The sequence below is a fragment of the Mesocricetus auratus genome, unplaced genomic scaffold (assembly GCF_017639785.1).
Source record: "Mesocricetus auratus isolate SY011 unplaced genomic scaffold, BCM_Maur_2.0 Super-Scaffold_100008, whole genome shotgun sequence".
NCBI lineage: Eukaryota > Metazoa > Chordata > Mammalia > Rodentia > Cricetidae > Mesocricetus > Mesocricetus auratus.
The window spans coordinates 82,065,825-82,354,182 of record NW_024429192.1 but is presented as its reverse complement, the minus strand read 5'-3'; the positions used below and the strand labels follow the sequence as shown (position 1 = coordinate 82,354,182).

The window sequence follows — 288,358 nt, the reverse complement described above, 5'->3', positions numbered from 1 at the left end:
CATGTATAAACCTTCATCAAATGCCCAATCAACTGGAACCCAGTCTCCAGAGCTGCAAGAAATAAATTTTTGCTTCTTAAAGCTTATGGTATTTTGCTACAGCAATCTGAATGGAATTAAGACAACCTCTTAGAAAGTTTTGCACCCAGCACAGCTGAACTCATGCAACCTCACAGTTGCAAAGGATGATGAGGAAACTTTTACTAACACTACAGTATCTACAGAGAATATGTAATGTCACATGACACAATTCCTAATTAGCTTTAAAGCGTGAACTGTATAATCAAGAAGGAGTTAAAGAAAGTCAGGAGCACTTTACCTTTCCAAACCAGCCACTTCCAATTTCCTGTATATAGTTTAGACTGTGTCGGGCAACTTGAGACTTCACACCTTCTGGGGGGAAAAGAGAAAGAGAATATTAAAAATATAAGCATCTAGGCAATGTCTTAAGTAAACAAAAATATAAACATCTAGGGAGGCCAGGAAAAGTCATGGTGGTACAGGTGTCTGACTCCAGACCTTGGGAAGACTAAGGGAGGAGGATTAAGAGTTTGAGGCCCACCTGGGCTATAGGAGGAAACCTTGTCTCAAAGCAACAACAATACACACATACACGTACACACACACAAAAAAAAAAATAATGAAAATAAATCTTTAAAATAAATGCCAAATATATAACCTCTAAAGCAAAATACTTGTGTAAATTTAATATTTGTGCTGATAAAGGTGAAAACAAATACATTAGCATCTCTTTCAAACTAATGACAGAGTCTCAAGTTTAAATGCTGATAATATATTTTTGACATCTTAGTTTTTTATACTATCTTATATTACTGGATTTGCTTTTCTTGATCAATAACTCTGTAATAGGGACATGATCAAGTGGACCAATATACACATAAGGGGAATTCCAGAAGAAAGAAAAAAGAGAGCAGCAGAAAATGGCCTGCTACTGCTATAGGATATGCATCTCCATATCCAAACTGTTCAGCAAACTCCAATTATATCAGACTCAAGAGACCACACCAAGACCCTAACAACCAAACTGCAGAGAGTCAGAGAATCCTGAGAGGGCAGAAATGACTCACTGTATACACAAGATCCTAAATAAAACTTACAGCCAATTAGTCATCAGAAATGGAGGCCAGAAGGCAGTGGGCTCCCAAGATAAAGTGCTGGGAGAAAAAGACCTTCGAACTAAGAATGCTATATCTGGCAAAACCACATTCCAAATTGAAGACCTTTCAGATAAGCAGTGCTGGAGTTTGCTACCAATATGCCTGCCCTGCAATAAATAAATGCTATTCAGTATGTGATGGAAGGACAATGAAAAGAAACTCAGAACTGTGAAAGGTGGTGTAGCACACTTTAATCTCAGCTCTCGGGAGGCAGAGGCAGGTAGATCTCTGAGTTAGAGGCCAGCAAGCCTGGTCTACAGAGAAATCCTGTCTGGGGGTGGGGTGGAGAGACCTTCCCCAGTCCAATTTGTGAAACTGCCATCAATTAAAGCTCTATTGTTATAAATATACGATGTTAATCATAATCTTTATTTCAACCATCAGTATTAAAAAATAAACACAAAAACAAGAGAGGTGCTGAAGAGATGACTCTATGGTTAAGATCGTTTGCTGCTCTTCCAGAGGACCTGGGTTCTATTGCACCCACATGATGGCTTACTCCTGTAACTCTAGCTCTAGGGAATCTGATTCCTCTGCCCTCCACTGGCACCTGATGTAAACATGCACATATACAAAATTAAAAATAATAAAAATAAATCTTTTCCAAAAGGAAAAATATTAACGTTAAGATTTAAAAAGCAATCCAAACAAATGTGATGAAGTGGTTTTCTTTAAAACAGGTGTCAAGGTTGACAAGATGGCTCACTGGGTAAAGGTACCTACTTGCCAAATCTACTAATGACCTAAGTTTGACCCCTGGAACTAACATGGTGGAGGCAATGAACAAATTCCCACCAGCTGTCCTCAGAACACCATGCCACCCACATAATACACTAAAGAAATAAATACGTAAATGTAATTTTGGTTCCATGATTGGGCTAGAGAGATGCTTACCAGTTAAGAGCACTTGCTACTCTTCCAGAGGACTCAGGTTTAGCTTATATTTATTTACTTATTATTTGTGTGCAGACCTGCTTGTCTGTATGTATACTGTGGGGGTACCATCAGATCCTCTGATTCCAATGTGGGTACTGAGAACCAAACCTGAGTAAGAGACTCAGCAGTTAAGAGCACTCAAAGGTTTTACAAAAGACTCAAGTTTGGTTCCCAGCATGGTGGCTCACAACAGTCCTTAACTCCAGTTCCAGGGAATCCAGTACCTTCCTCTGGATTCCATGGGCACCAGGCATGTAGACAAAACACCCATACAGACACACATAATTAAAAATACCAAAAGTATTTTTTGAAAAAATGTGAAGGTGCCACATTACAATTCAATGGGGGAAAAACCAGAGTCTTTAGACACTGCTCTTGGGACAGCTGGATAACCACATTATTAATTAAACTCTAAAATTAAACTCTAAGATCGTATCCTTGGACTTGGGAGATAGTTCAGTCAGAGTACTTGCTAGCCTATTGAAAGCCTCAGGTTCCAACCTCATAAAATCAGGTATGGTGGCACACACCTGTAATCCTAGCACTTGGGGGGGAATGTGGAGGCAAGAGGACCAAGAATTCAAGACCATCCTCTCAACTACAAGAATTGAAGGGCTACAGGAGACCACAGATAGCTAAAAAACAAGCAATAAAAAAATGTCCTTTTCTGATGGGGGAAGTCCTTCTGCATATATGTTTGATTGGTATAAATAAAACATTGTTGGCCAATAGGGAAGCAAAATAGTGGGACTAGGAGTCAAAGAGGATTCTGGGAAATGTAGTAAAGAGAGTCGTCACCATGTGATCTCCTGGGAGAAAAGGACACAAGAGGCTGCATTCTCAAAAAGGTAAGTCCTTATAAAATATATATTAGCAATTATAGGTCAATAATAAAGTCAGAGCTAGCCGATAAGAAACCAAGCAAACAGCCAACAGCTTCAGCTTCATAATTAATATAGTGTCTTGTGTGTTATTTGGGGGCTGAAAGCAGCAACAGGACCCAGGCAGTGAGCAGGAAGACTAAACGTTACACAATGTAAAAAAAATAACTGAAAACAGATCAGAGGGTCCAGCATAATGACTCAGCGGTGAGAGTGCCTGCTAGGAAGACTAACTACCAGAGTTCAATGAGTTTAATGCCCAGAACCTTAGCTAACTCCCACAAGTTGAGCTCTGATCTCTGATCTCTCTCTCTCTCTCTCTCACACACACACACACACACACAAATAAAAACAGGAAGGATGGTGACGAATGGGGGATGGTCAATAGATCACAGGGCTAGAAAGATAGCTAGCTCAGTGTTTGTTGTTCTTGCAGAGGATCCAGATTCAGTTCCCAGCACCCACATGGAGACTCACAACCACTATCTGTAACTCCATTTCCTAGGGGCTGGCATCCTCTTCTGACTGCAGAGGTCAACAGGCATGCCTGTGGTGCATACACATACACTTAAACACATAAAAATATACAAACAAATCTTTAAAAACAGAGATGAGATCAGAGAGCTACATTTAAAAGCTGAAAGTATGAAACTCATAAAAGATACAAGGATATAATCTTTGGGATCTTGGATATGATAATGGTTTTTAGATTATGAAATGAATACACATGCAACAGAAAGGGGGGAAATAAACTGGACTGCACAGAAATGAAAAATTTTTATGGGTCAAAGGAAACAGAGAGTGAAAAAGAAAGCCTGAAGAATGTAATAATACGTAAAAATCACATGCTACAATTAAGCTATTATAATGAAGACAGTGGCAATATTAGCTAACAGAAGAGAATAGAAAGCCTATAAAAGACCCATAAATGTTGGAGCATAGGGCTCAGGAGGACCAAGGAGTGAATGAAGCCTAAAAGATGCAGAGATCTACCAAGACCAGACTTCGATTCCCATACCTATAAATCAACTCAAGATAGGCTATGGATTTAACTTTGAAGCAAAAACCTTAAAATGTAAAAAGTAAGGCTGTGAGTGTAGTTCAATGAGTGCTTGCCTACTATGCATGAACCTCTGGATTCCATCCTCAGCACCACAAAAAGAAGTTCTTATCATAATAAATAGTTTTTACTTGCAAAAGATGTACAGGTATGAGTTTTGCCTGCATGCCTGTATGCACACCAAGTGCATGCCTGGTGCCCATGAAGGCCAGAGAGGAAATGGATCCCTGGAACTGGAGTTACAGATGGTTGTGAGTTCTTAACTGCTGAGCCACCTCTCCAGACCAGCAAGATTTTTAAAAGTGCAATTTTGAGCCAGGAGGTAGTGGTACACACCTTTAATCCCAGTACTTAGGAGGCAGAAACAGGCAGATCTCTGTGAGTTCCAGGCCAGCCTGTTCTAATGAGTGAGTTCCAGGACAGTCAGGGCTGTTACACAGAGAAACCCTGTCTTGAAAAACAAAATGAAAGAGAGAGAGTGCGAGCACACAAGCTAAACATAGCATCTAGGAAGATGGTTAAAGTGCTTGCTGCTCAAGCATGTAGAACTAAGTTCAGATCCCCAATATCCACTAGTCAGGTGCAGCAATCGTGTGTCTGTAATCCCAGGATGGGAGGCAAGGGGGTGGGTAGTAACTAGCCAGATTCAGAAAAAGACCCTATCTCTAAATTCAAATATAGATAGATAGATAGATAGATAGACAGACAGACAGACAGACAGACAGACAGACAGACAGACAGACAGGTAGACAGGTAGACAGACAGGTAGATAGATAGGTAGGTAGATAGATACCCACCCACCCACAGGCATGCATGAACTAAGTCTCCCCCCCCCAAAAAAAACCACACACAAAAAAACCAAAAACAACAACAACAACAAAAAAAACTAAATGCAAAGTAAATAAAATAAAACCAGGAACCATGCTCATCAAAGTCTTTTTCTTGTATTTGTGGGGTTTTTCAGTGACATCCCTTATTGGATTTTATTTTAGCAGCTACCATGGAGATTATAGTTAATATCTTAAATGTATAGCACTAATATGAATTCATACCACCTTAGCTTCATAAGCAATAGCATAAAAATCCCCACTTGACATGCAGGAATATCAATATACAACTCTTGAAGAAGAGTAAGCTGACAACATCCATCAAAAGTATAAGAAGAAATTCCACAAATGAGTTAACTTTCATTCATTTGTTTGTTTAGTGTGGGGGGTCAGTAGTAGGTTTGTACATACCATGGCAAGCATATTGAGGTCAGAGGACAATGAGTGGAAGTTGGTCTTTTCCTTCCACCACATGGATTCCAGGGGTTGAACTCGGGTTGTCCATCAAGCTTCGTAGCAAGTACCTTTACACAGTGAGCCAACTTGCCTGCCCACCTACTTTTTTAGTTATATGTGTATGGGGATTTCCCCTAGGAATCCAGAGATATCAGATGTCTCCGGTCCAGAATTACAGGCAGTAGTAAGCCACCCAATATAGGTGCTAGGAACCAAATTCAGGCCCTCTCTGGCCAACCACAAGCTTTATTTTTTAATAGGTTAAGATAAAAAAGAACAGGGGCTGGAGAGATGGCTCAGAGGTTAAGAGCACTGACTGTTCTTCCAGAGGTCCTGAGTTCAATTCCCAGCAACCACATGGTGGCTCACAACCACCTTGAATGAGATCTGATGCCTTCTGCTGGCACACATGCAGAAGAATGTATACATAATAAATAAAATATTTAAAAAAAGATTAAAAAGAACAAAAATATCTACCAATTAAACTGGTTAGATAAACTATGCTAAGAGTATATAAAAATGCAAGTACTACAAACTATAAGCAAGAATAAACAAGGTATTTTTATTGATAAGGAAATTTATCTTCAGGATATATTGCTGTGATGGTTGATCTTTACTGTCAAGTTGACTAGCTTTGGAATCACCTGGGAGACATGACCAACTGCCTATACACTATAGACAGACAGACAGACAGACAGACAGACAGACAGACAGACAGCGAGCACAATACAAAGAGAATATTTACCATTATAGCTGAATAAAGAGGGGGGTGGTTATACATGTGGGCAAGAAGAGCTATACCAGAGACTACTGTAACTCCTCAATTTGCTATTATCCTAAAACTGCTTTACAAAAAACAGTATAAACTGGGAAGTAGTGGCACACGCCTTTAATCCCAGCACTCGGGAGGCAGAGGCAGGTAGATCACTGACTTCTAGGCCAGCCTGGTCTACAGAGTAAGTTCCAGGACAACCAGGGCTAGACAGAGAAACCATCACAAAAAAAAAAAAAAAAAAAAAAAAAAGGAAACAAAATACTTAAATTGGTGAGTATATACATTTAAAAAAGTCCTCAAGAGGCAGAGACAGACAGATCTCAGTGAGTTTGAAGCCAAACAAAACAAAATCCTAGAGAAGCTGAGTACGGTTGCACATGCCTATGATCCCAGTACTTGGGAGGCACAGGAGACCAGCCTGGGCTACAAAGACCATCCTGCTCTCCATGGCTTCAACCCATGATGTCAACTCTACACTTTACTGTTCTTCAAACCTACTGACTCAGCACCCATGCTACTCCTTCAAATGACTTTCCAAGGACCACTGGGAATGACTCCCACACCTGACTCAGAACCAGAACCAGACTCCTCCCCAGCAATCCTTGTCTAGTGCTAAGCCCTGCTTTGCCTGTGGCCCTGTCAGAGGAGCAGCAGGTGGCAACTGGAGTTCAAGGTGTCAGCCACCAGGAGGAAACTCCCTGATGAGTGAATTTCGGACAGGCAAGGCCCCGAGACCACAGACCCCAAAATGTCTTTTGCTTCTGCTGTGTTTTTACATGTTTGATGCTGCCATCTTTCTCTGGTATCTGGCATGATGTGTGTGTGTGGTGGAGGAGAGATAGAGTGTCCGAGAGTCCTCATTCACAGAATTTACTGCACTATATTGTCTCAAGGGTTCTGTTTTGAGGCGTTTCTCTCTTGCTGTGCCTAATTTATAATTGAATTCTACCACCAATCTATATGCACAAGGTGAGCTCAGTGCATGTGAATAAAAATTCCTGAGCACAAGCTATAAAAAACAAAGAAGAAATCTCATTACAAATACTTTTCTATGCCTTAATTTCAGGACCAAGAGAATATATTTTGTGTTTACATGGCCAGGTGTGGTGGTACACATCTTTAATTCCAGTATTTAGAAGGTAGAGCATGTTGATCTCTTCAAGTTGGAAGTCAGCCTGGCCTACATAGTGACTTCCAGACCAGCCAGAGCTAAATCATTAGACACCCATCCCCACCAAAAAACAAAAACAAAACAAAACAAAACAAACAAACAAAAAAAACCTCACACTACTGAGGAAAAAAAATAGGCTTCTAAACTTGCTGGTGAACAGGTAACACACCTTTCACAAGTTATCTCTCACAATCAGACACAGTTCACCAACAAACTACACAACAAACCATTGTCAGTATTTCCTGTAACTCTATCGAGCTACCAACTGATACTTCCATCTGCACTGCCCAACAGTGCTGCAATTTGCTACTTTGCACATCTTGCACTGAACAGTTACCCAATTGGTTCTTAAAGATAAGCTACTTGAAGTAGATCTGCTGGATGAAGATAAAGGTCGTCCACACTCAGATGCTCTACCAGTAAGCTCCCTTCTCTGGCTGCACTGACAGTGAGGGGCTGGGAGGGCCTGGGTCCTTTCCCACACTCACCAAACCACCCAGGACGCCCTCTTGCTCCTCCTGAAGTTATCATCTTTCCAAAAGCCGATATTTCATCAATTAATGATGCTTTTTCTGTGTGCACATACGGACACTTCAATTTCACTCATCACCATCTCCTTTCACATCCTAGCTTACTTGGTTCTAGTGACACAGCACTTCTTTATGCTTAGTTTGTGTGCACGTGTGGGTAAGCACATACATATGGAAGCAGAAGTCATTCTCTAGCTATCTTGTGTTTTGAGAGTCTCACTAATCTGAGGCTTGCCATGTAGAACAGGCTGACTGGCCAGTGAGCACCAAGGATCTGCCTGTCTGAGCCTCCCCAGTGCTGGGATTATAAGTGTGCACAACAACACCCAGCTTTTTTTACTTGAGTTCTAGGGTTCAAACTCAAGTCCTCAAACACTACCAATTGAGCCATCTCCCCTACCCCACATCACTCTTTAATTTCTTTTTTCTCTTTGTAGCCCTGATTGTCCTGGAACCTGCTCTGCTGACCAGACTGTCCTCAAACTCAGAGATCTGCCTGCCTCAGCCTCCCTGAGATGAAAGGTATGCACCACCACCACCGAGCTTCTCTTTAATTTCTTAAAACATCTGTATGAACTCATTAATGTGCTTTACAATTGCTACCATGCCAAACTGATGTATAGTGTATTTTTTAATACAGAACATTTCATTTTATGAATCAGATTTGAAAGTTTTTTGTTTTTGTTTTGTTTTTTTTAGTTTTTCAAGACAGGGTTTCTCTGTGGCTTTGGAGAATGTCCTGGAACTAGCTCTTTGTAGACTAGGCTGGTCTCAAACTCACAGAGATCCACCTGCCTCTGCCTCCCGAGTGCTGGGATTAAAGGCGTGCGTCACCATCACCCAGCTGAGAGTGTTTTCATTCATGGCATCTAGATTTAGTGCCAAGCACAGCAATTTCTTTTATATCCCAGGATGATAAAAATACTTGTGAGTATTCTAAGTAAAGAAATATGTAATGATTTCTTCCTATTGAGAATTTATTTACTGACACATTTGAGGGGGAGCTGTCTATAGTGCACATCTGTATTTGTGTGTGCACGCGCATCCATGTGCGCATGCTGCATGCAGATTGAAGGCCGATGCCAAGTGTTGTCTTCTGTTCCCCTACCTCAGCTTTTGAGACAGAATCACCCAGTGAACCCAGGCCTAACAGTGCTGTCATGCTGCCAGGCCTTTTACATGGGAGTGGGAAATGCAACCTCAGGCCCCTTATGTGTACAGAGTGAGCCATCTCCCCAGCTCCAAGAAGGAATTCAAGGAGGCTTCAAGAAAGAAAAAGCATGGCTGCCTGGCTCACTGTAATTTCTTTCATGCCCATGTCTGTTTGTGCTCCTAATCATCCCAACAGACCTTGAAGGAAAGTTGATGGTCTCTTATCTGTCCCCGTTTTCCTAAGTGATGCTTCTGCATGTGGGCGAAGTAAAGCCACCCAGAATGCCTCTCAACACTGGTTCTTCCTAGTCCCTGAAGAGCAAAGCTACAAAGATATGCATATGGAATTCTCAGCAGTCACTTTCTCTTATAAGGAGAGAATTACCTGAGAGATGAAGTTAACAGGCAAACACTACAAAATATACTACATGTCATTTAAAGGTTGTTTTGAATTATTTATTTTATGTGTCTTAGGGTTTTGCCTGAATGTATGTATATGTATCACAAGGATGCCTACTACCTTCAGATGTCCAAAGAGGCCGCTGGAGCCTCTGCAACTCTCCACTTTTGTGTTTTGAAAGAGGGTCTCTCGCTGAACCTGAAGCCTACACTGATTTGGCGTAGCCAGCAAGCTCCAAGGATGTCACTACCCAATCCCAACCCTGGGGTTATACATATAAACTGCCATGCTCGGCTTTTATGTGGTGCTGGTGAATCTGGCCTTAGGTCTTTGCATGGTAAGCATTTTACTCACCGAGCCATCTCCGCTGAGTACCATGTTTTAGCTTACTTAATTTCTTCCATCCTTCCTTTCTTCCTTTTGCTGTCCTGGAATTCACCATGTAGACCAATCTGGCCTTGAACTCACAGAGATCCTCTTGCCTCTACCTCCAGAGGGCTGGTATTAAAGGTGTGTGCCACCAGCTCTGCCTAGCTTTCTTCTTTTAGTCATATGCTGTGGTGGCTTGAATAAGAATGGCCCCCATAGGCTCATATGTTTGATTACTTGATCCCTAATTGGTGGACCAGTTTTGGGAAAAATTAAGAGGTGTGGCCTTATTGAAGGAGGTGTGTTATTGGAGGTGGCCTTTGAGGCTTCAAAAGCCCATGTGAGGCCCAGTCTCTCTCCTCTCTGCCTCCAACTTTCTTTCAGATCAGTATATAACCTCTTAACTACCGCTCCTGTTTGCTGCCATGCTCCCTGCCATGATGATCATGGACTCACCCTCTGAAACTGCAAGCCAACCCCAATTAAATGCTTTCTTCTATAAACTGCTTTGGTCATGGTGTCTCTTCATGGTGATAGAACAGTAACCAGGACACATGCCTGCAGGAGGACAAACCTGGGTTTATACTGCCCTAAACATATCCCACAGTGCAGTGGCTACCACGAAAGGCCAGGTGAGCACCTGCAAACACTTAAACAGTCTTCCTTTTACAGTCTTCACCCACAGTTACATTATAACAGGAAATAAAGTCTCATCAAATCTTCTATCTAAAGCCCTTATGAAAGGCCAGTCCAATTAATCTATCTCAAGATGGTCCTACTCATCAAGGTTAAGTAGATGACCAGCTTCCAGAGACAGCACATGAGCCTTTTTGCTTCTTTTGGGGGGGGCAGAGGGGGGATTTACAGACTGGGTTTCTCTGTGACTTTGGAGGCTGTCCTGGAATAGCTCTTGTAGACCAGGCTGGTCTCGAACTCACAGAGATCCGCCTGCCTCTGCCTCCCAAGTGTTGGGATTAAAGGCGTGCTCCACCACCACCCAGCCTCCTTTTTACATTTTTAAAGAAAGGGTTAATGTAACCTAGGATGACCCTGAATTCCTAATCTTCCTGCCTCTTCCTCCCAAGTGCCAGGATTACAGGCACTTGCTATGCACCCAGTTATACAGAACCCATGGTTTTGCGAATGCTAAGCAAGCACTCTAACAGCTGAGCTGTACACCCAGCTTCCATTTCCGTGTTTAAAAGACACCTTTTGCAGAATGAGCCTGACTATCACAATGCAGTGTCACCAGGAGTAGAAGAAAAACAGACAAGCAGAGAAGAGATGGGTGGCTGTACTGGAGCACGGCTTCTATACACTCAATGCTGGAAAGAGTTCACGGACATCTGACACAAGGGCAGAAGGTCTTACCCACAGAAGACTGGAACTGGGATGGAGCTGGGAGTGAAATATTTGGCACTGAGAGTGTGAAGACTTCTGCTGGGGATTGGATGGAGGGGGTGTCTTCTGCTGGTGGTGTGAAATCTATCTCATCATCAAAATTATCTTCAAATTCCTGCAATCAAAAAAAGTGCATATGAAAAGCAGGCTGTGAATGTTGAAACAAGGAGTGTTTGAACACTGATTTGGAACACCCCGCCACAGCTTTATCTAATTCATATTCACTTCTGGTAAAAAGCACAAGTAGCCAGGCGCTAGTGGTGCACGCCTTTAGTCCCAGCACTTGGGAGGCAAAGGCAGGAGGATCTCTGTGAGTTCAAGGCCACCCTGGTCTACAGAGCAAGTTCCAGGACAACCTCCAAAGCAATACAGAAAAACCCTGTCTCAAAAAACCAAAAAAGAAAAAAAAAAAAAAAGCACAAGTAATCACGCTCACTAATTCCAAATAGCAGAATAAATAAGATGTTTTCTTTCTTATTTTGCTTTGTTTTTCACTCCAGTCTCCCGTATCCTAGGCTAGCCTGCAGCTCCTGACCCTCCTGCTCTTACTCCCCAAGTTCTAGGACAGCAGGCATGTATCACCATATCTGGAATGAGAATAAGTAAGATTTTAAAGTAAGCAATGAATATTTTATGTTTTTTTTAACTGACAACTTAAAAACAAAAATTTCTAAAATGCCCACAGAACTTAACATGGAAATACTTGCCCAGGCTTAAAAGTTTCAAGGACTAAAGAGGCCAAGAATTGTTAAAAGATTAAACAATTCTTTCAAAAAAATCATTATTTCCTTTCACAAATCTCTTTGCAAACTGGGTCAAAGTTAATTTGATTCTGAAACTTTCTAATTGCACTTCTAACTGCAATGTGATTTCTACTGAAATAAGAAGTTTAAAAATTCAGATATTTAAGCAGCTGGAGAGATGGTTCAGTTGTTAAGAGCACTTCTTGCTCTTGCAAAGAATCTGGGTTCAGTTCTCAGTCCCTACAGCAGTAACAGTTGGCTTTTCATACGTGCTTATGCACATACCTATATACACACAGCTTAAAAATAATAAAAGTACCCTGCTTTAAAAAAGAAAGTATACCAGGAGCTGGGTGTGGTAGCACATGCCGTGTAACCCAGTTACTCAGGAAACCTAGGCACTATAAAAAGTTCAAGTCCAATCTCTACTATAGAGTAAGTTCAAGGCCAGCCTCATCAACTTAGTGAGAGCATGTCTCAAAATAAATAAATGGGTTACAGTAAAAAGAGAGCATCAGAGCCGGGCGTTGGTGGCGCACGCCTTTAATCCCAGCACTCGGGAGGCAGAGGCAGGCGGATCTCTGTGAGTTCGATGCCAGCCTGGTCTACAAGAGCTAGTTCCAGGACAGCCTCCAAAAGCCTCGGAGAAACCCTGTCTCAAAAATCAAAAAAAAAAAAAAAAAAAAAAAAGAGCATCAGTCAATGACACTGCACTAGCCTAGGTTCCATCCCAGCACGTCAAACAAAACCAACTGAGACTGCAACTATCAAGCTTCGGGAATCTTCAATGACTTGGCTGGACAAACGCTGTCTTGACCCTTCCTATCCTCATCCCTGTGAGCTGGGTGTCCTTTGGGCCCCAGGTGAATTTAAGGGAGCTACAGAAGATTAACAAGTCATTTCTTACTTTGGATAACCATCAAGTGTCACCCCTCAGAGCACCAGAATATAAACAGAGAACAGATCCATGAACAAACTCTTCCATTTTTCTGCCATCACCCTTTTTACTTTTCTTTTCTGTCACATTCCCTTAGTAGCCCACTCACTACAAGAAAAAAACCTACAAATAGTAATGGGAGACTCCTGACATTTAGGTTTCTGCATACATGTGAGCAGACAGTCTAAACAACATTATTGCTATTTGCATACAGGAAAAATGAGGTTCTGAAAGTTCAATATTAGGTGTGATGGTGTAGCACTGGGTGAGCCAGCAGCATCTTCAGGTCAAGGCCAGCCTCAGTTGCAGATTGGGACACTGGTTCAAAGGGGAAAAGAAGCTGGGTGTGATGGCTTACAGCACTTGGCAAGTGGAGGAAGGAGGGTCAGGAGCTCAAGGCCACTAGGGGCTATATGAGAGTTTGTTCAAGAAAATAAATAAGGAAAAGAGGGAGAAAAATAACTGTTCCATTTTTGTGTCTGTGGGTGAGAGGACAAGTTTGGGTACTGGCCTTTGCCTTCCACTGTTGAGATAGGGTCTCTATTGTTCTCTATTACATATGCCAGGCTAGGTGGCCCTCTGGTTTATGGGAAGCCTCCCATCACCCCACTGGGGCACCGGGATTACAGACACCTGTTACTGTATCTGGCTTTACACAGTTCTGAGGATTTGAACTCAGATCCTCATGCTTACATAGCAACTGCTCTACCTACCGCACCATCTCCCCAGTGATGGGGAAGTCCTGTGTATATGTCAATAAACCACGCTGGCCAATAGAGAAGCAAGATAGGTGGGACTAGGAGTTGAGGAGGATTCTGGGAAAGAGAGACACAGCAGAGACAATGTAGCCCGCCAGAGAAGTAAGATGCCCGGAACCCTTTTCTCCAGTAAGAGAAATACTTAGATTAACAATTATGGGTTAGCCAGTAAGAAACAAGCAAACGGACAACAATAAGCCTCCTGTGTGTTATTTGGGGACTGCAACTGTGGCAGAGCCCAAGCGGCTGGCAGAGGAAAACTACACGTTACACCCCAGCTCCCAGTTGTACATTCATAAACTCACTCTTGTTAAAAGGACTTCATCCATCATACCTTAAAAGTGTCACTTAAGGGCTGGAGAAATGGCTCAGAGGTTAAGAGCACAGGCTGCTCTTCCAAAGGTCCTGAGTTCAATTTTCCCAGCAACCACATGGTGGCTCAAAACCATCTATAAAGAGACACGGTGCCATCTTCTGGAATGTAGGCATAACACTGCATACATAATAATTTTTTTAAATTTTGTATAAAAAAAGTCACTTAAAATTTGGCAGCAACTATGGCACACCAATAGATATGCCAATAGATGACTCTAAAGATTCAAGGAGAGGATACTGAATAATAATAATAATAAATACTGACATAAGGGCAAATGGTTTCCTGATCCGTAAATGTCTTCCGCAGGTCCACTGAGTCCCTGCAACTGCAGAGCTCTAAGTCTAAAGAAACCCAACCAACAAGTCATCAACATCAATACTCATTCAGTCACAAACTCTGAAGTTGGAGAGCTCAACACACTGCAGCCTTACATCAGTCATGGGGCAGCTGCAAAGTGATGTACATTCCCAGACTCTGAGCTGCATCACAATTGGCTCCCTTGTGAATACTCACATTCAAAAACCCAGATCAGTCTAAGGCAAGGATGAGGTATCTGGAAACACGAGAAGAGGCCAGACTTTGATATGAGCAACCCCATCAGACTTTTATCTCTGTCCCCAAGTAGCCAGGTTTCTGTGCAAAGTCCCTTGGCAGAACTGATGGTCAGGGGATACAGATTCTCTAGCTCTTGGCATGCTCCCAACAGGGAAGTCAGGAAGTTCCCACAGAAGTGTGTGCATCAATGTGAGCATTTGGGGGCAGGGTGTTTATGCATAAAGCCCACAGATGTCCACAGGTCACCACTATCACAGACTGATCTAGACTGAGGGTTCCCCTGCATTTAGCTTTCTGTGCAGGGCAAAACGTTGAGCCAGGAGGACACTGCACTTCCCCATCTCCTCAGAGGCATCACAGACTCAAGTGAAGAGAGCACAAAATAAAAATGATATGAGGGGGTCTGGAGAGATAGCTCATCCACAGAATGCTTACTGTGGAAGTGCTTTGAGACAGGCTGTCCTAGAACTAGCAATCCTTCTCCCTCAGCTTCCCATGTGCTAGGATTACATTCGTGCAGCCATCACACCCAGCTTATATACTCCTTTTAAACAAATGTTGTGAGGCCCTAATGTGTCAACACATGGGCAATGATTTCTAGAAAGAGTTCCCAGTTGGTTTGCTGGTAGATCCCATCCATCTGTTATTACTAGGCCAGACCCTCTGTTATAAGGACTGTAGATAGAAGCGTCCTAGTAGGAAGTGTTATTCTCTTTGGGGAACTAAGGTTTAGAGACAAACTTGAGGTTTCCAGTACCCTTCTTCATATACAAAACACTGAAGAAATCCCTTTGCTTTGGTGAGCTAATAATCACAAACTTGCCAGCTTATACAAAAGCCTGAAAGAAACAAAACCTGCCTGATCTTCTGTACAGACAGACTCTAAATAAGTGAATTCGATCACCACATAGTTACTTATTTAAACAAAAACTTAAGACATACCACCAAAGCCGGGCGTTGGTAGCACATGCCTTTAATCCCAGCACTCGGGAGACAGACACAGGCAGATTTCTGTGAGTTCAAGGCCAGCCTGGTTTACAGAGCGAGTTCCAGGACAGCCTCCAAAACAATACAGAGAAACCCTGTCTCAAAAAAAAAAAAAAAAAAAAAAAAAAAGACATACCACCAGTAAGTGGTACTTGCTGTCAAAAGGTTCCAAGAAGACTGGGGAGACAGCTTGGTAGGTAAACTGAATTCAATCTCCAGCACTCATGTAAAAAGGCAAACATAAGCCAGGCAGTGGTGGCATGCCTTTAATCCCATCCCTTAGGAGACTGAGGCAAGTGCATCTCTAAGTTTGAGGCCAACTTGGTCTGTACAGTGAGTTCCAGGACAGTCAGAGCAACACAGACAAATCTTGTCTTCAAAAACCAAAGCAAACAAAAAATCCAGACATGGTGATGCACACTTGTAATCCCATTGCTAAGGAGATAGAGACAGGCAGAACCCTGGGAGTCACTGACCAGTCAGTCTAGCCTTATCCAAGAACTATACCCCAGTGAGAGACCTATCTTGGTATGGCTCCCAAAGAACAATCTATAAGGTTGACCTCTGGTCTCTATATGTACAGAGAAGATATATATATATGGAAGTATACTTGCACATACATGTGTACACACACACACACACACACACACACACACACACACACACACACAGACTCCCTAAAGCAGGGCTGGCAAACTATAATTGATAAGCCAATTCCAAGCCACCTACTTTTGTAAATCAAATTCTATTGGCACAAAGCCAGGCCCATTTGTTAACAGAGCATCTGTCACTGATACAGCACTACAATGGCAGGGTGGAGGGTAAGAAGGCTATGACAGAGAGATTGTGTGGCCCACAATGTTTTGCTACATAGAAGGACAGGAAAAGAAAAGTCCAGTGACCCTTGCTCCCAAGAGAATGTGATCCACAGCAATGCTACTGATAAATGTGTCAGATATTCTAGGGTTGGGGAAATACTCAGTCATAAACTCCTTGCCTTGTACACATGAGGAGGACCTGAGTTCAATCTCCCAAATACAAATAAAAATGCTGGATGTGGTTGCAGGGCCCAGCACTAGGGAAGTAAAAGAGACAAGAGGATCCCCGGAGTTTGATGGTCAACCAGTCCAGCCTACACAGCAAACTCCAGGCCAGCAAGAAACTCTGCCTCAAAAGGTGTATTACTAAGGGTGACACCTGAGGTTGTAGTCTGGCTTCCATGTTTACTCACCTGTGCATGTAAACACACACACACACACACAGACACACACACACACACACAGACACACAGACACACACACACATCATTTTAAAAATCGCAGATGATTTTAAATGTCCATGCCATCTGTGCTCACCTTAAAGTCTATTTCTGGGTCCTTACAGCAGGAAACACAGTTTGCAATTAACACTATCAGTATCATTAAACTGCATACCGATAGGATCACAAACAGGGAGGGAACTTCTGTAATAGGCGCTTCCCCTGCAAAGACAGAAATTATGTTAAAACATAATTCATAAGTCAACTTTAACTGACTGGACCAACACCTTTCCTTCTACACATAAATGGGAGTAAGAGCTCACAAAAAATATTGCTTTACCACTCTAAAAGAGGCCAAGTGCTGGCCAAGTCAACTTTGTATTTTAAAACAGCAGTAGATTTGGAGAGGCACTGCAGAGAAAATAGTTACAGCCCTTTTACTGAGCTTCACTGATGTTCAGATCTTACATCTGTGTGGCACTTTCCCATTGTGAGAACAAGACTGGTAGGTAGGATGAGCCAAGCTTCAGACTGCCCTTGAACTGTCTCCTAGTCTCCTCCAATTTCTGACAATTTCTCACTTTTCCTAACACTTTAGAGACTACTGATCAGTTATGTGTATGTCCCTCAACTTGGGTGGCCTGATCTTCCCAAGGCTATGGAGATTACAGATATTTGGGAGAATCTAAAACAGCACAAGAGGGAACACCTCAACTCGTGCACTTGCAGCACATCTGAGGCACATGACTTGTTCTGGGTGTTGTGAACTCTGACCATGTGATCCAGGGGGTCTTGTCACTATCAAGTCACCATGTGTCCCCTTCTAGACTTTATGCCTTAAGAGCAGATCTGCCAGGGTTCAGCCTCAGCTCCTGTCAGGTCTTGAGGTGGGGAAGGGGTATAGGCACAAGGAAAACTTCTGACCACCAAGTGTACTGCACTCAAGTGGCCCCGAATAACTCAGACTATCTTTATTTATAATTAAACAGAATTTTTTCTTACCAGGATTACATGAACAGCTTTATTATTGGCTTTTATTTTTTACTTTTAAGAAATACATCACAGCTGGGCAGTGATGACTCACACCTTTAATCCTAGCACTCGGGAGGCAGAGGCAGGTGGATCTCTGTGAGTTCGAGACCAGCCTGGTCTACAAGAGCTAGTTCCAGGGCAGCCTCGAAAGCCACAGAGAAATCCTGTCTCGAAAAACCAAAAACAAACAAAAACATAAAAAGAAACCCAAACCAACAACTAACAAGAAATACATCACAATTTAAGGAATACATTGTAATAATTATGAAAGCCCCATTGATCCCCTTTACCTTATTTCCCCAATACACCTTCCCACCCCCTGCATAACCTTATTCTAGACATAGAGTTCAGTATTTTTGCAGATTTAATTAAGTATCAAGCCAGACACACCCTGCTCTTGCAGCACTTATATCAGCTGGCAGCTACTTGTGGTTACAAAGTTACATGGGTATAATGCTTTAAGGACAACAGAATCCAAACCCAGACAATTCTTTCACCTCTGCAAGATATACTTTGTTGTTGTCGTTGTTGTTTAAAGATTTATTTATTATGAATAGAGTGTGCAGGGCCGAAGAGGAACCAGGCACCAGGTCTCATTACAAAGTGTTGTGAGCCACCATGTGGTTGCTGGGAATTGAACTCAGAACCTTTGGAAGAACAGTCAGTCTGTCCAGCCCAAGATATGCTTTTATACAGTCCCCTTTTCTACAAGAATGTCCCATGTCTCAATCTCTCTATAAAGGGCAGACCTTGATAAAGCACTCTTTCCCATCTCACTATGCCATACTTTTTCCACCAATATAAGCTCCTATGTATGATAAAGATGGATCTATCCATCCCACATTTTATACTGTACTTTTTCTTCTTGAAGCACACAGGATCCTACCAATGATTCTATGATTCTATGGAGTCCAGTGAGCTAATTCTCAACAGTTAGCACTATGTGTATTCCTAAGGCTTTTCCCCTAGTCTGTGTGTATGCATGCCCTACTCCCCTTTTCAAAACTGTGAGACATGATTAATGTTCCAAGTGTTATTTTCTCATATGTACCTAATTATCTCCATTGAGTCAGAAAAGTTCCCAGGACTGGGAGTTGTAGTTATTTAATTCCAGATAAGAGATTTAAGAAGTATTAACCCGCCGGGCGTTGGTGGCGCATGCCTTTAATCCCAGCACTCGGGAGGCAGAGGCAGGCGGATCTCTGTGAGTTCGAGGCCAGCCTGGTCTACAAAGTGAGTTCCAGGACAGCCTCCAAAGCTACAGAGAAACCCTGTCTCGAAAAACCTAAAAAAAAAAAAAAAAAAAAAAAGAAGAAGAAGAAGAAGTATTAACCCCCTTCTGACTCTTAGGGGAAAATATTTAGAAAGGAACAGAATTTGCAGAGAAAAGTACAGCTGTTGCAGATATGACTGACAAAACTAAAAACCTTAAGAATAAAAGAGCCTGCAAGTTGCACAATTTTGCAAATTTCTACACTGTCCTGTGTACTACTGGTCCTTGCCAAGTGAGAATCCATTTCCATAGGTGTCTTGCCCTGAGGAAACCCATTGGACAGGTAGTCATATGCTGATACAAGACTAGGCTGCACAGCTCCTGACACAGATCCAAAGCTCAGTGCACATCCATTAACAAAATTGTGAGAGACCTAAAATGAACTGCAGTTCATTTTACAAAGTCTATTTGTAAAAGCAATACTGATGCCCCATCCTTACCAGGAGGTGCTGAGGAGCTAGCTCAAGACTTCCTGGACCTGTATATCAGCCAAGGTTTGTCAAGAATCTACTAGAATAGTAATAAATATTATTTATTATAAGCAATAAATAAATATTATTGTTAATAACTCCACCTCATCCCCTGGATGAACATAATAAAAATCAAATACAACCCTAGATAACTGTATAGCTGAGTACTTTCCTATCCAATATGTCAGATTTTACTGGTTTTAAAAACATGGTTTGTCAGCCAGGTGGTGGTAACACGCCTTTAATCCCAGCACTTGGGAGGCAGAGGTAGGTGGATCTCTGAGCCTGGTCTACAAAGTAAGCTCCAGGACAGCCAGGCCTATTGCATAGAGAAACTCTGTCAAGGGGAGAAAAACAAACACACACATGGTTTGTCTCAATGCTTTGATCTCTTAATCAAACCCGGAACTGATATGGCTAGTCACCCCCACACCAGCATGAGGGCTGTCATGGTGAACACCTGGTGATCACAGATCACATGGATTCAGGAGATCCAAATTCCAGGCCTCTTAAGTGACAAATGCTTGAAAAGCTTGACCATCTTCCCAGCCCTGCTCCCCTTTTGGTCCAGATAAGGTCTTGTTTTTTAACCTCAAGCTTTCCATCCTCCTTCCTCAGAATCCTGAGTGTCAGAATTATAGATGTGCGCCATTATGGCCCAACTTGCCCATTACCTTTTAAGATCTCTAAATCTTGAGTACATCACACCTGAAACCAAGTTGGTTTAACTGTCAGCATTCTTTTCTTTGCAATGGTACTAAAGGAAAGGTGGGGCTTGTAATTGATTGCATCTGAGATTGATAAAAATGCAGCATTATTTCATCTGATTGGCACAACACCTGATATAACTGGACCAGCTCTACATCATAGATAAGGAAATTGATATGCCCAGAGCCTGTGGTGGGAAAGCAGCACTGGAGGCCAAGTGTTAAGAATATGTCCCCACCCTTCTTAGACACCATAGCTCTAAAGTCTCCATTTGGTTCTAAATCCTCCATATGGCTAACCTTTTTCCAGTTTTTGTCCCAGTATATGGCCCTGGCTGGTCTGGAACTCACAGAGCTCCACCTGCCTGTGTGTGGGACTAAGGTGTGTGCCACCAGGCCTGGCACCATGGTTTACCATTTACACTTACAAAACCCTAACGTACTTTAACCCTAGCTCACCACCATAAGGACTTCTAAGCCCCTTCTCTAAACTTCACAGAGATGATATCATTATCTTCTCCTCTCTTTTAAGTTTCAAACACTAACCTATTTCTTATAAAACTGGATCACAGGGCTGCCTGAAGGCTGGTGCAATGATCTGATTCACACACTGGTCTTTTGTGAGCCATTAAGGAGGCATGAAAAGACAAACTTGTGTTAACGAGTTCTGCCAAGCTCACCTATCTTCTTAAATACTTTCTTGTTTTCCTTCCTTCCTTCCTTCCCTCCCTCCCTCCCTCCGTGTGTGTGTGTGTGTGTGTGTGTGTGTGTGTGTGTGTGTGTGTGTGTGTGTGTGTATATATGTGTTCATGGCCAGAGCACAAATGTATGCCAGTGTCCATGTGTTTATGTGTGTGCAGGCTGGAGGACAATCTCGGCTGGTCCTCAGATCTCTCCCTGACCTAGAACTTCACCAGGTAGGATAGGCTAGCTGACCAGGAAGCTCCAGAAATTCAGTCTCCAACTCCCAATTTACCATTGCTGGGATTACTGTGGTTCAATGTTATACTCCAATTTTATGTGGATTCTGGTGCTCAAGCTCAAGCCTTCCCTCCTCACACTGGTGAAGGAAAAACTCCCATAAAATAAGGAAGTGAAGCTATAGACTGGAAGGTGAGCTGGGTTTGCTCAACCACAGAGAGGAAGTAAATTCTAGAAGCAAGAACCACAACTGAAATCCCCAGGCCTTAGTGGTTAAACTAGAAACCCAGCCTCGAAAAGGCTTCTGGCTGCAACTGTCAGGAAACAATTAAGCCAGTTTCTCTTTAACATGATCCTCCTACAGAATTCGGTAATGCACAAATCAAAGCAATCATCTGCTACAGAAAAACATCAGCAGTGACAGGCATATCACCATACCTTCAGACAGCTTCCAGGCTCCCTCCACAGAGGAGGAGGAAGATAATAAGGGGCTTGGGTTTCTTAATGCACTTCTCCTGAGACACTATTAAAAAACACCGGGCATCTTGAAAGCACGTCCCTTTGCATTCTGATTCCACAGTTTCAAAGCACTCTTATAGCTGTCTAGTACTTGACTTACTAAGCAGAAAACTTGAGGAACTCTATGAGGTAGGTGGGTACCTACTATTTGCTTCAGAGACAGGTAATTTAGGAAGGGTGGTAGTTTCCCAGTAATGACTCATGGTGGATCAGGATGCTACCTGCCTATTAATTTAGCTATTATAAATCCAGAAAATTATCTGATCATAGTGCCTAGAACCTCCAATGAAACCTGTGCACAAAAGTAATTAGAGACTTGCCTGGGACTCCCTTTTAAAGGGTCACCGGTAAAAAGAAATTGATGACCAATGTCCAAATCCCCTGGGGCTCACACACCACCAATCTCTCTTTCTGTCACTCCTCTTTTGGTTCCCAACTGATATATTTTTATGAGAAGAATTTCCTCATATTTGCCAGATAGTTACCTGGTAGTTCTAGTTAAAGGAGAGGGGCAGGCTAGATGCTGTGTGAATGTCTGTTTACAACCCAGGAAGGGCATCAACAACAAAGACATTGCTTGAGGAATGAATAAATGTCTTTAAGAAAAAAAAACTGTGTGCACAAATGGTGTGTGTGTGTGTGTGTGTGTGTGTGTGTGTGTGTGTGTGTGTGGTACACCTATGGAGGTCATAGAATAACTTTATGGAGTCAATTCTCTCCACTCTTACACAGCTCCTGGGACTGAACTAAGGTCACCAAGCTTGTGCAGCAAGCAATTTATCTGCTGAGCCATCCTGAAGGTTCCCACTGAGTGTTTTGGATATTATTTTCACAAGTGAAGGTGACTCACATCTGCTTCACCAAAAAGCCCACCCCGGCATGGGATCTCAGGTGACCTAAAGACCTTCCTCCAAGTCCTCCAACAGAATGTTTACAGTGAGTTGTGGCTCATCACAGAGGCTCTGGTTTAAGACAGCAAAGGCAATGGCAATGGCATGGCATGCCACAGACACCTCAGGCTTCCTTTTCCAGTTTATTTTTTAAAATGAGTAGGTTAGATGGCTACCAGGTTAGGAGGGCTATTGTTGCTCTTTGGGGAAAACTTGTTATGAACTAGTTAGCTTAAACTGCCTGGCATGCCCAATCCAGTTTTCTTTTCTCTTCTCTCCTTCCTTCCTTCCTTTCTTTTTTACGACAGGGTCTCTCTCTATAGCCCTGGCCGTCCTGGAACTAGATATGTAGACCAGGCTTGGCTTTGAACTTGCAAAGATTTACATGTATCTGCCTGTCAAGTGCTGGAATTAAAGGAGTGAACCACCATGCCTGGCTTGTAGTTATTCGTAATAATGCCATATTGTCCCACAGGCCAGCAGTGCTCTGCAGCAGTCAGCTCCTCAGCCCTCTGCCAAGATCCCAGCAGCCTTGGATTGCTGTTCTCCGCTATGTTCCAGGCTCACCTTTTAGATATATGCTGTTTCAGGCCTCTGATCAATCAGTACTCCAAGAGCCAATGGCTTATTTGTTTAAAACCATAGCCTAATGGCTGGGTATGTAACACAATGGTTGTGTGCTGGCCCGTGTTGGCCTAACATGTGGAAGCCCCTGGATTCAATCCATGGTGGTGGTGGTGGTGGCTGTGGCAGGGGTGGCCATAGTAACATTAATAATAATGACAGCATTCCCCCACTCCCATTCACTTATTCACTACTGACAACTACTTTAGAAAACAAGTTGCCAGTGTTATACCACTGTTGGTTTCAGAGTGGGGCTTCTACCATGTGGGTCCTGGTAGTTACGCTCAGGTTGTTGGCTGCTGGGCTTGGCAACACATGTCCTTATCTACTACTGAATTATTGTTTTAGTATGCTAGGACTACAGCAACAACTCCCAAGATGGGTGACTCAACCAGAAAGCATTACTTTCCAGATTCCAAGCTCAAGATCAAGGTGTTGGCAGGACAGTCCAAAGGGCATGTCCTGCAACCTCTGACTCCCATCACCTTCATAGCCTAGATTCTGGTTGGGCTGCCCTTGCTCCCTGCTCTCGACTTGAGAGATCAGATCAATCTTCTTTTACTGCCTTACACTCTACCTACCAGGAAACTCTACCACTGACACTCACCTCACCCTGCAATACTTTGCCCAGCAGTGGGAATCATCCCTAAGGTCCCAAGTTAAGGATCCGCCTTTGGATGCCCAATTCCCTGCATTTCCCAATCACACAATAGATCACACAATCTTAAATGGTCCCTAGCTAAATGGGATCAGGGACCAGGGATCTGCCACTCACTCCCCAGGTCCTAGCATAAAGACTGCTTCAAAAAATAAGGTGCATGGCTCATAAGGAACAAGACTGACCTCTGGCCTCCACACACAAACACACGTGCACCTGCAAAGAATATATGAGCACGCGCGCACGTGTACACACACACACACACACACACACAAACACACACACACACACACAGAGAGAGAACAAGGGCTCAGCTGATGCTTCTACGATATGGTCATTACTTTTCTGACTGCAGGGCTTCAACAACAGAAAATGATCTCCTTAAGTGCTGCAGGCTGAAGTTCAAGCTCAAGGTGGCAGCAAGTTGGCTTCTCCTGCAGCCTCTTGCTTTAGCCTTGCAGATGCTGCCTTCTCCTCACATCCTCCGTGGTCTTCTGTGTGCATATCCCTGCTGTCTCCTTGACCTAACTTCCTCTTCTTGAGGACATCAGTCAGGTTGCATTAAGAGCCTGTCATGCCGACCTCATTTGAACTTAGTCACCTCTTCACAGGCCCTAGGTCCAAACATCATCAGTTTTAGGTGACGGTGAGGTGTGCACAATTCAGACCCATATTGTGCCCACCTCGCCAGCACTCTCATCCACACTGCAATTATGGATGTGTTCACATATGTGCATGTTCATGTATATATAGGCATATTTGAGTATGCAACTGCATATGTACATGTGCAGAGGCCAGAAGACAACCTCAGCTGTCACTCCTCAGGTGCTATCCACCTTGTTTTTTGAGACAAGGTCCTCACTGGCCTGGAATTTGCCAACTAGACTGGGCTGGGTGGCCAAGGAGTTCAAGAGATCTATGTGTTTCTGCCTCTCTGGTGCTGGAATTATAAGCATGCCCTATCATGCCCAGCTTCTTTTACATGGGTTGTGGGGATTGAACTCAGATCCTCACACTTGCAAGGCAAGCACTTTACTGACTGAGTTATCACCCCAGACCTAATTGTTATTGTTGCCATTGTTTTGTTTTGTTTTTGAGACAGAGTCTTGCCATGTAGTCACAGTAATCCTGCACCCTAACCTACTGACAACTGAGTCTACAGGTGTATAGACCATCACATGTCCAACATAAAAACTAATTTAAGACCACTGGTGCTGGTGGAGGGGTCATCCTGAAGAGCACCAGGAGTAAGTCCAGGCCATCTTCTGCTCTGTCTCCCCACAGCCCAGGGGCTTACTTCCTTAGTTCAGACTGCCTGACCAGCAAAGTGCAAAACAAGGCAAGCAAAGCTCCTGGGAGGCACTGCTTACTATAGTTCATCTACTGTCTGCTTTCCTAGACTCTCATCTTGGGAGGTTGGCACAAGAGAAACATGTACCTGCTTGAGAACTGAAACTCAGGGAGACTAGGCTGGCTGATTAAGGAGACCTGAAGCCAAGCACCAGCTATCTTCCAAACTGCTGCTGCCATAAAGCCCACCTCTAAAGTATGTAACTGTGGCTTTACTTTCTCTTTTGAGTTTTTAAAAAAATTTTTTGTCTAATTATGTTTATCAGGAAGAAGGGTATATACACATGAGTGCAGAGGGTGTTGGATACCCCTGCTGGAGTTTATAGGCAGATGTGAGCAACCCAAGGTGGGTGCTGGAGATTGAATGTCCTGTGGAAGAGCAGAAAGCACTATTAACTTTGGAGATCTCTCCATCCCTGCTTTTTTTTTAAGCAGGTCAGGGCCAAGAAAACCGTCTCCCTCTCCTAACACCAAACAAGCAGCTCTGAATCTCAGAAACTTAGTAATATGAGTCATCCTCACACTGTTGATGGGAAAATGTGGACAATCACTGTGAGGCCCACATTTTTGCTTATACCTCAAAACCGAAAGCCCATCTATCATAAAGGCTTTCTATACACACAACCTTAAGTCACTAAATGTTTTCTGAGCTCCTAACATAACAATGCATTTATTTATAATAGCGCTAAGCAATCTAGACTCCCCCCAACAGGTTCTAATATTAGAAAGGGGAAATGAAACAGTGCTCAATACACTCAGACACAGACTGAGGGCCAGTGAATAAATCAGAAATTCCACAAGAACCCCTAAATGGAAGGCCTAGAAACACAAAATGGGTAGGTCCCACTTGTTCAAAAGTGATTGTCAAGGTCACTTGCACAGACACAGGATGATGTAATTTGAGGGCTGACAGAATGAATATCTGGGAAAGAGATCTTTTTATAGGAAACTGCTGTTTTATCTCAGCAATCTCATTAAAATCTGTTACCGAAACATCAATTCACCCCCTACTTCTAGAACACTAACAAGGGATGTGGACTACACAGAACTACTATATGGTGACGGGATCTGGTCAAAAGAGTATCAAACCAAGTGACTTCTGTCAGACTACTATGCCCTAACCCCTGCTCCCAACTCAAGAGTGACAGAATGGATATTCTGTAACAAGAATTTCTTTTTGGGACAGGGTGTCACTATGCAGCCTAGGCTAGAACTGAACTGTCAATGCTGGAATTACATGGGTGTGCACCACCATGCTAAGCCTATAGCTTACCACCCTGAGTAGACAGACCAGTAAATTCACAGTGCACAGAGGGTGAAACACCACGTGGAATATTAAAGCAAGGACCAAGACACTGCTACTTTTTAAGGAATGAATGTGTGTGTGTGTGTGTGTGTGTGTGTGTGTGTGTGTGTGTGTGTGAGTGTGAGGGAGGGAGGGAGGGAGGGAGGGAGGGAGGGAGGGAGGGAGGGAGGGAGGGAGGGAGGGAGGGAGAGAGAGAGAGAGAGAGAGAGAGAGAGAGAGAGAGAGAGAGAGAGAGAGAGAGAGAGAGAGAGAGAGAGAGAGACAGACACAGAGAGAGGACAATGTGTATGAATAGATTCTCTTCCATCATGTGGATCCAAGGAATTGAATTGAGATCCTTAGGCTTGTCAGCAGCTTATCCATTGATCCATCTCATTAGCCCCAACCTTGTCTTTTCTTTTTTGACAGGGTCTCTCAGTGGTTTTGGGCTAGCTAATTCCTAAGTCTAGTCTGAGAGATCTGCCTGTCTCTGCCTTGCCAGTGCTGGGGTTACAAGCACACACCACCATGGCCAGCTTTTTAACATAGGTTCTAGAAATCAAACTGAGGTCCTCATGACTGTACAGCAAGCACTGTACTGAGCGATCTCCCCAGACCTAGAGAATATATGTTTGATATTGGAATAATCCACATAGGAAATGGTAACTTGGTCCCAGAGGTTATGAAATACCAATACATAAACAGCACTTTCTACATGCCAGACACTACATTAAACTCATGCAACCCTACAACAACCTCAGAAGCAGGTTGCCATTTTCAAATGAAACATTGAGCAACTGTGAGACCGAGGTGTACAGTCACAGCCACTGCCTCAGTACATTACCTCAGCTCCCTGAAAGGATGGGACAGGGTGGAGTCAGCAATGCTAGACTATTGGTGAATGTGACACAGAAAATAAAGGAAAAGATGGTCAGAGAGGAGAACTCAGTTTAGTGTTTTAATCTCTTGCTCAGGAGTAAAGATCACCTGGCATTTGAGAATGCATCATTTAGGCAAAGATAGCAACCTACACAGAAGATAAAAAACAGAATACAAGGAATGGCTATGGAAAGCAAACAACTCCAATCAATATTTCCAGAATTCTAAAGGAGACACAACATTCATGAGAAGATGCTATTTAAAAAGTAGGGGAGCCAGGCATAGCAGTGCATGCCTGTAATCTCAGCATGACAGAAGCTGAGTCAGTAGAATTCCAAGAACAGCTAGCCTGGGCCATATAAGGAGACCAGGGAGGGAGGGAGAGAGAGGGAGAGGGGAGGGAGAGGAAGAGGGGGGGGAGAGACAGAGAGAGAGGGAGAGAGAGAGGGAGGAGAGGAAGAGGGAGAGAGAGAGGGAAGGAGGGAGGAAGGGAGAGAGAGAGAGGGAGAGAGGGAGGGAGGGAGGGAGGAAGGGAGGGAGGGAGGGAGGGAGAAGAGGGAGAAGAGGGAGGAGAGGAAGAGGGAGAGGGAGACAGAGACAGAGACAGAGAGAGAGGGGGGGGGTATGTATGCCAGTGGTCCCAGCTACTTAGGAGACTGAGGCAAGAGGATTTCCTGAGGTCACGAGTTCAAGAACAACCTAAGCTCCATTCCTGAATAAATGAATAAGGAAGAAGCCCCTGGAAACAAAGTTGTAATAGAAAAATAATAAAAGACTCATACCCAGCAGAACAAAGGGACCAAACGTTCAACAGAGGTGAGGCTGTTGAGATAGCTTAAAGATTAAGAGCATTTGTTGCTGTTGCAAAGGACCCAGGTTCAGGTCCCAGAACCTACATGGTAGCTCACAACCATCCATTACTTCAGTTCCAAGGTATCTAATACCCCCTTCTAACCTCTGGAGGCACCAGACTCCCAGGTGTTGCACATACATACACACAAAGACATATATATATTTGCTCAACAGAAATAAGGCAGAGGCTTGTCCCAAGAGTTTTAAAAGAACAATGACAGTACTCAGAAGGCAGAGGCAAAAGGATCTCCTACTTGAAGGACAACCTAGTCTATACACTCAGTCAAATTAAATTTTAAAAAGAACAGGACAAACAGGTAATTCTTCCAAAAGTGTATGTGAGTAAACAAGAGAATTTTCCAGAACCAAAGCAAGGAAGTGTTAAGATTCAAAGAGGTGGAAGAATGCTCATGCTAATGAAGGGAATAGGTAGGGTGGATGTCCCCTTAGGTGCATATGTTGCTAATGTTGTTTGGGGAAGCTGTGGAATCTGAGATAAAAGGCCTAGCAAGCTGACACAAACCAATGGGGTGGACCCTGAGGCTAACAACTTGGTCCTGTTTAATATTCTAGTCCACTTTTCTAATTTGCCAAGATGTGAGGCTCCTGGTACACATGATGCCACCAAGAAGTCCACCATGACTGCCCCAGCAGGGCAGAGCCAAACAGCAAGCCAGAATACATCCTTCTTCTCTTAAGTTGTTCCTCTCTGGTGTTTTGTCACAGTGATGAAATAAATAACTAAATAACTTAACAGAGCAAGAGAAAAGAGGCTACACCGGAAAGGAACAGATCAGACTGCCTGGAATGGAACCCGAAGGCAGCTAGAATGCCACTACTCCAAGAATAGAACAGAGGATCCTGGGAGATCCAGGACAGCAGGAGGGTAAAGATTGACTAAATGAATACATAAAAACTAAAACATGGCAACAAAGGGAAAATAAAAGATGTTAAAGAAACGTAATAAATGCTATAGTCAGCTATGAATATTTGCAGCCATAGTATAAATGCCAAGGGACCAGGGGAGTGGATTTCAGAGAGTAGGTCCCTTGCCAAGCCTGACCACCTGAGGGCGTCTGTGTGTGCAGGTGCGCTCACTCACTGTAGGTGAGGCCAGAGGTGAAGATGGAGATTGCCCCCCCATCCCTTTTCACCCTATTTTTTGAAAGGTTCTCTCACTGATCCTGGTGTTCACTGACTGGCTGAACAAGCTGGCCAGTAAGGTCTAGGTCTACCTGTCTCCATGCCCCCCTTTTGCTCATTCCCCCACTCTGATCTCTAGCCCCTTCATTCATATTTTTAACATCTACCTTGTACCTGGGAAAGATAAACTAAGGACTTGCAATGAGCATTACCCTTGGAACCCACAGTAGTCAGCAGATTCTTAGAGAAGCCCAACGGGTCTGTGGTGTTTAAAGGATTTTCAGGTTTACAAGATAACATTTACAAGTTTATGATTATGTTTTCTAAAAGGCAGAAACACTCTTGTCCTTTTAATTAACTGGTGTAATTTCATTTCAGAGGTGAAAACTACAGTTGTTCTTTTAGAGAGCTGGGAATACAGTTCAGCTAGTAGTGTCTGCTTGGCAAGTAGCCCTGGGCTCTAACCCCAGCACTGCATAAACCTGGTATTGTGATACACATCTGTAACCCCAGCTCAGGAGGCGGCTAAGAAATATCACAAGTTCAAGGCTTTCCTCAGGTACATACAGAGTTCAAAGTCAGCATGTGCTACTACTCTATAAGATCCTGTCTCAAAAACAGTTATTCTAAACCTAGCAGTGGTGGCTCATGTCTTTAATCCCAGCACTCGGGAGGCAGAGGCGGGCAGATCTCTGAGTTCAAGGTCAGCCTGGCCAGCCTAGTCTATAAAGCTAGTTCCAGGACAACCAGGGCTATATAGAGAAACTCCGTCTCAAAAAAACAAAAACAAAGAAATCTTCTGGAGGGAGGGACTAGACAGATGGCTTAAGTGGTTAAAAGATTGCTTAAGTGGTTAAAAGAGTGAGCTACTTTTGCAGAGGACCAGGCTTGATTCCCAACACCCATGTTTGACAACTCACAGCTGCCTGAAACTCCAGCCCCAGGTGATCCAACACCTCTAGCTTCACAAGTCCACAAGCACAAGCTATACACCCAAGCAAGAACACCTGAGCGCTCCAAGCCCCGCCTCCTCTCTGGAGAGGGAAAGATGATTCAATGGTTAAGAGCATAGGTTGTTCTCCTGGAGGTCTCCTAGAGGAGTTTGGTTCCAATCACCCACATTGGGTCCAGTTTCAGAAGGTCCAACACTCTTCTTCTGGCCTCTGAGGGCACCCATGCACATGTGGCATATAACTTAAATACACTTATAAAGATAAAAACTAAAAAAATGTAATTAACTTATTCTTTTGGTGTTTTGGCTTCCTGATTCTTCAATATTGCTTTTCTTTCATCATCTATGAAATTTTGATAGGCTAGACATGGTGGTATACACATTTAATTCCAGCACTAAGGAGACAGATCTTTGTAAGTTTGAGGACAGCATGGTCTACACAGAGTTCCAGGCCACCCAGAAAAATAAAGTAAAATTTCAAGGAGGAGGGAAGCAAAGAATAAGTACACACTTCAGTGCTTTTGAGTGATAACTCCAAGTCACTGCTGGAGGACAGTGACTGGAGTTAGATTATGTGTCATATCGAGAAAGCACAATGCTCATAGCACAAGGCAGCTCACCCTGGTGAACAGGGTGGTCTGAGTATCAAGTCAATCAGGTAAAATTAGCATTGAGTCAGCAGCTTCAATCCTTGGATCTTTCATCTGTAAACTGAAATTTTATGTCTAAAATTCTATAGACAAGGACTCAAAATTTCAAACCTTTCTCAGTCTACTGAGTACTTATGATTAATATCAGCCATGGGATGTTTGGTTACATTTCCTTGTGTGTGTATTAAGTTCCTGTGTGTGAAGGTTATACATGGAGTTCAGAGGTCAGTATGAAGAGTCTCAAACCATTTCCCATCTTACTTTTAGAGACAGTCTCTCACTACACCTGAACCATTCAGCTAGGCAGGCTGCCCAGCAAACTTGAGGACCCTTCCTAGCTCCGCCTCCCTAGCATTGGGATTATTCATGCCTATCACAGATGCTGACTCTTTCACATGGTGTCTGAGATCAAAGTCAGGTCCCCTTGCAGCAAGCACTCTGAGTCATCTCCCATCTCCTTATGTTTTATTTTCTGCAAAGCAAACTAAGATGAATTACAGATTTCTGGATACTCCTGCTGCAACCAACGGTCCTTGGGTAGCATTTCTAGGGGGTTATTTTGGTAGCTTTGTTATTTTTTTCACTGCCTTACTAGCAATCAGCATTCGGGTGTTGGCTTTAATAACAGTCTGAGATAAAAGTCAAGTGAGGCTCTGCTGGGTAACCGACAGACTGCATCTTTGGAGGGAACAGTTGCTGCCTAAAGAGAGCCAAGCTACAGAGGGGAATTCTGGGCAGAATACAGAGAGGAAGGGAATTTCCTTTCTAAAGCAGCACAGGTTGGATTTATTGAGCTTCTTAAAGAAAAAATCTGCAATTTGTACAATACTTTAAATTTAGCAACTTTTTTTTTGAGACAGGGTCTCAGATTGTTGCTTAAGCTGGTCTGAAACTACTGGGTTTAAGTAAATCTCCTGCTTCAGCCTTCTGAGAATCTAAGCCTAGGGTTACTGAATTACACCACAATGCCTGGCTTTTGTGGCACATCTGAAAGGTTTGTTGCTCATGTAAGAGATGACCAACAGTTCACAACACCTTAGTTTTGCAATAAAAAGCTGAAGGCTGTCCACTATGGTGACACATGCCTTTCTTAGAAGGCAGGAGCAGTATAACTGGTACAAGTTTGAGGCCAGCCTGTTTTAGACAGTGAGCTCCAGGCTAGCCTGGAATACAGTCAGACCATGTCTCAAAAAAAAAAGAAACAAAAAAATCCTGCTCTATCAAAACTTACTATAAATGTTTGCCAGCAAATACTCCTATTCAAGGTATGTATTTTGCTTTAAGAAAAATCATTTGAGCCTATGATGTTCTTTTAATGACATCTAAGTGATTACACAATTGTCTTTCTACTCATGAGAATCTTTTGCCCAAGGCTAGTGAGATGGTTCACTGGCCAAGAGCTCATACTGGTCTTACATAGGTACCTGAGATAGGTTCCTAGTTCCCACATCAACTCCAAGTAATTCAAAGTCTTTTCCCTCCTTGGTACCTGCACTCACATGTGCAGATCCCCACATAGATACACACAGGTAATTAAAGACAGCAAAAACAAATGTTAATAAAAATAACATTCTGGCCGGGCATCGGTGGCACACCCTTGAATCTCAGCAATCAGAAGGCAGAAGCAGGCAGATCTCTGAGCTTGAGGCCAGCCTGGTCTACAGAGTGAATTTCAGGACTGTCACACAGAGAAATCTTGTCTCAAAAAACAAACAAAAAGAATATTTTCAGTTGGGAGTGGTCATGCACTGCTTCAGTTCAGCACTCCAGGAAACAAACAGGTGGATCTCTGAATTAAAGCCCAGCCTAGTCTAACTATATAGAAGGTCCCAAGCCAGTAAGACCCTGTCTGGTGGTAGGGTGGGGAAGGACACAGACAGACACAAAACAAAATATGAAACTGGTCAAAATCTTAGGCTGTTCCAAAATAAGTTATCTTAGAAAATCCATAAAGGCTGGGTGGTGGTGTTGGTTCATCCCTTTAATCTCAGCGCTCTCTCTCTCTCTCTCTCTCTCTCTCTCTCTCTCACACACACACACACACACACACACACTCACACACATATATACTCACACACATACTCACATACACACACACACAAGCACAGAAAATAAACTAGCTTAAAACATTTTTAAATTCAAGTTTTTCTCTTGCTTCCCCAAACCACTGTTAGATAAATCATGTGTTTTTGTATATATACAGAATATTTGTGCTAGGATGGGAGTGAGGAGAGGCAGCAGAAAGTACTTTAAGTACAAGGTTTTAAGAAAACCTACAGATTTATGATTTCATGTTGTTGGTTAGTCTGGGTCCCCAACACCTGCAATTCTACAAATAAGTAGGTGACTCTGGTACAAGCATGATCCTGTTTTATAAAAACATCCTCAGCCCTCAATCAGCTCCAACTGAACCAATCTGGAGGATTTACATAAAAATAAAAGAATTCTAGAAACGAGAAGGGCACAGGTGAAACAAGACTGACCATAAATTTCAATGCATTGCTGTGGGTTCAGCTACTATTAACTCTACTTTGGCATATCTTGATATTTTCCATAATAAAAACTAAAAGCTCTAAAACAGATTGAAGGTTTGGGATGCAGCTGAGTTGGACACATGGGTTCCATCCTAGCACATCTGCAACCCTAGGACTGAAAAGATGCAAACAGGAGGATCAGAAGGGCCCAGCACCTACATTAAGCAGCTCATAGCCACCAGTAACTCTGGGAGATCTGATGCCCTCTTCTGGCCTCTATTCTCATGCATGTGCGAGCACACACACTCACACATCTAAAAATAACAATTAAAAAAAAAAAACTTCTAGAGATACTGTAGGGAAAGGGGACCAGTCAAAGAAACACACCCTGAGCAGAGCCAAAGAAACACACTTTGGCCCTGCAACCAGAACCAAAGAAATGTACCCTGACCCTGAAACCAGTACCAAAGAAACACACTTTGTCCCTGGAATTGTCACAGTCAGTGAAAAAAAATACACCCTGGCCCTAAAATTGGAGTCAAAGGCTAAAAAGAACCAGAGAAAGAAACACACTTTGGCCCTAAAACCAGAGCCAAATCTGATCCTAATCCTGCGCAAAAAACTAACCAATCCTCAAGCTGGAGCTCTAGCCAATGTGAGCTCAGCATTGAAATCTGACTAATCCCCACCCTGAAAACCCTATATAAACCCGTGCCTGTTTAGTTTGTGGCTGTTCCTGCTATCTACCAGTCCTCTGCAGAGGACAGCCACTCTCCTGGATTCTTCCCTCCCAATAAACCCCTTCGATGAGCTTTGGGTGAAGACCTTTTGCGGCGGAGCAGAGAAGACTCTGGGCAGAGCAGAGCGCTTGGCAAGGCTGTAATACTTTTGCTGGGGAATCCTTCCCCAGGCAGAGCCGAGTTGTTACACTCTGCTCTCCACTCTCCCGGAGAGCAGAACTGAACTGTAGCAACTTCACCGGGGAAACCTTCTTTTGCCGGAGCAAAACTGCTACACTAGGCGAACATCCTCAGCTGGAAGACCCTCTCCTGCTGGAACATAACCTATACACTGGGGCAGGGCTTGTAAGCTACTAAGCTTACTGCGGCCTGTGATTGTCCTTGGATGCCTTTCCATCTGAGCTGTGTAACACTCAGTATTTTGTGACTCCCAAGTGCCAGAATGTCCCACCCGATCTGTCCAAAATGCCTACAGATACTGGCCCTCACAAGAAGGTGGAATGTAAACTGCAAACTTGGAGGGAAAGTTACTACACTAGGAAAGGACCAAGAGACAGGCAGGTGATCAGTATGTGGCATCTTTGGAGTATGGAGTATTTGGCATCTTTGACCTGGTAAGAATGCTACTTTAATCTCTGTGATGTTCCTTCTAGCTGATAATCCTATCATAATCAAGAAAGGAAGAAGAAAAACACAAAACAAAAAGCCCCTCAAGCCAAGACTTGCAGTGAGCCTGTAATCCTAGAACATGGGAAGTGAAGGCAGAAGGACCCAAAGTTCAGAGAACCAGAAGCTCAAGGTCATCCTGCACTACAGGGTGAATTTGAGATCCTTTCTCATAAAGACAGAAAAATCGGACAAACCAGTAGCACAGCACTTTACAAAATACTGTCCCGATACATGTCAAAACTGTCAAAGCCATCAAGAACAAGAAATAGACTCGAGAAGTCTAAGGAAACATGACATCTAAATGTAATGTTGGAGGCCACTAGAGACACAAAGCTCAGTAGAACAGAACTTGCCTAGTGTGCAGTGAATGTCCTATGTCCAATCTCCAGCAAGAGGAGGGGGGACAGAGACGTGCTGTCCGAGGGAATACTAAGAAGCTTGAATTAACTAGCTAATGTAAGGTGCTTATAGTAAGAAAAGCAAAGCAGAGAGTAGAAGTGTGCCTCAGCAGCACACACAAGGCCCCGGGGTCACATCCCCAGCCCTTCCCATAATCCACGTTTACAAAGTAATAAAAGTCAGATGAGGTAGCATGCAGTTGTGATCCTAGCAGTAAGGATGGGCAAATAGATGAGGTTTGCTGTCCAGTCAACTTGGCCTACATGCTAGTTCCAGGCCAATGAGGGACCCTATCTCAAGTGAAAAAGGTGGACTAAGAAACATCTGAGGTTGTCTTCTGACCTGCAAATGCAGACACATACATGCATACATATTCACAAAAACAAATGTATCCTCATATACATCAACACATGTACACATAAACACAAAGCAAAAGCAAAACTCCACACTATAAAATAGCCTCACTCCAGTTGAAAGTCAATGGCTGCATGAAAAATCAAGTGTGCAAAACAGTAAGATTCTGACATCCAGCACCAACTATTATGTGTGAACACTGCATCGGGGTTTAGGGAATTTAGGACTATCTTCATCATCCTCATCTACACATTGGACTGAGCACCTTCAACCTGTGACCTGCTATACAAAACACCAGAAATATCTACAACACTGGACACAGTCCTTGCAAATCAACTGAAAGGACTTAACAACACAAAGAAGGGCTGTGCTAAGTGTATGGGGTAGACAGGTACAAGGAATCTATTCTAGTACTTGATCACATAGCCTACTAGTAAATTTTCCTTACTGCCTTCCATTTTGTATAAATTTACAGCATTTCAGTGTATAATGTATAATTTATTTACTTTAAAATGTGTTTGTACAAATGTGATCTTCAAGTGTCACTTAAACTGAAATTTTAAAAGAAGAAAATCAAAACCTGGGACAGCATCCTTGGAATCTCCTCCTTACTGGAAGGGTGTCTGTCTCTTTGTGTGCTGTCGAGTGGGTGGATGGGTGGGTACTTGCATTTGTGGGTGAGTGAGCTTTCAATAAAATTTGGCTAATGCTAAAAAAATAATCAAAACCTAAGTTGCAATGTTTTCAACCAGCAATTCATGGCTTACTGGGGTAGGAATCTCGAAGACCTGGATCATAACAGAGAATTTAGGAGAAGTAGTATTTACAAAGAGCTTTAAAAAGGAAGACGAGAATTTGCAGAGTATTTCGTAAACTATAAGCAGGTCAACCAAGCTCTTAAGAAAGTGCTGGGGAGATGGCTCAGTTGGTAAAGTGTTTCTTGCACAAGTACGAGGGCCTGAGCTTGATCTTCAGCACTCAAGCAAAACAGCCAGGCACTTGCAATACCAGCACCAGGGAGGCCCCTGGGGCTCACTGGCCAGTCAGCCTAGCCTACTTGGCAAGCTCCAGGCCAGTGAAAGATCCTGTCTCAAAAACAAGGTGGACAGCTCCTGAAGAACAACACTGAGGGTTGACCCCTGCCTACATCCACCACCTCCCACACATACGCAACATGGGGGGTACACAACCACTAGCCACAGAAGGTGTAGAGTGCAGACAGGAAGAACTCACAGCACACCAGATGGGTATCTACCAAATCGGGACCAGATTCAAGAAGCCAGGGGTTATTATAGCTACATTGCACAGTCCTGGCATGTATATTTGAATTGACAGTAACTTAAGCTTTTAAAAATATTAAAACAAATACACATTACATAGCAAAATGCAAAAATCTGCCAAACTGTCAAAATTGAAATGTCATGCATTCCCCCACTCCAGCCAAGGCCAGGAGGATACAAGCATAGCCAGAGGAGAATGAATGGTCACATTCAGGTAGGGTGGGAATGAGAGATGCCTACCATCTGGTTAGGTGTCTGACCCCTTTACACAGCTCTCATTTCCCACCTAAGTCACAATAAAATGAGATTTGAGACTGTTGCACTGTGCTAACCTTTGCCAACAAAAAACATTTTTAAAATATTGGGGTTATTTTTCTGATATGCCTGGGTTTGGGGAGGGGGTTGTTTTTTTGCTTGTTTGTTTTTTTGTTTTTTTGTAGCAAATAATTGTAATGCATGGTTCCAAGTGAGTCACTTGTCACAATTTTAAAATACATCATTGCAATATTTTTGCTCTGCCAACATACTGACTTTACCATATTTCCCTGGCATTTTTTGTTTCTCTCTCTCCCTTGCAGTTCTGGGGATTAAACTCAGGTCTTAAACTCTACCAATGAGCTACAGTTCTAGTCCTTAGTTTTGAGATAGGGGTCTTACTATGTAGCATAGGCTGGCTGGACCTCTCAATGTAGCCCAGGCTGGACTCCAATTCATGACCCTCTGCCTCAACCTCATGGGTGGTAAAAATTATAGGTGAGCACCACTAGTCCGGTTCCCTAGTTTTTTTTCTTTTTATTTTTGTTAATTTAAATATTATAGGGGTGTGTGACAGCATGTGGGTATGTGTATATGAGTGCAGACACCAGAAGAGGCCAGAGGTACCAATTCCCCTGGAGCTGGAGTTAACAGATAGTTGTGAGTCACCTATTGTGGATGCTGGGCACTGAACTCAAGTCCTTTGGAAGAACAGCAGGTTCGTCCTCTAGTTTGCTTTTAAAATGGTATCTTTACTTGAAAAATCTACACCCTAAACAGGCAGTATATTCCAGACTAGAACCACCAGTTCAACCTTTCCTCTACGCCTTCCTTCCCAACTACTTAAATAATTTTTATCACATTTATTTATTTTTTAATTTTGCAAGGAGGAGGGGATGCTAATAAGTGAAGGGCAACTTGTGGGAGTTTGTTTTCTCCTTCCATCATGGGGTCCTGAGGATTGACTTGAGTCATTAGGCTTGGTGGCTGGCACCTTTACCCACTGAGCCATCTTGCTGGCCCACAAATAAAACCTTTAAAGCATACAGCATAGTCAGTAAACTGCAAAGACGCATGGGGGGATATTTAAAACAGGAAGCATCAGGCCTGGGCTGGTTATTCCTCAGTCTGGCTGAACCACGCAGTCTTTGGGGGATACTTTAAGAAAATATGCAACTGTGTTTGGGATTAAGAAAATTTACATTGTTCATGGTTCCTTTAAGTAAATTAAAACCAGCAATTGTTCACTTGCAAGAGCTTTAGTCATCATGGAGCTTAGAAACAGGTTTATTACATAAAAGCAGACTAATTTAGATCATCCTAAAAATTTCTAGCATAGTTCCAACAGAATGAACCTGAAGAAGTAACTATGCCAGCTCATATAGCCTGCATAAATCTAACAGATATATATATATATGTATATATTTATATTTATATTTCCCCCTACAGGGTCTCCATCCACCAGATAGCAAGGTATTTTGATCAACAGATTTTTCAAATCCAATAAAAAATAGATATTCCATGTTAAGAACCACCACTTAAGAGCTCCTTCTTTGGAGGCTGGGGATATAGCTCAGTTGGTAGAATACTAGCTTAGCATGCAGGAAGCCCTGTGTTCAGTCCCCAGCACCACATAAAACTGACCATGGTGGCATATACCTCCAATCCCAGGAGGCAGAGGCAGGAACATCAGAAGTTCAAGGTCATCCACCACTACACAGCAAGTTTGAGGCCAGCATGGAATACATGAGATCCTGTCTCAAAAAAAAAAAAAAAAACTAAAAACAAAACCAAAAACACACAGTCTTATTTCTTTGAAGCTATATCACTTGTGACTAGCTAAACCACCCAATTAACAAGGAAATCTGAGGCAATGAAGAACTCTTTGTTACCAAGTACAACATAAAGCAGACATGGGTGCAACATTATAATGCTACCTATTCACCCTTCCAACAACTATTTACATAGATTTTATTACTTTTTTTTAAAGATTTATTTTATTTTATATGTATGTGCACTATGTGTCCACAGAAGCCAGAAGAGGGACCTGGATCCCATGGAACTCAGTTACGGATGATTGTATGCCTCCAAGTGGGTGCTGGGAATAGAATCCAGGTCCTCTGCAAGAGCTAACAAGTACTTTAAACAGCTAAGCCATCTCTCCAGGCCCTGTTTATCTGTTGTTTGTTTTGCTTAATGTATTAAGTTATGATAAGCCAAGAGAGGGCAAATAACTGGTCCAAGATTTTGTCTTTACAGTACTAAAGATTGAACCTAGGGTCTCCTGCATGTTTGAGCAAATGCCACTAAGCTATATCCCCACCCCCACCCAGCCCCTTCCTATTTTGAGACAGGGCTTCACTATGTAGCCCCAACTGGTGTGGAGGGTGGCCTTGAACTCACAGAGATCAGGACTGCCTCTGCCTCTGAATGTTGAGATTAAATGTGTGTGCATCAACATCAGGCTCCCAGTCCTTATTTTACTTTTCTAATTTTGAGACCGATTCTTAAGTTGTTCGGGTTGGTCTTGAACTTGGGATCTTCCTGCCTCAGCCTCCTGGCCTGACCCAGGACTTTAAAGCTAGTGAAACAGAAGAGGAAGGAAGGCCTCACACCCAGGTCTAACTCAAAGCCCAGCTTCTGCTTAAGACATCATGTTCCCTCTACAACGTTTTATGAATTTTACTCTCAACTGGACTGAAAAGTTAATTCTTTCTACCTATGTCTATCCACAAAGACTTTTTTTTTGGGGGGGGGGTCTTAAGATAGAGTTTCTCTCTGTAACCCTGGATGTCCTGGGACTCTATAGACCAGGCTGGCCTCAAACTAAGAGGCCCTCAGTGCTTGGATTAAAGGCATGTGACACCACTGCCACCACCACCACTGCCACTTAGTCACAAAGACCTTTTTGAGGACTCGTTTATTTTAACTGTTTCAGAACCTGGATATTCCCTTTTTACATAACAATGCCCTTTTTAAAATTATTATTATATGTACAGCTGTTATCAAAGTGACACAGCCCACAGGGGACAGAGAGGGCCCAAGGACTCTCCAAATTTCAAGAGAAGTGCATCAACAGTCAGCACACTGATAACAGTAAGCTGTAAGGATTTGGTAACCTTACTGCTGAGCAGCTACAAAACTGGACAGACTTCTGATTATAGTGCAAAAAGCATATTTAGTGGCACAAAACTGTCACCAAGTGAAAGCAATAAGAGCAATCCTAACCTAAATCCATTTGCAAGTCCAAAGAATCTACTTGCAAAGCCTATTGAAAAATATTTACTTCTCAGAAGCTGTGAAAATTAATCACAAAAATTCAAACTTTGGAAAGCAATTCCTTGATGGTAGGAAACTTGTTCGAGATATAAGTCTGTGTGCTTCACCTAAATGGAGAGCACCAGATTCAGAAGCCACGTTTAATCAGCGGTCGGTCAAGTCCCACCAGCTTCCGTGAGGGCCTTTATCTGGACCTGCAAAAAGCTTCCTCTGTGTTCTGTGACCTAATATGCTGTAGAACAATAGAAGTGGGTTTCCCTGTCTAACCACTACCCTAATATAAACAAGGCAACATCGCTCAGAGGAATTGTTCACATACACCACTATAGGATCTTTCTTTTCTTCCCATTCAGATTTATGCTTAACTCCACAGGCTCTTACAAGCACACACAGGTTTCCGAAAAATGATCTGATAACCATACAGAAAAGAACTGAGCTATAATCTTAGTAGGTCCCTTAGCAGCATTTGTGAAAACTGTATTTTCTCCCTTCCCCTAAGCTTCCCAGTGAGGCCTAGCAAGTTCTCAGTTTACATAACAAGGCTCATACAGCAGAATAGGGATCTTCAGGAAAAGGGACCCATAGACAGGAAATAAATAAAAAAGCATCTTTCAAACACAGAGTAGCTCACAATAAAACTCAACAACAAAATGCCTTCTGAGCCACCAGGCACAGTGGTTGGTGCACCCCTGTCATCTGCACTCCAAAGGTTAAGGTAGGAGGATCCAGGTTTGGTGGACAGCCTTTGCAAAGCAAGACTCTGCCTCAAGAAAACAAAAGGAAAAACTTCCATGCACAAGGCAAGTCACATATTTACATAGTTTTACTATGAGTCAATGAGTAAACACCTTGCAACTTCCAACCCTGAGAATGACTCTGAATAACAAAGACATCTTTCATAAGTTAATTTCAATTTTAAAGTTTATATATGAAAGAAGATGTCCTAATGAAATTCATTACTTTTCATACTAACCTAAAAAGTTAAGAAATAAAGGACTGGAGATGAGATGGAGAAATGGCTGCTCAGCATTTAGGAACACAGGACATTCTTTCAGAGGACCAGGTTGGATTCCTAGCACCCACAAGGCTGTTCACAGTCATTTGTAACTCCAGTTCCAGAGGATCTGACACCATCCCTCTTTTGGTCTTCTCCGGCATTAAGCACCCACATGATGCATTCACGCAGGCAAACACCCACACACATAAATGAAAATTTTAAAAAGAAAAGCTGTACTTTAAGTCACAACTCTCTTGTTTCCCACGCAAATAAATAGACAAGCAAAGGATAAAACTTTATGTGTTTATTATTGTTGCTGTTTTGTCTTTTTGAGAAAGTCTCAATATGTAGCCTTGGCTGGCCTTGACCTCACTATGTAGCCTAACTACGTAGGTGGCCCAGATCTTTGTATTGATCCTCCCTGCCTCTGCCTGAGTGCTTGGATTACACCTATGCACCACCATACCTGGCTTCAAGTAGATTCCCCTAGCACATGCACACCCAACCTATTTCTGAGAATTGTGCTTTCTCCAAGGCACCATTAAACAGTCTGACCTTTCCAAAGAATAAGAGCAAGGAGCAATGAATTCATGAGTTCATTTTTTTTCTGGTTGCTTTGTTTTATAAGACCTCAACAAAACTCAGCTCTCTGAAATTCCTGCCTCTATAAAATGAAATGAGAATAGAAATAAAAGGCACAGAAGACAAGCAGACACACTTCATACACACACAGATATATAAAGTCTATTTTTCAAAATGCATTAAAGAAAACTGATAGGCACAATCTTCTGGAAGTTTCTGGAATCCCCCTGACACACACTCTATCCAGTATGCTACTCTAGTGTTACTTTTCTATTTAAGTGTCAATATCTTTACATAGCAACAACACTACCTTGCCATATAATCTTTCCCAGTTTCCCTGTCCTGGCTGCCGATCTACATCTGGTGACATTCAGTTATCTTATCCATTGGCTCCGAACACAGAAGTCATCAAGAAGACTTGATTCTAAGGCAACAACAGAAACACAGTGTTGCATTATATAGTATAATGACATCACTTAATGCTCAGCTGAAGGCCACTCAATGGCATATAACCTGGTATAGTTCTGGAAGCCAGCACATCTCTTTCATTGTAGATTTGTATGAAGCACCTGTATTGACTGAAGGTAGTTCTGCACTCCATATTATTCCAAAATACTCCTGGGCCTCAGATGTATTCCACAGACAGCTACAAAACTAGAAGTGAACTGGAGGTTGGGGAGGGGAGACCACACAACAAGGTGAATCTAAGACCTGGGTTTGTACCCAACTACAACTTGGCTATGTCACCTTGAGTATCTCTTTTGATCACCAGGGTCCCAGCATCCTCAAAGCAAAAGATGAAGAAATTGAACTAAATTCTCTTTACAGTTTGTTCCAAACTCTAAAGTTTTTTGAAATTTTAATGCCTCCCCCTCCACTAAAAAGATAATCTGTAATGATGGGAAGTTAGTCTAGATTCTTTTCCCCCTTAAAATTTCTGAGATGTTTTCTTTAGCTAAGATATGTTTTAATACTTATGCAGAAAATATGGAAGGGCTAAGGGCTGAAAAAGAGAATCGCTCAGTGATGCCACTAAAATAGAAATTTCAATTACCCTTAGGCCCATTTGTCAATAGTTACTCAAAAGCTGCTACTCCAATCACTGGCTTCCGTCCTCATTCCCAGAGATTCATTCCGAATAAGGATAAATAAGTAAACACATAATCCAATAACCATAGCATCTAAAATCAATTCACAACTTCAGAACAAGTTTCGGGGAGCCAAGGAAAACTCCGCACAGCTTCCCGGAATCACTGCTTTCATTTAAGGAATAACGAGAGATAAGAAACGGTTCTTATTAGAAGATGCGAGAAAAGCCACAACAGGCAAGTAACATCTGGAAAAAAGGGCAGGAGTGTCGAGGACAGATGCTTGAGGGACCTTTAGGCAACAAGTTTAGAGTGCGGGACAAGAGTCGCCCAGGGATGCGGGAGAATCCGTCGCTGCCACCTCGCCCCGCCGTCTTCCCCAACCCCCACCGCGTCGCCGCGCCTCCGCCCCCCAACCCCCCGCCCCTGCGGCAAGAAATCTCCCTGGGATCGCTCGTTTCCCGCGGCCTCCTGCCCTCGGCAGGCCGCCGATCCATCGCTTAGGTCAGACCCCGCAGGCCCGCCGTCCCCGCCGCTGCCCCGCAAGACGCAGCGGCCCCGCAGCCCCCTGGCCCCGCTCACCGGCACCTGTTTGCGGAAGTGGCGCGGCCCGGGCACTGCCGACGGTCAGGAGCAGCAGCAGCAGCAGCACCGGCGGCGGCGAGGACGCCGGCGGCCCCGGCATCTCGTCCACCGCGCGGTCCCCCGGGGCCGGCTCTCGGGTCGCCGCCTTCAGTCAATCAGTCAGTCAGTCCTCCGCGCTGCCTCAGCGACACCGGCGCCGGCTACTTCGGGACACACGTCTCTTCGGCCAAACGTCAACCTCGTTCCCGGTCTGCATCCGCCGCTCTGGCCGCAGAAGCATCATCATCCTTCCCGCCCGTCTGCGCCGCTGCCGCCCCTCAACAGCAGCAACAGCAGCCACCCTGCGGAGCGGCGGGCCCAGGCAGCCGCGCTCCCGCCGCCATGATGGGCTGCGTCATGTGACGTAGGGCGGAGGCGGGACGCCGTAACCGACATCTGGGTCAGCCAATCGTCAATCCATACTGGCCCCGGAGGCTCCGCCCCTTCAGCCGAAGGAGGCGAGGTAGAGACCTCTGCGCCCCCTACAGACGGAGAAATGCGGCGTGGTCCGCAGGTAACACCGACAATTACTTTAAAATTTAAATTATAGGACGATTTAAGAAGGCCATAAAAATCCATTTACACTTCAATCTGGGATTTTTTTTCTCTCTTTTTATTCTTTACTTGTTTTTATCAACACGGTTCTCGGTATTTTGTCACCCAAAACATAGACCGATTTTGCCTTCTTCATTTTTACTAATCAGAACTTTCGTATCCTCTTCACCTTAGGTTCACTCTCACATCCTATCAGATTTCGAGGAGCTTTGAACTTTTTAAAATTTCAACTAAACAAGAACAGAATGTCTCTGACTTCATTACCCACTGACGTAGCTAGTAAACTGAAGCTGGCCCCACTGCCAAGACAGCCCCTCTTGTCCCTCTTGTTCACCTGGCAGATGTTCTTCCTTTCATTCGGCAAGACACACCTGGAATATGACCTCATCGATAAGGGCTTCTCATCACCACACACACACACACACACACACACACACACACACACACACACACACCGACCCAAAGCCAGCCTGGACCAAATGCCATGTTTCATTGCTCCTGTGACTATAAACCCCCTGAGGACAGCAGCCTCTCTTAGCCTGAGGTAGGTGTCTCCTAAAGAACTGTGCTAGGTTTTGGTGCTTCCAGATGGGGAAGAAGATGGCTGGAGAGATTGCTTGCCTTGCTAGTGTGAGGACCTGAGTCCCCAAGTCCCCAGAGCCCCACATAAAGAAAAACCCTCTTTGGCAAAGCACGCTTGCTGGGGAGGCAGAAAAAGATGGCCAGTCTAACGAGCCTGCTAGGCAAGTTCCAGGCCAAGAAGACACCCATCCTCAAAAAAATAGGGGGAGAGACCCTAAGGATTAACACCCACGGTTGTCTCCTGCCCTCCATCCACATGGAGAAACAAGTAGGCACACACAAACATGAATTCAGTGCACAAACACAAAAGGAATGCAGAAGATACTTTGAGTAACACAGCTCCGGGGCACTGGGAGTGGAGAGACCACCTTTTCTGACACTGATGGTCAATTTGTGAATGAGAGGAACTGTTTGTGCCTTATCAGAGAGGACTTCATTCTCCAAACTCCCTGTAAGCACCAGCTGTCCAAGGTGCTAACACACAGGGCACAGGATGTCTGCATTGTTTGCTGATGATGACTGAGGCAAGCTGCACTACACACCTGAGGGAGCCAGTAGCTGGTGTTTGCCGCTCCTCGCTCAGCTGCCACTTTCTGCTGGCCTTTCTGTGGGAAAGGGAAGGAAGGCAAAGGTCTAGAGAGGAGGCACAATTGCCCTGTTGTGCTTTGAGTTCCATCAGGAAGCTCGGCCGCTGCGTTCAGCGAAGCTGGGGATTCATGCTACAACCTGACAAGAGACTCTGTGAGGAGCAGAGCTGGCCCGGGGAAAGCCCTGCCTCATAATCCTCCTGGTAATTAATCATAATTAAGATGCACCCCGACAGCATGTCATTATATGATCACAAAGCCGGTTTTGTTATTAGAGTGAGCCCCAAAGATGAAACACACACAAACACACAACTGTTTTTCCCTCACTTGGGTTAAGGTACACATTCCTCAGAGGCTGCCTAATGGAAACTTTACCCCCGCTCCCACCCCACTGTTTCCACCTTTGCCCAGTACTTGCCTTAAAGACTTCTAGTTAGAGATTTTACAAGACAAAGACGTGTTGGATTGGCCAAGTTTCTCCTCAGAGTCAGGAAAAGGGAAAAAAAAAAGCCAGCTTTGAGCATAATTTAGGATTAGATCCCCTAAGATCAGAATCAATAACTGTTCAGTATTTCTGAAACTGTTTGCACTTGTCTGCAGCCCTCTCCAAGTTTTCCTCCATGCCAAGGCATCATTCAGGAGACCCTACTGGCACTGAGTGTTCTGCCAGCTAGAGCTAGTGGAGAGGTGCGTGCTGAAAGGCATGAAGTCTGTGCAGTGCAGGATGAGTGGCAGCTGTTAGTACCTGGAAGGTTGGCAGAGTTCAGTTGGATCATATACGACATCCAGGAGGGGCCTGTTGAAAGTCATTGGTTGAATCTTTAGGAACTTTGTGGGCCAGTAGTTAAACACCGCCGTTCATCCAAAAAAGTAAAAAGAAAGAAAGAAAGAAAGAAGGAAGGAAGGAAGGAAGGAAGGAAGGAAGGAATGAAGGAAGGAAGGAAGGAAAGAAGGAAAGAAAGAAAGAAAGAAAGAAAGAAAGAAAGAAAGAAAGAAAGAAAGAAAGAAAGAAAGAAAGAAAGAAAGAAAATCATTTCGTATGTGTGGGTGTTTCGCCTGCTTGTATGTCTGCGTAATATATGTTTGTGCTGTGCAGGCAGAGACCAGAAGAGGGCATTGGATACTCTGGAGCTGGAGTTACAGGCAGTTGTGAGCTGCCTAAATGGGTTCTGGGAACCAAACCCTAGTCCTCTGCGAGAGCAACTAGTGCTCTTAACTGCTAAGCCATTTCTCCAGCTCTCTTCTTCTTTTTGAGGTAGAGTCTCTTGTAACCTAGGCTGGCTGGCTCTGAACTCAGTATGTAGCAAAGGATGACTCTGAACTTCTGATACCTCCTCCCAAGTGGTTGGATTACAGACATGCACTACCAAGCATGGTATATGTGGTACCGGGGTTCAAGTGCAATAAAATAAAATGATGATGGGGGCTGGAGAGATAGCTCAGCAGTTAAGAGCAATGACTGCTCTTCCAGAGGACCCAGCTTCAATTCCCAGCACCCACATGGCAGCTCACAACTGTCTGTAACTCCTGTTCCAGGGGCTTGACAACCTCATACAGACATACATGCAGACAAAACGCATAATACAAATAATACAAAAAGTCATAATACAAATAAATAAATTATTAAAAAGAAAGAAAGAAAAGTGATGATGTCAGGATGTAGCCTAGTTAGCAGAGCGCTTGCCCAGCATGCACAAAGCCCTAAGTCCATCCTTAGCACCGCATAGAACTGGTGTCAACACACACACACCCCTGCAATCCCAGCAGGCAAGAAGTGAGGCAAGAGGATCAGACGTTCAATGTCATCCCTGGTTACACAGTGAGTTTGAAGCCACCCTGATATACATGAGATCCTGTCTCAAAATAAAACACCTACCAGCTACATGTTTGGAGATACCCCAAAAGTGTATCTCTAGAGAACTGTCATCATTGGATCTACCTGGCATCTTCATAGAAAAGTACAGCTTCCAGGGCTTTGATTGATTGATTGATTGATTTTTCCAGACAGCCCGGCTAGGGCTTTTTTAAATTTTTTTTTGTTTTATTTATTTTGGGTTTTTTTGGGACAGAGTTTCTCTCTATAACAGCCATGACTGTCTTGGTACTCAATTTGTAGACCAGGCTGGCCTCGAATTCACAGAGATCTGCCTGTCTCTGCCTCCCGAGTGCTGGGCTTATAAGTGTGTGTCATCACCACCTGGCCTTTTTTAAATTTGTAATTACATTTACTTACTTGTTTTCTGTGTGGTGGTATAAGTATGTGTATACCATGTTGCTTGTGTGGAGGTCAGAGCACAATTTGTGGGGGGGTCAGTCCTACTATTCCCATGGAACAAACCAGGGTCCCTAGGCATCGTGTCTTTATATTTGTTAAACCATCTTGCAGTCCTGATCTTCATTTCTCATCCCTGGTTCATCTTGAGACTGGGCAGGCAGGGGGTGGAGACTAAGGCAGGAGCGTTGAATTCAAGTCCCAATGCACACACCACACATGTCTGGGAGTTAGGAGATAGACAGCTCAAGTACTCAAGAGACTGAGGCAGGAGGATCACACATTTGAGGCCAGCCTGGACTACACAGCAAGACCCTGTCTACAAAAACAACAGCAAAAGAAATAAACAAAAACATTAGCCAGACACTCACAGGCCAAGCTTACAATTCATTAGCAAGACTGCATGTACTTCCATGTATTATACATGTGCAGTGCCCAACGAGGTCTAAAGAAAGTGTTGGATGCCCTGGAACTGGAGTTACAGGTGGAGTTATAGCTGCTATGGGGGTGTTGGGAATCGAACCCAGTCCTCAGGAAGAGAAGCTAATGCACTTAGCCCTAAGCTGTCTCTCCAGGTCCACTCCATAAGGATTTTATAACTGTCCCTTGCTTCTTTAACTTGAATTCTTCTTGCTGTTGAGTTACTCTAATCCAGTTTCAGAAAATTGGGAGACCAAGTAGGTTAAAGTTCATCACAATCCCTAGTTCTCTGCCGGTAGCTAGCTGGCTTTATCTGCATACTGTGTTGGCTATCCATCCAAGTGTGTCTCTGTGACACCCTTGGCTTCTGCTGCCTTCTACATCCTGTCTGAGGCATGTGACTTGGAGCAGATCATCACATGTCTTTCAGAGCCCTGAGCCACCTCTCACTTGGAAGGAGGGGGAGGAACTCAGTATGACAAGGTTTATGTCTAATAACCCTTTTAATATATGTAATCTATACTGCCATATAACGATGCTCTCCATAAGACAATTGCAAGATTTATAAAAAGTACACAACAGACGGTAAGATTCAAGAATGGAAAATTACTTTAAAATCATATTAGCGAACAGATTCCCACTCCCACCTCCACCCCCACCCCCCCCGAGTTCATCAGCATGTATGCCTCCGTTTGGAGGTTAGCTCTATTTAACGATGACTTTTGGATCATTTTTGATGTGTCAGACTGCTCTAAGCACTTCATACGGAATCACTCTTTAGTTTTATCTAATTTTAGGATATTTTCATCACCCACATAAGAAATTCCGGAGCTGGTAAGGTGGCTCAGCAGGTAAAGGCACTTGCTGCTGAGACAGACAACCTGAATTCAGTTCCCATGATCTGAGTGGTAGAAGAGGAGAATCAGTTCCCACAGTAGTCTTATGACCTCCAACAGAGCATCATGCCACTGGGTGTGCATGCACACCCCCCACAGAAATAATTAAAGTAATAAAAAATGTTGTAATTACTCCCAGCCTTTCCCCATTCCCCAGCCCTAGGCAACCCCTAAATTACTTCCTGTTTGGGGGGTGTTGCCCATTCTGGATATTGCATATAAATAAAATCATATAGTATATGGCTTTCGTTTTTTTTTTTTTTTGTAAATGACTTAATCGCTAGTTCCAGTTTGCAAATGATACAGAAACAGAAGCTAAGTGCTTTGGCCAAAGTAAGCAGCAGATATAAGATCTAGGTTCCCAAGACTTAGCTGTGTTTTACAATGACAAATGAAAAAAGGAGGGTGATGTGACTCAGCAGGCAAAAGCACTTGCCACCAAGCCTAAGGACCTGAGTTCAATACCTGTCTGTGATCCACATGGTGGAAAGAAAGAACTAACCCCCGCCATGTTTTCTGACCTCCTCATATGTCGAATGGCATATCCTTGCCTACAGAAAATAAGTAAATAGATAAACATCTTTAAATGAATAATCAAAAGTAGACAAGCATGGAGCTGAAGAGATGACTCAGAAGTTAAGAACAATTGCTCCTCTTGAAGAGGACCCAGGTTTGCTTCCCAGAACACATATGGCAGCTCACAACCATTCTCTTCTGTCTTCTGAGAGCACCAGGCACACATGCATACATGCAAGCAAACACTCATTAAATAGAAATAAAATCTGTTAAAAGTGTAGACAACTAAGTATAATGACTCATGCCTGTAATTCCAGAACTGTGAGTTTGAGGCCAACTTGGGTGCTTTCTCTTTCTCAAAAACAAAAACAAACAAAAGGTATGTGTTGCATATCTGTTTTTGTTTTTGGGGTTTTTTTTGTTTTTGTTTTTGTTTTTTTGGTTTTTCGAGGCAGGGTTTCTCTGTGGCTTTGGAGGCTGTCCTGGAACTAGCTATACAGGCTGGTCTCGAACTCACAGAGGCCTGCCTCTGCCTCCCAAGTGCTGGGATTAAAGGCATGAGCCGCCAACACCCGGCGTGTTGCAAATCTTTTGTAAAACTAAGGCACAGGCCAAGTTGTTCTGTCTGTACCTCTCTGGAAAGAGATTAGGTAAATGTGTACCATGGTGATGTGCACTTTTAATCTCAGCATACCAGAGGCAGAAGCAGGCAGATCTCTGTGAGTTCAAAACCAGCCTAATCGACACACCACGTTCCAGGTCAGCTCAGGCTACATAGTGAGACCCTATCTAAAAAGAGAACTGGAGAGGTAGAGGAGAGATTAGATTAGAATTGCCTTTAGGTAAAGCCAGAGAGGAGGGGGTTGGGGGGGTGGAGATAGTGGCGTTTCCCCCAGGGAGTAGGAGCTCAACAATCTTTGTCTGATTCCAAAGATAGAATCGCTTTCTGTATTTTACATTTCTTTGACCTGTATAGAAGATGAATTCTTTCCTACTTTGAGAAGTCCCTATGATCTATTTTTCCCCTAATCTGTGTATGTTTGTGTGTGTAAGTGTTCTTGTGTGTAAATGACTTTTATGAATACACACGTGCCATAGCCTGTGTGTGAAGGTCAGAGGACAACTTTGGATGTCTGTCCTTGCTTTCTACTTTGTTCCAGACACATTCCCTATTCCTTTTTCTTCTGGTATCCCAGGCAGACTGGCCTGGGGAGTATCCTGTCTCTGCCTCTGTCTGTCTGTGAGAAGGCTGGGATTGCGGATAACACGCTAAGGCATTGTGTTTTACATGGGTGCTACAGATCCAAACTCAGTCTTTCCCCCTTGCACAGCAGGCCCTTTGCACACTGCGCCATCTCCGCAGGCCCCACAATATAGTAATTGTGGTCTTACAAAGACTAAGGGCTAGACACACCCTTTGCACCCCCAGTCTGGACTCAGGTAGCCCCCATGGTCTAAGGTGTCACACTTAGACACCCAGTTCCAGTTGCCCAGCCCCCTTGGATGCTGCTTATGTCCAGAGCCCCATTTCGGTCACTCCTGTGACTATTCTCAGCAGGCCCCAGAGCCTCATAATCATCTCTCAGCTACTCTGAATTTTTACAAAGATTCTGGGCCTTGCCTTCCCATGGCCGCACCCGGTGCTGGATGAGGTTCTCTAGAGCAGCCCGCAGCAACACCACCTGACATCCTTCTCATTCAGGCATTCCTAAATCAAAGTCAGTTGTATGTGTACCCTCACAAGACTCTGGGCAGCAGCACATCCATGAGGGACAAGACAGACTCAGTCCTTGTTCTCTTGGCAGAGGACCAAAATCCCACAGCTGTTTATGAAAGACCCTGTGAATGAACTGTTGTCATGGACTAGGTGTTGAAGAACATGTGTGCCAGGCAACCTTGCCTGGTGAGCAGGGGCGGCTTCTGTGAGATGACATTTAAGCAGCAATCCCAAAGAGACAAGAGGGAGACAGGATGGGGAGTTGCAGATGTTTTGTTTTGATTTTGAGACAGGGTTTCTCTGTATAGCCTTGGCTGTCCTAGAACTTACTCTGTTGACCAGACAGGCCTCCAACTCAGAGATTCCCCCTGCCTCTGCTGGGATTAAAGGTGTGTGCCACCACTGCCTGGCTATGTGCAGGCCTTAATACTTTTTGTCTGTGTGGTGTGCCAGGCAGACTTGGAGCAGATAAGCATTGGTGGGTAAAAGGAAGATCTGGTATAAGATGCTGGGTGTTGGGTGTGCTGATGGGGGCAGGTAGTGTAGGCACTGAGTTTGGTAGAGATATGAGGCATAAGGGGTGACTTGGGGTGATATAGGGTCAGGTCTGGCTCTTCCCATTTGTCCCCACAGAACATGGAGTCTCTATTTGTACTGTTAGGCCCAGGTCACAAGTACACTCTGAGAGTCACAATGCTCCCACCCCTGTTTTAATTGTTGGTTTCTTTTGGGACCGTGGGCTTTTCTTCAAAGGGCACAGATCCTAGTCATGTTTGCTTTTCCCCAATTCATTCCACAAGCATTCAGCTAACCCCTCATGAGGCAGGAGTGTTAGGCAGACTCCAGACACTGAGGTGAACAAGATAAGGTCCCTACCCTTCAGGACATTACTCCTTAGACAGGCAGACAGACAGGAAACCCCACCCACCTGTCACAGGGCCTTTGCCCCAAGCCTATAAAACCAGGCCAGCACTGTGTGTCACCACCTGCTGTGTTGGTTCCCGCCAAAGCAACTGGGCAACTGGGCCAGACGGGACCAGGCAGTGCAAGCTGGCATGTAGGCAGGTGGGGCAAGGCCACTGGGCTCATGCCTGTCACTCAGTGCCTGACATGTCACCCTCTGGCACTTCCCCAGCCCTGGACCAGTAGGGATTTCAGGAAGGTAACCCTGAACCTATGAGCAAAGCAAGACCTGGATAGACAGGACCTAGAACTGTGTGTGGGCCACTCTTGGGGAATATGGTGACCTCCTAACAAAACATCCAGGCATATCTGAAGAACAGGGGAAAGGCCCAATCTGGACCACATGGTTTAGTGGTGGAAGACTTGCATGGAGATTGGAGGAGGGATCAGCAGGAGAACACTTTCATGGAGTCCTCCAATGGGGAACTGGAGATGAAGCTGAGTAGTAGAACCCTTGCCTAGACTCCTCTAGTGAGGGGCTCGGGGCATGGCTCAGAGGGATAGCACTTGCCTGCATCCCTCCAGTGATGGGGCTGAGGGTCCACTTGGGCCTTTTGTTTTTCCTCTTTTCATTTTTGAGACATTTACAGGGCCTTGCTATGTAGCCAAGGCTGACTACAAACTGACCATTCTCTGGCCTCAGCTTCCCAAGTGCTGGGATTGCAGACATTACCATCACACTCAGCCCACCCCTGATCCTCTTTAGCTTGTCCTACGGTGCCGCCACTTTTCATCCAAGAGTCCCTATGGTGGTCTCAAGGAAGCCTCTGAGCTTTGGGGGTGAGGGCAGGGTGTCTCAGGAAAGGAAACAGTTCTGTCTTCCCCACAACAGAGGCCTACTTAAGAAGTGACAAAATGGCCCAATGATGGTGGCCTACACATTCAATCTCAGTACTCAGAGGCAGAGGTAGGCAAATCTCTGTGAGTTCCAGACCAGCCTGATCTAAAGAACGAGCTCGGGCCGGGCGTTGGTGGCGCACGCCTTTAATCCCAGCACTCGGGAGGCAGAGGCAGGCGGATCTCTGTGAGTTCGAGACCAGCCTGGACTACCAAGCGAGTTCCAGGACAACCTCCAAAGCCACAGAGAAACCCTGTCTCGAAAGAAAAAATAAATAAATAAATAAAGAACGAGCTCCAGGGCTGCATAAAGAAGCACTGTCTTAGGGGAAAAAAAGTGGAGAAATGACACTTTTGTGACCTTTCTGTATAGAACCTGGGGTTAAAACTCAAATGAATTGATAACAGTGTCTCAGCAGCCACTGTCTGAGCCTGCCTGTGGTTCCCTTGTGGGCTCAGAGCCCAGCAGGAAGCTTTGTCTCATCAGCAGCCCCCACCCCTTGTGGCTGGGGCTAAAGGTGACATTAAGGCTAAAGGAGGTCCCAGGTGACTTCCTGTACTTCCCATTGCCCCACCTGTTTGTGTCCAAAGGTATTTATTAAGGTAGTTCCTGCATCTGCTAACAGGCTGGGCCGGAATGTGTGGTTCTTTTGTAATACTCAATGGACTTACTATTTAATAGACTAAAGAGGTGTGGCTAGTTCTTCTTATTAGACATGAATGCCCTGCTTTGCTTTTCTCTTCAGTGCTGGGGCTAAAACCCTGAGCATTACAATCTGCTAGACATTAGCTTTGCCTTTCAGCCACGCCCCCAGCCCCTCACTGGGGGATTCTAGGCAGGTGCTCTACCACTGAGTCACACCCCAGCCCCTCACTGGGAGATTCTAGGTAGGTACTCTACCTCTGAGTCACACCCCAGCCCCTCACTGGGAGATTCTGGTCAAGTGCTCTAGCACTGAGGCCAGCCCATTAATGGGATTTCCCCCTCGCCTTTGTCCATTCTGAGTTGTAACCTTTGTTTGTTTTTGAGACAGGGTCTTACTATGTAGCTTTGGTTGCTCTAGAACTGTTCTCAAACTCACAGAGATCTGCCTGCCTCTGCCTCCCAAATGCTGGAACTAAAGGTGTGGGCCACTACACCTGGCTGGGTTGTAGCCTTTGCTAAGAGAGCATGTGTGCATATTGTCTTGGATTCCCCACATAAGTCTATATTCCTCTCAGGATGCTCCAATTCCTAAGTGTCCCAGGAGCACTGCAAGTGTCTTTTGGGTGTTATGTCACCACTCTGCAGAAGAAAATCTTCTGAGGTTGGAGCTGCTCCCACTCTCCAGATGCAGGAACTAGGGAATCGACCCAGAAAAAGACCTGTTTTAGGTCAGTGTCTAACATACAGCAGGAAGGAAGAGCTCCTGGGGAGGCTGACCTTCTGCCAGTGATGTCACTTGGGCTTTCAGCCATCTGATTGTCTCACCACACTATTTCTGTAAGGGGTGGGGGTGGGGCAGGAATTGACTCCGCCCCACCTCCTCACTCCTCCTGGTGAAGGGTCAGAGTTCAGTGTACCCAGGCAGGCCAGTGGAGACTTTGAGGATAGACTGGGCAAAGGAGACCAAAACACCAGAAGTCAAACTTATCCAGCTTCCCATCTACTTATTCCCATTTACTGTCCAGGAAGGTGTCAAGTGACAATGTGGCATACTTGGCAGCCTGCAGCTCTTGCTCAACACTCCCAAATTCCTTTAAGAATATCCATTTATGGGTTAGGAAGATAACTCAGTGGCTAAAGAGCTCGAAGCATATACGTGCAGATCCGTGTGGCAGTGCACGTCTGTGACCTTAGCACTAGGACGCTGTGATGGCTGTTCTTGGTGTCAGCCTGACTAGAGCTGGATTGAACTACAATCTTGTGGTCCTGGAGCAGGAAGACAAAGATGCTGTTCATCTACCTTTAACCTGGGACACACCTTCTGCTGAAGCTTTATATAGGACAATGGAAGAAGGAAGGGTTCATCCATTCCTTCACTGGCATCGGAGCCTACTTCTTTAGGATTCTTTAGCATATACAGAAGACCAGCTGAGACACAGCTCTTTGTGGGAATGAGCAGCTACTGGATTCTTGAACTTTCTATTCACAGCTAGCCACCGTTGGATTCCAGCATAGATAGATAGATAGATAGATAGATAGATAGATAGATAGATAGATTTCATTCCATAAGTTCTGTGACTCTAGAGAATTCTGACTAATGCAGAGACCCTGGAGCTTTCTGGCCAGCCAGTCTAGACTAGTCAGTAACCTCCAGGTCCTACTGAGAGACCCTTTTTCAAAACCTAAGATTTCAGGAGGGCCGAGAGATGTCTCTGCAGTTAAGAGCACTTGCTACTCTTGTAGAAGACAGATGTTTGATTCCCAGCACCCAGAGTGCAGTTCACACCCATAGTAACTATAGCTCCCAGGGATCTGACACACCCTCCTGGGCTTGAAGGGCATTAGGCATGCATGTGATGCACTTATATAAGTGCTGGCTTTTAAACATTTAAATTTTAAATACACATTTGAATTTTTTAAATAAATTTAAAAATTTATGTACACATAAAAAAAGCTAAGGTGGACTTCAATTAAGGAAGACTCAACATTGGCCTCTTGCTTTCATTCACCCACATACAGGAACACACACACACATATAAAACACAGGCATACATTTGTGATGTTTCTGTAACTGCAATGGCTGAGAAAAGGAAAACATAAGCTGCACTCAGTGGCCCACACCTGTCATTCCAGCACTCTTGAGGTGGGAACAAGAGGATCATAGGTTCAAGGGTAGCCTCAGCTACGTAGCAACTTCTTGACTAGTGTAGGCTCCACAGGACCCTGTCTCAAACAAGCAAACAAAAAACAACCCCCAAAACAGAAAAGAATAATCATGCAAATATGACTATGACTAGACAAGGAATGACTATATCAATAAGAGAAAATGCCTTACCGAGTTAAGAAAAATACAGCATGAGCCCATACGCATATGCATATTCATGTTCATATCATGTATATTCATGAGGGCTGGAAGGAAATCATAGAACCAGGTTTTTTTTCCTAAATAGTAGGACTATAGGTTTCTTTTCTATTTTGTTTTTATTTTTTTCATTCTTCTATTAAAGAACCTAGATTATTTTATAAGCCAAAAAGAGGGTTTCTGAGCTGGCTGTGGTGGCGCATGCCTTTAGTCCCAGCACTCGGGAAGCAGAGGCAGGTGGATCTCTGTGAGTTGAGGCTGACCTGGTCTACAAAGTGAGTTCCAGAACAGCCAGGGCTACACAAAGAAACCCAGTCAAGCCGGGTGGTGGTGGCACACGCCTTTAATCCCAGCACTCGGGAGGCAGAGGCAGGCAGATCTCTGTGAGTTCGAGGCCGGGCTGGACCGATAGCCTCCAAAACAATACAGAGAAACCCTGTCTAGTAAAACCAAAAAAAAAAAAAAAAAGAGAGAGAGAGAGAGAGAGAAACCCAGTTAAACAAAAACAAAACCAAACAAACAAAAAAGAGGGTTTCTTGTGCAGGTGTGTGTATGTGCCTGCAAGTGTTTTATGATCTATTTTATTTTTAATCAAGTGAGTGTGTGTGTGTGTGTGTGTGTGTGTGTGTGTGTGTGTGTGTGCATGCATATGCACATAAGTGCAGTGCCCAGTCTAGAAGGAGTCAGAGCCCCTGGAGCTGGAGTTTTAGGCTGTTGAGAGCTGCCTGACATGGGTGCTGGAATGGAACAGGCACCCTCTGCAAGAGCAGTGCAAATCTCTCCTGGCCTTTCTTTCTTTCTTTCTTTCTTTCTTTCTTTCTTTCTTTCTTTCTTTCTTTCTTTCTTTCTTTCTTTTTAGATAGGGTTTCTCTGTGTAGCTTTGGAGCCTGTCCTGGAACTCTCTCTGTAGACCAGGCTGGCCTCGAACTCACAGAGATCTGCTTGCCTCTGCCTCTGGGATTAAAGGCTTGGAACACCACTGACACTGACCTGCCTTTCTTTTGTTTTTAAACTGGTTGACGCTACAGAAGAGTTTATGTTTTTTTTTTTAATTCCCGGGAAGAACAGAGGCTTGGTCACCAGCATACTCGCATGACTAGAAAACTAGGATTCTTAAAAATATGCTCTTTTTTAAGTCATAAAACCCAATCCAGATGGCACCAATACAATATTATTCACTTTTGCCATCTCTATTCATGGCTAAGCCAGGCCATGCTTTCTCTCACATCTTGGCCCCAGTTGCCTGATTATTCACTGCTGTTCACAAGAACTCACTCGCTAGATCTGATAGGGAGTGTTAAAAAAAAAGTTCCCTTTTAAAGAGATAATTGAATTGGCTGAGGGAAACAGTGTTTTATTTTTGGTGGGAATGGTTAGCTACATTCCACAGAGGGTCTGGGTTTCACTTGAAGGATTGTTAGCGTCTGCCGATCATTCGTAGCCTCTCAGTTTCATTATTTTAGTATTGTTGCTGAGCAAGATCCAGATGCCCAGAGAAGAAATTCCACTTGTCCTATTTTTATTCGAGTCTCTGTGTGTATGTGCGAGTCTGCCTTCACAAGCAATAGCTACCATGGAGATGGTGTCTTTGGAGATAAGGAGTCTAGTTGAGACTGATGGTACACACTTGTAATCCCAGAAATCTGGAGGCTGAGGCAGAAGGATTGCACATTCAAGAGCAAAAACAATGGAACAAAACAAACAAACAATCACCCTACAGCACTCACCTAACATAAATGATGCCTTTGATTTGATCACCTGCACCATGAAAGAAAAAAGGGATAAACTGGGCAGTGGTGACTGTCAGTCAGATGCCTCCCAAAGGAGCAGGCAGACTCGGGAATCTTCCATCGGTGCTGGTAGGGAGCCTGTTTTGACACAGGGTTTCTCTGTGTAACAGTCCTGGCTGTCCTGGAACTCACTTTTGTAGACCAAGCTGGCCTCGAACTCACAGAGATCTGCCTGCATCTACACCCCCCCCCACACACACACATCCAGTGCTAATATCAAAGGAATGCACCACCACCAACCAGTCAGTTTTTTGTTTTGTTTTGATATTTTTTAAAGATTTATTTATTATGCATACAACATTCTGCCTCCATGTATTCTGGGCACCAAATCTCATTATAGATGGTTGTGAGCCACCACATGGTTGCTGGGAATTGAACTCAGGACCTCTGGAAGAGCAGTCAGTGCTCTTAACCTTTGAGCCATCTCTCCAGCCCTTTGTTTTAATTGTTGTTAGTTTGATTTCGTTGTGGGTTCTGAAGATCAAATCAAGCTTTCAAAGCGGAATGTTTTATCTTCTGAATCATCTCCATAGCCCCTGTGGTGATCTGAATGAGATGGCCCCTATAAGCTCATATATTTGCATGCTTAGTTTCCATTTGATGAACTGTTGGGGAGAGATCAGGAGGTGGAGCCTTGTTGGAGCAGGTGTGTGCTGGGAGTGGACTTTGAGGTTTCAAAAGCCCAGACCAGGCACAGTGATTCTGCTACTTCTCCAGCGACATGCCTGCCTGCATGCAGCCATGCTCCCCACCATAATTATAATGGACTCACCCTCTGAAACTAAGCAAAGCCCCAATTAAATGCTTTCTTGCATAATAGTTGCTTTAGTCATGGGGTCTCTTCACAGCAATAGAAAATTAAGTGAGCCCCCCCACCCCAGACACGATCTTGCTATGTAGAATAGACTGGTCTCACACTTGAAGCAATCCTTCTGCCTTAGCCTTCCCAGTGCTGGGATTATAGGCATGAGACTGAGACAGACACCTGGCTCACCTCTGTCCTTTCCAAGGCTGAATAATATTCCATTAGATAGGTATACGTCTTAGTTAGAATTTCTGTTGCTTCAAAGAGACACCATGACCATGGAAACTCTTTGTTGTTGTTTTAAGACAGGGTTTCTCTGTGTAGACCTGGAACTCACTTTGTAGACCAGGCTGGACTTGAGCTCACCGAGATCTGCCTGCCTCTGCCTCCCAAGTGCTGGGATTAAAGGCGTTCGCCAGTCCGCCTGAATCAGCATATCTTCATGGTTTCTTTTCAGCTCCTGTTTGAGTTCTTGCCCTGCCCCCCCACCCCCCATGATGGACAAGGGCCTAGAATTGTAAACTGAAATAAATCCTTTTTATTCCTAAATTGCTTTTGATCATGGTGTTTATCACAGCAACAGAAATCAAACTAGAACAGTGTACCTATGGGCGAATATGTTATGCATGTGAGAGTACATAGTCATGTAAGTATACGTGTTATGCATGTGAATGTCCATGTGTTTATGTGTGTGGTGGTCAGGGGTTAGCCATGGGTGTTCTCCCTCAAAAGCCATTCACCTTGTATTTTTACTTTTTATTTTCTGTTTGTTTGATACAGTTTTACTGTTAGTTCAAACTGGCCTTGAATTTGTATTATAGCCAGACTAGCTTTAACTTATAAGAGGTTTTGTTTTGCTTTGGCTTTTTTGAAATAGGGTTTATCTGTGTTACCCTGGCTGTCCTAGCATTTGCTCTGCAGGCCAGGCTGGCCTCGAACTCGGAGATCGGCCTGCCTCTGCCTCTCAAATACTGGGAATAAAGGTGTGTGCCACCACCACTGCCAGGCTCATAGGGTTTGGGTTTTTTGGGTCTTTTTGTCCCAGCTTCCCAAATGCTGAGATTACAGGCATGTATCACCAGGCCTGGTATTAAAAGTATTTCTCAGACAACATCAATGACTTCATTTCTTTCTTTTTCTCTGTCTCCTTTTCCTCTTTCTCCTCTTCTTTTTCATCTTTTGTGGACAGGGCTCTATCACTGAGTTACAGTCCTGACCCTCACCTTGTTTTTTTGAGATAGGGTCTCTCAGTAGCCTGGAACTCACCAAACTATCGAAACTGGCTGACCAGAGAGTTCCAGGGATCCATTTGTCTGTGCCTCCCAGCACATAACAGGCACATGTCACCATACCAAGCTCTTTTTACGTAGGTTCTAAGAATCAAACACAAGTCCTTATGCTTGTAAGGCAAGCACTTTCTCAACTAAGCTATTTCTCCAGCTCTAAACACACATTCCAACAATGGAAATTAGGACCTTAGGAGGTACCTCTAGAGAATGTAAATAACACAACAGGTGCCTGACAAGATAACTCAGTGGGTAAAGACACTTACAATCAAGTCTCTTGAGGAATATTACTTTTATCATCTAAAAATGTATTACATTTGTTCGTGTTATGGAATATTATGTTAACTATGTAAAGGTAAGCTGCAGTTATTTATGTTGCATTTGTTTAACTGTGTAAAGATGCATTACATTTGTTTCACCTTGTCTGCCTAATAAAAAGTTGAACAGTCAATAGCTAGGCAGTAGAGGGATGGGTGGGGCTGGCTGGCAGAGAGAATAGGTAGGAGGAGGAATCTAGGCTCCTGAGAGAACAAGGGAGAAAGAGGGAGATGCCAGCCAGTCAGACACTGAGGAAACAGGAAAGCAGGACGTACAGAATGAAAGAAAGGTAAAAAGCCCTGAGGTAAAACATAGATGAAGAGAAAGTTAAATTCAGTTAAAAGAGCAGTGGGACAAGCAAAGCTAAGACCAAGCATTTATAATTAATAATAAGTCTTCATGTCATGATTTGTGGGTTGACAGTCTGAGTAAACCTGCTATACAAGCCTGACAATCTGACTTCAGTGCCTAGGACTCATATGGTAGAAAGAAAGAATCAATTTCCGAAAGTTGTCCTCTGACCTACAAACACACATACACACACACACATACACACACACACACACACACACACAAACAAATGTTATTAAAATATTAAGAGCCAGGCAGTGGTGGCTCACACCTGTAATCCCAGCATTCAGGTAGCAGAGACAGCAGATCTCTGCGAATTCGAGGTCAGTCTGGTCTACAGAGTGAGCTCCAGGACAGCCAGAGCTACACAGAGAAACCCTGTGCAAAATAAATAGATAGGTAGATAAGTAAATAGGTAGATAGATAAAATAGGATAAGATAAGAAAACAGCAGCATAAAACCCTGGGCCATCAGTATGAGTCAGACAGTCCTCAGAAACCATTGAGTCCAAAGTTTTCACTGGATGTTTCCCTATTTGTTTGTTTTGTTTGGTGACAGTGTTTTACTATGAAGCCCAGATTGGTCTTGAACTTGCCATCTTCCGGTCTCAACCTCACAAGTGCTAAGATTATAGATAGATATCATTGCATCCTGCCAAAACCCTTACTTTATGGATGAAGAGACTGTTAAATCCACACTCTGCTGTGAGAAAGCCAATTCTTTTGTCCTGGCCATGAGAGTTGGGCCTAGCTGCTTATCTTATCCTCTTGGTGATAAAAGAAAATGAAACAAGTTTGAGGAGAGAATTATAGAGGACATTTTCTGCTGGGCCAGAAACTATTTGCTGCACGTTAGAATGGACTGGAGAATGACAAGAGACACTACACAGATACATTAAATCCAAAGTGATAGGCAATGTAAAGCATACAGAGTATAGCTGATTAAGTCATAATTTCAGCCACAATTTATCAGAGAAATCAGAAGCTCCATCCAACAAACAGCCAACTGGGATTCTGGCTGGAACACAGTTAATTAGGCTGGAGTATATATAGTAGTCACTCTGATCATTATAGCTACCCAATAACATCATAGAAGCCTGTTGATCTCTTCCCTGAACCCTTTCAGCTAAGAATCATCTTCCTTGCCTTCCTTGCAGCTAGGGATCATTTCACTGCCTCCCTTGCAGCTAGGGATGATCTTTCCTTCCTCCCTCACAGCTAGAACCTTGCCATGTGGCAGCCCGAGGCTGTGAAGAAGACAAGTGAGTGCCAGGCATGACCATATTGAAAGAGGTTGGCTATGAGTGCATCTAATCACCAGAGGGAAAGAATTTGCCAGTCTGCTATTTGCTTCAGCAGCAATGGATCTTTTGAACTCTTTTGAACAGGCCAGATTCTCCAGCCCTTTTAGAGATTCAGATTACCCAGTATTCTTTAACATGCTCCATTTCTGCTCAAATAAGTTAAAATTAGTTCTGTGGATACAACTAAGAATTTAGACTGATTCACCAGACTACTTGATGTCAGTTAGTCTTAAGTTCAGCTGTGAAGATTTGGAACACCCTCCACCTACATCCCTGCCGAATAAGACTGTCTTAAATAAGAAAGCTCATCCTTTTCTCACTTAAAAGCCTGGATGAGCAGTTTGGGGTAGGGTGGCAGCACAAAGGCCTCAGGTGTCCTGAATCTTTCTGACTGCTTGCTCTGCCATCCCTCAGTGTGGCACTACCCGCATGGTCCAAGATGGCAATTAGGACTCCAGCCATCATGTTTACATTTCAAGGGTTGTTTTGCTATAAATGTATCACACTTATAATGTCAGCACCTGAGAAGCTGAGGCAGGAAGGTAGAAAGCTTGAGGCCAACCTCTACATAGTGAGAAAGGTAAAGATTTTCAGCCATCTTTTCTTTTCTTTTGTTTTTTTTTGGGGGGGGGGATGGGTGGAGGAAAAGGATTCACACTAGCCCAGACAGACAAAAATTTGTGGCAATCCTCCTGCCTCAGTCTCCTAAATGCTGGAATTACAGACGCTGGGATGAACTTACAAGCCAGTGCCATTATGCCCAGCTGACAGCCATCCTTCTGTATTTGCACATGTCTGTGTCTATGCATGTGGGACCAAAGGCCAAGTCGGGTATCTTCCTCAACTGCTCTCCACCTTATTTTCACTTTAGAGGTTTATTTCACGGGCTGGAGAGATGGCTTAGCAGTCAGCTAAGAGTACTGGCTGATCTTTCAGAGGACCTAGGTTTGATCCCCAGCGCCCACATGGTGGCTCACAGCCATTCATAACTCCAGGCCCAGGGGATCCCTTCCATGCAGAGGGGATCTGGCCTGTAAGAGCACTGGGTATACAGACATATGTGCAGGCAAAACACCCATTCACATAAAATAATAAAATCAAAGTTTAAGTACAAGATTCGTTTTACTATTGTCTTAATTATGTAGAGGTGTGTATGTCTATGTGTGGGTATGTGCACATAAGTGTAAGTGTCTTAGGAGATCAGAAGAGGGCATCAGATCTCCTGGCGCTGGAGTACAGCTAGTTGTGAGTCACCCAATGTGGGTGCTGGGCATTGGACTCAGATCCTCTGCAAGAACAATCTGCACTTTTAACCATGGGGCCATCTCTCACATGCATCACATTCGGCCATTATGGGGGCGCTGAAGATCCAAATTTAGTCCTTCACTCTTGTGGGACGAGTCCTTTACCCACTGAGCCATCTCTCCAGTCCATATCTTTTGTTGGTTTACTTTTTTGTTGTTGTTGTTGTTTTGAGACAGGGTTTCTCTGTATTGCTTTGAAGGCTGTCCTTGAACTCACACTGTAGCCCAGGCTGGTCTCAAACTCACAGAGATCCTCCTGCCTTTGCCTCCCAAGTGCTGGGATTAAAGGCCTGCTCCACCAACGTCCGGCTTGTTGGTTTACTTTCTGAGACAGGATCTTACTACGTAGATGAGGTGGCCTCTAATTCACAGGAATCCACCTGTCTCTGCCCCCTGAATGTGGTAGGATTCAAAAGCGTTTGCCACTATACTAAACATTTGACAGTCATCTTTTAAGAAAAGTTCTAGAATGCTGAAAATTCAGTTCCTAACTTTGTGAATTGTCTTGAAAACCTTTGAGTTGGATAGCTTAAAAGGGCGACTTTGATGGTATGTGCATTATACCTCAGTTTTTAAGTCCACATTGTGTAGGGCATGATGGCTCATGCCTATAATCCTGGTACTTAGAAGGTAGAAGCAGGAAGATCAGAAGTCTCAGACCAGCTTTGGTTACAAAAAGAATTCAAGAGCAACCTGACCAGACTCAGTCTCAAAAAACAAAACAAAACAAAAAAACCAAAAAAAAAAAAACAACCAAAACAAAACAAAAGTGTCACTGCTAAGAATGTATGTACATAAGCACCCAAAGTTTCAAGGGATACTGGGAACTGTAGTCTTTATGTGAAGACTGGCTTGTTGGCTAACTAAGAATTGGGCATTTCATTCACTAGGTAATAAAGTAATGGCAGCAATGGAGGATAGCTAGCATTCTCTGGATGAAGCCAAAACAAGGCTGAATATTCTCAGATACTTGCAGCTTAATATCTTGTTATTCAGCTCTACTGGGCCAGCCAAAGCCCAGCATGGGTGTCTTCATTTTCATAAAGGGAAATCTTCTGGTGTTTGATGATCATGTCTTACTGTGCTGGTGAAGAACTATCAAGTTAACAGGATCTAGAACCACCATTGGAACAAATCCCTGGGTATGTCTGTGAAGGAGTTGATTGAGATAGGAAGACCCACCCTGAATGTGGGCAGCATCATTCCCTAGGCTGGGGTTCAGGACTCAATACAAAGGAGAAAATGAGCTGAGCACCAGTAGTGGTGCTCATATATTTGAATGCTTAGTCACTAGGGAGTGGTACTGTTTGAAAGGATTAGAAGGATTAGGAGGTGTGACCTCTGTGCCTATGGTCTATGATGTAGGTAGCTCTCAGCTACTGCTCCAGCCTGTGTACATGCCACCATGCTTCCCACTGTGATGATAATAGACTAACTTTGAAAGTGTTAGTAAACTCCCAGTTAATTGCTTTCTCTTGTAAGAGCTGCCTTGGTCATGGTGTCTCCACAGCAATGCAATAGTGATTAAGACACCCATGATGAACTGTACTTTCAAACTGTCAGCCAAAATATGTGGTGATAAAGCTTGCCTGGAGATGGAAGTGCAGAGCTAGCCACTAGTTAACCATGGCAGGCAGTGGTAGCACACAGCTTTAATTCCAGCATTTAGGATTTTATGTCTTTGATCCCAGTACTTGGGAGGAGGAAAGAGAAAGTTCCCATAGTGTTATCTATGGCACAATGCCTAATCTTTTGGTTCTGAAAGAAACTGAAGACTCTTTGCTATCAGGACTCCATGATGGTTGTCTCTTCTAAAGAAGCCCCTCCTTGGACCTAAAGGAAGACTTGCTCTTCCACTCCAGAGCTTCGTCAGCATGGCTGCCTATGGCCATGATGCTATACTAGTAACTCTATGATAATAGTTTCAATTGTCAACTTGGCACCATCTAAAATCATGTGAGAAGAGATTCTAAATGAAGGATTGTCTAGAGATTAGGTTGGCCTGAAGCTATGTCTGCAGAGGTGGGGTGGGTGGAGTGTGTTTGCGTGTGTTTATCTTGATTATGTTGACACGGGAAGACCTGCCCACTGTGGGTGTCACCATTCCCTGGGAGGGGGTTGCTGGACTGTTTGATAGTGCTCTAACATGTGTGCGTTTATTCATTGCGTTCTCTGCTCTTGACTGTAAATGTAGCCTGATTAGTTGCTTCGGGTTCTGTTGTGAGATAATTCCCCCAGAGAACACACAGACACTCTTAAAGTCTAATAGAATGTATATATTGCCTGTCAGCAGCTACATGGGGAGCTTGCCCAAACAAACCCTTTCTCCCTCAAGTTGTTTTTGTTGGAGTATTTTATTTTATCACAGCAATGGGAAATAAAACTAAGACAATTCCTTCTTCTACTGTGCCCTAGCCAAGAAAAAAGACCAAGAGAGATAGAGCCTGGGGGTAGGAAGCAAAGTCCCCACATATGGGATATGGAGGGGAGGGGCCCAGCCTAGTGGTAGGGTTGGTGGAGGCTTTGACAGTGCTTCTTTCTGATGTGGACAGTGGAAGAGAGGTCTACACTGAAAGAAAGGTGCATTTTGCATGAAACCCTGTGTTCTTTTAAACATTTTATTACATTTTAGTATGTGTATGTGTTCACAGGTGCGCACACACACATGCATGATACATGTATGACAATTCAGAGGACATTTCAGTTCTCTCTTTCCACCATGGGTTCCGGAGATCAGACTGCTGATTGTCAGCAAGTGGCTGTATCTGATGAGCCATCTCACCAACCTACAACCTGGATTCTTTCTCTTTTAAAGATATTCTTTAAAACTTATCTATCTTCTATTTATGTGTATCTCTGTGTGCGTTTGTAAATTTATGTGCACCACATGTGTGCAGGTACCCACAGAAGCCAACAGAGGTTGTCAGCCTGAGTTCTGGATCTATACGGTGTGAAGAGAGAACCAACTCCCTCTAGATGTTCTCTGATCTCCACAAGTGTGCCACAGCATGGACATGGACACACACACACACACACACACACACACACACACACCAGGTACATACATACATTCATACATACATATATACATGCACAGAAGCATTCATCATACATACATATATAAATGTGAAAACAATCCAGGCACTTGTTGGGAAGAAGACAAGACTCACTGAGTGATGGTTATTCTTGGTTTTCAACTGGACTCCATCTGGAATTAACTAAAACTCAAGCAGCTGGGTAAACCTGTAAAGGATTTTTCTTGATTGAATTATTTGAAGTGGGAAGACCCACTCTAAATCTGGATTTTTTTGAGGTGGGAAGATCCACCTTAAATCAAGGCCACACCTTCTAATGGCAACCTGTATAGAGGACATACAGAAAGGAAGTGTTTGCTCTTTGCCTGCTTGCTTTCACTTACCTGGCACGCATTAGAGCTGACTTCTTCAGGGTTCAGGTATATACCGAAGACCAGCTGAGACATCCCGACTCGTGGACTGAACAACTACTGAATTCTTGGAGCTTCTGTTGGTAGACAGCCATTGTTGGACTAGCTGAACCTCAGTCTGTAAGCCATTCTAATAAGCCATATACATTTCCTTATGTGTCCCATATATATGTGCATGCCTATAATCCCAGCACTCAACAGTTAGAGGCAAGAAAATCTTAAATTCAAGATCATCAGCTATATATGTATCTGTGTGTATGTATTGCTGGCTGGCTATATATATATGTATATATGTAGTTATATCTGTGTGTTATGTGTGTGTGTATATATATACATATATGGGATTTATTATACGTACATATGTACATATTCTATCAGTTCTGTTTCTCTAGAGGACCCTGACTAATACAGAATTCGGTAAGAGAGTAATGTTGTCAGGGTGACAACATATGATCAAACTATATTATATAAACATATATGCACATGGAAAACTGTCAGAGAATAAGCAAAAATACCAAGTATTTAAAAAAGAGAAAGAAAGAAAAGAAATCCAACTAGGATTAGAGAGGCTTGGCACACCAAGTCTCCAGAGAAGTGGCCAGAAACTGGGATCATGCTGTTTGGTGTGGGCTATACAGCCTACTCTCCAGACAGGGAAGGAGGAATGTCTCTCAAAGATCCGAGCTCATGAGTGAGTGCCAGCAACTGGAGGAGGAAGAAGTGAAGACTGACTGCCAATTAGATGCACAAAGTCTTATGATAATGACAGTGTTTTTGAAAGTGGTTGGATGTCATAGTTACACAGTATTTAAACTATGCTAACAGTGGGTGTAGTGGTGTACACCAGTACTCGGGAGGCAGAGACAGACAGATCTCTGTAAGTTTGAAGCTAGCCTGGTGTACAGAGTGAGTTCCAAGATGGGCCAGGGCTACACAGAGAAACCTTGTCTCAAAAAACCAAAGAGGAATAATAATAATATCATCATCATCATCATAGCCAGGCTACAGTGGCGCACACTTTTAATCCCAGCACTCAGGAGGCAGAGGCAGGTGGATCTCTGTGAGTTTGAGGCCAGCCTGATCTACAGAGGGAGTACAAGGACAGCCTCCAAAAGCTATACAGAAAAACCCTGTCTCGGGGGGAAAAATGTTTGCAGCAAGCCAGCCTAAAAAAGGATACCCCACGGAGAGAAAAGGGTTTACTGGAAGAAGAACAGAAACCCAGGCTGAGAGGAAAGAGGGAAAAAGGCAGCTGCCCCAGCTTCTGAGGAGATGGCCAGGTGTGAGCAAGCATTGGCTGCTGAGCCCAAGGCCAAGGACCCCTTCACTCACTTGCCCAAGAGCACCTTCCTGTTGGATGAGTTTAAGCGAAAATTATGCCAATGGGGATAATGGTGCAACCGTATTTTTGGGAGCACTTGGATGAGGATGGCTGGTCCCCATGTGTGCTGAGTACCACTTTCCTGAAGAGTCCACCCAGACTTTCATGAGTTGCAGCCTCATCACTGGAATGTTCCAGCCGCTGGACAAACTGAGGAGGAATGCCTTTGCTAGTGTTATTCTCTTTGGAACCAACAACAGCAGCTCCATTTCCGGCATTTGGGTCTTCTGAAACCAAGAGTTTGCTTTCTGCTGAGTCCAGATTGGCAGGACAATGAGTCATATACATGGCAGAAACTGGATCCTGGCAGCAAGGAGACCCAGACCCTGGTTTGAGAGTGCTTTTCCTGGGGTGGGGTGGGGTTTTCCAGCACATGGTAAAGCCCTCAAGGGGACATGTTTTGCTGTCACCTAGCTGCCTGCACCTACCTTTCAAGGGACATGGGGGCCATTAAAGGAAAAACATTGAAAACAAAAATAAAAATAAGCTGCCTTTCTATATATATAGAAAGATCCATTCTGTAAGTTCCATTACTCTAGAGAACCTGACTGATACACAGACAGAGTGCCTTCCCAGAAACCACCAGAGGGATTGAAGTTCAAAGACAGAACACTTTCCAAGTATGAACAAGGCCCTGCGTTGCCATTACAAGAAAAAAGGAGGAGGTGGGAGAAGAGAGGTGAGTGGGGAGTCCGGGAAAGGGAGAAAGAAAGAGTACCCTTTACACAGGCTATAAAGCAGCAGAGAAACAACATTGTCAGTGCATCCCACGTGTAGGCAGCTAACTAGAAGCTGGGTATCCTATATGGTTGACTAGGGTGTATGACTGGCTTTCTCCATTAGCCCTAAGCTGGAAGCTAGGGCTGGGGTGGGATGACGAGGAAGCTGGAGCTAGTCTAGTGGTGGCTCTTACGGACTAAAGCTGCAGAGTCTGTTTGGCTTCCTGGTGAGTCGATGCAGGTGTCCTGTCGAGCTCTATTGTCCTACAGGGTCTGGTGACTGCACCTTTGTATGCACAGTCTCTGAATAGGAGATGTAGGTAGTAAACACATTTGTCCCTACACAGTGCAGTACCCAGACAGGCCAGATGCACAAAATAGCAGGCTCAATTTTTTGCATTCATGAGGTGGTGGTGTGGCTTGGTTGGTAGCCCGGGGCTTTGACCTCCAGTACCATGTGAAAAACTGAGCCTGGCAAAAATGCTTTGTAATCCTAGCACTTTAGAGTTGAAAATGGAAGGATCAGAAGTTCAACATCATCCTTGGTTACCCAGCCTGGCCTATGTAAGATCTTGTCTCAAAAAATACTGCATACACACAGAAGTCTGCATCTGGGCATGTGAATATTGTGTGCATCGGCTCCACCGCCCCTTGCTTGGAGCCTACATGTCCAGGTAGGACACACTCAGTGAGGCATATCTGTGGAACGAACCAGTTGCACAAACATGGATTGCAGAGTCTCCTTGGGGTTTTTCACCTCCTCCTATCCCTGCCCCTCCCTTCTCTGCTCCTCTTGTCTCTCCAGGACATTTCTGTACCTTTACCCATGAGGAAAGGACCTGCCTGGAGCAAGTTCTTGGGCCCCACCCACCACAAGCCCTAATTATTATCCTTCTAGTGGCCAGGAGCCCAAGCAAGACTTTCTGTGTGACTGGAACATTCCTTCCTGAAGCAGTCACTCCAGGACTTCCCCATTCCAAGAGGTACAGATGCTCTGAGTGTGTACATACAGGGATCCTTCCTGCTCCATGGAGGATGGTGAAAGTGAATGGGTCCTGCATCTCATCAACCAGCAGTGGGTAAAAACCCTCATTAAGAGAGGGGGTTAAGGGTCCTTCATTTGCTTGTGTGTGTGTGTGTGTGTGTGTGTGTGTGTGTGTGTGTGTGCATAAACATTCGTGCACATGCAGATGTATGTAGGGGTTGCCTTGCATGCATGTGTAGAGGTTGGAAATCAAATCCCAGGACTTCCCACTATTGCTCTCCTCTTTATATTCTGAGTCTGGGTCTTGGCTTTTAGATGGTTTCTGGGGATCTCAGATCTTCATGCTATGCAGCAAGGGCTTCACCAATTGAGCCAGCTCCCTAACTCCTTGTTTGATTTCTATACAAGACAAAAGGAAACTGGAAAATACAAACCAGCACGGAGTCAATTGTGGGGAAAGGCATAGTCCACGTGCAAATATTACCATAGATTTTAGGGTCAAAACCTAAGCCTGGGAACCTTAACAATATTCTAAAGAGACTCAGAATAGATCCAGTCACCTGTTCTCCACAAGCCAATTAAAAGGATAGTGTCAGGAACACAGAATGGAGATTTATTTCATGTGGATTCATTGGGAAGGGGAATAATGAGATCCAGCAACACTCACCAGGTCCATGAGAGTTAGATTTAAATAGAGGGCAAGGCCGGGTGTTGGTGGCGCATGCCTTTAATCCCAGCACTCGGGAGGCAGAGGCAGGCGGATCTCTGTGAATTCGAGGCCAGCCTGGTCTACAGAGCCTCCAAAACAATACAGAGAAACCCTGTCTTGAAAAACCAAAAATAATAATAATAATAATAATAGAGGGCAAGGGTTGTTCATAACTAAGCCTTCTTGGTCCAGGTGTGGTCCTGCCCATCACTGTCTCAGCTCCAGTCTCTACTGTCAGATCTGAGGGAGATCTCTTCCTAAGGGACAAGGCCACCCTCTGCCAGGTACGTGGGCTTCATCCAGTCTTTGCCTCTCCTCATTCTGAGACTCCTGTGGGGAAAGTTCCAGTTCCCTGGAGACCACTGTTTCTATAACTGCGTAGCTGCTGGGAGGACACTAGTGTGTCTCTTCGGTATATCTTGGCTCCAGTCCTGCCAGTGACCCAGGACAGCTAGATCTCAGCTATATGCGAACACTCTGTGGGAGGGGTAAGGCTTGGGCACATGTGCATGGAAATGACAACGCCATTCTATATCAAGCTGAGCCCTAAATGCAAACAATGACTGTCATCCTTATAAGAGAAGGGGCTTAGGGAGGCGTGAGGAAAGAAAGGGCTTAAAGGATTCGCAATTGCCATGTGCCTAGGAATCTGGAGTGACCAGGTACTAGAAATGACAGGAAGGGTCATTTCCACAAACCTTTGGAGGGAATGAAGCCGGGCCTACACCTGGATTTTTAACTTCTGGTCTCCAATGACACAGGATAGAGGATGTTATGGGGACATGAATGGAAAGGAACATCACCCAGGTGCCGGCTCGCAGCCTCTCTCCAGCTGAGGGGTAAAAATTCCAGCGCAATTAGCCACATTTCCTTCAGGCCTTTCTCCCTTCTCAGCTGTAACCTGCAATTTTCTAGACATCTCACCAGAAACCCCATTACAGTAAAAGATATGTCCTAAGCCTTGTGCAACCCTCTGCTTCCTGGTCTTTCCTCATCAGATTGTGACTCTGTGCAAGCCACCCTGGCGTCTCACTCACCAGAAAGAAGAGGAGTGGGGATGTGCTCAGCTGGTAGCATGTTTGGCTGCCACCATCACGACGCCCGAGTCCAGGCTTCCCCACCATAAACTGTGTGGTGCACAGCTGTAATCCCAGCACTTGGGAGGTGAAGGCAGGAGGGTTAGGAGTTCAAGGTCATCTTTGGCTACAAAGAAAGCAACATGAGACCTTGTCTCAGAGAAAGGGGGGAAGAGGGGGGAGAGAGAGAGAGAGAGAGAGAGAGAGAGAGAGAGAGAGAGAGAGAGAGAGAGAGAGAGAGAGAGAGAGAGAGAGAGAGAGAATCTTTAGCAAGCCTTTGAGATGTAGCTTGGGAGTCACCAGAATGATAAATATGGCTAATGCCAACACACTTAATTGTGCCCCCCTTAAGCTGTATCAGTTACTCTCTGTTGCTGTGGGACAACACCGTGACCCAGGCAGCACAGAGAAGAGTTTACTGGTCTTACCGTTCCAGAGGGATAAGAGGGCTCCACAGCGGCAGAGAAGTGAGGCAGCAGCAAGCATGGCAGCTGGAGCCGGAAGCTGAGAGCTGGCACCCTTCACCGTAAGCATGAATCAGAGAGAGCAGACTGGAAGTAGCAAGGCTTGTTAGTCCCAAGGCTCCCCCAGTGACGCACTTCCTTCAGGAAGGCCACACTACCTATATCTCCCCAAATTGTGCCACCAACTGGGGAACAAATGCGGAAGACTATGGGGAACATTTCCCAGTCAAGCCACCACAGACGGCCATACCCACCCTTGGGCGTGTCTCGTTCTTTCCCCCAATGTCTCTCACTTGTCCTCTTAAGCTGCATGCTTACATACTATGCTTAAAATGTCTTTCAATAAAAGTCGGGCACGGTGGCACACGCCATTAATCCTACCACTTGTGAAGCAGAGGCAGGAGGATTGCTGTGTGTTTAAGGACAGCCTGATCTATGTAGTGAGCCCCAGTACAGTTAGTATTACAAGAAACCATGTCTCAAACACGCACTCTCGCGTGCACGCACACACACGCGCACACACACACACACACACACACAATCAAACAAACAAACAAAAAGGCAATAAAACATCTTTTAATAAATGTTAACTTTTCTTTGGCAGACTCACTCCACACTCTCTGGTGTACCTTATTATTTTCCATGAGTATCTTTTTTCCTTTCTTTGTTTTCCTCTTTGTTTCTTTCCTTCTTTTCTTTCTTTCTTTCTTTCTTTCTTTCTTTTTTTTTTTGGTTTTGGTTTTTCAAGACAGGTTTGGTTTTCTCTGTGCTATCCTAGAACTTGCTCTGTAGACCAGGCTGGCCTCGAACTCACAGAGATCCACCTGCCTCTGCTTCCTGAGTGCTGGGATGAAAGGTGTGCACCACCACCTCCTGGTACACCTTTCTTTCTTCTTCCTTCGTTGTCTATTTTTAAGGTTTATTTTTATTATTGTTTATGTGTATGAATGTCTGCATGCATGTATGTGTACCACATTGTATGCTTGGTGCCTGCAGGGTCCAGAAGAGGGCATCAGGTCCCTGGAAACTAGAGATACAGACAGTTGTGAGCCACCATATGGGTGCTGGGAACTGAATACAAGTGCTCTTGACTGCTCAGCCGCCTCCCCAGACCTCTTTCTTCTTAAAAAAATAAACTCTGCTGGGCATTGGTGGCACACGCCTTTAATCCCAGCACTCTGGAGGCAGAGGCAGGCAGATCTCTGTCCCGACTCGCAGGACATTCAACATGGGCCTGGTAGACAACTAGGAGAAAGATGGAGGACAGGGAATACAAAGAATGGATACCAAGACAGGATTCTGATCAAGGCGACATCTTTATTCATCACAAAGGGATTTATATAGGAGAAGTGATGAGGGAAAGGGGGAAAGGTGTACTTGGAGCTGCAGGGGCAAGAGGTCAGTGGGAGAGGTGGTCTGCTGTGCTGCCGGGCTACCTAATCTACAGGGCAAGAGGTCATAGAGGTAGGACCTTCTATGTTGCTTGCTAACCTGACAGCAGAGTCCGATCCTATCTATTACAATTTACTACTGCTCAGCCCTATCTCCTGAGGATGTTGTAGTTTTCCAATTAAGCTAATCTTTAACTGACAGATAAACTGCAGGCCTGTTTCTTGGAATTTGCTTTATGTCAAAAAAGGTGGCAGGTGGTCCTAGTGTCACGTCTTCTCTATGAGTACGTGATACTGCCTAGCTGACTGATGGCTGGAGGTCCCTGACAGATCCCTGTGAGTTCCAGGCCAGCCTGGTCTATAGACCGAGTTCCAGGACAACCTCCAAAACAATACAGAGAAACCCTGCCTCGAAAAACCAAAAAAAAAAAAAACCAAAAAAATAAAAAAATAAACTTCAACTCTGCTTCACACTGACTCATCCTAAAATTCTTTTCTGCATCAAAACAAAGATTTTTTTCTCAGCTGAGTTCCCTCAAAATGTTAATGAACTCCTCAGGCTGAAGGTAGCAGACTAGACCCTGTGCCCATATCTCACCTTGCTGACAATGTCTGGGGTGACATTTCCATTTTAAGCTACACACTTCCCCTTAAGGTCTTTTATTAGAGTGGCACAGGAAAAAGTCTATACTCTATATGTGTTTGTGGTAAGCATGTACATTTGTGTGTGTGAATGTGTGTGTGCTTGCACGCACAGAGCCCAGAGGGTGAAGCATGTGTTTCCCTCAGTCACTTTCTACCTGATTGTTTAAGACTACTTCTGTTGAGTGAAGCCTTTTCCTTGCCAGCCGCTTTGGTTTTTCCCCACCAGTTGCCTGGGCTCTGCCGCGTTGTAGTCCCCAAATAACACATAAGATGCTGTATTAATTATGAAGCTGTTGGCCTTGCTTGTTTCTTACCGGCTAGCTCTGACTTAAGTATTTACCCCATAATTGTTTGGTTTTTTTTTTTTTTTTTTTTTTTTGGTTTTTCGAGACTGGGTTTCTCTGTGGCTTTGGAGGCTGTCCTGGAACTCGCTTGGTAGTCCAGGCTGGTCTCGAACTCACAGAGATCTGCCTGCCTCTGCCTCCCAAGTGCTGGGATTAAAGGCATGCACCACCAATGCCCGGCTTCCCATAATTGTTAATCTAAGTATTTCTCTTACTGGAGAAAAGTTCGGGACATCTTACTTCTTTGGCAGGCTACATTGTGACTCCCTGTGTTTCTCCTACCCAGAGTCCTCCTGGACTCCTAGTCCCACCTATCTTGCTTCCCTATTGGCCAACAGTGCTTTATTGGCATATACACAGGACTTCCCCATCATAGTTCTCAATGGATCTGGAACTCACTGATCAGCCTAGGCTGACCAACAAGTCATAGGGAGTCTCCTGTTTCAGCCACGTCAGAGCTGGAGGGATCTCTCAGCTCATGTCTCTTAGCTCCTCCTTCTGGGGTCTCCTGATTAATTATAAAATAGAATCTACTTCCTTCTACAGCCACTGGTGGAGGTCCCTTTCCTCCTATTCATCTCCTCTACTCTTTCACTAGACTCTCCCCCATTATCTGTAATCTTCAAGCTTCCATTTCTGGAACGTTCTTACCTTAGCATCCTTCTGGCTATTGTCCCTTAATACTGGGTGTCATTATTCTGGGTCAGTAGTTGACTTTTGTCTCCCAGGGACATAAGGCAATGTCTGAAGACTTCGGAGTTGAATCACTCTTCAGGGAGAAGATGGTATGGTTCCAGCATATGTAGTGAACAGAGGCCAAGTTATGTAAGTCACTATCCTGTGATGAACAGAAGGGTCACCTCATCATAAAGGACAGTCCTTGTCTAAAGTGTTCAAAGCAATGGCAGAGGCTGGGAGACCAAGTTCTAGATCTGTCTTCCATTGTTGTTTTGGGAGGTATTTTTGTTTGTTTGTTTTCTTTTGTTTTTTGGATTAGAGTCTCATGCAGCCCAAGGTGGCTTCAAACTCAATATGTAGCCTAGGACGATCTTGAGTTTCCATTCCTTCTGCCTCGACCTCCTACCTGCTGGGATACCAGGTGTGCTCCACCACTGGTTTACGCAGTGCTGGGATTCAAACCCAGAGCTTCATGAATGCTAGGAAAGCACCCTACAAACCGAGTCACATCCTCAGCTCTTTGTTCTAGATCTTCCCATAGTTCAATCCTGCCTTCCATGCCCCAGTTCAAATGCCATCTCCTTAGAGAGCCTTTCCCAGCATTCGTTTTTAAGTTATGGATTTATTGTTTATCCTAAGTTTTAGTTATGTGCATGTGTGTTAGGTTATGTGCATGTAGGTGGCCTTGGAACCCTGTAAAGGGTGTCAGAGCCCCTGAAGATGGAGATGCAGACAGTTGTGAGCCATCAGTTATTTTATTTTTTTTAAGCAGACTGGATGTGAGATTTGTTACTGAACTTGATTTGATAGGGTACAGGAGAACCCTGTGGAAGCTCTCAGGAGTGCAGGGCTCACCACTTGTCCAAGGGACTGCGATTAGGGATATATTTGACCCCACAGCCATCAGGAATGAGCCATTTCTCAGCAACCATGTCTTCAAATTCATCTGCATTAAGCTTGGTAAAGCCCCATTTCTTTGAGATATGGATCTTCTGGTGGCCAGGGAACTTGAACTTGACTCTACAAAGAGCCTCAATCACATGTGCTTTACTCTGCAGCTTGGTGCAGATGGACATAAGGACCTGGCCAATGTGAACCCTGCCTACTGTGCCCTGTCAGCTCCAGCACAGGACAACATCTTTCTGATTCAGATGATGGAAAAGGCGGAGCCTCACTCAAAATGAGAGCCTCTTTGCTACATATTTGTTGGCACAAATACAGGCCGCCTCTAGAGCTTCGGAAGAGAGCTGCTCATATTCATCAGACACCATGTGGCCACAAAGTGGTAATTCACCAACTTTTGCCTTCTTCCATCCCAAATCAAAGATGCAAATTTTAGTATCAGGGACATCTCCGCAGAAGTGAGACTTTGAGTACAGCTTGTTCTTACAATATCAGTAACACCAGGCAGGGCGGCGACTCATGATGACAATAGGATCGTCAGTGACGGGCTGGAGGAAAAGATCCAGCAGCCTTTATAAGGTGACCTTTTATTCTCAAGTTACTAATTTCACTTTCTCCAGGCCCCTCCGTCTGTCACCTGAAGCATCTTGCTTATTTATCTTCATTTGTTAGCATCTCTTTCTTCCCCGTTGTTGCTGGGCTATCCCAGTGGATTTTCACAGCCATAGTGGATGGAAATTTTTACTGTCTAGCTATTGCTCTGCCAATCCTCACTCTCACAACCCTCGGGGAGTCATTAATTGAAGGTTTGTTCCTTTCCATTTAGTCAACTGATGTTTATCCCCTCTCCTGTGTCCTCATGTGGCGGTGCGAGCTGCAGGCCGGGACTGGTCTGAACAAGCTTCACTCCCCTGCTTTACTCTCTAATCTTGCCAGTGCTGTGAGGATGGCTATGGACAGGAGGCTGGTGTGGTTTCCAGGGCAGCAAGCCACCCAGGTCGCTGTCCCAGAGCACGTCTCACCAAGTGAGGCTCACCTGGGTCCTAATGCAACCCTCGACCCAGGACAGGTCTCCACACTTACTCCTATCTCAGGGCCTCGGGATAACAGAAGGTTGTAATGGGCTGATCGTGTCCCTTCATGAGCTGAAGTGCTTATCTGCACCTTAGAGCGTGTTTGTGTCTGGAGGCATGCTTTTATTTTTCAAGACCGGGTTTCTCTGTATAGCCCTGGCTGTCCTGGAACTCACTCTGTAAAACAGACTGGCCTGGAACTCACAGAGATCTGCCTGCCTCTGCCTCCTGAGTGCTGGGATTAAATGCGTGTGGTATCAAGGCCCAGCTGGACACATGGTTCTTAAAGAAGAAATTATGTTACATGAGAGCCGAGGGCCTACAAGATGGCTCAGTAAGTAAAGGTGCTTGCTGCCAAGCCTGACTACTTGAGTTCGATCACCAGGGTATATGTGATGAAAAAAGAAATGATTCCCATAGGTTGTCTTCTGATGTATAAACACACACACACACACACACACACACACACTAATAAATGAATGTAATAAAACACTTTTAATGAGAGCAGGAAGTAGTTGTGTACACCTGTAATCACTCTGTAAAGCACTCTGGAGGATGAGGCAAGAGAATGAGAGTTCAAGGCCAGAACCGGCCACAGAGTAAAACCCTGTGTCAAAAACAACCATGCTTAAGACATGTATGTGGGGCTGGAGAGATGGCTCAGCAGGTAGAGGTGTTTGCCACCAAACCTGCTGACCTGTGTTCAGGGGAAAACCACACTCCTGCAGCTGTCCTCTGGCCTCCACATGTCACATGGTGACATCCACCATTACCTGTGTGCACACTTGAATACATTCATGTTTGTACATGTATACACACACAATAAATAAATAAGTATAATTGAAAAATAGCTGTTAGCCGGGTGGTGGTAGTGCACACCTTTAATCCAGCACTCGGGAGGCAGAGGCAGGCAGATCTCTGTGAGTTCAAGGCCAGTCTAGTCTACAAGAGCTAGTTCCAGGACAGCCTCCAAAGCCACAGAGAAACCCTGTCTCAGAAAATGACCACAAACAGCTGTTAAAGACACACATGCATATGCAGATCTGGATGCAGGGACAACATGTCAAGTGAGAAAGCATGAATTACACAACACTTAAATCCCATCATGACACTGGAGACGTGTGTAGCTCAGTTGGTAGAGTGCTTGCCTAACATGAACAAAGCCCTGGGTTTGAGCCCCGGCACTGAGGAAAACCAGGAGTGGTAGCACTGCCTTGCAATCCTAGCACTCCAGAAGCAGAGGAAGGGAGGTCAGGAGTTCAAGGCTTACCTCAGTTATATAACAAGTTAAAGGTCAGCAGAGGTAAGCTGGACATGGTGGTGCACACCTTTAATCTCAGCACTCAGGAGGCAGAGGCAGGTGGATCTCTGTGAGTTCCAGGCCAGCCTGGTCTACAGAGATGTCTACGGAGAAATCCTGTCTTGAAAAACAAACAAAACAACAACAAAAAGCCAGCCTGGGCTATGTGAGACCTTATGTTAGGCAAACATGTCCTGCTCTATTTTGCTGTTGCAGTTTGTAGCACTGGCTGTGGTTCACTGTGCCTTGTATGGCTGAGAACCACCCACAGACTCTGTGAGGCAGACCATCACTATCCCCCGCCACAAAGCAGAAGACCGATAAAGACAAATTCACTCATCTGCCCAAGGCATCTGCTAAGTGAAGGCGCTGGGTCCTGACCATAGCCAACCATCTCCAGACCTGTGACTGAAAGTCACTCAGAGACTGGGAATCCAATACGCAAGCTGAAGAAAGGAGCTACTGGTGGGATAAAGACCTAAATACCACCTCTCTTGCATGTGGGTAGATGAAATTTTACAAGAGAACAGGCATTAGCCAGGTGTGGAGAAACAAGACCTGAGCAGAGGCAACAGTGTTACAAGTTCAAAGCCAGCCTGGAGCAACTAGCAAAATGCCTCGAGTGCTTGAGAGACAAGCTCTTGCTGCTCTTGCAGTGGACCAGAGTTCAGTTTATAGTACTCACAGTATCTAGTACTCCAGTTCCAGGGATCTGACATCCTCTTCTGTACCCTGTGGGCTGTACTTACATATACATATACTCACATATAGACACACACATATACACATGATTTTTAATAAAATAAAAATAAACAGAACATCAAAAGGGGATGTATGTTGAGGTTCACACTGGCAGGGTATGGAATGTTTGTCTGTCTGAGGACCCACCATGCTAAACTCTATGACTTCCTTTAGAAACACATACCCATAATAAATATACCAGAGCATCAAAAGATGCCAGGAAGTGCTCAAAAGATTCTTCTCGGTCAACGGCTGCAACAGAATGTTAGTAAAACCAAATTTGTCAACATCCTAAGCATGAAACAACAGGGACTCAGTGGGACAGGACAGCACTGTTGGTTATCTCCAAGGAAACTAGCATCCAAGTTCACACCTGGGGAATCTCTAGCCAGCTGAGCCTCCAACAGAAGCTTGGTTTGGCTGCTAGTCCAGCCAAGCAAACTGGCCTGGTTTCCATGGATACAACTGGGAGGAGGAGGAGGAACCAAACTGAATCCCTGAAGTGGGGAACTGGTCTCAACTCCCTGCCACCTGCCTGGTTTCATCTTCCCTCTAATTGTCATTAGTTCTGTGTCTCCTCCCTCCATCTTTAAAATGTGTCAACTGAGGAGGAGTGGGTTGAAAACTATAAACAGGCTTTTAGCACTAATTATCATCATCAACATCATCGTTATGAAACTACTCAAACATAAAAAACTATAGAGAATATGATACTCAGGTATCCCCCAAATGACTATAGTTGAATATTTTTGCTTTATATACTTCTGATTTCTTAAGAAATTCCCTCTGCCGAGGCAAGGTGGTGGCTCAGTTGGTAAAGTGCTTGCCATGCAAGCTTCAGGACCTGTGTTCAGATCCCCAGCACCTACAGCCTGGTGTACATCGATTAACTCTGGCTCGGGGTTAGGGGGCCAAGGCAGACATACATGCAAGCAAAATTCGCATATACATACAAAGAAATGACAAAAGAAAGTGAACACAGTGGAGACAACAGTTGGAGACAGACTGAGAGACTAAAATCTAGCCTGGGATACAGAGGCAATTCAAGGCCAATGTGGGTAACTTATGGAGATCCCCCACCTCAAAGTAAAATGTGAACAAAAGGGCTGGGGATGTATCTCAGTGGTAAAGCTCCTGTGTCGAGCTCCCTGGGAGCTAGGGGTGTGGCTCAATATTAGAGTTCTTAGTGGGGATTCCCCAGCAAGGGACTGAGGGCATAGTTCAGGGGTAGAATACTTCCTAGCATGCACAAAACTCTAGGTTCAATTCTCAGTCTCTCTCTCTCTCTCTCTCTCTCTCTCTCTCTCTCTCTCTCTCTCTCTCTCTCTCTCTCTCTCTCTCTCTCTCTCTCACACACACACACACAACCAGAGACTGAGTACATTCAACAATACTTCATTGTCTCTCAGTTCTGAAACCTTAGAAAACCATGGCAAGGGATTGACAGGGCTGTTTTCTCCTGGAACCTCTCTTTGTGGCTTGTGGACAACCTTGTTATCATTCCATCTTCACATGGCCTCTCCTCTGGTTGCACACACATCCCTGGTATCACTGTGTGTCCCAGTCTCTTTACTTTCTTTTTCAATTTATTTATTTGTCTGTTTGTTTGTTTGAGACAGAGTTTCTTTTTTTTTCCCTGGATGTCCTGGAACTAGCTCTGTAGACCAGGCTGGTCTCAAACCCTCTACCTCCTGAGTGCTGGGATTAAAGACATGCCCCACCACTACCTGGCTCTTTTTAAATTAAAAAAAATATTTGATCATTTTATGTTTTTCCTGCATTCATGTGTGTGCATCACACGTGTACATGGAACCCACAGAATCCAGAAGACAGGATCTGATCCCCTGGAACTGGAGTTACAGATGCTTGTAGGCTGCCATATATTTGCTGGGAATCAAACCTGGGTCCTCTGGAGCAGCAGCCAATGTTCTAAACCATTGAGTCATGTCCCCAGCCCCTAATGGAGGTCACCCATCAAACTGGATAGGACCCATGGACACTGTGTGTGTGTACATGTGTGTATATATATATATATGTATATTATATATATTTGTGTTTGCATGTGAGTGGTGTGTGGTGTGTGTGTGCACCTTGGTGCATGTGTGGAGATCTGAGAACAACTTGTAAGAGTCTGTTCACTTTTTCTCTCATATGGTTTTGGGGAGTGAATATCCACTGAGCCACCCTGCTGACTCTACAAATTCATTTTAACTTCACGATTCTTTTAATGGCCCTATTACCAATATAATCACATTCTGAGGTTCTGGACACTAAAACTTGGTGGGGGGAGCATCATGTAGTCCACAGTATTACAGCAGTGCTAACACTATACCACAAATGAGGTGACTTTAAATAACAGACATGTGTGCCAGGTGGTGGTGGCACACACCTTTTTTTCTGGGTTTTTGTTTTGTTTTGTTTTAGCTTTTAGAGACAGGGTTTCTTTGTGGCTTTGGAGGCTGTCCTGGAACTTGCTCATGTAGACCAGGCTGGTCTCAAACTCACAGAGATCCACCTGCCTCTGCCTCCTGAGTGCTGGGATTAAAGTCTGGCCTCCAGAGCAAATTCAACAATAGTCAAGGATATAAAGAGAAACCCTGTCTTGAAAACCAAAACAAACAAAACACTTAACAGGGGTTAAGAGCACTGGTTGCTCTTCCAGAGGACCTGGGTTCAATCCCCAGCATCCACATGGCAGCTCACAACTCCAGTTCCAGGAGACCCAACAACCATAGCAAAACACCAATGCAAATAAAATAAAAAATTAAATAATGCTAAACAAAACAAAAAAGCAGACACGTGGACCAGAGATGCAGCTCAGCTGATAGGGCACTTGCCTAGCATGCACAGGACCTGAGGCTCATCCCTGGCTACACATAAACCAGGTGTGTAGTGCAGAAGACCTATAAGCCCACACACAAGACTGTAAAATAAAATAAAATAGATATTTAAAAAGAAAAAAAAGGTGGAAGGTGTCTGAGGTTATCCTCTGACCCCCCCCACACACACACATAGAGTCACTAGTCTGGAAATCAGGAGGTTGTATTTCACACTAGGAAATGTAAAATCCTTAAGTAGATGAGGCCCTGAGAGCACATTGACAGAGCACGAATGTTTTCAATGACGACCCTTCAATCCAGAGGCATGACGGTCCCTCCTTCTCCCTCCCCACTTTCCCCCTCAAGTTGTAGTCAAGGCACTGCCATAGCAAAGAATAAAACAAAACAAACAAACAAACAAAAACCCAGAAAACCTCCCTGCCAACCTGTGCTTTTGGTGTTCCTTCTAGCCTCTGTTTATCTGAAGGTGTATTTTCACCCAGTTCTAGGCAGAGACCATCGTGGGTTGAGCTTGTTTTACTTGCAGTTATGTCATGGACATATGTGCTGCTGCGGCCTTCATGGTTGTTATTTTTAAGAGCTGGGTACCATTCCATCTGGGCGATCCACCACAATGTGTTTTGCCAGTCTTCCACCTTGTGGCCTCTTTTCTTCATTCTCTTTAAAGACTGTTAAGATTTATTATTACTGTGTGCATGAATGATGGAGTCAGGGGAGCTGCTTGTGCCCAACACACGTGTGGAGGTTAAAGGGCAGTCTTCTTTTGGGACTGGCTCTCTCCTTCCACCTTCTTGTGGGTTCTAGGCGTTGAACTTGGGTCATCAGGCTTGTGTGAAAACACGTGCACCTGCTGTCTGTCCAGCCTTTCTTTCTTCTTTCCACCCTTTCCTTTCCTGCCTTTTCCTTCCTACTCTTTTTTTCATCCTCCTTTCCTAGCTCCTTTCTTCTTTTTTATTTCTTTTTCAGTACTAGGGATGGAACCCAAGGCTTCACACATGCTAAGCAAATGATCTCCTACCCAGTTACATTCACAGCCTTCACTGGGGGATTCTGGGCAGACACTCTACCATTGGGTCACACACCAGCCCCTCACTGGGGAATTCTAGGCAGGTGCTCTACCATGGAGTTGTACCTCAGCCTAAGGAGGGAAAAGAGTGAGGGATAGAAATGTCATTAATACATTTCTCATAAATGAAATTCTCAACAAAAAATTAAAAAGTTGGTTTTGTTTTGTTTTTTTGAGACAGGGTTTCTCTGTATTGCTTTGGAGGTTGTCCTGGAACTGGCTCCGTAGACCAGGCTGGCCTTGAACTTACAGAGATCTGCCTCCTGAGTGCTAGGATTAAAGGAGTGGGCCACCAATGCCCAGCCTAAAAAAATTAAAAAGTTTTAACAAAAAAAAAAAAAGAGAGGCTGGAGAGATGGCTCAGAGGTTAAGAGCACTTACTGCTCTTCCAGAGATCCTGAGTTCAATTCCCAGCAACCACATGGTGGCTCACTGCCATCCATAATGAGATCTGGTGCCCTCTTCTGGTGTGCAGACATACATGAGGCAAGATGTTGTATTTATAATAAATAAATAAAGCTTAAAAAAAGAAAGAAAGAAAAGAAAAGAAAACAGGAGACTGGACAGGTTTCTCAGTGGCTAGGAACACTGGCTGCTCTTACAGTAGAGCTAGGTTCAATTCCCAGCACCCACATAGCAGCTCACGACTGTCTGTAATTCCAGTTCTAGGGGATCCAACTCCCTCACACAGAACTCATGAAGATAAAACACTAATGCACAGGCCAGGCAGTGGTTATGTAGGCCTTTAATCCAAGCACTTAAGAGACAGAGGCAGGCAGATCTCTGTGAGTTTGAAGCCAGCCTGGTCTACAGAGTCAGGTCCAGGACAGACAGGGCTGTTACACAGAGAAACTCTGTCTAGAAAAACCAAACAAACAAACAAATAAAAAGCGAAACGAAATCCACCAATGCACATAAAATAAAAATAAATAAATTTGAAAAAGGAAACAGTTCCCCAAATAAAATTCTGTAAGCTAAGTTGCATTACTTTAAAAAATGTAATACATTATTATTTACATGTTTTATATACATGTGTATGTGTGTAGGATTCCATGTGCAACAGCACACATATGGAGGTCAGAGGACAACCTGGGGGGGGCATTTCTCCCTTCATTCTGGGGAATGAATTTGGGCCAGTAGACTTGGCAGTGGTGCCTTTACCCACAAAGCTATGTCTCTGGCCCTGGAATTTCCTATTTCATAGTTTTGAGCTATGTTTAACCACAGGTACCTGAAACCTACAGAAAGTAAAACTGCAACTAGGTGGAGTGGGGGGGGGGGGGACTGTGTATCTAAGACTATCAAAAATAATTCAGGCACGAAGCCAGGCATTGGTGGCGCACACCTTTAATCCCAGCACTCGGGAGGCAGAGGCAGGCAGATCTCTGTGAGTTTGAGGCCAGCCTGGTCTACAGAGCGAGTTCCAGGACAGTCTCCAAAACAATGCACAAGTAAAAGGGCTGTTTTATACTATTGTGATTAGTACAAACAAATCAACAATATTTGCTTATTTGATACAGGGTCTCGTGTGGCCCCTAGGCTGGTCTCCTACTTGCTCTGTAGGTAAGAATGATCTTGAATTTTATTTATTATTTATTACTTATTTATTTTTTATTATAGGGGGTGTTGAAACAGGGTTTTTCTGTGTAACAATCCTGGCTGTCCTGGAACTCACTCTGTAGACCAGGCCGGTTTCGAACTCAGGGAGTTCTGCCTGCCTCTGCCTCGGGAGTGCTGGGATTAAAGGTGTGCGCCACCATCTGGATTTTTTATTTCTGAAACAAAATCTCTTGCTACATAGCCCAGGCTATCCTAAAATTCATTATAAGTAGCCCAGGTTAGCCTAAGATTTTCTATCCTTGAACCTCAGCCTCTGAGGTGCTGGGATTAGAGGTACAATCACACCTGGCGGTCAGTGTATTCTGATGTTAAAGGCTGACCAAGAAGTTGGCTTCCTTCTGCAGACATAGGTGGAAAAGACCCACAGCAGCCTCCTCTCCCCCACAGTGGCCATCTGTGCCTGCAAACAGCTCTCCCTGCCTGGCTGTCTCCCTCTCTCTGAGTCTGGGAAGGAGAGAGGCAGCTCAGATGTGAAGCCCACAGGAGACCAACACTTACGAAGCAACAGCCAAAAAAAAAAAAAAAAAAAAAAAAAAAAGCAACTCAAAATAGATTCTGTCTGCAGCCAAAAATTGACTTAGTGCCAGAGTGAGGAAGAAGAACCCAAGTGAGCCATGTCTCCAAGATCTCTGGGACACACAAGTCTAGTGGTTAAAAGGGAGTTCAGAGTCCATGGAGGCATTGTCAGGTGGGTGCTAGTGGATTGTTCCCCCGGGCAGACCTGTGCCTCTCTTTCTAAAAACTCACCTCCCAGCAAAAGCCAAAGGCAACCACTCGGCAGAAAAACAAGATGGTGAGCAGATCTAGGGACTGTGGGGAGAAGTCAGAACGTCGCAGTGGCTTCTAAGAACACACTTTTAAAAAAATTATTTGCAAGCCGGGCGTTGGTGGCGCACGCCTTTAATCCCAGCACTTGGGAGGCAGAGGCAGGCGGATCTCTGTGAGTTCGAGGCCAGCCTGATCTACAGAGCGAGTTCCAGGACAGCCTCCAAAGCCACAGAGAAACCCTATCTCGAAAAACCAAAAAAAAAAAAAAAAAAAAAAAAAAAAAAAAATTATTTGCAGGTGGTGCCCTAATGACACGGTTCAGAGGGTAAAAAGCATCTGCTACCCAGAGATGGATTCCTAGGACCCACGAGGTAAGAGGAGAGAACCTATGTGCCCTCACATGCATACACAAGCTCACACACATGACAGATAAGTAAAATATAATAAATTTAAACCATGTGCCGGAGATATGGCTCAGTCAGTAAAGTGCTTGCCACACAAGCGTGAGGACCTGGGTTTGGATCCCCAGCACCTACGTAAAAAGCCTGCCATGGTGGTGCATGCCTGTAGTCCATCTCTAAAGATAAGGTTTGGGGGTTCTAGGTCACTGATCTACATTGAGCCTTGCCCTCAGCCCCTCGCTGAACCTGGAGCTCACATACTGGCTAGCTAAAGAGCTCCAGGGATCTGACTGTACCACCTCAGTGCTGGGGTTGCAGGAATATGATGCCACACTTGCTTCTTATGTGGGTGCTGAGGGCAGAATCCGAACTCAGGTCCTCATGCTTGCCCAGCAAGCATTTTACCAGTGCAGTCATCTCAGCCCCAAGTTTCTTAGGAAATTTGGTTCTAGATTATGGAGGCTGAGAAAGGGCATGACGCTGTCTGGAAGCGGGGTAACCAGGGAAGGTGGTGGTATGGAGCAGTCAAATCCAGAGGACCGACAATCTAGGGTACAGCTGGTTCAAAGGTGGGAGTTCTGACCCAAGGCTGGGAGAAGTTGGGGGTGGGGTGGGGGAATGACATACCAGATGTCAACCTTTGGCCAGACACACACACACACACACACACACACACACACACACACACACACACACACACACACCTCCTTCTCATGTACTCAGGAGCATATCTATATATCTATTGGTTCTTTGCTCTGAAGAACCGTGGCAACCCACCATTCTCGTGCATTTATCCCCTGAGACACAGGAGCTGCATATTCCAGGATCATTTCTTACAAAGCTGGCCAGACAAGCCTCCTCCCCAAGTGCTGTCTGCACACAGCAGGGACACTTTAGCACTTAGAAGCAGCTCTCTGCTTCCCCCAGTGATGTCATTTTGGCTCCTTCTGCATTCTGAGAACCAACCTAACATTCGCCTTTGGCTCTGAGTTCCCAAAGTTGAAGTTCCAGGCTTCTATCATATGTGGTCTCACTCCGGTCTGGCCACTTACCTTGTTCTGTTTACAAAGATCAAATGTGCTTCCTGAAGGCCCAGACATGGAGCTCAGATGGCAGAGTGCTTGGGTAGCAGGCGTGAGGCCCTGGGTTTGAGCCCCAGGACCCCTCACACCGGGCATGGTGGTGCACACCTGCAATCCTAGCACTTGAAAGATAGAGGCAGGAGGGTCAGAAGTTCAAGGCCATCTTCAGTTACATACTCAGTTTAAGGCCTGCCTGGGCTGTGATTCCTCAGATGTCATCCATCTTGTTTATTATTATTATTATTATTAAAATTGTTATTATTGTTGCTTTTGTGTGTGTGTTTATCCATTCATAAGGGATGGTGGCTAAGAGGAGACATCCTGTCCCCACACACTGTGTGAGTGTAGGGGGGCTCTCCTCTCTTCCTTCCCTCATTGGTATACGTTACTCTCTACTATGAGTGCTGAGAGCCCCCAGTGGCAGACCAGGGATCCCAGAACAAAGAAACCCGCTCAAGCCTGTTCCATTCTAACAAGCCATGGCACTTACTGGTATCTTCCTGGAGGACACTGAAGCTGTTCTGGCTGCAGATGTGAGATGATCTGCTGGTTTCTTTTTTCTTTTTTGGTTTTTTTACGAGACAGGGTTTCTCTGTTTTGGAGGCTGTCGGTCCAGCCTGGCCTCGAACTCACAGAGATCCGCCTGCCTCTGCCTCCCTAGTGCTGGGATTAAAGGCGTGTGCCACCAACGCCCGGCCATCTGCTGGTTTCTTAACACGTCCAGGGTACATGAACCAAGGTAGGGTGGATGTATCCTCATGTCACTCAGTCAACCTTCTTCCTTGTGTGTGTGTGTGTGTGTGTGTGTGAACACATGTGAGTTCTAAACCAATGAGAGACTCTGTCTCAAAAACCAAGTGACCATAGTTCTTGAGTAATATCTGAGGTCTTCCTCTGGCCCCCACATGCACACACACATTTACACATGCATCCATGCACACCAACACACCAAATTAATAAATGAGCAAACAAAAACGTCCCCTCTGGGGCTGGAGAGATGGCCTGGTGGCTGAAGCACTTGCTACACAAGCGAGAGGACCCGAGTTCAGATCCTCAGTACCCAGGTGAATGCCAGGCAAGTGTGGGAACCTCCTGACTAACCAGACCAAATTGCCAAGCTCTGGGGTCAAGTCAGAGACCCACCCTTAATATTTAGGTGAGGTGTGATCAAGGAAGATACCTGCTGTCAGTGCCACTGGCCTCCACACGTATATGCACACACATGCACAATCATGGGCACACAACACACATGTAAACACATATGCCATACACATGGATAATAATAATAATAGTAATAGCAAAAATAATAAAAGATCTGTCAAGATGTCTCACCTGGTAAAGGCACTTGGTGCCAAACTTGACAACCTGAGTTTGGTCCCAAGGGCCCACATGGTAGAAAGAGAAAACCAACTCCTGCAAGACGTACTCTGATCTAGACACACACAATGAATAACTAAATAAGATGTAAATGATAATGGCAAGTCCTTCCTTTCTGCTGGATATACATGGGGGAGGGGTGTGCCATGCCTAGCTTCCTTTTGCAGGTACACCTCAGTGGGGCATGTGAAGTCCCATTTCACCACCTTAGGTGGGCCCCTGCCAAGCACATCTATTTTAGCCCCTGCAGCCGTGATCACACTCACCGGGTGGGTGTGAAGAGCTGAGCCTCCAGGACTTTCAAACCCCACCTAGCTCCAGCATTCTGGGCTCTTGTTAACTGAGCTGTGAGGACAGGCCCCTCCCCCGATACAGGAGGACCAGGACACCGGTTGGTCGCAGGACAGTGAGGTCAACCTTTAACCCTGTCTGGATGGGTGAGGTGCAATGAGTTGGCCTCTCCTGATACTCTGAATTAGCAGTGCCAGAATGGAGGTGGGGTAGGGGGGTGGATATGATGCTACTGTGTGTAAGTCTGAGTGGAGGCTTTCATGGAAGGCGCCTCTACTTCTTGGTAAAAGACTACCATGGGCAGGTGAAAGAGCTTGCCACCAGACCTGACAACCCAAGTTGACTCTCACCACGTGAGTTCCAAGAGAGCCTTGTCCTTGGCACTCACATGTGTGCTATGACACACATGCCCCCTACCACACACAAATAAACGTTAAACATTTTTCACAACCTTCCAGGAGGAGCTGCAGAGACAGTTGGGTTATAGAGTACTTGCCATGTAAGATGGGGATCTGAGTTTGGTCCCCAGTGCCCAAGTAAAACAGCTGAGCATGGGGCTGGAGACATGGTTCATCAGTTAAGGGGGCACGCCCTGCTCTTGCAGAGGGCCTGGTTTTGTTCCCAGCACCCACATACAGTTCACAACTGCCTGTAACTCCAGCTTCTGTGGATCCCTGGGCATCCATGCACACATGTCATTCACTCACATAGACACACACACACACACACACACACACAGACAGACACACACACATTTTTAAAAGATATGAGCTCAGCAGCATGCATTTGTAACCTCAGTGCTGGGGAGGTGAAGACAAGGGGATCTGTGGGGATCTACAGGCCAACCAATGTCGCTGAACTGGTGAACCTAGGGCCAGGGAGAGACTCTGTCCACACAACAATGACATGTGGTAGAGGACGACATTGGACATTGACCCCTGAACTCTACATGCACATGCGCACATATGTAGATGCACAAATATGTATGTGCACAAATATGTAGATGCACAAATATGTATGTGCACAAATATGTGCACGCGCGCGCACGCGCACGCGTGCACACACACACACACACACACACACACACACACACACACACAGCCATTCTCATGAGAGATGTCCCGTGGTATTCACTGTTAGCCTTTGAGACTCCACCATAGGCTCAAAGTGGCGCCCACCAGTGGATATCGGTATACAGAGTCTAGATCAGTTGAGAGTGTACAAGAGCTAGAAAAAAATTTGTGACAGGCTACAAATACTGAAATATTTGAGACTTCTATGGGAAAAAAGAACCCCACATTTCCAGATTCTCTAGCAAAATTGGAATAGTTGGTGGCACAGAGCCCAAATTCAGGCTGGGCAAGCATCTATAAACTGAGTTTCATGAGTGGCCACTTCAATATCAGCCATGATGCCTTCAGGCCTTTACACCCAGGAGGCTCATCAGCTCAGGTCCTATACATGCATTACCTCTGCTGGAAAACTGCGATTCATGAAGTGTGCTATGACTAAGAAGGCCATGTGCGTTCCTGTGTGTGTGTGTGGGGGGGTATGGTTGTTTGTGAGTATGGGGGTATGATTGAGGACATGGTGTATGGGGGCGTATGTTGTGTATGGGGTTATGGTTGTGTGGGGGAGTATGGTTGGGGATATGGTATGTGTTGGGGTATGGTTGTGTGTATGTATATATGGGGGTATGATGTGTGTGAGGGTATGTGGGGGGTATGGTTGCGTGTGGGGTATGTGTATGGGGGGTATGGTGTGTACATTTGTTTATAGGTACATGTGTACATGCTGTTGTGGCCCTGTATGGAGGCCAGTGGTTGATATCAGGTGTCTTTCCCTGTCTCTCTCCATCTTATATACTGAGGCATCTGAACCTCGAGTTTGCCAGGTAGCCTTGTCTAGCTAGCCAGCTTGTCTGAGGATCCCCCATCTCCACCTTCAGGGTTCTAGGATTACAGGGAAGCTTTTTGCCCATCCTGTAACGTGATTCCTCCCACCAGCCTGGTCCCTGTGCTGAGTCAACCCCAAATAACACAAGAGACTCCATTAGTTACAATGCTGTTGGCCAATGTCCAGGGTTTCTCATTGGCTAGTTCTGTCTTAAGTATTAACCCATGACTACTACTATAATTTCTATAAGGACTTACCTTTCTGAGGACGGCATCCTGATGTATCCTCTCTTCCCCAGGATCATATGGTGACTCTCTACTCTTGACTACATTTCCCAGAATCCTCCTGACTCTTAGTCCCACCTATCTTGCATCCCTGTTAGCCAACAGTACTTTATTCATCAACCAATAAGAGAGACATATACACAGAAGGACTTCCACCATCACCACCCTACATTTATGTGGGTGCTGATAACATGAGCACAGGTCCTCACATTTTTGTGGCAAGCACGTTACCCACTGAGTCGTCTCCCCACACCAGTACTCTTTAAGGCTTCAGAGTAGTGAGTTTGAGCTCCATCACCACCATCACAGTTTACATAATTTCTAAAAAGATTCTTACTTTTATCTATCTATCTATCTATCTATCTATCTATCTATCTATTTGGTTTTTCAAGACAGGGTTTCTTTGTGTATCCTTGGCTATCCTGGAACTCACTATGTAGACCAGGCTGGCCTGGAATCCACAGAGATCCACCTGACTCTGCTTCCTGAGTATTGGGATTAAAGGTGTGCACCACCACCGCCTGGCTACTTTTATTTTTTTATGTGTATGTGTGCGTGTGAGAGAGTTTGTGTGCCGGGCATTGGTGGAGCACGTCTTTAATCCCAGCACTCCAGAGACAGAGGCAGGCGGATCTCTGAGTTTGAGACCAGCCTAGCCTGATCTACAGAGCGAGTTCCAGGACAGCCTCCAAAACAATACAGAGAAAACCTGTCTCGAAAAAAAAAAGAGTTTGTGCATATTAATATGAGTGTTCAAGGATGTTGGATTCATCGGAGCTGGTGTTGCAAGTGGCTGTGAGCTACGAGATGCGGGTGCTGGGAATCAAACTCTGTCCTCTGCAAAAACAGCCAGTGCTCTTAACCACTGAGCCCTCCAGCCCGCTGGTGTAGGTATTGTCTTAGGGTTTCTATTGCTGGGACAAAACACCATGACCAAAGACCAATTTGGAGAACTGTAGGGAGAGATCTTACATACCTGTAGCACTGACCACAGCCGTTCGGGCGTAGTCACAGGTACATAGAAGGTGCGGGGGATAAAAGAGCTGGGGGGAAGGAGATGCGATATCTTTGGCTTCCTGTCGCATCTGGGAGAGCAGCGTGCGGACATTTGGTTCTTGACTTTCTTGGCTTCTCATGTAAGTGACTTGTCCCTCAATAAAATATCATAGGACTTCCCTACTTTGTGTAGCTTAACATTTCCACGATAGAGAACATAGGGTTTATTAGGCTTATACTTCAGCATTACTGTCCATCACTGAAGGATGTCAGGACAGGAACTCAAACAGGCCAGGATGCTGGAAGCAGGAGTTGATGCAGAGGCCATAAAGGGTACTGTTTACTGCCTTGCTTACCCAGGCTTGCTCAGGCCACCTTCTTATAGAACCCAGGACCAGCAGCTCAGGGATGGCACCACCCACCATGGGCTGGGCCCTCCACCACTGATCACATAAAGAGAAAATGCCTCACAGCTGTGATGGGGAAGGCCTGTGTATATGTTAATAAAGCATTGTTGGTCAATAGGGAGGCAAGACAGGTGGGACTAGGAGTCGAGGAGGACTTTGGAAAAGAGAAACACAGGGAGTCACAATGTAGCTGCCATAGGGGTAAGAAGTCCGGACCCTTTCTCCGGTAAGAGAAATTCTTAGATTAACAATTATGGAATAAATACTTAAGTCAGAGATAGCCAGTAAGAAACCAAGCAAACAGCCAATAGCTTCATAATTAATATAGCCTCCTGTGTGTTCATTTGGGACTGATACGGCTTTGGAACCAGGCTGGCGGGAAGGCTTTACCCTACACAGCTGGATCTCATGGAGGATTTCCTCAGCTGAGGCTCCTTCCTCTCTGATGATCCTATAGCTTGTGTCAAGTTGACACACAAAACCAGCCAGTACAGGTATATAAGGTACTGTCCACATATGAACCCACCTGACCCTCATAAGCACTCTCCAGAGGGAACTAGGACATGGTATTAGAGATAGCAGGAAATAATTTAGGTCACAAAATTATGTCAACCTAATGGGCCAAAACACCAGCAAAAGGAACTTGATTAACTCTTGGAGGGATGGCCACGAAAAAATTCCACAAGATGATCCAGCCAGGATAGAGCTTCTTGTTCTTGGGTGAAGGTGGTGACAGAAGGGGGCTGAGGTCACTGGGTAAAAACTGGCTGAGAGAAGAGGGCTGGAGCCTCCAGAAGAAAAGGGGGAAACCTGTACTGCTGAGCTAAGGAGCAAGGCCTAACAGACAGGACTCAGTGCTGCGACAATTGCGCCCCCTGGTGGACATGGTAAGGGCTGCTCCCTTCCGGTAGGATTTGATGGCAAAACCAACTGTGCAGGGGAAAAACATCCGCATTTGGAAATGGTTTTATTTTTCTGACACTGGGGTCTGCTTTATTGCCAAAGTTGGATTTGAAATTCTGGTCTCAAGAAAGTCTACTGCCTTGTCCTCTTAAAGGCTGAGATTGCAGGTTTGAATAATAATATCTGGCTTCTTTGATTTCTTGACAGAGACAGAGACATTGATTTATTAAGTCATACCAAGTTCTGGACTAGCCAGGTCTACCGAATGAGACATTATCTAAAAAAAATCTTATTTTATTGGTTCTTTTCCCCACCCCTTTCTAGGAACTGGAATTACAGATATTTGTGAGACACCATTGTGGGTGCTGGAATTAAACCTGGGTCCTCTTGCAAGAGCAACAATTAGTCTCAACCAATGAACTCTCTCTACAGCCCTGTTATCCCTCTGTGATTTATCTGCTGTGTGTGTGTGTGTGTGTGTGTGTGTGTGTGTACGTGCACACGCATGTGGGTGTGTATGCCTATGTGCAGAAGAGGACATTGGGTGTTCTCATACCAATCTACACCCATTTGCTTTGAGATAGGGTCTCTCCCTGAATCTGGGATACAACTGTTCTTTCTTAGCTAGGCTGGTCCCAGTAACCCTGCTGTTCTCAGCCATTTTAAGCTGGGCTGCAGGCATGTCCTGGAAACTCATCTTGACACATGGGTGCTGAGATCCAAATTCTGGTCTTCATGATTACACGGCAAGTGCTTCTAATTTTTTAAAATGTTGTTTTGAGACAGGGTTTCTTTGTGTAGCCCTGGTTGTCCTGGAACTCACTCTATAGATCAGGCTGACCTCGAACTCACAGAGATCCCCCTGCCTCTGCCTCCCAAGTGCTGAGATTAAAGGCGTGCATCACCATTGCCCGATTCAGCCTTCTGTTTTCTATTGATGGCAAGTCTAGGTGGAGTGAGATGGAATCTCAATGTATTTTCTATTTGCATTTCTCTGATGGCTGAGGAGATTGAACTTTATTTTTTATACAACACAAATGCCCCTCTAGACTGGTTGGTTTTTGTCAATGAAACACAAACCTAGTCATATCTGGGAAGAAGTAATCTTAGTTGAGAAAATGCTTCCATGAGATTGGCCTGTAAGCAAGTTTGCTTTAATTAATAATTGATGTGGGAGGACCCAGCTCACTGTGGGCAGGGCCACTCCTGGACAGTTGATCCTGGCTTGTGTAAGAAAGCAGGCAGAGCAAGCCAGTAAGCAGCACTCCTCCATGGCCTCTACATCAGCTCCTGCCTCCAGGTTCCTGCCCTGCTTGAGTTCCTGCCCTGAGCTCCCCACATGATGGACTGTGATGTAGAACTGTAAACAGAAGTAAGCCTTTCCTCCTCCAGTTGATTTTGGTCATGGGGTTTTATCATGGCAATAGGAACCCTTTATGGGGGGATTCTGGGAAAGCATTCCACAACTCAGCCACACCTGGAGCCCTGCTCAGTTGTCTTTAATGCACACCCAGTTGAAGCAACCAACCTCTCTCTCTCTCTCTCTCTCTCTCTCTCTCTCTCTCTCTCTCTCTCTCTCTCTCTCTCCCCTCTCTCTCTCTCTCTCTCTCTCTCTCTCTCTCTCTCTCTCTCTCTCTCTCTCTCTCTCTCTCTCTCATTGGCTTTAGACTGAAAACAAACTACCTCTTTGGAACAAGTCTTCTTAGCAAAAGGAAATTCCAACCTATGTATATTAAATCTCCAGTGTTGTTGTAGTCAGGTATATGGCACTGTGAACACACATTCAAATGTCACAGCAATAACCTTTTGATGTCATGATAAGGTTTAATGTCCTTCTTTCCTTCTTCCTTTCTGTCTTTCCTATTTTTTTATTTTGAACTAGGATGGCATTTAACAAAGGCTGTCCTTGAACTTGCTGTGTAGCTGAGGCTGGCTTTGAACTGCTGATACTCCTTCCTCCATCTCCTAAGCACTGGGATTATAGCTGAGTCACTGCGGCCAAGTTCTATTCTTGTGTCAGTATGTATTTTCCTATGTGTTTGTAGTTTTCGCCATTGCTGGAATATCTTTACCACTGTGAGAATCAGATTTGTAGATCAGCGCAGTATTCAATTTCTTCCACAGTAAACTTTGTTAGACTAATGATATCCCTCAATAATGATATATGTTTGAAGTGATAGATATACTAATCAATGATTAACACAGTAGTAAAACATCACAATGTGAGCATTTACTATATATAAATTCAAAATGTTTTAATGATCTGGGGACCTGGCTCAGTGGGAGATCACCTGCCTAGAATCCCCCAGTAAGGGGCTGGGGTATTGTTCAGTGGTAGAGCATCTGTCAAGAATCCCTCAGTGAGGGGCTTAGGTGTGGTTCAGTGGTAGAGCACCTGCCTAGAATTCCCCAGTGAGGGTCTGGGGTGTGGCTTGGTGGTCCTAGCAAGAGGAAGGCCTTGGGTGCCATTCCTGTAACTGCCTAGAAATAAGAAAATATGAAGAAACACACACACACACACACACACACACACACACACACACACACTGTTGTGCCCATCGGAGTGCAAAAAGATCTTTTATGAGACACTTGACGGGAAGGCAGAGGCAGGTGGATCTCTCTGAGTTCGAGGCCAGGCTGGACCGTCAGCCTCCAAAACAATACAGAGAAACCCTGTCTCTTAAAACCAAAAAAAAAAAAAAAAAAAAAAAAAAAAAAAGAGACACTTGAGCTGAAGGCCCAGTTTTGGAAAAGAAGAATTTAATAGCTCCGACCTCAACTAGAATGAATGTTCCAGATTCCAGAACACAACCAAGTCTTTCCACCTTGGCTCTTCATCAGACAATCCTAATGTGGTTGCTTTGATGTCATTTGTTTTGATAAGGGCTTCACTCTCTCTTCACTCCAAACTTTGGTTCTGTGAAGGGAATGTCTTACTTTAAACACACTACTCTCCTCAGATCCCTCTGCTCAGGTGCCCTGCTGGGGTGTGACCTGTTGTCTTTTCTGACTAGCCTTCCTCTGGTGACCTCTACAGGCAGCTGTAAGATTTACCCAGCAAACAATGGCGCAAGGAGATTGGTCAGAATTCCTCAGGAAATCGATATTCTGCACACTTACAATTTAAAAAAAAGTTCACAAACATTTTCTTATAATTTATTTTATGTTATGTGCATTGGTGTCAGATTCATTGGGAGTGGAATTACAGACACTGTGGATGCTGGGAATTGAACCCAGGTCTTCTGGAAGAGCAGCCAGTGCTCTTAATATTGAACCGTATCTCCAGCCCCCCTTTTTAAACAGGGTCTTGTGTAGCTCAGGCTGACCTCAAATGTCCTATGTAGCCAAGGATGACCTTGAAATTCTGTTCTTCCTCTACCTGGTGAGTGCTAGGATTACAGGCCTGGACCAATGAGGTTTAAGTGCTTCTGGGATGGACCCCAGGGCTCCATCCACACTGGGCAGGCACAGCCTGGCCAACGTGCCACTTCTCTCGAGAATTTATCACAGAAAAGTCGTCACAGCCTCCTGACTTAAACACCTACAGAGCTGGATCTGAAAGCAGAAGAGGCAGCGATTGGGAAGCTGGAGAGGTGAAGAGTTCAAGGCTGAGATTTGAGGAGAGGGCAGCACAGGCAGAGCCTGTGTCCTCCCAAGGTGCCGTGAGATGAGTCTGGGCATGTCAAAGCAGCTAGAAATTGTAGGGCAGAGCACCAGAGCAGAGTGTGTATCAAGTCAGTGGGAGCCATGCTCCGTGGGGGCCCATGACTTTGGCTAAAGCATATGAGGAAATTGTGATACCCATCCCAGCCCTCAAGTTCTGTGCTCCCTGCTGCTACGAGGACAGACAGGTACCTCCTGAGAGCCTGTGACAGACTCCTCGGACACCAGAAGGTGATCTGGGTGGCAAAGCATGCCCACCCCCATAATGGGTAAGCCCCAACTAACGGTACTCCTTCTCCTCCGTTCCCTCCCCTCCCTTTGCTGCGTAGAAAGCAGACCCTGGGTGCAGGGTTCTGCTGTAAAATCTCTCCCCTTCACAGAGGCCTATAAGAAGAGCCCCCCTCCCATGTCTAATCAGAGACCTCAACATACTGTTTGCTTACCTATGGCATCAAAGCCTGAATTCTCCTCAGAGCCCCCTCTATTCAGTTGTCTATATGTCCATGTGACATTAATAGCTGTTATAATTACTTTTTCTTTTTTGGGGGGTTTCTAAGCAGGTTTTCTCTGTGTAGCTTTGGAGCCTGTCCTGGCACTAGCTCTGTAGGAATTTCTCATTAGGCTGCTTTCCAAGTGGCACCTAAAGCTGTTCTCTGGCTGACCCTGAGAGTTGAGGACACCTGAGAGTCCTGGAGCATTTTCCTAGGAGCGTGTTTAACAGTTCACAGTGTGTGTGTGTGTGTGTGTGTGTGTGTGTGTGTGTGTGTGTGGTGTATGCATGCATACACAAGAGTGCACATGCACATGTGTGTGGAAGCCAGGGATCCATGTCAAATATCTCACTCTATCTCTCTCCACCTTATTTTCTGAGACAATGTCTCACTTGGACTCAGGGTTGATAGAGCTAGGCTAGGCTGGGCAGTAAGCCCATCCATGTCTGGCTCCTCAGTGCTGGGATTACAGCACATGATGCTTTTGCTCAATATCTTTGCCTGGGTGCTGTGGATCTGAACTCGGGTCCTCTCTTCACCTGTTGAGCCATCTCTCCAGCCCCAAGATCTCATACTTTTTTTTTGTTTGTTTGTTTTTTCCAGACAGGGTTTCTCTGTGGCTTGGGAGGCTGTCCTGAAACTCTCTCTGTAGACCAGGCTGGCCTCGAACTCTCAGAGATTCACCTGCCTCTGCCTCCCATGTGCTGTGATTAAAGGTGTGCACCACCAATTTCTTACCAAAATGACAATTCACCTTAGTGTTCTCCTTGGACCCTAACCACCCGGGGTCAGGAGGAAAGTAAGGAGAAGCAGGGAGGTTAGGAAGTCAAGGTCATCCTACATAAAGCGTTTGAGACTAGCCTGGGATACATTGTACCCGGCCTCAAAACAATAATAACAAAATCAAAATGGAAAGACATAAGTTTTCTAAGGTCAGAAAGCTGGAAAAGCCACAGTGCAGTATCCCAGTCTGCAAACCTTGGATTCCAGGACCCTGAAGCTTTACAATGATCATGTGAATTAGGCTCTGATGTCTCTGTGTGTGTGTGTGTGTGTGTGTGTGTGTGTGTGTGTGTGTGTGTGTGTGTGTTGCAATCAAGTGACTATACACACACACACACACACACACACACACACACACACACACACATATATATATACACACATACACATACATACATGGGGAGGCCAGAGCAAGACATTGGGTGTCTTCCACTATTGCTCTCCATCTCGCTGCTTTCAAACAGTGACTCCCATTGAACTGGAAGCCAGCCATTTTGAGCAGGAATCCTGGTCGCTGAGCAATCAAGGTTCACCTGTGTTTGCCTCCCAGCACTAGGATTATGAGCACACTGGGTTCTGGGAATTCAAACTCAGGTCTGCTTGTTCTCGTGAATGTGGAGCAAGCACCGTTATCCACCAGGCCATTGCCACACTCCTATCTTTAAAATTAAAAAAAATTGAATTTGAAATATTTAGTTTATGATGTGTGCATGTGTGTGGCCAGAAGACAATCCATGGGAATTAGTTCCTTGCTTGTTTGTTTTTTTTTTTTTCAAGACAATGTTTCTCTGTATAGTCCTGGTTGTCCTGGAACTCATATAAACAGGCTGGCCTTGAACCCTGAGATCTGCCTCCCAAATGCTAGGATTAAAGGCGTTCACCATTATAGGACCTGGAGGTTCTTTCTTTCTGCCATGTGGGCCCCTGGGATTGAACTCATGCCAGCAATGTTGGAAGCAAGGGTCTGTACCCATTCAGCCATCTTGCTGGCCCCTCTTTGGAATTTTTGAAGTCAACCTTCATTGCTTGAAAAGTGCCATATGGAATGGTTTTCTCTCTGATCTGAGTTTTAGGAGTATATCTGTCTAGTATCAGAAGATTCCCCAGGGCACCTATGTCATAGATTACAGATAATAAAAGGGTACCTGGGATCCATAGATGCAGCCTCTCTCATGACATAAGGTTTGGCGACAATTTCTCCTTAATTAACTCAGGTGAGTCTCTGTCAAATACGGCCTCCAGTCCATCTGGAAATTGAGATGAGGATGCTCATGTTTCTTGTTCATGAAAAAATCAGCCTTCTACAGTGTTTGGTTTCTCTTGTCCGATAGCATTTCCAACCTATCTAAGCAGCTTTGTGCTCCTCTGATGCTTTTCGTCCTTGGTCAAAAATCCATACACTGAATAAAGACCCCCAAGTGGGTGAGACAGAGGAAAGCTCCCAGGATAAGGTTTTAATTGATTGCTTGAGGAATTCTTAGCAAGAAGCCTGCAAATGTCATCACTGACAGCAAACGGGATATTATCATCCACAGGATCTTTAACAGGATGGGAGGAACACAAGCTGTGGGAATCTCAGTTCTTAAGGGAGATGCCAGAAGGGTACAGCTGGATCACGTGATAGCTGTGCCTTGAACATTTCAAGACACTGCTAGTTTGTTTCCTAACGAAAATTTCATTTCCTTTTTATTTTACTTTTGATTTTTCAAGACAGGGTTTCTCTGTATTGTTTTGGAGGCTGTCCTGGAACTTGCTCTATAGACCAGGCTGGCATTGAACTTACAGAGATCCGCCTGCCTCTGCCTCTCCTGAGTGCTGGGATCAAAGGCGTGCGCCACCAACGCCCAGCTGAAAATTTCATTTCAAGAAGCAAAACGTGTTAAGCTGGACCTGGGTAGTGCAGGTCTTGCCAGGACTCAGGGAGCTGAGACAGAAGGATCATGAGTTCAAGGCAACTTAGTGAGACCCTACCTCAAAATCAAAAGTGCTAGGGCATCGATTGGTGGTAGAGTACCTGCCTAGAATCTCCCAGTGTGGGGCTAAGGGTGTGGCTCAGTGGTAGAGCATTTGCCTAGCACAGTGAGGCCCTAGGTACTGCATTAAAATGAGGAGGAGGAAGAGAAGGAGGTGGTGGTTGCTAAAAAATGAAAAGAGAGTCTGTCACTTGGGTAAAACATTTCTTGTCCACTCAGAAGAAAGAGTTTCAGGCTTTCCATGCTCTCACACTTGACACTGACCTGTCTTTTTCACCATCACCATTTTTTTCTTTTGCTGTATAGTGGTGTCTCATTGTGTTTCAGACTGTGTCTATTTTAATGACTGGTAATTCTAAGCATCTTCTCATTTGCTCATTCTTCATCTATACTATGATCTATTAGGGAGCAAAAATTATAATGCAGGAAAAAGAGGAGAGAGAAAATGGAGAGGACATTTTTGAGTGATCGAGAAAGGACCAAAAGAAGGCATGGAGGAGCTGGATTTAGATAGGATAAAAATGGTTGATTCTGCTGGGTGTGGTGGGGCACACCTTTAATCCCTGCACTCAGGATGCAGAGGCAGGTGGATCTCTGTGAGTTCAAGGCTAGCTAGGGCTACATGATCAGACCCAGCCTAAAAAGAAAAAGAAAAAGTTGATTCTATGAGGAAGTGAGACCTTTATTTTAATACCCTCACTGCTATCAGAGAATGCCCAACAATAAGCAACATGCAAAGAAGAAGGATTTTTAACTCCCAGTTTCATGCAAGTTGGCCCATCATGATGGGGAAGGTGTGAAGCAAAACAATTCACATCATGGCTGCCAAGAAGCAGAGAGAAAGATGTGCCCTCAGTGATGCTCCCCCAAGGACTTACTGCCTCTAACCAAGCTACAGTTCCATTGCCTCCCAATGGTTCATTCAAAATGGGAACCTGGGCTGGAGAGATGACTCAGCAGTTAAGAGCACTAACTCCTCTTCCAGGGGTCCTGAGTTCAATTCCCAGCAACCACATGGTGGCTCACAACTGTCTATAATGAGATCTGGTGCCCTCTTTTGGCCTGCAGGTGTACATGCAGGCAGAATCCATATACATGATAAAACAAATTAAAAAAAATTGGAACCCTCGAACTCACAGAGATCCGCCTGCCTCTGCCTCACGAGTGCTGGGATTAAAGGCGTGCGCCACCACCGCCCGGATTCTTAAGGTTCTTATCATCCAATTGTCTTTGGAAACCTACTCACAGGCTCACCCAGAGGTATGCTTCATGAACTTCCTAGGGGTATCCTAAGTCAAGCAATTTAACAATCAACATAAGCCATCAACGATGTGGAGAGATGGCTCAGCAGTTAAGAGCACTGGCTGTTCTTGTAGAGGACCTGGGTTCAGTTCTTCAGGTCATCCACATGGTAAACCAGTTGCAGCAGGTCTGATGTCCTCGCCACTAGGCACACCTACACACACACACACACACACACACACACACACACACACACACACACACACACCTGCATAAAATAAAGCAAAATTTAAAATAATCCTCATCTCACCAGGAGGTGTTAGGCCATGGAAATAGGGCAGGAATGACTTGGTGACCTGGTAAACATGAGGGAGAAGGGATACAGAGCTTGGGGTCTTATTTCTCCAAATTTGAGGGAATTTGGGACTGCATAGTTCAACCTGAAGAGACCTGTAAACAGTAACAGGCAGTGTTGTTGTTTGATACCATCAACCATGACCTGGGACTCCCAGGAACTAGATTTGGTTTCACCATACCCAGCCACCCGATCCAGATGCCTGAGCCTCTTTGTAAGTGCAGAAGGTGTTTTTTTTTTTTTTTTTTTTTGGCCAGTGTTTGCACAGCTGGGCCGCATGATTCACAAACCTGTGTATTATTCATGCTTTTGACCTATTCTAACCAGAACTTCACCCAAAAGGCTAAATTATTAAGCACAGGGAGTCATCTTTGTTGCTGCTAACTAGAAAAGTCACTAAAAAGTAGTGAATTTTTTCTTTTACTGAGATGTTTTTGCTTCTTTGTGATGACACATAATTGATCTCAAAATCCAAAACACATGCTGGGCAGTGGTGGTACACACTTTTCATCCCAGCACTTGAAAGGCAGAAGCAGGTGAATCTCTGAATTTGAGGTCTCTGTGATCAACAGAGTGAGTTGCAGGACAGCCAGTGCTACACAGAGAAACCCTGTCCTGAAACACCAAAACTAAACCGAACATCCCCTGCCCCCAACACACGCACAGGACAAAAGGTACCTGACGAATTAGACAAGGAGAGAGCAAACATTGCCACCTGAATAGAGTCTTAAAGATGTGATGAATATATTTAATAATGACCACAATTATGACTTCAAACTCTAAGTCAAACAAAACTTTTCTTGTGTAAGCAATATGCTAGGGTATCTAGTCACAACAGGAAAAGAAACTAAGAAACATGTTGCTAGGAGTAAGTCTGTTGATATGGACTAACTGTCAAGCTGAACTGACTTGGATGTGTGTGTGTGTGTGTGTGTGTGTGTGTGTGTGTGTGTGTGAGACAGAGAGACAGAGAGACAGAGACAGAGAGACACAGAGAGACAGAGGCAGTCATTGGTGTCTTTCTCAATCATTTTTTCCCCATTGAGACGGTGTCCCCCTTTGTATCCTTGACTGGCCTGGAACTCACAGAGAACAATCTTCCTCTACCTCCCAAATGCTAGGATCAAAGACGTGCCCCACTACACCCTACCTCAATCCCTTTTCACTTACAGGTCTCTCACTTTGGAGCTCACTGATTGGCCAATGAGCCCCAGGGAGCTTCCTGTCCTACCTCCCCAGTGCTGGGATTACAGGAGTGTGTGCCCCACCCTGTGTGTATCTGTTTCTCCCTTTCCCTCTGTGTGCATGTATGCGTGCATGTGCATGTGTGTCTGTGTGTGTGTGTGTGTGTTCTATGGCACAATGCAAACAGCTGACTGTATTTCCTGTATGCAAACTTCAAAGAAGTGAGGAGGCTGGGGAGAGGGCTCAGCGGGTGAAGTGCCTGCTGCACAAGCATGCCTACCCACCTCTGAGAACAGGAACCTACATCAAAAAGCTGGGTGTGGCAACGCACTTCTAACCCCCAGCACTGGGGAGGTGGAGCCACAATGATCCCTGGAAGTTGTCGGCCAACCAGGCTGGCTAAGTCCTAGGATGCTAGGTTCACTGAGAGATTCTCAAAAGAGAAAGTGGAGAGCAACTGAGAAAGATACTGGACATTGACCGCTGTCTGCACAGGTGTGTACACACGCAAATATGTAAACACACACATAGTTAAGAAAGTGGGGCCGTAATTCCATCAGTTTGGGAAGCTGAGGCAGGATTGCCAGCCTGCCTGGGGCAACACAGAAAAATATCATTTCAAAAAAGAAAACTGTTGGGTCTGGGAATGGGCCTCAGTTGGTGCAGCCTGCCTAGCGGGCAGGAAGCCCCAGGTTCCATCCCCAGCACTGCATTGTGGGATACACTAGAATCCCAGCCACCACTCCGAAGGTAGAGTTCAATGTTATTCTTAGGCACCTGTGAGTTTGTGGTCAGCCTGGAATATATGACTGTGCTAGGAAAATTATGTGCCAGGCGATGGTGGTGCACACCTTTAAACCCAGCACCCAGGAGGCAGAGGCAGGTGGATCTCTGAGTTCAAGGTCAGCTGGATCTACAATACAGAGTGAATCCCAGGACAGCCAGAGCTGCTATACAGAGAAACCCTGTCTGGGAAAACAGAAAACAACAACAAAAAACAAAAAGAAAAAAGAAAAAAAGGAAAGAAAATTATGTGACCAAGGCCTTGTGACACTGACTTTTGAGGTTTTCCACCCTAGATTGATGTCAGTCTCACACATAAGCACACATACACTGAAGACAGACCTTCCCAAACAGCAGCTACTAACACCTGGGCAGTCTTCAGTTCACCAAATAGCTTTGTTTGCAGAACTGAAACCTTAGTTAAGGTTTGTTGAGGTTTTTTTCTTCTTTTAATTGGCTGTTCCTATCTACATTTCTATAAATAGAAGAGGGAAAGGGAGTGTGCACGGTTTCATTACTAAGGTAAAGATACTTGAGCCACACACACTTGATCCTTGAACATGAAATCTAAGAGGTTGTAAGCATCACAGTTTCAATCCTATATAAGGTAGTGAAAGCCCATCTGGGTTGTTTTCCCCTTGTTCCTACAACTCTTTCCCCACTCTCGATTTTAAATCTAAATTGGTGAGTAGTTGGTGGGCCTGCCAGATCCCACGATCTCCTTCCCTGCACGTACTATATTAGACTTGTAGATTTTCTACTCAGAATTCTTTTCTTATAAACTTGGCTGGCACGTGGGGGGTCTGCAGCATTGCAATTCTCTGACTGAAGCACAGTTTATAATGTGTTTAATTTTTAAATGTCTCGTAGCTGCCTATGCTGATTGACTAGGTGAGTATAATGTTTACAAGAAGACTGGTCCTTAAGAAAATAACTTTTATTTGGCTTTAGATGATTTAAAGACTTGACCATGCCTCTCAGGCTGGGTTGGAGTCCACTATGTAGCCAAGGATGCCCTTGGATTCTTGATCCTCCTACCTCCTGAGTACTGGGATTACAGGTGTGCACACCAAGCCCAGCTTGGCCTTTTTTTTTCTTCTTTTTAACTTCAATTTTGAGTGAATTCAGGATAAATCATGGAGACAAGAGTGTCGGGAGTATTTTCTGTATCTGGGTTTGACTTGGTACTCTGTTCTATCACTTAACAGGTGCTTATCACATTTTAAAACTCTAGGAATACACGCAGTGCAGAGAATACGTGTTCTTCCCACATGTCCATTTTCCCCGTTGCCATTACTCACATTTCGTTTATTCTGTATGACCAGGTGGAAAATGAGCATCACGGACGTGCTTAGTGCTGACGACATCGCAGCAGCTCTGCAGGAATGCCAAGGTGAGGGGGGACTGGAGGAGTGGGGCTTGGTGGCACCCTGGGGACTGAAGCAGAAGGAAATCAAGCTCTAGGGCAGTTGATAGGGTGCCTGCCTAGCATGTACGAAGGCTTGGGTTCCATCCCCAGCATGGGAAAGAATGGTGATATATACCCGTATTCTCCACACTAGGGAGTTGGAGGCAGGAGGATTAGGACTTCTAGACCATTCCTGGCTACATAGGGAGCTTGAGGCCAGCCAGGACTATGAATCTCTGTCTCAAAAACAGGCAAACAAATGAAAGTAATTATAAAGTTGAAGGGAGACACGAGGCAGGCATGAGTTCCCACCTTCATCAAAGCAGTAAAGATGAAAACACTCAAAGAGGTGCAGAATCCATTAGTGGAACTGCTGTAATTAGCCCACTAACACTATAGGAATTTCAAGACCTGAGTATGTGGGTATGCTTAGGTAAGATTGACTAAAGGACTGGGCGGGGGGAGTCACTGGGGGTCAGTAATGTAGCTCAGTGGTAGAGAGCACTTGCTTGCATGCACAAAGCCCTCAGTTCAATTCGAAGAACTGAAAAGCAGAAAAAAAAGGAATGAACAAACAAACAACAAACAAGCCTCAGCAGAAAGGATGGAGGGCTGCCGCTCAATACTAGGGTCAGCCTGAGTTAGTCAAACAAGAGTGAGTCAGCACACTTATTCTCCTGAACCTGTTTGAATTCACTGTTTCCATCAATTACACCCATGGTGCTGTGTGCAGTTGCTGGGTGAGGAGAGGTAAGGGAAGGCTCAGAGCAGAGCCAGGAGAGGTGTGCAAAATCAAGTGGAGAGGGCAACCGGGGGCAGCAGGGACAAGGTGACATCACAGACCACCTAGTCTTGCCCCCCTGAGTCCCGGGAAAGTCAAGGATCCATGTAGCTCGGTGACCATAGGGAAGTATTTTAATAGCCTACACCTTTGTCACCTGGGCATAAATCCAGAATGTGACCCACTGAAGTCAGGATAACCTGTCTGTTCTCTAGACCCAGACACTTTTGAACCACAAAAGTTCTTCCAGACTTCAGGCCTCTCCAAGATGTCTGCCAGCCAAGTGAAGGATGTCTTCCGGTTCATAGACAATGACCAGAGTGGATACTTGGACGAAGATGAGCTCAAGTAAGCTGTGTACTGATCGACTCATCATGGATGGATGGGGCTGGGGTGCATGGAAGCCCCTGTGTGCTCAGTACTTTCTCCATGGCCAGCTCTGGCATTGGATGCTCATCTGCGTTTCAGAGAGTGTAAACTGGCCACACTTCTACCTGCATGGGGCACTAAATGTGGCACTGAGGACTCGGTACAAAGAGTGATTTGTTCAAGGGATTTCCTATGGCAAATGAAACTTAACAAAACTCTTTAAAATGGACACCTGGCACTGGTTTCTATGGCAAAAGAGAGCCCTGCCATCTAGGCTTTGACTGATGTTTGTGGCTGTCAGATACATGGACTGGAAAGAAGGGAAGGGGACAGGGAGGAAGAGGAGGAGGGGGAAGGGAGAAGGAAGGGGAAAGGGAGAAGGAGAGAGAAGGGAGGGAGGGAGGGAGGGAGGGAGGAAGGGAGGGAGGGAGGGTAAGGCAAAGCGCACAAGGTCCTGCGGGAACTTGCCACCAGCCTTTTGTGGTGCTGTAGGTTTTTCCTCCAGAAGTTCCAGAGTGATGCGAGAGAGCTGACTGAGTCAGAGACCAAGTCCTTGATGGCTGCAGCGGACAATGATGGAGATGGGAAGATCGGGGCTGATGGTAGGTCTGCTCCTACATGTAGCATAAAACACATCAGCAGAGGGGGTACCCAAGGGGGCTTCTGGGCTAAACCCCTTTTCAGAGTTCTGATGAATTCAGTCTTCTCACCTGCAAAATGGGATTGGGCAAGCATGCCAGTTGGGCACAAGCATGTGGTATCACTGGGGAGGTAGCTCATGGGTCCAGCATGTGCTTAGCACGTTTGAATTTGGTCTCCAGCACTGCTCCCCTTCCCCAGCATACACAGATTCTGGGATGTGGATGGTAAGAAGGCTCAGTGAGAAAGGGTTCTTGCTGCCAAGTCGGGGGACCCAAGTTCAATCCCTGGAGCCTACATGGTAGGAGGAGAGAACCAACTTCCAAAAGTTCTCTTCTGACTTCCACATGTGTACACATGCAATGCTTGAAGACAAGAATTCACATCTGTAATCCCAGCACTTTAGAGGCTGAGGAAGGAGATTTGCAGTGAGTTTGAGACCAGTCTGGGCTACATAAGGAGCTTATGGGTTGCAGAGTGAGGCTCTGTCTCAGGACACACACACACACACACACACACACACACACACACACACTTCTGTGTTACATGATACAACATAACTATGAACTAGTCACTAACTATGAACTTAGAAAAAAAATGGTTCCTCTGATGAAGGGACTAGCTAATCACTTGGTCTTCCAAACTAATTTGCAAGGTGCTTTTAGTCTGCTTTGAAAATAATGCAAGAAATATCTGCCAGGATTTAAGCAAAGATAGTATGACAGTTTACTGCCCACCAATGGATGTGTTAAACAGAGGACAGGGGCTGGGAGGTGGCTCAGTCAATAGTGTTTGCCACACACATGTTAGGACCTGAGTTCAGATCCCCACCAGCTGTGTTAGAAGCTGGGCATGATGGCATGCATTAGTGATCACAACACCCAGTGGAGGGGGAAGCATGGAGACGGAGGGCAGATCCTCAGGGACCTACTCACCACCCACCCTAGCACAAATCAGTGCACCTAGGTCTCTATGAGAGACCCTATATCAAAAAATAAGGGAAGAACAATTGAAAGCAACAATGATTCTAATTTCTAGCCTCTACATGTGCATGTTCACACAAATGCATGGGCGTACACACACACACACACACACATACACACCACCAACAACAACAACAACAACACCAACAGGGCCAATAAAGGACAAATAAGCCAACTATAATTCATAGTGTCATCTACGTGCAGAGTCCTAGACTCAAATGTCGTAAGATTGTTTATGTTTGATTTTGTCAAGCCACTTACATTTCTGTTTAGGCGATGACTCAGACGATGGTATAGGGAGGGGCATCCTGCTTGTGGCACTAGTTAGAGAAACTGAAAATGCTAAAGTACATTTGTTTGTCTGGGGCAGGGTCTCATATACAGTCCTGGCTGGCCTTGAACTTCTTCATATGTAGCTGGAACTGACTTTGAATTCCTGATTCTCCTGCTGCTACCTCCCTGGTCCTGTGATTTGCAGGCAATGTCACATGCCCAACCTTAGATCCTTACTGAAATATATTATTTCACAAAGCTTTTATAGGTCCTAGATAAAACAGCTCAGGCAAAGGAAGCTTGACGCATTTAAACATAACCATGAAGCCCAGGTTGGTGGCACATGTGTATAATACCAGCATTTGGCAAGTTGTGGAGCTTGAAGCCAGGCTACATTATGAATTCTAGGCTAGCCTTGGCTATGGAAGTTAAAACCCTTTCTCAAATTTAAAATGCTAATTTGCAAAAAGCCACAACCTTGAAAGACTCTGCAGAGATAAAAGTTGAACCAGCCAATATAAAGCAAATCTCCATTTTCAATTCCACTGCACCAGCCACAGTTCATTAGTGTCGGGTTCGAGATGTTAGGTAGATAAGAATGCTTGATGCACAGACATGAGGACCTGCGATTGGACCACAACGCCCATGTAAAAATCTAGGCATGGCTACGAATAAACCTATAACGCCAGTGCTATCTGAAGTGGAGATAGGGGAATAATTTCGGCTTGCTGTCTTTGAGTCTAGCTCCAGGTTCAGTGAGAGACCCTGTCTCAAGGGAATAAGGTGGACAGTGATAGAGCAGAACACACAGCATTCTTCTCTGGCTTCTCTGGGCTCACAGGTATACATATCACACACACACACACACACACACACATGCACACATGCACACACAATGCATGCACACAGGCATGTACACACCACTCTCTCACGCAGAAAAGATTGTCAGATCATAAGTATGTTTCTTTTAGTAATATAAACGTTGGAGGAAGGCTAAGGTTAGGGCTCAGGAGGAAAATCTGTTTAAAGCTCTACCCTGTTGAATCACACAGCTACAGAATAGTGAAGGAAAACCTCCCGTGTTTATCTGACATGAACCAGACAATACACTGCATGTTTACAGTGAACAATTATACCAAATTCCTTCACTGCTGGGGAAAGATGACTAAGTTGAGCTCTAACTAAGGGGCTGTAGATATGAAGATATTTGTTAAATACAATATGCATGGGTCTGGGAGATGGCTCAGCAGGTCTAAAGCATCTGCCATGCAAGTGTAAGGACCACAGTTCGAATTCTGGGAATTCAAATGCAAATGCTCGGAGATCCAGGTGGCCCACCTGCAACCTCAGGCCTCACTTGAGAAATGGAGACAGGGGATCCCTGGATCCTTGGCAAGCTGGAGTAGATGGATCAGTGAGCTCTAGGTTCAAGTGCGAGACCCTGTGTCGATACACAAGATGGAGAGTAACTGAGGAATACTCCTCATGCCAACTGCTGGCTTCCACCCATGTATACACATGTGCATCCATACACATGCACACATACTCATCCCACACACTTGCACATATATGTGTACATGCACACACATAGCCTATGCAGAGAAAACAGTGCATGTTGTTGCACAGGCTTGCAATCCCACACCTGGGATGTGGAGGCAGGACGATAACAAGGCAGGAGTTCAAGATCATCCTTGGCTATATAGAAAGTTTGAGACCAGTAGTCTATATTAGAACATCTCAAAAAAATTATGTACAGAAAGCTAAGGCATTTGGCAAATACCTGCAATACCAGCACTTTGGAGACTGAGACAAGAAGATAATCAATTTGAGACCAACTGGAGCTGCCAGGGAAAACCCTACCTAAAAAGTAATGCAACAGCTGGATGGGATGCTGCAAACTCCCATGCTCACTGATGCTCGGTGTCTTCCAGGCAAGTCCCGAATGGGGCCATGCTTCTCTGAGAATTTATTTCATCTTTTTTTCCCTCTCTTCAGGATTCTCTGGGGGACAGCACACCTGCAAAACACTGAGTCTGTTCTTTCCTCTTCTATTCTAGAATTCCAGGAAATGGTGCATTCTTAAAGTCCAAGTCTATGGAAGAAAGAGTGGAAGGTGAATTCTGCCAGAAGGTCTCCAAAGCCCTGGGACCGGGAAACTCCCCAACCTATCCTGAACTAATTTCCTGAGTCCCCCCAAAGCACTTCTGCAATGTGCTCCTTATTTGAAAAAATGCAATGGTCTGTGGCTCTTCATTCTTTGGTGGTGGTGGGTAGGTCCTGATGAGTTCTGTAAGTTCCCCCTGGCAGGCAATGCCTTTAAAAAAATCACCCAATAAAATCATTTCTCATCATTGGCTGATGTATGGGTATATTGGTTACTTGTCTCCATGCTGTGACAAATGTCTGACAAAAGCAACTTAAGGAAGGAAGGATAGATTCCTGTGGCTCACAGTTGGAAGGGACAGTCCATCATGGTGGCAGTCACATCACAACTTTGGTCGGGAAGCAAATAGAAATGCATGCTGGTGCACAGATCACTTTCTCCTTTGTCTTTGGTCCAGGACCCCAGCCTTGGGAATGGGGCCACTCCACTTATGGTGGATCTTCCCACTTCCCTATAACCTAAATATAGATTATTCCTCACAGACATGCCCAGAGCTTTGTTTCCATAGTGATTTGAAGTCCTGCCAAGCTGACAATACTAATCTTGTTTTATTTTGCAATAGGATTTCAAAATTTAGCCTCGGCTGGTCTGGAGCTCCTTATGAGAGACCGTGCTGGCCTTAACCTCATAAAGATCCACCAGCCTCTACTTCCTCAGAGGTAGAAGGGATTAAAGATGTGCATCTCCATACCCAGCTTCAACAAGTGGTTTTGCTCTTGTTGTTGTTTTTTTCTTCAGCAAGGTAATGGGACCAAAGAAAGTAGTGACTAAGGGTTTGTCCAAAGATCTCAAGTGCCCTCAAGCACTGAGTAAGCCATACTGGCATTGCACATGAGGAGACAGGAGAACTGTTTTTGTTTTTTTTGTTTTGTTTTGGAATCTGGTTTTAAAAACATGTAAGTGTTGCAAATAAGTATTTCGGTCCTGCTGGGAATTTTATTCTCAGCACTCTAGCTAACTCTGAAATTAATATTTTCAGAGAGATTTTAGCCAGCACAAAATCCGCCTTACATGAGCCAGACACAGTGGTGCACATCTGTAATCCCAATGCTCAGGAGATGGAAGCATTAGGATAAGAAGTTCAAGACCAGCTTTGGCTATGTGTGGTGCAAGTAGGGCTATGTCTTTTCTCAGCCAGAAAAGACACTTGCCACCAAGTCTGATGACCTGAGTTTGACCTCCAGGACACAAACAGTGGAAGGAGAGAGATTGACTCCTGAGAGTTATCCTCTGACCTCTCCAATCAAGCTGTGGCACAGTGCCCTGCCCCGCCAATAAATAAAAGTTACTTTAAAAACTACTCTTCCACATATGTTTTCTGCTCTGGTGGGTTAGAGATCAAGCATGGGGATGCAGAACAGTTGAACAGGGGTATAAATCTTAGAGTGCTTGCTATCATAGCTCAACACAATAGACTCATTTAGAAGTTGTTTTGGCTTTTTCCTCCCAGAGAAACAAGCATTCAGGTTAGCTTGCCCTAGCAGGAGCCCCACCCCACCCCTTCTTCTCAGCCACCATTTTCCTGGCCCATAAGAGACGACACCATGTGAAGCTAGCCTCAAGGGTCCTGTTACCACGCTGGGGAGTCTCAAGCCAGGAATTTCTCATTAGGCTGCTTTCCAAGTGGCACCTAAAGCTGTTCTCTGGCTGACCCTGAGAGTTGAGGACACCTGAGAGTCCTGGAGCATTTTCCTAGGAGCGTGTTTAACAGTTCACAGTGTGTGTGTGTGTGTGTGTGTGTGTGTGTGTGTGTGTGTGTGTGTGGTGTATGCATGCATACACAAGAGTGCACATGCACATGTGTGTGGAAGCCAGGGATCCATGTCAAATATCTCACTCTATCTCTCTCCACCTTATTTTCTGAGACAATGTCTCACTTGGACTCAGGGTTGATAGAGCTAGGCTAGGCTGGGCAGTAAGCCCATCCATGTCTGGCTCCTCAGTGCTGGGATTACAGCACATGATGCTTTTGCTCAATATCTTTGCCTGGGTGCTGTGGATCTGAACTCGGGTCCTCTCTTCACCTGTTGAGCCATCTCTCCAGCCCCAGGATCTCATACTTTTTTTTTGTTTGTTTGTTTTTTCCAGACAGGGTTTCTCTGTGGCTTTGGAGGCTGTCCTGAAACTCTCTCTGTAGACCAGGCTGGCCTTGAACTCACAGAGATCCGCCTGCCTCTGCCTCCCAAGTGCTGGGATTAAAGGCGTGCGCCACCAACGCCCGGCTAGGATCTCATACTTTTAACCAATGTCCATACTTAACATTTTCTGGGGCCCTCCTATGCTGCCTCCCATATGCTAAATAGACTACCTGGGAATTTAAACCTCTTTAATCCCAGGACTGAGGAGGCAGAGGCAGGTGAGGCTCTGTGAATTTAAGGTCAGTATGGTCCACATAGAGAGTTCCAGGCCAGCCAGGGCTACATAGTTGAGGTCCTGACTCAAAAAAAAAAACCCAAAGTTAAAACAAACAAATAAAACAAATACTCTGCTTATATAATCATCACACTTGGTTTTAGAAACTTAATTTCACAGCCTTCTTAGGAGAAAGAGCAATTAAAAAAGCAACTAAGAAGATGGCTGATCAGGTAAAAGCATCTGTTGTGTAGTTAGACCAGGAGAGCCCCCAGGAGCTTGTGGACCATCTAGCCTGCTGTGTGCATCAGTCAAACAACAGACCCTGCCTCAAACAAGATGATGGACTGAAGTTGCCCTCTGACCTCCATTACTGTGGCATGAACACGTCCTCTCTCTCTCTCTCTCTCTCTCTCTCTCTCTCTCACACACACACACACACACACACAGATCCTCCATACACATACTGTGGCATGGATACACCTTCACTCACACATAGACATACATGCATGTCCTGCATAAATTTCTGTTTCTACACAGTTTTGATTTACTAATAGTTTTACATACTGAGGGACCAAATCAAAACAGGAAAATTCTAATAAAGTCTATTAGTTCAGAAAAGGGCTAACGAAGCTTACAGGCAGCTTTATTTTCATGCTTGCCTTTGATATTTTCACGTAATCTGCAGATGACCAACGAAATATGTTCTCAACACAGTTGAATATTTGACTTTAAAATGAAGGTCTAGATTGCAATATATTTTACAACTCTGAAAAACTAAGTGTCTGTCATTTTTCTTGCTTGTTTTTAAAATAAGACTGTAACAGTGGCTTTAATTTGAACTATTTTTTAAAATCTAACTACAATCTTGGTTTTTAATTTGGTGAGGTAGTTTGAGATTTAATGGGTGTGACATCAAAGCCAGTTTTGTGAATGGCTTAACTGTTGAGACTCAGAATTACTGAGCCTGGTGGTGCACAGTGGCAATGCCACAATTTGGAAGGTGGGGGCTGGGGAGATGGCTCAGCAGTTAAGAGCACTGGCTGCTCTTCCAGAGGACTGGGTTCAATTCCCAGCACCCACATGGCAGCTCACAACTGTCTGTAACTCCGGTTTCAGGGGTCCTGAAACTTCTCATGGCAAAACACTAATACACATAAAATTAAAAACAAAACAAAACAGAACTTGGCAGGTGAATGGAGGACCAGGAATTCAAGGCCATTCTTGACTACATAGTGATTTGGAGGTCAGGCTGGGCTATTCGAGATCCTGTTTTGTTTATTTAAAGAAACAACAACAAAATATTTTTTGAGACAGGTCTATGTAGCGTAGGCTAGCCTTAGTTTCCACATCCCAAATGTAAGACTATTTGCCTGTGCCATCATGCCTAGCTAACGTATAGGTTTTCAAAGTAGTTCTTTCTGTATCAAAATGAAAATGAAGCAAAGATGAGACATACTTGTCGATTTGCTTTTTTACATAGTTCTGTGTAGCAACTACAGTTCAGTGTGGTGTAAATGCGTGCTCACGAGTCCAATTTCAAGCAAAAACCTATCCCGTATCTCTTCTGCAACTGTTAGGGTGTGGGATTACTTCACAAACACATAAGAAGACTGATGAAATCGGAATCGACAGGATAGTTTCCACTTGGCCTGTTAATTTATTCACCAAGAAGACTATAGATTTACATGTTTTCACTTGGCCAACAAAACAAAAACCTAAAAAAAAAAACCAAAAACACAGCTTTACTTTGTCAGTTGTAGGGTAGATTTTTAAAAAAGGATTTATTTATTTTATTTTATATGTATATGCGTACCACATTCGTGCTGGTACCCATGGAGGCCAGAGGAGGGCATCAGATCCCCTGGAGCTGGAGTTACAGATGCTTATAAACTGCCTGAGGGGGGCTTAGAACTGAACCCAGGTCCTCTGTAAAAGCAGTCAGTGCCTTCTCTCCAATTCTATGGTAAGGTAGATGTTGACATTTTTTGCCTTTATTTATTAGCCCATTACTTACAGCTAATATAAATAGAGGTGCTATTTGATCCTGTTACCTCCTCATCATCAGTGCTGGATTACAGGCATGCACCGCCACACCGAGTTTATGTGGTGCTGAAGGGCAGAAGTGACTTCAACAAGTTGTTCTGTGTATAGATGTCAAAAAATAACAGCTGAAAATGGGGCAAACTTCAAGACACATGTATATGCCTTGCTAAATGCTTCTTCACACTTCAAAAATACCGTTTCCACGGCGCACACCTTTTAATGCCAACACTCAGGAGGCAGAGGCAGGGGGATCACTGAGTTCGAGGCCAGCCTGGTCTACACAGCGAGTTTCAGGCCAGCCTTGGCTACATAGTGAAACGCTGTCTTAAACAAACAAACAAACAAACAACCCACCCATTGCTACATTTCTCTTGAAATTCATGGTCTTCGCCTTCAGACATGACAGATATCAAGAGCCAATAAAATAAGACACACCACAGCCCATGAAATACGCGGGAAGCAGATCTACACGGACTTAGAAGAGATGGACGGGGCGCTGCAGGTTCTTCTTCTGGGTCAGTAGCGACGTCTTCCGGGCCGACGGCGAGGGAGGCGGAAGTGCGGCGTTCCCTTAGGCAGCTGTCTCTGAGCGGGCGGAGGGGAGGCTCCCGACGTGGGGGCCGGGCCGGAATGGCTGCAGCGGCGGCCGGGACGGGGACTTGGGCGGCCCAAGAAAAGCAGTTCCCGCCCGCGCTGTTGAGCTTCTTCATCTACAACCCACGTTTCGGGCCGCGCGAGGGAGAGGTACGCTGAGGGGGCTGCGGAGTGCGAGGAGGGTCCCGGCACCGGCGGCCGGTGTCGGTGCTCAGGAGCTGCGGGGAGCGTCCGGGGGCGGCTCCTCTGCCGCCTCCGGCCTGACAGCCTGCTCGTGCCTGGTGGTGCGCCGGGTGGGATGTGTCCCGCACTTGACATCGCAGGCCGGTCCTGTCAGGGAAGGTCCGTCAGGTTAATCCCTCCGCCCCGCTTGAATGTCTCCCTTGGAGTCAATTCTGGGCAATTAAGATTGAATTTGTCTTCTCTCTTGAAAGTCTTCGATTGCAAAGGTGGAACCAGATTGGTGAGCCGTAGCTCCCCAAAGAGGAAAAAACAAAAAACCTCAAACAACCAAACAAACTTGTAGGAGCCTCAGAAAGTTAATCTTTTTTTATGCCCCCTCCAAAATTGTTATAAGAGTTTTTGTGGTAGAGCGGTCGTGGCGCACGCCTTTAATCCCAGCACTCAGGAGGCAGAGGTGGGCGGATCTCTGTGAGTTCAAGGCCAGCTTGGTCTACAGAGCTGGTTCCAGGGCAGCCAGGACTGTTATACAGAGAAACCCTATCTCAAAAAAAAAAAAAAAAAAAAAAAAAGTTTTCGTTTGCTCTGAGTTGAGGGTGGTGACTTCCTCAAAGGATGTCCTGAGCTTGTTTTGTTTCAAGCAAATCACATTTAGAGGCTGCCAGTCCAAGCGCAGGTGAACCGACTTGGTTTAATTTTCGAATCTGTATTCCTGCACACGTGCATACATGCATCTTCTTCTAGAGGGTTGGTGACACATGGAAAGAAATCTGAGATTTTCATTAACCTCATTCTGTACTACTGATGAAGTGTAATTTGGTGGATACACAATCGTAAAACTGATGGGCTACAGTATTTACAAAACAACGATAAAGTAATTCTGGGCTTTCTAAAGACATTTTTAGATTTTGTCCCTAACCTCTATGATGGGAAAGGTAGATGTTAAACTCAGCACTAGATGAACAAATGCTGACATTAACGCTGTGTTTCTGTTTCTTCTTGCCATAGGAAGAAAATAAAATTTTGTTTTATCATCCAAATGAAGTGGAAAAAAATGAAAAAATTAGAAATGTTGGATTATGTGAAGCAATTGTACAGTTTACAAGGTACTACTTTACATTTGTTTGTAGAGATTGGTGAATTCTTTCCATTTACACTAGAGTTGTTCTAACCATGTTTTCAAAACTTTTTTTCCCTAGGACTTTTAGCCCATCGAAACCTGCAAAATCTTTACACACACAGAAGAATAGACAGTTCTTCAATGAACCAGAAGAAAACTTCTGGATGGTTATGGTATTTATATACACATTAATGTTAAGTTCTGAGGATTTATATCCTTAGAAATCACAGTAAAATTGTTTGCAATTTTAAAGAAAATCAAAATTTCTATTTAGATTGGGGTTGTTTAATCCCAGCATTCAGGAGTCAGAGGCCCATAAAACTCACAGTACTCGGGAGGCAGAGGCAGGTGAATCTCTGTGAGTTTGAGGCCTCTCTGGTTTACAGAGTGAGTTCCAGGACAGCCAGGGCTACACAGAGAAACACTATCCCCAAAATGATTGAATAACGAATGAATGAAAAGAAAGAAAGAAACTTTCTGTCTACAGATGGCGTTCAACAGTAGAATGCTTGCCTAGCAGGCATAGGCGCCTGCTGGGTTCTGGAATAGAAACCACAAACAAAAAAAATAATTTTATGTCTAGTGATATAACATGTTCAGCAATTACTGTGTATTTGTTGGAGTGGTGGTGAGCATGTGTGTTTTTTATTTTTTGGCGGGGAGGGGGCTGGCTGGGGAGACGGGGTTTTTCTGTCTAACAGTCCTGAAACTCTGTTGACCAGGCTGGCCTCAAACTCTCAGAGATCCAACTGTTTCTGCCTCCCGAGTGCTGGAATTAAAGGCATGTGCCAACACCGCATAGCATGTGTGCGTTTATGGGTGCACATGTCAGCCTTGGGTGCCATTCCTCAGGAGTCCACCTGGTTTTCTAAGCAAGGTCTCTTACAAAGATCCCAGGCTTGCCAGTTATGCTAATATAGTTGACCAGCAAGCTCTAGGAATCCATCTGTCTCTACCTCCCTAATGCTAGGATTATGCCACCATATCCCACTTTTTAAACATTCATTCGTTCATTCATTCATTCATTCATTCATTCATTCATTCATTCATGTATTTACTTATTTAGAGGCAGGATCTCACTGTGTAGTCCTGGCTGATTCTGAGCTCTCTTTGCAGATCAAGCTGGCTTCTAATTCATAGAGATCCACCTGCCTCTGCCTTCTGAGTGCTAAGAATGCCCCACTTTCATGTGGGTGCTAGGGATCAAACTCAAGCCCTTAGTGTCAGATCCCCAGCCCTATTAATTATTTTTATTTATATGTATTATTTTATTAGATGTATTTACTTACTTTGGCAGGGGAAGGTGTGCCATAGCACACATGCGGAAGTCAGAAGGCAACTTGAGAGTGTGTGTTCTCTCCTTCTACCGTGTTGGACCTAGGGATTGAATTTCAGGTCATCGGCTGTGTAGACAAGTGTCTTTACCTGCTGAGCCATCTTGTTGGCCATTGTTTATCTATAGGAACTGGAACTGGAACCTAAGCATATGCTGGATAAACATACTACCACTGAGTTATATTTCCAGTCTCAGATTTTTAAAATTAAGAGAAAGTTTAAAACACACAATCATAGCCGGGTGTTGGTGGCGCATGCCTTTAATCCCAGCACTCGGGAGGCAGAGGCAGGCAGATCTCTGTGAGTTTGAGAACAGCCTGGACTACCGAGCGAGTTCCAGGACAGCCTCCAAAGCCACAGAGAAACCCTGTCTCGAAAAACCAAAAAAACCAAAAACCAAAAACAAAAACACAATCATATCAGTTTATAATTTCAGTTTTTCAAACTTTGTAGGTTGTTCGGAACCCTATCATCGAAAAGCAAAGTAAAGACGGCAAACCAGTTGTGGAGTACCAGGAGGAGGAGCTGTTGGTAACGTGCAGTTTCTATTCCGTGCTCCTAGGAAAATGTATCCCAGGGTGTGTCGAGTAGCTTGCACTTATGCAAGGTAGCTTTTAAAGGCCCTCTTGGGGTTCATAGGAAGGTTTTAGGTTTATTGCTTATTTTAAAATAATATTCTAAAAATACGTAAGTGCCCTATCTTATTATACTGTCCAGTGGTCTCCTGTGTGTGTGATGCCCTTCTAAAAGCAGTTTATTGGTTTGCAAATTTGAATTTAAATACCTGTTATTTTAGCATGCAACCACTGTAGGACAAAGTTTAAAATAATCATGTGGTTTGCCAAGAGTTGTCCTGTTGCTGTCCCTGGATCCAGTGAGATGCTGTTTTCTTATTTGTAGGACAAGGTGTACAGTTCAGTGCTGCAGCAGTGCTATAGCATGTACAAGGTAAGCGTGGCTTCCACATCTGCACTGCCTTTTGTGAAAGAACAAATAAAGGACAGGCATTGCAAATACTGTTTTAAAATATTTTCTTAGAAATTAAAATATAATTACAATATTTTCTTCTTTCCTCCCTCCAATCCCTCCCACATGCCCCTTCCCCCCAATTCTCTCATGGTCTTTTTCTTGTTAATCGTGTATGTGTGTGTGTGTGTGTGTATTTATATACATACATATTATATATAATTGCACATAATATGTATGTATATATATATATATCCTGCTCAATCCATATACTATTACTTATATGTATACGATTTCAGGGCTGACCACTTGGTTATTGAATAACTATTTGGTGGGGGAAGACTATTTCTACCGCTCTAAACATTCCTTAGTTGCCTATAGTTTAATCCAGGTTGAGGCCCTTCCAGGAGATTTCTTGTTAGTATGTCTATTTGTGTCATCCTTGTTCAGGTCTTGTTTAGGCAGCACTGTTGATGAGATTTCATGGGTGTAGCTTCTCTGATATCTCTCTCTCTCTCTCTCTCTCTCTCTCTCTCTCTCTCTCTCTCTCTCACTCTCTCTCTCTCTCTCTCTCTCTCTCTCTCTCTCTCTCTCTCTCTCTCTCTCTCTCTCTCTCTCTCTCTCTCTCTCCAGGGTTTCTCTTTGTAACAGCCCTGACTGTGCTGGAACCAGCCCTATAGACCGGGCTGGCCTCAAACTCACAAAGATCTGCCTGCCTCTGCCTCCCTCCCAGTGCTGGGACTAAAGGCATTAGGCCACCACCACCCAGCTTCTCTGACATTTCTAGGAGATGCAATCTCACAACAAGCTTCCCGTTCCTCAGGCTTTTGCAGTCTTTCTGCCTCCTTTTCCGTGATCTCTGAGCCTTAGGTGCAGGAATTGTGTTGTAGTTGTGTCATTTGGGGCTAGGCAACATACAATCGCTTCTTTTCTGCATTTTGATCAGTCAAGGTTTTCTGTAATGGTCTCTGTCTCTGCAAGGAGCTGTTTTTCTGGTGAGAGTGAGACCTATACTTATCTGACTGTACTGGTGAAGGACATGCAGGATCTGACATGGCTGGCATTCTCTTTAAAATTATGGTTTGTCCCTTCATTTGAAAATAAGTTTGGGCATGTTTACAAACAATTTTGGTTTGTTTTGCTTTCTGAGTCAGTAGTTTCTCCACATAGCCTCAAACTCAACAATCATCTTGCCTCAGTATGCTGAGTGCAGGGATTACAGATGTGTGCTACCACATCTGACTCTAAAAGTAATTCTCTGTTCTTCAGGGATATTGAGGATTGAACCCAGGCAAATGCTCTACCACTTAGCTACATTCCCATCCTTCAAAAACTTTTTCATTTTAGTTTTTAATTTATTTATGGGGTCAGAGAGATGGCTCACTGGTTAAGAGCCTATATTGCTCTTGCAGAGGACCTGAGTTCAGGTCAGGTCTATAGTTCCAACTGTTTGGGTAACTGAGCTTGGAGGATAACTTTTGAGTTTGAGATATCCTGGACAACATCTAAGTGCTGAAGTCTCAAAAACAAACATAAGCAAAGAAGTGGGCAGAATATCTAAGCAGCTTTAAGGAAACAGCTATGTCTATCATTTAGTGTATTGTTTTGTAAGTTATTCATAATTTGGGCTTTCTCCCAAATGCTTTGTATGCTTAAGAGGATCTGAGTGTGTTAATGAACCTAGTTATAAGATGTTAGCCTGAGACACTGAGTAGCATAGGATGTTGACTTTATTTTCCATACTGTTTTACACCATTAGCTTTTTAATGGGACGTTTCTGAAAGCCATGGAAGATGGAGGTGTCAAGCTTCTAAAAGAAAGATTAGAGAAGTTCTTCCATCGGGTAAGTGTTCTGAATTTCATTTATAACTTTATTTGTTTTTTGAGACAGGGTTTCTCCATAGCTTTGGAACCTGTCCTGGAACTCACTTTGTAGATCAGGTTAGCCTCGAACTCACAGAGATCTGCCTGTCTCTGCCTCCCAAGTGTTGGAATTAAAGGCAGGCGCCAGCCACCACTGCCCAGCTTTTATTTATAACTTTAATAATATGCAAACACATTTTGAGAGAGGAGATATCAGTGCAGCTGGTGATATGAACCAGTGCCTGAGCACTTAGCTGGTTTGGATGAGAACCTTAATACCAGAGGGGTTATGGAGCAATATAGAAGCAGACATTTTTTGTTTTTTATTTTTAAAGATAGGTACGTAGTATATACATACATATATACATACATACATACAGTGCATTGGTGTTTTGCCTGCATGTATATCTGTGTGAGGGAGCCAGATGCACTGGGACTAGAGTTACAGACAGGTATGAGCTGTTTTGTGGGTGCTGGGAATTGAACTTAGGTCCTCTGTGAGAGTAGCCCGTGCTCTTAACCACTGGGCCTTCTTTCCAGGCCCAATTTCTTGATTATATCTGTGTGTGGGTATGTGCATGTGACTGCAGTGCTCATTAAGGCCAGAAGAGGAGATCCAATTCCTTGCAGCTGGAATTCCAGGCAGTTGTGAGCCAACTCCTGTGGGTGCTGGGAACTAAACTCCACTCCTCTACAAGAGCAGCAAGAGCTCTTCACCACTGAGCCATCTCTCCAGGCTCCAAATTTGTTTCTTTAGATGTAAAGCCCAGATAGACCTTGGATGTGGCAAAGAACCTGAGAGTTGTTATGGCAAATCCAGAGCAGTGAGGAGCTCCTCAAGCCTGTAATCCAGGCTGTTGGAACAGAGTATCCTGCCTCCATCCAGGGCTCCTGGAGCAGCTCCAAGACATGTCTCAGCTTAATCTTGTTCCACCTGCATCTGTGTGTGACGTGGGTTAGCTGATTAGAAAAATTAGAGCAATACCAGAGTTGCACTTTTATTTCTCTCTCTCTCTCTCTCCCCCTCTCTCCCTCCCTCTCTCCCTCCCTCTCTCCCTCCCTCCCTCCCTCCCTCCCTCCCTCCCTCCCTCCCTCCCTCCCTCCCTCCTTCCTTCCTTCCTTCCTTCCTTCCTTCCTTCCTTCCTTCCTTCCTTCCTGTCTGTCTGTCTTCTTACTGGTTAGCCTATACTGACCTCAGATTCACAATACAGTAATCCTCCTATCTCAGCATCCCAAAGTGCTGGAGTCAGAAATGTGAGTTATGACACCCAGCTTGTGTTGGTTCTATTGTCCTAACAGGCCTCAAGTACTATCTCAAGAAAAAGGGCTCTGTAGATGGGGTTTCTGACTTGCCAGGTCCTGCAGCCCTTTAGTCTCAAAAAAAACACACACAGGCTTATATTAATTATAAATTGTTTGGCTGATGGCTCGGGCTTCTTACTGGCTATCTCTCTCTTAATTATTAACCCATAGCTATTAATCTATGTATTTCTACATGGCCTTATCTTATCAGAGAACGCCCAGCGTCCTATCTTCCTGGTAGCTACATGGGTAGCTTCTCTGCCTTCCTCCTCCCAGAATCCTCCTAGTCTGTTAGCCCTGCCTATACTTCCTGCCTGGCTAATGACTAATCATTGTTTATTCTTCAACCAATAAGAGAAACATCCACAGCATACAGGACATCTCTCATCAGGGCTCTGGCTATTGTGGTGGTGTGAACAAGAATGGCCCTCATAGGCTTATAGATTTGAATGCTTAGTCATCAGGGAATGGCACTATTTGAAAGAATTAGGGGGTGTGACCTTGTTGGAGTAGGAGTGGCCTTGTTGGAGGAAGTATGTGACTCTGGAGGGCTTTAGGGTTTCAAAAGCCCAAGCCAGTCCAAGTGGTTCTCTTTCTTCTGCCTGTGGACCCAGATACAGAAAAATCACCTCCGTCTCCAGCACCATGCTGCATGTTGCATGTTTTCCACCATGACGACAATGGACTAACCCTCTGAAACTGTAAGCAAGCCCCAGTTAAATGTTTTCTTTTTTAAGAGTTGCCATGGTCTGCCAGGCGTTGGTGGCGCACGCCTTTAATCCCAGCACTCGGGAGGCAGAGGCAGGCGGATCTCTGTGAGTTCCAGGCCAGCCTGGTCTACAGATTGAGTTCCAGGACAGCCTCCAAAACAATACAGAGAAACCCTGTCTTGAAAAAAATCAAAACAAAAGAGTTGCCATGGTCATGGTGTTTCTTCATAGTAATAGAACACTGACTGATACAACTGTGACACAGATTCAGTCACATGAATGTGATATGTCCCAAGTGATGATACTGCTAAATGAGTTACCAATCTCTTTCATTGTACGTTGTGTTTTGCTCACTTTCCCCAACCTCTGTCAAATTGTTTATGTTCAAGTAATAACTCTCAGTGTATTTTCTCCCTAAAATATCTCTTGCTTTAGTTACTGTTGTATTGCTATGAATAGACACCATGATCAAGGCAATTCTAAAAGAAAGTATAACTGGGGGTGAGCCCATGACCATCATGTCAGGAGCATGGCAACAGCTGGCAGGCACTGGACTGGAGCAGTAGATGAGAGCTCACATCTGACTTATAAGCAGCAGGCAAAGAGAAAAAAATGCCTGGGTGTGGCTGGGGTTTTGAAGCCTCAAGGCCCAACCCTAGTGACAGAATTCCTCCAGCAAGACCACACCTCCTAGTCATTCTCAAAATTGTCCCATCAGCTAAGGACATAACATTCACATATCTGAGCCTTTGGTGGCCTTTTTCATTCAAACCACATCTCATACTTATTTTTATATTTCCTGTTTAACTTATTATTATTTGTATATGTGCAACCTGGGGTTGATTTTGGACATCTTTTCAATTCTTTCTATCTTACGTATTGAGTCAAGGTTTCTCCCAGAGGTCACCATTTCAGAAAGTTTAGCTGGTCAGCTTGCTCCAGGGTCCCCTGTCTCTGCCTCCCTCAGCTGGGATTGCAGGCAGCCACCAAGCCCACCTGGCTTTTTATGTGGGTGCTGGGGATTTGAAATGTAGTCTTTATGCTTGTGTGGCAAGCACTTTAGTCTCTGAGCCATCTTGAAGCGTTTCTCACTTTAATGATAATTTAATAAGTCACTCTGGTGCCATCTGTCTCCATCCCTGTTCTTGTCCTCATTTCCGTCCTGTTATGAGTCAACTGTTGTCCTGACTGTTGTTCTTCAGAATGGCACCGTGTCCATGGTTCTATCATATGGGTTCTTAAAGAGCTTAATCCTGAGAGATGAAACATACCAAGTACACACCGAGCTTTCAAGTTTTGTGTTTCAAAATTGGTATTGATTTCGAATCCAGTTACTCTTGATTTACTACTTGTTGGACTTGTCATTGTTCTGTTTGTCAGTGTGTGTGTGACTGTGTCATACCTAGTAGCCTATCATGAGATTATTTCCAGTGAGGATCACTGTATTTATTGAGTGTGCTATTGTTAAGCTTGTGTCTTATTTTCCCTACAGTATTTGCAGACCCTACATTTGCAGTCATGTGACCTACTTGATATTTTTGGTGGAATCAGCTTCTTCCCATTGGATAAAATGACTTACTTGAAAATCCAGTCCTTTATTAACAGAATGGAAGAAAGCCTAAGTGTAGTCAAATATACTGCGTTCCTCTACAACGACCAACTCATCTGGTAGGTAATGCCCTGTAATGGGATCAGAGTAATAAACAAAGCAGCAATTGGTGCAGTTGTCTATCACACAGGAAATGGACCTAAGAAAAAACAAAACAAAACAGTGTGTATGTGAGGGAGTGCTCACACACACATATCTCTCCATCTACCATTGATTCCAAACCCAGGCTTGCACAGCAAGTGCCTTTACTTGATGAGTCTTGATGATTCCCTTTGGGGCTTTTGTTTCAAATACAGAACTGTGGAGCAGTAGCTGCTAGCAGGTCAGCATGCAGTGCTGGTGTCAGCACTTGGTTTGGATTTCCTTCTTGAAGTTCCCAGGTGGAGGTCAGGGGTCTTCTGTTTGTCTTTTTGTTTAAGACAGGTGTCAGGTAGTACGGCCTGGCCTTGGACTCTAAGTAGCAAAGGATGACCTTTGATCCTTCTGCCTTTACTTCCTGAGTGCTGGGATTACAGGTATGCACCAGTGTGCCCATTTTGTTTGTTTGTTTGTTTTTAATGCAGTGCTGGGGATGGATCCCAGGGCTTCATGCGTGCTAGGCAGTCACTCTCTTATCTTAACTACATCCCTGGCTCAGCATCTTCATATACTGTAAAGACAAAAACGAGCTTCACCGCAGAGCAGAAAAGTCAGAAGACCAATTCCAAACTGTAACCCAGTGTTTTCCTGATGTTTTAGGAGTGGATTAGAACAAGACGACATGAGGATTTTGTACAAATATCTTACCACTTCACTGTTCCCCAGGCACATCGAACCTGAGGTATGATTGCATCCTACAGATGAAGACGTGTGCATAGTAGATGGGAGGTAGGGGTGGGTGCAGGACGATGGGCACAGGACTCTTCTGAGCTGTTTTATGTTGGCATACAAAACTCAGTGATATTTAGCTGTGCATTGGCTGGTCCATGTATGTCGTCTTTTCTGTGGTTTGTTGTGTTCAAAGGCAGTAGGAGGAACAATTCATAGAGTAGAGAGAAAACTGGGTCTTGGATAGGGTCAGGGAACTCTGAAGTGCCAGGGATCTGTGAGAGCCCTGGTTGAGTCTGCAGCATCTCATCTACACTGTGAGTGCCTGGCTTGCTCTGCCACTGTGGTACTTAATTTCCCAACTTTCCACAGAGAACATTAAGCACTAGTGTTTTCTCCAAAGTATCCTTTTATAGTTTAATTAGGTTGAAAGTGAAACATATTCACAGCCCATAAAATCATTATTTTTGCTTGCTCTGTTCATTTGCAAGTTCTTTTTTCACCTCATCCCACCACCTCTCCGACGTTTGAGGGGGCTGGAGAGATGGCTCAGAGGTTAAGAGCACTGACTGCTCTTCCATAGGCTCTGAGTTCAATTCCCAGCAACCACATGGTGGCTCACAGCTATCTATAATGAAATCTGGTGTTCTCTTCTGGCATGCAGACAGACATGGAGGCAGGATGTTGTATTCATAATAAATAAATAAATCTTTTAAAAAAAAAGACCTTGATTTGAGACAATAGAAAAGCATCTCTGATAAACTCAAGAAGAGGCATGTGGCTCACTAGCGGAGTTCTTGCTTGCATACACAAGGCTCTGGGTTCCCTCCTCAGCATTTCAAGAAAACAAACATGGAAAGAGAGGTCTGAGAAAGGCCTCATCCAGAACTTAGTCCTTTTCCAGTCAGGTCAGACACCGTGGCCAACAGTTGAGTACTTTCTGTGCACCAGCGATGTTCCCAGTGTCCAACATATCTGCATGCCCTTGTGACCTTCTGTAGCAATCTCAAGAGAGGATTATACTGTCTAACAGGAGGTTGCTCAGGCATAGGGTACATCAGCACTCTGCCAAGATGTGTTAGCTTTTCATCACTAACAAGATAACAGCTCAGAGGAAAACAGCTCAGAGCAGGAAAGCGTGATTGGTCAGTCTCAGGGTTTCAAAGGTTGGCCACTTGCATGTGTCAGAGGATGCCCACCTCAGGATGAAAAATCAGGGAGAGAGCAACCAAGGATAGCTATATCCTTCAAGGGTATGCCCAGTGACCTACTTCCTCCAACAAGAACCTATCTCAAATAGTCCATTCAGCTTTGAAATTACCAATGGATTTTCCAACAATGAGCTTGGCATCCACAAGGTCAAGTCACCTGTCAGTAGCACCACCAGCTGGGGACCAGTCCCTTGACACACAAATCATTGAGGGATATTCTAGATTCAAACCATACAGTTGTCCAACTAGGATGTGGCAGAGCCAGGACTACTCTGTCAGATCTCAAAGCCTTGTTTGTAAGAACATCCTTCAAGGAACTACTTCTGATGCTTGTCAGCCTCTGATAGCATGGTGCCACAACAGAAGACTATCCAGTACTTGATTACATACCTGATGAGCAATGTGTATAATGGGGAAAGCTATGACACAGCATGGCACTATGAATTCGGTCCTATGAGAACTTCTCTCATAGATTAGTATTGGGCCATGCATTTCCACCATTGGATATATACTATGCATTGGGGATATTTTGAGGGTATGTGTTGTCTTAGTATCAAAAACTTTAAAAGGCCTTGCTTTTAAAATTTTCGCTCAGGCCTCAAAAAAAAGAACTAAAATCTGAGGGAAAAAGGAATTGACTCACACATAATGCTCCTCTGCATGTTCCTTTATTCTTCTGCTCTCTCTTTTTTCTGTTTCTCTTTCTCTTTGTTTCTTCCCAGTTCTTGGGGTACAGGTATATATACATTTGCAACAGTAATTCTTTGTGCAATATAATGTGAGGCTTGAGTTTCTCGGGTCAGCAAGGCATGTAAGATTTACACACAGAGCAATAAACTACAACTGCTTGGAGAAACTTTTAGCACCAGTTGTTTAGGGTTGTGGGGTCAAGAAAAGGGTCTAGATTTAATTTGCACAAGAGACAAAACCTGGCTCCTTCCAGTGCTCTAGCTTCAGTGGCTGCACAGGCCTTCAAGAAAGTTGACTTTTCCCTGAGGATGAGCAAATGGGCTGATTACCTTTGTCTTTATCTTCTCAGGGCAAACAGGAGGGAGCAGTAAGTCTCTGAGCTAAAATCCTGAGTTAATAAAACAAGAAGTTTGAGAATCTTTTAGTGCAGGGTTAGTTTAGGATATCACTTCACTATCTTCCAGTGAGGTAAAGCCAGGACATGCTTATTTTTTCTATCCATCTAGGCAGTTATGAATCAACAACTTTGGGTGTGTAGTAATTCTATGTCCTTGGATATCTGGGAATGTCTTAGATGGGATGCTTTTGCCTGGGCCCTAAACACTGACCTAATGCCTGTCAATAAGGATAATTGCAGGAAGGCAGATCTCTGCACTTGCAATGGAGAGGGGAACAAGGACCTGATAGTGGGAAACAGGTCTCACACATAGCTAAGGAATGTAATCAGTAAACTCCAACTGCATGAGTGAAACTGCCCAGTAAATGACTAGATAGTGCTAAACTGTAGGAAGTAAGTCCCAAACTTGTTGTAGAATAAGCTACAGGAAGAATCTACAGCAAGAAACAGTCACTTCATTCACAAGATTATAATGCCAAATATAACTTTTGAACTGGTTTTATCCATTAGAAGAATTCTAATTCTTCTGAGTTGTCTCATGCTGTGAAAGCTGTATAATTATTGTGTGATCTTGTGGCTTTTAGCATCTTAGTTAGGGTTTCTATTGCTGCGAAGAGACACCATGACTATGACAACTCTTGTAAAGGAAAACATGTGGATGGCTTACAGGTTCAGAGGTTTAGTCCCTTATCATGGTGGAACATGGTGGCATGCAGGCAGGTATGGTACTAGAGAAGAAGCTGAGAGTTCTACATCTTTGATCCTCAGGCAACAGGAAGTGAACTGAGACACATAGTTTGAGCATATGAGACCTCAAAGCCTACCTCCTCAGTGACACACTTCCTTCAGCAAAGCCATACCTACTCCAAACAAAGCCACACCTCCTATTAGTGCCATTCTGTATGAGCTTATAGGGGCCAATTACATTCAAACTTCCACATATGCTAAAACCAGAACATCAAACATTTTTCAAAATTTATTTAGTTTTTTTTTTGTTTTGTTTTTTTGGTTTTTCGAGACAGGGTTTCTCTGTGGCTTTGGAGGCTGTCCTGGAACTAGCTCTTGTAGACCAGGCTGGCCTCGAACTCACAGAGATCCGCCTGCCTCTGCCTCCCGAGTGCTGGGATTAAAGGCGTGCGCCACCAACGCCCGGCTCAAAATTTATTTAGTTTTATATGTATGGGAATTTTGCTGGCATGTATGTCTGTATATCGTGTGTACAGTGCCTAGAGAGGCCAGAAAAGGACATTGGATCCTCTGGGACTGAAGTTACAGATGGCTGTGAGCTGTTCAACATGGATGCTGAGAGTCAAACCCAGGTCCTCTGGAGAGCAGTCAGTACTCTTAACTGCTGACCAGCTCTCTAGCCCCTGAAGCAGTATTGTTCAGCAAAATCAAAGCGTGATAAGTAAAGATCTTTGAGGAATCTTGGTGTCGTGGATAAGACAGATACTTTGACTGCAGACAAGCCTGGTGTTGACTTCTGCCATGGATGTTTGAGAGCATTTCTGTAACTTTGAGTTCTCACATGCAGGAAATGAAGAGAAGATAGTCTTCATGGGATGGTGTAAAAAGATAGTAAGAACCTTATGCCATGTGGAAATTTCAGTTATTCTTATAAAAGAACTAAATTAGTTTGTGGGATTTAAGTTTAGATGGAGTTACATTATCACTCTTCTGGTAAAAATTAGTTCTTTATGTACTTTTGTAGTATTTTTACTATATTTTCTTTTAAAATTTCATACATGTTGTGCACATACAATAAGTATGTTAATCACATCCACCACTACTGCTTATTTTTCAGCTTCCCGCAGGACCCCCAAACTGTTTCCTCCTGGCTTCATGTTCTTTTTTTTTGTTCTTGTTTTATGTTTTTTTCAAAACAGGGTTTCTCTGTAGCTTTGGAGTCTGTCCTGGACCTCTCTTTGTAGACCAGGCTGGCCTTGAACTCAAGAGATCTTCCTGTCTCTGCCTCTAGAGTGCTGGGATTAAAGGTGTGTACCACCACCACCTGACACCATGTTCTTTTTTTCATTATTGTATTATTATTAACACTGTTCTCCTTGACATTTCCCATCTCTCACAATATTTACCCTCCCTTCCTCAGGGTTCCCTGAGTCTTAGGCAGAGGTAGCAGAAGGCTGATATAGATGACCTGTTCTGTCATTGACCACCCAGTCACTTATTCCCAGCATTTTAACCAGTTAGTTATCATGTCCCTGCATTAACAACTAACACTGCCAAAAAAAAAAAAGCTCTGTTCAAGTTTGAGAGTAGCACAGTTCTACATGTACATGTACATTTTAAGAATGTTGTTTCCTTTTTTTTTTTTTTTTCTTCCTGCGTGGAGAAGAAAACAGGAGAGTGATAAACAAAATGGCATGAGACCAACTAGTAGGTAGGAGTACTGCTTGTCAAACTGTAAAAGTAAAAAAAAAAAAGTAATTGTTCTCAATATTTGTTGTGTTTGCAGTTGGCAGGAAGGGATTCCCCAATAAGGGCAGAAATGCCAGGAAATCTTCAACACTATGGAAGGTAGGATTTCTATTGTTTGATTTACTGTATTGGGTTTCATTATTTCTTCTGGTAAAGATAAGATCATTAGCATTGAATTACCCTACTAGCAATAATCCAGAAAGGAAATTCTATTGTTTCCACTGACATTAAACTGTTTCCTTATTGTATTCTGATTTGGTGTTTACCAACCTGCATCTAACATCAACAAAACATTGATATCCATTGACTAGGAATGTATTCTATTTGTTATGTTTATAATTTACCTCATTGAGTTGAGTCATCTCTGTGTTTACTTTTAAGATTTCTTACTGGACCCTTGAACCTTAATGATCCAGAAGCAAAATGCAGATTCCCCAAAATTTTTGTAAATACAGATGACACTTATGAAGAGCTCCATTTAATTGTTTATAAGGTAACAATTGTTTTCCCTCCAGTGTTTCAGATGAATACTAAAGCAAACCTCCTTTGCATGTGTAGACCAGCACCAGTTCAAACCCCTATGATGCTTCTTTGAAAAGGTGTTGCAGACTCTAATTTCTGTAAAACTCAAAATGGGTGCTCTTCTGCAGTAGGAAGTTTGTTTTTAACCCTTTTAGGCAATTTTGCTACTAGTGAAAGAATTACTGGCTAAGGCAGGATTCCAAGTCCTGAATGTCCACTGACCAAAGGCTGTGAGAGGTGATGCCCACGTGCTCAAATGCCTCCCATCTGTTTGCTGAGGCCATGAATTCTGCTTTTGCTCTGAACTCTAAAGTTTTAGACTGACTAATTGTAAGGACAGTATTTTGTTTCATTAATATGTATGTATGTTAGGTGGAATTTTCTTTTCATTTTGGAATGAGGCTTCATTGTTTGCCCAGTCTGGTCTTTAACTCCTGGGCTCAAGCTGGGACTGCAAGTGTATGACACCATGCCTGGCTAGTGTTTCTCTCTGCCCCCTCCTCCTTCTCTCCCTCCCCACCTAGGCAGTTGTAGTACAAGAAAGAAAACTGATCACAAGTCTATCTTCTGTCATACCTGAAACTACAAATACATTGTAATTCAAAGGCTTAGAAGTTATATTCCTGGAAAACAGGGAAGAAAGGATGACATAGTTTGAGGGAATCCTGTCATTGTCTGGATAATGGAAAGATTAAAAGCAATGCCTGAGCCAGGTGGTGATGTACCCTTTAATCCCAGCACTCGGGAGGCAGAGGCAAGCGGGTCTCTGTGAGTTCCAGGACAGTCTCCAAAACAATACAGAGAAACCCTGTCTTGAAAAAAACAAAAAACAAAAAAGTTGTGTGCGTTAAAGTGAAGCAGGATGATATGAAAGGGTCCAAGCAACCCAGTGTAATAACTCATGACTATAACTAGAGCACTCAGGAGGCTGAGCAGGAAGGTCATACATTCAAGGTCAGCTTAGCATTTAGAGTGGGAGTACTGTTACTCCCCCACATACACACACACAACCCCCCAAAACCACATTATAGTAATCACAATTTAATTGAAAATATCACTTTAAATTTTTTTTACAGGGTTTGTTTATTTAGTATAGTATTCTGTCTGCATATATGCCTGCAGGCCAGAGGCCAGAAGAGGGCACCAGATCTCCTAACAGATGGCTGTGAGCCACCATGTGGTTGCTGGAAATTGAACTCAGGACCTCTGGAAGAACAGTCAGTGCTCTTAATCTTTGAGCCATCTCTCCAGCCCCTTAATTTTTTTTTTTTTATTGTGGCTGTATGTGGTGGTGCATGCCTTTGATCCCAGTACTAGGGAGGCAGAGGCAGGTGAATCTCTGAGTTTGAGGCCAACCTGGTCTACATAATGAGTTCCAAGCCAGCCAGAGCTACACAGTAAGAGCCTGTCTCAAAAAAATTTGTTTTTATTGTGATAATATATACACTATTAGCACCATCTCTTTCAAGAACTCTTTATCCTTTATACAGTAACTCTCCATTTTTCTACCCAGAAAATAGTTTTTAAAAGATTTTTTATTAAAAAAGTTTTCTATTTGTGTGTGTGTGTGTGTGTGTGTGTGTGTGTGTGTGTGTGTGTGTGTGTACATGCAAGGGTACCTGTAGAGGCTGTAGCAGCTCATCAGAACTCCTAGAGCTGGAGTTAGAGGCAGTTGTGGGAACTGAATTCCAGTGCTCTACAAGGGCAGCTAATGCTCTTAATTGCTGAGCCATCTCTCCAGTCCCATTGAAAATAAAACTTTTGATAGATGAGATTCATTAGAAGGGTCACGGTAAGTTGATCTATCCTGGGTAAAATAATAAGAGACACAGTCATGGAAGGAAGTAGCTCAGTGTTGTTTGCCTAGCATGCACAAAGTCCTGGTTAGTTAGGTTTCTATTGTGGCCATAAAACACCATAACCAAAAGTAAATTATAGAGGAAAGGGTTTATTTTAGTTTACAGTCCTATAGCACAGTCAGCCTTCCAGGGAAGTGAGGGCAGGAGCTGATGCTGAGGCCATGGAGAGGTGCTCCTTACTTGCTCCTCACAACTTCTCAGGCTGCTTCCTTTTTTTCTTCCTTCCTTCCTTTCATTTTTTTAGTTTTGAGACAGGGTTTCTCTGTGGAACTCACTTTGTAGGTTAGGCTGGCCTCAAGATCCACCTGCCTCTGCTTCCCAAGTGCTGGGATTAAAGGCGTGAGCCACCCCCAATGACCTATGGCTGCTTTCTTATAGAACCAAGAACTACCAGTGCAAGGGTGGCACCACCCACAATGGCCTGCGCCCTCCCACATCAGTCACTAAGTAAGAGTTGCCCACAGGTCAGTCTTCTAGAAGCATTTTTAAAATTCTGGTTCCTTCTTCTCAGATACCTTTAGCTTGTGTCAAGTTTATATAAAGCTAGCTAGCCAGTACACACCTGGGTTCCATCTCTAGTGCTATTTAAACACAACCCTCACCACACCACCTAAAGTTATGGAAGACTGGAAGAAAAAGGGGGGGAATTAATTCCATAATTCACCATTAATTTAGGGAGAGGAGAATGGTGAAGTAATTATCTGAGAAAGTGCTTCATTCAGAGGGACACATATTTCCAGGTTGGAAAGATCCCCTTAATGTCTGCCACAGGGAGTAAGGAAGACCCTCACCTGCACCCAACACTGAACAGTCTCAGAGATAAGAAGAGAATGTCCTAAAGGGTTTTCACCTGTAAAAGATTCCTCTTCAGCTCCAGGTGCTATGTGACAGTGGGAGAAAGACCTCCAGAGTTCTGAGAGAAGAACCAGGGGCATACTCAGTGGTATAGCACTTGGGTGGCATGTGTGAAGCCCTGGTTTCAATACCCACTGCCTCCCCAAAATAGTCTGAAGTTGTGAGAGAAAATGGTTTTGGTATAGGCGCCGTCGTTGTTGTTGATAATGATGACCACAATGATAATACTTAGGTCTTTTTTTTTTTTTTTTTTTTTTTGGTGTCAGGAAGCAAACCCAGGGTCTCATGCATGTTAGATAAGTACCCGACTGCCCAGCCTCACTGTAAATTTCTTTGTTAAACTAAACCATCAATCACAGTGAGACAAAGAAGCAGACCTAGTAGCGTCTTGCTGCACCCCTCTGTCCTCTCAGTATACTGCATAGCTGTGTGGTAACAGCCTGAGGTGGGCAAACCAGGAGAACACCCAGGATCCACACCAGTGGGGCTGGCCCAGAGCAATAATGAGGCAGACGTTAAAGCAGCAATTGGAGTAGGGAAGGTCTGTTGTCTCTCAAGCTAGAATCCTTTGAGTGCTCAGGGGCAAGGGTCTGAACTCTCACTGATCCAGGTACAATATTCTTAACTGGATTTCCATTTCTAGGCTCAGTCTATAGAAGTGATTTGAGAAGTATTTTCCATTTTTGGAAGACTTTTGCAGGATTGGTGTTAACTCTTTAAATGTTTGGTGGAATTCCCAGTAGCACTCTCTGTACACTGTGTGAGGTTTTTTTTTTTTTTTTTTTTTTCATTTTAGTTCTTTGGTACAGCTCTGTATGTCCTGGAATTCACTTTAGTCCAGACTTGACTTGAACTCACAGTGATCCTCCTGCCTCTACCTCCTAAATGCTGGGATTGAAGGTATGCACCTGAGTTTCTTAATGAGTTTCTTGTTGTCAGCTTATTTCCTTCTATTTCTCCTTCGGGCAGTTTCAGTAGTGTGTGCCTTTCTTGGGCACTTATGTATTCCCTTAAGCTAGTTTGTTGGCATGCAGATTTTGACAGTGCTTATGTGTTGTTGTTTTCTCCTTTTCCTGTAGCGTCCATAGGGAAGTCTCCCTTTGATTGCTCATTGTGGTAGGGGAGTTCTTCTGTCGATTTTTGATTCTAGTGTGAAGAGGGTTTGCAGTCTTGTGTTGTTTTTTCCCAGGAGCCAGTGCTGGTTTATTATGTTGTCTCTTTTCTCCCCTGGTGGACTCATTTCTGCTTTGATCGTTGTGACCCCTCCCTTCTGTTCATTTCAGGTTCAGTTTACTCTTTTTTTTAGTGTCTTCAGATGTGACCGTAGGTTACCAATTATAGCTTTTTCTTCACTTTAATTCACCTGTAGTTAGAAAGACTGTCTGTGTTCACATGAAAGCTTTTGTAACACTGTGTTTGTGTGGGTATGTGCATGTGAGTGCAGCTGCTTTTAGAGGCAGGGCTGCCAGATTCCCCCGTGCCTGGAGTTTTGTGAACTGCCCAACTTAGGTGCTAGGGAAAAGAAAAGCCATTTCCAGTGCAAGCCACCTTTTCAGCCCCTACTTGGTTAGACATGGTCTCATTTAGCTCAGGCTGACCTTGAATTTGCTGTGTAACTGAGACTGCTCTTGAACTCCTCATCCTCCTGCCTCTATCTCCAGAGTACTGGTATTACAAGTGTGTACCACCACACTTGGCAATTTTTATTTTTATTTTAGTTTTATTTATGGTCTTGTTTGCTGTTACTTGCTAATGTCATAACTGCAGTTATCTGCTAGAATAAAAGGAGGCAAGATCGTAGCAACATGTAGTCTCTTTTAAGTTGTTTTTTAATGGAAATTATAAAGTGTACGCAGAGACTAGAACAATGAAATCCTAGGCATCCATCAAAACTGAATTAATATGATGTCAAATATTGTTGTTGTTGTTGTTTTTTTTTTTGATAGGGTTTCTCTGTGTAGCCCTGGTTGTCTTGGAATCCTCTCTGTAGGCCAGGCTGGTTTCAAACTCAGATCCCATCTGCTTCTGCCTCCCTACTGCTGAGATTAAAGGCTTGTGCCACCATGCCAGGCTTCAGATGCCAGCCTTTTGTCTGTCCATTGTATTATTTTGTTTTAAGAGCATTCTAAATGATGCCATTTCATTTGTAAATCCTCTGTGTCCCTGACTGATGAGGCCATACACTGTAGCATAAGCACCATGCCATACCAAACAAGCCCCCTCCTTCATATCAGCCTCTGTACTGTCTGCTTCCAGACTGCTCGGCTGATGGAACATATCTTCTTACAGTTGATTTGCTGAAGTCAAGACAAGCTCACCACATTTGCTTACAGCACTCCCCGTTCCTCTCTGAACCAGTTGTAATCTCTGATTTGTCTCCCCACAGGCCATGAGTGCAGCTGTGTGCTTTATGATTGATGGTAGGTGCCCTCGTGGGTCTGCTTGCAGCCTAAGTGGGTCAGCTCTCTGCAGCTTGCTAGGTTCTGTCCTTAAATGATCAGTGTGTTGTCACCAGCCATGGAGAGGCTGTCTTAATCACTGCTCCCCTTCTGGAACCTCTGCCACCTTCATTGACCCCTATTACATTTAAAGTCCTTCTCACTGACCAGCAGTAGGACCACTGCCTCTCTGTGCTTACTGACTGGTGGGTGGCAGTGGTGCCTGCCCTTTAAGGACTCAGGGTTAAATGAGGTATGTTTGAGATGAGTCAAACAGCCAGTGACTCTGAGTGCTGTGTTGTATGTGTGAAATATTTGACTTTCCTAGGTGTTTCTGGGGTAGGCAGCAAGTCTACCACTGCTTTAGGTATATAAAGAACCCCCCTCCCCCGGGGAAAGGCTTTCCTTTTCACGTTAACTATAACCAACTCTAACTTTTCTATTTCTGGTCAGTTTGGGAGGAAGGGACATCTGATTGTTTGATTCTCTAACTGTGTTTATCTCATTTAGTTGATCAGTAGATTTTTCATTGAAATTTTGCCAAGTATTGAACAGTAAAATGAGTAGGAACTGTTGGGCACAAAATACTGTAACGCTGAGTGCTGTTCCTTAAATTCCTGCCAGCCTCCACGCAGCTAACGCTGGATTTTTGCCGAAGACTGGACAGTATCGTTGGGCCCCAGCTTACAGTGCTGGCATCTGACATCTGTGAGCAGTTTAATATCAACAAGAGAATCTCTGGGTTTGTATCTTTTCTGCCTCATGCTTACTCTCATACACTAACTGCTCTGGTCAAGTGGCAGTGGCTCTCACTGAAGAGTGTGGGCAGGGTTAACACTGCAGCTTTTCCTCAGGCTCTAGAAAGCAGTGATCTGCTGTTCAGTCCCATCTGTGATGTCCCTAGGAAAGGAAAAGGTATGTCCCCATTTGAATTTCATTTCACTTCAGTGGTGGAGGCTGCTGCAGCGTATCATACCTTTCACTGGAGACAGTGGACAGTTTTCCCCACAGTTAGCTGCAGTCCCATGGCTAACTATCTTACATGGAACACACATTCATCCCCAGCACTGTTAGTCTCCTAAATCAGCGTCAGCAGACATCAGTTCTTTCTGTGACAGAACAGGGAGTACATAAGTCAGACTTCGTGGACAATATACTTTCATTTAGAAAATCACATAGCAGGGAAAATATTTTTGTTAAAGAAGTAGACCAGCTCTCTGGAAAATCCTATCATATTAGATATTACATGTTATTATTATTGGATGAAGCATTGGTTACAGATTCTTTTTTAATTTAATTATTTTTAAATTTAATTTTTTAGTTTTAAATTTAGTTTTTAATTGTGTATATAGTGCTCTATCTGCATGTACACCTGCATGCCAGAAGAGGGCATCAGCTCCCACTATAGATGGCTGTGAGCCACCATGTGGTTGCTGGGAATTAAACTCAGGACCTCTGGAAGAACAGCCAGTGCTCTTAACTACTGAGCGTCTCTCCAGACCCCACTAACTGAATTTTTTTTTGTTTTTTTGTTTTGTTTTGTTTTTTGGGAAAGGATTTCCCTGTGTATCTTTGGAGGTTGTCATTGAACTCACTCTGTAGACCAGGCTGTCCTGGAACTCACAGAGATCCGCCTGCCTCTACCTCCCGAGTGCTGGATTCAAAGGCATGTACCACCAACACTCGGCACTAACTGAAATTCTTGATTTGGGCACCTAGCCGTAGAAAATGCAAGACCTTTATATAGTGGTTTAATTACATTTGTTTATTGTATGTCTGTCTATGTCAGAGCACAGTTTGCAGGAGTCTGTTTTCTCCACCCCATCATGTGGGTCCTGGGATCCAACTCAGACTCCAAGCACCTTTCCCTTCTGATTTCCCTTTTGAGTCACCATGCCAGCCCTGCCATACAGTTTTACTTCATGAATTTTTTGTTCAAGGGGTTCTCTTGGGTTTTGTTTATTTGTTGAGACAAGTCACGTGTACTGAAGGCTGCCCTTCTATACTCTTTAAAGTTTTCACACTGTGGCTGTGCAGTTTGGATAATTATTCTTTCACATTGTTATAATTTCAATGTCCTGTTTGGACAGGTCTGAAAAAGAACCCCAGTTTAAGTTCATCTACTTCAACCACATGAATTTAGCAGAGAAAAGTACAATTCACATGAGGAAAACGCCTAGTGTGTCACTTACATCTGTCCATCCAGATCTAATGAAGATTCTAGGTGACATCAACAGTGACTTTACCAGGTAATTCTAGCACCTTCTTAAAGTAGGTGTTGTCTTTCTGAGAATAGATTTAAAGGAATTGTATTTATTTTTTATTTGTTTGTTTATAAGTTTCACTCTATAGCTTAGGTGGTACTCACAATCCCCCTGCCTCAGCTTTCCCAGTGCTGGGATTATAGACATATGCCAGCATGCCCAGCTAATTCGTTTCCTTTAAGCCAAGTGACGCAGAGCCACTTGTGGGTGCTATGCCCACATCACACAAAGTTGCCTTTTATTTACACGTAACTTCTTGACTATTTATAAGGACAGTTTATTGCCATTTCTTGTTTTGAATTCCTTTTCTCCTGACAGTTGAGCTGTGTATATAAAACTGTCCCATCTGAAACTTTCTTACAGAGCAGATGAAGATGAAGAAATCATTGTGAAAGCCATGAGCGATTACTGGGTTGTTGGGAAGAAGTCTGATCAGCGGGAGCTGTATGTGATTCTGAATCAAAAAAATGCAAACCTGATTGAAGTCAATGGTAAATAGGATTTGGTATTTCAATTTTAATGCCACTGGCATTTCAAAATTATCTTTTCCCTGTATTAAGAAACATTATAGAACCTACTCATGGTGCACACCTGTAATCCCAGTACTTGGGAGGTTGAGGTAGAAGGATCAAGAGTTCAATACCATCCTCAACTACATAGTAAGTTTGAGGTCATCCTGGGCTACATGTGACCCTGTCTAGAAAAAGTAAACAGGACCTGTGAAATGGCTTAGTGGATATAGGGACATGCTGCCAAGGTTGATGACATAAGGTTGATCCCTGAGACACACAAGTTGTCCTCTGACCTCCACACATGGGCCATGGCATACACATGCATGTCCACGCCTACATACATGCATGCATACGCACGCATGCGCTCACACACACACACACACACACAAATATGAAGTTTTAAATTTAAGAGTGCCTTAAGAGAAAGTTGTTTTCTCTGGACTGTAGTGGTGCACTCTAATCCCAGAATTTGGGAGGCTGGGGTAGGAGGATCTCTGGGTTTAAGACCAGCCTGGTCTTCAGAGTGAGAGCCAGCTACATGGATAAACTTTTTGAAAAACCAAAAAAAGAAAAGATTCTTTTCTGAAGTGTTGCTGTACACACTGTGTACAAATGTCTTTTTATATATCCTGTGATGAGAATAAGTCTCTCTAAACAGGCTGCCAAATTGGCATGACACTTCCAGCTGTCACCATCTGCACATGAGCAGAAGAATGCAGACAGCTATTTTCTGCCTTCCCATCAAAGTGGGTTTGGTCTGGCTCTGCACAGTGTGGTCCAGCAGCTGCTTTGTGGGCATTAATGAATGTTGTCATGGGGAAAGGGTGGTGTTGGGCCTCTCTGCTGCTCAGCTGTAGAGTAGTACTAACAGCAGCATAGGTAGGGGAACATATCCCACTGTAAAGGAAATCAAGAGTCTTACGTCTTTTCTTTTGTTTTGGGGTTTTTGTTTTGTCTTTTTGAGACAAGATCTCAAGACTGGCTGGCCTGAAAGTTGCTATGTAGACCAGTCCAACCTTGAACTTAAATACCTACCTCTGGCCTTTCTCCAAAAGGTTGTGATTAAACTGGGTATTGGTGGCACGTGCCTTTAATCCCAACATTAGGGAGGCAGAGTCATGCAGATCTCTGAGTTTGAGACCAGCTGTTCTACAAGAGCTAGTTCCAGGACAGCCTCCAAAGCCACAGAGAAACCCTGTCTCAAAAAAAACAAAAAAATAAAATAAAATAAATGTTGTGATTACAGGCAGCCTCACTGTGCCCAGCCTTAACACATTTTATATGTACTTTGCATTAATATTTGTATACATGAAAAGCATCAGTTAGTGCATGCATGAAATTAAAATAGGAATTTAGAGGAGTGGGCATGTATTTCAATGGCACAGCATTTGTGTAGCATACTCAAGACTCTGGGCTACTTAGAACCACAGAAATGAAAATGAGGTGGAAGTGTAGTAAAATGAAGGCCATTATCTCTGTGAAGCACTTGATTTACATTTCAAGATTGTAGCCAGAATTTTGGTGCACCCCATCAGCTTCTAAAGAGCTTTTAATGCCCTGACCCATGAGTGTCTCAGGCACTCCACAAACCAGGTCTTCCGAACCCCCAGAAGAGATATTTCTAGTGTGTTGGGAAACAAGGCCTAAGAATTTGTTACTTGTTTTCCTGACTGCCTTCTCTGTTGGTCATTGTTGTTGCTGCTGTTATTGTTGCTTATGCTTCTGGAATTTAAATTCAATAAACATAGACTTACTTATTTCCTAACTTTATCCCCAAAGAACTGAAAGTACCAATAAAACCGTCTAACCTGTAAAGAAAGAAGCTGTTTCCTTGACACAGTTTTCTGTTCTTTCTGCAGAAGAGGTGAAAAAACTCTGCGCCACACAGTTCAATAATATCTTCTTCTTGGATTGACTCCAGTGGCTCTACAGAACTTCTTTAAAAACCTCAGCAAACCTTTTGTTTACCATTACAACTTACTGGTCATGACATTGACTGGGTTAGTGACAATAGTAAAGCAATACCTGCTTTGAAAAATCAAATTTCTACTTGGTCTGATGATTCCTTGAGGTTTTTAGATGCTAAATATTTATGTGGAATTAAAAGTAGTCAGCTGAATATCATTCCATTCTTCTGACATTATGTGGATATTTTACTGGGAAATAAGACTAATAAATTGTTAAAGTTTTTAAGAATTCTGGTTTCCTGTTGAGTCTTCTGTTGCTAGTTGTTTGACTGCACTGGGCAGTAGGGTTCAAAATTCACAGTCGGGAGCTGGAGACACAGCTCAGCTGTTAAGAGCACTGGCTGCTCTTGCAGAGGACTTAGGTTCAATTCTTAGCACTGACTTGGGTGACTCACAACCTCCAATAACTCAAGCTCTAGGACATTGGTTCTCAACCTTCTAATGCTGTGACCCTTTAATACAGTTCCTCATATTGTGGTGACCCCAACCATAAAATTACTTTTGTTGCTACTTCATAACTGTAATTTTGCTGTTGTTATAAATCGTAATGTAAATATCTATATACATGATATCCGACATAAAACCCCTGTGAAAGGGTCATTCGACCCACAGGTTGAGAACCACTTCTCTAGAGGGTCTCATGCCCTCTTTCAGTCTCCTTGGGTACCTGTACTCACATGTACACATGTGCATACATACAATTAAGAATAAAAATCTTAACAAAACAAAACTAACAGTCAGTATTCTGACAGTGTGGGATTCTCAGTGTTGGGGTCTGCCTATTCATGGGGGTGCTGATACAATCACCCCAGAGTGATCTAACCAGAAATTGTTTCCCTTTGTCATGAAGCCCTTCTAAGAGCCATGGCACCCTGCATCTCTTCACAGCTGAGGTGAAATATGGTTGAATTTTACGTAATCCTATTTTGGTGATCTGGACAGCCTAGGATCTGGAAGAAAATTAGCTGAGTGGTCTGAAAACACACTATTTCCTAGCCCCCAAAGCAACTCTGCAATCTGCTTGTCATAACCTCCGTGAACCTACTGCATTAGGGGTGAGGAAGCAGCTTCATCAATTTGTATTGGTTTCATTTTGCCTTGGTTCAAAATAACCACAATTTCCATTATGATTTTTTTCTCCTCCCATGCATAACTTAAGACTGGTTTTTAGAGCCGGGCGTTGGTGGCGCACGCCTTTAATCCCAGCACTCGGGAGGCAGAGGCAGGCGGATCTCTGTGAGCTCGAGGCCAGCCTGGTCTACAAAGTGAGTTCCAGGACAGCCTCCAAAGCCACAGAGAAACCCTGTCTCGAAAAACCAAAAAAAAAAAAAAAAGACTGGTTTTTAGTTCCTCACACACTGGGCTTTTCTGTGTGTGTTCCCTGAAGAGATTGTGGTTGCATCTCAGTGAGATGGTGGTTGTCTGTGATGTGTTATTTGGAATTGCATGTGTTTGTTTCAGTCAGCATTTATTCTCAGTTGCATTCTGGCTCCAGAGTTGTGTATTAATTCAAACTTTTAGTTGAGTTTTATTTTGCTATTTTCAGATCTTTTGTTTCTCTGGTCAAGATGGTAATCCTCCCTGGGACTATGTCTGCTTTGCAGGACTAATATGTAGACTCAAAAGTGTAACACTTCTTATGGGTTTTCGACTCCTTTGCCATTGTCTTAGTTTGGTGTGTGTGTGTTTGTATATTATAATCATGTGTATGTATTTATGTTTAAGCAGATAATGTGTATAGGTGTGCAAATCACATACGAGTGTATGAGTATGAAGACCAGAGGTCAACATTGGTGTCTTCCTATATTGCTCTCCATCTTAGTGTGCCTGTGTGTGTGTGTGTGTGTGTGTGTGTGTGTGTGTGTGTGTGTATGTGTGTGTGTGTACTTATGGTGCATGGGTGTGTGTCTGTGCACATGAGTGAGGTATATATGCACGTGTCTATATATGTATGGGTGTGCTCATCCATGTTCACATGGAAGCCAGAGATAGAGCTTGGATGTCTTTGATGTCTTCCTCTATCACTCTCCACCTTGGTTTTTTATTTAATATTTATTTATTATTTTTATGTGTACATGTTACTTGTATCTATAAAGTCTAGAACACAGTGCCAGATCTCCTGGAGCTGCAGTTACAGACTGTTGTAAGCTGCCCCAGTGTGAATGCTGGGAACCAAACTTGGGTCCTTTGCAAAAGCAGAAAATGCTCATAAGCACTGAGCTAGCTCTCTAACTCCTATTTTTGTTTTGTTTTTTTGAGACAGAGTTTCACTATGTAGTCTGACTGTATCTCCTGCCTATATCTCCCAAGTGCTGGGATGGGCCATTATACCCAGGTAATACTGATTTACAAAAATATATTTAATACACATTTACTAATATGTGCATGTCTACATACTTATTCAGTTTGGTTTTTGCAAATGCAGCCATACAAGAAACTTAATACGTGAACCAAGGTAAAGCATCTTAGACACTCAAATCAGGAACTAAGTGCAAACCCTTTATTTTATGGGACATTTGTCACAGTTTCTATGTCTGCCTGTCTTTGCAGCTCAACCATGACACCCAGTACCTTCACTTCTTCTTCTTCTTGCCAGGGCTGGTCTTGCTGCTCTGGGTGGAAGCCAACTCTTCTTTAGGAGGGCTGGGTGTGGGTGGCTGGGAGGATGGAGCATCCAAGGGCTCCTTGAGCACACTGATGTCAACATCGAAGTCTTGTCTTTTGGCCTCTTCTTCCCGTAGGATGTTCAGCCTAAAAATCAAAATGAGAACTTAGCTATTTTTTTTCTGTGAAATTTTGAAATCAGTTTTAAATATTTTTATTTTTCAAAAAAAGTATGTGGTAGCTGGGTGTGGCAGTGCACACCTTTAATCCCAGCACTTGGGAGGCAGAGGTAGGTATATCTCTGAGTTCAAGGCCAGCCAGAAAGTTACACAGTGTGACTGTCTCAAGAAATAAGCAAAAACTATGTTTATTTGTGTGCACAGGATGGGAGGTTATGTGCACATGAGTGCAGGTGCCCGTAGAATCCAGAAGATGTTTGATTCCCTGACATGGTGCTAGGAATTAAGCTCAGGTCTTCTGGAAGAACAGTACACACCCTTATCCCCTGAACTATCTAGCTAGCTATAAAACCAGTTTTTATGCTATTTCAGCAGTGCTTGTGAATAAAATGGTCTATTGTATTTAGAGTGCTCCAGGTAACATCTTTATGTTGATAATGTGACCTGGGAACACTTTTCTCTACAGCTAAGTAGCTAGAAAGTAGCCTGATGAGGTTATCTTTTGTCCCACCTGAGTGTTGAGCTTGTAGGTTTCATCATACCCAGCTGCAAAATACACAAAAGCTTTGGAATCTCTGGGAAGAGCAGAAGCCTTTTTTAAAAAATCTTGTCCCAGTGCTAGGGACCAAACCCAAGCCTCACATGTGTTAGGCAAGCGGCTACCACTGAGCTACATCTCTAGCCCTCAGGTCTTTCTCTTTTGTGCCATTAGAGACTAGGGCATTGTATGTTAGGAAATATTATTTTAAGGTGTGTGACTTGTTTATGCTGTATTTGTTTAACCCTGTGAAGCTGTGTTACAGTGCCTTTCTGAAACATTTGATGGTCTAATATAGAGCTGAATGGCCAATATCGAGGTAGGAGCAAGGCTAGGCGGGGCTGGCAGGTAGATAGGATGAATATGAGGAGAAATCTGGTAGAGAGAAGATCTAGGATATGAGAATGAGAGAGGAAGGAAGAGGACTTCAGGGGCCAGGCACCCAGTCACCCAGCCAGACATGGAGTAGGAAGGAAGAAAAGGTATACAGGAATAAAGAAAGATAAAAGCCCCAAGGCCAAAGATAGATGGAGTAATTTAAGAAAAGTTGGCAAGAAACAAGCCAAGCTAAGGCCAGGCATTTATAACAAAAAATAAGCCTCTGTGTGTAATTTATTTGGGAATTGGGTGGTAGGCCCCTCAAAAAGCCAAAAAGAATATAAAAAGCAAAAACAACACAGATAATTGTATGCTTTACTGTGAAGGCCATGCTTCTAGATATTGTATACTTCACTGTAAGTCTGTGGTCATAGGGCATCATTGTAACTTCACTGTAAGTCTGTGGTCCTGGACATCATTGTAACTTCACTGTAAGTCTGTGGTCATAGGACATCATTGTAACCTCACTGTAAGCCTGTGGTCATAGGGCATCATTGTAACCTCACTGTAAGTCTGTGGTCCTAGGACATCATTGTAACCTCACTGTAAGTCTGTGGTCATAGGGCATCATTGTAACCTCACTGTAAGCCTGTGGTCATAGGGCATCATTGTAACCTCACTGTAAGCCTGTGGTCCTAGGACATCATTGTAACTTCACTGTAAGTCTGTGGTCCTAGGACATCATTGTAACTTCACTGTAAGTCTGTGGTCATAGGGCATCATTGTAACCTCACTGTAAGTCTGTGGTCCTGGGCATCATTGTAACCTCACTGTAAGCCTGTGGTCCTGGACATCATTGTAACTTCACTGTAAGTCTGTGGTCATAGGGCATCATTGTAACCTCACTGTAAGTCTGTGGTCATAGGACATCATTGTAACCTCACTGTAAGTCTGTGGTCCTGGGCATCATTGTAACTTTACTGTAAGCCTGTGGTCCTGGGCATCATTGTAACTTCACTGTAAGTCTGTGGTCATAGGGCATCATTGTAACTTCACTGTAAGCCTGTGGTCCTGGGCATCATTGTAACTTCACTGTAAGTCTGTGGTCATAGGGCATCATTGTAACTTCACTGTAAGCCTGTGGTCCTGGGCATCATTGTGTGCTTCACTGTAAGCCCATGGTCCTTCTGCTTTGGGTAGTTCCTGAAAGAAAGCTGAGCATGTACCATGGAGGACAATTGGGGACCCTCTCCTACCTGGCTTCCAGCTCTTCATTCTCTATCTGCCTCTGCTGAGCTAGTGCTGCTTCCTCGAGCCTGTTTTCCTTCATTTTCTCCTTGAGCATCTCCTCATGTTTGTAGGCGTTGAAGAGCACATTCACAAAGAAGACGCAGAGGTTGTTCACCCACATGTTGAGTTTTTCTTTCTGTTCATCTTTGGGTTTTTCATATTTCTCTGCAATGCAGTGTAATTAAAACAATCATCAGTACAGTGTGTGTGGTATTTCTGCCAGCTGTGGTGATGCAGTGCCACTACAGCCTGTGAGGACTGAAGAAATTGCAAAATGCATTCACAACAACTGGGAAGAGCAAGTGCACAGTAGCCCATGGCTGACTGTCAATCCTGCCTTTCAGCCACCTCCCACATGTCTTTGTTTTTCTTGAACAGCAGAAATTTTTTGTTGTTACTTGTTTTGTTTTCCTTGAGATAGAGTCTCAATGTGTAGCTCTGGCTGTCCTGGAACTCACAGGGATCTGCCTGCCCCCGCCTCCCAAGTGCTAGGGGATTAAAGGCATATGCCACCATGCCAAGTTTTTTTTTAATCATATACATTCATGTATACACACAGACATACACATATAGGATATATACGAGGGCGAGATGTACATGCACACATGAGGTAGGTGCCTGCAGAATACAGAATAGGTGTAATTATATATGTATGTATGCGTGTGTGTATACATACATATATGGGATATATATAGGAGCGAGGTACATGTGTACATGTGAGTGCAGGTGCCTAAAGAGTACAGAATAGATGTAAAGACCCTGGAGCTAGAGTTACAGACAGTTGTGTGTGGAACTCAACTCTGGCCCTTTGGCAGAGCAATATCTGCTTTTTAATTTTTTTTAAAGATTTACTTTTTTGTTAGATTTATTTTTAGGTGTAAGTGTTTCTACCTGAATGTATTTATATGTACCACATGAGTGTTTGGTGTTCATGATTGTGAACCATCATGTCCATACTGGGAACTGAATCCAGATTCTCTGTAAGAGCAACAAGTGTTCTTTACCTTTGAGCCATCTCTCCAACCCTGAAATATGTGCTTTTAACCAAAGAGCTATCTGACTCTTGTGTCTTCATCAATGTGTACCAGTGCTTTTTTTTTTTTTTTTTTTTTGGTTGGTTTTTCGAGACAGGGTTTCTCTGTGTAGCTTTGGAGCCTGTCCTGGTACTCACTCTATATACCAGGTTGGTCTCGAACTCACAGAGATCCACCTGCCTCTGCTTCCCGCGTGCTGGGATTAAAGGCGTGCGCCACCAACGGCCAGCCAGTGCATCATTTTTTACATTCACTTTTGAGACTTTCCTAAATTTTCCCAGGCCCTGAGTTTGTACCAAATGTCATACTTGAGGCTACAACTTAATAAATTTCATACTTGAGAAATTATTTTGCTACTCAAGAATAGCAATGTATTCTTTTGCCAACATAAATGCCGACTTGATTATCTACTGAAATTAAGACCTACCAAATTAGCATTATTTTATGATTTTCTCAGACATGTTAAACATGTAAGGAGAAATCAGAGCTTCCCAAATAGTACTCCTCACCCTTCATGAAGTGACTGGGACTGAATGGGCAGAACTGAGAGACTCTGCAGTGGCACCTCCAGTCTCAGCCAGGCTGGCCTTTAGACATCTGGGACAAATACATGACACTATCTGTTTCCTGCATATTCAGAGCCTGAGTGCCACTAAGGCAAGAACCACTTTGTTTCCTAGTGAGCTCTGGCTTCTGGAGAGCTGGAAATCCAAACACTTCCCATGAGTCAACATCTTTCTTCCCTTTCTTTCTGAGATAGTATCTAATTCTTCCAGATCACCATAATTTTTCTAGTCTTTTTGGTGTGGCGCTGAGACAGTTGTGTAAGCCAGGCTGGTTTCGAACTATGTTCCTGCCAAGGCAGGTTTTCCTGCCTCTATCTACCAAGTGTTGAGATCACAGGTGTGCCCCACCATACCTGTTAATTTTTGTAGTCTTTGACGCAATCCTAACTTGTTCGTCACTTGACAAATTTTAAAATTTAAGGATTCACCCCAAAGGCTGGGCTTATAGTTGAGTGAACTGGTAGGCACATGTAATAGCCTGACTCCATCCCCAGAACCACAAAAAAAAAAAAAGAAAAGAAAAGAAAATTCAGAGAATGGAATTATATGAAACCCAAGACTCCAATTATTAAAGTCAGAAGTCTGAAAAATAAAGAATTATTGCTTCTTATATTCCCATTCTACTGAGGAGGCTAGCCAGAAGATAGTAAGCAACAGCTATGCTGATGAGGTCATCAGATGAAGTGGGATTATGTAGGTCAAGAAAATGGCTTTGACAGCAGACAAACCAGTAGCCATGGGCACAGTAGCTAGTACACAGTGGGCATTCAATCACTGTAAAAGGGCCAGAGGTGCAAGGCAAATCAAGATACAGCTAGAACTGAAGACCAATTGCCAACAAATAATATCAATGGTACAAAGCAGAGACACTATTTCAAAAACAAAAAGAGAAAGTAGGTATGACAAGGATAAAGATGCTTGCCACCTAGGCAGACAACCTCAGTTTAATCCCTGGGACCTACATGGAAGTAGAAAAATAAAATTTCCTGACCTCTACACGCACATTGTAGCAAACTAATGCCTACACATATAAGTGCCTAGAGACATACACTAAATAAACACAAGATGAATTTAAAGCATTAACTGGGTTTCCCTTTAGAACTCTTTCTGTTATGAAACTGTATGTCTTGGTCTGGGAAAGGTTTTTCACTAAGTATAGTCCTTAGAGAGGATGCTGGCCACCACAGGAGAAACACTTGCTGACCTGATTCACCCCAAAGGCAAAGGAAACAGGAGGCTGCTCTATCCTGAACACAGGATTGGTGGAGGCACAGAACCTGTGAAAACCGGCAGCCTTGAGCAATGATGAGATAAGGGAGGCATGGGGAAGAAATACTGCTGCCTTTCTTTCATCAGCAAGTGCAGAGATGGCAGGTGAGATTAGGGGAAACTCTTACTCGACAAAACAGCACATGTGTGGTTATAGCAGGGAATGCATGTGTGCACACTGCTAGGAATAAGCCATTAATGAAGAAAGTGCCAAGGAAGGGACAGCCACGAGAAGCTGTATACCAAGAGGACAGAGTCTTAAGAAAGCTGTGTGGTGCACAGCCTGCTATAGAGTATAGTCAGGAAGGGAGGGACCCCAGGCCTGTTGTGTCATGGGATCCAGGCTAGATGCAGCTGAGTGGGTCAGTGACGTAATGGAAGAAAATCCCCAGGACTGCATTCACACAGTAGAGCTAGGTGAGCCTAGTGGAGGAGGAGTGCTTGACCAGCATGCACAAAGCCCTGGATTTGATCCCCAGTGCTACATAAAACAGGTATAGTGGCATGCCTATTAACCTAGCACTTGAGAGAGGAGGCAGGAAGGATCGGAAATTCAAAATCTTCCTTAGCTACCTCTATAAAGTTAGAGGCCAGCCTGGGGTACACAAAACTCATTCTCAACAAATAAATAAATTAAACAAACAAATAAATAAATAAATAAATAAATGCATTTTAAAAACAGGGTACAGGAAGATGTAGTGGTACACACCCTTAATCCTAGAATTCAGAAAGCAGAAACAGGTGGCTGTCTGTGAGTCTGAGGCCAGTCCTGGTCCTACATAGCGAGTTCCAGGCTAGCCTGTGCTGCATAGTTGGACTCTATCTCAAAGTGGGAATGGGATGAGACTATGGCTAGAGAGAAAAGCAGCTCTGTGCTAAGAGGGAGTTTCTCAGACCTGAGGGGGCTGGGAGATAGTTGAACCAGAACCATAGGACTGACACTGTAGTTTGTATTAGAGTACTTGTCCAGTTCATGCGAAACCCAAGGTTCAATCCTGAGTATTGCTCCCTGCCCTACAAAGCCTGCTACGAAGCGCCACAGACCATAACTGTGTATAACTTAGAAGCAATGGTTTGTGAACACCAAGGTTCTCTGCTGAAACACTCACCATTTGGAGACATAAACACCAGCCCTCTTCCTTGATGTTTGAAGTTCATTTTGTAGTATTTGTCCTCACTTAGAGACTTCTTGAGCTTGGGCTTTTTAAAAAACACAAGGAAAATGTTATTTTGCAGCTTTGAAAATGAGAACCAGTCTTCTACATTGTAAATCTCAGGGGATTGTTAATGAGACTCTTCCTCTTTCGCTTTTGTTGTGTTTAGAGACAGTGTCTTAGACTAGCTCTAGACTTGCATTCTGCCTTGGCTCACAGAGTTCTTCTGAGTTTACAGGTGTGCACTGACATGCCCAGCTGTAGTTTTTTAGTTTTATTTGTTTGTTTTCTCCATACAGTCCATGCTGGCCTCCAACTCAACACTACAGCCCAGGCTGGGGTGAAGTTATTCTTGTTTTTGTGTTGAGCTAATTTAACTTTTTTTTTAAAGGCAGACTCTTAGTGTGTAGCCCCAGCTGACCTGGAAATGTCTACACAGACCGGGATGCACTTGAACTCACAGAGATCTACCCATCTCTGCCTCCCCGGTCCTGGAATTAAAGGTGGGCATCACTACACCTGTTTCATGTATTTATTTCTTTTAACTATAAAGTATCTTATTTGAGCTTGGGTTCTATCCCAAGATCAAGGCTCAACTGGCAATAGCCTGATGGTTGGCAGAGTCTTAGGATGGCCTGGCATCACATGGTGAGGGACTATTTTTTCCCCTGAATAAAATATTGCAGATTGGAGCCAGAGAGATGGCTCAGTGGTCAGGAGCACTTGCTGCTCTTGTGGAGGACCTGAATTCAGTTCTGAGCATCATATTAGCACCAGGACATCCAACACCCTCTTCTAGCTTCTGTGAACACCGACACTCACATGTGCACACAATACATAATTTAAAAATACTGCATTTTGGGGTGGGGGCTGAAGAAATGTAAGAATACTTTTCAAAGGGCCCAGGCTTGATTCCCAGCATACACATGGCAGCTCATAATCATCTATTATTCCAACCCTATGATTCTAATGCTCTCTTTTGGCTTCTGTAGGCACCAAGCATGTATAAACATACATGTAGGCAAAATCCTCATGCACATAAAAATAAATTAAAAAATTTTCAGTTTGGACAGGTGTGGTGATACATGCCCATATTCCCAGCATTTGGGAGGTAGAGACAGAAGGATCAAGACTTTACAGCCATCCTTTTTACACAGAGAACTTGAGGCCACTCTGGGCCAGACCTTCTCAGAAAAACAAACAAACAAACAAACAAACACACATACCCACCCTCATTCAGTATAGCTCACTGGCAGAGTGCTTGCTAGCATGGACTAGGCTTGAGTTCAACTACCAGCACCACAAAATAAATTTGAAAAACAACAACATGTAAGAAAGTAAAAGTGAAGTGTTTAAGACAACCAAACAAATCAATTTGTTACTAAAGGAATGAATAACAGTTCAGTTAAAGCACCTACTGGAAAGTCATGTGTGTGTGTGTATGTGAGTATGTGATTGTGTATGTGTGAAGATCAGAAGACAACTTGTAGGCTTGGCTGCAGTACCTTACCTGCTGGGCACCCTATCCCCATAGATTTATTGACCACATTCAAATGGTAGCACACACACTTCTGTTTCCATATGGAATTTACCCTTGTCCCCCAGCTACCTGCTGTCACTACATGTTTTACTAGGCACTTGAAACATGCCCATAAGCATGTACATCAAGCTATAACTTGTGCCCTCAAATCTCATCCCTGAACATTCTGCTCTTCAACATTATACTAAATAGTAATTCTTTATTTCCCCAGGTGCTCAAGTCAAATTCCCCAGACTCACCTTTGCCTTCCCTTTAACTCCAAAGCCCCTTGGTCCTGAGCCCTCCTCCCATCCTCTAAGCATGATGCTTCTAAGAGCTTTCCAACTGGTTTGCCAACAGAGAAGCTAGAGTCTGCTAAAAGATGCACTACTCCAGTGGCTTCCCACCCCATCATACTCTGAATTAGCCATACCTATCACATACTCTTGCAGTATGAAAGAGTTCACAATAACAGGTACAAATTCTAGAATCAAAATTCCTAGGCACAAGCCCCCAGCTCCACTGCTTGCTGGGTATGTGACCACAGGCAAGGACGTATGTACCCTTTTTGCTCCTAGAAGTAACAAGGCCTGAAGTTCATCTGAGGCTTCTAAGTGAGTTGACCTCTAAGAAGTGTTGGGCACTGGCAGGGCCCTGAGAATGAGGGCGGCTGCTATTCACTTGCTCCACGCTCCACTCAACACCAGCCTGTGAGGTGGAATTACTGTCCAGTAATTGAATTACTTCAATTAATGGCCACAAGGTAGTCACTGACACTGCAACTATAAGGTCAGGACATGGTAAACTGTAAATACTAACCTCTGATTTCCTGATTTTACTATCAGGCAAAACTCTTATCTTATCAGATGATGATTTGGTGCTGCTGAAGTGGACATCAGAATCATGGCTTGTGAGTGCACTTGGGCTCCTGTGGAGGTTCTGAGGGAGGAAAAGTGTGAGAGTTTATGGTTCCCATGGACGAGTGCACACAAGTGTACGCAAACACATACACATGTGATCCTTTAGTAAGGTGTCACTGATGTACAAGCTCACTATGAGCATGTGTCCACACCTGGGAAATATCACCTCAGACAAGACAATGAACACACTCGTCACACCCAACTTCCCTGACCTCCCTCTCCCCATTCCCAGGGGATGCTCTGCTTTCTACCAGGATACTTCGCACTCTCTCTAATTTTATATAAATGTGATCATACATTATGAACCCCCTTTCTTTTGAGGTAGGATCTCATGTGGCCCAGGATGATCTCGGACTCAATATGTAGCAGAGAAGGACCCTGTAGTTCTGATCCTCCTGCCTCCACCTCCTGAATGCTGGGCTTGCAATCATGCACCACCATGCCTGATACAAGAAGTGCTAGGGATGGAACCCAGAGCTTCATGCATACAGAATAAGCACTGTGTCATCTGGGCAGCATCTCCAGTTCAGACTTACCTGTTTTGTCTTTTTCTATCAGTGTTTACACGCCCTTTAAATCACACCATAAACAGCCAATAAAACTTTCTCCTTTTAACCAGTTGACTACTTTACCATGATTAGATGAGACTCTGTCCTGGGAAATACCCTTTACCTTGTGTGACAGCTTGGATGTAAGTGTCCCCCAAAGGATAATGTGTTGGAAGCTTGATCCCTAGATGGTAGAACCGTCTGAGAGGTGACAGGACTATGAAAGCTCATATATAATCAACTGGTCAATCTGCTGGTGGATTTGTAACTTGACAGCATTATTGGGGTGATGGAAATTTAGGACCTGGGGCCTGGTTGGAGAAAGTAGATCGCTGTATGGTGGGGAAAGTTGACTAGCACACTCTGAAATATTTGGGCCAATACTGATTGCTGTCAGCATGGGAACCAAGCTTCTTGCTTTTGCTTTTCACATTTTTACATTTACAGTTGGCTCACTGTAGCCATTTGAGAAGGCTGATGCATGTCTCTGTCTGGGACGCAGCTCATTACTTTTTATGTGTATGTGTGTATGCTACATATGGGTTGTAAGGATCAAAGGACTCATGTCATCAGGCTTGGTGGCAAGTGTCCTTAACTGCTGAGCCATCTCAGTGCCTGGTGTTAGAACTTTGAAACTCTATTCCCATCTCTTCTCTTCCAACCCCGAGGCTGTGCTTATCTTTTTCATGAGTACAGTTATTGTTGCTTTGAACTGTCAATTATCTTCTGAAGAGACGTTTGAAAACAGAAGAATCCAGTTACTCTTTCCAGCATTCCTCTTTTCTTTCAACAGCCTCCCCTCCATCTGCTAGCATTTTCCTTTTGCTTCAAAAACGACCTTCAGTGTTTCTTGCATTTGCTGGTCTGGTCATGAGTTCTTTCAGCTTTTATATGTCTGAAAAGTTTTTCTTTCATCTTCACTTGGTTATTCTCCATTATCTTTATTGTGGCAAAAATAAACATAACTTAAAACTTAACATTTTGATGAGGGAGATGGATGCAGTCAAAAGAACATGAGTCATGAAAGAGGATATACATTTTTTTTCTTGTAGTTTCAACTCTGCCATAGGGTTTTTTTGTTTTGTTTTGTTTTTTCTTTTCCCTGCTGGTTTGTGAATTCAACTTCCTGGGTAACCAAGTAGCAAGAACTATTTTTTCATCCTCCAAGAATCTAGCCTGTCATTCCTTTGAGGCCATGAGCTTTCCTTGTGAGACGTGGGCTTTCTTTTCAATTCTATTGACCACCAGTCCCTGGGAATCAGACATAACTAGTCACTGAGCTTACTGGCTGCATTGACCAACTCAGGAAAGTAATTTTGAATATTTGTTTTGGGAGAGAGGTTTTTTGTTTTGTTTTGTTTTTTGCTTTGTCTGTTTTGGCTTGGTTTTTCGAGATAGGGTTTCTCTGTGGCTTTGGAGGCTGTCCTGGCACTTGCTCTGTAGACCAGGTTGGTCTCAAACTCACAGTGATCTCTGCCTCTGTCTCCCAAGTGCTGGGATTAAAGGTCTGCACCACCAATGCCCAGCTGGGAGAGAGGTTTTATAACTGGAAAATTTCCCCCTTTTTCCCTTCTGCTTAAAACAATATAAAATTATTTCCTTCAGCCGGGCGTTGGTGGCGCACGCCTTTAATCCCAGCACTTGGGAGGCAGAGGCAGGTGGATCTCTGTGAGTTCGAGGCCAGCCTGGTCTACAAACCGAGTTCCAGGACAGCCTCCAAAACAATACAGAGAAACCCTGTCTCGAAAAACCAAAAAAAAAATATTTCCGTCTAATGTTGCTTAATATGTAAACTGTATTGTTATACATAAAATACAATGTGGTTCTTTAAAAAAAATCTTGTGGTCAGAGAGGTAGCTCAGCAATTAACACTTGCTGCAAGCCCTGTAGTGGTGGCGCACATCTTTAATCCCACACTGGGGAGGCAGAGGCAGGCGGGTCTCTGAGTTCAAGGTCAGCCTGGTCTACAGAGTTCCAGAACAGCCAGAGCTGTTACACAGAGAAACCCTGTCTCAGGGAGGTGGGGGGAATACTTGCTGTTTGTTATTTGTTTTTTGAGACAGTCTTACTATGTAGCCCTGGTTGACCTAGAACTTGTTATATAATACAGACCAAGATGACTTCAAACTCATAAAGATAACCTGCCTCTTCCTTAAAACAAAACAAAACAAAAAACAAGCTAATAAGCAAAAATAAGGTCTTATGGTAGCCCAGAGTGGCCTTGAACTCACTACATAGCTCTGGATCACTTTGCACCTGATCCTCCTGCCTCTACCTCTGAAGAACTGAGATTACAAGCAAGTGCCACTACACCTACATAATAGTATCTTTATATATATAATGTTTTACTCATATAATGACTCATGTCTTTATTGTTGTTGTTTGTTTTGAAACAAGGTCTCACTATGTAGCCCCGGCTGGCCTGGAACTCTATATGTAGGCAAGGCTGGACTTGAACTCACAGAGATCCACATGCCCCTGCTTCCCCCAGTGCTAGGATTATAGGCACATGCCACCACTGCCCAGCTCACTTTAGGTATTTTTAAAATAACTATTTTGAATTCGTTGTCTTACAAGTCTGTTATCTCATCTTTCTCTAATGTCTCTGGGGGCTCCCCTTTTTCCTTTGAATGTGGTATGGTTTTCTTAGTATGCTCTGTGATTTTTTTTGTTATTTAAAACAATGTTTGCATCTAATCATGTTAACCATGTGGTACCTTTGGCTATTAGATTCTCTCTTTTACCCATTATTTGCTAGTGGTTTTTTCCTTCTGAGACAAAGTCTCAATTTGTGGCCTTGGCTGGCCTGGAACAAGTTAACCTCAAATGCATAACAATCTACCTGCCTCAGCTCCTCTAAAAGAACAGCAAGTGCCCTTGGCTATGAGCAGAGCCATTCCTCCAGCCCTTCAGTTTCATTTTTGAAATGTTTGTTTGTTTGTTTGTTTGTTTTATTTTTCTGAGCATTGAATTCCATGTAGATGGGGGTTTGTTTTGTTTTTGTTTTCAGACTGCTGACTGGGCCTTTTTAACACCTGGACCTTCGTGGGCATTTCAGATGTAGCAGCCTTCCTCCCTTGTCATATGGCTTCTCTATTCCAGCACTGGGAATACACCTACAGAAGCCTTGCTTGAATCTTACTCCATTTCTCTCAGATGATCCTTCCCTGACTTCCTGTAGCTTTTCACACAAGCACACCCACTCAGCTGACAATACAAGGGTTGAAGATGTCTGCAGACCTCTGGAGAAAATCACTCCATCTTACCACTGTAGCTTTTTAATTTGTTGAATTGAGAGGAAAGACAGGGTTCTACTGTGTCTTAGGGTGACCATCTCTAAGGGCCTGTTTCATCCCAGGAAGGAACAGTGATCAAGTTGGGATGGGTGAACTTCCAGTTTCCATAAAGTGGGGAGGGAACTAGCCCCTGAGCTACAAAAACAACACAGAAACTACATGCCATGAAGCTTTGGAAACTGGGTATGAAGGTGAACAGACGGTTCTATGGATGTCCTCAGTCTGGCATATTCACACCCACACTACTGAGCTGATGGCAACGACATCTACTGTGCTTTAAGTGTCCCACAAGACTCATTTTTAAGTTATTAACTTACTTTGACTACAGTGCTTACACATGGGTCTTTGGGAAATGGTTATGGTTGGATAGTCACCAGGGTGACACCCTGTCACTAAGGAGGGCATAATTTGATTCTAGTGCTTAAGCTTCCAGGACTATGGGCTACATTTCTGTTTTTAAACAAGGTTAGTTTCCTACTGTGACTTCTGTAAATTGTAGACAGATTCAGGGTGGACACTCACTTGCGTGAAGGAGGCATACTTGACCAATGTGATAGGCAGTGAGGTGCTGAAAAGGACATGAAGCGCTAGTTTCCTATAAGGAATCCAAGGTATGTCCCTGGGATTTGTGGTGAGAGCTATCTCTTGGATAAATTGTGAGAAATCTCCCCATATGAGCAGCTCTGAAGAACCTTCCAAGCTGGGTGTGGTGGTGAACACCTTTAATCCCACTACTGGGGGGATTAAAACAAACAAACAAAGACTCTCCTAGCCTTTGGGCTCAGAGAATGTCTCTTGTGGCTCCAAGTGAGTGTCTCAAACATCAGAAACCCTTCAAGTCCACTAACATGAAAACCCCACTAAAAATCTGTTGTGTCTTAATTTGACCCAAGTCTCATTTCCTTATAAGCCACAGTCCTGGCTCTGCCAGGGTCTCACAGTGCCTCAGTGATCTCCTTAGTCGTGCATGCACACCCAGGGACTATTTCTTGGCATCTTTGCTCTCAGGTGGGCTTTCCACTCTCTGTACACTAGACAAAGCATCTATGGTAGCTGCTTTTCATACCGACCTTCACTGTGCTGTTTCCACTGCTGTGGCCAATACCAGGAAGTACATTTTCCCCTAACTTAACTAACAAAACCATGCACTCCTTCCAACAGTGAAAGAAAATGTCCATGTTCTCAAGTCCTAAATTATCTCTTGGAAGTATACATAAAAAAAGCTTGAGACACTTTTGATGCCAGTCTAACCACACCAGGTTGAAGTCATCCCTTGCTTTATGAACTTTATAAACTGTATTGTCTGTCACCTGGTTTAGTATTGTATGTATGCTGCCGTATCGGTTTCCAGTAACATCATCATATGGAACTTTTAAATAGGATCTAGTCATCCGGTCAAAAATGCAGCCGAGTGAGAAACACAAGAGAGCTTCAAAGAATTCCAGGAAAACCAGCTGCAATGATAAGAAACAAATAGAGGTCTCACTTATTCTGTCACTCTAGAATGAACCAGGGATTGACTGGTGATTTCTTTTTCTTTTTTCTTTTTTTTTCAAGACAGGGTTTCTCTGTATTGTTTTGGAGGCTGTCCTGGAGCTCGCTCTGTAGACCAGGCTGGCCTCAAACTCACAGAGATCTGCCTGCCTTTGACTTGTTTATATGTGTGTCTTTCTTTATTGCTCCCCATCTTGCTCTTTGACATAGGGTCTCTCACAGGCTTGGAGTTCACCAATTCAGCCAGGCTGGCTGACCATCAAGTCCCAGGGATCCTCCTATCGTCACCTCCCCAGCACTAGTATCACAAGCATAAAACCACCACATCTGACTTTTCTGGGGATCAAACTTGTGTCCTCATGCTTGCACAGCAAGCACTTTACTAACTGAGCCATTTCTCCAGGCCCTGTTGAATATTAATCTTTTTGGTTTTTGAAAAGGCAACTGTGTACATATCCACATCCCACTTTTTTGTATACACAATGCATAAGAAAAATGCAGCTTAACTGGATCTCTGCCATCTGTAGCAACATTTTACAAACCTCAAATTCAAAGTTGCTGTCAGTTCCATCATATACGAAAGGGTTTTCTTCCGCTATCACAGTCATAAACTTGGTTGCAGTTAAGTCCTTATTTATCATCCCAAAGTCCTATAAAAAGATAACACCAACCACAGATACCTATAATCACACATGGGGATATATTTGAATGTCCATTACAGCAACATAACACCTTGAGAAAATGTATCAGAAGTCAGTACTTAAAGACTGGTTATTTTGGGGCTATAGTCCCAGCACTGGGGAAGCTGAGGTAGGAGGGTTGCAAGACTGAGGTCAGACTGGGGTACACAGAAAGACCCTTCTTTAGATAAGAATCACTGGGGGCCTGGGGAGATGGCTCTGAGAGTAACATGCTTGCTGTGCAAGTGTGAGGACCGGAATTCCTCCCCCACTATCCATGTAAAATGCTGGCACACAACAGCAGCAAACACCTATAATCCCAGTGCTAGGGAAGAGGGTAGATCCCTAGGACTTTCTGGCTGGCACCCACATAAAGTGGCACAAATCCCTTGTGATTCCAGCTCCAGAGGATCCCAGGTCTTCTGCCCTTCAAGGGCATATGGACGAATGTACACACATTCACACCCGGACACACACATATACACAAACTTAAAAATATTTTAATTAATGTAATAGAAATGATACCAAAAGTTATTATTGTACCATTTCCAGGGAAACAGTGGACATTAATTAGCTGCTGAGGTATGACCATTGGGGGCTGCTAAGGCCATCAGTAAAGGTTTATGGGAAGCAGTCAGTGTAAGCCACTGGTGAATCCCACCAACACTAGAAGGAAGCATAATGAGAAAGACTAGTAGCCCCCTGTGGCTTTGCAGAACACAATACATCTGAATCTACTCAAGTCTCTCTTTCTAATGCCACTTTCGTGGACTTGTGGGGAAAAGAGGTGTTAACCCTGACTGAGAAAGCTGTCAGTCAAAACCAGCATGCCCAACCTCTGCAGGGACAAATGACTTTGTTTCTTCAGTAGTAAATGGGCACAAGGAAAGAAGAGAACAAAAGCTGTGTAATATTTCACCCCAAATCATAACCTTTTAAACACATTTCCCTACATTTAAACTATAAATTTTTGTCACTTTTTATGTATATATAATTAAGTTCCTAAATACTCTCTCACTAACATTTGATTATTTCCAACTCATTATTTGTATTCCCACAAGTACAAATTTAAAAGATTATGGAACAAAGCTAGCAACCAGTTTGAGAATGCTGTATACAGACATGTCAATTGTTTTTCAAACTAATGACTTTTTTTTTTTTGGAGACAGGATTTTACTATGTAGCCTAGGCTGACCTTGAACTCTTGATCCTCCAGTCTCAGCCTCCCAAGTACTGGGATTATAGGAACTTAATACCATGCCTGGATTCCAAACTAATATACTTTAAAATTACTGTTTGCTGAGCAATAATTTCTATTTGTTTTGCAGTGCTGGGAACTGAACACAGGGCCTGTGTGCCATAGGCAAGTGTTCCACGGACAAGGGACAGTCCAGTTCTGACCAGCTAAAAATATGTATAAAATTTTTTATAAAAATAAATAAAGAAAATTTTATATTTATTTTCTGTATATGAGTGTTTTACCTACATGTATGTACGTGTACCATATTCATATCTGATGCCTCCCAAGGAGGAGGTCAGGAGAAGTCATCAGATCCCATGGAACTAGGGTTGCAGACGATTATGAGCTGCCATGTGGTTGTGGAGAATTGAAATCAGGTCCTCTGCAAAAGCAGCAAGTGCTATGTCACTGAGCCATTTCTCCAGCCCCAATGTTGTATTTTTAGTGATACTTAGGGCTGACTAGATGCCTGAGGGGGTAAATGCACTTACCACCAAGCTTGATAACACATGTGCTTGCCCGTGCCGTGCACAAACATGCGCACACACACGGGGGGGGGGGGGGCGCCGCGCACGCACGCGCGCTCGCGCACACACACACACACACACACACATACACACACACACCCTGGATCAAGTATTACACAAAATTTTTAAGTGGTATTTATCTCTTCCACTCAGTGGCCACATGTGCATAAGAAGATGTTGCAGGGCTCAGGCCTTCCTTTCTTCTGTTCTGTGAGTATGCCAGGCAGGCATCCCTGTGCCCATGCCTCTTGCTATCACAGACTGTCTCCTGTGAAAGGTCACTTGTAAACATTTGGTGGTCTCAAAAGGTCACCCCAGATCTTCACCTCCTTAATTATGTAGCACTGATTTACTGGAATTAAAATCAAAGTACTATTAACATAAAGTCAATATCAATCCTAAGAGTTATTAAGCTTACTTTCAGCATCCAGAGGAAATACCTCATCTTCATTGTTAGCTCATAGGGTGGGGCTTCATTTTGTCTGCAGTAGGTTGTATAAATCTCCCAGCACTTATCAATATAATTCATTGAGTAGAGTGTCCGCTGTTGCTCACTGAATAAATTACCTAAAAATACAACATTCAGAAGTGATTACAGGGTTGGAGAGATGGCTCATTGGGAAAAAAAAGGACTGAAGTTCAGATTCCCAGCACCCAAAAATCATGTTGGGCATAGTCACCTGCCTATAACCCTAGAGGCAGATGGTACTCCTGGGGCAAGTTGCTAGCTAGACTAGTCAAATCAATGACTTCAGGGTTCAGTGAGAGACCCTGTCTCATAAATAAAGTGAAGATCAATGGAGGAAAACACCTGATGTCAAATTCTGGCTTATATGTACACACACACACACACACACACACACACACACACACACACACACACCAGCACAACACATGTCTACATACATGCAAACATATAAACACACACACATACCACACATGCAAAAATTATCATAGAACTATTTTTTAAAGATAGTAAATATAATCCTATTATTTTTGTATTTACCTTTTACCTGGCAGGCATGTGGATGAATGTTCTCAGTCATCAGTTTTGTAAAACACAAAAAGAGTGATGGGCTTTTGTTCCTATGATTAAAAAGATACCATAATTATTCCAGGAGGTGTAGCTTAACTCTTCTGAAGGGTGGGCTAGACTTGACAACTCTCTTCTAACAAATAAAATACAGAAAGGGAAACAGAGTAAGTTTATAGTAGGGAAGTCTACCTGGCAACAATTTACTTTGTGAGCACTAGTAATTAGCCATATAGAAGCTATGTGCTGCTCATACCATTTTGTGAGGAGAGTGGTTCTAGCTGGAGAGATGGCTCAATTGGAAAAGAATGTGCTATGCAGGCCAGCTAGCGTGGTGGACACAGTGACAAACAGCAAAAGGATCTGTGTCAAACAAGGTGGAAGGTGAGGACTGTTACTTGAGATAGTCCTCTGGCTGCCACATGCATGCCTGCACACACATACATCATACACACATATCATAAACATGCACAAAAAATATCTAAAAAGTTCGGACCTAGTATTCTGCCCCAAATGTCTTACCTCAGTGCAACTGTGAGAGAAACATCACATTGCAAACACAAATGGTGAGATACTTTACAAAACGGCCAAACGATTTTTTTTTTTAAGATGGGAAGATTGTGAAAGACAAAGGCTGAGTAACTGTCACAGACTGGAGGGTCTGAGACACTTTGGAGGCAAAATGCAGTGTGAACTCCTAGGACTGAAAAGGGATCATGGGAAATGGCAACTCTTGGCTGGGGATGCAGCTAAGTAATAGAGCATCTGTCTAGCATGCTGTGGCCTCAGGTTTTAGTCCTCACCTTCCACCATGTTTGAGAGCAGGTTCTGAGTTCAATGACACTGTAGCAGTGTCAAGTCCTTGCTTTTGATGAATCAACTGTGGGAAGAGGTTGCCACTAGGGGAATCTGGGTGCAGGATACATAGGAATCCAATGTACTTAACACTAACACTTCTGAAAATCTAATTATGTAATTATAATGCTATGTTAAGATATACACACTCGCCGGGCGTTGGTGGCACATGCCTTTAATCCCAGCACTCAGGAGGCAGAGGCAGGAGGATCTCTGTGAGTTCGAGGCCGGGCTGGACCGACAGCCTCCAAAACAATACAGAGAAATCCTGTCTCGTAAAATAAAATAAAAAAATATATACACACTATATATATATATATTAAATTTATACACACATCCACAGGAAAGACAAACAGAAAGACAAAGAAAGAGAGGCAGGGTCTTATGTTGCACAGGCTGGCCTCATTGTACAGACTTCTTGAAAAAAAGATTTATTTTTATTTTTGTGTGTGTGTCTGTGTACATATATGTGTACATGCATATATGTGGAGACCAGAAGACAGCATTGGATCCCCTGAAGCAGTAAATGCAAGAAGTTGTGAGCTGCCCAGCTGGGTGCTGAGAACTGAACTCAGGTCCTCTGGAAGAGCTTCAGTGCTTTAACCCTTGAGTCATCTCTCCAGCCTGAATCTTTACCTGATCCCCCTGTCTCCACCTCCTGAGTGCTGGAATTACAGGCATGTGCATGTAATTACATGTCTGTAATTACATGTCTGTTCTATAAGGTGCTGTGGATAGAACCCATGGTCTCTGCATTCTAGACAAGCAGTCTACCAACTAAACCACATCCCCAGCTCTTAAACTGCATTAAAAAAGTCATTAAGAAAGGGTGTTCTTGCTGGGCATTGGTGGCACACGCCTTTAATCCCAGCACTCGGGAGGCAGAGGCAGGTGGATCTCTGTGAGTTCGAGGCCAGCCTGGTCTACAAGAGCTAGTTCCAGGACAGCCTTCAAAGCCACAGAGAAACCCTGTCTTGGAAAAAAAAAGAAAAAAGAAAGGGTGTTCCAACTCAAGAAGGAAGAACTGATTGTAACTACAGAAACAAACCAGTGGGGATTCCCAATTTTTCATCTAGTACCCGGGCACTGTGGTTGGACTCTGCAGAATAGCATTGCTTCTAGTCCTTCTTGTGAAGTGTGTCAAAACAACCCTGGCTACTATTGAAAAGAGGGTGTGCTGAGGCCCCTTGTAGGGACACAGAAGTGACACTTACTGGAATTCTTTGTGATGGATGTGGTAAGCCAACTGCAGGAGGTAATTCAGGAATGTTCTTAAGAGTATAGTTCTGAATGGAGAGTGGATTTCTTCAATTGGTATGCCATTATAGACTGAAAGAAAAGCATTGATGAGATCAGCTACTGCACAGAAGAGTTCCAGTTACATTATGAGACATTTACAAGATACCTTGTTCCCCTGTCATGTGTGTGTGTGTGTGTGTGTGTGTGTGTGTGTGTGTGTGTGTGTGTGTGTTACAGATTCTAATTATGTATCTTATGTTGTCCTGGAACTCAAAATTCTTCTGCCTTAGCCTCCAAAATACTGGAATTAAGGATACCAGTATTACACCACTGTCCCCACTTCTAAATGGAGTTTACATATGTTTTTAACCAATAAGTTTGAAGAAAACAAGCATTTTCTCTAATTTAAGCCAACATTATTTTAAATTATGTGTATGGGGTTGTATGTGCATTTGCATGCAGGTGCCTGGCAATGCCAGAAGAGGGCATTGGATCCCCTTGAAGCTGGAGTTACAGGCAGTTGTGAGCCATCTGATGTAGATGCTGAGAATAAAGCTGGGTCTTCTGCAAAGCAGATGCCCCTAACCACTGAACTATCTCTATAGCCCCTTTCTCTAATATTTTATTTTTCAAGTAGATAAATTTGAGACTTTCAGTTATTCCTTCTAGAACTCATCTGAAGGGAATAAAACTTTCAAGATTGTTAATGGTATGAATCTTCTAATTTGAAATTTGGCCTAATCCTAAGTTTCCCTGATGCTTTTCATAGTTTTCTAAGTCTTTCCTGATCACCCTCGCTTCTGACTTAACCGTTTAGTAGCCTGCTCCCCCCCCCCGTCACCCAACAGATGGGGTGAGGCAAAGTTTCCTGTGAGAGTCCAACAGTAAATGCTTGAGGCTTTGTGTTTCAGATATTTTGTCGCAATTACTGAGCTCCATAAAGCAGGGCAAAAGCAGCCACAGGAACCTGAAAACAGAGGTGCCTGGCTGTGCTCCGGGAAAGATGGACTTACAAAAACAAACTGGGGCTGGATTCGGACAGGGACCATAACATGCACCTCTGTTTGGGCGGTATTTTTTTTTTTTTTTTTTGGAGATGAAACACTTTAATCAACCAGTGGCACTTAACAGTGCACAGGAAGTCACAGCTCCCAGAGGTTCCTTCCAGGTCAAAGGAAGTTCCAGGAATTCTAGAGTTACTGGTCCCTTGCCTGTAAGAACAGGGGTAAGCAGAGGGGGAAAGCAGGTGCCCTCCTGTCACTCATAGATCCAGTTTTGTGCACAGCTCTTGTAATCTACCAGCTCCTCAGGCTGAAACCACAAGCTGATCTACTTTCTCTGCACTCTCCACAGAATCGCTGCCGTCAATGATGTTCCTGCCAACTTGGATGCAAAAGTCTCCTCGAATGGTCCCAGGTTTAGAGTCTGCAGGCCTGTCTTCACAACATTCAACCCCTCCCAGACCATGGCAACCACTGGTCCTGAATGCATCTATTTCACCATGCCAGTAAAGAAGGGACAGTCCTTCAAGTCGATGTAGTGCTCCTTGAGAAGGTCCTCTGAAGCCTGCATAAATTTCAGGTCAACAAGGTGGAACCCCTTCTGTTCAAAACGCTTAATGATCTCGCCCACAAGCCCCCGCTGGACCCCATCAGGCTTGATAGCAATGAAGGTGCGCTCGTTGTTGGCCATGGTCCCCTTCAGATGCCAGGTCTCTCTTACTCTGGCTGCACCGGAAACCGATTGGGTGGCATTTGATCACTGCTCTCACTGCCTACAGTTACACTGCAAACCTAGGCAGGTCATTCATTTCATTGACTTTTGATTCTCTTTGCTTTCCCTCTGTTAGCATTGGACATGCCTATACATGTGTGTGTGTGGGGGGATACATGTACTTAGTTAGTCAGTATGCACACCTATGCATGCATAGGCACACTGAGGCCATACCAGGACATCAAGCATCTTCCTCTATTGCTCTTTACCTTACTGCCTTGAAGTAGGGTCTCTCACTGAGAACTTGGCTAGCAAATTCTCAGAATCCATCTACCCACCAATATTGGGTTACAGGCATATGAAATTATGACTGGCTTTTTGCATGGGTGCTGCAAGCATTCTTACCCACTGAGTGCAGGGAATAAAATGACAGTCCATTTTCAATACATAAGTGCCTCAGTTAGTCTTATAAGTTACAAAGTTACAGGTAAGCAGGATGTACCTGGCCCCTGCTTGTCTAGGCTTCCTGGCTATTCCCAACTCAAGAAGTTTATCTCAGGGTGGAAAAAAAATCACAGGCAACCTGCTTATGTGACTAGGTCCATGTGTATGCTAACAAGTTTTTGGAGAAGGGAGTGGCCAGCAGGGGCTGTTACACAGAGAAACCCTGTCTCGAAAAACCAAAAAAAAAAAAGAAAAAGAAAAAAATTGATAACTTCATACATGCAAATAATGTGTTTGTTCAAACACACCCCCATTCCCTCCCCTCCAACTCCTCTCCTATCATCCCTACCACCTTTACTTGCCAAGTGCGTGTGCTCCTTTTTAAAGTCCCCTGAGTCTACTTAATGCTGCCGCTATGTGAGTGGGTGTAGAACTACTTGAATATGGTTAGCTTATCAGGGACCACATCCCTTTAGAAAGCTGACTCTCCCTTCCCCAACAGCTGTCAATTGCTAATGGCTCTTCAGGTAGGGGTGAGACTTCGTGAGTTCCTCCCCATCCACTTTGGGATTTGGGCTGGCTTGATCTTGTGCAGGTCTTGTCATGCAGTCACGGCCCTGTCATGTCTGGCAAATACTTTTTCACTGCAGATGTCCACCTTCTCTGACTCTTGGAATTTCCATTCCCTCTTTTATAATGATCCCTAAGGCCAGATACTACTCTTGCAAGACTGTCATTAAAAGCCTCATGTCCACTGTATTCTTTTGCCTCCATGCCTACTTGTTTGGGCTTGGGCAGAGGCATTTATGCTGAGCCATCTCTCAACATTTTTTAGTTTTGTTTCCAGGTAGCAGTAACCAAGAGAGAAATAGAAGCTGGGATACTCACCACTTAGTACCCTGTCCATATCTGCAAGGGTTATATTGTGGTGATGAAATCTACAGTCTTTCAGAAATCTCCAGAAGTGAAGCTTTGTCATCAAAAATGTGTTATCCAGAGAGTGGTCACACCCAAGGCTGCTGTAGAAGCAGTAGATCCTTCTTAACTCTGTGCTGTTCCTTAGGACTGCATATTCTACCTGAAAAGAAGGCAGCAGATGTGGCCTAATTGTGCCGCATTAGAACAAAACTAAGGGGTTGGAGAGATGGCTCAGTGGAGAGATGCTTGCTCCTCTTGTAGAAGACTTAAGCTCAGTTCCTAGCACTCACATTGGCTGGGATTACATCATGTACATTGGGTTTCTTTTTTCTATTTTAGATTTTTAAATTTTTGTCTGTATAGGTGTTTTGCTTGCACATATGTCACGGCACCATATGTATGCAGTTCCTGTGAGGTCTAGAAGAAGGTATTGGAGCCCCTGTAACTGGAGTTACAGATGATTGTTAGCTACTATGTAGGTGCTGAAAATTGAACCTGCTGCCTCTGGAAGAGCAGTTCTTAACCACTGAGCTATTTTTCCAGCCCCAACATAGCAGGCTTTTTTTCTTCTTCTGCCTCTTTTATTTTTAGATTTATTTATTTTATTTTATATGTATAAGTGCTTTGCCCACATGTATGTATGTGTACCTTATGTGTGACTAGTGCAAAGGCATAGTAGGATCCCCCTGAAATTGAGTTATAGATGGTTATGAGTGTTATGGTTATGTTGGTGTTAGGAATCAAAGCCAGGTTCTCTCTAAGAGCAACAAATGCTTTTTTTTGGTTTTTCAAGACAGAATTTCTCTGTGTTACTCTGTAGGCCAGGCTGGCCTTGAACTCAGAGATCCACCTGCCTCTGCCTCCCAAGTTCTGGGACTAAAGGCATGCACCACTACCATCCGTCTGCAACAAATGCTATTTAACAGAGCCATCTCTCCTAGGGAGTCCAGGAATTTGTGACTGCTAGCAGTCCCTCTAAACCACCTTCCACTAATGGGAAGTGATCACAGCCTTGGGCTTCAGTTGCTCTAAGCCCGGGCAATGCCACTGAGTCCTGCTCTCTGGGCTACCTTTTTCTCACAGAGCCTACTCACTACAGGGTTGAGATGGTCTAGATAGTGCAAGCCCCAGGCACACAGAAGACAAAAACAGTGCCTAAAATATAAGTGCATAGTGGTAAAGGGTTTTACCTGCTTTTTTTCTTCTTCCTGGGTTTCCTCGGGGTACATGTCCAGCAACAAATTTAAGTCCAGCTCAATGCTTGATCCTAACACAGAATGGCTTTCGCTGCCATCCAACTTTCGTAGAGTCTCTAACAAATGAAGCAAATATGGGAGATGAGTATGAAACGGTAAAATCCTTCTAATGTGGGCTGGAAAGATGGTTCAGCAGTTAAGGGAGTTTGCTGCTCTTCCAGAGGACTTGAGCTTGGTTCCCAGCATCCATGACAGGCAACTCAGAACTGTCTGTAAATCCAGCTCTAGGATCCAGCACCTTCTTCTGGTCTCTGAGGGCACCCACAGACAAGTACATGTATATAAATGCAAATAAAACTCTAAAATAAATCCTTTCAATGTCACATCAGAATGGTTATCTATCAAAATGTGATAGAAGAGTACTCAACAACCAGGCACTGTGGCACAGACCTATATATCACAGTGGCTGAGGGAGCCAAGGCAGGAGGATTCTAAGTTCAAGACCAGCCTATGCTACAGATAGATTTTAAGGCCAGCCTAAACAACTTATACTCCTTTTCAAAATTAAAAACTAAGGTCCACTGTGATGGTGCTTGCTGCCAAAGCTAATGACCTGTGTTTGATCCCTGGGACCCACATGGTTAAAGGATAAATGGACTTCCCCAAGTTGTCCTCTGACCACCACATACACAAACAAATAAAAACATTTCTTAAATTAAAAATTCAAAAGGAGGGCTTGGAAACAGTTCCGTGATAGAGCACTAGCAGTTCCCATAGTAATGGAAGAAAACAAACCACTAGCCAATAGTTGAATATTAGCCTAGCTAATGTAGCTCAGTTGGTAGAGTACTTGGCTAACACACATGATGCCCTGGGTACAGTCTCCAGCACTACATAAAACTGGGCACAGTGGTACACTTCTGTAATCCTAGCACTTGGGAGGTGGAGGATGGAGGATCAGGAGTTCAAGATTATTCTTGTCTAGTCAATGAGTTCAAGGCCAGCCAGCCTAAACAAAAACAAGCATAACATTAAAGGAAACTACCATTTTCTGAAGCAGCAGGTATATTTTTGTGAATGAAAACTATACATAAGATATTAATTTGTAGGGCCAGGCATGGTGGCACACCCCTTTAATCCCAGCACTCAGGCAGAGGCAGGTGGAGCTCTGTGAGTTCAAGGCCAGTCTGAACTACAAAAGTGAGTTCCAGGACAGCTAGAACTGTTACACAGAGAAACACTGTTTCGAAAAACCAAAATAAATAAATAAATAATAGGAATAAAAGATATTAATTTACTTTCACCCACCAGGCTCCCTACAAGCACTGACAGAAGATCCCCTAGGCTGCCGGCTCCTTTGGGAGACATCTGACCGACGGTCTAGGCTGCGTGTGTAATCCATTTCAGATTCAAGGAACTGCGCAATGTGGTCATTGGAAAACAGACCTTCATACACACGTCCATTCTTGAAAGTCATTTTGCCCTGTGGGTAGGAACACAACATTGAATGGTTCAGAAGGAATATTACTCAGTGTTCATCAGGGGAGTTTCCAAGGGTTTGGAGCTTTTAGTTTTGAAGGTGAGTACTTAGACCACCAAAGAATCATCCTCCATCAGGTTTCACATCACACCTCCTCCTTCTCCCCTCCTCTTCCTGGTTTTCCAATCTCTTCCCAAGTTTAATCACCTCCAGGCCACAGAAAATACCTTATTAAATGTTCTGAATGGCCAGCAGAGGGCCCATCCCAATAGGCACTGCCCTGCTCTCTGTCAACCCCAGGATGGTAAGTACTGATTCTGAGGTGGAAAAATGACCCAGTTCAGCTCTGTGAAATAAGTTGCTTTTCCTTTTTTTAGTAGGGTGTGCAATGTGAAGGCTGGAATCACAGTAGCTATCTTGGAATCACTAGAAAGGGGCAATGCAAGAGTAAAGCTGCCATATGGGTAGATAGGAAAGAATGATGAGTTAATAGTGCAAGCCAGCCCCAAAGCCTACCTTGTTATTATATATGAAAGTTTAAGCTAGACTGTAACTTGAAACTAGCACCTGCATTTACTTATATACACATAAAACAAAAATCGATTAAACCATTTTTAAATATCCAGGAAATAGATAATAGGTTGTAAATAGCTCCAAATGCATGTAATCACCTAACTAAAATAGTTATCTTTACAAAATGAAATGCAACTTACCAGATACACACCTTTCACCATATTTCACCAGCTACACTCACCCTGCCATGTTTTTTGTTGGAAACCCATTCTCCCTCATACATCGCTCCACTGGCATAGTAAAACTTCCCATGTCCATGACGGGATCCATTTACAAATGCTCCTATGTATTCGTTTCTCAAAGGATACTGAGAGCTGGGGATTCTCTTTAGGAACCATGTGTGTGTTCCAAAGCCGTTCTGAGAAGAAAACACCTTGTCAGCATAAATCCTCAGAATTCACCCCCTTTTAATTAAACTCAAATTATGGCAAAGATACTGATAACTTGAAGGGGTAGAACACATGAATCTAGAACCAGGGTTGGGGACAGCTGATTACAAGCTGTCTTTTTTTTTTTTTTTGAACTATGGCAAATGATTCCAGCCCTTTAGGTTCTCCAAGTATAAAATGGAAATGGCATCTATCTTGTAGGTTGGATCAAAGATGTGTGAGGTCATTATAGAAGACTAAATAATAAAACAGTGATTAAAAAGTGTGGCTGGGACTAGTAAATTGTAACTTTAGGTTGTGTTTTAGGTTTGTTTGTTTGTTTGTTTGGTTGGTTGGTTTTTCAAGATAGATAGGCTTTTCTGTAGCTTTGGAGGCTGTTCTGGAACTAGCTCTTGTAGACCAGGCTGTTTTAACTCACAGAGATCCGCCTGCCTCTGCCTCTTGAGTGCTGGGTGCTAGGATTAAAGGCGTGTGCCACCATGGCCCAGCCAATGCTTTAGTTTCTTTTCTGTCACTGTGATAAAATACCTAGTGGTACGAGCTTGAGACAGCTGGTCCCACTGCATCTGCAGTCATGGCAGAGAGCAATCGACGCATGTTCAGCTAGCTTTCTTCAGTTAATACAGTGCAGAATTCCTGCCCAAGGAATGGTCCCTTCCCACATCAACTAAAGTAATCAAAATGACATATCCCAGGCTGTCCCAGAGGTCCACCTCACAGGAGATTCTAGCTGACAGGTAATACTAACCATTACGAGTTTCTTTGACTTGTAGTGCTTAAATGACAGATACCACAAGGTATAATTCTGAATAGACTGGTGGACGATTAGAAGCGCTCCCACCTCAGGCTGTGACCCATGTGATGGACAGATGCCTACCTGAATCCCCTTTTCCCAGTGACCAGTATACTCCTCATTTGTTGTCAGCCATCTCATTCTGCCTTCCCCATGGCGCATGTCGTTTTCCCACTGGCCTTCATATATGTTTCCTGATTTGTAGCTGGAACCAAAGAAACAAATGATGAACAATTGGTTAGCTCATACAAACAGCATTTGCCTTTAACACCCTTAAACTCACCCCCAGAACACTTCTCAGGAAATCCAACCCAGGACCCAGAACACTGTTCCCAGTACTGAAAAATGGGTAGCATATGGTTGGCCAAAAATACCCATATTAGAGAGTGAAATACTTCCCTTTATTAAACCTCTTCATTATTCAAATAATGGGCAAGAGTGAGGTTTTAGAGTGAGGAGTTGTTTAGAAACTCCTATTGTGTTGTGGTTACTTAATATTTTATCACTAAACACTGTATGTTGTTGGGCATGTATGTGGTATGTCTGATGTGTATGTAGAGGCCCAATGCTGACACCAGGAGTACTTCCTCTGTTGCTCTTCATCGTTATTTTTTGAGACAGGGTCTCTCACTGAACCAGAGCTCATCAATTCATCTGTAATAAGCTTTAAGGATCCCCATGTTTCTGTTTCCCTGTGCTGAGGTTACAGGCACATGCTGCTATATCCAGCTTTTTGGCTTTGTTTAAGATTTATTCATTTATTTTATGTATGAGTGCTCTATCTGCATGATAACTTTATGTCAGAAAAGGAATCAGATTCCACTATAGATGGTTGTGTGCCACCATGTGGTTGCTGGCAATTGAACTCAGGACCCTTGGAATTGCAGTCAATGCTCTTGACCCCTGAGTCATCTCTCCAGCTCCCTCCCCCTCCTATTTTTGAGACAGGGTTTCTCTGTGTAGCCCTAACTGTCTTGGAACTCACTCTGTAGAACAGGCTGACCCTGAACTCACACAGACCCGCTTGTCTCTGCCTCCTGAGTGCTGGGATTAAAGGCGTGTACCACCACTACCCAGCTATTCCTAGCTTTTTACACAATGCTGGGGATTTGCCAGATCCCCATGCTTTGCTGGCAGGACCATTACTGACTGATCCATCTCCCTATCCAGTGGTTAGGAGCACTTGCTGCTCTTCCACCCGACCAGAGTTCATCAGCATCCATGTTGGACAGTTCACAACCACCTGTAATTCCAGCTCAAGGGGACTGGACACATTCTTCTGGATTCAAAGGCACCAACACATATGTGCACATACACACATATATAAATAAAAAATAAATCTTAAAAGAACACATAACCCTTCTGGGTATGGAGGTACAGGTTTGTAATCCTAGCACTTGGAAGGCAGAGAAGGGACTCTGGAGTTCAAGGTCAGCAAGACCTTGTATGTAAAGAGCAAATGGGGCTGGGGTTGTAGCCCAGTAGTAGGGTACTTGCTTAGTATGTGGCAGACCCTTGGGTATAATCCCTAGCACTGCCAAAACTAAAATAATAACAACAAATGACTATCAGCTCAATCTAAAATCAAACAAAAATACTGCTGTTGCTCAGAAACCACTCAGGAATGTGTTCTGTGATTTCCTAGAGAATGTTTTCATTACTATGGAGAGTCTCCCTAGGGTAATTGAAAACTCTACCACACTTGGACAGAAAATGTGTTCTCCATCATTCCTGCATCTCATCTTTCGTCTGAGTGAGAATGAAATGAACCTCTGAAAGCTTTTCACCCACAACCCAAACATGGAGGGAAGGGTCGCACCTACCATCTTATTCCCCAGCCCTTTTTGATGTTGTATACCCAGTCTCCCTCATACCAAGAGGTTCCTTCTTGGTTGTAATAGATGGAGCCCTAAAACAAACAATATTAGAGGAAATCAAGCCTCATGATGCAAATCCTCTTGCAAATGTAAAGATCAGACATACAAATCTAAGAACTATAAACTATGCAGAAGTCAATGCCGTAATTATCAAGATACATAACCCATGATGCTTTGGTTTTGCAGACCAAATGGATTGGGGAAATGTCTCAGTGGGTAAAATTGCTTCCTATGCAAGCATGAGGATCTGCATTCAGATCCCAGAATCCCCATAAAATAGCTGGACACACAGTGTAAGCATCTGTCATCCCAGCATTCTTGCTAGGAAATGGGATGTAGAGACAAGGAAACCTCTGGGAGCACAGCGTACTGTACATAATAGTGAGTAATAAGAGACCTGATTCAAACAAGGTAAAAGATGAGTACAAGCATCCAACGTTGTCCTCTAACTGTCACATGCACACCATAAATATGTGCATGGACACAGAAAGAAAAGGGTAAAGCATGTTCACCAACGTCATATGTCAGCAATTACTTGTGTGAGTCACACTTTTTCTTTTCAGGGGAGAAATATCTTGTAGAAGCAAATTAAGGAGGGATTATTTATTTTGGTTTGTGGTTTCAGAGATTTCAATTCATCAGCCTCAGTTCTGTTAGTTAGGGGTCAGTGGTGAGGTGGAGGGTCATGGCAATAGGTCATTTGGCAGAAGCTAATCACCTGTGACAGACAGGAAGTACAGAGGAGCAGGAAGGGACCAGGGACAAGCTAGTTCCCAGATGACCAGCTCCCAGTGATCTGCTTTCTCCAGCTAGGTCTCACATCCCATCAGGGCCACCCAACCTTTTGACACTGAGACTTGATGTTGCTATCTATAAGTGTGCTGGGCCTTATTCATGGTATCCAGGAATGCACAGGCCACATGGCTCACAGGTTGACCATGCCTGTTTTCCAGAAACTTCCAATTAGGACCATCAGATAGAGGCCAAGCTTCCCACACATGAAACTGTGAGTAACATTTCCTAGTCACACCAACACATGCCTTAATAATCACATGTTCTAAGAAGGCATGGAACAGATAACAAGTCCCACCTTCAGTGAGGCATGGTGGCTCATACCTATAATCCCCACACTTGAGCAGTGAGGCAGAAAGATCACCCCAAGCTGGAGATCAGCCTGGGTTACATTTTAAGTTCCTGGACAGCCTGGGCAGCAGGGTAAGAGCCTGTCTCAAAACAAACAAAGGTATGGTGTGTTTGCTTTGTTTTCTTTTGAGACAAGGTCTCTCTATGTCTCTTGGTTGGCATGGAACTCTCTATACAGATGAGATTGACCTTGAACTCATGGAGATTCACTTGCCTCTGCACACAAATGCTGGCATTAAAGACGTGTGCCACCATGCCTGGCAAGGGTTTTTGTTACAGTGACAAAAAGTTTGAATTACACAATATCTAAGCAGTAAGTCCATATACACAGTAAGTGAATTGGTAGATAATTTCTAGGGGTGTGGAGTGGGAAGGATGAGGAGAAACTTCCTAATACATATATGCTTTATTTTGTGGTACTGACATGTTTTCAGACTCAATAGTGATGTTGGTTGTACAATGTTATGAAGGGCTAATTTCACACCATGCATACATTCACATGGATGAGATTTTTTCAACAGTGCACCTCACGTACCTTCCCGTGTCTCCTGCCATGACACCAGTGGCCGATGTAGGACACAGGCTGTGTGCCACACTTGAACATACCAAATCCGTTCCTCATGCCGTTGATTATTTCACCTTCATATGTGCTGCCATCTGGCCATGTGTACACACCATGGTTCATGGGGATATTCTTCACAAAGTCCCCCTAAAGCAAAATGGTTACCAGAGTGACAGGAGAAGGCAATGAAGGGACTCCACACCCAGGGACTCTTTGAGAGTCTCCTGGCCACCACTGACACGGACCCTGGCTCTTCTGTAGAAGTAGTAGAAGTACCTCTCTGTCCTTTTCTCTGTGTTCCCCTTCCTCTCTCTCCTTGTTCTTCCAGTGCATGGAAATCCAGGAAGAATAAAATACTAGGAAGGTTGCATTTACAAAGCTCTGAGAAGCAAGCAGGTGACATGGTAATGTGGTGGCTGCCAATTCTGACCTCAATTTTAGACTCTCAGGATCCACCTTAGAGAGGTCTGGATGATCAGCCAGGTACTATCACTCATGGAAAACCTCTTTCCTCATGGTTCATCAAAGCATCCTGCAGGTGTGTCAGTCAAGGGCCCATATCATGGGCACCTTCTGAAGAAGTCACTGTATGTTGGTAGAGGGTGCCTTCATCGTGAGCAGCTCAGTGATGGGCATAATGGCCCAAAGATGGCAGATTCTCTTCCACAGTGGCCCTGCTGGTAATGTTGGTAGTGGTAATGGGGAATGAGCTCAGGGCTCCCCACATGCTAAGCTGGTGCCCTGCCACATCTAAGACTCTGAATTCACTAGATAGCCACCAGTCAGCAGAGGACACAACCATGGACTTTGGCTGCTGGCCAGATAATATATTGGTTGGTGCTACCCGGCTTAACAAGCAAGTCTGGGGATGCTTCAAGAGCCACAATCCCACCTCCTGAAACCCATTTGATGGGCTGTTTGTGGAGGGCTTTGTGCTTGCAAAGGAGGACTCCCAAACTCCAGAGAATTTCCAGAGAGAGTGAAGCAGAAGGACCTGCCTGGCAAAACCATCCTTTAGGGATCAGAAACCTTGAATGCTAGTGGCAGGCTAGGCGGGGTGTTGCATGGAAAGAGAGTTCTCTCAGAAATCCTGGCCCCAACTCACTGTTGGGGCTGGATCTCCAGGCTCCTGTAAGTGGAGCATCAATCTGTCCTGGCTGTCCTTGTACCTCTGCAGCTCATGTCCTGCTGCCCAGCTGTCATTTGAACACATGTGCTACATGGGTGTGCCTTAAATGTCTCTGTTACCATTTGTGAACATCATGGCATTAGTAACTCTGCAGTGGAGATTTCTAGAACAGCACTTCAGGCACTCACAGGCTTTGTGGGTGGGAACTGAAACTGGCACTGTCTCTTGTAGGGCAAATCTGTTCTCACAATCAGATTTAAAATATCCACGTCCCCTCAGCCCAGCAACCCAGATGGTCTTTGTGAAACCCCCCCATAATGGGATACATGCAGTCAGTATAAATAGTTAGATCTGCATAGATAGCTATGGTTTAATTATGAGAGAGAGATGGTTTCACTATGTACTTCTGGCTGTCCTAGAACTCACTATGCACACCAGGCTAGCCTCAAACCCACAGACATCTGCTCTGCCTGTCTTTCAAATGCTGGAATTAAAGGTGTGCACCAACATTCCTAACCTAATTTACTTTTATAAAAATAGAATATATAGAGAGCTAAAGAGATAGTTCAACAGTTAAGAGCATGCATTGCTCTTGTAGAGAACCTAAGTGTGGCTTCCAAGAGTCATATCAGTAGCTCCCAATTGCATGTGACTCCAGTTCCATAGGATCCAGTACCCTCTTCTGGCCTTTTGAGAGTACCTGAAATCATTGGACATAGCAACAGGCAGACTGACTCTCTCTGTCTCTGTCTGTGTCTCTGTCTCTCTCTCAAAAGTGAATTCCTTGACCATTAAATGCTACAATTAACTCTAACTCATAATACTCTCATAATACTTTACCTCATATTTCAATCCGTCAGCCCAAATGTAAGTCCCTTGTCCATGCATCAGTCCTTCTGAAAACATACCCTATGAAAGAAATAACAGTGGACCTTAGATGGAAGCTGTGGTTGTTGGGCATCTGCAGTTATAGCCTGAAATCTTCTGTCTTTCTCTTTACCCACAGGAATGTGTTAGTTGCCTGGGAGACATTACAGCAACAGCAGCAGCCGTGTGGCACCTACTCTGAGCATGCACCACACAGTGAACTATCCCGAGCCAGAAAGGACCCAAGGAGGATTTTATTTTATTTATTCATTTATTTATTTTTTGTTTTTTCGAGACAGGGTTTCTCTGTGGCTTTGGAGACTGTCCTGGAACTAGCTCTGTAGACCAGGCTGGTCTCGAACTCACAGAGATCCGCCTGCCTCTGCCTCCCAAGTGCTGGGATTAAAGGCATGTGCCACCAACGCCCGGCCCCCAAGGAGGATTTTAAAACTTCCCTAAAGCTTAGACCTGATCACCAGAGTCTCATCCTATATGTAAGCTCCTGGAAAATATCTGAATTGCAGCCCAAAAGAATTTAAATACTGTTGGTTTTGCACTTTGACCTTCCAGGATTTGGGGCTGAGGATGAAGCTCAGTGGCAGACTGCCTGACTAGCATGTTCAAGGCCCTGGGTTCTGTCCCCTACATTGCAAAATGAAACCAAGCCAAGCAACAATAAAAAACCCCAAACCGAGAGCTCTTGGACCCCAGACTGACAGCTGGGAGGCCAGCATGGGACTGATCCAGACCCCCTGAATGTGAGAGTCAGTGAGGAGGCCTGGGCAACCTATGGGGTCCTGAGCAGTGGATCAGTGTTTATCCCTTGAATACTAACAGACATCGTGTGTCCATAACACAAAGAGGGATGCTCTCTCAGCCTGGATTCTTAGGGGAGTGCCTGGACCCTACCCTGAGTGAAATGACAGACTCTAGATATCCCCTATGTGGAAGGAATTGGCAATAGGGTGGGAGGATGGGGGGGATGGTGGGGAGTGCAGGAGGAGGAGAGGGAGAGGGAACTGGGATTGACATGTAAAACAAGCTATTTAAAATTAAAATAATAATAAAGAACCCCAAACCATACATATGTATATAAGCTACAAATATATACACATATATTACAAATTACAAATATATGTATATTTTACAAATTACACTAGGCAGATCCAATTAAAACTATCAGACACATCATGTTTGTAAGTGTCATACTTTGTTTTCTCTTACTGGAAATTATCGCTGTGCATGTGCACATGACTGTGTACTGACAGGTGCATACATATCTATATATGTATGCACATGTATATAACTTAGGCTCAAGGGGATCCAATGCCCTCTTCTGGCCTCCATGGGCATCTGTTCACACATGGAACACATACATATCCATGAGATTAAAAAATCTTTAAGAATTATTCTGCTATTATTATATTTCTGATAATCTAAATGAACAAATGAGTATCTTAATTGTGTCCTACAAATAAAGGTAAAAAGACGAAAGGATCCTAAAAAGTCCAATAACTATGGAACAGTTGCATTTAGCAATTTTGAGCATTATGCAGTATCATAGTGAACTGTCAGGTAAGCCAGGGAGTTACTGTTTCCTGGGTGCCAAGCTTCAGTTTAGCATGATCAGAAAGTTCTGGGCTGTCAGGGTGATGACTGCACAATAATGTGAATATGTTTAAGGCCACTAGACTGTCCACTTAAAAAGATTAAAATAACGTTGGGCAGTGGTGGCGCATGCCTTTATTCCCAGCACCCAGGAGGCAGAGGCAGGCAGATTTCTGTGAGTTCGAGGCTAGGCTGGACCGACAGCCTCCAAAACAATACAGAGAAACCCTGTCTTGTAAAAAAACAAACAAACAAAAAGATTAAAATAACAAATGTTGTATATGCTTTACAATGCATCAAAACATTTTAAAATTTATCTTGTATTTTGGTGTGGATCCTACAATGATGAAAACCATATAGTAAATTCACAAAATTTTATAAGTGAAAACAACACAAATCTATCATTGTGATTAATATATAAAATATGGATATATCTATTCAAAGAATGAAAGAAACAATGCTAATTGAGTATATTTATAGCAAAACAACAGTGAAACTAAGATTTGCTCTTTTTGGTTCCTTGGTTTTATTTTTTTGCAGTGCCAGGAATGGATCTAGTATTTTGCACATTTTAGGCGAGTGATCTACCATTGTGCACCCCTATCCCCCAGGCCTGAGACTCCGCTCATTGAAGTTGGCTTGAGTTTCAATCTCTATTGTGATAAAACACTCTGACCAAAAGCAACTTAGAGAGAAAGGATTTATTTGGCTTATACTTCCAGCTCACAGACCATTGAGTGAGTTGGAACAGTAACTCAAGCAGGAACTTAAAGCAGAAACTATGAAGGAATGCTGTTGGCTGGCTTTTACTTACCTAGCTTTCTTATACAGGCCAGGACCATCTGCCTAGGGAATAGCGCCACCTACAGTGGACTGGTCCCTCCTATATCAATCAATGATTAACACAGACTCCCACATACATGCCTATAGGCACATTGATCTGGGTGATGCTTCAACCGAGACTCCCTTCTCAGGTGACTCTAGGCTATGTCACGTTGACAATTAAAACTAACTAGAGAAGCCTCTGTGTTAAAACTGTACACAGAACCAAACACAGATAGAAAACATTTGAGGGGAAGAAGTTAGATTGTTACTGACATTTACTACACACACAGTTAGGACTACAACAATTGCATCTGTATTAGACATGTACTTTTTTGAAAAAGATCATCTCTCCCTAAAATGTACAGTCTAACAACTATTTGCATAGCATTTGCATTATATTCATTATTATAAGTTGCACAGATATGACAATGAATATGTGAGGGCAGCTGGGTATGAACTGGTGGCAGGGCATTTGCACAGAATACTCAAGGCCACGCAATACCACAAGAACAAACAAACAACAACAAAGTATATAGGAGGATGTGTGTAAGTTCTATTTTTTTTCAAGACAGCATTTCTCTGTGTAATATTCCTGGCTGTCCTGGAACTTGCTTTGTCGACCAGGCTGGCCTCAAACTCACTGAGATCTGCCTGCCTCTGCCTCCCAAGCGTGTGCTCTATTTTTTTTTAAAGATTTTTTTTTTATTTGTGCTCATGTGTGTGCCTGTGCACATGCTTGAACACAAGTGCAGTGCTTATAGAGGTCAGAAGAGGGTATCATATCCCCTGGATCTGGAGTTATGGACACCAGTCCTCTCCTACAAGAGCAACAAATATTTTTAACAGCTGAGCTATCTCTCTAGTCCCAGTGGTAGGTGTAGGGTCTATGCAAACACTACAACATTTTGTGTGTGGAACTTAAGCATCCAACTTTGGTATTGAGCCTATATGGATAACTGTTTTTACTTAGTGACATATCTATGCCTTGTCAATAGGTAAAAATCAGGAACTAAAGTACTCCAGTTATACTGAGTCATACTTTGCCTCAAGTAAGTGGTGTTTTTTTTTTGTTGTTGTTGTTATTTTTTTGTTTGTTTTTGTTTTTCGAGACAGGGTTTCTTTGTGGCCTTAGAGGCTGACCTGGAACTAGGTCTTGTAGACCAGGCTGGTCTTGAACTCACAGAGATCCGCTTGCCTCTGCCTCCCTAGTGCTGGGATTAAAGGCGTGTGCCACCACCGCCCAGCTCTAATGGTTTTAGAGGAATTAGTGGAAATAATTCAAGGCTTGCAAGCTTTTCAGCCCACCCTTTCCCCCAGTCCTCCTGGGTCCAATAATTATGACTTACATGATAGGTGTTTCCACCTTGAAAGACAGCGAAGCCTTCTCCCTCATACAGTCCCCGGACTTTCTCCCCTTCATAGCTACAAAGAAATAAAGTTCAAACTCATGAGTGGTGTGGGTGTGATGGGGGGTTAAAGTGTATAGGATATCAGGGGCATGTGCCCGTTAGTGTGGTACAGAGAGCTTAGCAGGTACAGAATTTCTATCTGGGAAGAGGGACAGGGCATTCTGGAAACAGAGCTCTATGACAGCTGTAAAATACTGAGAATGCATTTAATAACCTGAACTACACATTTTATTTATTTCTATTTTTTTAAATCTCTCTGTGTGTTTGTGTGGAGGTGTGGTTTATGTGTTCACATGCAAGTGATCTGGAATCATCCTTGACTGCTTTTTCTACCACACGCATTTTTGAGGCAAGGTATCTAGATCAAACCCAGAGCTTGCCAATATGACTAGTCTTTCTAGCCAGTTTGTTCAGAGGATTCCCAGTCTCTGTCTTCCAAAGCTGGAATTGCAGACTGATGGATTCCCTGTCTCTGTCTTCCAAAGCTGGAATTGCAGACTGGTGAACCACCATGCTCACCCAGCATTCACCTAAGTTTCTGGGGATATGAACTTTGGTCCTTATGTTTGTATGGCCAACAATTTAACCACTGGGCCATCTTGCTAGTCCTTGAATTATACATTCTATTTTTAAGTTTTGTTTGAATTTTGAATTACACATTTTAAATGGTCAAATTAGCAAATTTTACGTATGCTTTACCATGATAAAAATATTCTTGAAGGGTTGGAGTAATGGATCAGTAGTTAAGAGAACTTTTGCTCTTCCAGAGAACTTGGGTTTGATTCCTACCACCCAAATGGTGCTTTCAACCACCTGTAACTCCAGTTCTAGGGGATCTGATGCCCTCTTCTGGCTTCGCTGGGTACTAGACACACATGTGGTGCACAGACATATGCACAGGCAAACACTCATACACATAAAATTAAAAGTAAATAAATCTTTAAAAACTGTTTCTAAAGTTTTTTTTAAGCTGGGAAAATGACTCAGTTAATAAAGTGTGTGCTATACAAACATGATGACTTAGTTTAGAGCTGAATACCCACATTAAAAAAAAGAAAAAAGAAAGAAAGGAAGGGAGGGAGAGAGGGAAAGAAGGGAGGGAAAGCTAGGCATTGTGGTACACCTTAGTAATTCCAGCATTCTAGCATTCCAGCACTGGGGAGACAGAGACAAGAAGATCCCTGGAACTTGCTGGCCAGATCATCCAACCAAATCGGTGAGTTCCACACTTACACCCAAAAGTGTTTTTGGAGGTAGGGAACTGCAGAATCATAAAACTGCATGAGCCAGGTGGTAGTGGTAGTGTCTCACATTTTTAATCCCAGCACTCAGAAGGCAGAAGCAGGTGAATCTCTGAGTTCAAGACCAACCTGATCTACAGAGAGTTCCAGGATGGCCAAGACTACAGAGAGAAACCCTGTCTCCAACAAACAAAAACAAAACATAACAACAACAAAAACCACGGAGGATTTACATGCCCCCATCAAAACATACTTTCATGTGACATTTGGTTTATAGTCTGGCCCTGTCATGCCCGGGAAAGTTACCTTTCTACGATGAGTTTGGTCAGGATGGGCTCTTCATACTGGGTTTCATCTGCATTCTGATGCATATTTGCAGAGTCTCGTTTGGGTGCCGATTGCTTGAGTGGTGTTTCCAATACTGGGACAACACTGGTGGGTACTTCCTGTTTCCCGGCATTGCCATCTTGTTTGGAAGACTCTGGGTAATCAGAAATAGAGGAGGGAGATCGAGCAGACTTATCCCCTTTCTTGTCTGCTTTTTTCTTTTCTTTCACCATGGCCTTCGGAAGAGGTAGAGTTTACCTTAGGTATAGAGTTAGTCAATGCAGTTTTGTTTCAAAGCATTGACGGGTTTTACCTGAAAAACAAAAGTTATGTCTCTAAATATTTGGTTGTTTCAATTGTTAAAAAAATGTTCAAAAAATAAAAAAAGTTCTACTAAACCTTTAACAACAAGTATCATCAGTTTATGTAAGTAATTCAATTTCAATATTGCAGTTTTAAAAATCTTTAATATTAGAACCATTATTTCATTTACTATTTTATTCATGTTTATCTATTAATTTTGTGTGTATGGGCATGCATAGGGGTACATGTGTGCCACTGCATATATGTGGAAGTTAAATGACAATTTTCTGCAGGTGGTTCTCTCCTGTCTTGTGTGTTCTGGGGATCAAACTTAGGTTGTCTGGCTTGGCAGCAAGCATCTTTACGCATTGAGCCATTTTTGCCAGCCAATGTAACATTATGTCTTCTCAAGCAGTGTTTTGGTTAATTAGGAATAGTAATCCTTAGTTGGTAAAGTGTTTGCCTCAAAGGCATGAAGACCTGAGTTCAGATCCCCATCACCCATGTAAAAAGCTGATGTGGTGGCATGCATCTGTAATGTCAGCAGTGGGGAGGTGGAGACAGGAGAATTCCTACAGCTCACTCACCAGTTTGGTTCACTCAGTGAGCTCCAGGTTCAGTGACAGACCTCGTCTAAAAAATTAAGGTTGAGCCACATGGTGGTGGTACATACCTTTATTCCCAGCAGAGAAAGGCAGATCTCTGTGAGTTTGAGGCCAGCCTGGTCTACAGAGCGAGTTCCAGGACAACCAGAGCTGTTACACAGAGAAACCCTCTCTCAAAAAACCAAAACCAAAAAATAAATAAATAAATGAAAATAAGGTTGGGGTGGAAGAGATGACTCTTTAGACAAAGGTACTTGCTACAAGCCTGACAATTTGGGTTCAATCTTTTGAACCTGCATGGTGGAAGGAGAGAACAGACTCCTGCAAGTTGTCCTCTGACCTCCATTAAGTGCACCATGGCAGTTGCAAACACACACACACACACACACACACACACACAAATAACACATACATCACACACAATAATAATAAAGATACAAGTTAAAAAGGCATCAAGTTCATAAGAACATAAAGGCTCCTGTGTGTTAACAGTATTGTTTCCTTAAGCAAACTGCTTTCTGCCTCAGATATCAAATAGAAATAGTAGTACCTGTGTTGGGATGACACAGAAAAATTCCTTAAGTATGCAATTCAGAACAATTGACAGCATGATTGACACTTCAAGAATTTGAGTGTGAAATCATTGGCTGCCATCTAGAGCACTACAATATCAACAAGTGGAGGCCTAAGTTTGGCACTGGGTATTCCTTTATCTGGCTCCATCTTATTTTTTTTAACAGTCTTTTTTTTTTTTTAAGATTTATTTATTATGGAGCCGGGCGGTGGTGGCGCACGCCTTTAATCCCAGCACTCGGGAGGCAGAGGCAGGTGGATCTCTGTGAGTTCGAGGCCGGGCTGGACCGATAGCCTCCAAAACAATACAGAGAAACCCTGTCTCGTAAAAACCAAAAAAAAGAAAAAAAATTTTATTTATTATGAATACAGTGTTCTGTCTGCATGTATTCCTGCATGATAGAAAAGGGCACTAGATTTCACTACAGATTGTTGACCCACCATATGGCTGCTGGGAATTGAGCTCAGGACCTCTAGGAAGAGCAGGGCTTCTCACTGAACTTTGAGGCCACCAATTATGTAAAACTAACTAGTCAGAGAGCCCCAGGGATCCTCCTGTATTTATTCTTAAGCACTAGGACCACAGGTGAATGTCATGGTGTCTGCATTAACAAATATTAAAAACTATTTTTGAATATTTTATTATTTTTGTGTTTATGGGTGTTTTGCCTGCATGTATGTCGATGCAACACATGCATGCAGTGCCCAGGGGAGGCCAGAAGAGGCATCAGATTCCTTTGAATTAGAGTTAAAGACAGCTGTGGGCTGTCATCTGGATGCTGGGAATTGAACTCTGCTCATGACACTCTGACACAGGAAAAGGTTTCTGAATGCATAACCAAAAATTAATTCAAAATCAAACTCATAATGAAACCAACACATTTCTGGCAGAGCTCTCCTGGGTTGCATCAGACAACTTCAGTGTCTTGGTTCTTTGCCTTGTTTTTTTTTTTTTTTTTTCAAGACAGGTTTTCTCTGTGTAGTTTTGTAGCCTATCCTGGCACTCACTCTGTTGACCAGGCTGGCCTCAAACTCACAGAGATCCACCTGCCTCTGCCTCCCAAGTGCTGGAATTAAAAGCGTGTGCCACCAATGCCTGGCCAGTTTTTTGCTTTTTATGAATTTTTGTTTTTGTTTTAAAATTATGTTTATACGTGTGTGTGTGGGGTGTGCATGTGAGTGCAAGTGCCCTCAGAAGAGGATTCTCTGAGTCTGGAGATACAGGTGACTATAAGCCACTTGACATGGGTGCTGGGAAGTGAACTCACGTCCTCTGGAAGAGCAATATGCACTCTTGACCATTGAACCTTTGCTCCAGCTCCATCTTGGTTCTTAACACTCAACATGGGCCCTTTGTACTGTGCATGCCATCATTCCATGCAAAGCTAATGCTACTTGAAACACTTAACTCAGATTTAAGACTATACATTATATGAATTGCAGGGCTTTTACTATAGTTTCCTACTTTTATAGAACCATGATTTAATTACAGAAAAAGACAGTAATTTCCTACTGTCATTTCTCAGTGTGTATCTTTGTATGAATTGTGTTAGAATGCTTAAAATTATTAATTTTGTGTGTGTGAGATAGTCATCATGATCAAGTAGCAGACACTCAACTTCTGAACCATCTCTAAAGTTCCAAGACTTAATTTTATATAAACAAGCAGGTTAGCAAGATGACTTCATAGGTTAAGGTACTTGCCATCAAGCCTGATGGCCTGAGTTCACCTCCTAGAATCCACATGATCAAAGAGAATCACTTTCTGTAAGCTGTTCTCTGACCTCCATATGTGCAAGTGACAACTAGTCACAACCCCCCCCATTAATTAAATAAAATGGGGGAAAATAAAGCTTTGGGGTTGAGCAGCACTTGCTTTTTCGAGGATCTGAGTTCAGGTCCCAGCATTAATATTGGATGGCTCACAACCACTCTAACTTCAGCTATAGGGAACCCAACACCATCTTCTGGCTGGCCTTCATGAGTATGTATATATACACACACATAAAGAAATCTTAAAAAATAAATAAGCACATTAGTATACAAATGTTTTATTTAATAAATGGTAATTTTATATGTATCCCAAAAACTTTTAAAATAAATTTAACTATTACTTACTATCAGTAAATATTTGTTGTGCACACCTATTTTATTTTATATACTAAGGCATGGGTCATGCAAAATTTTCTTGGGCAAAAAGGGGTTGAGTGGAAAATGTTCAAGTGTAGTACAGCTTCATGATTAAGTGGCTCTCATTACCACAGGGGTCAGAAGAGAAAGGATGGGCTGCAGAGCTGAGAGCAGAGTTCCAAAGCCACGTTTTTCATGCCACTCTGATACCGATCTCATTGTGTCCTACATTATTAGGCAAGCAGGACATAAAGAAATTCTGTAGTGCAAAGAAGTCTGGTCTAGGCACGTGCACCCCGAGGGCAGATAGAGAGGTACTTCATACCTACCTCTGCTAGGCATGCCCAATTCCACCTCAGAGCTTCTCCGTCTCCAACACCCCAACCTCCTCTTGGTCCAAGGGCCTGATGAATATATCAGCTGTGTCTACTCTCAACTTGAACAAGCATTTACTCCTTTTTTTTTTTTTTGGCCCTCTACCAGTGAAATTCAAACTACAGATAAAACTAACTTGTTTCTTAAAGTAATGTCTCTACCTCAATCTTATGAAGTCACTATATTATTGCACAAGCAAACTGCAAACCTGCCTCTACTCTGGGCACAAGTCCCAGCACTACTCCACCCAGCTGCAGGATTCCCCTCATCAATCTGGCATGGGCTCCAGTCTTGGGAGGCTAAGGAAGGAACTGGCTCAGGTTTTAAGTTGTTGCTGTGCACACAAGACCACCTTAGGGTGCTTACCCACTTGCTCTGGCCTGGCCTGCAAATCCAAATGAGGGCTTCGGGGCTCCTGAGAGCTTGGTGGTTTCCAAGCAACTGCCACAAGCCTAGCCTCCTGTGCTCTTAAAGGGGCCATGATACTAACACAAAACTGTAGAGCATTCAGTTTCACATGCTTATTCTCAAGAGAGGAGCTGAGGACTTCATCTGGATGTACTTGGCATGAATTTTTCCAGATCTAATTGCAAAGTGTGTGGCCCCTCTTAACAGATTTCCTCATGATAAAACATTATAATGCAGGCTTTTGTTTTCCACCATGGCCTTAAACCAAACAATGGTTTGAAGAACAATCTTCCAACGAGAGTCTGTACACTTGTGCTCCACTTTGAAGAACTTATGTGACAAAGACTGCACAGTACAATCCCCCCATCACTAGTATCTTCAATCCCACCTGGAGTCCCTTGTCATGTATGAGGTGAGTCAAGGTTCTGGTGATCAGAAGCAGACACTTTTGAGTGGTCATTACTGTACCTCCTACGACTCCCAACTTGCACTGTTCCTGTGAATATTAAATGAGACCCTGTAGACCTGCAGCAGTTTGAGACCTAGTTCTGTCTGGCCTGGAACTGTATGTATCAGCCCAGGTTGGCCTTGAACTCAGAGATCAGCCTGCCTCTGCTGTGCTGGGACTTACAGGTCTGTGCTACCTTGCCCAATATTAACACAGACTTTGACATAATGAATGGAAAGAGCTATGCCTCCACCATCTCATTACACCTGAACCACGGCAGATCTCTTTTCTGGGAGGCCCAGAGCACAAAGGATGCTGAATGGGGAACTGCCCACACCTGTCATCACTGTACCCTAACCACCACCTACACTCTACAGGAGGCATTTTTATTTCCATTTTTGACATAGCTCAAATGGACAAGATTCCATGGAAACAAACAAAAACCCATAGTTCATACCCCAAGGAAACCAAATTACAGCACTGAGCTATAGAAAACTCAATTTTCTTCTTTCACTCCCTGCCTCAGCCCCTGTTTTTCACTCACATTGCACTGAGGAACATTTAAAAATAGTGACCCCAGTCAGGTGTGGTGGCACATGCTTTTAATCCCAGCACTCAGTAGGCAGAGACAGGAGCTCTGTGAGTTCAAGGCCAGCCTGGTCTATATAGCAAGTTCCACATCAGTCAGGGCTACATAGAGAGACCCTGTTTCATTCCTTCCCATTCCCACCCCCAAAAGTAGCTCCAGTCCTATTTAGTAGTTTCTTTCCAACCAGGCGAAGAATCCTTTGCTTTTTCATTTAATGAGTTAGGGTTGAGAGCTACTAATTTCAAAAGACCATAATTTTTAATTTGGGTGTATGATACACACTTGTAATTGTAGCACTTGGGAGGTGCAGGCCAGCCTTAGCTACAAAACAAGTTCAAGGCAAGCCTGAGTTACATGAAGCTGTCTCAAAACACAGGGCATGTGGGGTAGGAGAGAACAAAGTAAACAACATGAATTCAACTGTCTTTGAGGGCTGAAAGCTTCAGACTACAATATCCGCAGCTAGAGGGAAGATTACTAACTTCCAAAGGGCTCTCCTTGTTTTTCTAAGACATATCTTTGCACCCCCGCGCACTCCCCCACACTCAAATTTCAATAACAATAATTGCAGACAAAGTGAAAAGGCTTAATTTTTTTTTCCTTTTTAGAATGGAGTCTCATTAATGTAGCTCAGGGTGGCCTCAAACTCCTGGCCTCAACTAAGCCTCCCACCTGGGTCTCCTAAGTAGCTGGGCTAGAGGCACATAATGCCACTATGCCTGGCTTAACACTGTTTTTAAGTGAATCTGATACATTAAAATAGGATGTTAATTTCTGAGCAATGATAAACAGGCTACTGAAAATCCTGTCTTTCCAAAACAGAATAATCTGCAATAAACTCTATCCTACAAGCAGTTAAGTATCAGTTCTGAGAAATGACATCCAGATTTGCAATGTGCCTCATGGTTGGCCTTCCATGGGGGCAGTTCCAGGGGTGGTCCATCTCACCCATGTGGGTGATGAGTTTCTTCATCTCACTTGTATTGAGAGCGGTTCCAATCATTACCTGAGTACAAGACAACAATGGAGAGTTTGACTGGACTTTGTTAAGACTGTCTTCAGACACACAGGGTTCTCTAAAATGAGACCACCGCTCAAAACATTTCCTGAAGAACCCTCCCAGAGTCCTGTCTTCTGACAGCTCAAAACATTTCCTGAAGAACCTTCCCAGAGTCCTGTCTTCTGACAGCTCAAAACATTTCCTGAAGAACTCTCCCAGAGTCCTGTCTTCTGACAGCTCAGCGCTCCACACTTGTGTTGAGCTTCCAGCCTTCATGGTTCAGGCTTTGGTGGTACAACGTCTCAAGAAGTGGATCTTTACCCATTTTCTCTCCATTTCTCTCCTCTCACCCTGGCAACTAGAATGATCTGGAGTGCCCCTCTCCACTCAACAGGGAGCAAGGAATTTTATTATTCACTTTATTTTTTGGTGTGCATGTATGCATACATGCATTTGTGTGTGTGTGTGTATGTGTATAAGCATATAAGCGTGTACATGTGCACATGCACACTTGCTTATGCCTGAGTGCATGGAGGCCAAAAGTTGACACTGATGTCTACCACAGTCTACCTTAGTTTTTGAGACTGGATTCTCTCATTGAACTGTATCTCATTATTTTGGCTAGACTGGCCAGCCAGTGAGCCTATGGGATTCACAGGTGTCTCCACTTACCTAGAGCAGGGATTGCAAATATGCATCACAACTTGCTTTTTAATGTGAGTGCTGGGAATCTGTGTTCAGGCCCTCATGCTTGTATAGAAGGCACTTTACCTGCAGAGCCATCATCCCAATCCCTAATTTTTTTTCCCCCTTGAAGACAGGGTCTCCCTATGATTAACCCTGGCTGGCCTGGAACTCACTATAGACCAGGCCAGCCTATGCAATGACCCTCTTGCCTCTGTCTCCTGAGTGCAGGGACTATAGATTTGAGTCACATGCCAGAGCAATAGTTTTAAAAGTCTGTCAGATCACTCGCTGTTTCCAGCTTGTCCTTGATCTAAGTAAAAGCTTAACATGCCAGTATATCTGTGGTGGTTTGAATGAGAATGGCTCTTTTAGGCTCATATATTTGAACGTCTGGCTCCCAGTCGGTGTTCAGGAAGGATTAGGAGGTGTGGTTTTGTTGGAGGAGGTGTGTTCCTGAAGTGGGCTTTGAGGTTAGCTACTGTTCCAGTGCCGTGTTTCCCACCATGATGATCATGGACTCATCCTCTCAAACTGTAAACAAGCCCCCAATTAAATGCTTTCTCTTATAAGTTGCCTTGGACATGGTGTCTCATTACAGCAATAGAACAGTAAGTAAGATAACATCCTAGTACGTAACCATCTTCTCTGCCACACTGGCACACCACCTCCAGCCCTTTCAGGAGTGGCATCTCTTGAATTCGGCACTTACTCTCACTACAAGCAGTAATACTATGGGCTGTCCTCTGGGTGCTGCTCTGCTCTCTTTCTTTAGGCAGAGGCAGCCTCTGGTTTGCATGATTACCATTTTTCTATCAAGAGCATCCTTTCACATGGAGGCTTTACCTCTCCTTGTTCACCACATTTTTCTGTGGGCACATACTGTTTGAATTTCTGTACTTACTGGCATCTAAGGTGTCATTTACTTGTTTGTGTCTATTTCTCTCACCCATCTCACTTCTATGTTCCCATACTTGGAACAGGAAAGGTTTCACTACAGGGGCGTAAGGAATTGCTGGATAATACAGGAATGTGGCCAGGGTTGTTTACTGGGTTAATACCCAGCCATTACTACCATTTCCTGGACTTCCCTTTACAATTTCCCATACAAATCTGAGTGGCATAGGACACAGCATCAGGAACAGTAAACAGCCCCTATGGAATACTTGAGACAAAATGGCTCTACTGGAGTTTTGATGGTGTTGTCTCAGTCTGGAGGCAGAAAATCTTTCTAAGTTCAGGTTGTCATTACCCATAAGGCTCAGGATGAAGCAGGTACATACTAAGCTAACTGCTAGGCTTACGAAAACTAAGATAAAACACTGGGTAGCATCTGCAGATAATGAACAGCAAGCCTGATCCATGCAGACCTGGCTGTCATATTATACCAACAGACAATGTGGCTCTCTACATTTGGCAACCATCATCAAAGTGCTTAGCAATATAACCAAACCAAGAGTAGAACTGAGAACTCCCTTGGACCCTCTGTACCCCAGGAGTGGAGCTTATTTTACTTACAGACTTCCGACAAGCTCGGGAAGCAAACATCTGCCTGACTCTTGAGGGCCGGCACATGACCCCAGGGCTGTCACTAAGCATAAAGATCAGTTCATCTATATCTTGGGGTCCAAATGTCCAGTTTTTACTAGTAGGCAAGGAAATCAATTTGGCCCTTTCAGTGACTGGAGCTAAAAGGAAAAAAAAATGAGGAAAATCCATTATGGAGCAAAGCATTTTAGTTCATGATTACTTATAATGAAGACCCACATACCCAAAGTCAGGGCAAGCACAGATGCTTCTAAGCCTAAACTACGCAACCATACAGTCCCAATGGTTAACTCACCATCCTCATCAATGACAAAATCAAAGCCATTCTTTCTGAAGATTTCCAGATTTTCTATCAGCACAGCTTCATTGACAGCAGTTAAGTTCAGAGTCTGGGGCCTGGAAAATAGGAGACGCAAACTATATACCAAGGCAAACATTTACCAGCAGAAAGGAAAGTGAAATAGCACTATTGTGGCTGGTTTATAAATATCCCTTTAAAAGGCCCACATGGACCAGACATGGCACACAAACCTTCAATCCCAGCACTCAGGAGGCAGAGGCAGGCAGATTTCTGTGAATTTGAGGCTAGTCAAGGCTACATAGTGAGATCTTGGTCTCAAACAAACAAACAAACAAACTAAAAAGCTCATACATACAAGGCTTCCTAAGTGCACCACTTTATACCAGGCCTAATATATTCACAGTTGCCCTTCACAAACTGGATTTTCGGGCCATCCAGTGAACACCATTTCTAAAATGAACTGATACCTATAAAGAACATATTAGGTGTGAGACCTCAGGCAAGTTGATTAACATCTCTGGGTGTGTGCAATTTTTTTATTGTGAGATGGCGGTGACAACAGCAACTACCTTGTATGTTTACTTGGATTAAATGAATAAATTGCTTCAATACAGTTTACTATGTAATAGATATTCAATAAATGGGAGTTATGACTATTATTATGTAAAAAGTATAAAAATGTGCTACACAGATTATTATAGCACAAAACCCCACATTTATATAAATATGCATACAGATACTGGTAGACGCTACTTCATCTCAAATGGTGGAAGCAATGTGAGAAACAGCACTGGAAATCCCGAAGTCTGTGTGAACTTACGTGATAAGCCTCTGCACTTGGAGCACAGTGTGCTGCTGCAGCATCTCAAAATTGTACTTCTCATCCGCAGCATGCTGGTCCACCAAGAAGAGGTCCTCCTTCAGTTTGGTTATTATAAATCCCAGGTTAAACTGACCCAAGATCTCCATCTCGGCAAACATCGACTTACTGTAATACAAAACATTAAGTTATAAAACATTGTTGAAGATTATTTCTCATTGTAAAACAAAACCAATTTAATTAAACAAAAAAAAACAAAGCACTACAAAAGTAAAAAATAGAAACGTTAGTAATTGTACTTTATAAACATAGCATCAATTATCCATACATTCAGTGCTCCAGAGATGGCCTTAGTGACTATTATCAATAATTTGACATGTGTGCTTCTATACTTTTGCTCATACATACATTTCATTTTAAAAATGAAAATAGAACTATGTATCTTCATTTCACTCTTTCATCACTTAACACATCATATGTTTCCACAATTTTTTTTCCGAGATGGTTCTTAGTATGTTGTCTAGGCTTTTGAACTCCTTCTTAGCCTGCCAAATAGCTGGGACTATAGGTGCATGCCAACAACATCCAACTGTAGATCTACTGCTACTTTCTGTTATGCATCCTGACTTCAACTTCACAGTCCTGTTTTAACATTCCAGGGGCTGGTCCTTGGTTCTTAATGACTGTTCTGGAATTCAGTACATACTACACACTAGAGTTCATCTAATAAATTCTCTTGAAAGACACTTAATTGTTTCTAATCTCAAAATACACAAAAGGCAGCAACAAAACCCAGGAGAAATGCTCATATGATCTAACTTTCAGGGCAAAGCACAGTAAACATAGTGATGAGGAGCCAACAGTTGATTAACAGGTGACTAGCAAGATGCCCTGGGGAACCATCTCAATCTGGTCTGATTCCTAGGATGATGATTTGGAGGAAAAATATGTACTCATTTAATGGCCTGGGCTAGCAGAATCTTGGGTAGCTCTCTTTCTACAAAGAATCTGGAGTCAGGCATGGTGGTGCATATCTGCAATCCCAGCACTAAGGAGATTTAAAGAAAGACTAAATTCAAAGTTGTTTTTGGCTACATGCGGAAATCCTGTTTCAAACACACACACACAAAGCAAGACAGAAAATTTGCAGCACATACTTGTAAACCCAGCAGTTAGGAGGCAAAGGCAAGATGATCAGTAGTTCAAGGTCATCTTTAGCTACACAGTGAATTTCAGACCAGCCTGGATTGTATGAGTCCCAGCCTCAAAAAACAAAAACAAAACAAACAAAACCAGGAAAACTGACAATAAATATGTGAAAGGCAAGGAGAAGTTAATGAATAGAAATATCTTTGCCAAAGGGATCAAAAAGCAAATGAACAATCTGTGGGGTCAAAATCAACGCCAAATTCAATATCAGAATTGCAGAGGAGGGAGGGAGGGAGAGGACAAAGAAACACTGGCCAGTTTATCAGGGAGCCTGTGATTGTGGAAAAGCTTGTGTGTTGGTCTGTCCATACAGGAATCTCAAGCCATAGGGCAGATCCTGGTGCTGAGGGAGGGCCACAATGAAGTCCTATGCCAGAAAGAAGGATATCATCTACACAGTGCAAGGATCAAAGAATCCAAGATACCCAGAGGATCCAACACTGAATCTCTACAAAGTCAGCCTCTGGCTTAGTCAAAATAACCAATCACAAGCCTGACCAAAATACCATTAAGAACAAACAGTACCTAATCTCTTTCCTGAGTTCATCTTCTGCCGCTTGATTTTCTCCAGGGCAAATCTTGGCCCTAAACTTCCTGTAACTCTGCTCACTGTCATTCCGCTGCTTTTGGTGCTGTAACTCTTTCATCCGTTTGGCTAAAGAACTCATAGAAAAGTCAAGGTGTACTATTTTCTTATGGATTTTCACAGCTACATCAACCTGAGCTGCTGAGGTGTTCTGACTATCAAGCAACCTTGGAGGAATGTAAGTATTTGAAGGCCTTTCTTCTATCTTGACACGTTTAGTGTTTGAGGAAGAGAGAGGAGTTTGTGGAGGTAAAGCTGTACATTTATATCTGCAATCTTCTTGCTTCAAATGGTGTCCTGTACCTGAAAGATGGTGGTCCATTCCAAGTAACTGATTACCACAGTTCATGTTCTCCTGTGAAGATCTGTCTTCTGGAGAACTCACTGCATAGTCACTGCTGAAGCTACTGGCAACTTCTGGGGTGTTGAACCCTTCCTCAGAGGTGGCTGAGGTGCTGCTGAACCCTGAGTCTTTTTCTGTTTCCACTCTGTTCATACAGTCATCGGGGCTTTCCTTGGGACTCACCACTTTGTCTTGGGAGTCAAGCAGACCACTATAAGAGGTGAGATTTGAAACACAGGAAGGTGGTACACCCCTTTTCTGACTTGGATAATTCTGTCTCAGTTCAGGGGTCTCTGGGGCCCAAGACTTGATCTCTGTGATAGGATGAAGAGAAAAGGCCTCTCTCAGCCTGGAAATGGATGCTACTCTTTTCTTATCTGCTGTGGTCTTCAATGAAGGAGAACTGTCTTGCTTTCCTGATATAGGCTTTTCTATTTCTGTGGCATGCATCTTTACTAAGTTACCTAAGCAGAAAGGAACAAAGAAGAGTATGATTGAGGGTACTGAAGGCGAACAAGAGAATTATTTTTAGATGAACAGGCACTTCACAAAAGAAGAGGCCAAACTATAAATAAAATATAGCAACTCTGACCAGAACCCATCTTAAAGGGAATATAACGAAGCCTAAATGTGCCCATCTGCTCCTCCATCAGGAATGCCTACCCATGCTGAGCATGATGCTGCATGCCTATCACCTTGCACTGAGGCTTTTCTAGAGGATCTGAACAGAGTGTGTTGTGTCCCCCCCACCCCAACCTGCACCTGTGAGGGCAGCCCACAACCATCTGTAACTCCAGCTCTGAAGACTCTTCTGGACTCTGAGTATATGCACAAGCATAGCAGACACACACATGCACACAGACACTCTTTTAAAATCTAAAAAAAACAACAATAAAACCCAACAAGAAATACTCATGTTTCCTGGAAGATGTCTGAGGGTGCTCATGACAGTTCTTTATTGTAGCCCCACAATGGAACCAACTTGAATACCCACATATGCATACACAATAATTGCTGATATTTGACTTGAGTGGAATATTGTATAGCTATGGAATGAATGAATGAGTGAATGGCCACATATGACTTTGATGGACCCTATAAAATAATCACAAAATAGTACGGACTGAAAGACTCCATCTCTCCCAGTCTCAGTCTGTTTCTGTCTCTCCTCCTCTCTCTCATCATGGAGTCATAGCTAGGATGGAACTCACTATGTAGACCAGGCTTGCCGTCAACTGCAGAAGATCTTCCTGCCTCATTTTCACAAATGCTGGGATTACGGGCATGTGTCACTACATCTGGCCTTCATAAACTTTTTTTAAAAATGCTTATGTTATAGTGTGAGTGGGCAGATGCTATGAGTGTGGAGGTCAGGACAATCTCAAGTGACTCTCCTCACCTTTCACCTTGAGACTTTTTTTTAAAGACAGGGTCTCACAATGTCTCTCTGGTTGTCATGGAATTTTCTATGTACACCAGTTTGGCCTTGAACCCACAGATATCTGTCTCTCCCTCCTGAGTGCTGGGATTAAAGTTGTGCACCACTATTCACAGCCTCTAGTATACTTTCTCTTGTGACATTTTTCTCTTATCATGTCAAAAGTCACCGCAAGGAAAACAGTATCACAATGACTAAAACTTTTAGAAGGTTACATCACTGTGTTTTTCTTACCTTCAATATCCAACAGTGGCTGCTGGTTGACATTAAGTTTGTTTGCATCACTATCAAACATTCCTATCAAGGAGGTCTTTAAAATTGCCAGCAAAAGCTTCTCCTCCTGTAGTAAAATTTGCCTTTTATCTGGAGTCACATTAATATCAACACATTCTAAGGCAAAGAATAATATACATGTTTAAGCTCACCTATAGCAATATGATTTTAAGTGTTAACTATTTCATTCATTTGTACTATTAATTAAAACCAATCAAGATTAAAATAATGGTGTCCAGACCAGTACTCATAAATTATAAAATACTTTTTTTGGGGTATATACATATGTGTATGTGTGTGTACAACTGTGTGGCTGGAAATACATGTGTGTGTATGGAGGTCAGAGGTTGACATCAATTGCTTCTCCACCTTATTTTCAAGATAGGGAATGTCAGTGAACCTGGAGCTCACCAGTTTGGCTACATTAGTTGGGAGATAAGTCCCAGCTACGCTTCCAGCACTGGGATTACAAGCGTGCACTGCTGTATTCAGCTTTTTAGTTGTGTGCTGGGGGGCTGAACTATGGTCCTCATACTTGTGCATTAAGCACTTCACCTACTGAGCTATCTCCCCAGTCTATAAAGTTAACTTTTTAAACAAATGAGGAAAATAATAGTTTTATCTTTATTTTTAGAAATTTTATTATTATTTCAACATCATCATCATGTTTAGACAGTGCTTCATGTAGCCTGGACTGACCTTGAATCTGCTATATAGCAGAGGATTATGGGACAGCTATCCTGGAGTATGAAGTGCATGCAGCAGCAGAAACAAGAGAGACTACCTCAAGTAGAAGAGATGGATGGCTTAGAGGTTAAGAGCACATATTACTCTTGCAGAATTTTGATTCCCAGAACCCACATCACATGGCTCAAAACTACCTGTAACTCTAGCTCCATCAAGACCTAACAGGTACCTGTATGTGTATGTGTATACAGATACTCATAGGGACAGAAGAGGGTGCTGGATTTCTTGCAGCCAGAGTTACAGGCAACTAAGATGTCAGTGCTGGAACCAATCTCCAGTGCTCTGCAAGAGCAGCAACGGCTCTTACCCACTGAGCCATTTCTCCAATCCCCGAAATTATGTAATTTTCTTAAGTACTTTTTAATGACACGGAAAATAAAACGTTCACATTTACAAATAAAGATAAATGGTCTATTTTTTATAAAGATTTTATTTATTTATTATGTATGCCAGAAGAGGGCACCAGATCTCATTACAGGTGGTTGTGAGCCACCATGTGGTTGCTGGGAATTGGACTCAGGACCTCTGGAAGAGCTCTTAACCAATGAGCCATTTCTTCAGCCTGATAAATGTCTATTTTAAGAAAGGCTTATACATATATAAAAGTATCTAGAAAATGGAATCTAAGTAAGTCAGAATTTGACAATAAAAAGAAAAATACATGTGAAATTAAATTTTTGAAATCAAGGAGAACCTGTAAGTATATTTATACTTTTTCCCTTTGTTCAAGTTTAAAGTTCCATTTCCTAATAATACACTGAACACTGTTTCAAATAGAATGCAGAGAATGGTCAGTATAAAAAGTAAAATTACATGATTATTAGTTGTTTTCTATTCAGTCATATCAGAGCTTTTTAATTTCATTTTATTCTTTTGGGAATAGTTCAAAATTTTTACTGAAACCTAAGTGGAACTTACCTGAATCAACAGAAATGTTGAGAACAACACAAGGATACTGATGCCGATTATACATGTGATAAACCTCATTTACAAGTTTAGAGACCTGTACAGGAAACAAAGATGAGAAAAGAATAAATGTTCCATCCCTGCGCTGTCCTAACCTATCACCAAAGTGATCTATTTCTATTAAGCTTTATTAAACTCATACAGCATTAAAGCATTTTTTCCTACATAGGGTTTCATATAGTCTACTAAGGATGACATTGGACTCTGATCTTCCTGCCTCCACCTTGAGTGCTGGGATTATAGCCGTAAACCACCACTCCTAGTTTAATGCAGTGCTAGAGACGGAACCAGGGCTTTGTGCATGCTAAGTAAGCATTCCATTCAACTGAGGAATACACCCAGCTCCTTATACAGCTTTATTAATGTATGAATGGTATGCAATAAACTGCATATTCTTCACTATAAAATTTAACTAAGCCTTAAAATGAAGACTCTGAATCCCAGGTATTCAATAGGCTGATGCTGGAAGATGGAAAGTTCAAGGCCAGCTTGGGCTACAAAGTGAGTTCAATGTCAACCAGGATAATTTAGTGAAACTGTGTCTAGTTATATGGGGAAAAAAAAAAAAAGGAAAAAGAGGGGTAGGGAAATAGCTTAGTGATACAATACTTGCCTAGAATGAGACCCTGGGTTCAATATTCAACACTGATAAAATAACAAAAAACTCTACAATTTGATGTCTTAACACATGTGTAAATATAGACGTACATACATATACACACTTGTGAAGGTATCATAAAATCAAAATAACAAATATATATACACTAATGGAAAGTTTCTTCTTCTTCTTCAAAGTGATTTGTTGGTTTCAGGGGCTTGCCCAAGCTGTCCTCAAACTCTTGACCTTCTTACCTCAGCCTTCTCAGTACTAGAATTAGGCAAGAACAAACAAACCTTGTTAAAAGGGTTGGTAGGTAAAGTGACTAGATAAATAAGACTCGGAAAACTGAAATCTTTCCAATCCAGAGATGTTTTTCAAGAAATTTATGCCAGGTGTGGTAGTAGACACTTAGAATCCCAGTACTTCAGAGGTGGAGGCAGGAAGACTGAGAGGTAGGTAGGTAGGGGAGATAGATAGACAAGTGCAGCTCAATGTGTGTAAAGCATGTTCAATTGTACTTAGGTACACAATTATATGATATTACAATGTAACTATTAAATGTAATTAGAGACAAATTATGCTAATTTTAAAATGTAGAAACTGGGTCACACTCAGAATGCAATCAAATTTTAGTGTCACTAGGAAACAAAATATCACTGAGGTCACTGTTGCTGAGGGTGCAAAGTCAGAGCCAAGTCATTAAAGCCTCAAAAGGACATTGGGTAATTGATTGGTTCAGTCTAAGGCACAGCTAAATCTGGGCCCTTATCTTCCTGTCAAACTGACAAAGTGAAGAGGAAACACACAAACAAATGCATGTGGTTAGTCTGAAATAAAAAGTTTAGATAAATGTTTCGGAATGTTCGCTTTCTTCCAGTAGTGATAGGTTTCTTTTTCCCCCACTTTAGTTTTTTGAGACTGTTTCTCTGTGTAACAGATAGCTTTTATGATAGTAACTATATTGATAGTAAGTATTTTTTATATACACATAAAATTGAAACAAGTGTAGACTTTCCTAAACTCATAAGATAAGGTAATTTTTAAAAATTTATTACTTATTTTCATGTGTATGGATGTTTTGTCTGCATTATGTCTATGTATCACATATACACTAGTGTCAAAAGAGGCCAGAAGAGGGCATCAGATCCTCAGAGACTGAAGTTACAGACAGTTTTGAGCCATCAAGTAGGCTCAGGGAATTCAACCTAGGAATTGAACACTGGCTGCTCCTAATCACTGAGTCATCTCTCCAGTCCCCACGTAACATAATTTTAAAGGCATATTTCTGAGTCAGCTCCAAGTTCCATGTAAATTGTATATATCAGACAGTCATGAAGGGTTGAGATAGCTCAGTCAGTAGAATGTTTGCCTTGCATGCATGAAGCCCTGGGTTCAAGTACTAGTATCACATAAACCAGACATAGTGGTCCTAACCTGTAATCCCAGCACTCACGAGGAGGAGGTAGAGGAGGATCATGCTCAAGGCCAGTTCTGGCTATACAGTGAAGTTTGAGGCCAAACAGGGCTACATGAGTCTCAAAAGAAGCAAGAAAGCAAGTAAACAATGAAAATACCTTTGCTGGGTCACAAGGACGCCGATTGATGAAGAAAAACTGTCTGTCTGTTGAGCTCCTCCCGCTACCATGTGTACAGTGTGAAATGAAGCCTGAAATGCTGTCAAGAGGAATACAGGAATGACAGTTCTGACACGAAAAAAAGGTCATAACAGCACAGGACACTTTCTTTTCCTTTTTGAGGCAGAGTGTCACCATGTAGATCATGATCCTTCTGCCTCAGCCCCTAGTGCTAGGACTCCAAGTGTGTGCCATGGTACCCAGCTTGTCACAGACCACATTCTTTTTTTGTTTGTTTGTTTGTTTTTCAAGACAAAGTTTCTCTGTGGCTTTTGAGGCTGTCCTGGAACTAACTCTTGTAGATCAGGCTGGTCTCAAACTCACAGAGATTCACCTGCCTCTGCCTCCAGAGTGCTGGGATTAAAGGTGTATGCCACCACCCGGCTCACAGACCACATTCTTTTTTTTTTTTTTTTTTTTTTGGTTTTTTGGTTTTTCGAGACAGGGTTTCTCTGTGGCTTTGGAGGCTGTCCTGGAACTAGCTCTTGTAGACCAGGCTGGCCTCGAACTCACAGAGATCCGCCTGCCTCTGCCTCCCAAGTGCTGGGATTAAAGGCGTGCGCCACCAACGCCCGGCCACAGACCACATTCTTAAAATCAAGTTAGAACAGACAGCTGGTGGCCTGCTCATCAGGATAAATACCACATGAGTAATCAGTCACACATTCCCTTTCCTTGTAAAAATCATTCTCAGGGCAAGGAGGATAGCTCAGGTGATCAATTCTTAGACCTGATTAGATTCCAGAATCCACATTAAAAACAAAACAAAACAAAATTTGATGGGCAATGGTGTTGCACACCTTTAGTCCCAGTACAGGAGGCAGAGGCAGGCAGATCTCTGTGAGTTTGAGGGCAGCCTGGTCTACAGATCAAGTTCCAGGACAGGCTCCAAAGCGATGCAGAGAAACTCTGTCTCTAAAAACAAAACAAAATTTATTCTCTGCAACCATAAAATTAAAAATATAACAAAATATTTTAGCTCCTAAACATGAACTTTTATGTAGGTACTTAAAGCGATGATGAGTTTCTTGCTAGCATGTCCCTCTATGCTAGCTAGTTTTTGTTAACTGACACAAACTAGAATCACTTGGAAAGAAGGAATCTCAATTTTGAAACTGCTTCCATCAGAATGGTTTGTGGCTACATCTGTGAGGCATTTTCTTGATTAATGATTAATTCGAGAGGGCTCAGCCCATTATGGGTAGTGCCACTCCAGATAGGTGAGTCTGGGTTATATAAGAGAACTTACCAAGGCTTGGCAAGCCAGCCAGTAAGCAGCATTCCTCTGTGGTCTCTACTTTAGCTCCTAGGCATCTCTTGAAAACGGTCTATATTTGATACTCTAAAACACACTACAGCTGGGCAACTTTAATAGATTCCAAAGGTCAAACATTATACATAGAATAATTAAAATTATTCTAACTAAAGGAGACAAATTCAACAGAAAACCCTCTTAAAGGTACCAGTTATCCAGCTACTGCTTGAATGAAGATAAAGTCTTTTTTATGCATTCTTTCTTAACAGTACAGAGTCACTTTACACCTTAAAATCACTATTCAAACAAACACAAACAACACCCTCCGGAAAACTAGTTGTAGCTGTCCTGGCTGCAGTCAATGTACTTACGAGAAAAGACTATGTGGAGTCTTAGAACAGCTCAGGCCATACTCTTCACAAACAGAATCACTAGGGGGCAGCTGAACAAAAGGAATGAGGCTCTGCAACTGAAGGAAACAAGAGTAATGGCTATTAAGACTGAAGGCACCAGCCGGGCGTTGGTGGCGCACGCCTTTAATCCCAGCACTTGGGAGGCAGAGGCAGGTGGATCTCTGTGAGTTCGAGGCCAGCCTGGTCTACAAAGTGAGTTCCAGGACAGCCTCCAAAACACAGAGAAATCCCTGTCTCGAAAAACCAAAAACCAAAAAAAAAAAAAAAAAAAAGACTGAAGGCACCAAACTTCAGGGAAAATAAAGGACATTTTCTTTCCAGGTCAAGCTATGCCTCATTAAGAGCAAACAACCAAACAAATAAATAAAATCAAAGAATCTTGACAACTACTTTGTAGTGCTTGCTATAATGAGTTCAATTTGTTTACTAGAAAACAAATCACCTGAGCTCCTACTTTATGACATTCAGCTCCCAAACATTAACTTTAGCTATAGGGTACTTAAATATCTCCTTTTTGGGTTTCAGTCTCTGTGAAGGACAATAAAACCTCCTACAATCACCAGAGCAAAAGAACATTTCTCAAGGGACTGAAACGATGGCTCAGGGGTTAAGAACACACATGTCAGGTGGCTCACAACCAACTGTAACTCCAGCTCCAAGGGGATTCTATACCTCTGATCTCTGCAGGCACCAGCACTGTGCAGACCCCCCCAACATATACATAATTAAAACAATGAATCTAAAAACCAAAATATTTTCCAGTAGCTGGTCAGCCCCAACCTGCTTCTGGCCAAACACAGAGCTGATATTTTCCTTCATGCTGGAGCTTCCGCTTGTGCACACCACAGGTTGCCGTCTTCCTTGTCCAAGCTGATTAGTGCAACTTACACGGATGCCTGTTGAAATGATACAGTATGCCTGTAAGACCTGGACCATTTTGGCATACTCCTGTTTGAGAAACAAATACAAGATTATTTTGATCTTACAGGAATTGCATGGCTACACTTATAACATCCAACTCAAGGTTCTACACAGCCTTGAAAACAGAACAGGACATACAATCATTCCCATGTATACTGTAAAATACATTCAGCTTTGACTTCTAGTCACTGCACTCCCATCTGCAGTTGGTGTGCCATCATCAGAAGTGCATCCTAAGGGCTGGGGTGATAACTCAGTAAAATGCTTGCTAGGCAAGCTTGAGCACCTGAGTTCAATCCCAGCCTCATGTAAAACAGCAGGGTGTGGTGGCAAGGTGGGAACAGGAGGATCTCTGGTCAGCAAGTCAGTAAAACTTGTGAGATCCAAGGCTAGATAGAAAGACTTTGACTCCAAACATACAGTGGACTGTGACAGAGGACACAAAATGTTGGCCTCTGGCCTCCACATGCACATAAACACACACACCCACATACACACATACACACAAAGTACATTTCTAAGCCAGGTGTGGTGTGTGCATGTCTATGATCATCAAAATTCAGGAGGGTTAAGTAGGAAGATCATGAGGCCCAGGCCAGCCCGGACAATGAAGTGGAGACCTTTCTCAAACTAAAACAAAACAAATGCATGTCCTCTGAACTTAGAATGCTCCATTTAGAAATTTATCCTTCTTGTTTTTTAAGACATGGTCTCCTATGTAATTCAAGATGGCCTACAATTTGAGGTTTTTCTGCCTATACCTCTTGAATCCTGGTATTATAGGTGTGCGCCACCATCCTGGCTCCTTTATTTGATTTGTTTTATAAGAAGTTTTATCCTTATATAAAGGCTAGCATAAATATACAAAGACATCGAAAAAAATGTTCACTAGTTGGGCATGTTAGCTACCATGGTTATGGTTACTAACTGACTTGTTCTGTAAGGTCTCTCAACTTGACACAGTCTAGAGGCATTTGGGAAGAGGTAACCCCACCTGAGAAAATGCTCCCAACAGACTGGCCTGTGGGGGCATTTTCTTGATTAATGATTGATGTTGAGGGCCCATCTCCTTGGGGGGTGGTACCACCTCTGGGCAGGTGGCCTTGGATGGTATAAAAAAGCAGGCTGATCAAACTGTGGGGAACAACTGTATTCTTCCATGGTCTTTACTTTAGTTTTGGCTTTTTAGAAAGTTTGCTTTGAGTTTCTGAGCTGACTTCCCTTCATAATGGACCCAATCAGAATACATAAGTTGAAATGAATCCTTTCCTCCCCAAGTTGCTTTTGATCAGAGTGTTTTATTTCAGCAACAGAAAGCCTAACTAAGACAGTAGCCCACATCTGTAATCCTAGCATTTAGGAAGCTGAGTCAGGAGGACCATCTTGAGTTTGAGGTCAGTCTCGGCTATGTAGTGAGTTTCAGGTCAGCCTGTGCTATAGTATGAGATCCTGTCACAAACCTGAAAAAACCCAAAGCCCAAACCAAACCAAACCAAACCAAAAGAGGTTCACTAAAAATAAAGAAAAAAAAATAGTGTTTGTTGAAATAATAAGTAACTTTAAAAACTTAGAAACAGGGCTGAAGAGTTGGCTCAAATTTTAAGAGCATTTGTTGAGACTCACATGGTGTCTCAAGTGTCTTATGTACCGTTAGTCCCAGGAGACTCAGTGTTTTCTTATGGCATCAGACATGTATGTGGCATACAGACATATAGGCAGGCAAAACACTCATACACATAAGATAAAAAATAAACTAAAGCAAACAAACCCTTAGAAACAAAGTAAACAACCATTGACAAGGAGCTAATTAAGTTAAGTATATCCATATAATGGAAGAATGATGAAAAGATAGTACAAAGTTACCAAAAAAAGATAATTACAATATGTGAAAAGTCAGGTATGCAGTAGTATAGCTGGTGTGATCCTGTTTTAAGAACAGCAGGGCATGGTGGCACACACCTGTAATTCCCCCATTTAGGAGATGGAGGTAGGAATTTCCAAGTAAAGGCCAGAACATACATAATGAAACCCCTCTCAAAAAAAAAAAAAAAACAACTTTTTTTTTTACATTTTTAAATTAAAGAAAGAAAATCAACTGATAAACATCTTTGATAAGTTTCTTACTCATATACTATATTAGCAAAACTTCTGAAGGCTGGGATTGTGAGTTTACCAATACCTTTTTAATATTCCTTTGAAATTCTTTGTGACGCACAGGTAGTGTATAAAATAAGTGCTGCACACTGACTGTTGTTCCTTTGGGTCGGGGGTAGGGAGTTTTCTGGGTGATTTTCCCATTGTGGTCTAACACCAGTCGAGTCCCAATGCTTGCAGACACATGGCAGGTAGATACAGTGACATCACTGTAAGAGAATGTCCAGTTAGAGACGCACAGGGCTGCTGGGATGCAGATCAGAAGTAGAACACTTGCCTAGCACTTGCTTCCAACTCACAGTTCAGTCCCTAGCATTGCAGAGGTCTCTGTGTGAGAACCCGAGGGCGCTCACAAGGGTTAGGTGCAGAAAACCTTTTCCGCTTTCCTTTCTCTCAGAACTTTCTTGAAAGGGTGCTATTCTTCTAAGACAATTTAGGTTTTAATAAGTAAGGAGTCACCATAAGATCTAGAGTTGGGCCCAGAGGATAGTGAGACAGTTTCATAAATGCTTTGTTCTTGTGAAGGATTTCATTCTTTAGGTTGAGTTGCAAAACAATGAAGGATGGCAAATACTATTCTCAAAGCTTTATTCCTCAATTTAGCTACTAACAAAACTTTCACAAAGAATCCAAAAGACACAATTATAAAAATTTGTAACTTCACTGTAATTAAATAGGGCTTTCATTACATTTTTTCCTAAAAACTGAAATTGATGGTACTCATAATTTATCAACTATCATTACTTTATTTTTATTTATATTTGCAGTGCTACTGGTTGACCCCAAGCATCATGCACTGTAGGCAAGCACTCTGCTGCTAAGCTACACCCCCAGCCTTTGTGATAATTCAAGGTTAATAAATAACTGTTTTAAGACAGGTGGTGGCTTTTTTACAATATTATGTGCTTCATTTCATTCCTTTATTTCTCACAGTGGCAGTCAGATAAAACAGAATTCAGACGTTAGTGTCAGATATTCCAATAGTAAAGGGAAAGCCTTCAAGATTCTAACTATGCTTATGCATTTTTAGAAGTTTTTACATAAAGCATCAGATTGATGAAAATGAGAAGCATCACCTCAGTGCACACAGTGAGCTCAGCGCTTCCCCCCGAAAGCCAAACGTTCCAACCTGAGTCAGGTCGGCAAACTCTTGAATCTTAGAAGTGTGATGTTTTAGAGCTGAAAGAGTGGAAAGAAAGACCAAAAATATCTTAAGTGATAGACTTAAGGACATACACAACATCTATCACAATATGTGGTGTAAAACAGTGTTACTCAAACTTCTGAGACTTATGGAAACGACTGCTTTATTATTTGGAATATTTATCTTACCTAGACCTTCAAAGTTTTCTTCTTCTACCCCACATCCATTGTCTGAAACTTCAATGAGGTCCACCCCATAGTCTTTAAGCCTGAGATCTGAAAAATTCAACATATTTATTTCTCAATGATTAATCCATACTAAATGCTTTGATGTTGACAATATTCATAACAAAGAATGCAAGCTTAGCAGTCATGTCTACACTTTTACTTAAAGATACTGCTGTCATTGTGAGGGTGCGTGAATGTATGTATGTGGCACTGAAGACCAAGCCCAGGATGCTATAGACACCAGGCAAGCACTCTAGAACAGTCACAACCCTAGCTCTGCATGTTTTATTGTTGAAAGTCCTTCTGAATAATTTACTTATTTTAATTTTATGTGCATCAGTGTTTTGCCTATGTGAAAGTGTTGGGTACCCTGGAACTGTAGTTACAGACAGTTGTGAACTGCCATGTGGGTGCTGGGACCTGAACCCAGATCCTCTGGAAAAGCAGTAGTGGTCTTAACCGCTGAGCCATCTCTCCAGTCCCGTAAAGCCAGATTAAATAGTTAAATTATTATTATTATTTAAAAAGTAATGCTTTTAATATAGTCATTAAGAAGAACAGGCTCAGGTTGGAGTGATGGCTCAGCAAGCCTAGACTCACAACCAAAAATGTAAGAACAGGCTCTGCAATCAGAGTTTCTAGATCACATTTTAAGACCTGTATAGCCTCAATAAAATCAAATTCCTGGTACTTCTGTTTCCTCCTCTCTATAACAGAGATAGTAACTCCCAAATCATGATAGTCTACATACTAAATACCACATCCCATATATAATCTTTAGCACAATACCTACACACAGTGTAATTTAACTTATTCCATGGCTAAATATTAGGCACAGAATTATTGTATACAGTTTTCTCTGATTTGAAAGATCCCCTCCAGGATGGAGGAGGCTCATGAGACTCCAGAGGTCAATAAATGTCACAAGTCTGGGGAAGCTGAAACTCCAAGGCTGGCAAAGCTCCTGGGATGCAGACTTCAGGGATCACCACTTAAGTGGGGGCAGGTGTTTTGGTAATACAGTTGCTTTTGAATCATTCCTGATCCCGTAAATAATCCCCTTCCCCATATTTCCATTGTAACATCAATGAAAACTCATTAATTCAACATGCTGGAATGTGGCACATCAGTCTGTCAGAGTTCCCTATCAATGGTGAGTAGACCTGTGTGTGTTGTATTTCCCCAGGAAAAGTCTCTCACATGACAACTAAGTACTAACTTCAGAATAATAACTATTGGTATGACAAGATTTGATTGTTTTCTAACATTTCAGTAATGTTTCTTAAATAACACAATGACTATTTCTTGTTACTTAAAACTTTTCCAAACTTACCAATACTAGTAGCACCAGCATCCACACTATTTTCTATCAATTCCTTCACAGCAGTGCTTAAGCTGAGTACCACCTGCCCAGAACAAATTTGATGGACTGACCTTGCGTCAATAGGCTTGATGGCCTTAGCATGTTCTGTACTAAAAAAATAAAATCAAACAAACACAAAGCAAATATTTAGATAAAGCAGATAACTTATTTTCACTATGGTAAATGATCCATCTGTTTGTTTACTAGCCTAACCCTCTCTGTCTGTCTGTCTGTCTGTCTGTCTCTCTCTGGTTTCTCTGTGTAACAACCCTGGCTGTCCTGGAATTGGTTTTGTAGATCAGGCTGGCCTCAATCTCAGACACCCACCTGTGTCTGCCTCCTGAGTGCTGGGACTAAAGGTATGCACCACCACTGCCCAGTTAGCCCTATTCATTCTTTATATGAGCACACTCATTATCCTTGAAGATATGAATGTTCTACAATCTTTAAACATCTGTTAGTACATATTTAAAACTATCTTATATTGAAATTCTAATTATACATGCATCTACCTGGAGGAGACATGTATCCCTCAAGCTACAGATCAGCAAGCCTTTACGACAATGACGTTTTCGTTCTTGAAAAGTTAAAGCAACTTTTTTTTTCTTTTACACAATTTGTAAAAAGTTTAAGTTTGTTTTTGAAAACTGACTCCAAATCCAAACTGCCTATACTGCTCTGAGGAAAGTCCTCAAAGTTCATGTCTGAGACAAAGGCTCTACACAGCCTGGACTGGCTTAGCATTCAAGGTCCTCATCTCAGCCTCCCAGATGATAGGATCACAGCCCTGCACTACCATACACTCAGCTGTTCAAGTTTCTTGCTGCTGTACTGGCTTCAATTTAATTACTGGCTTGTCTCCAATCTATTCTTACTACCATTCATTTTGGCTTGCTTTTTGTTTCTTTTGACACAGGGTCCAACCTAGCCCAGGAGGGCCTCAAACACCCTATGTAGTCAAGTGCAACTCTGAACTCCTGATCCTCCTGTTTCCACCCCACCAGTGGGCCAACGAGCCTGGTTCCCATCAGTTATTTCTGTAATCACAAATTCGGTCAAACAATCCTCAGGCTTAAATTTTTAGTGGTACACATTTATGAGGTTTAAAGTCCAATCATGACTAGGTTCCAATTTACCATCATCAATTCTCCTATGGTTTAGTCACAGTAAAGAATGGTTTCCTGACTATGACAAGTTCCATTCTACCTTGAAAAGAATCTCAGTTGTTTGGCCCCGGGATGGTTTAATCACAGCACTCGGGTATCTGAGGTAGGAGGATCATGAGTTCAAAGCCCTACCTCAAAAACAAAATAATTTCACTGCCTATAACGTCTAACTTCAGAGGATCTCACATAAAATTCAAACTACCTCAAACTAGTTTATTTTGCAACATGTCTATTTCCGGTACTTTGAGCATGGGGAAGTCACAGTATTTAAATACAGAGAGCAAATTTGCATCTACAAATCTATCAGTAACTGTGCTGGCCTCGAAGACATGCTTCACTGACTTTGATGACACTTGTGAACAAGATAGCAAATACACAGAGGCAACGCAACTTAATAAAAGCTAAAAAAAAAAAACCCTATTGACTGCAAAGTCAGCGAAAGCCTTTGACAGACTCTCCAAGTCTTAATTATAAAGACTCAAAAAAGAAAAAAACCAAACCAAACGAATTCTGTCCATAGGAATTTATTTTCATGTTCGGCTTTAAACCCACAGGCCTGTGGCCTGAGGAGTCCTAGGGATCGCCTGGGGCTTTCAGTTTCCTCACGGAACCAGGCCCAGCGTGAGGAGAACGCCGTTCTGGGTCCGCGAACTTGCCCTCAGCCGCTTCCGGTCCTTTCAAGGACGCCGAATACCGGGAACTCCAGGGAATGCGCCCGGAGGGGGAGACTGCAAGCCCGGCTCACCTCGCGCCCTCGGTTGGCTCCATGGATTTAGCACTCCTCCAGTCTCAGGAACTGTAGGGAGAGTTCGCGCCGCTGCTCTCCTGGAGAATCATCTCCTGGGACACCCATTGGCTGCTTTTGACACAGAGCCCCGCCCCTTCCGGAAGGGGCAGGGAAGGCGTGTCAAGAACTCCTTACTATTGATTGGCTATTTCAAAGGTCGAGTTGGTGACGTCAGAACGCCCCGGCCAATAAAGACTCACGGACTTCATTTCCCCCCCCCCCCCCCCCGGAACGCCAGCAGCAGGGTCAGAAAGAAGGCGGCTACTGTCTGAGGTGGCCTTGGGCGGCCTCTGAACGTTTGTGTCCCTCGCCCGCTACCTTCCTTCCTTTGGTTCTCACCATGCCGATGTACCAGGTAAAGTCCTATCATGGAGGCAGCGCACCTCTGCGTGTAGAGCTTCCAACCTGCATGTACCGGCTCCCCAACGTGCACAGCAAGACCACCAGCCCCGCGACCGACGCGGGCCACGTGCAGGTAGGAGCATGCGGCCCCTGCCTAGTGCGCAGGCGCCGGCCGCGCCGCGCCCTGTCCCATTCCTTGTCTAGTGCGCCGGCGCTGCAGCTGCTTACGACCCTGGTCCCGACAAAACCCACCTGGGTCAGTGCTGCTGTGGGTTCCTTTCGCGATCGCCAACCGCACAGAAAAGTTAATACGAAAATGATCACTCCGAGGAATTTGCAGAGCGAGCCCGGGGTCACAATAACTCGGTTTGACAGTTTTAGTGACCCATCCTTCCGGTTTGCAACTTTTCCACAGAGGTCCCGACTTTTACTGTAGTTATGTGTTGGTTTTCGCGGTTAGGTTGTTGAGTATGTATCCTTAAGCTATGTATTCTTGATGCACTGTAAGGATATAGTATGTGTTCTCTTGTCTGGCGTGTAAGATTTTCAATCATTTTTGTTGCAACAACGAAAGTGATCATGTTCCTTTACACTGCCTGCCCCCACTCATGGGCACTGGAATTTATAGATCAGCTAACATAAATATGCAGTACAGTAATTCCTGGTCTAGTGAGCAGGTCTGTCTTCCACTTTACTTGGATAAATTGTTTTCCAAAGTGGTTATACCGGTTTATGCTGTCATTAGCTGGATAATGTAGGCATTCTAATGTTTTAATTTCATTTCTCAAGTTTCTAAGTAAGTTGAAATACTTTTTCATGCAGAACACGAGGGCCTTTTGAACTCATGTAGGGCTGCTGTCTTTGAACTCGTGTAGCCAAAGGTGATCCTGAGTTCCTTTTCTGGCCTCCACCTCCCAAGTGCTGGGATTAGAAGTGCTTGCCACTTTACCTAATTCAAAATGTTTAGCTTTCCATGTTTTTCAATTCTGGCATTTTGGATAGATGTGTAAATAGATGCTGTTGTGGTCAATTTTCTTGTTACTTGGCATCCTTTATCTTACTATACTGGAAGAGAAGTGGTTAACCCACAACCTAGTGATATTAACTGTTAGAGTCTAACTGCAGTGCTTTGAAAACAACAGCAGACAAGGTTCAATGGTCCTTTAACTAGAGACAGTTATAGAGGAGAGGTCAAATGCACCTTCAACTGTATATTCCTCGGGAACAATAAAGAACTCAAGAGTAGGGTTGTCACCCTCATTCAGCCACCTAGGTCTTTTTTTAGGGGGTGGGGTTATTTTGTTTGTTTTCCTGGAGATGGATTCCCATATGCTGAATAAGTACTACTAATGAGCTACATCTCCAGCTCTGCCTAATTTAAAGTCTGCCTTACTTTGTTTAAACTTTGACATTGTGTGACTTTCCTGGGGAGACCTGAACAGACATCTATTTGCCTCAGGGCAGAAGCAAAAACAGACCCAAGAATTCCACCAAAAGTCTGGCTTGGAAAGTCAGTGTGTTTAATAGGGGTAACTTACTGGCATGTGGCCAGTATACAAGCAGCTTCATCACTACTTGTAAGTACTCCCAGCTAATACTAACTGTTGTATATCCTCGGGGGAGGGTGCTCCTGTTCAGCCCCATAAGCCCCCTCCCCCTTCCATGCTAGTGAACCCAATCTTATGAGGGAACCATGGGATACAAAGCCACTCTGATTGCAAGATGACAGCAGCTATGTCATGCTCAGAATTTCATGAACATCTCTGAACTTCTGATTTAGATGACACACATTCTGCTGCAGTACCAATTCCTCTAGCAGAGTATAACAACATGAATGGACACATAATTAGAAATCAGAGCCACACAATGAATTGACTGCTTTTAAATACATAAAATGAAACCAGTGGATCCTCACAATTTACTCTCAGCAAGGGAACAAGAAGCCAGCATTGGAGAGAGTAGTGAGGTAAAGCAGACCTTGAGCATTTTGGTGTTACTCAGCACAGGAGAACCTAGATCAAGCTGGACTACAACTCAGAAATCACAGTCCTGTTATATTCACAGTTCATGCCTCACACTTGCTTCAGTGTGTGTTGATTCAATTTTGGATCTAGTAGCTGCTAATTTGGCCCTGGTGGGATAGGGCTTCCTACAAGCTGTTAAAAGAGACTGGAGTGCTGAGCATGGAACATGGTGTTGTACCCCTATGTAACTTTTGGGAAGTTTCATTTAAAGACATTGTGGTTCTCTCTCTCTTTATATATATGCATGCATACATATACACACATACATATACACATATATGTATACATACACACATTTGGGAGGTTTCATTTAAGGCCATTGTAGTTCTCTCTCTACACACACATGCACACACTGGTAAGAGAAAACCGATACCCTTATACTGAAGGATACTTCAAAACCTGAGTTTCAGGGCTAGAGAGATGGTTCATTGCTTAACAGCACTTGTTCTTGCAGGGGGCCTGGTGTGGTTCTCAGAACCTATAAAGAAACTTACAACTGTATGTCTCCAGTTCCAGGATATCCAACTCTCTCTCTCTTCTGGACTCTGGGCACTGGTGCACAAATGTGCACAGACATACATGCAAGCAAAAACATCCATACACATAATAATAAATTTAAAAAAAAAGAGTTTCTTTCTCCCCGTTATTTGCATAAATTATTTTCTATTTCCCTTCTCCATCATTTCTCTGCTCTTTCAAGCATAGTCTTTGGGGATACACTGGGGATGTATGGTTGAGACAGTGTCTTATATAGTCTCTGCTACTCTCAAATTTGCTATGTAACAGTTAAGGCTGTCCTTAAACTTCTACATCTTCCTGCCACAACTTCCCAAATACTGATATTACAGGTGTGCACCACTATACCTTAAGCAAAGTTTTTTTTTTTAAAGATTTATTTATTTAGTAGGCCAGAAGAGGGCACCAGATCCCACTACAGATGGTTGTGAGCCACCATGTGGTTGCTGGGAATTGAATTCAGAACCTTTGGAAGAGCAGTCAATGCTCTTAACCTCTGAGCCATCTCTCCAGCCCAAGCAAAGTATGTTTAATTAGCCTGTTATTGAGAATAAAGGATTTTGGGTACTAGGTAGGAAGATCACGTGAGCACAGAGGTTCAAGAGCCATCCTGGACAACACATAGCAAAGACCTTCTGTTTTTAAAAAAGTTGGGTGTTTTGTTTCTTTCAGGCTTGGCGATGCACACCTATAATCCCAGCACACTGGAAACTGAAACAGGATTGTGAATTCCAGACCAGTTCAGTCTATATACTGAAACGGTGTCTCAAAGTAAAAAAAAAGAAGTGCTAGGGGAAGAATAGTGTTTTGTTTTCATTTTCTTTTCTTGTCTGAATTTCTTGAAATGGGAAATCAACTATTTTTTAAGTTTTGTTTTTATTCTTATTTATATGTATGTGTGTATGTCTGGGTGAGTGAATGATGTGTGTGGGTGCCTGTGGGAACCAGAAGAGGGTGTCAGATCTCTTAGACCTGGAGTTACTGTCAGTGATGAGCCTCCTATTGTAGGTGCTACAAACCAAACAACCCCTTGGAAGAGCAGCAAGTACTCCTAACTATTGAGACATCTCTCCAGCCCCCAAAGTCATGCTCAGTCATGTTTCTTCCTTGTTATAGAGCATTGTGATTCATTTGCAGGATCCCTTGGACTGGATGAAAGGAGATGGTTCTGTCGCTTCAGAGAGTCTTAATTTTTATTTTTTTTAAATCCATTTATTTTGGTGGGGAAGAGAGTGTCTACTGTGGCATCGATGTGGAGGTCAGAGGAAAACTTGCAGAAGTTGGTTCTCTCCTTCCACCATGTGGGTCTGGCTGATAGAACTCAAGAATTTCAGGGTTGCCAGCAAGCACCTTTATATACTGAGCCATCTTACTGGTCCATGGTGTGTTTTTAGAAGGTGGAACTTCAGTTGATCTAATTTAAGCTGAACTCTATGATATTACAGGAAGTGACCACTCAAGATGTTGGTTTTTTTAGGAAACATCTGAGCTATCTTTGCAAGCCCTTGAATCCCGCCAAGATGATATTTTAAAGCGCTTGTATGAGTTGAAGGCAGCAGTTGATGGCCTTTCAAAGATGATTCACACTCCAGATGCAGACTTGGATGTAACCAACATCCTGCAAGCTGATGAGCCCATGCCTTTAACCACAAATGCACTGGACTTGAATTTGGTGCTTGGAAAGGTGGGTTCATTATGAAAGGTGACAAACCAGATGTCTACAGTCCCAGTGACTTGGATTTCTAGTTTTCAGAGGTGAAGCAGAAAGCTTGTTTGCTTTATTCTTCTCTACATTATTGCACTTAGAGCTGTTGTGGTGGCCCACTCCCAACACTTGGGGGCTGGGTTAAGAGGATCATGAGTTCTAGGCTACAGGGAGGTCCTATCTCAAAAACAAGCCAACAAACAAATAAATAAAATGAATGACTGCACCTGAATCACAGGTCATCTTTACAGAGTTAAGAGTGAAGAAAGCTCTAAAGCCTCTTCTTATGGTGAAGAGAGAGTCCGGGGTCCCCGCTTCCTATAGTCCCACCTGTGTCAGCAACCTCTAAGCCCTAGAAGGGGAGGGCATCTCAGTTAATTTTAGATGCCACTCAGCAGAGCAGAGGTGTCCTCCTTAATTCTTTCTGAGAAAATGCCCTGGCTACACAGAAAAATCTCACCACCCCTGTCCAAGTACCTGCTACAAGCCATTTTCGGTCTTGCACATTTGTACTTTGTGTAAGTTTGCTGTATTAAGAATAAGTTGTGGAGCTGGGTGGTGGTGGTGCATGCCTTTAATCACAGCATTCGGGAGGCATAGGCAGGCAGATCTCTGAGTTCGAGATCAGCCTGGCCTACAGAGCGAGTTCCAGGATAGCCTCCAAAGCCAGAGAAACCCTGTCTTGAAACCCCCCCCCCCAAAAAAGAGTAAGTTGTGGGAGCTGGGGAGATGGGTCAGCAGTGGCTGTGTTACTACTACAAAAAAATAAATGCATCAGCTAGCATTCATGACTGAAGTATATAGAATTCAACTTACCCAAGGGATCAGTCCATATGCAAGGCTGTCCCATTTATTCATAAGTGGTGGTGCTACTTGAAGATGCAGTCCATGATCCTGCATTAGTAATCTCTAGAATTCTGACAATACAATGTGAAGACCTAAAAAGTACAAGTGTCTTGTGACTCATAAAGGGCTTTGACAACCTTTAGCTTGTCGTTTCTCCCATCTTCTCATCTGTCCTGTGTATTTTCATGCTCTGAAGAAGCAACTGAAACTTGACCAGGCCCCTGAGAGCTAGAGTCTCCAAGGTGAATCAGGAAATATGCACAGCCAGGGTGCTGCCTTCTTAATGTGCTGGAAGTCTTTGCAGCGCTGGTGGTGCTCAGGATGGAGTCAAGTCCCTGGACAAGTAGCCTACACCCCACACTCATGTGTCTTCCTGTATATGTGCAGGTTCACATGCACACGTATGCAAGTGCATGTGAAGGCCAGAGAACACGCTGAGGTATTTTCTCAGGCGATGCTTGTTTTTTGAGACAAGATCTCTCAATGACCTAGAGCTCACCGAGTACTGGAAACAGCTGGCCAGGGCTGCAGGGTTAGCCTTTGCCCCTCCTCAGCTCTGGGACTAAAGCACACTGCACTTGGGTTTTAAAGATTGAACTCAGGTCCTTAAGTTTTAAGGCAAGCACTTTACAGACTGGCTATCCTCCCTTTTTTTTGAGATAGGTTTTCATGCGGCTCAGGCTGGCCCCAGACCCACTTTATAACACAATGTCTCAAATTCCTTTTCCTCCTACTCCTGTTAGACGTGAATTACAGGCTTATTTCCCGCTGCACTTTCTACTGAGCTCAGTGGCCTTGGATAACCTGCTTGCCTTCCCAGGACTCAAGTTTTCCCAGCTGTCAAGTGGGGTCACAGCAGCATCTTTTTGTTTGTTTGTTTTTTGTTTTGTTTTACGAGACAGGGTTTCTCTATATTGTTTTGGAGGCTATCGGTCCAGCCTGGCCTTGAACTCACAGAGATCCGCCTGCCTCTGCCTCCTGAGTGCTGGGATTAAAGGTGTGCGCCACCACCGCCCGGCCCACAGCAGCATCAAGTAAACTCCATAAAGTTCTTGGAGGAATACCTGTTTATTTGTGCATATAGATGGCACTTTTGTTTCAAGATAGGGTTTTCTGCATAGCCCTTGCTTGTTCTGGAACTCTGTAAACCAGGCTAGTGGCTTCCAGAGTGCTGGGATTAAAGGTGTGCACCACCATACCTGGCCAGATGGCTCTTATTTACTTTAGTGTTTTGGTCTCTCCCTCAGGATTATGGGGCACTGAAAGACATCGTGATCAACGCAAACCCAGCCTTCCCGCCCCTTTCCCTGCTTGTGCTGCATAGGCTGCTCTGTGAGCGCTACAGGGTCCTGTCCACTGTGCACACACATTCGTCAGTCAAGAATGTACCTGAGAATCTTCTCAAATGCTTCGGGGAGCAGGCTAGAAAACAGTCCCGCCATGAGTATCAGCTGGGATTCACTTTGATTTGGAAGAATGGTAAATAGTGGGCCTGGGTTGAACTTACTTGGGCTGCAAAGGGGTGGGACTACAACTGTTTGTTATTGGGTGGAATCCTCTCCAAGTTTAGCCAGCTTATGGAGCCATCAAGAGGGAGGTAAGTCTTCACACCAGAGTAGCCCCCAGTGTTCTGGAGAGGTTGGGGTTTATCCTGTGCAACCTGGCAAAGCAAGGGAGTAGTGACTATCCCCACTGATCATGATATCCTAAAATTAATTCAAGGAACACTAATAGTATCTTTCTCTTTGGCCTGCAAAGACAGCAGGGTATCATTTAATCTATCACCCACTGAGAAACGCCTCTCCTGCTTGAGCGAGCTGCAGACTGGTGGAAGCACATTAATCCAGTGATACCTATTTTGAAAAAGTAGCCCAAGCTAGCTTCCAATCCGATCTTTGGATTTAACACACTTGTGTTTGTGTGTGGTTGCAAAGGGGCATGTTTGTAGAGGTCATGGACAAGTTGCAGAAATTGTCCTCCACAAGTTAGACCTTCTGCTATAAGTCCTGGGGACTGAACTCGGGACTGCTGTAAGTGCTGTACTTGGGGGCAGGTGCCTCTACCCACTGAGCTATTTCACTCACCCTGCCCTTCATTACTTTTTTAAGGGAGTAAGTTGCACTTAAAGACTCTTAAAAGCCTGGTGTGGTGGGGTATGCTTTTAATCCCAGCACTTAAGTGGCAGAGGCAGGTGGATCTCTAAGTTGCAGGCCACCCTGATTTACATAACAAGCCAAGGATATATAGTTGAGACCATGTCTTAAAAACAAAACCTAAAGGTTCTTGAGTATTACAGATGTTGGCCATGGTTCTTGCTAATTGTCTTGCCGTCAATTTATGAATGTGAGTTCATCCCCCTCCTCACGGCACAAGGCTGTCACTTTGGCTCTACATGTTTTTGTTTTGTTTTTTCTTTCCAGTACCCAAGACACAGATGAAGTTCAGCGTACAGACAATGTGCCCCATCGAAGGAGAAGGGAACATTGCACGATTCTTGTTCTCTCTGTTTGGCCAGAAGCACAACGCTGTCAACCTAACCCTCATTGACAGCTGGGTGGATATCGCCATGTTTCAGCTGAAAGAAGGGAGCAGTAAAGAGAAAGCAGCTGTTTTCCGCTCTATGAACTCTGCTCTGGGGAAGAGCCCATGGCTGGTTGGGAACGAGCTCACCGTGGCAGATGTGGTGTTGTGGTCCGTGCTACAGCAAACTGGGGGTGGCAGTGGGGTAGCACCCGCCAATGTGCAGCGGTGGCTGAAGTCCTGTGAGAACCTTGTCCCCTTCAGCACTGCCCTCCAGCTCCTTAAGTAAATTCTAGCAGCTTGTCTTGCAGGGTTCATTATAAGAATGATACAGCTTCAAGTCTGTTGTCAGGAATGGGACTTGTTCTAGAATCACAGTCTTTTCACTAAGCCAGTCTTTGGGCATCAATAAAGATATAATCTGTGGATTTTATTTTAAGTCAGTAAAATCAAGTGCACTGCACTGAGATGATTACCAGCCGGGTCAGGCACTTTATGGCATCAGAGATTGCTGTCTAAAGAACACACAGGTGGTTTGGGGAGTTGAGGGCTTTAAAAAAGGAAATGGACCATGGGACACTGTGCAAGATAAGGGCAGAAAACATGACATCTAAGCTGCTAAGATCACTTAAGGGCAAGGAGTTCAAAGCTTGGTAGAAGCAAGCCGAGAGTGGTGGCATGTTGAAAGAGAAGAGAATGGCTGTGCTAAGAAGCTGAACTCTGACCTTCCAGGCAGTGCACAGCATACACAAGTTTTAAGCCAAGGAGTGATCAAGTGTCTGTTTTAACTGGCCTCATCAGCACTATGAAAAGACCAGGGAAGACTTGCAGCTGTCACAGTAACGGTAGCTCAGTTGGCATACAGGCTGGGGACAAGCAGTGTGATGGAGGGGGAGCACTGATTTCTGTAATAGAACCTTCTGGAAGACAGGATGGTCAATAGGCAGAGCTTAAAGTAACAGAATGGTACCTTACCTTAAGTTTTAGGGGTGGGCAGTAACAAATATTTAAGTAGGGAATTCAGGAATGGAAACTTAGAGGGCAGGAGGAACAGGCTCAATTTAGTGCAGTCTTGGATCATAAAAGGGTTCCTTAAGGAAAAGGAAGCTGGGGTCCTTTTATATCTTTGCACAGGTTTGCTAAGTACAGCTGGGAATGACATCATCTGTCCCCAGCTAAGGGTTGAAAATTTACATTCCTGTTGACTTTTTAAGAGTGTGAGTTCACTTTCCCATGGTAGACAGGATAATTCAGGCTATACAGGTAGGCCCCCATTCTTCCTCTCATCCCTTCAGCCCTTTGTCCTGGGAAAGGAGGCTTAGTTGCTTCTTTAATTCTTCAATTTCCTTCTCTTGCTCTATTATCTTCATCTGCAATGTGAGGTTAACCTAGAAAGAAAACATTTTAAGCTCTATTAAATTGGTCTGGCCTTCGAGATGTTCATATATCCTGGTTGTTCCTGAACGGCAGCTATAACAACCAGAATATCACTAGTCTCCCGCAAGCATCAAGTATCAAGTTGCCATAGTACCAACTAATTATGTGATACCTATCTATAGCCTGCAAATGCTCCATTAACAGATGCCTTATAACTGGAGCTCAACAGGTGTCTGTCAGTCCCTGGTGGAGATACAACTATCTGCTAGTTCACAAGACATTGTTGACTTGGAACTTCACTTGCCACCCAGGCCAAGATAGCTGGCTCATTTGAACTTCCTCTTTTCACTTCTCAACATCATGAGAATTACAGGATTTTGAAACTTGAGCATTTATTTACTTGTTTATTTATTTATGGCTTTTTGAGACAGGATTTCTCTGTGGCTTTGGAGGCTGTCCTGGAACTAGCTCTTGTAGACCAGACTGGTCTCAAACTCACAGAGATCTGCCTGCCTCTGCCTCCCAAGTGCTGGGATTAAAGGTGTGTGTCACCACTGCCCTGCTTATTATTTTTTTAATATTTAGAAATTAGATCTTCACATTTATTTTTGTGTATGTATATTTTGTGTATGTGTAGCATGATGCACTTGTGGAGGTCAGAAGTTCCACTAAGTGTGTTCCAAGAATTGAACTGATTACCAGACTGGCAGTAAATGGCATACTGACTTGTTTGGCCAACCTCAATGTTTTTGAGGCAAGCACTTTCTTAATGAACCACCTTCCTAGCCTCCTAGCTAGCTTTCAAAAAGTGAACAGTAAGTGGTTCACAAGCTAGTACCCATCAGAATCACTTCTGGGATCCATAAAGTGCAGACCTCTACTCCCGATCAGCTCAGAATTTGTTAGCAGGTTAGGAAGTGGAGAGCAGAGAGCCAGAGAATGCTATCATATTCCCACAGTACATTCTTCTGCTGACCTGGAGGCCACACCTGTAAAGTCTGACACTTGTATGCTGCTACTCAGATACCAAATATAACCTAGAAATCCTGCTTGAATGTATATTCTAGCAGTTGGTGGGCTGGCTGCTCGTTAGAGACTATATGAGTATCACTAGGTATCCAGGACCAACCTAGAGCCCATGGACCACATGGACTATATGAGACTGTAGCTAGCTATGAATGTGGTCCAACACAGAACTGTAACCTAATTAAAGCATATGTGTATGTACACACATACACACACACATTTGTAACTTGGGTTCCATGGTACATGAACTTCTGTTGTAATTTCAAGGGTGAACAGGCTCGTTAAAGAATGTATCTTGAATCAACCTTTAATGAAATCATAGGCTTCTAGAGCAAGAAAAGGATGAATCAATCACCTACTGTTTCCACATATAGAGCAGACACTGTTCTTGGCACCATAGACATATGGCAGGAGAAAGCCAGTTACAGACAGTGGCATGCTGAAAGATAGGCAGAGGCCATCCCTACCAATACTGTCCATGCCTACTCAGAATCACTGCCTCTTTTACTACTGAGTACATTACAATTCCCTGGGTAGGAAGGAAAAAATAAAACCTTTCTCCCACTTAGCAAGATGAGGACAGAAAAGAAACTATAGCCTAGACTACATTTAAAACAGCTAGTTGGCAGTGTGCCATCACATACCTGGACTATGGATATGCCTATGTTATTTTTATAAATTCAGTACTTGAAACTCTTAGGGAACTGTAAGTATAGGCTTAACTATATTGTTTCCATAAACTCCAAAACTCAAATATTTGTGAAATGGAATTCATAACTGAAACAAATTATTATTTTCCTCAGCATCAAAAGTTAGACTTCACTAGCTACCATGAAACAAGGATGCTGGTTTGAAGATCTGTACTGCTATGGTGTGAAATAATCTGCCCCTAGTAAAGGACAGGGTTCTATTTTTATTATTTTTGGTGTGTGTTTATGGTTGGGTGAAGGTAGACATGCCATGGACCATATATGGGGGGTCTGAAGACAATTCTGGGATGGTGTGTTCTCTCCACCTTTCCACAGATTCTAGGGAATCCAACTTGGGGTGATAGGCTTGCCTGCCAAATATTTTATCTGCTGAGCCATCTTACCAGTCCAGGGCAGGCTTCTGGTAAGGCATTTCTAACATACAGAACAGCCTGTGAGCTAACAGGATTCAAGACAGACAGCTAGGTTTCTAAATAATGACTATACTGCACTTAGTAACTGTATCTATCACTGTTTGTGAGACCAATTACTTAACTTCCTTACGTCTTCCTCATCTGTGAAAGGGAGATTAGCAATATTAGTCTCAGAGTTATGAGCTGACAAGCTTACCTACAGCTCTTGGAGTTGATAGCTCACATCTGTAATCCTAGAACTCACAAAGGTGAAAGAGGATTGTTCTGAGTTCAAGATCAGCATGGGCTATAGTGTAAGACCCTGTCGATAAAGCAAGCACTTGGGATCATACCCAAACTAACCCAAAGTGAATGTTCAGTAACTATTAAAAAAGAAAATGTTACATACATTTCCAGTTGTCTGGAAAAGTTCACTCTGCAGCAGCTGAAGAGCAGAAGGCCTCTGTGACGCATTCCTCCCAGTTAGGAGCTGGATATACTTGGCTTGTACGGGACACCTTTTACTGAGGGATTCGGGTATCCGACCAGTCCTTATGCCTGTTAAGACTGCTGCTCGCTCCATTTCTGTCCCGAATGGCTGAAAGAGCTCCAGCAGAATCACACCTAAGCTATACATATCTGACTGAAGAGGAGGAAAAAATGGGCATGCAAAGGTATGTTACAAAGTTAGGAGAGCACTTCTAACAACATAGCCTCCCAAGTAAGGATGTCCAAGAATAAGGCTTTAAGAGTATATGCAAAGGGACACAGCAGGATGTCTCATGCCTCAACAGATTCTGCCTCAGGTAAGACATGTCTTGGATTTCATAACTCCATCCCTTTTATACGCAGAGAGGGCATACATGGCCCTGGAGGACAATGGCTGGATAAAGAGCAGGGATGGCTCCCAACAGACAGGACAGTCATTACCTTACAACAGGGATATCTTTCCACCATCCTACCATAATCCAGACCTGACAGAGTGACCCAGGCAAAAATGACTAAACTGGTATTAGTAACAGGAAACTGTCACCAGGTCCTATTAAGGCTAGCCTCTACCTCTACTCATAATTGAACACTACGTTATGTGAGTGGGTGCCATGTGTGTGAGGTTGGCACAGAAGCCAGAAGAGGGCATAAGGTGCCTTGCAAGTGGAATTCCATGTGGCTGTGAGCCTGCTGATGTGGGTGCTGGGAACTCTGGTCTTCTGAGACAGGAGCAAAAACTCTCAACAGCTAAGACAGCTCTCCAGTCTAAACATTCTTGTTAATGTTTATAAACTGAATAAAATCTGTTCTATTTTCTCAATGAATTTATTAGGAAGATAGGCTCTTAAGGACAGTACTGAATTGTTCTGGAAACTGTTTTCCAGTCACTGAAAAATAATGATTCATCAAAAAGATCATTGACTAGGCTGCTATAAGGAAAGGGGTTTATTTTAAGACTCAGAGGCTGGGCGGTGGTGGCGCACGCCTTTAATCCCAGCACTCAGGAGGCAGAGGCAGGCGGATCTCAGTGAGTTCCAGGCCAGCCTCCTTTACAGAGCAAGTACCAGGACATGCTCTAAAGCTACACAGAGAAACCCTGCCTTGAAAGTCAAAAAAAAAAAAAAAAACAAAAAAAAAAAACAGAAATGGCAGCTCATGCCTGTAATCCCAGCACTTAGGAGACTGGAGTGGGAAGATAATGAGTTAGAAGCATGCCTGTGTCTTAAAGACCTTTTCTTATAAAAGTAAAAAGGAGCCAGGCAGAGGTGGCACATGACTTTAGTCCCAGAAATCAGAAGGCAGACGTAAGAGGATTTCTGAGAGTTGAAGGTCAGTCTGGTCTACAGAGGCAGTTTCAGGATAGCCAGGGCTACACAGAAAAACCCTGTCTTAAAAAAACCGAAACCAAAAAAAAAAAAAAAAGAAAAGAAAAGAAAAAAAAATTTTTAAAGGAACTTGCAGTACGGGCGTTGGTGGCGCACGCCTTTACTCCCAGCACTCTGGAGGCAGAGGCAGGTGGATCTCTGTGAGTTCGAGGCCAGCTTGGTCTACAGAGCTAGTTCCAGGACAGCCTCCAAAACAATACAGAGAAACCCTATCTCGAAAAACCATACAAACAATAAAAAGATAAATAAAAATAAATAGAAGCAAATAAAATACTAGAGGAAAACAAAATTTTTTAAAAATAAAAAATGAAACTGACAGGCATTTAACATTTTTCAAGGACAAAAGAGGGTTAAAACTTTCCAGTGTTTCTTTTTTCTTTCAGGGTTAGTCAGGTGGCACACTTTCCAGTACCATCTGCTTACCTAAGCTTGACATCAGAAGGACAAAAGGCTCAAGATGTCTGCTTTTGAAGTGAATGGTGACATTTTAAAGGGAAGGCTGACTTCAACACTTAGTGACATCTATGGATTTTGAAATAGTCAAGTAGCCTAAAGGGCAACACACACAGCTGAAAAGGGAATTTTATTTATTTAGCTGTGTGTGTGTGTGTGTGTGTGTGTGTGTACTTGCGCGTACACAGGAACACCTGTCACAGAATTGCACTTACTGTTCTCCTTGTTCTAACCCCTTGACAAATTGAGGGAAGAGTGAAAACAAACAGTACCTTGGCATCATACTCAGATCCTTCCAACTGTTCAGGCGATGCATACAGACAAGTCCCCACTCTGGACGTATGTGTAGTTGTTCCTACAATTGAAAAGGCCAGTAAGCTACTTACTGTGATGTGAGCAGAGCACGGGAGTTCCTGAGGGGAGAGTTGCCTTTTGGCCTCATTTGAGCTCTGCTATGAAAGTTCTATGAGTCTCTGTATATAAGGCCATGTAAGAGACAATAAGTGAGTCATCCTTACCCTTCCCATTTCTGCTGGTCCAGTCTGAGCTCTTTTGTATGATGTCTGCACAGGCCAGACCAAAGTCTCCTATTTTTACTTGCTGATCAGGGCCATGAAGAAAAATATTTCTAGGCTACAAAGAAACAGAAAAGGTCAACTCTGGTTTCTTAAAACAGATGTGGAAACTTGTGTTAAGAATTGCTAGAAGTGGAGGCTCACACCTATAATGCCAGAACTTGAGAGGTAGAGGCAAGAGGATCAATGTGAGTATGACACCAGTCAGGTTTACATCGTGAGTCCTGATTCATCAAGGACTATACAACAAAACCCTACCTCAAACAAACAAAAAGTTGCTGGACTAAGGAGGTGACTCAGTGAGTAGAGTGTTGGCTTTGCAAGCATGAGTAGCTGAATTCAAGTCCCCAGTACTCAAGTACAAAGCTGGCTGTGGCTGCAGGAGTGCTTCTAACCCCAGCTTTATATGGAACAGATACAAGAGGATCACTGGGGCTTGCTAGCTATATCAGCCTCCTAGCTCCAGGTTCAGTGAGAGAGACTGTACCAAGAGAATAAAGCAGAGAGTGACTGAATAAGCCACCCCAAATCCTCCTTGGCTTTTACACACACACACACACACACACACACACACACACACACACACACACACTACACACACACACACATTCAACTCATGCACACACATGTGCACACCACATAAATACTCACACACCAAACTGAAAAGGCTGGCCACTCAGAAACAAGTTTTAACTTAAAAAATTAGAACTTAGAAGGGGCAGGGGAAGTAGTTTGGCTGGCAGAGAGCTTGCTAGCATGACCAAAGCCTTGTGTTCTAACTCCAACAGTACATAAAGGAGCACATGTCTGCAGTCTGGTACTAGAAGTGAGGCAAGATCAGAAGTTGAAGGTCATCTTCAGCTATAAACTCCATGTTTCAAATAACAGCAGTAGCAACATTACCATTTAACTGGGAGAAAAGATTTTTACTAAAATTAAAACATTAAAAGTTGCATTCTTACATGTAATTCACTTTTATGTTAATATATGACCCACTCTGTTTTGGTGCTGCTAAGTTTTGTTTCTTTTCTTTTCTTTTTTTTTTTTTTGGTTTTACAAGACAGGGTTTCTCTGTTTTGGAGGCTGTCGGTCTAGCCTGGCCTCGAACTCACAGAGATCCACCTGCCTCTGCCTCCGAGTGCTGGGATTAAAGGCGTGCGCCACCAACACCCGGCTAAGTTTTGTTTCTTAAGAAACTGTGTGTATACATGCAGGCCATGGCGTGATGATGGGGGTCAGAGGACAATTTGCAGGAGTCTCACCATGTGGGTCCCAAGATAGAGCTCAGGTTGTCATGCTTGGTGGTAGGCATCTTACCCCTAGCCATCTCACTGGCCCTATTAGACTGGATTACAGTTGATGCCTAAGGGAAAGGGGAAATGATTTTAGCTCTAAGATGCCACTTTGGGTGTTTTTGTTTTGTTTGTTGTTTGTTTTTTTAATAACAATTGGCATGTGTATGAGAGAACAAAGCCTCACCAAGGCTGGTTCCATTATAGAAATCAATTGTTGACAAATACAATTCTAGAAAAGTTCTAGAACTTAGCTGAATGGGTCATCATCCTAAGAGACGAAACCGACTGATTCCATAGCAGCTTCGGCTCACCTAATAAGCTCTTGCTCTAGAGACTTTCTCATGGGGAACATAACCAAGAGGGGAAGCAGAGACCTGGTGGCTGACAGTGCCATACTGCTGGAGGACAACTCAGTCGCTGCACTGCACTCTAGACTTTATGAGGCCATAATCAAGGAAGACTGTAACACAATCAAGACACTGCTCAGACACTACCCTGTCAACCAGCCCTTGACCATCCGGGCCAAACCCACCAGCTACAGACGACTCCTGAGCCAGGTATTCCCTACTCTCTGTCACGAAAAGAAAAAAAAAAAACCCTGGGGCTGGAAGTGGTGGCATACACTATTGTAATCCCAGCACACTGGAGGCTGAGGCAAGAGAATTGCCTCAAGGCCAATTTTAGCCTGGGATACATAAAGTTCTAGGTATGTTTAAGCTATAGGATGAGATCTCTCAAGAAAACAAAACGAACAACAAAAAACCAGCCAGAGGCTTTCGGAAGAACTACCCTCAATGCCCTGGGGACTCCCTAAACTCCTCATGGCTTTACCATGTAGGGCTCAGCAGCCCAGCACCCAGGTCCAGTATATCCCAGTCTGCAACTCTTCCACTCACCACACACAAATAGATGTGAGAAAAACATCTTGTGTGGCTGGTAGGAGAGTAACACAATCCTCTCAAAATACATCTACAGGGATTACGTCAGGTAGGTGAATTAGTTTTTACTTCTGATAAACACTTTCCTAGGTTTTTATAGGACAATGGTTGCATTTTGTTTGATTTGAGGCAGGATCTTAGTCAATAGTCCAGGCTGACCTAGAACTCACTAACTTATCCAAGCTGACCTAAAGTATGTAACAATCCTTGGGTCTCTGCATCACACATGCTAGGTTTATTTACATGGATGAGTCCAGGCTGCTTGATTATTACTTTTGTAATTAGCTTTCTTTCCCCCAAAAGAAAGCCACGTCCTCCTTTGTCTTACTCTCTTCTCATCTTGCAGTCATGGTGTAAACCTTCCATATAAGGTTTACTAGTATAAACGGCTCAGCTAATCACAGTAAGAACATGCGCTGCATTATCTGAAAACCTCGGAAATGCCAAGTTTCACAGCTGATACTGCCTTTGACGAGACCTATAAAATACAGCATGTTTTTGTTAATCAACTTGTGGGTTAATTTAAGGACTAAATTATTTCAAAGCAATTTGCTACTGACTTTACACCAAGAGTTCTTCCCCAACCCCTCAAGTTTTTGAGACAGAATTTCTCTATATAACAGCCCTAGCTGTCCTGGAACTAGTTCTATAGACCAGGCCGGCCTTGAACTCACAGAGATCCACCTGCCTTTGCCTACCGAGTGCTGGGATTAAAGGTGTGTGCTACCACCGCCCAGCTGACACCCAGTTCTTTTTTAGGAATTAATTTTCAAAGCTTTGTGTTATTTCTACTGCCTTGAGAATTCATACTTATAAGGGAAGAGGGGAGGCAGGATACAAATAGCCAAAGATGGCCTTGTGTTCCTGACCCACCTCTACCTTCCAGATACTATAGCGTTATTTATACAGGTGTGCACTAACATGCCCAGCTCTAAAACACCAATTCTATCATTTAAAATTCACCAGCTCTAGGTCACTTAAAACAAGCAACAGGGGGCTGGAGAGATGGCTCAGTGGTTGAGAGCACTGGCTGTTCTTCCAGAGGACTCAGGCTCAATTCCCAGCACCCACATAGCAGCTCACAACTGTCTGTAACTCCAGTTCCAGGGAATTTGACACACTCATACATGTAAGAAAACACAATGCACATGAAATAAAAATAAATAAATTAAAAAACAAAACAAAAAACAGGCAACAGAAAAGGACAATCTTTAGCCAGGAATGGTGCCTTTATGCCATGCTGAGTGGCAGGCACTGTGTAAGCGATGTTTGTAATGCATTGTGGTTTCCCAGCAGCAGAGTTACACTATACTCCCCACCCACCTGGCCGCTGAATACTGCAAGCCACAAAGTTTGCTTTGCCTGTTACAACATGGGGCTGACCCAGAAGTAAGGTAAGTTAACTCAACATGCCATCAAGCCTAAGTGAGGAGGGGTGTGTGTGTGTGTGTGTGTGTGTGTGTGTGTGTGTGTGTGTGTGTGTGTGTGTGTGTGTGTGTGTGACTAATACACGAACACTAACCAGCCAGGTAAATGAACACATGGGGTGTGTGTGTGTGTGTGTGTGTGTGTGTGTGTGTGTGTGTGTGTGAGTGTGACTAATACAAGAACACTAACCAGCCAGGTAAATGAACACATGGGGTGTGTGTGTGTGTGTGTGTGTGTGTGTGTGTGTGTGTGTGTGACTAACACAAGAACACTAACCAGCCAGGTAAATGAACACATGAAGTAGTGACCGGGCTGTAGAAAACAATTTTGTCTGGACATTAGCACTCAGGAAATTTGACAGCATGAAAAATAAGAAAGGGAAAAACAAAAACATGATGGGATTTCTTGTGTATGACCCTCAAGTGGACCACTAGCTTCATCTTGCTCACACTCTTATCTCTGACTTTTGAATAGTATGGCCCAATGACTACATTTGGATAAATCAAAGAATTATACAATATAAAAATACAATTCTGGGTACAACTTCTTACTCTGCTCAGAAAATCCGTAGATCTATCTTGTTTGCACCCTCTTCTGACACCACCAGCTGCAGTTGGCCAATCTCCATGGCTGACCTGTCTAAGCCTGAGGCACCGATTTACCCTATCTCTTCAGGGGCTCCTCTAAGGCACTTTCTTGCCCTAGAAAGCACACTGCCCCTGAACGAAGGTCTGCACCTTTCCACACTGCTCACAAGCAGCGTGTGATGTGGTTAGCTCTTCACCCAGCCTGTCTCAGACTAAGCATGGCCTCAGGAGGCTGAGGCACCCTGCTGTTTCTCCTAACCCCAGCCTTAGGCCCTTACACAGATCAGTCTAGGTGAACTTATGCCAGCTCCTAATGCCAGGGAAGCAGTCAAATCCGCACCATAAACCTTCCCTTTTCATTGCCACAACAAAGACATCTGGAGGCAATGCTGAGATAAAAGCACACTCACTCCAACTAGGTTGGGGCAGGGTGTAAAGAGGAACTGCCTTCACTTCTTCAGAGAAATGCAGGCGCCCAGATTCAAGTGCTGCCATTGACTAACCTACACTTGTGAGTGCAAGTATCAGAGAGAGGACAGACAAAGCAGGAAACTGAGTGAATGGGAGTCCTGGCCCTTTAACACTCACTCCTGGGATATTCATACTCATACATAAATCCACACATTTTTACTGAATACTCAGTGAGTCAGTCTAGAGTCATGCATGATTCTGGGGTACAGAAAGGACCAACGAACAGCCTTAAAGGGGCCATAGTCCAAGATGGAGCAAACAAGCTTAAATAGGCTTCACTAAGAACCTAGGCCCCATTCAGCAGGAACCCAAAACACCTAAGACATCCAGCAATACAGACTGCCAACACTTGTTTAAAATAACTAACAGGCTTAGGGAAGACAGCTGAGTAGGCAAAGCACCTGTCACACAAATGTAAAAGATTGAGTTCACTTCCCAGCACCTGTGTAAAAGCAGGGTGCAGGAGCTCATGGTTTCTAACCCCAGTGCTGGGGGTGGGGTGGGGTGGGGGAAGGAACACATGGCTCGCCAGAGCTCACTTGCTAGTCAGTCTAGCCGAATCAATGAGTTCCAGATTCAGTCGAGAGGCCTGTTTCAAAAAATAAGATGGAGAACAATCAAGAAATCCACTTAACATTGACCTTTGGCCTTCACATGTATATATACAAGTTCACATGCATCTGAGAGCACGCACACGCGCACACACACACACACACACACCAACTTATACCTACATCACCTCCACACCGAGAGAGAGAGAGACAGAGAGACAGAGAGACAGAGAGACAGAGACAGAAACAGAGAGAGACAGAGAGGAAGAGAAAGAGAGAGACTGAATGAGTTAATAGGTATTACTTGCAGTCAATATCGCCTTCCTGAGCATTAACTCTTCATGGAGAATCCCTTTGTGGAGTGTGCCTGGCTTAACCTATGATAAATCCCTTCCAGGGACGATCATGGCTTCACCACTCTTCACCAAATGCTGCTAAACTGGCCAATCACTTCTGCCTCGTGGGCCAAACCAAACACTCCGATCCAAAAGATCCTGGCAGACATTCAGAACAATGCTGTCAAGTGTCTGCACATTTTGTGTGAACATGGAGCTCAAGTTAACGCCCCGGTAGGCAACAGAAAAAAGCATACACCCCTCCACCTGGCCATAACCTATGGAACCTATCCAGTTCTCTCCCTTTTGGCCCAAAATGGTGCCCAGGTCAATGCTATTAACAAAGCCAGCATGACACCCCTCCACATGGCTGCAGAAAAACTGGACAAAAACATGGTGGAGACACTTATTGCCTGTGGGGCCAACGTGAACTGCACCATCTCATCTACTGGAAACACAGCTCTAAAGCTAGCAGTGTGCACAGCATCAAGCAAAGCTGGCCAACTGCTGGCAGCAGGGGTGGACTGCATCCGTGTGCTGCTAAATCATGGAGCCCAAGTCAATGCCCAAGACCACCAGGGCCAAACAGCTCTGCACAGGGCATGTTTTGGAGGCAGAGAGGTAATAATCAATCTCTTGCTGGAATTTGAAGCAAATGCTAACATTTTAACAAGAAATGGGGAATCTCCAATTTATATGTACCTTCAGCGCAGGTCCAATATCAGAGATGAAATGCTTCTGGCTAGGCTACTATATCATACCTACCCTTTAAGGCTGAGCAACAAGCAAGGGATTCTACCTGCAGGAATCATGCAACCAGAATTCCAGTTTTTAAGGGAAACTCTAATAAACTTAACGAAAAAACCTTTATCCTTAGAGGACATCTGTAAGAGAAACATCAGAAATGTTTTTGGTGAGAAGTACAAATTCTACCTGAAGCAACATCTCCCTGAGAAGCTATGGAGCTCCGTATATACCTTTTATGATTTTGACTGCCTCTTGAAATGAGAACTCCATACCTTAAGTGCCAGAGAACCTCAGCAACTCAAACTGTGTTTTCTCGATAGACATGTATCAGAAAACACTTGAACTTCATTTTACATTGCAAAAAATTAAAGTGACTTGCACATATTAACTCTTATTGTCTTCTAAGGTTTCATTTAGCTGCCTTTCCCATATTTAATTTTGGCCTGAAAAGTAGGCTAATTGCTTCAAGATTTGTGAGCCAAAAGAGAAAGTATATTTTAACTTTCCTTGATAGTCTTTTTGTTTGTCTGTTTCTCGAGACAGGGTTTCTCTGTATTGTTTTGGAGGCTGTCCTGAAACTCGCTCTGTAGACCAGGCTGGCTTCCAACTCACAGAGATCCGCCTGCCTCTGCCTCTGCCTCCCAAGTGTTGGGATCAAAAGCGTGCACCACCAACGCCCAGCTGTCTTTTTTTTTTTTTTTTTTGAGACAGTGTTTCTCTGCATAGCCCTAGCTGTCCTGGAATTAGCTCCTGTAGCGCAGCCTGGCTTCAAACTCGAGGAGATCCACCTGCCTCTGCCTTCCTACTGCTGGGATTAAAGGTGTGCGCCACCACTGCCCGGCTCCTTGATAGTCTTTTATGAATTAAAACTAAAATAGTCCCCACAGAGTTTTCTCCTTGTTTTGTGGGGTGGTTTATTTTGGTTTTGTGAAACAAGTTCTCACTATGTAGTCCAGGCTAACATCAAGCTAATTGATCCTCCTGTCTACTAGAATTGTATTTTCATTGTGGTTTGGTTTGAGGGATTTGGGGTTTGGATTTTAGTTTGGGTCCTTGAGACATGACTTACTACGGAGCCCCAAAGAGCTCTAGACTTGCCTCAGTCTCTTGTGCTGGGACAAAAGGTGTGTGTGCTGGGTGGATTTTTGTTGTTGTTGTTATTTTTGTTTTTTTCAAGACAGGTTTCTCTTTGTATAACTCTGGAAGCCCAAGAACTCATTCTGTAGACCAGGCTGGCCTGGAACTCACAAAGATCCACCTGCTTCTGCCTCCCAAGTGATGGGATTAAAGGTGTGTGCTGCTGACATCACCACTACCAGCAGCAGCAGGAGCAGCAGCAGCCTTTAAAAGAAAAGAAAAAAAAAACCCCAAAACAAAGCAAATTATCTCCTGGAAACAGATTTTAATCTCTAAGGCTGCAATAACATATGACCACTTCTACCAACACAGAGTATATTTACCATCACCAACTATATTAGTTATCAGTATACATACACCTTACTATTTTCATACTTCAAGCCAATGTTCAAATTCAATTTAAGGTTCTTTTTAAGTATGGGGGGAGGTTGTTTGGGGAGGGGTGTACACATGTGTGTGTGTTTATGTATACAGAGGCCAAAAGTTGACAATGGGCATCTTTCTCAACTAATCCATCTGACTAGACAGCCAGTGAAGCCCAGGAATCCTCTTGTCTCTGCTTCCCCAGCACTGAGATTATTTATACACACATGCTGCTGCACCTGGCTGAATTTTCAGGCAGATTCTGGAGATACAAAGTAAAGCCCTCATGCTTACACAACAAGCACTACTTTGACTCCAAGAGTTGTGGACCTCTGGAATAATAGTTTACATGACAGCAATGACAACTTACTAAACAGAAGAATGAGGGTGTATCATAGTGTATTCCATGAACCCACATCAAGTTATCCCTGCTGTGCTCACAAATGTAGTAGTCTGGCTTACCTTCAGATCTCTGTGGACAATGCCCATGTTATGTATGTAAAAGACACCCTCCACCAATTCTTGAAAAATTTTCGTTGCAACACTGGCCATAACGTAGGGACCTGGAATTTTAAAACCAAATGGTTTCATATCCCTATTTCTTTGAACTCATTAAATGACATTAACATCTAAATGTTAAAAGTTATCAACTAATTAATCTTGGGCACTTCAACAGTCAAACATTCTAGAATGGTCTTTTAAAACATAGAACTAAGGAGGAAGAAGGATTCTTTGCTAGCAAAGAAAAAAACATCATGGACTGAAAGCCAACATTAACTGTGTTTTCAAAAAGATACTAAGCTCAGCAAAAAATCCATATTAATGAATTTCTAAACAATTACTAGGTGGCATTAAGTGACTAAATTACAGCTCCAAAATTCTTTGACCCTTAGCATACTGGAGTCTAAGGCTAATCTACTGTCCTAGCCCACAGTGGATTAAGACATCGTTACAAACACTGGACTAAGTAAGAAAAAAACAAAATTACCCAGGCATGGCAGGTCATGTTTATAATCTAACACTTGAGAGGTTATAGCAAGAGGATCACCTCTAGTTCTAGGCCAACCTAAACTATGCAGTGAGACTCAGTTCCTTAAAAGGGGGTTGGGGAAGATAAGATTTGTTTATGGCATAAGCTTCTATCCATTATTTGTCCAATTTGCTAAAAATGACTGGATAATAAAGAATACAGGAGGGATGAACAGTTCACTTAGAGAGTGGAGTGGTTTTCAAATTTTTTTTTTGGTTTTTTGAGACAGGGTTTCTCTGTATTGTTTTGGAGGCTGTCCTGGTTTTCAATGGTTTTAAGACACATCCAGACTGAGGCCCACTGACTTCATGCATCCAAGAATAGCTATGAATGCAGCCCAACACATTTGTAGAAACCAATGTCATATTACAATGTCAAAAGTTTGGATGCTCTGTAGTAAAACAACTTTGAAAAAAAATTAAGGACTTTTCCTAACAAGTTTAGTAAAATGATATTAGAATTTTAAAATTTTTATTATGTGTGTTTATGTGGATTGTATACATGTGTCCATAAGCATGTGTGAAGGTCAGAGGGCAACTTGTGGAGTCAGTTTTCTCCTACCATGTGGGTTCAAGGGACCCAACTCAGGTTGTCAGGGTTAGGCGACAAGCACCTTTACCATTGAGCTATCTCACCAACACTTTTTGTTATTGTTGAAGACAGAGTATCATATTGCAGCCTTGAACATAAGACAGCCTTTTACTTCAACCTCTTGAGTCCTGGGATAGATGGTATAAGCCATCAACCACAATAGCTATAGTAAGAGCCCAATAGCAAGGACAGACATGGTTGGTTTATGTCTGCAATCCCAACTGTCATCCCCATAATTCCTCTGGCTGGAGACACTTTTTCAGTCTTTTCTGTCTCTAAGGACACTACTGTTTCAGAAGGACTAGTCAGGTACTTCTCCAAGACTGGCAGGGCTTTAGAGCTCACTAGCCAGCCAACCCAGCCAAATCAGTGAGCTCTAGGCTCAATAAAGACACATAGCCTCAAAAATAAGGTGGGAATGACTGAGGAAGACACCTAAAACCAACTGCTGGTCTCCACACACAGGCAAATGTGCACATGCCCACATAAACACGTACACTTAGCACATATATACACCAAAAAATTTCTATCCAAAAATCACTGATCTAAATTCTGTATTACTATTTAAATATTGTCTTTGTTTCTTTTTCCCCTTGTCATCATAAAAAGTCCTGACAAAAGCAACTCAAGGGAGAAAAGGCTTATTTCAGCCCACAGTCCATCACAGGAATGCCAACATAGCAGGAGCTTGAAGTCACTGGTTACATACCGCCAGTCAGAAGTCGGAAAGCAACGAATGAAGACTATCAGGCAGCTTACTTCCTCTCTGTCATATAGTCCAGGGTCACAACCCAGGGAAAGGTGCCACCTACAGTGGGCAGGACTTCCCACGCAGCCTGCCTAATCAAGATAATCCCCTACAGGCATATCCTTCCAGAGGCTAACCTACCCTATATAATCCCTCACAAGTATGTCAGAATAAATCCAGGTGATTCTAAATCCTGGACTTATCACCAAGACCAACACTTTATTAGAGATAACTACCAAATTCATGGGTGGTTCTGACAAATACTGAAATAAACAGATTTACAGATGGTACTTACAGGCAGCTTCATCCACATATTCCCGGCTCCGTTTGTTCCTCTCAGCTATCCAGTCCCACAAGGAGAGCTCACACAGCTGCATCTGGATGTGCAACATCAGGTGGTACCGAACCTAGAAGACACACAGCATGCTGCTCCCATCTGCCACGTCTCATATTCTTCATTTGTCCGCAAATACTCCCTGGCCTATGTTAGTTAGGTCAAACACCATGACTAACTGTGGGCTAAAGCCTCCTAAAGGAAACTGATTAACAGGGATCACAGGGTAGACTGAGGCTGGAGATGTGGCTCAGTTGGTAAAGTGCTTTCCTTAGCATGCAGGAAACCCTGAGTAACCTATTCTGGCTTGTTTTGCTTCTATACCAGTTGCATTGCCACCAATTGTATTCTACTGAGACAGAGAGAAAGGGTGTGCATTTAGGTGGGTGTGGAGTTGGGGGAGGGGAAACAGTAATATAGTGAATTTTTAAAAATCTATTTTTAATTTAAAAAACAAAACGGTAAGGTCTCTGCTACTGCTCCTGCCCCTGCCTGCCTGCCTGCCTGCCTGCTGACATGCTCCCCGCCATGAAGCTCATGGACTCCAACCCTCTAAAACTGTGAGCCACAAATAAACTTTTTCTTCTATGAGTTGCCTTGGTCATGGTGTCTTATCACAGCAATAAAATAGTAAGTAAGGCAGTTGACTTCTTTAGATTGTGTCTTGTGGGATATTTGTACACTGTGAAAATGTATTGTTGTGATTGGCGTAATAAAAAGCTGAATAGCCAATAGCTAGGCAGGAGGTACAGGCAGAACTTCCAGGCAGGAGAACTCTGAAGAAGACAGAGTCACCAGCCAGAAGCAGGGGAAGCAGGATGGAGAGATGAGGTAATGAGCCATGCAACAGAATACAGATTAAAATAAGTTGGGTTAATTTAAGCTGTAAGAGCTAGTGAACAAGCCTAAGCTAAGGCTGAGCTTATCTGTGAGCTGGCAGCCCAAAGGAAAATCAAACTACAGTGCTAGCTAAAGAGAGAACATTAAGTTTACAGCAGCCAACTGAATTCAGCATTAAGAAAGATGTTCCATTAAAAAAAAGTGTGCATACATACACATTCTTTCATAACAATTATTTTTCCACATAGATTTTCAATCCTACCCTGCCAGATTGTAATCTGTCATGTAGACTTCATGGATGTTCAAGTTTTGTGTGTGCATGTATGGGGGTCCATGGATGTTCATGCATGTATGCAAGATGCATGTTTATGTGGAGGGCAGAATTCAATCCCAGGTGCTGTTCCTCGGGGACTGTCCATCTTGTTTTTAGAGACAGGGTCTCTCACTGGGTGTAGGATTTATCAGTTAGGATAGACTGGCTGGCCAGTGAGCCCCAGAGCTTCACTTCTCTTCACCTCCCCAGTGCTGGGATTACTAGTGTGCACCACTACACCCAAGTTCTGGGAACCAAACTCAGGCCAAGCTTATATGGCACTGAGTTCTCTCTCCAGCCCCAGCGTTCTAGGTTTTTAGACACAATAATGATGAGAGTCTGATAAGCATATTAGCAAACTTATCACAGTAAAAGTTTGCTGACAACTGACCTGGTAATCTTACAGGAATTACCAAAAGTCACACTCCAAAAATAGAAAATTGTTCTGCATGAATATATCTATATGTATGGTATGATGCTAACATATACTAGAAATAGATGGTGACTATCTAGGGGTGCACTGATCCAATGGGAAGATCAAAAGGAGATAAGTGAATGAGGAAGGCTGACTACTAAGGCCTTACAGTCAGACTGGGATGGGTTAGTAGAGTGTTTGCCAGCATGCACTGAGCCCTGGGTTTAATTCTCAGAATTGCACAAACTGTGTGTGCTGTGTGTGGTAATGCACACTTGGAATTCCATCATTTTATAGTTAGAAGCAGGAGGGTCAGAAGTTCAAGGTCATAGTTGACTACACAGCTCATTCCAGGTCAGCTTGGGATATGTGAGGAAACCCTATGTGCCGTGGAGGTGGGGGATGATGATGATGATGATGATGATGATAATGGGATGACCCAAACCAGAAAAATATCATACAGCTTAAGGGACCACACTAAAGGGACCATGACACACAACACAGGCAAACCCCTTATACAGCTGTGGGTGGGTGAACACCTCAGCAGGCTCTAGGAAAGCAAGCTACCTCTGTCTGCTCCAGCAGGTTCAGATTGCCTTCAGAAGACTCATCCGTGGATGTAAAATTCCCTTCTAAGTCTGAGTTATGCCCCAGCGGCAGCTGATGCTTGACAACTGGTCTGATAGACAAATCAGTCAGGCCGTTTTCTTGGAGCTCAATGGATGACTCAAATTCACTGCTGTTCCTGATCACTAAATCGGCAGTGTAGCTCACCAGGTTGTTATTCTCATTTCTAATGTCAGGTTTGCCAAGAGCTTTTTCTCCTTCTGAGGTGAGCTCAGCAAAGATAATGGAGGAGGAGCTGCTGCTCTCATTATCTTTAGCACCACCTTGATCTCTAGAAGTAAAAAGAACAGTAACACAAAAGCGATCATAAATGACAAGAGTATCTTCTTTCAAGCCAGGATGAAACTTACATATGTCTAAATATATGCAGGTATTTTTGGCATATGCCTGTAATCTTAGTTCTCATAATCAAGCACTGGGAGGTAAAGGCAGGAGGATCAGTAGTCAAGGCCATCCTCAGCTACACAGCAAGTTCTAGGCAAGCCTGGGCTATTTGAGACTCTGTCTTAAATTTAAAAAAGAGTATCAAATTTGTCTAGCATTAACTTTGATTTAAAATACTGACAAAGGGCCAGAATGGTGACACACATCTATGATCCCAAGACCCAGGAAGTTGAGGCAGGAGGATTGTCAAACTTGAAGCTAGCCTGGGCTACAAAGTAAAGATCGAGTGTGAGTTGCATAGCAAGACCCTGTACCAAATAAGTCAACTGAAGTAAATACAACTATGACAGGAGAAAGTAACTTAGTATTTTGTAGGGAAAATAAGCAAAACGACAAAAGGATAAAAAAAGACAATAAGCATAAGCAAAAAGAAAGTCTACAACACTCCTCCCAAGTTCCTAGTAGCAATGACAAAAGCAAGTCACTATAGGTGATAGAAAATAATGGTTTATGTGTACAAGTAACCCCAATACACATACCTATCCCCTTCATGCTCCGACAGCACTTCAAGAGATGGCAGTTGAATGGGAACTCTGTCTGCCAAGCAAAAATAAACACAAACATCTGTAAATAGCCATAATTTTCAGTGTATAGTCAAATTCCGAGCTAAATTATACAGACAACACCAAATGAGACTGCAAATCTAAAGGGACAAAGCGAGTTTAAGAAACGGGGTCACTCCAGTAACTACAAAGATACAGTTCCAAGGCACCAGGGATCACCAAAGGTTCTAGAGAATTGATATAAATATTAGGTTTGAAGAACCTCCTGGAGTCAGCCTCAGTTCTGCTGTCGTGAAAAGCAACCCCAGGTAAACAGTGAGTGAGCTGGGGCTGGAGCAATGTTCAGCACTTAAAAGCACTTGGGTTCAGGTCCCAGTACCCACATCAGGCAGCTTACAAACATCTGTAACTCTAGTTTCAGGATATCTGAAGCCCTCTTTGGGGTTCCATGGACACTGCATACACATGGTACACATACACACACACACACACAATCTTTAAAATAAATTTATGTCCTAATAAACTTGACTGAACTGTAATTTGAATGTTATTTTTTTCCATAAAATACTCTTTCTACAAACTCTCCCATTTGTGTGTGTGTCTATATATATATATATGGTGATATTTGGCTGGCTATGCACCTATGCATGTGGGTGTCAGTGTGCATGTGTGCTGCACATGCCTATGGAGAACAGAGATCAATGTCTTGTTGTCTTTCTCATTCTTTACCTTATTTTTTTGAGACAAAGTCTCTCATTGAAGCTGGTTGGCCAATTGTTTCCAGGGATCCCCAGTGCTGGGCTGGGGATGCACATTGCAGTATCTTTTTGTGTGATTGCCAGGGATCCAAACTCAGATCTTCCCGCTTACAATGCAGCCATTTTAGCAACCGAACCATTTCCCAGTCCCTCTTAATGATTTAAAAGTGAAAAACCTGAAGTTGGGGATAGCCCAGTAAGAGAATGCTTGCCTAGCATGTTAAATCCTTAGCATTAACCAAAAAAAAAAAAAAAACTACTAAGAAGAAATTAAAGCTGTGTGTACAAGCACATGCTTGTAATCTTAGTCCTCAGGAGGCTGAGACAAGATCATGTCTTAAAGGCCAGCTTGAGCTAATTAATTTTGAGACTAATTCAGGCTTGTTAATAGTGCAGACCTTATCTCAAAAAATTTTTTTAAATAATAAATAAAAATAAAACCATTCTCCAATTGTGTGTAAGGGCAGATTTGGTTAAAGAACAGAAGCTCACCAGATATTCATGTGCAGATTGAACAGATATAGGGGTAGGTGGTAACCAAAGCACTTCAGATTTGGGACTTCCTTGTTTCCTTCCTTCCTTCCTTTCTTTCTAGAATTCTACAGAATACCAGAGGGCTGCCCAATCCTAAAATCCAAAAGGTTCAAATATCCAAACAATGGCGTGCTTTTATGAGGTTGACTTGTATGAACAAAAACCTACTTACCTTAGTCAGGCATGATGGTTCATGCCAGTAACCCTAGCACTAGAGGGATGGGCAAGCAAGTTTGAGGTCAGCGTGTAGAGCATACCAGGCCAGCTAGGACTACATAGTAAAAGTCCATCTCAAAACAACAAACCAGGGGCTGCAGAAATGGCTCAGCAGTTAAATTGCTCTTACAGAGGATGACCCAAATTCCATTCGCAGGTGGCTGACAACTTACTAATTCCAGGCCCAGGGGATCCAATACCCTCTTCTGGATTCTAAGGGAACCAACAAGTATGTGTGTACATTCCCACACACAGAAACATACTTACACATGACTAAAAGTAAATACACCAGGAAGTAGGTGTACTGAACATGCCTTTAATCCCAGCATTTGGGAGGCAGAGGCAGGTAGATCTCCATGAGTTCAAGTTAGCCAGGGCTACACAGACTCTGTCTCAAAAAATAAAACAAAAATCTTTTTTAATAAAACTGGGTATGGTGGCATAAACTTTTTAATCCCTGCACCCAGGAAGCAGAGGCAGGCAGACCTCTGTGAGTTCAAAACCAGTCTGTTCTACATATGAAGTTCCAGAACAGCTAGAGCTATAGAGAAACCCTGTCTCAAAAATAAGCCCCTCCCCAAATAAATAAACAATTAAATGAAATAAAAAGGAACTTACTTTGTGGCTGAATCACATGAACATGTTCTATCCATGCAGTGTGATAGCCAACAATGTTGGGATGTTGGAGACCTGCCAGAACCTTTACTTCTCGGAGCACCTAAACAAAATAATTAGAATTGCTTTTACTGGCAATTTGTTACCCAATACTACTTGTCCTGGAAGAAAAATTAAAAAAAGGAATCTAAACTACATGGAAATAATAGGAACAATCCAGTGAAAGACAAACAGCAGTTGTTTTTTGCTATTTTTTGAGTCAGGATATCTATGTAGTATTAGCTGTCCTGTACCTGGATATGCAAACCAGGCTGGCTTTGAACTCACAGAGATTTTTCCTGCCTCTGCCTCTCAAGTACTGGGATCAAAGGTATACACCACCACGCCCAGCCAAACAGTAATTGTTAGAGCAACTCCACACCTACTTTACATCTTGATACTTCACTTGATTCCTCCAGTCTTCCTCCCATTTTTTTCTTACCTTTATCTTCTTTCCTTATTAAAATGCTGCTGAGAATTTAAGAACTTTGAGCATGCCAGACAACCTCTTTACCACCAAGCTGTACCCCAGCTTCTGTGGAGTGGTTTTGTTTGCTTCTATGTTTGCTTTGACTGTCTCACAATGCAACACAGTCTGGCTGATCCTCCTGCTCCCCCTGCTCAGCATTCAGAATACTGGGATCACAGCTGAGACATGATGGATTTCTCACTGTTAAGCTAGACAGTATGGTAACCAAGCACTTAAACTAATGAGGCATCTTGGAAGGCAAAGGCACCTTGCTGTCAATCCTGATGAACTGAATCTAGTCCCTGGTAGAAGGAATAGAACCAACTCCCACAAGTTGTTCTCTGATCTCCACACAAGCATTGTGTTCATGTACAGACATGTACACAGCCTATCACATGACCAGTTTTAGCATTTGGGAGGCAGAGGCAGGCTGAGTTTGAGGCCAGCCTAGTCTATATAGTGAGACATAATCTCAAAAATAAAATAAATAAAATAGAAAAATACAACTTTAAAGAAAAATTACATCAAATAAAAATCTAGTTTTCTTTACTGATAAATAGGTTTTATACACATACAGTTGTGTCCCACATAACTCCCTCCTGCACTGCCTTCTCTCTGTACTATAGTAGAACCTAGAGCCTTTCACACGTAGCCAAAGGCAAGGACTCATACTCTGCTATATCCCCAGCTTTCCTTTTACTTACCAAGTTGCCTATCTGTGAACTCACTATGAAGCCCTGGTAGGCCTTGAGTTTTCAATTCTCCAGCTTCACCCTGAGAAGTGGGATCAAATATCTGACTTGCCAGGCATCCTCCCCCATGCTTATTTTTTTTCCATTTTTTATTATTTTTATTTCATTTTACATTTCAACCACAGTTCTCGCTCCCACCCATTTTATTTATTTGTTAGTTTGTTTGTTTGAGACAGGGTTTCTCTGTGTAGCTTTGTAGACTAGGATGGCCTCGAACTCTCTGAGGTCCTCCTGCCTCTGCCTCCCTAGTACTGGGCCTAAAGGCATGTGCCACCACCACCTGGCTCCACTTTTATTTTTTAAACAATGAGGTTTCATTATATAGCCCTGGCTAGTCTCAAGTGATCACCCCACCTCATCCTCCCCAGTAACTTACACTACTGGTATATGTAGCAAGTCCAGCTCAAAACACACTTTTTTTTTTATGGGGGTGGATTTTATGACAGGGTTTGGGACAATCCAGTCTAGCCTGCACCTTGCTCCATAACAGAGGCAGACCTTCAACTGGTCCTCCTGGCTCCACTTAGCACCACCACTCCTGGACTGACTCAGATCATTTTCTGAAAGCCTACCTTCAGGGTTAGGGAGATAGCTTGGTCAGCAAAGTGCTCAATTTGCCAAGCATGAAAACTTGAGTTTGATGGTCAGAATTCACATTTAAGGGGGGAAAAAAAAAAAAAAGGACTGGATATGTCACATGCTTGCAATCCCAATTTTGAGAAGATTAAGGTGAGGATCCCTGGGGCTCACTGGCCAACTGGTGCCTAAGGAACATCACTCGCAAGCATGCACAGCATCTGCACACTCACACACACACACATACACACACACATTCACACTCACACATTCAAAATCATACCTTCATACAGTCTGTTTTAGTTGCACTGTTAATCAGAATTTTCTTAATTGCATAATGTTGACCATCTAATTTGTTCCGGACCTAAAAAGCCAGAAGAAAAGAAAAAGTATTAAATTCCATTAAATGCAACAGAATAAAGGAATTTACATCATGTGAGCTTTGATAACCCAAACCAGCCAGAGAGAAAATTAAGCTTAAGCCACTCTTCCCATAAGGAGAAAGTCAGTCCAGTCTTCCTTTGTAAACTAAACTATATCCAATCCTGGGCTCTAGGCCTGGAGACAAGGAATGCTAACAAAGTTGTACATGCAAAACAAATGCAAAAGCACCATGTTTTTAGTAACACAACGTTTTATTCTTTTTGAGATCAGATCTCAGGTAACCCAGGTTGGCCTCAAACTCATTTTGTAGCCAAGGATGACTCTCAACTTTTGATTCTCCTGTCTCCACCTCCCACAGGCATGTAACATAATGAGTTTGTGTGGTGCTGGGGATCAGGTCCAGGGATTTGGGCATACCAGGCAAGAATGCTAGCAACAGAGGTGTATCTGCAGCAGCACAACTTCTTACAGCATATTGTTTTCAAGTTTCAACTTCTAATTTGAGTAAGGCCAATTTCTCATCATTCTGCTGGAAATCTTTAAACTACAGATTGAAAACACTAGGTTAAAATATTTTTAAATTACATTTTTATAAAGTTTGTTCTTTGATGCTGTTATATACACTGGGTAGTTTTGTGTGTCAACGTGACACAAGCTATAGAGTTATCCGAGAGGAAGGAAGTCTCAGCTGAGAAAATGCCTCCATAAGATCCAGCCATAAGGCATTTTCTCATTTAGTGATCAATAGGGGGGAGGGCCCAGCCCATGGTAGGTGGTGCCATCCCTGGGCTGCTGGTCCTGGGTTCTATTAGAAGGTATGCTGAAGCCGGGTGTTGGTGGCACATGCCTTTAATACCAGCACGCGGGAGGCAGAGGCAGGCGGATCTCTGTGAGTTCGAGACCAGCCTGGTCTACCAAGCGAGTTCCAGGACAGGCTCCAAGACAATACAGAGAAACCCTGTCTCGAAAAACCAAAAAAAAAAAAAAAAAAAAAAAAAGAAGGTAGGCTGAGCAAGCCATGGAAAGCAAGCCAGTAAGCAGATCCCCTCCATAGACTCTGCATCAACTCCTGCCTCCAGAATCTTGCCCCATTTGAGTTCCTGTCCTGACTCCTTCAGTGATGAACAGCAATGCTGAAGTGTAACCCTTTCCTCCCCAACTTGCTTTTTTTGGTCATGGTGTTTCATCACAACAATAGTAATCCTGACAAGCATCATACTTGAACGATATACAAATCACTCTCTCCTGCCCTTGTTAATCTCCTCTCTTCCCTACAAATCCTTTCCTCACATTCATCTCTTTATCTTTTCTTTCTTTCTTATCTCTCTCTCTGTGTCTTTCTGTCTCTGTCTGTCTCTGTCTCTCTTTGAGACAAGGTCTCATTAAGTGGTCCTGGCTGGGATGGTATTTGCATTGCAAACCAGGCTGGTCTCAAATTAGGAGAGACACCTGCTTCTGCCATCCCAGTACTAGAATGAGAGTGTGCCTTATAACCCACTTTAATAACTCTAGACTACAGAATAAAAATAAGGTTTGCAGAATCTAAACAACCAACATTAACAACATGATCAGGAAAAAATCAAACCTATCAACTGCCTGCAAATGGCAAATGAAAATAAAAGCACATGATTCTAGCAATCTCTGGGTACTTCCAATCATAATAATGATAATAACTTCTCAAAGTACACAAATTCGCAGCATAATAGGTTAAAATGGGCAAACAGCAAACAAAACAAAACAAACCTTGTATACTCTTCCATATCCTCCTTTTCCTAAAATGGCAAGCTCTTCAAATTCGTTTAAGTAGCGTGAGGTTTGTGCTTCGAAAGCTATCTCCCTGGATCTAAAAGTTAAATACAGACAGGCTATCAATATTAAGATGTGACAATCAAATGTATGCACTGTGTTACCAACCTGCTGAGACTCACTGATCAGTAAACTGCAAGGTAGAAAGAATCAGCTAAAAGGAAACTTCTCATTTCCTATGGGAAGAAAATGGCTAGGTAAATTAAGAATGTAATAAGACTAGCAAGAGGGCTCATTACATTTAGTATTTAGCATTCCAGCAACAATCAGCAACAATGCTTTATATATGGCAGAAACTGGTCAAAAGTAATCAATGTGAGTAATTAGGTGAGCTTTTTCTTTCTTGCTGAGAGACAGTAGCCAAAGCTGACCCTTAGACTTCCGATCCCGCTGCCTTTACCACCTGAGTGCTGCCGTCACAGTCGTGCACATCCATTACCAGATAGTTTTACTGAAATTTCCTGTTTTAGTGTTTTTGAGAGGGATTCCTGGGGTTTTGAGACAAGGCCTTCCTGGAACTCACCATGTAGCCCAAGGCTGGTCTTCAGCATTTGGCAAGCCTCCCAATTCTGTTTTCCACATGCTGGGATTACAGTTGTACACTACCACATGACTCCCAACCTTAAACTCTGAAATGACCCAGGCTCCTTACAGATTTTTAAAATTTTGTAAATAAAGTAAAAGGCCAATGGTGTCCTCCTAAAAGAGGTATCAGTAGTCTAATTAACAGGGGGAGGGGGGAAGTAGGAGTGGGGTGAGGTGGCTTGCTGGACATGTTTGCACATGACTATAATCCCAGCAGGAGAATCTGTGCATGAAGACAGCTTGAGTTGCAAACAGACTTTGTCTCAAAAAGAAATCAGGGAAGTGGGCTGTGGTGATGGCTTGACGGGGAAAGCCTTTGCTGCATGTAAGCATAAAGATTGCAGGGCAGACCCCAGCATCCATATAAACACAGGCTAGGCATGGCAGCCCCCCTGCAATTTAAGCAACAGGGAGGAAGAAAAAGGGGTCCTAGAGAAAGCAAGCTGGCTAGACTAACCAAATCAGAAAGCTTCACACGCACCTCTACATAATGGGGAGCAAGACAGAGGGAAGCCTTTTATCAACCACTAGCCTCCAAATGCACGTGCACACCAGTGCATGCAAGTATACATCCAAACAAAGAGAGCCAAATGTGTGGCTTTATGCCTGCAATCTCAGCACTTAGCAAGTGAGGCAGGAAGATCAAGAATCTAAGATCAGTCTCAGCTACAAAACAAAAATCACAACAGCTGAGATACATGAGCCCCTGTCTCAAAGACAAACTAACAAAAAACCAAAAAGGGGAAAGAGCAAAGGCAAGCTGATAGAATCCACACTCAGTGGGGGACATAAGATCAAAAGCAAGACAAGGAGAAGCAAAGGAAATCTTAGTGCAGTGCTAAGTGCTGGTCACCAAGTTCTATACTCTTGGAGAGCAGACAGGCATGGTGGTAGGGCATGCCTATACCCCAGCACTCTGGACAGAGTGGCAGGGCTGAGTGTTAACTTCCAGGCCAAACTATGCTACACAGCAAGGATATGTCTCAAAAAGCAAAGAATAAAGAAATACTTTTTTGTTTGCTTTTGTTTTTCAAGACAGGTTTTCTCTATGTAGCCCTGGCTGTCCTGGTACTCCCTTTGTAGACCAGGCTGGCCTCGAATTCGAGAATCTGACTACCTCTGCCTCTTAATTTTAGTTTTTTTGTTTTGTTTTTTGAGACAGGGTTTCTCTGTGTGGCTTTGGAGGTTGTCCTGGAACTAGCTCTTGTAGACTAGGCTGGCCTTCAACTCACAGAGATCGCCTGCCTCTCCTTCCCTAGTGCTGGGATTAAAGGCATGTGCCACCACTGCCCGGCTACCTCTGCCTCTCTCTCTTTTATTTTTTATTTTTTTGGGTTTTACAAGACAGGGTTTCTCTGTATTGTTTTGGAGGCTGTCAGTCCAGCCTGGCCTCAAATACCTCTGTCTCTTAAGTGCTGGGATTTAAGGCATGCACGACCACTGACCAGCAAGAAATAATGTTTATAAAATAATTTTGATTTCTTTTAATTTAGTGTAGTTAATGGAAAAGCATCGGATACATACCTGATTTTTTGCATGTAAGAATTATCTTCACAAGGATCCTAAAACCAAAAAAATTCTCTTTAAGAACTTATTTTTGATGAACAAGGAATCAAATTCAACATCACCATAATCCAAATGCTCACGTATCTAAAACAAGACCCCAGTCTAGCATCTTACTCCCATCTCCACTGGTACCAGCACATTTGGAGCCACACCTTTGTCTTGCCCATATCCTTGCACCTGTCTCCCTATTCGAGAACCTCTCCATCTATTTCCAGCACAGTAGCATATGTACTTAAAATCCTGCAAGGTTTCCTATGTGCACTCTGCATAAAACCAAGTTCATTAAAATGGTCTCAAGACCCTAGCAGGCTGTGATGACTCACATTTGTAATCCCCTCACTTAGGAGGCTTAGAGTGGAAACCTGGAGAGTCTGAAGCCAGAACTGGCTACATACAGTTCTAAAACCATCTCGACTACAATGTGAAATTCTGTGCCAAAAAAAAAAAAGTAAAGAAGAAAACAGTGGCAGGCAATAGTATTGTTGTTACAGCCCAGCCTGCTGACCCTTGTAGTGGATCAGTAAGGAAGGAGAGGAGGGAATCATTGAATACCCCCATGGCCCCTCCCCACTCTCTCTTCCACTCCTCCCCTTTAGCTGCTCTGTCTAGATGCAAGGCAGCCTTGCAGAAATGAGCAGCATACTGTCACCAGCACATTCTCAGCAACGGGCACTGGCCAACATTGACTTTGCTGGAATCCTCCACCTTCTTGTGCTTACAGTTAATGGTCTCTCAGTTCTGGGCCTAACCATTTTCCCAGTGAGGCCTGCCATGGACACTATACCTGAAGTCACATGCCTTCCCAGCATTCCCTAGTCCCCTTCACTACCTACATGCCACTTACATTTGTTCTAACTTTCCCTATTGTTTCTGCCCTCTGCATCAGAACATATGCTTCATGAGGGTTCAGATTTTTGGCTACTTTCTTCCATTTTCCCCCTAGTTCCCATAAAACAGTATAACAGCAAATATTAGTAATGAGAACTAATATTGTCAACTTGACCAAGTTTCTATTTTTAAGAACCCCTCATATAATTAAGTAATGCTTTAAAAAAAATACAGTTCTCCATGGTCAACAAGATAAAATGGCTTCCTACAGAAGGGAAAAAGATCTTCACCACTCCACGTCTGATAGAGGGCTGATCTCCAAAATATACAAAGAACTCAAGAAACTAGATTATCAAACTACCAAATAATCCTACTAAAAAATGGGGTAAAGATCTATACAGAGAATTCTCAACGGAGCAATCTCAAATGGCAGAAAGACACTTGGAGTGCTCGACATCCTTAGCCATCAGGGAAATGCAAATCAAAGCAACTCTGAGTTACCATCTCACTCCAGTCAGAACGGCTAAAATCAACAATGGCAACAAAAGCTTATGCTAGCTAGAGAGGATGTGGAGAGAGGGGAACACTCCTCCACTGCTGATGGGAGTGCCAACTTGTATAGCCACTTTGGAAATCAGTATGGAGGTTCCTCAGGAAAATTAGGGATCGACTTAACTCAAGACTGTGCCGTATCACTTTTGGGCATATACCCAAAGGAGGCACATTCATACCACAAGGATGTTTGTTCAACTATGTTCACAGCAATATTATTCATAATAGCCAGATCTTGGAAACAACCTAGATGCCCCTCAACTGAAGAATGGATAAAGAAAATGTGGTACATTTACACAATGGAGTACTACTCAGCAGTACTTAGGGAACAGAGGCACACTGTTTTCTGTAAGTCCAAGGCCAACCGGAACTATAGAGTGAGTTCTAGGACAGCCAGGGCTACACAGAGAAAGCCTGTCTTGAACACTTTTTTTTCTTTTAGTGCTGAGGATAGAACCCACAGTCTAGGCACACTGGGGAAATGCCCTGTCACTGAACAACACATCTAGCAAAACACAGTGTCCTTTTCTTTCTTTAATGTATTTTATGTATATGAGTGTTTTGCCTACATGTACTAACCTTTTTTGGTGCCTGGTGCCCATGGAGGTCACTCCTCTGAGTTGCCAATGGTTGTGAACCACCATGTGGATGCTAGACATGAAACCTGGGTCCTATGCAAGTCCTCTCAACTGTTGAACTATCTCTTCAGCCCCCACATATGGTTCTTCTAAGATTCAAATTTACCTGCCATACACAAAGTACACGTGGTAGGGTTTACCTGACGGACTCTCTCTTTGGCAGACCTCATTAAATGAGTGATGGCTCTGTTGTGGTGTAGTCTCAGTGAGCTAAACTCATCACTGCAGGTAAATGAAGACAGCAGCCCCATCTTGATAAAAGTCTGGCAGAGTACTAAAAAAATATGATACGCTATTATTAGAAAAACTGACAGCAGGCAGGATAAAGTGAGCAAACCTATAACCCCAGCATGCAGGCAGGTAAAGGAGGATCTGAAGCCCGAGGTCATCTATCAGCTACCCAGCAAGTTTGAGGCTAGCCTGGGAAAAAGGAGACCTTGTCTCAAAAGGGGAAGGGGACATAGTAGATGGAAAAAGTTGCTTCTGTAAAGAAGCCCTTAATTTATGTATAAAGAAATACAGACAGGGGTAAGTGTGGTGGCTCACACCAAGCCAGAAATAGAAAAGTAGAGAGAGGGGGAAAAAAAAAGTCAAGATGGAGATAGAACATGGGAAGAATGAGGAAACAAGAAAAACCGGGAGAAGACAGGGAGAAGCACAAAGAGGAAAGGATAGGAAAGGTGTGGTGTTGAACATCTCTGACCCTATCAACCAAGAGGCAAAGGAAAGTGGATCTCTGTGAGTTCAAGACCAGCCTGGTCTACAGAGTGAATTCTAGGACAGGTAAGGCTACAAAGAGAGACCCTGTCTGGAAACCCCCTACCAGTCACTCAAAAAAAAAAAAAAAAAAGGAAGAGAAGGAGAAGAAGTAAGAAGGAGGAGGAGAAAGAGGGTGGAGAGATGGCTCAGTGGTTAAGAGTGTTGACTGTTCTTCCAGAGGTCCTGAGTTCAATTCCCAGCAAGCGACCACATGATGGCTTACAACCATCTGTAATAATGCCCCCTTCTGGCCTGCAGGCATACATGTAGACAGAACACGATATACATAACAAATAAATAAATAAATGTTTAAAAAAAAAAAAGAATGCTGGTTGTTCTTCCAGAAGACTTGGGTTCAATTATAGCACCCACAAGGTGGCTCACAAATCCAGGAGCTCCAACTGTCCACTGGCCTCTGTAGGGACTAGCACCCATATGTTGCACAGACATACATGAAGGCAAAACCCTATACACATAAAATTTTTTGTTGTTTTTTTTTTTTGGTTTTTCGAGACAGGGTTTCTCTGTATTGTTTTGGCGGCTGTCCTGGAACTCCCTCTTGTAGACCAAGCTGGTCTCAAACTCACAGAGATCTGCCTGCCTCTGCCTCCTGAGTGCTGGGATTAAAGGCATGTGCTACCACCACTGGCTAATAATTTTATTTTTAAAGGAAAGAAAGAAGAGGGAGGGAAAGGGATAAGGGTGAGAGAAAAGAGACAAGAGGAGAGGGAAGAGGGAGAAAAAAAGAAGAGATGGGGAGAAGAGAGGCAGTAGATGGAGAGAAGACAGAGGAGAGGGAGGAAGGAGAGCGAAGGGGTAAGGAAGAGGAGATAAAAAGAAACAAATATGGTTGAGGATGTACCTCAGTGGTAAAACCTAGTAAGTATGAAGCCCTGGGTTTGATGCCCAGCATCACCAGAAAAAAACAGACCAAAAAGAAATACAGATAACAGTAGAGGATCTTCCTTCCAATGAACCAAATCTCATCAAAAACATTTTCTTGGGAAATTTTGCAAACTAACAAACTAATTCAACTAGGGTCTTTTTTTTTTTTAATTAAACAGTACCCCCTCCCCGCTGAGACAGTGTCTCATATAGCTCAGGCTGGCCTCAAACTTGTTATATGGTGAAGGATACCTTGAACCTTTAACTCCTAACCCTCCCATGTCTACCTCCCAAATTCTGTGATTACAGGTAAATACCACCACACCTAGCTAAAAGTGTTTTAAAATTCAGTCATTTAAAAAGGCTCACTATATGGCATTCAAAACTACCTTAACATCAAGCAGGGGGTGTAGTTAGTTAAGTGGTATAGCACCAGCTTTGCATGCACAAGGCCCTGAGTGTGATCCCCAGTGCAAAGAAGAAAAACAGCAACAAAAATTCTGTGCACCCAGATTTTCATGGTAAAGTTCTAACTTTTCATAACCATGAGCCTAATACAGAAGTGCAGTATTTTGGAACCTAGGAACACCCCTTTGTAAGTCTCATCCTCCACACACAACACTGTTTACAATCCACAATACGAGATTTCTTTGTTAAAGATAAAAAAATACTGACATGAAAACTCTGCCCATGCAACCTATCAACCTCAGTTTGATCCCTGGAAGCACAGTGGAAGGAGAGAACCAACTACTGAAAGCCACCTTCTGACCTTCACATGGATGCAATAACACACATGTACCTGCATGCACTCTCATACACACATTATAAACAAACACACTATGAAAGATTTGTTAACAAAACAAATACTTTACCCATTCTTCACATCCATCAGGCTTATTTAAATGGTATTATATAATTAACTTCTAAAACATGCCACTTTCTAAGACCATGTAAAGATATCTATCTTTAGTGATGATGTCTAAGACTTGGAAAGGATTTCTCAGTAGAAAGGAGCCTGAATCTACAGCTGAAGATAAAGAAGCTGGTCTCAGTCAAAAAGGAAAACCAAATTCATAACATATAATTCTGCAAACTTTAAGGCTCATGTTTCTAAAATACAAGTATCCTAAACCGGAAAAACAAAATTCAGCATTTTCAGTGCCATGGTATGGAGCACCTCCAGTCATTTGGTCATCTGAGGGAGTGTCTGGGGACATTGGTAGAGTGTGCACCTTGCATAAACGAAGCCCTAGTTTGGAACACTACATAAATTAAATGTAGTAGCATACTGTCATTTCTCCAGTACTTGGGAGTTGGAGGAAGGAGTTCAAGGTCATGAACCATCTCAAAAAAACTAAAACAAAAACAAAAATCCTAGGTCAGGTCTAGAGATGTGTCTCAATGCTTTCCTAACACAAGTGAGGCCCCAAATTTAAATGTCAATACTTCTAAAAAAGTAAAATAAGAATGAAGTTTAGCTGCTTAGCAGACAGAGCCTAACAGATTCTCAAGAACTATATGAACATCATATTATTGCTGGCAAACAATTTTAAAATGTATTAGATCACATGCAACTTTATAAGGAATCACACAAAGGAAGTTGAAGTGAATTTAAGGAATGGGAAATCATTCACACTTATTTTGCAACCGATTTGTATATACCAGCTGCTTCTTGGGAACATGGCAATTAAAGACAGTATTTTTTTTAACTAGCTTTACCTAACAATATCCATTTAGTCTTACTCACGTTTAAACACTTGTTTTGAATGAAGGGGGTTTGGCTCATGCACGTGGCTCAAGTGTTCCAGCAAGGAGACAAGCAATAGCTGGTTTGCCACGATGAAGGGGAACGTGGGCTGCTGTAGGGGTTCTTTTAACACTTGGAGTTCTGCTGGGACGTCAGACTCTAAAAATAAGAAAAGGGGAAAACATTATTGGTAAGTGTGTCTCATACGGACAAAACAGCATGTTTTAATTAAGACAATGCAAAGAAGTAACTCAAGGGAAATAATAGAGCTGAAGAGTAGTTATTAGGGTTAGAAAGGTTTTCTGAGGCTGGGGAAATGATGGCTCAGTGGATAATGTGCTTGTTGTATGAGCATCAGGACCCGAGTTTGGATCCCCAGCACCCACATTAAAGTGGAGCAGGTATAGCAACACCCCCTGTAATCCCAGTGCCTCTGATAGGATACAGGGGATCCCTGTGGAAAGCTAGCTAGCTAAACTAGCCAAATTTGCAACTTCCAGGTTCAGTGAGAGCACATTTCAGTGAAGCGTGGAGAACAATGAGGAAGACACGTGTACCCACACACATTTGAAGAATACACACAAATATACATACCACATACATATAGAAATTTAAATAAAAAAGAGGTAAGGTTTTTCTGGAGGTGAATCTGAGTTGAAGGTGAAAGCTGGAGGATGAGGGGGGCCTCAAACTCACAGCAGTCTTCCTGCCTCTGTCTCCAATGCTGGATTACAGATTAGTGCCACGATGACGATGACCCTCAGGCTTCTTTATACTTATTATTTCCTCCTTTCTGCAATGAGCAAAGTCTGTTTTTTCAGGTCTTTTTTGGGGGTGGGGAGGGGATGAGTGATTAATTCTAGGGCTGCAAACATAGTAGGCAAGTGCTCTTACTACTGCTGAGCTACACAACCAGCTTGCATAAAGATTCTAGTTTTGAATATGAAAAAAACCAAATAACAACCAAATCAACTTTTAAGAACTTAAGAGACCTCGCAGTGGTGGTGCACGGCTTTAATCCCAGCACCTGGGAGACAGAGGTTGATGGATCTCTGTGAGTTGAAACCAGCCTGGTCTACACAGCAAGTTTCAGGACAGCCAGGTCCACTCAGAGAAACCCTGTCTTGAAAAACTAATAAAAAACAAAACAAACAAAGAACTTAAGAAATGGTTGAGGTTCTGGCTTAGTTGGTAGAGTGTTTACCTAGCATACATAAAGACCTGGGTTCAACCCCAGCACCACATAAAACCAGGCACAGTCACACTTAAGTGCCTGTGATTCCAGCAATGGGGAGGTAGAGTCAAGAGGATCAAAAAGTTTAAAGTTATCTTTAGCTAAGTAACAAGTTAGAGACTAGCTTGGGATACATGTAACCCTAATGCTAATAAAGTACTACAAAATAATTTAAAGAAAGGACATTTTTAAAAGGCCAAAACAGGCTAGTAAGATGGCTCAGCCGCAAGAAGGAAATAGGGCCCTGACTTGGTTCCCAACTCCCACACCAGGAGACTTAGAATGCCTTCAGTCCAGCTCCAGGAGGGTCCCGTGCCTCAGGCCTCGGCAGGCACCCACATACACGTAGTTAAAAATAACTTTTAAAAGGTCAGTAGACAATTGACAACAGACAAATCAAGTGGAAATGAAAGGCTGTAAAGGTTCAACTTCCTGGTCTCAGTCCCAAGTAGAAGAGGAAACATCACTAAAATGAAAGCAACTCCAAGTTCTCAAAAGTAGTAAGAAGTCAGATGCAGATACAATCTGAATTAAGAGTTCCAGTCGTTTGTCAAGCAAGATGCTGGTAAACACACAAGAAACAGTTAATCAAATTCGATCTCAGGAAAGTACGTTCCCAAAACTGGTGGCACAGTCTTTTTTTTTTTTTTTTTTTTTTAATGCCAGCTGCTTGGGAGACTGAGGCAGGTTCAAACCCAGACTGGCTGCAGAGTGCATCAACTTAATGACAGAGGGCTGGCTGGGAGAGTGGCTCAGCGGCCGAGCACTTGACTAGCTTGCACAAGACTCTACATCCAATCCCCAGTTTTGTTTTGTGTTTTAAAAGTGTGTGTGTGTGTGTGTGTGTGTGTGTGTGTGTGTAAGCAGATTGAAGGATTAATCTAAGATAATACTTCTGAAAAACCAGTGACACCTGAAAGAAAATGAATGACTTGGGAAACAGACTAACAACACATGCTAGCCCACAAACAGCACCGAAAGTAACTAGGTCCAAGACGGAGGTTTGTGCCAGAATTCCTATAATGAACTGTTAAAGTTACATCAAGGTTTTAATTTTTCTGACTCTCTCATTAACTGGCAGTGTGATCTCTTCAAATCATACAGACTACCTGTGAAATGTCATTTAACAACTGGCTTTACACCTATTACAAGTGATACTACATGTTCCACAGACCTTTGTATATTAAAATATATGCATTTACATAAAAATATGCATGTTAAAAAATTAACTGTGTGTCTGGGCATTCGGAGTCTCTTTGAAGAAGAAAAAAATCAATATGTAAGCAAGACAGTATTATCAACAGGAGGAGAAAAAAATTAAAGCTTGTCCAAGATCACTCCCTTCCAGAATAATCTTTGGTTTGCAGAAACTCTTATCACCATGTCACAGAAAAGGAGGACTTACTTGCGTTTACAGCTGGGACCTTTCCTATGACATATACTTTCTTTACCCTTGAGTTACAATAACATACCACTTGATGTGTGGGAAAAATCTGCATGTCCTGTAAAAAACTTATCTTACAAACTATAAAGCCTACCCGAGTCACCACCATGATCTGTTTTTGTTTCTCACTGTGGTCAACTATTACAAGTGTTTCAGAACGAAAATGGGAAAAACTCTAACTCCACTACAACATACTTATTTCATGCTTCAACCGAATATGTAAAGCCTTGAAACCATTCTATCAAATAGTATACAGCTAAAACCTCCTCGAATGTATGTTTTTGGTTTTGGTGCTGGAAGATGAACCCAGAATCTCACTCATCCTAAAACACTTCTCTGTCACTGAGCCCCCTGCTCCACCACAATCGTTCCTTTTTGGTAGAGACACAGTCTTATGTACTGCAGACTGGCCTGGAACACCACATGAAGCTCAGGCTGGCCTTCAACTCCTGATCCTCCTGCCTCCACTTTCCAAGTGCTTGGATTACAAGTGTTTACCACTTGTATTCACTATCGGGAGCACAATTTCACTTTAAAACCGCCAAAGCAACTGGTAGCAGCCAACTGCATTTTCAGTAAAACACAACTTTGGCCTACATGAAATCGATGTTTTTAAGACCACTCACCTTAGTTACATAATTTGATTTACGTGTATGAAAAAGCCTCAAGAAAATTTGAGCGTTTCCATACCGCCTCGCTAGGAGAAATCATTAGTTACCCTACCCTCGAAGCAGGTCCCAGTCTAGCAGTGAACCAAGATAATTACACTTAGCGATTGAAGAAAAACAAGTCGGGGCGTGGGGGTGAAAAGCGGCCTCTGGAAAGTGGCGCAGTACGAAGGCCAAGGACCATAAATGCCCGCAAGCGGGCATATCGCAGGCGCTCTCCGAATAAATATTTACCTAACCCTCAATTGACGGCCCGACCGCCGCCTCCGGGTGCCCACATGTCTGGCCCGAGTTCGAGCCCCGGGACGGCCTGGAGCCTCAGGTAGCTCTCGAGGACCACTAGCGCGGGGGAACCCGAGTGGACAGCGAGCCCTGGGACTGCGCGAGCCATGCCCGTCTCACCATCATACTTGGGGTCCGAGACCTCTGCGGGGAAGTCGATGGCAGGGGGGCGCAGCCACCGCCCCCGCCGCGTCGTCGTCCGCGTCGCGCTCGCCATCTCCGGAGCTGCCCCCCCAGCATCGCCGCCGCGAGCGGACAGCAGACACTCTCTGCGTCTCCGCTGACGTCGTCCGCCTCAATCACCTCTCCCCACCCACCCCACCCCCGAGCCGGAAGTAACCCAGAACAGACGGAAGTCCCGTCTCCACTAACCGGGGAACTTCTGTCGGAGGCGGGCTATCCTTTTCCCGCCCCCTTTTCCGGAAAGGAAACGATTGGCCAATCCAGTGCGGGCGTGACGAGCAGGGTTGGGCAAGCGAGGCGCCGCACCGGTGCAGGAAGCCTGCCTGACTCAGGTTAACAGTACTGTGTCCTCCTTTGCCCCTCCCAAATTATTTCAGTAGTCATCGTGTACTCTCAAATCTCACGCCTGCAGCTTCGGTCTAGACAGTATAGTAAGCGAGGTGACCCAAATTCGGAAAGACAAAGACCGCATGTTTCTCACTCAGATGCAGATCCTCCTAGCCTGTAATGGACGTTAAGTGTGGGTAAAGCCTAACAAACTAGAAAGGAGACGAAGAGGGGGTAAAAAGAGTTGTTGAGGAAAGAGCAGGGTAAATGGACAGAGAAAAGAAACCGAGGGGAAGAAACAATGGGGGGCGGGGACAAAAGAGACTGGGAAAGTGATGGGGAAGTAGAAATATTTTATTGATTTTGGTATAATAAACTAACTTTGCCTTCGTGTGTGCCTGATACCTGTGGAGGCCAGAAGAGGACATGGGACCCTGGGACTGGAGTTACAGAGGATAAATAATCTGCTATGGGGTGCTGTGAATTGAACCGAGTTCTTCTGCAAGGGTTCTTGACTGCTGAACTATCTCTCCAGCCTTTGTATGCTAATTTTGAGAAGTCAGTCACCTAAAGAATCTAATTTTAGAAGTGATAATCTTTTGTATATACAATAACTTTTCATCAAAAAAAGAAAATAATGCCCACCATAATGGTTTATACTTTTGATTCCTCTGTTTGAGCACTTGAGAGGTGGAGGCAACAGGATCAGGAGTGCAAGTCTAGTATATAGTGAGTTCTAGGGCAAGCTGAACCACCTTTCAAAACGAAAATAAATTCATCTGTAAGACCTAGCTGAACTAGAGCGAACTAGCTTTGATCCATGGCAGATCACAGCAAACTGAGAAATGCCTGCCAGATCCCAAAGAGAATCTAAAGGAAATTCCTCCGGTTTTTGAGACAACTTTACAATTATTCTCAAACCAGAGTTGCTGTTTTTTCTTTGTGGCCCCTGTCCCCCACCACCACTCTAGATTACTCATGACTTGAAGTTCAGATTCAAAAATCCACCCTGGGGCTCAGGAGATAAGTTTGCTTGTTGCTCAAGCACAAAAATGTGTTCAGATCCCCAACACCCACACAAAAGCCACTGGGTACAACCATGCATGTTATACCAAAACTTTTGGGAGGCAGAGACAGGTGTATCCTGGGGGCTTGCTTACCGGTTAGTCTAGCCTAATCAGAGAGCTCCCGACTCAAGAAATAGTTGGAGAAGGCTGGAGAGAAGGCTCAGTGATTGGGAGCATTTGTTCTTCCAGAGGATCTGAGTTTGGTTTCCAGCACCCATGCCTAGCAACTCACAACCACCTGTAACTCCAGCTCCAGGATGTCCAAATCCCCTTCTGGCCTCTGTGGGGATGGACACACACACACACACACACACAGAGAGAGAGAGAGAGAGAGAGAGAGAGAGAAATAAGGTGGTGACAGTCAAGGGAAACCGATGGCAACCCATGGCCTGGACATGAGCATGCACGTGACCACGTACTCATGAATATTCCACATATCCACAGAGAAATTTTTAAGGTTTACCGTCTTTGTCCTCTGGTAATGCCCCTGCTTTGGTTGCTAATGCAGAGATGTTGAAAATAATCCACAGGAGCTCTCAAAATGGATAATACAGCATAAATATTTCACTTTGGACCTCGAATTTAGTGTGGTGTGCAAAATAGGTATAATCAGCATTTTTATGTTGACATGTTCCATACAGTGTCATACATACTGTTTTATACAGACAGCCTCACTCATGTGGGAAGAGAGCAGCCTTCCTGAAGGGTGATTTAACTAGATGTATCACAGCTTTTTTTTTTTTTTTTTTTTTTTTTTTTTTGGTTTTGGTTTTTACGAGACAGGGTTTCTCTGTATTGTTTCGGAGGCTATCGGTCCAGCCCGGCCTCGAACTCACAAAGATCCGCCTGCCTCTGCCTCCCAAGTGCTGGGATTAAAGGCGTGCGCCACCACCGCCCGGCCACAGCTTTTTTTTTTTTAAGCTACTACTTACATATCAACAATTCCCCCTTCAGGAACATTTCCAAAGTGAAAGGTGTCATGCGCCTGTGATCTCAGAGTCTTGAGAGGGAAACCAGGAAGGTTAGGAGTTCAAGGCCATCCTAGGCTATGTAGTGAGTTTAGAGAACAACCTGGGTTACATGAAACTGTCTCATTTCTATTTAAAAGCCAAAAAGATGATATATTTGGCTGACTAAATTATGAATATGCATACAATGATACAGTCTGCAGGCATTAACATACATTGTTATAGAGTTTGTTGAGATAGCCCAGGGGATAAAGTGCTTGCTGTGCATACCTGAAGACCCAAGTTCAGATTCCCAGCACCCATGTCAAAGCCAGGCTTACTTATTACTTTCTGTTGCTGTGATAGACACAATGACTAAAAGCAACTTGGAGAGCAGATGATTTATTTTCTTACAGGGTGCAGTCCATCATGGAGGGCAGCCAAGGCAGGAACCTGAACAGAAACCATAAAGAAAAGCTGCTTGATGGCTCGCTCCCTGTCTTAGTTAGAGTGACTATGACAATGATGAGACACTATCACCAAAAATAAGTTGGGAAGGAAACGGTTTATTTGACTTACAATTCCACATCACTGCTAATCACTGAAGGAAGTCAGTACAGGAACTTAAACAGGACAGACACCTGGAGGCAGGAGCTGATGCAGAGGCCATGGAGGAGTGCTGCTTACTGGCTTTTGTTCAGCTTGCTGTCTTTTTTTTTTTCTTTTTTCTTTTGGTTTTTCAAGACAGGGTTTCTCTGTATTGTTTTGGAGGCTGTCCTGGAACTCTCTCTATAGACCAGGCTGGCCTCGAACTCACAGAGATCTGCTTACCTCTGCCTCCTGAGTGCTGGGATTAAAGGCTTGCATCACCACTGCTGGGCTCAGCTTTCTTTCTTTCTTTCCTTCTTTCTTTCTTTCTTTCTTTTAAACAAGGACATATTACAATTCTTTTTTTAAATATTATATTTATTTATTATGTATACAATCTTCTGCCTGCATGCCAGCAGAGAGCATCAGAGCTCATTCAAGGTGGTTGCAAGCCACCATATGGTTGCTGGGAATTGAACTCAGGACCTTTGGAAGAACAGTCAGTGCTCGTAACAGCTGAGCCATCTCTCTACCCCTCAGCTTGCTTTCTTATAGAACCCAGAACCATCAACCCAGAGCTGGCACTACCCACAATGGACTGAACTCTCCCCATCAACCACTAATTAAGAAAATGCTTACAGCCCGATCTTATGGAGGCATTTTCTTAATTGAGGTTCCCTCTTCTGAGATTACTTTAGCTTGTGTCAAGCTGATGTGAAAATATCCAGCATATCTCCTGACTTACTCAGATATCATTCATTAATTATTATTTGTTTTTATTTTTGTCTGAGTCTGAGATGTCATGGAACTCACTTTGTAGACCAGGCTGACCTTGAAATCATAGAGATGTACCTACATCTGCCTCTGGAGTACTGGTAAAGGCATGTGTCACCAGGGCTAGCTTCAGCTACCATTTTTATACAGCTCAGGCCTATACATATGTATTAGAAATTAAGAAAATGCCTTGTAGACATAGCCAAAGGATGATCTGATCCGAGCAATTTTTCAGTTAAGGTCCCTCTTCCCAGGGGACTCTTAAGTTTGTGTCAGGTTTACAGATGAAGTTAGCTATGACAGTGGCTCTAAGTCCAATGCTGTGGAGGTGAGGAGATAGAAGGATCCTGGAGAATAGCCGCCCTGCCAGTGTCGCTGAAAAGGCAAGATCCAGGTTCAGTGAGAGACCCTGTCTCAAAGAATAAGATGGAGTTTGATTGAAGAAGACATCACCAACGTTAGCTTCTCAAACACACACACACACACACACACACACACACACACACACACACACACACACACACAGTTGTGCGCTTGAGGTAGACCCATAGAGCTCAGTAGTATAACACCAGCCTAGCATGTACAAAGCCCTGGGCTCCATCTCCAGCACTGAGAAAAATTTGCCCCTCCTTTTCAAGTGTGAAAAGAAAACATTGGTGTGCAATATCTGGCCCATGCTTTTCACCATCAGTAGAAATGTCCAGCATTAATGAGGATTTGAGAAAAAAGTCAATGCTTCTTTTTTTTTTTTTTGTTTTATGAGACAGGGTTTCTCTGTATTATTTTGGAGGCTGTCGGTCCAGCCTGGCCTCGAACTCACAGAGATCTGCCTGCCTCTGCCTCCCGAGTGCTGGGATTAAAGGCAGTGTGCGCCACCACCGCCCGGCTAAAAGTCAATGCTTCTAAGTGAGCGTCCAAACAGAAGCAGACTTTCTAGAAGACAATATGCAACTCACACCTCAAGCCCTTAAGGGGTCTATCCAAAGGAGATCATCAGACTGGCAAGTTAAAATAAACCTGTGCGAAAATTCATCAAAGTGTAGTTCTTGTTAATTTCTGTTATACGCACCAAAGTTTTGCCTGCATGTGTGTTTATGCACCGCTTGTGTGCCGGGTTCTCACAGAGGCCAGAAGAAGACACTGCATCCCCTGGGACTGGTGTTACGGATGGTTGTGAGCTGCCATCTGGATGCCAAGAACCAAATCCGGGTCCTCTGGAAGAGCAGTCAGTGTTCCTTAACCACTGACCCATCCCTCCAGCTCCAACCTATTTTATTATTTTTGTGGCTGTGCATACTGTACGTGTAGGGGTGGGGGCACCACAGTATACAGGGGGAGGTCAGAAAATGGCTTTGTTTAGTCAGTTCTCTCTCTCCACCATGGGGCTTCTTGGAATCAAACTCATTTTGGCAGGTTTGTTCAACAAGAGCTATTATTGGCTGAGTGATCGCTTGTCCCCAAAGTGTGGTTTTTAATACAAAAACAACTAAATAAATACAAACAGAAGAGTAGTCAAAGCACATGAGTGCAACTGAACCTTCATGAGGACACTGCAAAATTGATAAGGCATGTTGTTTTTCTCTTTGTTTCCATGACAACACACTCCTCTGGTTTTTGGGTTGGTTTTTTTTTTTTCTATTTTACTGATTCCTCCATCTCAGTACCTGTTATTGAATCTTTGTCTCCAGATGTATAAATTTTGTAGGACTCATGTTATCTGTCTCTAAATTCACTTAGGTAAATTAGATACATTACTAAATCATCCCAGCCATAGTGGCATATGCCCATAATCCCATCACATCAGAGATGGAGGCAGGTCATAGTCAGCTACAAAAGAACTTGTCTCAAAACATACCCCAAAAATACAGGTGCTGAAGGGCATGCTTTTGATGGTGTTTAGTAACAATATTATTAGGTATTATAATAGAAAACTTTTAATGGCCCAATATCTGTGATGGTTAGTGTTGTCACCTTGATGGGATCTAGAATAATGTAACAGATAAGCCTCCAGGCAAGGAATTCTCTGGTTTAAGGTTAGCCTCTGAGACTGTCATTAAGGTATTATGTTGATTAATTGTGTCATGACTCCATGAATGGCACCGTTTTCTCTGGGCTGGATTGCTAGACTGTATTAAAAGAAGAAAGTGAGCTGAGTATAGGAATTTGTTGCTCTCTGTTTCAGCAAATTTATTTTATTGGGTTTTTGAGACAAGTTTCCTTGGTGTAGCTTTGGAACCTATTCTGGAACTCACTCTGTAGACCAGGCTGGCCTCAAACTCATAGAGATCTGCTTGCCTATGCCTCCTGAGTGCTGGGATCAAAGGTGTGCGTCATCACTGCTGGGATTTTTTTTCTCAGTGCCAAGGATCAAAACTGATGCCTTGTGTATGTTAGGTAAGCACTATGCCACTGAGATATATCACCAGTCCCCTCTGCCTCTTTTTAAAAAAATATAAAATTTTTATTTTGTGTGTGTTCACATGCCTGTATGCATATGAACATATACTCCATAGAGCATGTTAAAAGACAATTTTTGGAATCAGTTCTCTCCGAGTTGGTTCTCACTTCTACCATGTAAATCCTGGGGCTTGAAATCAGGCTGTCAGGCTTGATCACAAGCCATTCTTTTTTTTTTCCGGGACAGGGTTTCTCTGAATTGTTTTGGAGGCTGTCCTGGAACTTGCTCTATAGACCAGGCTGGCCTCGAACTCACAGAGATCCACCTGCCTCTGCCTCCAGAGTGCTGGGATTAAAGGCATGCACCACCAATGCCCAGCTCACAACCACTCTTATACACTGAGCCATCTCATTGCACCTGTTCTTTGCTTTTTTGCTGTGGATGCAAGTGACCACGTTATCTCAAACTCCTGCTGTTATGACTTCACTGCCATGATGGACTATACCTCTAAACTATGAGCCACGAAAAAAAAACTTTCACTCTTAAGTTGCTTTTGTGAAGAGTATTTTATACTAGAAGAAGAATCCTAGACAATGTCCATCAATAGAAAAAGGGACAAAGACCATGAATATAAATGAATACCATTGAACAATTAGAGGTAGGTGGTCCAGTTATATCATCAGGGACATTGAATCAGTACAGTGAAAACCCTAAATCACAATGCAATTGCGGTGGTTTGCATGTAATTGGCCCCATAAGATCATAGGGAGTGGCACTATTTGGAGGTGTGGCCTTGTTGGAGTAGGTGTGTCCTTGTTTGGGGATATATGTCATATGTCACTGTGGGGTGAGCTTTGAGGTCTCCTTTGCCCAAGTTTTGCTCAGTGTGGTGCTCAATTTACTTCCTGTTGCCTGTAAGATCTAGGACTCTTAGCTCCTTTTCCAGCTTACATGCTGCCCTGTCCCACAATGATGATAATGGACTAAACCTCTGAAACAGTAAGTCACCCAATAAAATGTTTTCCTTTATACTAGTTGCTGTGGTCATCGTGTCTCTTCACAGCAACAGAAACTAAGACAGCAACTATATTCATTGTTGATGCTTACTGAGCAGTCATGACAGCCCTACTCCCTCACCTTGTCCTAAGTGTTTCTACTCATTGACTACTAATAACAAGCATGCTAAAGAGATACAGTAATTATCTTATTTTATAGTCAAGAACATAGTGGTAAAGGAAGCTTTTTAAATACTTAGTCCAAGGACATATGACTTACACATTGTACAACTAGGATTTTGTTTTTGTTTTTGTTTTTTGAGACAGGGTTTCTTTGTATTGCTTTGGAGCCTGTCCTGGAACTTGCTGTGTAGACCAGGCTGGCTTCGAACTCACAGAGATCCACCTGCCTCTGCCTCCCAACTTCCCAAGTGCTGGGATTAAAGGTGTGTGCCTGGTGACAACTAGGATTTTTTCACTTATCTTTTTTCATTGTTATCTATATATTTTCCCTTTTCCATGGTGTGTGTGTGTGTGTGTGTGTGTGTGTGTGTGTTTATGTACATTTGGGGAAGAGGGTACACATGTGTTTGTGAAGACCTGAGGCTTATGTAGGAATCATCCTCAATTGTCCTTCCTCTTATTCACTGAAGCAGGGGCTGTCAATCAAACCTGAAACTCCCTTATATGGATAGTCAAACTAGCCAGCATACTCTGAGAATACCATTTCCACTTTCTGGGCTGAAATTTCATCTGGAACACCATACACACCCAGCATTTATGTGTGTTATGGGGATCTAAACATCTGTATCTATTTTATATAATTTTATTAAGATTCACTCTTGTAAAGTGAATTTAGTGTATTCAGAGCATCACAGATAATTTTAGACATTTTCATCACCCTGCAAAGAGACAGTTTCTTAGCAGACTGAATTGAAATCCAAGCAGTTTGACTCCAAATTTAGTTTCAGAAAAAACAGCATGGTGTCACACATGCAAATTTTTACATATGCCAAAAATGTATGTTATTTATGCATATATAGTCATATTAAAATACACATGGAAATGTTACTGGCATTATTATTACTGTTATTATTTTGGGTTTTTTTGAGACAAAGCCTTATATAACTACAGCAGGTCTTGAACTCCCAATGTAACCCAGGTTGGTTTTGAACTCCTGATCCTCATGCCTTCACCTCTCAAGTGCTAGGATTACAGGAATGCACCACTATTATGCCCAGCTTCTTACTTTATTTCTCACAATGCTAAAGACAAAGCCCAGAGCTCCATGAACCCTTACTGAGCTCTGCCCCACTTGGCACTGTCATCATCATTATCATCATCATCACCATCATCAAGAAACATTCTACATTGGCCTAAAACTCAGTATATAACCCAACCTGGTCTTGAACTTTCAATCCTCATATTTTAGCCTCCTGAGTGCTGAGATTACAGGAGTACCAACTTAACCAGCTGGCTCCTAACTTTAAAAAGAGTGATTATAAGGCTAGGTAGATGGCTCAATTGGAAAAGTTCTTGCTTTCCATGCATGAAGATCTGAATTCAGTACCAAAGGATCTGAGTTTCAATGTCACAGAACCCATTTTTTTTAAAGCTGGACATGGTGGAACACACTTAAAATCTCAACATCATAATGAAGTGGATCCCTAGGGCTTACTTCACAGTGAGAACAGCATACTTGATGAGTTTCAGGCCAGTGACAGACAGTGTCTTATAAAACAAAGTGTGGCTGGTTCAGCAGGTAAAAATGCCTGCTGCCAAGCCCAATATCCTGAGTTCAGTCCCTGGGACCCCCACAGTGCAAAGATATAACTGACTCTAGCAAGCAGTCCTCTGAACTCCACACATGCACCATGGCATGCACAGGTGCACACAAATACAATAAACAAACAAAAAATGTAATTAACAAAACTAAGGTGGACAGTGCCTGAGAAACAATACTCAATGGTGTCCTCTGTCCTATACACATACATACCATACATACATAATACACACATGAGCACATATATAGACACACATCATAAGGGGATTATCTTTTTTTCCTGCTGAGACAGTCTATGATCCAGTGTATCCCAGGTTGCCCTAGAACTCAGTATGTAGCTGAAGATGACCTTGAACTTCTGATATTCCTGCCTCCACCTCCCAAGTGCTGAGTTTAAAGGACTGCACCAACAAGTCCAGTTTTGTGTAGTGCCAAAGATTGAACCCAGGGTTTCATGCATGCTAGGCTACTGAGCACACTCTGTTCACTGAGCTACATTCTCAGGCTTCAGAGTAATTATCTCTGGAGAGGATTAAGTAGAGTTACTTCTGAAAGGCTTGCATCTAGTTGGAATCAGCTTTACCTGTGAGTATCAATTCTCGAATATAAGTAATTGGTACAGTTGGAGTATGGTTTTTCTCCTTATGAAACTCATGTGAAAATTTAATCCTTGTTACAAGATTAAAAGACGAGACTTGGTGGGATCTTTAAGAGGAGATTAATTATCTACCCTTGTGAATGGATTAAGCCACTTATGCAATTAATGGACTAATGGGTTTTTGGATTGTTTTTTAGGAGATTGCTGTAGCAGCCAGTTTAGCTGTCTTGCTCATGTTTCAGATTCTCCTCATTATCAGGCCTGTGGAGCCCTGGGACTCTGCCAGCACGAAGACCCCAAATGTGGTTCCTCTAACTTAAACTTTAACTGTGAACTAAAATAAACTTCTTTTCCTTATAATGTGCTCAGCCTGTGGTAGTATGTTATTCACTGAATAATTTGTAGTAACAACAAGTAACATTCAACATGAGTCGTTAGCTTGGGGTGTGGAAATATTGGTATGTTCTTTGTTTTCAATATTCTTCATATTCTTTGCTCTTTTGTTGTGAAGTATTATGTGATTGGGTTTTATTGTTTCATTTTGTTTTGATTTTATTTACTTTATAATTATTTTTTAGACAGTCTCAGATAGTCTAAGTTAGCTGCAAAATTTCTAGGTAACCAAAGACAGTCTTGAAGCCTTGACTCTCCTAGCTCTACCTCTTTCAACAAATGGTGCTGGGAAAACTGGTAGAAGTAGAAAAATGAAAGTAGATCCCTATCTCTTGCCCTGCATGAAAATCAACTCAAAATAGATTTAAAAAGAAAGAAAGAAAAAAATCTAATGTATGACTTAACCTGAAACTATTATAAGAGAAGGTTTGTATTGTGGGGGAGACTTCAAAATATAGGCATAGGCAATGACTTTCTGAAAAGGGCTCTATCCACTCATTATGCCAACAACTGACAAATAGGATTGCATAAAATCAAACATCCAATACTCACAATATAAAGTACAAATGACCAGTAAACAGGAAAAATGTCCAACAACATTGGCTATCTGAAGACTGCTAATTAAAATGGCACTGACCCAGTAGGGGATGCAGCTCAGTTGGTAGAATCCTTACCTAGCATGCAAGAAGTCCTAGGTTCAATTCCCAGCATCTCTTGAACACATAAACTGGGTGTAGAGGTACATGCCTGTGATCTTGAAACTCAGGAAACAGAGGCAAAAGGATCAAAAGTTCAATGCCATCCTCTGATACATAGCAAGTTCAAGGACAGACTGCTCTATATGAGACAGTTTCAGGGGGGGAAATGTCATTCACAGGAAAACAATACAACCTGAGATTATCATATCAACCAAATTAAGTCAAATCAGTATCACACTAGAGGGCAAGATCACAGCAAGTTTGGAACCCTTATGTCCTATGTAGCAAGACTGTTTGGAAAAAGAATAAGAAAACAAAAAGAAATGTTATGCTTTGAAAATGTTAGTTTGCATTCATTTGTTTATTTGGTGTATATGTGGGGAGGTACACATGGAAGTTAGAACACCTTGGAGAAGCCAGTTCTGTCTTTGTACCGCAAGATTTCTGGGGATCCGGCTCAGGTCGTCAGACTTGGTGGCAAGCACCTTTATACCTTGAACCATCTCACCAGCCCATTACTACTTCTGAAGCTCTCTATCGGGATTTACTGGTAAACTTTACTTTCATGTTCACATTCCTATGTTCTTCAAATCTTCACCCTGTATAGATGAATTTAATTTGTGCAATTATTCAACTACAGTTCATAATGTGTACCCTTAAATGATGTTGGTTTAGTAATTTCCTAATGTTTTATTATATAACATACATAATATCTCTTTAATTTATAAAGAAGATCTTGATGTTACCTCAATTACAGTATTCAAGTTACATTAAATAAACTGACATATCTATCTTAGACTTTCTCTCATGTTCATGAACGTGATATTTTGTTTACCTTGGCTTTAAGGAACTTGGTTGAAGCTGATATACACTGATGGCATCTTTTAGTGGCATCTCTTACTTTGCCACGAGGAAACGTCTTCTGTCAGATACAGGTTTTCTGTTCAAAGGTGTATGTGGGAGTGGAGGGTCTGGGTATACATTCTCCAACAGGTTTCTCTCTGACAACAAAGGATTTAGCAATCTAGGGAATTTGGGAACAAGGTCAGGTCCTGAAGCATCATCAGTCTCTGTGAGTTCCTGGATCTACTGTAGTGTACGGGTCAGGGCAGTGAGGTCCTCACTCGGCACCCGTAATCACAGATAGACGCCATAACCGGAAGTAGCTTCTCACCCAGCGGAAATGCCCCTAAAGCCATGCGCACTCAGCCATCTTGCACTCAGCCTCGCGGACTCCCCCACGTGGCAGTTTTGCTGCAGGCTCGGCATGGGGGGGAGGTTAGGTGGAGCGGCGACGCCCAATATTCACAGGGAAACTTTCTAGTAGGTTTTTCTTGGGCTGCTAAAAGCATCGACGGAGTCAGCCCTTCCAGACTGTCCTCTAGAAAGTTCAGCCTCCTTTTTTGACCAGCCTGGCTTTCTGCCCTACCCAGAAGTAAGCGTTATCTGCTAGGTGCTGTCCTGGCTTCGATCTCGTAGCAATCCATATACGTCTATATAGTGTATATTTGATAATAAGTGCCTGTTTGTGGTACTTGTGCCCTACTCAGAAATCGTAAGTAAGGAGTCCAATGTGGTTACCCATACCCAGAACTTACAAGAAAGAAAATGAGTCAAGGCCATCTTGTCCTACATAGTTTGGTGCCAGCCTGGGTTCTATGATATGTCCTGTCTCAAAAACAAAACAAAAAAACAACAACAACTTTTTTAAAAAAGGAAAATGGAAGAGGCGGCAGGGAAAAGAAAGGAAGAAAGAAATTGTGAACAGGGGAGAAATGGTTCTTCTAGTGTTAGCTGAAATAGATGGTCGAGTGTCAACGGCTTGTACCTCAAAATGTAGAGAACTAAGTCCTTGTCGCTACAGGTACACGCTCAGCCTTCTCTACTTAGAAAAAGAAAAAGCAGGCAAACAAACAAAAAATTGATTTGGGAGAAGCCTTTATGTGGACCCAATTTTGCAACATCAAGAAGTAGTCCTGGGGCTCACAAAGTGAGCCAAGCCCGGTGTGCTGGCCCACACCTACAGTCATGGCACTTCCAGATAAAGACGGGAGGACTAGGAGTTTATGGTGATTCTTGGTTACACAGTTTGGGGTCAGCTCGTGTTAAACTGCATCCTGTTTCAAAAACTTAAGTGGTGGGGGGGTGAGGCAAGGGAATTGCATTAACTATTACAAAGTTCTTCATGCAAATGAAGTATTGTGACTATTGATCACAAGTCTCCAGCAGGGCTGTCTGATGAACTGCTCCCCTCTGGCCTGGATGAAAATAGCTACAGGTCATCATCTACTTTGTCTTAGCAGTGCTGTTTTCCCGGCTGGCTAATGGAGGCTGTCTGGATATACCTTCAGCAAAGTCACAGTGGTCCTCCGAAGATGCTGGGATGTCCACTCAGTAAATGTAAACTACTAGAAATACCAGGATTAACATGAGGGATTTCTGCACTCAAAAACACTAAGGTTTTTGTTTTGTTTAATAATTTTTGGTTAGTTATAGGGTCTCATGTAGCCCAGGCAGGCCCATAACTGAGGAAGACAGTGAACTCCTGATTCTCTTCATTCTGTCTCCTAAATGCTGCACTTATAGGCATTTGACACCATGAATGACTAGAGAAGTACTTTTCAGGCAGTCCTGCGTTTTCTCCAACAACAGAAACAAGATGCTCTCAGAGCATCCTCATTTAAATTTTTTCTGAGTCTTCAGTAGCCAACCATCAATTTTCTATGTGGGAAGGATAAGTTTGAACTTCTGATCCTCCTGCCTTTATCTTCCAAGTGCAGAGTGGACTACTCTGCCTAATTTATGTGGTGTTGGGGATTGACTCTAGGGATTTGCATAATCTGGACAACGACTCTGCCAACTCTACTACATCACTAATCCACTTCTTCCTTTTTACATCTGTCTTTCTCAGTCTTGTTCATTGTGCTTAGGAAATTGCATCAGCCACAGACCTCTGATGAAAGTGTGATCCTACACTCATTGTGAGCAATGTACTTGACCTATAATGAATGAATCAGAAAGCCTAATTCCCACTCCTCTGTCTTATAAATACTTAAAATGTCTTAATCATGCCAGGAAAAGGCTTGTGACATACTTGTTACATGTGATCTGTCATTAATAACCCTTCTTAATTCCAACCCTTCATGCTTGCTCCTAGGTATGTGCTTTGTTGGCTGCACTGAACTAGATCATTTGGAAAAAAGGACCTGCAACCCTAGTGGTCACATCCTTTCATTAGTGTTGGCCATGAGGGTCTCCCCTACCAAGGAGATTTCTTCAGAGCCTTTACTTTTCTCTACTCACTAAGTTTTCAGTAAGGTGAGTTAGACACTTGGGTTATCTTCTATCTCATTATCTCCCATTCCCTTTCCTTGATTCCTGCAGTGTATTAAGGTGTAGATGTTGGAAATGGGATGATAAAGACCTTACAGGCCCAACTGGGGCCCAGATTACATCGTGGAAAGAAGATGTCACAGAACCAGAGAGAGAGTTGCCAAGAGAACACCCCATGTTTGGATAAAGCAGCAGTAAACAGGAAAGAAAATAAGAAAAGCGAGAATGTACATGTGGCAATGAGGACCTGGAGTGGGGAGAATTATGAATCCAGCCTGGAGAATACCATAAATTCCAAGTTAATCTAAACTCCTGAAAGATAAGGAAAGAAAAGAATACAGTAAGGACCATGCCTGAGGGAGAATTTTTGTTGGCACGTCTGAGGGGAAAGCAAGCAAGCCAGGGCAGAATGAATAAGGCATTGCCAAATTGGAATAGTCCAGTGGCATGGAGGTGTGTTGACGGTGTCTAGTTGCCTGGTACCTGAGTCTGTAATTTAAGAAAGGAGAAAGAGAGGTGGGCTAGCATTAGATAAGGAAAGTATTGAGAATGCAGACACAGGATTGGTTGGTTTGTAGGTGAAAGACATGCCTCCCCAAAGAGCTATTACAGTCCCCAAAAGACACCTAACCTGGAAAGGGGGAATCCTTCCCAAGATGTCAAATTATCCTAATATACAGAAAGTGTGTCATGGGTGTTGGCACATTCCTGTAATCCTGACATTGAGAAGGCTAGTATAAGAGAAGAGCTGTGAGTTGCAGGGCAACCTGGGCTACAAAGTGAGACCCCCCATCTCAGAACAAAACAAATAAAAAAACTAAACAAAACTGGGCAGGGTGGCTGTCTTAGGGTTTCTATTGCTATTTAGAGCCACCATGCCCATATATAGAGGAGAACATTCAACTGGGGTGGCTTATTTACATTTTCAGAGGTGGTTTAGTCCATTATCATCACGTGATGGGAAGCAAGGCAGCATGAGGAGCTGAGAGTTCTTACATCTTGATTCACAGGCAATAGGAAGTGGTCTGAGACACTGAGCACAGCTTGAACATATATAAGACTCAAAGCCCGCTCCAACAGTGACACATTTCCTCCAACAAGACCACACTTACTCCAGCAAAGCCACACCTCCTAATAGTGCCACTCCCTTCCTCATGAGTGTGCATATCTGTGTGCTTGCCATGTATATGTGGATGCTTGCAGAGACCAGAAGAGGACACTGGGTCCTCTGGAGTAGGAGTAACAGTCAGTTGTGAATCTTCTAATGTAGGAGGTGGGAACTAAACTTGGGCCTCCTGGAAGAGCAGCAAGCACTTTTACCTCTGAATCACCTCTCCAGTCCCCCTCATATCTTTTCTAAGGACAATTATGCATCTTTGCCTTTAGGTGACCGACTGAGGTCATTCCTGACAGAGGACCTCTGGACCTTACTATCATTTCCCTTCATTACCTTTCACCCAAAAGGCTTGGGTAGCCCCACTCTCTCAAGCACTTCCTCCAGCATTACACAGCCTCTCTCTTGTTCTGGCTTCACTGTATGCCTGAGGTTTTCCTCAGTGGATATGCCATGGTCCTGCTATCTCCACCATCTTGGGGACTCCAAGATATGCCATCTTTACAGCTTCACACAGTGGTTTCTTTCTTTTATTAGCATTGCTGTTTTGCCTGCATGTGTGTCTCTCTAAGGGTGCCAAATCTCCTGGAACTGGAGTTACATATAGTTGTGAGCTGCCATGTGGGTCCTCCAGAAGGCCAGTCAATACTCCTAACCATGGAGTCATTTCTCCCTCCTGCACAATGATTTCTAACAGTCTCTGAAAGCAGTGGTTCTCAACCTGTGGTTCCTGACCCATTTAGGGGTCTAACAACCCTTTCACAGTGGTCATTTAAGACCATCAGAAAACACAGATATTTGCATTATGGTTCATAACAGTGGCAAAACTACAATTATAATAGCATGATGTAGCAGAGATAATGATTTTATGGCTGGGGTCACCACAACATGAGGAATTGTATTGAAGGGTGACAGCGTTAAGGTTGGGAACCACTGATTTAAAGGAGCTCCATCCTGCCACACATTGTCTGATCTTAGTGACACTCTAGAACTGTGGTACAAAACCTAACGTGTCCTCAGTTTTGCATGTTTCATGACTGTAAAACCAGTGCTACATGGATGTTAGGAACTTCTGCCAGTCTTGTCCTCTTGGATGGCAGTAGCATCAGCTTTTGCATGTTGACCTAGGGAAACACTTTCCTAAGCATCTGCTTTTTAGGAGAAAGGGACTGTTGTTGGTTTTTTTTTATTTTACTCTTCAGTTTCCTCTTTGGGGGCATACCACCCAACAAATAATCACACATGGAGTGATTATTCTTTTTTATGAGTGCCTGATCTTAGCTTGGCTTGTTTCTAGCCAGCTTTTCTTAAATTATCCCATCTACCTTTTGCCTCTGGGCTTTTACCTTTCTGGGTACCTGTGTATCTTTTCTTTCCTTCTTATTCTGTGTCTGACTGTGCAGCTGACCCCTGATGACCTCCTCTTCCTTTTCTCATTACTCCCTCCCTCTTCCCAGATCTCTCCTCCCATTTATTCTCTCTGCCTGCCAGCCCCACCTATCCTTTCTCCTGCCTACCCATTGGCTATTCAGCTCTTTATTAGACCAACTGAGTGTTTTCCACAGGCAAAGTAAGACAGCTTCACAAAGTTAAACAAATGGAACATAAAAGAATGCAACACATCTTTGCATCATTAAACAAATATTCCACAGCATAAATGAATGCAACACATATTAAAATAATATTCCACAGCAGGGGACCTGGCCAGTCACAGTTTGTGTGTCAGTTTAGGCACTCTTCTTTCAGACGAATCTGTAATTTCACAATGGAGCCTCCAACTGTTGGTTTCTTGCTCAGGACAATGCTTTGGTTCTTCCTAGTACAACACACTTGGTCGGTCACTCTTTAATGGTGTAATCTCAGTAACAGTCACTTGGCCTTGCCTTATGTATGAGGGTAGATTTTCTCACACTCCTTTCCTTCCCAAACAGCACATTTTTAATATTTTGCTCCTTCACTTTTTCTTTCTTTTAGTGTAGTCATGGATGAAAGCTGCTAACAGTGTCCATATTGTTGCCTAGATGCTATCCTATCTTGAAATTTCTTCTGCCAAACAAGTTAGTCATTTTCAAATTTGGCCTCACTGAAGTTCTCAAGACAAGAGCACATTGCACACTGACTCTTTACCATAACATTACACGAATGTCTCCTAGCCAAGTACCTGATAGTCCTTCTTCTCCTCCTTTGTTTGTCTCTGTTAGTATTTTTGCTTTATAAGCTGCCATCAGAATGGCCATTAAGTTCTGCTTGTGCATTCTGTGCCTCTTGTGACTCACAGATGCAAAATCTCCCAGATTCTTTCCACAGACCAGTTGAAAAAGCCCAAGAACTACATGGTCAGGCTTATCACAGCAACACCCCACTCCTGGTAAAATTTCCTGTATTAGTTATGTCCTCATTGCTCTAAAAAAACACATGGCAAGAAGTACCTTAAAGGAGGGGGGGCTTATTTGGACTCACAGTTCAAGGGCAACCCATCATGGTGGGGAACCATAGCAACAAGGCTTTGAGACTGCTTGTGACGTTCACCTGCAGTCATGAAGCAATGATGAATGCTTATGTGCAGTGCATGCTCCTTATTTTTTACTTTAGGACCCCATCCCACATGGTGCCACCACTTTATGCTAATCTAATCATCCCTCACAAACAGGCCTAGAACTTGTCTCCAAGATTATCCTACCAAGTTGACAGTCAGTATTAGCTGTTATAGATTATAAAGCCCTTAAAGTACATGGAAGGTGCCTGGTTGGAAGGAAGAATTGTATTTCATCCAGGAAGAAAGTTGCTGAATAACAGGCACTAGCTTTGGATCAGACTGAAAAAGGGAAGAATGAGGAAAGCTGGGAGTGGAAATGTGTGTGATCCCAGCACAAAGGAGACTGAGGCAGGAGAATCAGAGTTCTGGGTCATCCTGGCCATATAGGAATTTCTAGGCTAGCCTGGGCTCTCAAAGAGAGTAGCAATAATTAGGGGAGAGCCTAGGACAGAGACTTATTGGAAAAGCAAGGCAGGAAAGTATAAGCTGCTTAGCTCTAAGAACTGGAATGATTCTACTGGGTCTGAGTGTAGGTGTGGTTCTAACTCTGGGTTGTGCAGGTGAAGAGAAATACTACCTTGTGTGTGAAAGTTAGATAAGGAAGTTGTTTGGAGTATAGACAGGATTAGTTTGTTTGTAGATGAGAGCCATATCTCTGCTAAAAAAAAACTGTGTATCCCTCCAAATTAGCTAGTCTAGGAATGAGGAGTGTTTCCCAAGCAAGAAAACTTCAGAATATGTCAGTAATATCCTAAGACATAGTAAATTGCATTGGATGGTTCAAACTTGCAATCCCAGCAGTTATAAAGTTGAGGCAAGAGAATTGTGAAGCTGGGGCTAGCCTGTGCTACAAATAAAGACACCCTTTCTGGAAAAATGCAAAACAAAGCCTTTCATGGTGGCACATACAAAAAAAAAACCCTGTGTTTGGGAAGCTGAAGGTGAAAGATCAGGAGTCCAGTGTCACCCTTAGCTATATAACCAGTAAGATACCAGCCTGGGTTGGATGAGATGGGAACTCAAAAAGTTTAAAAAAAAGTCAGCAAAACAGGAAGATGTGTTTTGTAAGGGATGAGCTTTCATTTATAAAAGACTGTGTTTGAACCAATCACAAGACCTGCTTAGTTGCCAGGGCAAGTGCTAACCCCTGGCCTTGGCAAAATGGGTCCACAGTGATCAGAGTTCACTCAGCCCTGTCCTCCTTAAAAGCACCACTGTCCAAGGCCAGCGAAGGCAGCTTGGCATGGTCACAACCATCACAGATCTTCAGTCATGGTTGTTATGGTTCACTGCACCTGATGTAGTGTCCTCATAGTGATTACAGTGTCCCCGACAGTAGAGCTGCCATGAGGGCAGTGCAGCTGGTTGCCGTAAAGGAGCTGTTGACTGACAGTTCTCCATTCAATGGAATTGTCTCTTTCTGGTGGTGGTCGATTCGATGGTTGGTTTCCTGCGACAGTGCATTATGTGATCTGGCTGCCCTGTAGCTAAAGTCACCCTGAATTTCTAATCCTCTATCTCCAAATGCTGGGTGACACCATAACTGGCTCTAAACAACCATTTTTGAGGGAACTGTGAGTTTTCACTAATAACAGAGACAAGCTGCCCACTGAATAATTCTTCACTCATTCCTATACATTATTTCATTTTTCATTTGTTTGAGCTTGTGTCTCATTTGCCCTCAGTAACCTTGACTTATCCCAGAAAAACTACATATTCTTCATCCTCCTGTTACTATGAGGAGGTCACGTCGGAACTGTGTGCATCCAGGTTCTTGGCATCTTATTGAAATTAATGAGAAAGTACAGATTGCAAATTGAGAAATTATTCAGAAGCAAAGTGACAGTACAAATCCAACATGATGCAAGAGAGAAAGTGAGCTCCTGGAGTTAGAGAACTAACCCAAAGGCATCAGCTGCTCTTTGGGATTTCTTTTTGTGGGTTTTAGGAGGAGGTGGTGGTTGCCAGACAGCATAGTGAAGGTGGTTCTTTATTTTGATTGACAGATTTTGGTTATATAAATTTTTACTGTATTGTGCATATCCTTTTCCATAATGCATCTGATTTTAATCATATGTGCACTTAATTATGTATAGGTGTAAGGTGGTAAATAGTTTTTTTCTTCAAAGTTCACCCAGTGGACTCAGTTTGTTACTCTGCATGTACCCCAAACCAGCCCTGGCTGGGCATGCCCCTGTCTCTGGAGCCTGAATACATCTTCAGACATGTTTGTATAGAAACAGGGCTTTGCCAAGGGCTTGCCTTTTGTTCTGTTCTTTCCCAGCCTCTTTCCTAGACACCTTTAGTGTACTAAGGATGCAGATTATGGAAGTAGGATAGAGAAAACATCCAGAAGGAGGAGGCTTGGAAGGAAGATGGTTCTACAGTCACAGATCTCACCCAGAGAGGGGCTGCCACATGCCTCAGAGTCATTGTCTGGATCAGGTAAGACTTATGAATGTGCACACTGACTGCAACATGACACGGGAACTTTATTCAAAGGCGCCGAGGTAGTAAAGACCAGACACACTGAAGCCAAGCAGAGGGCTGGCTCCTTTGGTTAGAGCTCTCAAGGCCACTGGTTGCTTCTTTTTATGGACTTCAAGAAAAAGAAGAGCTGGCTACTAGGGGCATGATGAAGGTTTTCTTTTCTCTTTTCTTTTTTTCTCTTTCTGTCTTTTTTGACAGAGTTTTACTGGCCTAAAGCTTGCTAGGGAGACCAGGTTGTGCTGTGCACAGGCCTCAAACTCATAGAGATCAACCTATTTCTGTCTCTTAAGTGCTGGAATTAAAGGCATGTGCCACTGTGCCTGAAAGTGTCTCTTATTTTTATTGACAGTTCAGATATATATATGGCATGCTCCTTCTTGCCATGTCTAGTACAGCTCCAGAGTGCTCTGACTGGGGCCACCAGGGAATAAAGAAAAGACAAATGTACAGACACACAGAAAAGTTGGGTTTGGGTAGACTGGGGCTGTCTGATGGAGAAACCATGGCACCCCAGAAATTCAGTGTATTTGCTATATACAGTTGAACAGGAAGGGAGAGTTATTATATATGGTTGAACAGGGAGGTGGGGTTGTTACATACAGATAAACGAGGAGACTGAGTTACTATGTACAACGGGATAGGGGCAGTCTATGGAGGAGCAGTTTCAGGCCACAAATATCTAGGTAAGAAGGTATGGTAGGCATTGTTTGCACACAATGTCAACATTTGCACTTAGACTCTGGAGGAAAGTTTTTGCTGTCCTCTGAGTCTCACCCAGCAAAGGTTTCACCACTCCCATTCGGCCATGCCCATGTCAATAGTACATGTTCACTCAGGGCATCACTCACTCAGGGCTTCCTCTCCTTACCTCTTCTCACGATGCATCTGCTTTAATCACATGCACACTCAATTATGCACAGGCATATGAAGGTAAATAGGGTTTTATCCTGAAACTTCACCATGAACACACAATTTCCCTTTTTGCATATGAGCCCCAAACCGTCAAGACCAAATCACCTCTGTTTCTCCTTCTCAGATATATCTCTGCCTGAGTATATTTGAACAGAAACAAGGTTTTATCAGGGGGGTTACTAACAGGAATAATTTTCATTGGTGAGAGCAGATAGATAGGCTTAAGATGGCTAAGCCCAAAGTGCTTGCAATAAAGCCTAATATCCTGTGTTTGCTCCCTGGAATCCACTGGATAAAAGGAGACAACCAAGTACCCCAAGATGTTCTCTGGCTTCCACATGCACACTGTGGCACATACACCAACCCACATGCATAAATAGATTAAAAAACATTTTTTAAAAAGCAGCAAGGTATGGTGGATCGCACCTTTGATCCCAGCATTTGGGAGTCAAAGGCAAGTGGATCTCTGTGAGTTTGAGGCCATTGTAGTCTACAGAGTGAATTTCTGGTCACCAACAACTACACAAAGAACCTTGTCTTAGAAACAAACAAACAACAAAGCAAACATAGATGCATCCTCAGAAGATGGAGGTCCCAGCTACCAGGTGCATTGTTGAGAAAGGGATGTGTGCACAGCCTGAGTCCCCTTGGCTAAGCTTTCCCTGTGTACATTGCCTCACTTCTGCCTCCACCTCCCCAAGTGCTAGGATTACAGCCTGTGTCACCATGCTTGGTTACAGGAATTAAAATATCCTGAGTTTTTGAGCATTCTAGATAAGCACACTACCAGCTGAAGTACGATCTCATCCCTAATATCCTTTCTTAATGGTAATCCCTTGTCTTTGCTCCTAGGATGTAGCTTTTTAATACCAATGCCAATAGAGAGCTCTACATTCAGGTCAGAGAACCTTCCACATCAGTAGTCATCCCTCTTCACTTCCCTTTCACAGTTAGAGTCTCCCTGATCAGGAAGACTTCCTCATGTTTAACACTCCATCTTTCTACTCTTCATCTAAGTCAGTTAGACCAAGCTCATCTTCTGTCCTCTTCTCTCCCATAGGTGTCTGCAGCATACTGGGATGCAGATGATGGAAGTGGGATGGAAACAACCTTCCAGACACAGGAGGACCAGAGTGGGGCTTAGAAGGAAGATGATTATACAGTCACAGATCTCACCCAGAGAGGAGGTGCCACATGATAGGTAGGAGCATGAAGAAGCATGAGGTTTGCATCAGATGACAAGATGAGAATGAGGTAGAGAGCTTGGTGTAGATGTAATCCTACTACTCAGGAGGCTGAGGCAGGAGAATCATGAGTTTGAGGACATTCTGGGGGTAAATCATGTGTTTGAAGTTAACTTTGGGCTGTCAAAGGATGCAGTGTAGAATTAGAGAAGAGCCTAGAACAAGGTCTTAATTGATATTTCTGAGGGAAAGCAAGTCAGGGCAAAATACGTCTCTTAGTATCAGTTACTTGAAAGCATTTGGTGGGTTTTGGTTGTGGGAGTGGTCTCTACTTGCTTGGTAATAGGAGTGACCTAAGGACAATAAATACTGCCTTGAGTGTGACACTTAAATAAAGAAGTTGTTGGGAGGATAGACTCAGCATTGAATTGAATGATTTGGAGTGTGTGTGTGTGTGTGTGTGTGTTTGAGACAGGGTCACACTATATAGCTCTGGCAGGTCTGGAACTCACTATGTAGACTAGAATGGCCTAGAACTCACAGAGCTCTACCTGCCTCTGTCCCTGGTGTGTCTCTGGTAAAGGAAAGTCAGGCCCCTTGTAGAGATCTTTGCTGTCTTAATGAATCATCTACTGTGGGAGTGGGAGTCTGTCCCAAACCTTCAATTTTTAGATGATATCAAAACAACCTAAGACAGAAATTATGGCAGGTGTGGTAATACAAACCCAGAAGCCTTGCACCAAGATGTCAGAGGCATGCAAACTGTTGTGGGATCCAGCCTAGGCGGCAATGTGAGACCCTGTCTCAAATAAAATTAGGTGTGATTTCCCATGCCTTTAATCCCAGCACTGAGGAAGATCAGAATTCCAAGGGCATTTTAGTTACCTCAGCTTGGGGTCATCTGGCCTATGTATATGTGTATTTAATTATTATATATATCTATCTATAATATATATACATACATATGTATATATAGTTTTATACTTTTAATTTTTTATTTGTGTGTGGGTGTTATACCTATATGTATGCCTGTGAACGATGTGCATGCCTGGTGTCCACAAATGCCAGAAGAGGGTGTTGGGTCCCCTGGAACTGGAGTTACAGGCAGTTGTAAACTGCCATGTGGGTGCTGGGAATTGAACTTAGGTCCTCAGGGAGAGCAGCCAGTGCTCTTAACTAACTACTGAGCCATTCTCAGCCTCCTGCCATCCTTTCTTAATTCCAATCCTTTTTCTTTGGTCTTAGGAGGCTGCCAGTGCTGACCAAGATCATTCGGGTCAGAGGACCTCCAAACCTAGTGGTCATTTCCCTCCACCACCTTTCATTGGACCTCCCTAAGCAGGAAGGGTTCATCTGCATTTTTAGTTTTCTGTCATAATCAAGACTTCATCAAGGTGAGTAGTGATCCCCTGTAGCTGCTAGAGTGTCCTTACAGTGACTAAAGTGTCTGTTCTAGTTGGCTTTCTGTTGCTCTGATGAAACACTCTGACCAAAAGCAGCGTGGGGAGAAGGAAGGGTTTACTTGGCTCACATTTGCAGATCGCTGTCCGTCACCAAGGGAAGTCAAGGGAGGAAGTAGAGAACAAACCTCGCAGGATGCTGCTTACTGGCTTGCTGGTGCTCAGCTAGCTTTCTTATACAGAGCCCAGGCCCACCTGCCAGGTTCAGTGCTGCCCATGTGGGCTGGGCTTTCCCATATCAATCATCAATCAAGACTTAGATATGGTCAGCCACAGACCAGTTTGATCTAGAAAATTCTCCCTTCCCAGATGACTCTATGTTGTGTCAGTTAACAATAAAAACTAACCAAGACTGTGTCCAAAACAACAAGGCTGGAGTGAGGGGCGGGCTGGTGGTGGGCTTCTAGTGAGGGGCTGTTGACTGACCTTCCCTAGTCAAGAGAGCTACTTTAGGTTGAGGTTTGTTTGGCGAATGATTTTTTAAAATACATTTTTGTGTGTGAATGTTTTACCTGCATGTTATCTATGAACCCTGTGTATGTCTAATGCCTGTAGAGACCAAAACGGGGACAGGGAAGGGGCCCCATAAAACTGGAGTTAAAAGTAGTTGTTAGCTGCCATGTGGTGCTGGAAATCAAACCGGGGTCCTAGAAAGAGCAGAGAGTGCGCTTACTAACACAGCCATCCATTTCTCCAGCCCTGGTGAACATGTTTTTGTGTTTTTATTTTTTGAAATAGAGTTTCTTATAGCCCAGGCTGGTCTCAAGCTGAAGCTTGAAATCCTAATCCTCCTGCCTCTTATTCTCAAATATCAGAGAAAGGTATGGACACCATGACCACTTTAAAAGATATTTTTCAGAAAGCTATTAGTTTTCTCTCATAATTCTTAGAGCCAAGATACCCACTGAGCTTCCTTTCCTTCCCTCTTCCCTTTTGTTTTTAGTAAATCTTCAGTCTACTTTCTAAGTAGCATTGGGTGATCTAAATTCTTTATCCTCCTGCCTCTGTCTGGCCAAGAGATAGAAAACCACATTCAGTATATTGGGGATTGGATATTGAACTCATGGTTTGTGCATGCTAGATCAGTACTCTTTTTGATGAGTTACAACCCTAGTCCTAAAAAATCTCTGTAATAACAGCCCTGGGAGTGATCTGCTCGTCACTCAGGTCACAGGACATCCAACTCCAAGGACCTCTCTCCCTCATTAACCTTTCACCATTGACCTCGTAAGCAAGATTTCCTCTGTGTAGTTAGTCTCTGCCTTCACAAGACTTTGCTGAGAGTGAATCCCACTTATCTTCTTCCATATTCTCTCCCTACTCTTCCTTTATACCCTCAGCTTACTTAGGATGCTTTTGTTGGGTTTGGGATGATAAAAACCTTACAGTCACAAGGCAGGATACGAGATAGTATTTTAGATGTAGACCCACCTTAAGAGGTATGATGCCACATGCCAGTCAGGGCCAACTTTAAGTATCAGACTTGGCTCAAACACAAAAGTTAGTCATGAGGACAGAAGCTGGTGATGTATGCTTGAATATCTGTTAATGTGACTTTTCTGGAGAAACAGAAATAAAGGCTATTTTATTTAGCCCAGATAGGGAGCCAATGATAGACCAAAGAAATGATTACATCCAAGTTCAGTTTATTGAACAAATGGGTTGTAGCTTCTTGCAGAAGATCAGATGAGGGATACTTATAGGAGCATGGATGATGGACAGTCAGCTGCATCACCAGAGAGCCCACCCTGGCCAGCTGTATTCCTGAAGCTTCTGTAACTACCCCACAGTGATTGTAAATTGTTCACAAACAACTGGGCATTGGTGGTGCACGCCTTTAATCCCAGCACTCAGGAGGCAAAGGCAGGTCTTGTAGACCAACCCGGTCTACAAGAGTTAGTTCCAGGACAGCCTCCAAAGCCACAGAGAAAATCTGTCTCAAAAAAACAAAAAAAAATTGTTCACAAACAGCAGAGCTTCCATAAGGGCTGTGCAGTCTATAGCTAGTAAAGGAGCTGCTTGTCTGACAGCCCCTCATTCAACACAACTAACATTTTTCTATGTTAACAGTTGTTTAAAGGGTGTTTTTTTTTTTAAAAAAAACTTGGTGTCATGTAGGCTTAGCTGGCCCATAGGATCACCTTAAAGTCCTGATCTTCGGGGCTCTACCTACCAAGTTCTTGGATGACAGGCATGTGACATCATGAATACCACATATTTGTCTCTAAGAATTTAGAGACAAGTTACTCTTGGCATTCTATAAAACTTCCCTTTTCAAGTTGATTATTTTTATGTTTTTGAGGCTGCCTCATGTAGCCTTAAATGGCCTTGAACTTGAAATGTGACACAAGATGACCTTCAACTCCTGACCTTCCCTTCTCCACCTTCTCAAGAGGTGCAATTACAGATGTGGACCACTTGACTTAATATACTTGGTGTTGGGGATCTAAACCTATGCTTCCTGAATCCCCAGCAAGTACTCTACCAACTGAGTTACATCTCCATCCCTGATACTCTTTCCTGATGACCATTTCTCATCTTTGTTTCCAGGAAACTTATTTGTGCTGGTCATTCATAGCAAAGGACCTCTAACTCTAGCCTTTCACTGTAAGGATCTCCCCAACCAAGGAGATTTCTTCTGTGTGACTAATTTTCTGGCCTCACCAAGGCTTCATCAAGGTGAGTTTGACAATTGGCTGTTCTTCTGTCCTGTGCTCTTTGAATCCCTTTCCTAGACACCTGCAGTGCACTAAGGATGCAGATGTTGATGATGGGATGGGAAAAACTTTACAATGATGGAGAGGACCAGAGTGCGACTTGAGAGGAAGAGAGGTACATCTACAGATACATCCCAGAGATTGATTAAAGGGAGGTCAGGCAGGGATAGTGGAGAGTAACAGGTTTTTTTTTGTTGTTGTTGTTGTTTTTCGAGACAGGGTTTCTCTGTATTGTTTTCGAGGCTGTCGGTCCAGCCTGGCCTGGAACTCACAGAGATCCGCCTGCCTCTGCCTCCCGAGTGCTGGGATTAAAGGCGTTCGCCACCACTGCCCGGCGTGGAGAGTAACAGGTTTAAATGAACTTAATGAAGACAAGTATGAGGAAAGAAAGCTAGGCAAGTTGATGTGCACCTGCAATTCAAGCTTCAGGAGATGGAAGCATGAGAATCATGAGTTGAGGCCATTCTGGGCTACATAGTAGGCTATAAACTAGCCTAGTATCTGAAAATAAAGTTGAATGAGGGAGAGCATGAAGAAGAACCTGTATGGGCATTCCCAAGGGAAAAGCAGAGTATGCAGATTACACTGGACAGCTGGAATAATTCTGTGGCTTTGTGGTTATAGACATGGTGTCTAGTTGCCTGGTACCTGCCGATGGGCTTTGACTCACTTATGAGAGGAGAAATACTAGATGTGAGAATTGAATGAATTAGTTGGTTTGTGGATAAAAGTCATGTTCCTGGTAGAGAGCCTTTGTTATCTGTAAAAATGAACTTCCCTAGGTAGGGACATATGTTTCAAGACAGCGAGGTTTGGGTGGTGTCAGAATACCCCAAGATATAGACTGTAATGTCAGCACTTGGGAAGCAGAGGCACACGGGTTGCTGTGAGATTCCAGGCATGCCTGGGCTACAAAGGGAGGTCTGTCTCATACCAAACAAGCCTGACACAGTGGCACATGCCTATAATCCTAGCACTCTAGATTTACCCAGGACTCGGTGTGTGTCAAGAGTATTGTACCTATTATTACATAATCCATGATGCAAATGAAGGATCCTATTTGTATGAGTCACACAATTTGTATTGTTGCTGGACTACCACTTTGGTATGTGTGAAATGGCTGCAGTATAACCTCACATTCTCCGGCCCCATCTGACTTGGGAACACAGCTTTCCAAGGTGATTGCAGTCATTACAGGAACAGGTCTTCAGATGTGGCTGCACAGTCTTCTGCAGCTGTCAAAGTGACCTCACGGTGATTATAATATAGAGTCCACACTAGCAGGGCATTTGAATCTGTAGCAAATGAAAGTCAACATGGGTGACAGTCCCTACTTTCCTTGTTTGAAGAACTGGTTTCATGTAGCCCAAGCTGGCCTATAGCAGAAGGTTATCTTGCAGATCCAATTCCTTTGCCTCTACTAAGCATGTGCTGAGCTGACAGGCACTACATACAGTGACTGACTCACAACAGGTGTTTCTGAGAGCTGTGAATGTTCTCATAATTGTTAGAAACAGGCTGCCAACTGAGCACCTGCACCCTTGTCCTTGTTTTAGCCACTTATTTTTTCATATTTTTCAAGGACTGGTTCATACATGATATGCAAACATTCCACCACCTGAGTTACAGTTCAAGCCCTAGTATTCTTTGGGGATAGTATCCTGATATCCTACGATCCCTCATCTTTGCTCTCAGGAGAGTCACTTAGACCGCCAATTATGACTGTAGTCATTGTTGTCAGAGGTCCTCCTACCCTAGTGGCCATCTCCATCCTCAGAGCCTTCCTTAGGGAGTCAACAAAGCCTGGTATACCAAGTTGAGGTAGGACCAAGTCCCTCCCTACTATATCAAGGCTGAGCAAGGTATCCACCATAAGGAATGGGCTCCAAAAAAGCCAGTTCATGCACCCGGGATAGGTGCTGGTCTTACTGCCAGCACCCCCCCCAAATGGAGCCACACAACTGTCACCCACATTCGGAGGGCCTAGTTTGGTCCCATACAGGTTCCCCAGCTGTCAGTCCAGAGTCTGAGAGCTCCCACTAGCTCAGGTCAGCTGTCTCTGTGGATTTCCCCATCATGATCTTGACTCCTCTGTTCATATGATGAGATAGAGCTTTTATTGGCATTTGTGGAGGAAAAGCTACATAGGGTGGAGCAAGCTGATTAGCATTGGCCAATAGGAATACATTGGTCTAGTTTGCTTACTTGGCTGTGGTGATTTAGGGAGATGGAAATGTTGCCTTGAGTGAGAAAGTTTGTTATAGTGCAGGGATCTGCAGTGAGAGCTGCTTAATCCTCCAATGTGTCCTTAGAGTGCTCACATAAAAACATGAGGGCTGTTTGTTGTTTGTTTTTTGAATTCCATGGAATCTGAGCAGGTTAGAAATAAACAGGACAGTCTTGAAAAGCAAGCAAATCTGGTATTCACTCCAGAGGTGGCTCAGGTTGCTAAGAGACCACAAAGCTGGGGGGGGGTGGAGGGGGGAACCTGAGGAAAAGGAGGTTTTTCTCCAGAGTCTCTGAATGACCTGTTTTGAAAGTCTAGGTGGACTGGGCCTTGCTTTTTCTCTCCTCGCCACAGTTGTTGCCAACTGATCATGTAAACCAGGAATGACCAGCAAGTTCTTGTTCCCATTAAGATGGGGCCATTGCAAGATGAATACACCCAGAAAATTGCCCTTCCCCCTGCTTTTACATGGTTGTACTGTTTTAGGGGGAATTCCATGATCTTTTCTTCTTGATCTATGACTTCATGTGAATACTGGGCATGCTCAGGAATGTGTCCATCCCTAAATGCCTTCCCCACATGAATATGTGTGAGCTTCTCAGATAAATTCCTCACCTTCCCTCCAGAGTGTGCTGTTCCGACAGGCACATGCCTTTAATCCCAGCACTCGGGAGGCAGAGGCAGGCAGATCTCTGTGAATTTGAGGCCTGTTTGGTCTACAGAGGTAGTTCCAGGACAGCCTCCAAAGCAGTACAGAGAAACCCTGTCTCAAAAAAAAAAAAAAGAGTGTGCTGTGTGCTGTTCTTGGAAACTGTGCCTTCCACCCATGCCCTCCTGCAGGCAATAAAAACCCTTCCTTGATCTTGTGTGTGTTCACCAGGCTCTGTGGGCTTTGTGTTCACTAAGTCATGAACCCGCTCTACCCCAGATGGGTGGGACCTTCCCTTTGGTAGCCATTGTTTCTCAACTTCCAGTAAGATATGCAGTGAACAAAAATGACCTGCCTGTGGGGAGCCAGACCATCTCAAGGCTTTCTCAGAGGTCCTGATGAAAAGAGAAAGGGAGCTGACTTGGTAAGGTTAGTCTAGGCCTGGGGCTAGTGCCTTAAGAGTCAAGGTCTCAGGGACCCCACGCTTCCTAATAGGTTGTGGTTATCAGTCCTTAGGCAGCTGTATGTAAGGTATCCTGTGTTCTTTTTGCCATTGTCTGACTTAGCATTCTGCTGACCTTGGTCATTCATCCCTTCCCCCACAAATAGTATATATGATTCTGTACTTCTTTTTTTTTTATGTATACAGCATTCTGTCTGCATGCATGCCTGCAGGCCAGAAGAGGGCACTAGATTTCATTACAAATGGTTGTGAGCCACCATGTGGTTGCTGGGAATTGAACTCAGGACTTCTGGACGAGCAGTCAGTGCTCTTAACCTCTGAGCCATCTCTCCAGCCCTGCTGTACTCCTTAATATACTTGCTTGACATAGTCATTAGCTTATGCAAGACCTCCTGGTCCCAGCCATTGCTTTTGTCCTCTTTATTTTTCATCTTCCTTATTTCTCATCCTGCCCTCCCACTTAACAACTCACTGTCTAGGATCCTTGTGCTTGTATGGGACACCTGCCTAAGTCCAATACCACCCTACATAGAATGACAGACCAGATCCAAAACTGGTAAAGGTAACATCTTATTGAGGACTTGACTTAAGTCCACTGTATGGCCACAGTGGGCTGGGGATATGTGGTGGACACTCAAGTCTTCCTTCAGAAGTTTTTCTGGACTGGCAAGCAGTTTGGACCCTTGAGTCAGCCGCTTGAGTTTGATAACACAGTGGAGAAAGACTGATGGATTGGAAAAGCATGTAAAGGGGCAGCCACAGGCGTGAGATTGCATCTTGGCCCTGAAGTCTGAGAGGTTGGGGGACCCAAGGTCTGGGAGACTGAGGGAATCTCAATTCCTGCTGGAGGCTGCTCAGAAATGCCGGTATCTAGAGCCTCTGTCTTAGCTGCCAACACGCTACTACTAGCAGATTAAGAGTGTTCCCACATGGCAAATCTATAGCAAAATGAAGACAGAGGTGTGTGTATGGGGCACAGGTTGGTTTATTTGGTGTGTGTGTGTGTGTGTGTGTGTGTGTGTGTGTGTGTGTGCGCGCGCGCGCGTGAGTGTGCATTTGTGTTCATGTCTTCTGGAAAATCTAAGTGTGTGATTCAGAGTTCCAGTGTTCTAAATACCCATTCAAAATGTTTACCCATGTAAAGAACTGTGGAACTTGTACCTCAGCCCTAATATGCTGACCCACCTTCCTTTCTCGATCTTTTTCAGTCATCAGATAACTAGTGTGAGAATAAGGCGATTGTGCTGGGGGAGAGGCCACTCACTGTTTCTCCATTCACCATTGAGAGATATTTGGCTACTTGCCAATGACTAGGAACCAGGTGGTCTTTCCATGTAACACACCATGGCCACAGAACAATCTGGGATACCACAAGTGTCCTGAAATAGGTCTCTAATTATAACACTACTTAGAGAAATTTTGTAAGAGAGAAGAAAATTGGATGAAATTCCCTGTGTATGATGTTTTTAGAATGGATAGAATGAGGGCCTTAAACAGAAATGCCAATCAAGTAGAATGAAGCTAAACCTTTGATCAAAATGGAAAATACCTTTCCGGTGTTTGAAATTCCTCCAGAGGAGGATGCCCTGCTAGACTCTGTCTTGGGTCAGGAGAGGGAGGTAGCTCCTCAAAGCCCCAGGCCACTGAGTGCCTCACATACCCCTCAGAGCCCAAGTCCCCTTCTTGCCTGGAGGCCATGCACTGACCTGATAGATATGTGAATTCGTCTTGCTCCAAGAAGGTCCTAATTTCCCTAGCTCCTTGCCCTGGTTATCCTGTCATGGGAGCTTTTTAGTGTCAGATATGCTAGTGGCTTTTAACTCCCAATTTGTGACTGCTGATTGGTAGTGAAAAAAGTTTTAAAGATAAAAGGATTAGCCAAGCAAATGTGGTAGGCAGAAGGTGCCTATTCAGGAGCACTTACTTACTGGCTGATAGAAGTCTAGTATCCCCACCCTCATTTTTGTTTCTTTCCTCTTTCCTTGAATTACTTGCTTACCTTTGCAAGCATTCTAATTACTCAAACAGAGCTAAAGCACAGAAACAATCAATCGTGGTCTTAGTGCTTAAACTCCAGGAAGAGCAGGACCTGGCAGGATTATCCCTCTAGATGAGTTCAAGGATTTTCTGTGTCATGGTCCTGCAGAAACATAACACTAGGTAACTTAGATATACGTGAGATCCAAGAAAAAGCAAGACCCAAAAGGAGAGTAGAGAATAAACACCTTAGAAATTCTGGAGAGCAGAAACAATACCAGAAAGATATTGGGGAGCCTACTTTGTGATGTGGCTTCTTGTTTAAACCACTGAGCTCATCTGGCTTGCTGTGAGTCTCTTCCAAGCCTCAGCAAAGGAGGCAGCTATCACCACCATCCCCTTTCGTCCTGTTTTCAACTCTCCCAGGCAAAGCAGATAGAAGAGGTATCAATAGCTTGGGAGGCCTGCTCCAGAATACTATCTCCCACAGTTCCGGGTAGAAGCCACAGAGCAGCAAAGGGAATTTAGAGTAGCTCTAATCTGAGGGTCATGTCTCTTTATTGTTTTGCCTCTATCCTAAGTCTCCTGTCCAAATTCTAACTCCTTCTAGCTTCTTTTCCTGTAGCCTAAAAACTCTTCTTTCACAGGAGGCTTGAAGCAATTTTTTAAAAAAAATTACAAATTACTTCTCATTGGTCAAAAGCACATTCCTAGGGTAAGAGATAAGGAGCTGAGCCATTTACTGTGGCAACTCAGGGTTTCAAGGTTTCAGGAGGAATACTGCTGTGATCAGAGCCCCAGGGGCACAGTGCCCAGTAACAAACTTTGAGATATAGGTCTTTTGTCAGCTAGACTTGGCAAGCGAAGAAATGGCATACATGCTTTTCTTAGGGTGCTTTGTGTACTAACCTTGGTTAGACAGCTGCGACTCTGACCTTGTGCATAGCTGCAAAATTTTAAACTTATGATCTGTATACAAAAGGCTTTAGTCTAGTTTGAACTTGTTCTGAGGTAAAAATGACCTAATTGTGTGCCGTTTGTCTTAGACTGAGGAGACATTGGAGACAGGGTTATGGAGCATGTCTTGGCACTCGCTCTGTAGACCAGGCTGGCCTCAAACTCACAGAGATACATCTGCCTCTGCCTCCCGAGTGCTGGGAATTAAGGCATACACCACCAACACCTGGCTTATTTTAATTCAATTTTTTTGGTTCCTAGTATATTTTCTATTTATCAAAATTATACAATTTAATTTTCCTGACCATCCACAGATATATGTGTGCCCAGTAGATGGAATATTTTCCCGAGATAAACACACAAGCAGTGGGAAAACTCCCAAAGCTATTCTTGGGGAAGAGATGAAGTGACTTATGAGAGAAATTACAGAGACAAACACTTATCTAAAGCCAATGACCCCATGACTGTGCCAGGTGGGGCTCCCCATCAGAGAATCACTCATCTGGTAGATCAGCCTGTTGAACAGTAGTTGTAACCTGCTGTGTACTCCCACGGCCTCAAACAAAGAGGGTATCCAGCTGCAGCTACACCCTAGTCTGTGGGGAGGTTTCAGCCTAATGGGTCACAGATCAAACTGGTTAGTTCAACCAGCCATTACAGACATTGACATCAAGAAAGCGATGGAAATTTGAAGCAGAGACAGGAGAGAATTTGTATTTCTACCTCCTGGCTAACTTGCCAGCTGTTAACAGGGGTCACTATCTGAACTGGGTGACTCCAAGTCTTTGCTGTCTTAAATGAAAGAATTACACACACACACACACACACACACACACACACACACACACACACACACACGCACGCACGGAAACTTTATTAAGAAGCAAAGTGATACTACAGATTAGACACACTACAGAAAGCAATAGGCTCCTTGAATCAGAGTAGTCACAGGCACTGGGTCACTGCCAAGGATGAACTGACTGTTAAGTGCCATGTCATTGATTATGGACTGTCCTCTTTTTGAAGTGGAATGACCTATCTAAATGGGGACAGAAGCTTCTGGTGACAACTCAGATAAAAGGACATGGAAGAAGGAAACTTTACTTTTGCCTGCTTGCCCTAACTTTTGCTAGCAGGTTCACCTGTCTTGTTCCTGATGCTGCTGCCTCCTTGATGATATTACCAGTTCCTTTAGACTTCCGTTGCAAACTGAAGACTAGCAGGTCTCCAGGAATCCTTCAGATTTTCAGTACCAGATTGGGACTACTGAGACATTCAGTTTCATGGACCAAATAACAGCTGGATTCTCAATCACTCCCATTGTGAGACAGCCATTGTTGAATTACCCAGATTACATCATGTAAGCCACATATATGGGATTTATTATATATATTATGTATAACACACACATGTGTGTATATATAATCTATCAGTTTTGCTCCATTAGAGAACCCTAACTAACTCAAGGTGTTTCCCTAATATTCATTTTACTGTGCTTGTACTCCAAACTAGTTCAAGCTGTATCATCCCTCTGCCTTCCATACCTAGATGTACAGGCAGGTTTAAATGGAAACTGACCACAAAAGAGTAGTTACCTGGTGGTTGCTAAGAAAGGAGAAACTGACTCCATTGTTCAAAGTTGGGTGTGTGTGCAATTCAACTCAGGTGAAGGTCCCAGGTTGCCAAATGCATCATCAGTAAAGGGATGTGTGTGTGGTACAAGTCAAGTGGGGTCCTAAGCTGATAAACGTATCCTATTATTTCATTCATATCTGTCTCTGTGTGTGTGTGTGTGTGTGTATGTGTGTGTGTGTGTGCACAAATTCCATAGGAGCACATGTAAAGGTCAAGAGGGCACTGGAAGAGGGATTATCCTGGCATCCTTGGTCCTTGTCCTCAGAGAAGGAAGGTAAGGACCAACTTGACCCTTCAGTTCCTTCTTTCAGAAGACTAAGATCTGTAGGGTCAAAGGGCTCCCTGATCTGGCTCACTTTATCACTATCCAGAGGAGTTCTTGGTTGTACTTAGATGGCCTGGAGAAGAAGCTGAATTCTTGCTCTACACTGAAGCCAAAGACTTTGTGTTCTCAAGACAGAATGTAAATGAATGCAAGGGTATTGGGAAAAGGAACAGCCAAGCAGTTTCTTAAGTCTGTGAGGTAGATTTAAAATAGTGGTTCTCAAATTTATAATGCTACGACCCTTTAATACAGTTCCTATGCTGTGCTGACCCCCCATAATGTTATTTTTGTTGCTGCTTCATAACTGT

At 43.4% G+C, this 288,358-nt stretch overlaps 8 protein-coding genes and 2 pseudogenes across 19 annotated transcripts in view; 4 read left to right on the top strand and 6 right to left on the bottom strand.

Annotated features, from left to right (window-relative positions):
- Lmtk2 (lemur tyrosine kinase 2) overlaps positions 1-44,059 on the bottom strand; it is an 89,995-nt gene extending 45,936 nt beyond the window's left edge. Inside the window, exons 1-4 of one of the 3 annotated variants that reach the window (XM_013120495.3) lie at positions 43,655-44,059; positions 16,848-16,972; positions 11,107-11,251; positions 320-393 (exon numbers count right to left, since the gene is read on the bottom strand). In XM_013120495.3, the coding sequence (XP_012975949.1) occupies positions 320-393; positions 11,107-11,251; positions 16,848-16,972; positions 43,655-43,757 (447 nt within the window). In that variant the 5' untranslated portion in view covers positions 43,758-44,059. The remainder of the gene's footprint in view (positions 1-319; positions 394-11,106; positions 11,252-16,847; positions 16,973-43,654) is intronic. The other 2 variants (XM_013120497.3, XM_013120498.3) reach the window with 2 other exon arrangements.
- Positions 44,060-75,879: 31,820 nt separating this feature from the next.
- On the bottom strand, positions 75,880-76,467 carry LOC101838512 (annotated as a pseudogene).
- Positions 76,468-96,711: 20,244 nt separating this feature from the next.
- Ocm2 (oncomodulin 2) lies at positions 96,712-110,270 on the top strand. 3 transcript variants are annotated; one of them, XM_040750344.1, is made up of 5 exons: positions 96,712-96,923; positions 104,792-104,859; positions 105,871-106,003; positions 106,517-106,626; positions 109,977-110,270. In XM_040750344.1, the coding sequence occupies exons 2-5, from the start codon at positions 104,799-104,801 to the stop codon at positions 110,000-110,002; spliced, it is 330 nt and encodes a 109-aa protein (XP_040606278.1). In that variant the 5' UTR covers positions 96,712-96,923; positions 104,792-104,798; the 3' UTR covers positions 110,003-110,270. The 3 variants fall into 3 exon arrangements, with proteins under 3 accessions (XP_040606278.1, XP_040606277.1, XP_005079990.2); XM_040750343.1 differs by lacking the exon at positions 96,712-96,923 and adding an exon at positions 103,047-103,178; XM_005079933.4 differs by lacking the exon at positions 96,712-96,923 and adding an exon at positions 104,079-104,150.
- A 4,763-nt stretch (positions 110,271-115,033) lies between these two features.
- Positions 115,034-140,347, top strand: Ccz1 (CCZ1 homolog, vacuolar protein trafficking and biogenesis associated). Its single transcript, XM_005079935.3, has 15 exons — positions 115,034-115,225; positions 116,264-116,361; positions 116,455-116,548; positions 118,164-118,241; positions 118,611-118,658; positions 120,436-120,519; positions 124,044-124,219; positions 124,899-124,980; positions 129,739-129,800; positions 130,083-130,194; positions 135,324-135,357; positions 136,000-136,117; positions 137,466-137,624; positions 138,003-138,130; positions 140,011-140,347. The coding sequence occupies exons 1-15, from the start codon at positions 115,112-115,114 to the stop codon at positions 140,064-140,066; spliced, it is 1,443 nt and encodes a 480-aa protein (XP_005079992.1). The 5' UTR covers positions 115,034-115,111; the 3' UTR covers positions 140,067-140,347.
- Positions 140,348-142,604: 2,257 nt separating this feature from the next.
- On the bottom strand, positions 142,605-186,431 carry LOC101838786 (radial spoke head 10 homolog B). Of its 4 annotated transcripts, none has more exons than XM_040751309.1 (20): positions 184,856-186,431; positions 180,895-181,228; positions 179,285-179,360; positions 175,479-175,547; positions 173,483-173,656; positions 171,751-171,836; positions 170,012-170,132; positions 168,927-169,103; positions 168,001-168,175; positions 166,687-166,808; positions 165,467-165,656; positions 162,397-162,511; positions 160,301-160,380; positions 159,713-159,861; positions 157,390-157,497; positions 156,664-156,807; positions 151,409-151,528; positions 149,026-149,116; positions 145,014-145,212; positions 142,605-142,869 (listed from the first exon to the last, which is right to left on the bottom strand). In XM_040751309.1, the coding sequence occupies exons 2-20, from the start codon at positions 181,146-181,148 to the stop codon at positions 142,692-142,694; spliced, it is 2,628 nt and encodes an 875-aa protein (XP_040607243.1). In that variant the 5' UTR covers positions 181,149-181,228; positions 184,856-186,431; the 3' UTR covers positions 142,605-142,691. The 4 variants fall into 4 exon arrangements, with proteins under 4 accessions (XP_040607243.1, XP_040607244.1, XP_040607245.1 ...); XM_040751310.1 differs by having other exon boundaries at positions 185,268-186,431; XM_040751311.1 differs by lacking the exon at positions 151,409-151,528.
- LOC101838511 lies at positions 163,510-164,167 on the bottom strand (annotated as a pseudogene).
- A 151-nt stretch (positions 186,432-186,582) lies between the features above and the next one.
- Pms2 (PMS1 homolog 2, mismatch repair system component) lies at positions 186,583-208,073 on the bottom strand. 3 transcript variants are annotated; one of them, XM_040751313.1, is made up of 15 exons: positions 207,885-208,073; positions 205,944-206,083; positions 204,572-204,658; positions 204,316-204,418; positions 203,265-203,448; positions 200,945-201,112; positions 200,123-200,220; positions 198,437-198,536; positions 196,214-196,298; positions 194,510-194,665; positions 192,434-193,301; positions 190,700-190,867; positions 189,874-189,974; positions 189,549-189,718; positions 186,583-187,352 (listed from the first exon to the last, which is right to left on the bottom strand). In XM_040751313.1, exons 1-15 carry the CDS (start codon positions 207,905-207,907, stop codon positions 187,209-187,211), a joined length of 2,595 nt encoding a protein of 864 aa, XP_040607247.1. In that variant the 5' UTR covers positions 207,908-208,073; the 3' UTR covers positions 186,583-187,208. The 3 variants fall into 3 exon arrangements, with proteins under 3 accessions (XP_040607247.1, XP_040607248.1, XP_040607249.1); XM_040751314.1 differs by lacking the exons at positions 204,316-204,418; positions 204,572-204,658; positions 205,944-206,083; positions 207,885-208,073 and having other exon boundaries at positions 200,945-201,060; positions 203,265-203,396; XM_040751315.1 differs by lacking the exons at positions 200,945-201,112; positions 203,265-203,448; positions 204,316-204,418; ... (1 more) ...; positions 205,944-206,083; positions 207,885-208,073 and having other exon boundaries at positions 199,746-200,328.
- Positions 208,074-208,138: 65 nt separating this feature from the next.
- Positions 208,139-216,312, top strand: Aimp2 (aminoacyl tRNA synthetase complex interacting multifunctional protein 2). 2 transcript variants are annotated; one of them, XM_005079938.4, is made up of 4 exons: positions 208,139-208,281; positions 212,286-212,492; positions 214,607-214,838; positions 215,780-216,312. In XM_005079938.4, exons 1-4 carry the CDS (start codon positions 208,267-208,269, stop codon positions 216,166-216,168), a joined length of 843 nt encoding a protein of 280 aa, XP_005079995.1. In that variant the 5' UTR covers positions 208,139-208,266; the 3' UTR covers positions 216,169-216,312. The 2 variants fall into 2 exon arrangements, with proteins under 2 accessions (XP_005079995.1, XP_005079994.1); XM_005079937.4 differs by having other exon boundaries at positions 208,143-208,401.
- On the bottom strand, positions 216,289-253,975 carry Eif2ak1 (eukaryotic translation initiation factor 2 alpha kinase 1). The gene is given in 17 exon segments (XM_005079941.4): positions 216,289-217,267; positions 219,794-220,027; positions 221,984-222,066; positions 222,230-222,344; positions 230,601-230,701; positions 232,803-232,914; positions 234,977-235,307; positions 235,960-236,017; positions 238,110-238,209; positions 240,226-240,306; positions 242,070-242,169; positions 244,242-244,279; positions 246,442-246,575; positions 249,693-249,851; positions 253,441-253,489; positions 253,491-253,614; positions 253,908-253,975. Coding segments are annotated over 17 exon segments (1,992 nt in total). The 3' UTR covers positions 216,289-217,162.
- On the top strand, positions 223,793-229,022 carry Ankrd61 (ankyrin repeat domain 61). 2 transcript variants are annotated; one of them, XM_040751316.1, is made up of 3 exons: positions 223,793-224,138; positions 225,813-225,913; positions 227,954-229,022. In XM_040751316.1, exons 1-3 carry the CDS (start codon positions 223,923-223,925, stop codon positions 228,897-228,899), a joined length of 1,263 nt encoding a protein of 420 aa, XP_040607250.1. In that variant the 5' UTR covers positions 223,793-223,922; the 3' UTR covers positions 228,900-229,022. The 2 variants fall into 2 exon arrangements, with proteins under 2 accessions (XP_040607250.1, XP_005079996.1); XM_005079939.4 differs by having other exon boundaries at positions 223,795-224,138; positions 225,816-225,913.
- Positions 253,976-288,358: the final 34,383 nt, after the last annotated feature.

Excerpts from the sequence above, each read along its gene's own strand:
- Ankrd61 (XM_040751316.1), top strand. The coding sequence starts at position 223,923 with ATGGGGAACATAACCAAGAGGGGAAGCAGAGACCTGGTGGCTGACAGT. Across the intron at positions 224,139-225,812 it reads ACAGACGACTCCTGAGCCAG|CAGCAGAGTTACACTATACT; the intron begins GTATTCCCTACT and ends GTGGTTTCCCAG. Across the intron at positions 225,914-227,953 it reads GGGGCTGACCCAGAAGTAAG|GGACGATCATGGCTTCACCA; the intron begins GTAAGTTAACTC and ends AATCCCTTCCAG.
- Ccz1 (XM_005079935.3), top strand. The coding sequence starts at position 115,112 with ATGGCTGCAGCGGCGGCCGGGACGGGGACTTGGGCGGCCCAAGAAAAG. Across the intron at positions 118,659-120,435 it reads AGTGCTATAGCATGTACAAG|CTTTTTAATGGGACGTTTCT; the intron begins GTAAGCGTGGCT and ends TTACACCATTAG. Across the intron at positions 138,131-140,010 it reads AAACCTGATTGAAGTCAATG|AAGAGGTGAAAAAACTCTGC; the intron begins GTAAATAGGATT and ends TTCTTTCTGCAG.
- Pms2 (XM_040751313.1), bottom strand. The coding sequence starts at position 207,907 with ATGGAGCCAACCGAGGGCGCGAG. Across the intron at positions 204,659-205,943 it reads TGCTGGTGCTACTAGTATTG|ATCTCAGGCTTAAAGACTAT; the intron begins GTAAGTTTGGAA and ends TGAATTTTTCAG. Across the intron at positions 201,113-203,264 it reads TTCAAAGGAATATTAAAAAG|GAGTATGCCAAAATGGTCCA; the intron begins GTATTGGTAAAC and ends TTTCTCAAACAG.
- Aimp2 (XM_005079937.4), top strand. The coding sequence starts at position 208,267 with ATGCCGATGTACCAGGTAAAGTCCTATCATGGAGGCAGCGCACCTCTG. Across the intron at positions 208,402-212,285 it reads CCGACGCGGGCCACGTGCAG|GAAACATCTGAGCTATCTTT; the intron begins GTAGGAGCATGC and ends TGGTTTTTTTAG. Across the intron at positions 212,493-214,606 it reads TGAATTTGGTGCTTGGAAAG|GATTATGGGGCACTGAAAGA; the intron begins GTGGGTTCATTA and ends TCTCTCCCTCAG.
- LOC101838786 (XM_040751309.1), bottom strand. The coding sequence starts at position 181,148 with ATGGTGAAAGAAAAGAAAAAAGCAGACAAGAAAGGGGATAAGTCTGCT. Across the intron at positions 162,512-165,466 it reads TATGGACAGGGTACTAAGTG|TCTATAATGGCATACCAATT; the intron begins GTGAGTATCCCA and ends CTTTTCTTTCAG. Across the intron at positions 160,381-162,396 it reads ATCCATCACAAAGAATTCCA|GAACAAAAGCCCATCACTCT; the intron begins GTAAGTGTCACT and ends TTTTAATCATAG.
- Ocm2 (XM_040750344.1), top strand. The coding sequence starts at position 104,799 with ATGAGCATCACGGACGTGCTTAGTGCTGACGACATCGCAGCAGCTCTG. Across the intron at positions 106,004-106,516 it reads TTGGACGAAGATGAGCTCAA|GTTTTTCCTCCAGAAGTTCC; the intron begins GTAAGCTGTGTA and ends GTGGTGCTGTAG. Across the intron at positions 106,627-109,976 it reads TGGGAAGATCGGGGCTGATG|AATTCCAGGAAATGGTGCAT; the intron begins GTAGGTCTGCTC and ends CTTCTATTCTAG.